Source organism: Lepisma saccharinum, chromosome 5, assembly GCF_977018435.1.
Source record: "Lepisma saccharinum chromosome 5, izLepSacc3.1, whole genome shotgun sequence".
In the NCBI taxonomy this organism is placed as follows: domain Eukaryota; kingdom Metazoa; phylum Arthropoda; class Insecta; order Zygentoma; family Lepismatidae; genus Lepisma; species Lepisma saccharinum.
The window spans coordinates 19,712,487-20,000,844 of NC_139233.1; the positions used below are offsets into that span (position 1 = coordinate 19,712,487).

Below are 288,358 nucleotides of genomic sequence, written 5' to 3' on the forward strand. Positions count from 1 at the left end.
AACTCAGGGTAAAATTTTCTGCAGTACTTATGTTCTCTGTATTTACACCTTTTACACGTTGTACAATATGTGCGTATGTATAATATGGGATGTAGTTTTATTATTTATGAAATAGGAACGTGTTATGTGCAGACAATAATGTTATGCTTTTTTTCTTTTTTTCTTTGTCAAATATGGAATATATAATGATTAAATTACAAATATGTGCTCAGGCTCTCTCTGACTCTCGTTTTAGTAGTGTTTTATTTAAATATACTACTCTTGGTCTCTAACAGTCATAAATACGGATGTATTTATTTGGGCAAGAGAACGCGTGTTCATATTGTTGTTGGTTTGGTTCATTTTACTTCGCTTTTCTGCCACATTTGGTTATCGCAAAAATGAGGATTGAGTGATGATATGATGAAATTGGTGAAGGGACCTCATATGAACAATCCAGGCCAGGATTCGAACCCGTGATGAGTGCGCATTCTTATCCTATGTGTTGCAGTGAATAATGAAATAATTTGGAATGAAAAATGTATCTCAGAACTCAAAAAAGTCAAATGAATATCATTGAAGAAACTACAAAAAAGTGTGTTGTATTTTGTTACCTGTCACCAAAACAACCAAGCGTGGGGGAGTGGTTATCACAGCGCGCTACGACACCAGGAGTTCCGGGTTCGAACCCCGACCCGGGAATGGGCGTTCCCTGTGCTCGTCCCTTCATCAATTTCATCGTATCATCTTCGCAATTAACCAAATGTGACAAAAAAGCGACGCTAAGTAACAAAAATGAAATCAAATCATTGATTGATTGCTCAATTTGGTTTATTTTACTTCGCTTTTCCGCCACCTTTGGTACGACAAAATTGATGAAGGGACACACACAAAGAACACAAATGGCCAATCCGAGATTCGAACCTAGGATCTCTGGCTTAGTCAAATCAAATAGTTTTTTATTTTCGAATGTGGGTGGGGGTTACGTGTACTTTTTTCTAGTATTTATTCATAATTTTGCAATCTTTTCCTGTTATTGACATACTGGCTCTAAAGGGAGGAGGGGTGTGACCCACATTAACCCCCCTTCTTGAGCGCGCCACTGACTGCTACCCCAAGTGTCGACGTCACCGCACGTCACTGCCTAACACAAGCTTCTTCAACCTGTCCTGTTCGTGTTTTTTTTATTTATTTATTTCAAAGACCATCAGAAGTTTGATATCTCCAAGAGAGCAAGTAAAATAATATTCCCATGAGCGTAATGCTAAGTTTTGTCCTCCCCCTACAACCATCCTACTGGCTGCTTTGTGGAGGGGGAATTTTAACTTCGTCGGCTCTTGCAAAAGCGGTGGGCCTAAATGGCTGTTTGACCGCGAGTTCCTTCACAGGTAAACGCGCAACACAGGGTCACTACCGTAAAGACGGTCTCCACGCCTGTTCCTGGCCCGGAAGAACTTTAAAGTTGTAAGAGAGGGAGATTGGCCCATCCCTCAATACCTTTGAAATTATAGTATGAAAAATAGTCCCATTGTCCAATTTTATTTTACTAGCTTTCTGCACTATGTTAATGAAAGCTACTTAAACTAACTCAAGATTAAGATGAGCCCAGTAGCTCAGTCGTTAGGGTTTCTGACTACCATCAGAGAGACCCGGGTTCGATCCCCGGCGGGATTTTTTTCCACCTGTTCAAGCTGCTCCGGTTCCCACCCAGCATCGTATAAAGTGGAAACTCTGGGGGGGGGGTGTAAAGGCGGCCAGGAGTGTTGTGCTGATCACATCACCCGCACCTTTGGCCGTGATCAAGAAAGTGTGGGACCCTAACTGCACACCCCCTATATGCCTTCATGGCGTTGTGCAAAGCACAGGCGAACGCTTTACTTTTTTACTCAGATTAATATGCATAGCTCGAAAACTACAATAGGATAGGGGTTCTCAGTGAAGAACGTGATCGCTCCAGCTACTTGACGGTCAAATAAGCATTGCTTGGCGAGCGCTGCTTACTTGCTCGCTGAGTGAACTTGAACCTTGCTCAACGCAAGTTCAAGCCTCAGAATATATCGATTTTGTGTTTCGATTTGTTGAGACAAAAAGTAAGAAAATTAAAATTGTGTGAAGACGGCGGCTAATTTGAGTTTTTGCTTTAAGTCCACTTCTTGAACAGCTAGGCTAATCGGGACAGGACCTATAGTTTAAAGTGGGATCCGAACCACTATGTGCCTCCACCGGGCATCGAACCCGGGACCCCTTGATTACAAAGCAATGACGTTACCACTACGCCATTGGGGAGATATGATAGCGGGTAATTAAGTGTTTGTGATTATTGGCTTATACATATATATATATAGCGTAATCACAGAGGACGTTCAAGTAACACAAGGTAATAGAAATTTTCCACTTTTTGCAATTATATTGAAATGAAAGTTTCGGAAAGTTGTGCAAGTGGTATGTGTGTGAAAAAGAAAATTTAGACAGTTTTGTTCATCCCACATCAACCACTTCCATTATTAACAGCTTTTCAAAATCGTCCATTCGACGAAGCCGCATTGATCACAGATTACTCAAATAAATCAAAGGCATTGATATTTTGATCAATGAGCGAACACGTCAGCGAGCATTCCTCAGATACTGGACGCGCCTCAGATCTCAAGCACATAAGTAAGCAAAAGTTTGATTTTGTCCTGAAAACGACAGAGAGTGTATGATCACACATTTTAAGTTTCACACGTCACTAGAGGTGACGGAAAGGTTCCTGTCCCGATCCTGATTTCCGAAATAATTTTCTGATTTTCCGAAGCCGTCGAAAAATTTTGAATGGTCAAGTTTTCTGCAAGATCGGAAACTTTTTGGAACTGACAATTTTCATTCAAGAACAGTAAAAGTTAAATAATAATTTAATTATTTCATATGTTTGTTTCAGGTTATTTGCAGACTTTGTAAGGTTAGGTACACTGAGTATGTTCTTAAATTCATCCGATACCACTTTTAAAACAGCAAGCAATCCGTGGCAAATTTTACAACCGTTACAAGCAGCACGAAAGCGTCTTCATGCTATTTGCCTTCGAGTTGCAAACCAGTGCACTCTCTGCATTACTCAACATGAAACTTCCGATGTCAAGTTCATCGCTATATGTACGAGCTAGCCAGGGTCGGATTTGGATTGACAAGAGAACAGTAGAAATTTTCAACAATAAGGCGCCCGTTTTGTAAGGGAAAACAATGTGGAGTGTAATAGATTTGAATTTGTTACTTAGCTATTCTCCTATCTTTTTGCTTATCACGATGATGAGAATGGCTGATGATACGATTAAATTGATGAAGGGACACTCACAAAGAACACCGATGTCCAGGCTGGGATTCGAACCTAGAACTCCTGGCGTCGTAGCGCGCTGTGCTAACCACTCTGCTCGATTATAATAGAACTTCCTAGCAAAATGATTAGTGGGTGCACAACTACAAAACACTTTTGTATTTGATCTGTTTTTAGACAAAACCATCCTGAAAGCAAAGCTCGAAATGCGTATTTGGCATTATTTACAATTGTGTTTTGCAATTATTAATTATTACAACAAACAAAAAACGGTAATAAAATGTTTTAATGGAATAACGCTGTAATAATGATGTATGCACATACACAATAATAATTTAGTAAGGGGCCGGTAGTAAGCCATTGTAGACAGCAGTAGCGTACGCAGGATTTTATCAAGGGGGGGGGTTATTTCTATAACTTTCTCGAAATTCACATTACCATTGCTTTATTATACTTTAATTAAATAATAATACACATAATTAATTAATAATATTAATAATTAATTAACTAGTTGAATTACTACTAATAATACTAATACCACTACTACTATTAATTTGTAGATTGATTGATTGATTGAATTGCTTTATTTTACTTCGCTTCTTGTGCCACTTTTGGATAATTTTCGAAGATGAGGATGAGTGATGATATGATGAAATTGATGAATGGACACTCACAAACATCCATGCCCACGCCAGGATTCGAACCCAGGACCCCTGGCGTCGTAGCGCGATGTGCTAATCACTCTGCCACGGAGGCCGGCTATTAATTAGTAGAGATCTACATAAATATAATATTTATGAAAGCAATAGAAGGAAATCACTTTCTAGTCATTCGATTTTTAACAAATTCTGGGAGATTTTTTTTTGTTTCTTTGTTACGAAATAATTGGCTAGTCAACGAGGTGAGACATTTTAAAGAGAGACATTCAGAAACTCAAAAGTAAACAATGGGAAGGCGGACTGGTGACTGTATTCTTGTCTGCTTAGTCCTTGTCTATATATGAGTCGCTTACAACGAACCAATAACTTTCTTTAGTTAATTCTCATTGTTGACACAAAAATATACATATTCATTGAACAATGTTGCAACTGAGATACAAAACAACATTTTTTTTTCTTTTAAATCATAATTGCCCTCATATTTTATTTTCAATAATTCGAGTTTATCTTCAAGGCATTCACTCTGAAAGACGTGTGTTTGGAATGTTGTGCTTTCCTCAGTGCTGCATTAGAATAATAATTCAAATTATTATTATTATTATTATTGTTATTAGTAGTAGTAGTAGAAGTATTGTCACATATCATTGACCATGATAAATTTGCCATATTTAATATTTTCCACAGCATTTTTCATAATATTTCAAATGCTCAAGGGGGGGTTAAACCCCGTAACCCCCCTTGCGTACGCCACTGGTAGACAGATACATTTCTTACAACTGTACAGAATCTGTAATGTGCTGTATATTTCACTCCAACACTGCTCATAGACAACATTCGAAAGCATTTTTGCCGCCCTCCGTTGTGGAGTGGTTACGTTACGCTACGACGCCAAAGATCCCGGGTTCGAATCCCGCTGGGTATGGTGTTCTTTGTGAGAGTCCCTTTATCAATTTCATCATATCATTAATCATCCTCATCTTCGCGATTACCCAAAAGGGAAGAAAGGTGAAGTAAAATAAACTAAATCAATTAATCAAAGTAAAGCATTTTTGTTAATGTAGTGTTATACTAGATCATTGCTGCCTCTCATGGCATTCACAATCAACCTGGCCTCTGTAAGACCCCGGTGGTGGGGGGTCGCTTGAAACGTGTAAAAAGGCTGGGAGAAAACTGACGGCCCATGTCTTCTTTCTCTAATGCCAGACCAGACGCTTACTACTGTACAATCTTTAGTGTATCACATTCGTCTGTCCGATGGTGCTAAATCTTTCGACACTTGACCGACATTCATTTCTGCTAATCTCCAAACCAACAAGAATAGGTTTAGAATCGGATAGTTCAATCTATACAGATTTTTGGGTTAATTATCACTGTTTCGTTTTCTAGAACTTTTGTTAATTCAAAGTTCTAGAATACTTTATATTTAGGTGGGAAAGTGTGTATCATTATTAATGAGGCGATACGCCACCAATAACTAACCAGAGTTAAGTGTTTGCTATTTATGAATGCCACATTCAATATCATTTCAGTTCTAATAAAATTAAATTACTAATATAACATATGAATTATACGTAAGCCATCATATTTAAGATTACCCATAATCATAAAATTATAAATTCGAAGTTGGGTGGGAGACGGATAAAAAAAAAATACCCTACATTTAAAAAGAAAGTCACTAATCTGCCACTAAATTTCTAAAGGGAAGACATGCAAATATTTTCTTTATCTGTAATAACATAACAGACAGCGTGATAGAGAGAGATTTAAAGAAAAACTATGGTATTTGTCATCAGACTTGTTTCCCCCCACTAAACATTTCATAAACCCTATTTGTCCACTCTTTTCTGAAGCTTATACACAAGTCGAAGCTGCTTTTGGCGTCCTTCAAAGCATACTAGCCCCGCCTATCTCTTTCTATCAACCCATTTACACTAACGACAAATTTGCTTCTCCACATACCTTATGCACAAACTGCAAAACTGCTATTCTGACACCAGGACACGTAAGGTAATGCTCTATTGTTTTCGAAATGCGCGTGAAGAGAATGTGTTTCTATACATGATAGAGGCCGTGGTGGTCTACCACTGCTTGGGTGTTCAGATTCGAAGAGGTGTTTGGTGAAATTAAATACCTTGTGCACAAATACAAGACTAACATAGGTTGCTATGGTTATTAAACTTGTGAGCTACTTGAAGCAACGAGTTAGAATACTATAGAGTGGCTGAAGTGCGCTGAGGCAAATGGACCATATTAGAGTGAGGTCATGGCTTACTTTTACATACTTACATGTAAGAATATGAAGCGTCAAAGTTTGAGTCTACTTTATGCACAGAGAGGCTAATCGGGACTTGACCTACAGTTTTAAAAGTGGAATTCAGACCAGTATGTGCCGCCGCCGGGGATCGAACTCTTGACCCTTTGATTCCAAGACGACAGTGTTACCACTACGTCATCGGGGAGGCTCGTTTTTGCGAAACTACATAGTGGATAAATTACCTTATCGAGCCAGTGTTGTTCAATCAAAAATCGTAATTTCCATTAACAGTAATTAGATGTTAGGCGTATCTGAACGTTACTTTTCCTCTAATCACTGGCCTAAAACTATAATTTTGTGAGGTTTGAAAGTCTGGGTCAATCATCATATATGAATGCGTACGTTGAACACTAGAGCGTGTTATACAAGAGTTATTTTAATGTAAGGAAAGGGACATTCTATGACAAATAACAAAATTTCAGGAACATTTTTAGACATCAAACTCAATATTAGCACAGATATCTTAGGTTCCAGTGCCATATTCATCATTATTTTTAATGCTACTTCTTATTTTTCACTCGCTTGAGTATAAGTCTATGATAATTTATATTTCTATTTTGTTTATTGTTTATTCACTTCACTACATCTACGGTTAATAGCGACGATGAGGATAAATGATGAATGATGATAGAACGAACACCATCGTACGTTCGACCTGACCAGGGTTAACATTTGGCTATACGGACAGGTAGCGATGAGGCTGACATGTAAGTGGTTGATTTGTTCAACATTTACTTATTATTTCTATTCATCAAGTAAGGAAAAAAAGTGTGCGAAAAGGGGAAATTTGCTCCTTGGAAAGATAAATAGTGCCCTTAAATTGTGTGACCGGCCTCCGTGACGCAATGGTTATCACAGTGCGCTACGACCTACGACGCCAGGGGTCCCGGGTTGTGCATGGGCGATCATTTCATCATATCATTACTCATCTTCATCTTCGCGATTAGCCAAAAGTGGCAGAAAAGCGAAGTAAAATAAATTAAATAAATCAAACCTTAAATTGTGGCAACACTGCCAGTCCGAGCAACACGGAAGCGACACGTGCAGTTTCTCGTTTCGCGTCGGTCTTAGGGAGCTCTCAGACCTAAGCGACAAACGACACGAGCTCTTTCAGTCTAACTGCGCATGCGCGAAACAAAAGACGGAGGCGACAGGATCCACAATATTGAGAAAACATCCCAGTCTAAGCGACACGTTCAGTTTGTCGGGAGATTTCAGACCGAAGCGATAGGCGATAAGCCACACGTGTCGTTTGGAAACCAACAATCAGAATTAAATGCAACCTTCCGAATCGAAGCGACACGTCAAGCTGGACGTGTCGATTGTCGATTGCGTGCCATTGGGCCGTGTCGCTCATCGCTTGTTGATTGGCTCTGAAATCTTCCTTACGTTAGTGTACAAAACTACAACATCCTTTCAAACGTTCAACCTATTCCCCGTTACTCCTTATCATGCATTAAGAAGTTTCGCGGAAGGGAAATATGCACCACGGTGAACCTTCCGCGTCTATGAAACTTCACGCTTAATTAACTATAAATATTATAGTTTTAGAAAATCGGAAAGAAGCGAAGCGGCTACGTCCTTGCACTGAAGCCGCTAATTGCTGAAGTCAGGTGACAGAGTCTGTCCTAAGGTCGTGTTTTGCATAGCTTTCGCTCCACGCATGCTGTTGCTAGTCAAAACAGGGGGGAGTGGACAAGAGGGGGAGGAGTTGAAATCATATCACGGACCTCTATATAAGCAGTGCTGAAGCCGCTCAAATGCTTGAACTTCGGTTAACAAGATAAACCTCTTATCTCGTCAGGCTTCATAATCCATAGCTTCTGAGGAAGAAAAGCGTGAATAGTAGTTTGTTCTTCAAACAATGTCACCAACGCCAGACTCAGGACGCAGAAATGCAATCCCTATAATTTACACCAAGGGGACCCATTATGAAGTAGGATATGATGTGGTAAGTGTTCTGTTTGGAAAATTGCATGCTATATTTATCTTCGCTGCTGTGCTATTGTATGTTATTTTTGTCGTAAAATTTGCAAAACTTTATAAATATGTTTTGTGTTCTACACAACATGGTGCAACTGCTCCTTGGACGGGTTTGGTGTGGGGGGCATCTAGATGCTAACAGTCACTAAAACTAATTGCCAAGAACTCGAAACCTGGCGCTCCTAACCACACATGCATTATTAGAACTAGGTTAGGAATTGTTAGGTTATTTTTCTTCTTCGCTTCGTGCGCAGTTCGACCCTTTCATGTGGTGTTCAGGGTAGTGTATAGTAGTATAGTATAGTAATAGTATATGCAGTGGCGCTTTGAAAATCGGAAACAATCAACATCAGAAATGTGTATTGGACGTTTGGATAAAACGGCTATGAAGGTACAATCACCAGCAATAAAAATGGGACACCTATACGGTGATAAGTAGAGTTTAATAGCAAATTTTCAATGGCAACTTCTATCATCGCCATAGAGTTAGGCAACACACATAACACCTTGCAGGAAAACGAGTATTTCAGGATGTAGGTGTCCAATTTTCATTGCCGGTGACTGTACAATAATATAGAAGCATTATGAGACAAAAAAAATGTCCGTAGATTTAATTAATGCTAACAGTTATAAATTATTACTTCACACACTTTAAATTAAAGCACATGCAGAATTTTTATAAGGTTGTTCCTTTTCTTTTAACTATATTTCATATGCCGTAATAAGTAATTGTACTTAATTTACTGCAATATCACATAGTGGATGGAACACAGATGTCAACAGGCAAAATCGTCCTGTCTTAAAGTGATTCGGACATTTCCTTTCGCTAATTTCATTTTCGCTTTAAGCTATTTCCGTGAATAGTTCAAGTGGCATTGAATTGTATGTAATTTAGTGTGGAAAATAATATTGGTTAAGCACGACATCAATCAACGGCTGATTTGGCCTTGAAAAAAATGATTACGGCGTTTCGTTACGACACACGTACAGAAAACAGTCTTACTTGAAAAATTGACATATCATTTTTAAACAATTAGCCCCTTGTTTTTACTTGTTATAATTAACTTTTAACTATTATAGGAGGAAATATGCCTCGTTTCGGCTCCTCACCCGTGGGAAAAAATCCTGCGGAAGTCCATGATCAGAGCGGATATAACATTAGTTATTATTTCATTTTCTCGGTTTCTTTTTTGTATATTAACGGTGTCGTTAAATTCTCGTTAGATTTTTATGTACAAAAGCAAGTAACAGGGTATTTTAGGAACGAATAAGTAAAGTTATGAAACTCAACCGGAAATAATAATTAAACAAGACCCAAAAATTACTTTGTAAAACTACAGCTATGCGAAAATCTCTTAATGTTAGTTTACGAACAACCGAATGCAATGTTTTCTTGGATATCCAAATAAAATGCATTGTTTTCAAGTCAATTGGGGTACAAAGGACAGAAGAGGAAAAGAGAATACTTGTTCACGGTTCCTCACACCATTTCTTGGGACAATCGAGCTAGTCTCATTTTTTTACATAATACTCACAATTTTATGATGAAAATATGTGGCAAGAAGAAAAATATCCCATTATCACTGTCATTATTATAAAATGTAGTATTATGGTATGTAGTGTAATATAGGAAAAACTCATAAGTTGATTCCTGTGTTGTTTAATTATCACAAATTTGTATTTTTTCGTGTTTGCTGTTATCGTAGAAACCCAACAGCAACAAATTTTTAAACATACGGGATTCCTGAAACTTGCGCGAACGGGTGTTATTCTTGGAATCACAGCAAAAGGTGCTTCCCCGATGACTTAGTGGTCGGCTTGTAATCAAGTGGTCCCGGTTTTAATATCCGGTGGGGGCATAGTGGTTCGTATCCAACTTTAAAACTGTAGGTCCAGTCCCGATTAGACTTTCTGTGCATAAAGTGAACTTAAAAACAAACTTGGAGTCACAGCCCACCTGCAACCCCTCCACTTTCACTCCTGGCAGTTCTCATTCCAGTGTTGTTCCTGGTTCAGGCTGAAAATTCCCTTTCCGATCTTTAAATTCCCTCTGTTGTTGAGTAAGGTTTCATTCCCCCTTGGCAAGAGTTCAAACCTGGGACCTTTGGCTTCGTAACGTGTTACACTCACCCCTTCCTCCAGCGGTCGGCGTAGTACATAGATTTAACCTATATTCGGTCCCACAAAACACTCATTATGGGTAACGCCCTTACACACTCGTCACAAGAATAGACTCCGTCAGCGAAAATAAAATTGTCAGTTGTTTACCAGTTACTCACCTGACTGGTTCAAACTTTGTGAAATAACACCAGCAAGTGGAAAATCCAAGGTGTCTTGTGACGTAGGAAACATGAATCGTATATGTTTGGGAGTGTTTAGATGTTTACCATCTTTCTACGGCCACGGACAACAAAAAAATGACGACCAAATTGTTTTTGTCTCTGCAAGGTCAGAAAGTTCAGATTAATTTGACCTGGCCTTGAAAGCCCAACAGACAAAATGTGAATAGTGTATCATTATCCACGTATATAAAGCATTCACACGCACGAATTACGAAAGCATACAGGAGATTATAGACATTTCAGCAACCACACTGTACTGATTGATATAAGGAAAAGCATGTGTGATAATACTATGCCATTATAAAAATATCTTCTTGATGAAGGTCAAGGATAATTTTTGTGCATCGCAGTTTTGGAGTAACACATTATCCTGCTGAGTTTTATTTTTTTTTCATTTCTTTCTTCAAATCTGCTGTATGCATAGATAACGTAATTGAGACTGGATCTACAGTTTAAAGTGGGATCCCTTTTCGTCTTGATAGAAACAGATAAAGGAGAGACAAATAGCCATAAAACTAAATGGAAATGAGAGTGCAAAGACCTGAGAGCATGTCTGGTATTTCCCCTCACCTGCACCAACGATTTTATCCGAAAAAAATTTCCTCCTTTCCCACCAAACTTTATCGCGAAGTTGATGTCAAAATCTAGCTCTTTCATTTTTTTCCTATTTCTCTTTCTGCTACGGCTTATCGCCACACTTTGGATGGTCATCAATCAAAAATAATTGAAGCTGATATGGGTAATAAATTAACAATGTATTGATAACGTAGAAATTCACAAGGCTAACACTCATCATTGAAAACATCGAAACCATTAAGCGATCTAGAATTGATGAAAATATCACTAACCAGTACCAAGAGAGAAAAAACAACAGACTCATCATTTTAATGCACTTTGCAAAAGAAAATACTCATCCGCCCATCAACTGCGTCGGCCAACGGCAAAGATAATAGTAGGCAAATTGTCCATCAGCATGTTAATTCATTCTGTTTTCCACAAAGTTGGGTTTAAGAATTGAAACAAAAAGCATGAAAATGAGGAAGACAGTATATACTCTAGTACAAGTAAAAATCCATTCCCTTAAAACAGGGGTGGCTTGGGGGTACGCCAAAATTGCATATCGCCCGAGTGAAAATTTTATCTTAATTTTCACTCGGGCGATATGCAATTTTGGCGTACCCCCAACTTTTGACCCTGGTGCATCTACTTTCCACCACCGCTCAATAATAAATATGACCATGTTACATAATATTTGCTGTCTTAACTAACTGTCTAGCCTTCTTAGCCCCGAAGGTTGCAGCAACACAAGCCTTCCATCTGTCCCCATCCTGGGCAAGATCAAGCCAATATTTTCCATCCTTACAATTTCCTTTAGATCCATTTTAACGTTCTTCCTCCATCTTCGTCATGGCCTTCCTACAGGCCTCTTACCATTGGTTTTCCCAACAAGTATCCTGTAAACTTTTCTTCCCTCTCCCAATCGTGCCCTGTGTTGCCCACGAGACGAGACGAAACTTTGGCCTGTCTCGTCTCGTGGAAATGCTGTCTCGTCTCGAAAATATTAGTTTGTCTCGTCCCGTGTCTCGTCTCGAAGAGCTTTGTCCCGTCTCGTCTCGTTTTGTCTCGTCTCGTCTCGTAAAATTAATGTAGGATATCATGCCAACAAAAGTTAAGATTGGGAAAAGCATTATTCCCCAAAGTGTGCAGTCAAAAAGAATAAGGTTTGTTAAGTTAACTACAAGGACATTAATATTTAGTCTAAAATAAAGTTTGTTGATTACCAATAGCTAGATAGTTTATGGAATCTGCCTTGCATTTCTGACGTCCATCCACTCTTTATCCATCGTACACTAAGGAAACTTTCACACCGAAGAAGCACGCGACAGGAGACAATTCGCACGGTGAGGTTGTAATCTTACAAAGTTACAAGCGACACGAACGAACCCGTGCCGTCTAGGCAAGTATTCACCGCATATGCACCAGCAACAGACCGAGGCGACACACCGCACGATGTTAAGAAAACGACCGAGTTTCAGCCACACGTGCAGCTTGTCGTATTGCTTCGGTTCGGAAGGATACATTTACGGAAGTCTCGTTTCCAAGAGCCTGTTGCTTTGGTCTGCAAGCTCCCTTAAAGTGAGCGTTCAGAGCTAGGTGAAAAGCGACAATATAGTTTCACGCTGAAGCGACAAGCGACACGGGCCTCTTCAGTTTATAAGCAACTTTCACCGCGCATGCACAAACAACAGTCCGAGAGAACACGACACACGGTATTCAAAAAACGGCCTAATCCGTACAACACGCAAGCGACAATCGACACGAGCAGTTCGTTGAGTCGCTTCGGTTCGAAATATTTCATGTAAGGGAGATTTGACACCGAAGCGACACGTGACACATGCCGCCTGGGAACGAGCCCATCAACAGCAACATTGCACACCGTAGCGGCACGAGAGGCTGCACAAGCCTACGTTCGATTGGTGGAATCCCCAAGCGACACGGGAGTATCGCACCGCAGCGACAAGCGACACAATCTCATTTAGTCTATAAGCGGGCATTCACCGCGCATGCACTACTAATAGACAGAGGCGACACGATACACTGTAGCTATTAGAAAACGGCCAAGTCTGAGCGACATGCAAGCGACAAGCGACACGTTCCGCTCGTCGTGTCGCTTCGCTACGGAAGGTTGCATTTCTTACTGAGTATTCATTTCCAAGTCGCAGATGCCGCTTGTTGCCTGTCTCATGATTCTTCTTACACCTTTGACTTCAGGCAAGATATGTTATTCATGCCAACGCACAGTATCTAAAGCCCGAATCACACGGAACTGGAAATCCAGTAGGAATGCCCTAGTTGGCGATGGACTGGCTACCCATTTGCTTGTTTTCGCCTCAGACGATACTCGTTAGTTGTTTTGTTACCGTACTTGTCGATAGACTTTTGTTCCCATCATTCATTGCGCAGAGCAGACAATCTGTAAAGATGAACGAGCAATTTGAAGAATACGGCTTTGTGCTTTTATTAAAAATTAAAAGAGAAAAGTGTGGACTAGAAATTGGCTCGAAAAAAAATGATAATCAATGCGTACCGAACAAGCTTTTTGATAAACATGAGATTCGCAGGATTCATTCACAAAAAAAATGTCAAGTACACATCTCATCGCTTTGCATAAATACCTAAATATTAATGAACTGAACACGAATGCACTGCATATCATCTCCTTACTGCTTTTTTATCGAGAAACGGAGAAACTAACAAAAACAGCCAGCACTCGAAAACCACAGACAAGAAACTCCCCTTTGAAAACTCACAGATTATCTTCACATGAACAAACTTTGCTCTGATTGGCTGTTCCACAGAATCCAGTCGAGGAAAGTCAGTAGCAATTAGAACATGTCCTATTCCTCCAAACCAGTCAAGCAGCTAGCCAGGCAGCCATCATATCCAGGCAGGTAGCCAGTTCAGCGCCAACTAACTGGTTATCCTTTTTCTTGTAATTCCCCCTTAACTATTTGTCTATTACTAGGTCCTCCCCGATGGCATGGTGGTACCGTCGTCGCTTTTTAATCAAGGTGTTACGGGTTCAATACCCGATGGAGGCACCTAGTGGTTTGGATCCCACTTTAAACTGTTGGCCCAGTCCCGATTAGCCTTACTGTACATAAAGTGGACTTAAAACACCAATTCAATCAACTAATCAATTTCTAGCTTGTTAGTGCGAAATCTTTGGAGTTTGCAATAGTATACTTTAGGGGGGCGAGGGTGTGTTGATTTTGAGAAGAGGGTTCGCAATGAACTGTTTGTACGAGCAAGAATTTTATGACGATTGTGCCCAGCATGGCTGGACCAAGACCTACAGTAAACAATGGTAGTGACTACCTGCGCATCGTTTTGCGCAAGGATGAATGGAAGGAAGCACCTGGGGTAGCAGATGGTTGGCAGATTTAAGGTATTCGGAGGAAATTTCAGCAGGAAGATAGTGGTCTTTGGAAGTAAAGATAGCTGGGACACGAGGTTAAGGTCGGGGCAGATTCGTTATGGACAACGTGTGTGACGAATTCGGATTTGCGAGGGGGAATCTTGCAGAATATAACTACCAAGAGCTTGCTAAAAAAATTGAAGATATGTTGGAACATCGAGAAATATAGAGAAATGAGAGAATGATTTACCGATGAAAGAAATTACATGAAAGTGAGATATTGATATGGGCAGTCATAGAAAAGAACTGTTTCCAGCAACACGCAAGCAAGCAGCGACACGTGCAGCTTGTCGTGTCTCTTCAGTTCGGATTGTGGCACCGACCAAATGTGTTCGTTTCTAAGCGATATAGGTTGTTGATTTGGTCTGGTCATTTCTTACTTCGGTCTGACCTATGCGACAAGCAACAGGCGATGGGCGAAAAGCGAGAAGTGTCGCTTGGAAACGAACTTGCAGTAATGAATGCAATTTTTGGAACCGAGGCGATGCGACAAGCATGAAAGGATATCAATCGCCCAATGAAGTTATGCCACAAATCAGTCCCTTACTTTTAATTGATTATATCTTTTCACTGGATTCAAGCGTTCTTTTGCTCCATCTTTAGTTCCTGCCCGCGAGGTGTGGGAGAGGGATTACAAACAGCAAGGCAGATTACAGACCTTGCTTTTGGTGAGTTCCTTAGATCACACGTTTTTATGTGGAATTTCTGTAATTCCTTATGTGGGATATATCGTGTTGTAACGATAACAATTATTGTATGCCTACCCGGTGGAGGCACAAGTGGTTTGGATCCCACTTTAAACTGTAGGTCCAGTCTCAATTATTCTTACTGTGCATAAAGTGGACTTAAAACACCAAATCAATCAATCAATCAATTGTATGCCTGCCTTACTATAGCTTACGCGTTATAGCAGTAGTGTTATTTTTTTGTTTTTTTTTACTTTGAAAGCGTTAAAAACATTCCAGCTGCTTTAAGGATAAACGAATAATTTCATTAATATGGAAAAGCAAACAAAGCCCTCAATTTTCTTCGTAAGGTTTACAATATTTTCATAAATTTCTCACTCAAAGAAATTATCGAGAACAGTTCTCTTATCACAATATTTTTACAAATAGATATCTGAATCGGTACTTTTTGAATCTGGAGTACTATTTTTTTAAAAATATATTAAACTTGAATACATTGAAAAATGGAAGTAATGCTGGATTTCGAGAAAACTGCTACCCTTATTTTTTAAATACCTTAAGTATCACTGTTAAAGAACACATTTATTGCAAGTATGTATATCTTTAATACCTACAACAAACTAAAAAAAATAAAAAAATAATCATCTCAGTCCTCTAAGGGCCAGGGCCTGCCAGAGCGACTTTCTCATTGGGTGATGCGTGGTCAGTGCATAGAGTCCCATCGTCGCTGCTTTCTGGCTTCCGAGACCGAGGTCCGTTCCTTTTCAGCGGAGCTTCGGAATATTTAATTCAAGTACAAAAATTAGAATGGAGAGGGATGATATAAATATATTATATATATATAAACAGGCTAAAATTTCACGAGAAATGCACACGATTGTATTTCAAGCACAGCATAAGTGCTAAAAATAACCAAGGAAAAACGCTTCAGTCCAATGCGGATATAACACGCCTCACAAGGAAAAGCGGGAAAAAACATAATTCCGTGTTAAAATTATTACCTGGTATTTATATGCTAATTAATCATTTCCTTAGCTGTTATGCATGAACAGACTCAAGTTTAGGCTCCAGATTACTAAGCTATTATTTATATTTTCTCTTTTTCACGTTCAATTAAACATTACTCAATGTTTCCTGAATTAATCAAGAATTACTCAGTTTACTACCGTTCGAAACCACAACGAACCGAGAAAATGCTCGCATTCCTCGACGGTGTTCTGATTAGGGATGGCCAAACGGATCCAGAACCGAAAATTCCGGACCCAAAAGTTCCGGATCTGGAACCTGATACGAAAGTTCCAGATCCGGATCCGGATCCGAGAGTTTCGTATCTCAATGCCATTATAATATTACCACACCTTATAAGGTATTATGATCTTTGATTACAAAGAAATTTTTCATTAGTTAGTCCTACAAGATTTTTTCAAGTGTTGTTCCTAAAATACTTTGCTACGCATCGGCTAACACACTCGTGCACAAAAATAATCTTACTTGTTTAACATAAAATGTCAGAGGTGATTTTGTAAATGCCATTGAAATGAATATGTATTCATTCGAATGTATTGGAAATGGAAACACACATAAATGTGAGACATTCCATTCCAGGATGAAACCTTTAACACATTTAACAAGATAGAAATGTTAATACAAAACTTATACAATTGTTCTACAGTTACAGTTTTAAAAATTAAAATAAAACATTATAATATATGCAGTGTTATATAATTACAAAGTGTAAGACTAACAAGTAAGTGTATTAATTACAAATCGCGCACTAGCACACACACACTATATATATACGATATACGTATATATATATATATATATATATTTTAGCAGGTAACAATATGTTATAAACACATTCTTACTTTCCAAAGAAGCGCTCATGGCCAAACGGATCCGGATCCGGAACCAAAAATTCCGGATCGCAAAGAATCCGGAACCAACCGGATCCGCTAGGATCTGGATCTGGCCATCCCTAGTTCTGACATACAAAATTCAAGTTCGGGAAAGCGTCGAACAATTGCAGAGAATTTTTAAAATACAAAAGAGAAGAGCATTGCGTGTTTTGGCAAGCTATTATTTAAAAAAATAAAAAAAAATCGTTTACTCAGAACACCAAGTGTATCTAAACCTGAAACCGGTTTTTGGAAAATTGCGTTTTAAAGCAAGTAAACTGGTTGACAACATAACCTTGCAGTGACGTACGAGCAGAATTACCAACGTTCAACTTTGTACTTGTTTACCGTTCGCATTGTAAAACTTAAAGCATATTTTTACGCATATATTGTTATTGTGACGAATTTATGGGCTTTAAGAGGCATAACTTATACGTTCACGCCGTTATAAAAAGTCCCGAAAATCTGTGTCGTACTCGTGAAGTTACGACGTATAACCTTTGAAAGACACACAACTAACCCTTGCGCACAAGAATATAGTTCCATCTTTCATCTAACTGCTTAGCTACAACATTACACACAGACTTACCAAATACTGTCACAACATTGAAAGGTTGCTCCAGTGTTCAAAGTCAACTTCTTCCGACGAGAATGAAAACATGAGACGTTGCTAGTTGAGCTACAGAAGTGTTAAAACATTTGTGTTTAGCTTCCATGATGGCAAAGGCGAGTTCATAAACCGTGTAGGTGTTGTATCACCTCATAAAGTGGGGCATTCAGCGGTCGAAATTTTCAGAACCCTCCAGAAGCTTCGAACCTTCAAGCAATGAGATTTGCACGGCAGATGTGACCAGCCGATAATGAAAATCTTTATTTATTATTACCAACTTATTGAATGTTAACTTGTATTTTGTTGAACAACATTTTTTATATCAAATAATCTTTTGAATCTCGTGTAGGATATAAATACACCAGAGTTTATAAAAAAGCATGTTGAGTACACCTTACCATGTCTTGTTTCGAGCAAAATTTAGTGCCTATACTTTCTTTTTTTTCTCTTAAACCTTAAATTTTGCTAATTGTAAGCACTTGATTTGATTTTTGTTTATTTAGCGTCGCGAGGATGAAGATGAGTAATGATATGATTAAATTTATGAAGGAACACTCACAAAGAACACCCATGCCCGGGCCGGGATTCGAACCCGGGATCCCGGGCAATTGTAAGGAAAATACAGAAGGTTGTTCGGGATCTCTGGTGACGATTTTGAAAGCCGCTGGCGGCCCTGTTATCAACGTCAGTCCGTCCAAACGGTGCATGCTGAGTCACGTCAGTACCGAGAACGCGTGTGCAGAGTGTTGTGCCATTTACCTACAACGATGCTGAAGAAAATTGAACCATACTGGGAGGGCTACATAACAGCCCTTTCCGATGCTAAATATAGCTATTCGGCAATCAAAGAAATGTGCAAGAAGCGTGGTTTTGTGATATCGAAGAACGGGATCGGTGCGGTATTGAACAAAAAAGGCAAAGGCCGACTAGGTCTAATTCCACCGGGGAAGAAACAGGCAAATCCACGAGCAGCTACGAGTCGTACACCGGACATAGTGAGAAAAGTGAAGGCCCTTTGTCAGGTGGTAACCCTGCCCCCCAAAGGAGCATCGCAGGTATGTTGGGAATGTCTGTGTCAACAGTGAACACCATAATCAAGAAGGACCTGCAACTAGAAATGCGGCATAAGCGGCGAGTTCACAAGCTGTTGCCTCGTCACATTGCGGAACGTCGCACGAACGCTAGAAAGCTCTATGAGACCTATCTTGCAGGGGAGAGATGGAAAAATGTGGTGACATTAGACGAAGCATATGTCTAGCTTAGTGATTGTCACAAACCCCGCGCGATTTACTACCGCCCTCGCGACAAAAACAATTATCAAACATTGTATCGAGAATGCCAGGAAAGTTTTCCACGGGGTTTCATGACCATCGCTGGATACTGCTATAATGGCAAGCTAGCAATTCGCCGTGTAGCTAATAATGTGAAGGTGAACTCCACGTACTATCAGGATGAGGTTTTAACAATCATTTATAACATAGATGTCCCGGCACTGTATGCGGGGGCCGAAAACCAGGTCTGGGTGCACCAAGATAAAGCATCCAGCCATACCTCCCTTTCGACTCGTCTATTCTTACAGCGAATGGAGGTGGAAAGTGGCATCCGTGCAATTCCTTACAGCGACATTCCGGTCAAGGCGCCAGATGGGTCACCCATGGACTTCTGTGTATTTGGACTCCTAAAACGGGCCTTAGGAAAGAGACGTCCACGCACTCTCAATGGCCTCTGGAAAGCCTGTCAGGAGGAGTGGGAAAAGTTGGACATGATAACTCTTCGGAAAAGTCTGTTGCAATGGAATTTACGTTGTCGGGCTATAGCGAGGAATGCTGGTTTTCCAATTGAGCATGATCGTTGGTGGCGACATGGGTTTTCATGAACTTATCACCCTTCCAACATTGTCCTCAGAGATCCCGAGCGACCTTCTGTAGCATCATGAGATATTCAACTACGACGTTCTTCCTCAAGAAGTTTGTCTGTTCTGCGCAATGCCTTGAGGGAACAAAAGTCTACTAACAAGTACGTTAACGTCGAGTATAGTGTAAGACGAAAACTAGAAGATGAGAAAGTACTATACCACTAGTCCAAGTCTAATCAGCAAATCCAACAGGAAATCTAGCCTCGTGTGATTGATTCAGCTTTTAACTTTGTCAAAATTTACAACAACACAAAGTCTGGAACGATGACGAGAGTCTCGGTTTCGGCAAATCTAGAAGGGTAACGTCTCGTTCTCTTCTAGCCATTTGCATTTATTATTATTATTATTATTATTATTCTAGCTCTCAGTAGTTTGTATGTCCTTTCATGAAGTACTAGTACTAATAAATATAGCCGTTGTTACGTTAATTGTTGACTGGTGTATGATTACGGTGATTTGTGAAACAGGAAAAACACGTCGCAATATTTCCGGAAAATATATTTTTTTACAAGATTTCTCGTTATCTATTTAGAGAGTACCCAAGGGCCTAAAGCAGTGTAGATTTCCTGGACGAGTCACTTTCGTAAGTTATTTCGCGGACTCGTTGAATTCTGAGTGAACACGGTCTTTGAGAACGATACTTTTTTTGTACGATGCCATCCAATTTTACAGCATCAACTTATAAACCACGCAACCACAATATCCCGTTCATGCAGGAGCATAAAGATCTTGGGGTCATTTTCGACATGAAACTTATTCTCAGCCACCACACTCCGCACAGATTACGTTACTTCTAAAGTCATGAAAACTCTTTTCAGAGTCATTAATGGGCAGCTCATTACTTGTGAACTCTTTACCACTTCCTCATATCTGGGTTCCACGAAAGAACAGCAAATGAAAAAAAAATGGTCAAGGTTATCCTTAGACCAAGGGTTATTTCTTTATAGGCTACACCTTAAATGATCTTCCAGGCTTCCACCTCTCCTAGAGTTTCAGAACGGTGTGCATCAACCAGATGAAGAGCTAATAATATTGGTTTTACTACTCTTGTTGTTATTGTCGTTGCTTTTATTATTATTATTATTGTCTGCGTGTGTGCGCGCGCGCATCATATTGCGTTATTTTTCATTTCACTCTAGATATCCGGATATAAAATGGATTAATTCCTTATTCAGGAGATATTCTTCTACGACGTTCTTCCTCAAGAAGTTTGTTTGTTCTGCGCAATGCCTTGTGGGAACGAAAGTCTACTAACAAGTACGGTAACGTTGAGTATAGTGTGAGACGAACACTAACATATACAGGGTATTTCAAAAATACTTTTACAAACTTTGAGGGCTGGTTCCTCAAACCAAAACAAGATAAAAAGTTCATATAAATATATGTCCGAAAATCCTTTCTAGTCTGTGATCCTTAATTTCTCAGTTATTAATGAAAGAACATAATGACACATCTGTTAGACATTGTCAGCTTCTCAGCAAGTATTCAAACTGTCATCAACTCAGAAACTCATAATAAATGTTCAAAATGTCCTCCTCTTGCTTCCACACACGCATGCACGCGTCGGATCATGGACCGGCGTAACCTTTCATATATTCCCACACAGTGTCGAACGGTTTCGCAGGCTTCCATGGCACGTTGATGAAGTGTCTGCATTAGGAATGTCTGCTGCATAAACCAATTGTTTTAGGTGGCCCCACAGATAAAAAACCAAAGTATTGAGGTCGAGGGAACGTGCAGACCAACTGGTCCTCCCCTACCTATCCATCTGTCATGGTAGATATCAGCCAGTGCATCTCGAATAATGCGACTGAAATGTGCTGGAGCCCCATCATGCATAAATCACATGCTTCTTCTTTATGCAAGGGCACATCCTGTGGCAAGGCTGGAAGAGTGTTCTGAATAAAGACCCTGTAGACAGCGCCTGTAAGACGTGCTGGGAGAACATATGGACCTACTAGACAGTCACCTACAATTCCAGCCCAAACATTAATCTTAGGCCGTGTCCGAAAGGTGCAAGACCGTACTTGAAGCGAGCATCCTCCGAGTATGATCTTGGAGTGCGGTCTTCAAGTCGTGGACTGGAAGTACACGTCTTTCGAATTCCACTTCGACTGCAGCGCCAAATACGATCAGTAGATAAAACTGAGTACTCGTTGTTTTCCTTGCGTTTTAAACACTTATTTTTCACCATAGATATCACATAGCAGTTTCAAATGTTCGTACACATACATTTCCACACATTAGAAGAACTATAACCAACAACTTGCTGGCCCATAACGTATATCTACCTGTGTCGCTGGCTTTCTACCTCCGTGATTTTAAACAAATGAACAACGAGTGCGGAAAACATGTGCCCTAGTCACCAACCATCTGCACTGCGAGCTGTGCACTTGCGAACTTCTGTTATTGGCACTTTCGAACTGTACTAGGTGACGTCACTTCAGCCAAGACCATAATTCAAGTCTGTACTTTGTACCTTTCGGACAGAGCCTCAAACTGATGCTGGTGTCTAGCCTGAATTGTACCATGCGGATTTTTAAACGCCCACAAATGTTCGTTGTGAAAAATTTGTTATCCCATCTCTTCCAAATGTTGCCTCATCTGTAAACAAGACAGACGAGACAAACAATGGATTGGCAGTTTGTGCAACAAACCACTGGCAAAAGTTCGCCCGTGGTGGGTAATCGGCACGCGAAAGACCCTGCACACGTTGAAGATGATACGGATACATGTGCTGGTCGTGAAGTACTCTCCATGCGGTGGTAGGAGATGCACCACATACTCGGGCCACTTGTCGTGTGCTGATACCCGGATCTTCTGCAACAACCTGTAAAATGTGTTCTTCCTGGTCAGGTGTACGAGCGACTCTTGGTCTTCCTCGATCCATAGTTTGTGGTGCTACGGATCCTGTCTCAGCTACACGACGATAAACAGCAGCAAATGTTGGATGATGACTCGGCTGATTTCGGTCTGGAAACGTCATCTGATACAACCGTTCAGCCTCGCGTCCATTACCATTCGCGCGACCGTACATTAGAATCATATCTACCTGCTAACGATATGGATATCCTGCCATGGTTCACCTGACCTGCAACACAGGAGAAACAGATTACCCACGAATGTACACAAATGACAAATGTAGAAAAGTCTTCTTGGCAACACATCGCCATCTAGGATACAATGAGTACGTCATCAGACTTCTATCGATAACATCATTCGATTATCAAACAAAATTACTTTTATTATTGGTTACAAACTAAAATTGGTGGATTGTACCTTAAAATGCGTTGAACGTAAACTTTCATTAATAACTGAGAAACTAAGGATTTTCGGAAATATGTTTATATGAACTTTTTCCTTGTTTTGGTTTGAGGAACCAGCCCTCAAAGTTTTTAAAAATATTTTGGTATCTATAACCAATATTTTTCTTCCATAAACATTGCAACAAACCGGTGGGGGGGGGGGGGGTTCGGTAGAGGCGCTACGCTGCAAAGAGAATACGATTAGGGGTTAGGTTAGGTTAGGTTAGGTTAGCCTTCACCCCCTCCCCGCTCGTACCCATTTTAGATGCTGGGTGAACCGCAGAGTGCACGGACATGGTCTGAAAATTTCCCACGTGACATCACTTATCCCGGGTTTCCTACCCAGGGCACCAGCCATGTCCCGATTTTCAAGAGTAGGATTTTTTTCAAATACCATGCTGTTTAATAGTGTTCGCTATATACTTGAAAATTTCGCTTGGCACTATGTTGCACAATCGCAGTCATTTTTAATCTGAACGATATGGGGGGGGGGGGGATAAATGCTTTCTATAGGCGTGGAGACGTGGCATATGTCTGTACCAAACGGCACGGTTCTAATCACTAATGCAGTAATTTCCCCATATAATCACCACAGTGGCGGCGATTGGGTTCCAAAACTGGGGCAAGGACAGTTTACTTTCCCTTGGTAGATATGGTTTAGCATAGTGCGGGGGCAAAAGTGGCAAAAAATGGGGGGGGGGACAATTGCCCCCACCCACGCCTCCCTAATCGCCGACACTGATTCACCACTGTCATATCCAACTAAGCAAATCTAATAATTTTTAAACATTAGGATAGTTCCAACAGGTTTTCTTCACTTCATTGTTCACCCAATCAAATTGAACATTTTTTTCTGTTAAAAAAAAAAAAACTAGTTCAAATCGAAGTAAAATGTGCCATTTTGTACAAAAAAAACACGTTCTTGAGACAGGCACGTATCTAGAATTTTTTTTCGGGGGGGGCCGAACCAAGTGTCTCAGGAATAATAATAATAATGTTTAAATTAAAATAATTATATTAAATCAAATTAATACTAATTACAATACATAAATTAAAATTATGGCAGTGTCTGCTGCCACGTTCTTTTTCTGGCGGAAATTCAAAAGAGATGCGCGTGGCAGCAGACTCGGTCTTTGTCTTATCGTGATTTCATCATGCTATGTATGCAATTACGTCTGTAACACATACTGTGAAGTTGTAGCGATTACTTTCACAAAAATGTTTTAAGATTAGGTCCCTCAGCATTCTTCTAATAATAAACCTAAATGCTCTCGTGGTTAGGTTAAGTTCTGTTAGCATTAAAATAATATCGCTAAATGCTTTCTAAATAAAAAAAGTTCTAAATGACCTGTACATTCATTCCCACTAATCATAAACTTGCATTTCTCTCGTCTTAATCTGTTCTTAAGATTTGTAACATCCTCTTAGCAGACGAATTACGTGGCAGCAGCAAATTTGAAGCTTATTCTTGCTGCTGACACGTGCGTGGCAGCAGACTCGGCCTAATATTATATTATTATTACACGATTAGGTAAAAAGACTATAAGAATAGAGATATAACAGCGCATATTCATTACGTAGCTTACCTGTAGTTAAGATCGGAATAATTTACATAAAAACAAATGCCTGGCAATGAAATTAATGTCAAATAGATGAATAATTGAATACTTATCGAATAAAAAAAATGATGTTAAATGTAGTTGGAGAAAATTGAGTTTCTGATTAAACTTTTATTTACATTATTTTGAGTGTACATAAATCATCGTTGTAATGTCATTCAAAGCCGTATGATCCCAATATAATCCTTGCCTTGTAAAAAGTTCAGAGGAAATTAATTACCGTCGATTATGCAAAAAATGGTAATATTTTCATTACTTAATTTTAGTACTTCGTAAGTCTTTCTGGGGGTTCGGACCCCTGGACCCCCCTAAATACGTCATTCGTGTCCTTCAAACCCTTTGTCTTCCAATAAGTTTCGAGGAAATTATACAACAAATCCTAAATGAGTATATTTTCATTATTTAATTTTCATACTTATAAGTCTTTCGGGTGGGGAGATGGGGGGGGGGGGGTTCCAGACCCCCTAAATACGTCCTTTTCGTTCTTTAAAGCCATATGATCCCAATATAATCCTTGTCTTCCAATAAGTTTAGAGGATATTAAACAACAAATTCGAAACGAGTATATTTTCATTATTTAATTCTCGTACTTAATAAGTCTTTCGGGTGGAGGGGCGGACCCCCCAAATACGTCCTTCGTGTCCTTCAAAGCCCTATAATCCCAACATAATTCTTGTCTTCCAATAAGTTCAGATGAAATTAGACAACAAATGCTAAACGAGTATATTTTCATTATTTTAGTACTTGATACGTAAATCTTTCGGAACGGGAGTCCGGACCCCCTGGACCCCCCCAAATACGTCCTTGCCTTGAGACTCTTTCACAATACAGTTGTATTGTTAACTATCTTGGTGCATAGTATAATTCTTTATCACTTCTTTCGGAAGGTCATGCTAAGGCGTAGATCAACATCATCAGAGTGACAAAAATATCCTACATATCTTCTTTTTTGGCTTGTTTTCTCAAGCAATATTATTTCACTATTGTGTCAGTCAAGGCCAACGTGCACAAGTTGCGAAGTTTCATTTTCTTTCCGAGTGAGAGAGCATTTTCTCCACGCGGTCAGCAGTTTCTTATGGCAGTCAGCAGTTCATCGTTCTAGTACGTCCCCATTTATTTTCCTTGCTTACTGAATCAGTGGCGTGCAGTCATTTATTCACATATCGCAACATCCCACTTAACCCCAAATTTTGAGAATAAACTTTGTGGAGTCCATACTTTCATTTTTATATACTGCTTGCCTTTTCTACTGGTGGCTGACTTTGAGATATACGTTTTTCTATCTGCCATGGTCTTCAAGAGCGCGTGCACTGAAATCGGCGACAATCTCATTTTTGTGAAGTAGATGTACACCGAACGGCAAAAGAAACAGTAGGTGAATTGTCCATCACCATTTTCATTCAGTCTGTTTTTTTACAATGTGATGATAATGCATTGAAATAAATATGTCAATAAGTAGAGGACAACATCTTCTTCGAATCAACACAATTTCATGCTATAAAATAACACAGAATGTGCAATAAAAAAGAATCAAAATAGACATGGACAATTTGTCTACTCTTCTCTTTGCCGTTGGCTGTACGAGAAACATCAGCTGTCCTGTAGCAACGTTGCCAAGCGTAATTCTACCTTTACTTGTTGCTGTATTTTCACGTCAAAGGAAGCATAATGAGTCAAGGTGCTTCCTTGGACGTCTGCAGGATATTTTTCTGGGATGGGCAAGCAAGGTACTTTTTTCCCCATAATAGTGATACCCCCTCAAAAGACACTGCTTTAGTCTGAAATTATCATGTTCCTTCAACACCCTTATAATAATTAACATAAATTACTGTGACTGAAATGAAATTCTGTGAAATACTTAGGTATATAATATTTAAGGTGGACCTTAATTTCTCAGGGGGCCGACCCCCTTGTCCCCCTTCTGGATGTCCATGGGTGCTTCGACTGCTATTTTTCCTCGTGCTTATGAGGCTTTACTTTCAAAAGTTTTTTTTCCTTAAGTAATCCTCGCATGGGTGGAATGGAAAGTTTGTAGTACAGTAGGCTTGGCAATCACTGATAATCACTATTTTTTCTCCTTGGTCTCGCAAACGGTGTTTGGCACCTTAGAGTTGGGACACGAAATTAAATTATGTTCGTTGCTTTCCAGTTGCCAATTCCCAACAAGTATTCAGGTTTTTGATACTGTTATAGCATTATGAGGACAATATCGAGGAACTTGAAAAGAGGAAAAGACAGATATAAGTCTAAAAGAGTGAGAACAGTGATGGAATTTTCAAACTGATCCCCTACTCCAAACAGCTACAGTTAGTTTAGGATAGTGATTGAAAAGGAAATTCATAAGAATATGTTAGGGTTTACCCATAACTTGCAAATTGGGGAATTAAAGGGTAAATCTGGTACCAAAATCATCATAAATCAAAGGGTTTGTGGCATGGGCGGAGTTTGAGCTTTGGGGGGCCACACTCTGGGAGAAGCATATGATGTACCTGAGGGTTATTGAATATCCCCTAGTTTATAAGGGGTCCGGAGGCCTTCCCCCAGAAATTAAAAAACAACAACTTTAAAACACTGAATTTTAGGCGTTTTAGATTTGAAAATGTTATATTTCCTCGCTTAAGTAAACAAATATTAATTAGTATATTGGTTGCCAGTTTTAAAAGAAGCAAAACAGCATTTTGCATTTCATTATTTTTTTATTGAAAAACGTTACGGTACAATAGTAAGCCTCAGAAATTTTAGAAATATTAAACTGAAAAGTACTTTTGATGCCTCAACAGTAACTGTTGTCTCAACACAAAGTCATTTTACGTTTTTCTTACTTCAAACTGTACACATCAATCAAATCGTCTATTTTTTTTTTTTTTAACAACATCTAATTCAGAGTATAAGATCATTAAATTGTTCAATCTCTCTTGACCCATTGTGCAACGCAACCAGTTGTGGATTCGCCTCATAGCAGAAAATTTCCTCTCACAAGTGGCACTATTTGATGGCAGGGTAAGAGCAATTTTCAGAAGAATGCTAAAATTTTTGTTATGTTTCTGTATGTTTGCTCAAAACTGTGTCCACTATCTTTGGAACAACATTCTTCAAAGGCGCACTTATCAAACTCAAACCTGAACTTTTCATTACATTTCTTAAAATGGTCATTTCTGCCTTCAACATTGTTGTGTTAATACCAGGAATGGAGTAAATCTCAATGAAATGTGCAGCTATTTCTTCATCCAGACGAATAAATCTTTCACTGGCTTCAGCAACTTCCAAAGTTTCACCACTAAATCTTCTTTTCAGTTCGCCAATCAAAATTTCCAGCAATGAATAAAAAAAATCACACTTGGTATTTTTTCATCCAGTTTTCTTCACTTTGAAATGTAGAAAGTGTTTCAGCAGATGTGTCTTCTCTGGATCTCTGGCCAGCTGAAGAACAAAGCAGATAAGCATCTAATATCAGTCTAGGCCGTTTTGGATTTGTACATTCTTTCATCGAATCTCCACCTTCAAAAATGTTCAGACCTAATTCTTTGTCAACACCCTTTATTCCATTTTCTGTCCCAAGTGTTTTCGTTTCGCTGGGACTCATGGACGTCCGCAGGATTTTTTCCAGGGGGGAGGGGCAAAAAGCCACATTTCCCCCAATAATAATGTTGTTCCCTCAAAAAACATTGCTTAAATTTGAATTTATCATGTTCGTTCATTAATTAACACATATTATTGTGGCTGAAATGAAATTATGTGTGTCAAATATATAATTTTTAGTTGACTTTCATTTTCCAGGGGGGGCACAGACCCCCCCTTTCTGGACGCCCATGCTGGGACTCAAGCTCCCTAATCACCAGTGGCGTAGCGTGATACTATGAAAGGTGTAAGGCTTCCTTAGATAAACCTGATCTGAATATTGGATAAAGAAAACCCAAAGATATCTTAACTAAATAGAACCTATTTGAATGTAAATCATGCATGGGCATACTCAATTTCAAACATAAAATGCACACACTCTATGTTAACAATAATAGCATATGTATTACTTAATGAAAATTCTCATTTATACTGTAACTCCTCAATCACGACGTCGTAGAATCGGGAGTTTCTGGTCAATGTTTTTGGCAGCTCCTTTTCAATGGATATCAGTCCCAAGTCAGATTTCCTTGCCTGAGTCTGTGTGCTGCGTTGAAATGCATGAATCCTCTTCAGTGCAGAAAACGATCTTTCCACCGACGAACTTGAGGCAGGAACAGTGAGGAAGAATTCTGTTAGTTTGTACACTTGTTCAACAGCTTCATTCAAATGGGTAGTACGCAGGTACTCATGAAGTTCAAACACACTCTTTACTCGATATTCGACTTCAGAATAAATTACCTGTAGCTCAACTTTCAACTGGTAGCAATTGACAAATTTCGCATACAGCTTAGTTAAGCACACAAACTCTTCTTCTGGAAAGGCCATGTCATATTTTTATTCTTATTATTCTTTTTCTTTCACTAAAAAGCCATTTGTGGGAAATGCGTAAGATACAATTTGCAAATGCATTCGAAAATATTACTCATTATCATGGTTACGATATTTGCGCACATTTTGAAAAGCATATCAAGCAACATAGTCAAAGAAAAAGGTAAAAAAAAAAATCTGTAAATCATAACGCTAAGTATTACGCGCAATCTTTTAACATTACGGGCAACTGGGATGCACGCGCCTAACTTTGCGGGAGCTGCCGGATCTAGAATTGCCAGACATTCCTCTTTTATCTTTAACTTCGCTGCTTCCAACATTAAACCATCTCTTTGTGAACTTGATAGTTAGTTTACACATTTAAAATGACACCCGTTTTGTTAGCTACACCTCCCGTCAAGCATTATTGAAACAACATGGGAGTCGATTTTCTTGGTTCTCTTCCGACCGTGCAAACAGACGCAGCGGGGACAGAAATCTCGCCAGATAGCAGCACCAACTCGTAATGCGCCTTACAGTGCGTGAGAATCGGGGCGCCCTGTCATTGGTTGATAAGATACTACGTAAGCAAACACACCCGCCATGGGCGAGTCCAAATCATTTCTTCCATTCACCCGCACGTAAGTCCTCTCAAGAAGCCTTACAGAGAAACAACTCGAATCAAAACAAGTCCTCAATTGTTTCGTTAAAAGTTCTACTTGAAGTCTGATATTGCTATGTGTGTTCAAGCAATAAATACGGGAATGAAATACGTTTTCTTCAATAATTTCAGCTTGTAAGGTGGACTTACAAGCCTTACGTGGACACTACGCCGCTGATAATCACTCTGTTGGCTATACTGGAACTTTGATATATTGAGGTATCAGATTTCTGAAAGGACTGGGATAAAACCTTTATGGAGGGAAGATATTCAGAAAATACTGATAATCATACAATGAAGTCCAACGATTTTATAGCTGCCAGCAGGCCTTTGGCTTCAGGGTTTCTAGAATGTCTTAAATCAGATGCTGTCGCAGTGAGTAAAGCAGCAAGTGCAGAATAATTGTAACTGTAACTGCACTGACAGCGTGGCTAGGAATTAGAATGAGTCTATTTTAGGAGCAATAGGGGAGGAAGCTAGTGAGTTGAGTGTTGCAGTGTTTCCAATCCCACTTGTACCCGCTATTGCGGTGCAATTACCGCACATGCCATCATGCCAAATGTCAAAATTTGCGGTATGGCTTCATAACAAAAATGTAATAACTTAACTTAATCATGTGTTATTTTTAGTCTTTTTTAAGTTGAAAGGTACAGGCCCTCCCTGGCCCCTCCAGAACTCCGCCTATGATTTGTGGAATGGAGGCAAAAATTAGTGGCAATTTCTAAATTACATATGACAGGGATCCAGAGAGTAACTGATGCAATGCTACACACACGCAGGTGGCTGGTTGATGGGTGCTTCGACTGTGATATATTAAACTTGCAACTGTTATGCAAGGGTCAGCTACATGGACACTCCATTACGTAACTGCACTATAAGTACAATAGGCTATAATGCAGTTTCTTTGGGCAGAGAGAGTGAAATGTGTAGAACTTCAGCTTCGGGTGGGTGTTGATCCAATATGGACAAACCATGGAGTGGAAACAGTCTTCTCCAGCTAAAAAAGAAATTCAAAAGGTAGTCCTGGCCCAGAAAATTAATGCTGACTTTATTTGCAACATGTAAGAGAATATCCTCAGCATATCCAGAAGCAAAGACAAACAATGAACAATGTAACTTACTGTGCTGTGAGAGTAACAGAGACCTGCAATTCACAGTAAGACAGACGGAATGTTGTCCAAAACAGTCTTGCCGCACCATGACAATCAGCATTCCCACACAACTATTAGAGACAGTGCAAAAGTTGGGTCTGTAGTTCTTCCACATTCCTCTTACAGCTCAGATCTGGGGGCTGTGTGATTACCATATATTCGGTCCTGTAAATAAAATACTGTGTAGTTTCCGAGATAAGGAAGATGGCTGGAAACAGAGTCTGTTGGCGATGCTTCGTTGAGGCCCTATGCTCCGTAGCGGAGTAACAGGAAATAAGTCAAGTAAGTCAAGTAGTTGCCAGTACTGAAAGTGGAAATTTCTTGCTGGGGAATGTTTGTAGTGTTTGGGGATACATGGGGGGAGGGGGGAGTGGGTATGGATCAATGTAGAGACAATACAGTAGGTGGGGTGATGCTTATGAAAATTTTGTTAACAGAGGGGGGGGGGGTTGCATCCCCCCTGACTTCAAACAGTAGAGATTGCAACTTATTTACCTTTGATGGTAAAGTGGAGGAAGTGGTCCAGATCTGTTTTCAGGAGCAGCCAAAAAATCTTATCTTCTGATAAGAGGAACAATACGAGTGAATGGTTCTGCACAGGGAAAAATATTGAAAAGTGATATGTTCATTTGCTCACAAAGGTGTTGAATGCATTTTGCCTTTACTTTTTGACTTACCTTCTATAATGGTCTCTTAGCTGAAAGAGAGAAAGGTATTTTCTTAGAAATTATTTCTCTAAATATAGAAATAATTCCATCATGGTCATTCATTCTAAATGCAAGAAAAATTTTCATATAAAGAAAATATTATTCACTCCCATAGGATCAATTAGGATGTTTCAGTGTACATTTGAAGATCACCATCTAGCTGGAAAATGTTAACTGGCAAATGCTTGGGGAATGCTCCTATGGTTTTACATGGTGGCAATGAGACAACTGGGTGGATGCTTTGCAAAAATTTTGCTAGCTTGGAGATACCATCCTCCCCTCACTTCGAGCACCGAGACTAATATAGAATATGTTTTGCTTATTTGCAGGGAAGAACCTTTTGCAGCATGATCCAGGAGTTTCTGAAACTATCATATCCTCTTAATCAGGAGTATATACCATTATACAAAACACAAGAAGGACGTCGTGTTTATCAAGATACTCTTGCTTGCGTTGAAGACAATTTTCCTCAGTATGTGCAGGAAATTAAAGGAACAGCAGATGGTGCTGAAGTTCCATTCTATAAGGTCCGTTTTGTTCTATGCTAATGACTTATATTATAGTAAACATGGACACTTTAGGTGTTGCATTTTGAAAGGGCAGGAGAGTAAGTTGAGTTTACATACAAATTTGTATGGAGCAAATTGGTTGTGTCCTCAGTCTGCAAACTCCCAGTATTGAGGTATTTGGGAGTAACAGTTACGGACGGCCATGGAAATAGGCAGCATCAGACCAACCTGTCTCCGGGGCATACAGTTGGCATCCCTGATCTTTCGAGCAAATACTGTCAGTTTGTATCAGATGGATTACAAAGACCAACTCTACAACAAGATCTTTCATTCTCTTAAACCTCCGAACACACGGGGTTGTGCTCCGACGTGGCAACAGGGCAAACTTCTGCCACCTGCCTAATTTCATGGCTGTGTGTTTAGTTAATTTTTGAAATTAGTAACTTTAATAGTAATTTAGTTACTTTTTTTTTGGTAATAAGTAATGAAATTAAAAGTTAAATTAAACAGACTAAAATTACCCCCTAATTTTCGATTATTTTTCTTGAACAAGGTTTAAATGTGAATATCAATTTTTTTTTTTAAAAAAAAAGACTGTTGTGTTTGATAATTACTTATGTGGTGGATTGAGTAGTAAGGTCTTCCAAGGATATAATAATAATAATAAATTGGTAATAAAATAATAGTTCGTTACTATTATTAGTTCCTATTAATACTTATTTTATTGAATTAAATTGACATTATTGCTGGGCAAGGTTCAGCTATTGCTGATCTACCACCTTACCCTCCTCAAACCACATATCAATTATGTCTGCTATTCACTTTTAGTCAACAGTCTAATCCCCTCTACCAAAAAATTCTGGTGGTGATTCTGCATTACACTTAAGCCTGCAATTTTGCTGAGTTTCTATACAGTTGTGCCTCACACATAATTGGCAAAAATCGTCTTTTTCGAAATTGTAATGGAGGTGACACAAACACTGTGTGTAATTTCTCCTTCCATTTCAGCTCTTCCTTCTTCATATGGATGAAATACTACCAACTGTTCTTCGTCAAAAACGAGGTCCTGATATTGGGGTGGGTTGTTCCACGGTTTGCTGCAACCATAAGGGGCAGGTAAGTTCAAAACATAGTAAAGAAAAATATCTAAGTTATCACTTACAATTTTGAAACAAACTTGCACTCATCTTTAACACATTGTCTGCCACAGTAGGAAAAAATCCTTGGGGCCAAAATGTTTTATTACGAGAATAAAAATATGTAATATACATTTATATATACAGATGGTTATCAAAATAATGGAAACATTTTACCGACCATGCTTAATATGGCATGGAACCACCTTTAGCCCGCAGTAAAGCCTCGAGTCATTGTGGAATGGATGCATACAACCTGTGAATTGTTGCCAGAGGAATTTTGTGCAATTCGTCATGCAGTGCAGCACTCAGTTCTGCCAGCAATGATGGGGGAGGATTTCTACCCTGGACTCTGCTCTAAAACGGACCACAGATGTTTGATAATGTTCAGGTCGGGAAACTGGCGGTCCAAGAAAGGTGTTAAAGTTCATCACATGTTCGTCACACCATGCCTGAATAGAGCCAGCAGTGTGAATTGGGGAATTGTCGTTTTGGAAAATGTTAGGGAACAACATATGAGCCATAGGATGCACTTGGTCACCTAAAATGTTAACATAATGCTTGGCCATCATCATCCATTGAAAGTAATAATAGGACCAACAGAATACCATTATATTGCAGCCCACACCATCACAGAGCCATCTCCATGTTAGGAAGGAGGCAGTCCACCATATAAGTTTCTTTGGGCATCCACCATGCATAAACCTGACCTGTTGTGAGAAACAAGGTGATGGATGACCCATCAGACCATATGACCCTCTTACAATCATCATTGGTCCATGTCGCATGGTCCCGACACCTAATGCATTCTTAGTGGTGATCAGAGGTTTGGAGATTGCCACCCAGTTGCGGATGTTCGGTTTGTGCAGCTCACGTTGGACTGTGATTGTAGAATCAGGTTCGTCGAGATGTTGATTGAATTCTGACGTCATTTGTGTCGAATTAGTTCGATAGTTCTTTGAGACAATCCTCTGCAATGTTCGGTGGTCCTGATCATGGAGGATGGGTTTTCGTCCACTATTACCCTTTGCTGATGATGTGTTGCTACGAGTTGTGTATGCTGTCATCACCTTGAACACTGCTGCTCTCAATACACCTAACACACTGGCCGTCTTTGTTACACTTGCACCAACTAACCAGCTTTAACAATCTGCCCTCATTGAAAGTCGGAGAGGTCCCCAATTTTGCCTCAGCTATGTCTGGCTGATTGCACGCACGAATACGTATTACACCGCCTATCGTACTGTTGACTACTGTCCTTCACAGCAATAACAAATGCCGGTCGCAGCACATGACTGATCAGTGTTGCCAGCCCACATAGATACAGTGTTGCTGGACACACAGGTATTTCCATTATTTTCATAACCATCTGTGTATTATAAATATATAATAAAAATGTTGAAAGCAATATGTTTCTTGATGTTTAGATGGAAAATTGTCATTTTTAACCCATTAACAGCATTTCAAGTATTTTTTCAAATTCTTTTTTTGAAATGTCATAGTTGAGGTCCAAATAAGGTGAAAAAAACATATTTGTTTTGTTAAAACTCATTCTATTTGCCTTCATTACAGTCTGGCAGATTTTCCTGCCACCAGGTATTTAAGATAGCAATTTCAACTACTTTTTAACTTTCTTTGTAATTATTATTTTTTCTTATTTAGCTATTTAACAACAATTTTAATACATTGGTACCTATAGCATAACCTATTTATATGAAATATATACAAACACAGAAACATACAATAGTTTCAAAAATGTAGTCTAAATAAATTTCTAAAAAGTTACATATTTTAGCACATAGTTCAACAGGAAGCAGAATTTTCAATCAATCTCTTGAACATCAGTTAAAATCTGCTCCATAATGCGTCCCAAGCCTTGAAGTACTCAGGATGGAGAGCAGATACACATTTACCACAATTGTATGTAGTACGTCCTGAACATTTCTTACATCTTGAATTAGGTTTATTGCTCTTCACAATCCAATGTCCAGTGTTATCATATTGCAGTGCATGATGTATCTCTTTTCTCAAAAATGGTGACCTGCTAACCCTTCTTGGTACTCCAAACACCTGCTAACCCTTCTTGGTACTCCAAACTGTTTGACGAGTAGGTCTTACTTTCTCGTAACAATCATTGGTTCATTTTCATATTATCAGCAAAATGTAGGTGGCACATAATGTGATCAAATACACCTCATCTCATGGCACCAGATATCATTACATTGTGTATATCTACTGCATCACTCTAATGCATATGGCGGTTTGGTAACCTACAATACTCAGAAACAAAAAGTATTCTAATGAAGACTAGATTATTTTATTTTGTTATTGACTCAGTACGTAGATTTTTCTGAATTTGTTCCACAATCATATCAACAAAATGTGCTGATAACATCAATTGGAAGAAATCCAGAGATGGTCTACGTGTACTTGCATAATCCACAGCAGTTGGAGAGAACGAGGGATGAAAATTTTGAACTTTGCTTTCAACATGCATCTCGGGCAATGTCCATTTTCTTTCTTCTTTGCATCTGTGCTTTTGAGGTTGTGAATCTCCATTACCAGGATTCTTCAAATTTTCTGCGGATCTCTGGGACAGTACATCTCCTTTTGTTTGGAGAATTCTCCTTGGCAGGTGTTCCGGTAGTTCTCTGTTTAGTCTGTTTTATCCGAGTCAACATCTGTATCTGGTTCAGGGTCTTCAACTGGCTGCAGAAGAATAATACTACAGCCATTCCAGTGGCGTACCCTGGATTTTCAAAAGGGGGGGGGGATAAGTATACATTTTTTGGCAGTCATTCCTCAGTTTGCTATCATTTCCTGCTTTTGAAATCCTTTTTTTAGGAATACTGAGCCAGAGGAGGGGTTATGACCCACACTAACCTCCCTTCCTTAGGCACGCCACTGAGTCATTTGTCTCCTTATCTGAGTCTTCAGTGAGCAGGTAACAAATATCACAGAGAGAACCTGTAAGAACAAGTAGTAAGTGTAACTTGTCTTTGTACATATTACTGTTTTCATGTAATATCAGTGGCATCTCGTCCCTTGGGGCTTCCGGGGCTTAGCCCCTAAAGAAAAACGGACGTATTCACGTAATTATCAGTCACCATAATGCATAAGTATCACACAGTCTTTTAAACGGCGATTTTTACCCACGTAAATTCATCGTCTGTTGCAATGGATACGACAGCGCTCCTAGCGGCATTGCTGTCAATTATCGCTTTCCGGGGCACGTCGCAAAGGAAGGCGTGGCCTACACCCACCTACGCTACAGTGAAGGTCACATGCTAGCAGAGACAGAAGGGAAGAGTGCAATGGATTTAAGTGCTGATTCGGGGCTAGCTCCATTGCGTCGCGTCGATCTCGCGTGTTGTACTGTAGTGTTGTGGTGTGGTGGCTTTCATTTGGTATGTTTGAGTGAGTTTGGCAGGGTTGATGTTCGAACACAAATTGATGAAGAACATAGGCTGTCAATTACAAGACACAATGAATTTGTCCTGAAAAATAGGCATATATTAAATAGAATTATCGATTGCTTAAAATTCTGTGGTCGACATGAACTTGCTCTACGAGGACATAATGAAAGAGAACAATCTTTAAACACAGGCATCTTCCCAGATTTATTATCCCTTCATAGAAGAGGGAAAACTAAAGAGGGAACTTCGTGTTCTTTATTGTAGTGAAGAGTTGAAAAACATAAACTCTATCAGTAGATTGCATTCATTTTTTATTTAAAATTATTTAGAGGGTACCTTTTCAGAAACAGTAAAAATGACAAACATAGTTTTAATAAATCCAGTGGCAACAGCTGAATCTGAACGATGTTTCAGCACATTGAAGCGTATTAAAACCTGCTTAAGAAATGCAATGGGACAAGACAGACCAAATGTCTTGGCACTTGCTTACAATAGAGAAAGAATACATTTCAAACATAGAGGGCTTCAACGAAAAAGTAATAACAAAATTTGCTGAGCAGAAGAACAGGAGTCAACGTTCGTAGAAAGGTATGTTTCACAACAATACCTGTTTCTTTTGTAATCATGTGAATTGTCATTATATTTTAAATTATTTAAAAAAATAAGTCCGGTTTTGTAATTTAGAAGAAGATAAATACCCGTTTTTTTGTAATTCATGTAATTTGTCATTACATTTTAAATTCTTTCAAAAAAGTAAGTCCAGTTTTGTAGTCTAGAAGAAAAAAATACCTATTTTTTGTAATTCATGTGAATTGTCATTATATTTTAAATTCTTTAAAAAATAAGCCCCGGCCAAATTTGAGGCCACGAGATGCCACTGTGTAATATAATGGAATAATAGTAGTTAAAAGTTTAACATTACTTTTGAATGATTGTTGTTTTGAGGACTAAGGTGCAAACTGTAAATCAGCAATTAAAATTCAGAATTTGGGGGACTGCGGGAAATGATACTGTACTGTACATTTGCCTTTGTGCTAAACGAATATCTACTGCAATACAAAGGAAAGAAAAATGTGGCAGAAGCAAAATGTGAAGATAGGAAATGACCGAAGTAGTGGCGGCAATTGTGTTCCAAGACCGGGGGGACAAGGTGCCAAAACTGGGGGGGGCAAAGACAGTATATTTCCCTTTGTAGATAAGGTTTAGCATAGTGTGGAGGCGAAAGTGGCAAAAAGTAAGGGGACAACTGCCCCCACTAGCCCCCCTAATTGCCGCCACTGGACCAAAGCCAAACATCCCTTTACATGATAGTATGCTAAATATTATTCTGTAAAGCACAAGTTTGCAGAAATGTGCAGTACAAAAACATAAGAGGAAAACAAGTATGACGTTCGCTGAATTGTTTGTCGCTTCAGATTTACAGCATCTAAATGCCTGGTGGCAGGATTTCAAGATCAGAATTCATCTATTAGTTTACAAAAATATAGTAAAACATATTTTAACTTACCTTTTATTTGAGGAGCTGCAAGCCATTTTCCTTCCTATTCTCGCAAGCACACAAGAATTGACTACTTGAGAATGCACTAAGTAACGAAACTGCATCAGCATGGTCAACAAAGAAGGTTGGAGGTCTAAACATTCAAGCAGTTGCATTTTCACATCAATTAATCCATTTCTCTGGGAAGGGGGACACCGAAAATTTCTGGCAGGATTTCCTGCCATCGGCATTAATGGGTTAATTATTCTGTGTGCGCGAGTTATATGCAACTGACGCAGCACTAGAATCAATTATTACGCTGCACGCCATGTGAGTTATATTTGACTCACATCATATTTATTGTTTTTTTCTGATCATTGAGTCCTTTGTTATTTGCAACATGACTCTGCCATACAGTATTGAACCGATATTGTTCAAGGAGCTGGCCAGTAAAGATTCAAGGCCAAACACACAATCAGAAAAACTTGAAAACAGTTCATGAAGTAAAATATTGTTTGGTTTACTTGTCAGATTTAAGTGAAATTTAAAGGCAAAAATAAATACAAAAGTAGTTAACTGGCTCATTCCAAGTGACATGTATCGTGGGTCGCTTGTCACTTTGGTGTGAAATCTCACTAAGATTTATGTCATTGCAGCTCTCAATGGTCAAATGTATGTTGAACATCATTCTTGATGCATAGCTGAATTAGCTGCATGTGCATCATGAAATAACGTGAGCTTGTGTTCGAAACATTGAATACTGCACAATGTACCATCGTAAACAAGGTTCAAATCTCCTGCCTGCCCACTTGAATTCTGTACGTTTACAAGAACTGACCTCTATCATGACTGCCCGAAGCAACAATTCAGCAGTTTGTGATGTGGGTGAAACACAGCTATAGATAGAAACTAGAGAGTTTATACAGCACAAGTTATTGCAGAGAGATTCATTTTACAGACATGGAAAGAATTCAAACACACATACCTAGAGCCGTGAGTGTTGGAAGAGGAGGGGGATGGAATCAGGTGAGGATGAATAATTTTAGGCAGAATATGATGTCGCATATGCACACAACAATATAACTTTAAAATATATTATACATACAAGGCTTTTTGAAGTATGTAATAATGCATACATCTAATTACATTTTAGGAAATTCTTGGACACACAGAGGATGCATTATACGAAGTAATGAACCATGTGTACCTTGTGTCGGCTCACATCATATCTGACAAACCTCAAGGACGCTGGAATGTCAAAGAAGAAAAATTTGTTTCATTGTGCTATGCAGGGCATTTGCCTGGGTTCACCATGAGCTATAACAACCATGGCCTAGTCTTCTCTGTGAATATAATAGGAGCAAAACAACTTGTGGCAGGAAAGACACGTGAGTAGAGATCACACCGGTGATTTAAATATAATTTATAGAGTAGCACACATGAAACAAAAAATCTCTGGGTTCATAGTATAATAAAAATATGTTACAGTTGGCATGATGAAAATACGAAAAAGATGTGGTCCCTAATACTGTTCATTACCACCAACGAAACAGTAATTCATGATGAAAGTTGTGCGAATTACTCACAAATTTAATATAAATATATTAATAACTTACGTTTTGCGAGTATCTATGTTGCTCCTGCGATGTTTCGGGACGCAACTGCTCCCTTCCTCAGGCTGTTCACGTTTAGGTTATATATAATTCATAACCACGTCGACCTCTCCATAGGTACAGGATATAGGATTGGTAAAAGGTATGTGGTTAAAAAACAATAAAAATCTAAAACCCATTACAGGTGCATATTATTGTACGATGCTGTTTCCCCGATTAGAAACTGCTCCTTGGAATGTTAAAACTTTAAAACTGTGACTAGCCACGTCCCGCGTGTGCTGCAAATGCAATACTCCAAAGTTTCTTCGTAGAGTGTGTGGTCAGGCGCCTCCCCTCTCTTTCTCCTCTATTTCCCCTCCATTTCCCCCCACTCCTCCTTCATTCCAGTTCACATCAATAGCGAAAATTCCTCTTCCATTTGAGCTTGGCGTGCTACTTCTGGGGTTACGTTAAATCCTATTTTTACGTATTCCTTCCCATCCCACTTCTTGAACATCTTCCCCCACATCTCATCGATATTCCCATCATCCCTGTTTAATTTATTCTCTCTTCCCTTACATATATATGACCCTTCATATACATTCCTTCTTATAGGTTTTTCCTCTTCCCTAAGCATTTTCCATTTGGCGATTACATGGCCTTCGTCAAGGATATGTTCAGAGAGCCCCGTCTTGGGAACCCCCTCCCTTATATCCTTCTCGTGCTCTCCCCACCGAACATTCGTGCTTCTTCCTGTTTGACCCACATATTCCTTGCCACATTGGCAAACTATTCCATACACACCCTTCATCCCTCCCTCATTTATTTCTTCCTCTTTTCTATCTTTCTTATACCCCATGAGATGCTTTTCTAAAGTTTTTGGAGCTCGCATCCCACACCTTACGCCATACCCTCTTACAAGTCTTTCGATTTTCTCCGATATTCCGGGAAAGTATGGAATGCCTATATATTTAAATTTCCCCTCTTCATCTCTAACTTCTTCTTCCTTTTCCATCTTTCTTCTGTTTATTCCTTTCTAATTACTTCCCATATGTGACCTTAGCTTTACTTAAATTCCCCTTTAACTCCTCCTCTCTGTATCCGTTCCTCTTTTCTATTCTCATTATCCATTTGATTTCTTTACACAAATCTGCTTGGTTGTTACATAATCTGTGAGCCCGCAGGTTGAAATACGTTATTCTTTGTCCTGTTGGCATGGGCCGATTCTTTGTTGATGTATAGATCTCCCGATAATGCCTTATGATGAACCCCTGTATGGATTTTCTTTCCCTCAAGTTGAATTGCCAGGTCTAAGAAACTAATCTTATGGTCATCCATTTCTTCTTTAGTAAAATTTATCCTTTCCTCTTGTTCCCCTAAGGTTTCGAATAGTTTCTCTACCTCCTCCCCCTCCCCAATAACAAGTATATCGTCTACGTATCTGCCGTAGAACTTAATTCCCCTGTTTATGGGGCTAAGTGCTGTCTTTTCGATAAAATGCATAAATATACTGGAGACAATTCCTGAGACTGGGTTTCCCATTGCTAGCCCTTCTTTTTGAATGTATATCCTCCCGTTTCCCCAAAAATAGTTAAACCCCGTACACAGGTTAAACCATCTAACATATTGCCATGCCTCGGCGACATCTATACCCTTATAACGGAAAATCACGCCTTACAGATTAACAAATCTGATTAAAATAATTATAGATTAAATTATTCCAATTAAGACACGTATTCAGTATAATTTTATGCTTAGTATAATTTGAACTAAGGCAAGGTGCAAGTAGATAATGTTTAATGTTGCATTTGGCCACGACAAATCGTCTCTGAAACAGCATTTGTATATGTTCTTATGGACATTAACGAAAAAAAAGGAACTTTTGATCTAGTGGACCGATTGAGCAGAAATTCAAGACTATGGTAAAACACATTCTAAAAGTCAAGATTCCGAAGTTTAATAAAAATCGAGTGAAGGATAAGGCCGTAATTGAGGATCAAAAATCACGAAAGATAACAAAAGGACGCTTGAGAAGATAGCATTCACGCTGAGCTGTCCTACTTTCCGTGCTGATGGACAATGAACGGGTCAATCACCTAATCTCTTCAAGGGTGCATTTCGTCAATACAGGGGTAGATGGCGGATAACAAGTTTTTCTGGAGGGAAAGTAGAAAAGGACTTAAGCATAGAGGCTAGACATGGAAGTCTTCGCGCGAAGCTGAAAGAAAACACAGTACTAGTGGAATATTCGTTCGGATCGCATCCGTGCTAGCTGATTTCGCAAAAGAGTCTTTGTTAGTTTTCGACACGTTGAACAGCCACATCATGGGTGAGTAGATCGCTACAGAGCCGCAAGGGGTTTCTCCCCCTTCCGATCGCGCCTACGTCTGCGACAAAATTCCATCTGTCGTCGCGAGAATTTGATTACCGCCGTGATAAATTATAGCCCGATAATTTCATAACATCGTTGAAACGCCGCCCGAACTATATTTAAAGATAACCGCCGCATTCGTAGCCCTGTCAACTCTGATTTCAATGTGTTAGAGATCGTGAACTGTTGATATGCTGAACCATTGTTGATGTGCCAATCCACTGTTGAGATGCCGAACCATTGTTGAGATGCTGAACCATTGTTGATGTGCCAATCCATTGTTGAGATGCTGAACCATTGTTGATGTGCCAATCCACTGTTGAGATGCCGAACCATTGTTGAGATGCTGAACCATTGATGAGATGTCGATCCATTGTTGAGCGAACTTAAGATCCTTGCTTCAACGAAGATTACTCCAGAGAAAGGAAGAGAGGAATACGGGTTGACAATTGTAAGTTAAGTACTGGAAGTGAAAGTGATTCCGTTAATCGAGTGTCCATCTGAGATGTCATCCCAGGAAGCAATGACCCAAGTCCAGCCGTAAGGTAAGAAAGCATTTTATGAACGTCGGAGATCATTCCAGAATATCGGCGCGTTATTCTAAATATTGGATTACACAAGATTCCGTAGCCAAATTGACATAAACATTATCTACTTCGCATATTAACAAGTAATAATCATTTGAGTATAATTATTAGTCTAAAAACCACATTGCGTTGAGTAAAAAAAAAAAATTGCTAACAACCGTCTTTAACTGAAAGCCAGACAATGATATTATTCCAGAAAAAATGAAAGTATTTGTAGTAGAATTAGTATTGTGTAATCGGCCGATGAATGTGTGAGTGAGTGTGTGGTTTGTGCGTAAGAGGGCAGCCTGTATAATATAAATTGATTTATTTAATTATATAGATTTCACACCCATTTTGTCGTGTTACGTAATTTACAGAATAGAATAATATAACGGTATAAACAAAGTTACCTCGCTTTAAAGGTCCAACTGCGTAAACACGATCCCTGAGACCATATTTATTATGATATTATTATATTCCTTATGGCTTAAATTACAGTTATACTTGACATTATTGAACTAATTAATTAGTGTACATTTTACTTTAATTGCTTACCATTGAACCCGTCGTCGCGCTATTACAAGATGGCGCCCGAACATGCGACAAGGCAGGCCGAACATGCGACAGGGCAGGTCGAACATGCGATAGGACAGGTCGAACTGAGTTACGTTTAGGCTAATGTGTCGTATTTGCGTTCTAAATCAGCTTATCAGATAGGTAGGCCTGAGTGGGCTGTGGTAACTGCAAAGGAATATGTTAAGATAATCGTAGGCATTATGCAAGCTATGGATAGGAAAGTAAACTGTTTCATTTGTTGTTGCTAGTATAACTGTAATTTCAAGAATTGAAATTTGACTGAAAATTTTTATAAGCCATAAACTTGCCATGTTTAGCGACGGGACGTTAAAGCGAAAGGAGCTTGTGAGGAAAATTTATTAAGCTAAATAATAGAGTTATAGCAATGAACGCGTAACCAAATTAATTGAAGGTGAATAATTACGTAACAAACACAAACTTAGGATGTTTATCATTTATTGAGATATTCTGGAATATTTGCATGTTTTGTTTATTGTATTTTGATATTTGTAGTGGTTAGTGTAGTTAAAAAGTATATAGAGGATTTTGTGAATACTATTATGTTGCATGTGTGTATATATATATTTTGGGCTTATCGATCAACAATTAAATGGGCGAAGAATTAAATTTTTGGGCAATCCGGCGGTACGGAAAACGACTAGGCCGATGGAAGAAAGTGGAACCCCGTAGGCTCTATTTATGAAAAAGAAAAGAGAAATTTATATCTCGCTGCGAGAACGCATCGAATCCAAGGAAGAAGAGAGAGAGAATAACGACCGAGCAGAAGGGTGATGGAGAGAATAACTCGACAAAGGAAGAAGATTGAAGAAATGGACAATCGAAAGGAAGGAGAGGAAGTGACGTTACTGGAAGGCGACCAGGAAGGAGAAAGCAACCGTGCTCCGGAGAATACCGTTATCCCTGAAAGTGAGCAGCCAACGGCAGTGTTACCAACCCAAGGCACCATGGATGTTCAAGCGATAATGGCGCTCTTCACTACGATGATGAAGCAACAAGAAGAAGAGAAAGAACGTCGAAGAGAGGAGAAAGAAAGGAAGAGGAAATTGGAAGAACAAGAGAAAGAAAGGAAGAGAAAATTGGAAGCAGAAGAGAAAGAAAAGCAAAAAGAATTGCGAAGAAGAGAGAAAGAACAACAACACCGAGAGATGATGGATCAGTTTCTACAAGCATTAAAAAAGAATGATGAGAAAATAGAAAAGGTCCAAGAAGAGTGTGTTGAAAGACATCGTGATAACTCGAAAGACATTGAGAACCTGGAAAAAACAGTGGAAACTGAAGTCAGGCAGATCCATGAACACCTGGCACACCTGGGAGAGAAGATAGAAGAAAAGAAGAATGACGTGGAAAACAGAATGGAAGAGGAATTCCGAATGGTTGATCGTCGACTTGCAGCGGATTCCAGAATGGTGGAAGAAAGATTCGGACAAATCGAAACAAAGATGACCTCAGAACAACAGCAATGGAGGAAGATAAAAAACATGACGCAAGACTTACGCCAAGACGTCACACGAATCAAAGAAACGATGCAGAGAGAGACTTCTTCAATCGTTATTACGTCACCACGAACAAGGAACGAGGAAGACCAGCGAGAAACAACACCCCTGGCGACATCAGCACAGGAACCATCTCGATCGGGGAGTCCGTCCACAGGCGATGACGTCATGGAGCAGGATAGCAGTTGCTCGCGAGTCCACTCCGTGGTACAGACCAGTGTGGCCACCTCGGAAATAGGCAGGCGTGCCATCTTCTCGAAGTTTTCACTGGACAACTTTATGATTTTCGACCAAGAGAAGACAGAAACTTTGCCATCCACGTTTCTTCAAGAATTCAAAAGAGATTGCATTTTATATGGGATTCACGAAGAGGATTACCTGAAGCTCATCCAGAAACTTCTTCGCGGTTCCGCACGCATTTGGTTAGACCACCAGGTACCAGCGTTCAAGACCTTTAGCACCTTCGAAAAAGCTTTCATTGAACAATTTCAGTGCAGATCATTGGTAGAGAGGAAGGTTACCCAGTTAAGAAACAAGCGGTACGACGTCAACGGAAAGCTCACATACAAACAGTTTTTCTGGCAGAGGGTGAATGAATTCCGTTCGCTTAAGCCCGGAACCGAAGTGATAGAAATCCTCACGGCCATCAGAGCGATGTACCCGAGCTATGTACAGAGGCAGCTTACAGGAGATGTGTTAGAAAATTTTGACCGAATGTCGCTTATCCTTGAAGACATGGATTTGCTGAAGGAGAACGAAAAACATCGATGGGAAGATCAATCGAGCAGAAGAGGGAATAATAATTTTGATAGGAAGAGAGGAGAAAATTTTCCACGAGTGCAAATGGCGACTACACGTAATACATACAATGGACGTCGACAACAATTCAATCGACAAGAACAATCGCAGTACAGTCCTCCAAGACAGCGAGACAGGGATGCCAAAGGCTCGAATCGAGGGAACTACCGTGGAGGCAGACAGAACACGAACGCAGGCTACCGAGGGCGTGGCGACATACGATTTTCAAACCGGGAGGAAGACAATCGTATGGAAGAAGGCAGAACACAAGCTATTCATTTAGTAAGAACCGCCTACAACAATGAGAAGCAAGAAACTGAAGAACAATGGCCTCAACCATCAACGAGTAGGGGACTCAATCCCAACGCGCCAGATTACCAGTCAGGTACTCGTCGGGATAACAGCCACGGCGCAAGAGCGGAAAACTAACACCTTCCGACGACAGCTCGGCTCGTGTCGGCGGAGAATCTGAGATGCAAAAGGTTCTAGAGCCACAATCCTCACCTGTGAATCGACGACACAAAATGACAGACATAGAAGTAAGAAGTTGTTGGTTCATAAATAACTTATCAGAAGATGATGATGAAAGCGATGCTGCAGAGAATTCGAGCAGGAAATTATGGCCATCTCAAACGCCTCAAATACAGTTAAAAATAGGAGAACACTCTATTAATGCCATTGTGGACACTGGGTCGGAATTGAACTTATGTGGGGAACAGATCTGGAAGAAAATCTCTAAGGACATAACGAAACCGCAGCTTAGTAGCAGTAAGGACATTAGGCTAGTAGATTTCTCAGGCAAGGTTAGACAGCGACCACTAGGGCACGTGGTAGTAGGTGGCAAAATAGGAGGCATGGAGACTCTAATAGATTTTTACGTCGTTCGAGAATTGAATGTGGATGCTATTTTAGGCATGGAGTTCCTTATACAGTATAGCGCAGATTTGAACCTACGTAGAGGGACGTTACGTTTATGTGACGACGCCAGTCAGCAGGAAGCTGAATTTATAAATAATAGAATGTACTTCCCAGAGGAAGGAAAGTGCTTTAATGTTACAGAAAATTGCGCTACCTTAAGCCCTGAAGAAAAAATTGATGTATTAGTGTCTAATCTCAACGAAATAAACATGGAAGCCCGAGAGAAGTTCAGAAACGTCCTACGAGAGCATGCAGAGATCTTTTCAGAGAAACCAGGCAGATGCAGAGTATACACTCATGAGATCAAAGTTGAAGGTGACGAACCAGTCGTGTCACGTGTATATCCAGTGGCCTACTCCTACAGGGGCGAGATAAGAAAGCAGCTGAGGCAGATGTTAGATGGGGACATCATTAGATTAGGAAATAACATCTTAAAACTCACAAACTGCAAAAATGGCAAAGAAACTACACCTCAGCACATCGATAATGTAAAAAAATGGAATTGTTCGACAGGAAAGAGAGATTCGTGGATTCAACAGCTAAAAATGAACCAAACAAATCCTACCAACGACCAAGCTGCAAGCTACATGTAGAGAAACTTGTATATAGCAAATATCTATATATATCATACAGTCTAAATATATATATATATAACATAATGAAGTTAAAGGTTTGAAGAATTGTTAATTATAATAATCACATTTATATAACCATGTCTACATGATGAATAAATTAGTTATAAGTATATAATTTTCCATGTTTTACTCAAGTTATGAAAATTGATTTACGCATATAATCATTAGGTTTAAGTGTGGTAATTGTATTCATTTTTGAAAATCAAGCGTAGGTATGTCTAAAGGTTTATATATATATAAGTTCACTTATTCGACGAATGAGAAATATTTAATATTCATTTGCAAATATTTAATATGTAAGGTAATGATTTATAGTAATGATAATTGTGCTTATGTGATATTGTGATATTGGTTATGAAAATGTTGTAAACAGTCCAGGGTTCGAGTCCCTGATTCGGACGTTTTAAATTTAAGAAAAAGTAGGCATAATTTTACGTTATTATGAAATTTATTGTGGGATGAATTTTCCTCTAGCCAGCAAAGATAATTCCAGAGAAAAATTCATGTGTAAGAGGGGGAAAGTTTATAACGGAAAATCACGCCTTACAGATTAACAAATCTGATTAAAATAATTATAGATTAAATTATTCCAATTAAGACACGTATTCAGTATAATTTTATGCTTAGTATAATTTGAACTAAGGCAAGGTGCAAGTAGATAATGTTTAATGTTGCATTTGGCCACGACAAATCGTCTCTGAAACAGCATTTGTATATGTTCTTATGGACATTAACGAAAAAAAAGGAACTTTTGATCTAGTGGACCGATTGAGCAGAAATTCAAGACTATGGTAAAACACATTCTAAAAGTCAAGATTCCGAAGTTTAATAAAAATCGAGTGAAGGATAAGGCCGTAATTGAGGATCAAAAATCACGAAAGATAACAAAAGGACGCTTGAGAAGATAGCATTCACGCTGAGCTGTCCTACTTTCCGTGCTGATGGACAATGAACGGGTCAATCACCTAATCTCTTCAAGGGTGCATTTCGTCAATACAGGGGTAGATGGCGGATAACAAGTTTTTCTGGAGGGAAAGTAGAAAAGGACTTAAGCATAGAGGCTAGACATGGAAGTCTTCGCGCGAAGCTGAAAGAAAACACAGTACTAGTGGAATATTCGTTCGGATCGCATCCGTGCTAGCTGATTTCGCAAAAGAGTCTTTGTTAGTTTTCGACACGTTGAACAGCCACATCATGGGTGAGTAGATCGCTACAGAGCCGCAAGGGGTTTCTCCCCCTTCCGATCGCGCCTACGTCTGCGACAAAATTCCATCTGTCGTCGCGAGAATTTGATTACCGCCGTGATAAATTATAGCCCGATAATTTCATAACATCGTTGAAACGCCGCCCGAACTATATTTAAAGATAACCGCCGCATTCGTAGCCCTGTGAACTCTGATTTCAATGTGTGAGAGATCGTGAACTGTTGATATGCTGAACCATTGTTGATGTGCCAATCCACTGTTGAGATGCCGAACCATTGTTGAGATGCTGAACCATTGTTGATGTGCCAATCCATTGTTGAGATGCTGAACCATTGTTGATGTGCCAATCCACTGTTGAGATGCCGAACCATTGTTGAGATGCTGAACCATTGATGAGATGTCGATCCATTGTTGAGCGAACTTAAGATCCTTGCTTCAACGAAGATTACTCCAGAGAAAGGAAGAGAGGAATACGGGTTGACAATTGTAAGTTAAGTACTGGAAGTGAAAGTGATTCCGTTAATCGAGTGTCCATCTGAGATGTCATCCCAGGAAGCAATGACCCAAGTCCAGCCGTAAGGTAAGAAAGCATTTTATGAACGTCGGAGATCATTCCAGAATATCGGCGCGTTATTCTAAATATTGGATTACACAAGATTCCGTAGCCAAATTGACATAAACATTATCTACTTCGCATATTAACAAGTAATAATCATTTGAGTATAATTATTAGTCTAAAAACCACATTGCGTTGAGTAAAAAAAAAAAAATTGCTAACAACCGTCTTTAACTGAAAGCCAGACAATGATATTATTCCAGAAAAAATGAAAGTATTTGTAGTAGAATTAGTATTGTGTAATCTGCCGATGAATGTGTGAGTGAGTGTGTGGTTTGTGCGTAAGAGGGCAGCCTGTATAATATAAATTGATTTATTTAATTATATAGATTTCACACCCATTTTGTCGTGTTACGTAATTTACAGAATAGAATAATATAACGGTATAAACAAAGTTACCTCGCTTTAAAGGTCCAACTGCGTAAACACGATTCCTGAGACCATATTTATTATGATATTATTATATTCCTTATGGCTTAAATTACAGTTATACTTGACATTATTGAACTAATTAATTAGTGTACATTTTACTTTAATTGCTTACCATTGAACCCGTCGTCGCGCTATTACACCCTTACTCATTAACCATCCTTGCAATGCGTCAGCTGCTTTTTCTCTAGGAACACTGGGGTATACATTTACGACGTCAAAGCTCACAACACGATCGGAGTTATTAACTTATAGTTTTTCGATCTCTTCTTTGACGTCCATGGAGTTCTTAATACTAAATTCTGTTTTTCCCCCACTCTTAATTCTTTTAACTAGGGTTTTGGCAAGCCCGTAACCCGGGTGGCTATACATTGGAATGATAGGTCGCAGGGGAATCCCTTCTTTATGAGTTTTTGGAATTCCGAAAGCGGTTGCGATTTCCCCCTTTTTACACCCCTCTTTTAACTTTTTCTTTTCCACTCTTGCTTACTGGTTTCTATGCCTTTCTTAAATTCTCGTCTTACTCTTTTTATTGGATTCGAATCTACAATCTTAAAATCGTAGTTGTCAAAACAATTCAACTTGAGGGAAAGAAAATCCATACAGGGGTTCATCATAAGGCATTATCGGGAGATCTATACATCAACAAATAATTGGCCCATGCCAACAGGACAAAGAATAACGTATTTCAACCTGCGGGCTCACAGATTATGTAACAACCAAGCAGATTTGTGTAAAGAAATCGAATGGATAATGAGAATAGAAAAGAGGAACGGATACAGAGAGGAGGAGTTAAAGGGGAATTTAAGTAAAGCTAAGGTCACATATGGGAAGGAATTAAAAAGGAATAAACAGAAGAAAGATGGAAAAGGAAGAAGAAGTTAGAGATGAAGAGGGGAAATTTAAATATATAGGCATTCCATACTTTCTCGGAATATCGGAGAAAATCGAAAGACTTGTAAGAGGGTATGGCGTAAGGTGTTAGATGCGAGCTCCAAAAACTTTAGAAAAGCATCTCACGGGGTATAAGAAAGATAGAAAACAGGAAGAAATAAATGAGGGAGGGATGAAGGGTGTGTATGGAAAAGTTTGCCAATGTGGGTCGAACAGGAAGAAGCATGAATGTTCGGTGGGGAGAGCACGAGAAGGATATAAGGGAGGGGGTTCCCAAGACGGGACTCTCTGAACATATCCTTGACGAAGGCCATGTAATCGCCAAATGGAAAATGCTTAGTGAAGAGGAAAAACCTATAAGAAGGAATGTATATGAAGGGTCATATATATGTAAGGGAAGAGAGAATAAATTAAACAGGGATGATGGGAATATCGATGAGATGTGGGGGAAGATGTTCAAGAAGTGGGATGGGAAGGAATACGTAAAAATAGGATTTAACGTAACCCCGGAAGTAGCACATCAAGCTCAAATGGAAGAGGAATTTTCGCTAGACTTGAGGTGAACTGAAATGGAGGAGGAGTGGGGGGAAATGGAGGGGAAATAGAGGAGAAAGAGAGGAGAGGTGCCTGACCTCACGCTCTACGAGGAAACTTTGGAGTATTGCAATTGCAGCACACGCGCAACGTGGCTATTCACAGTTTTAAAGTTTTAACATTCCAAGGAGCAGTTTCTAATCGGGGAAACAGCATCGTTCTATAACGTGCACCTGTAATGGGTTTTAGATTTTTATTGTTTTTTAACCACATACCTTTTACCAATCCTATATCCTGTACCTATGGAGAGGTCGACGTGGTTATGAATTATATATAACCTAAACGTGAACAGCCTGAGGAAGGGAGCAGTTGCGTCCCGAAACATCGCAGGAGCAACATAGATACTCGCAAAACGTAAGTTATTAGTATATTTATATTAAACAATCAAACAGGTAAAAACATTTTAAGCAGCGACATTTCAGCTTACAAAGCTTTTTACAATTACTATTGGCATGACCAACTTGGCCCACTTGGTCAAGTTACTCCAAAAATTTTGTCAAATTATACAGAAACAATGATCAATCCATAAGGGGTGGAATCACCCCTAATACAGACCTTGACTATACATCTTTATTGTATTTGACACTGAGTACCTCTCCATACATGATTATCCTTGATATTACAAGGGCGTCAAATAATTGGGTGTGTTCATTCTTCTAAACAAAGATCAGCAGGCATTCTGAACAAATGTCAGCAGACTTAAAAAGCTTTTTTGTGACAATGGGTGTAGTACTTTTAGCATTAAGTTTCGCAGTTTAGATTTCCTTGTTAATTTTTTATGCAGTTATGCTGTCTGCATCATTCTCCTTTGCCATGTTACTGGATGGGTTCACTACAGCAAGCCGGTCTCGTATAGGCTCAAAACCAGTGCTGTGCACTGTGGAGTAGATAGTCTACCAGTGATAGCTCATTTAATCTTACAGCTTTGTAAGTTTTAAATCACAATCTTGTCCAAGTCACAGTTAATACGTGACATTTTTTTCCATGAGCTTCTTTATTCTTTTTTATGTGACTCAGTCCACCGAAGACAGTTATTATTAGTTAACCGAACACACTTTATTGGCATGTGTGTTGTGATGGTGGGGACCAGTCAGAGGCATCAAACTGAACTTCACACAATTTAGTAGCCAAAACATTGTTGGCCCTTGAAATTAAATTATGACATCATAAAGAGTAATAATTCAAATTATTTAAAGACTTCTTTAAAACATAAATATTTGTTAAAGATAATTGCTGCACAAACCAAAATGACAAATTTCAGAACCTCTAATGGCCTGAAATAATTGATGCCAGGGCGGGGAAGTTGAGAAGCACTTATTTAGGCAGTCTGCATCTGAGCTCTCAACTCATTCAAGCATATTATTGCCCTCAAAATATTTCCACCACATCATACTTATTATGAGATTTGTCATATCAGTTTGCACAGCAAATTTCAGAACCTCTCACAGTCAAGTATAATTGATGCCAGGGTCTGGCAGTTCAGAATCACTGATTTTTTCTTCTTCTTCTTTCAGCACGATTGTTCATTACTCGGGCCCTCCTTGCTGCTAAAAACTTCACGCAAGCTCAGCAGATCCTTCGGGATAGAGGTTGTGGGGCTGGAGATGCAGTTAGCATAAACATGACATTTCTCAACCAGGAAGGAGACAGACTCTTTCACAATGCAGAAGTGGGTCCTGCTATAAATGGAGCTAAGGAATCTGGACTCAGCATTCTTACAATAAGTCCTGGAGAATGTTTCTGCCACTGTAACAAGTATGTACATGGATGTGCAAGCGAGACCTACAATTTACTCAAAATCACAATATGCACATTCTTACTTATATCACATGCACAGAGGATGTTTGGCTGAGCCTTGTATTAGCTGGGGGGATGATTCTATGGTTTAACATGGTGACAATGAGACATTTGGGGGATGTTTTGGAAAAATTTTGCTAGCTGGGGAGTGGTCGGTCATCCTCCCCTTACTTTGAGCACAGCATATATTAATCTGCATAAAACTGCTCACTGCCCATAAAACTTTTTCTAGTTATATCAGGAATTCCTTATATAGTGATGTAAATATTTTTTCAAAGTACTCAATTTCTGCAGGCTTGATTTTTCCAATATGTCCATGAATGGAAGTCCCATGGATTCAAGTCCATGAGTCTGAGAAATCCATTCAGTTGTATATTTCATTTTGCTATGCCAGAAACTAGGGATGTGACGAAGCTGAAAATTCAACGATGCCGATGTACTCGCCGATAATTTTTGGAACCGATACCGATGCCGATATTTAACCGATTCCGATACATAAGGTTATTAAACAGAAATGGAATGTTATTTTCAGCATGACAAAAATAAATTTACTATGTACATTTCTATTGCATGTCATATGTATATACATATATATTCTCAAGAGATGCGAATGTACATTTGCATCTACAAAAGGTGGTTATGTGAACCTTTAAGAAGAACATGGATTCTCAAGAGATTAAACATTAGTACACAAGCAGTTCTTTGAAATGCAAAATGAATTCCTGTTCTGCCAGATTCAACTTTAGAAACACGAGTTTTGGAAGCACTTCAGGAAGTAACCTACTTCTTCTCTTATCGCAAATCTGTTCAGCAACACTGAACACTCAATCACTGAATACTGATGCAGCAGGTATGCCCAATTATTTTCTCAGCACTTGCTTCAGGTTTGAATACTCACTTCTGAATTTCCAATACAACAGCAGATCCTGGATCAGCAATGTACTGTTTTATTTCCGATTTTGAGTTAGGTTGATCCTCTGAATGAGAGTTTGCAATAATTTTATTACAAAAACTCTACAATAATGATGAATCATAACCTAATTTTCAATAAATCTTACAAAACTAGAATATAAAACTTATTAGAAGGTAAAACTCTAGTATAATCTGTACCGGTTTAAATATCGGATTTTTGCCGATTCCGATACCAATGCTGATATGTCAATTTCGGCCGATTTTCATACATCTGTAATCAGCTTCGGCACATCCCTACCAGAAACTCTTCAATTATGAACAATCGTTCAGCATGATTGACTTTCACATGTCATAGACCATAAATATAATAATTTTAAACCAAGCTTTTTGTAAAGAACTTGTGTGCATACATAAAAATGTAGTTTTGAATATACGTATTTGTTTAACAATACACTTTCATCATATGTTAACCATGAACCATAGCTACATCATTGGCTGGGTACATCAAGTGTTGAATATTGCTCAGGTCCTGCCCAAAGTATTGGCTTTGAAATTAGACATTCATCAAAAGATAATTCACAATGTTGGATATACGTGCAGGGAATGCAATGATGAATATGAACATGACATCCACTGTTCTTTTTGAAGATATTCTACATTGAGATTTTACTGTTCTTAAGTTTTGTGCACTGTTTTGTTTTAATACACATTTTCAAGAACAAAATAACTGTATCTTGCCTTGAATTAGGAGATTATATTAAACCTAGTTCATAAAACCTTGTAAATTATTTTGAAAGTGATTCTCATAGTTACCCCCAAAAATATAAATCACATCAATAATAATGGGCAAGTGCAGACTTAAATCTTAAACATTTTATTTCCTGTACATACATCTATTGGGTTCCCACACAGTGAATTAGAATTATGGGCTGTCTTGTCTTTCATGCAAGAAGTATCAGGAACACCAAAATGTTTGTATTCACCCAGGATATGTCTTTGTGTTTGTCCCATCATGCTCATCATTGTGATACACCCAAGAGGTAGAAAAGCATTGTAACGAACAAAATAAATACGAAGAAGGAGTAGAGCTAAAATTATGCAATTTGAAATTATTACAAGAAAGCAGAATTCATTCAATGGAGTTCTCAGTACAACACTACCACATTAAACTTCAATATGTGCCCTGACAGTAAAAAAATGCAGGTGACAGTATGCTTCAATGTAGGGATTTTGTAGCTTCCAATATTCAACTTTTTGTCAATAGGCTTTTATTGGAAATCTAAGCCACGTTCAAAAGGTACATATCATGCTAATTGAGAATATTCATCTGTTCCTACTGCATCTCTCCCTAAAGCTATACATGATTTCCTTTCCAGATACTTGAGACTGAAGGTTCCTGAAGACGATACACCATCCATCCATATCAGCAGTGAACGAAGGCATGCTGTTATGGATCACCTTCCAAAACCCAAGAGTAAAGATGACATTGTGACAATTCTGGGAGACCAATCAGATGACCAATACCCAATATTCAGAGAGGGAACAGATTCAGACAAAGCAAAAACTGTGGCAGTGGGTAAGTGCAGTTCTTGCAGATCTGGTGAATAGTGCATTACGAGTACCACTCATTCCTGTTCTGTATGGTGCCAAGAAAAATCTGCATTATGTAACACTTTTTGTTAATCACAGGGATGAAGATGAATGATGAAATGAAACTGAGGAAGGGGCATTCATAGGAACGCCCATGGCCAAGGCAGGACTAAAACCTTAATTTTTGGTGTTGACAGTGGCGAAGATATAGTACAAGCAATGCAAGCACTGATTGCACTATTAGAATATTATTTAATGTACTTAATGTTTTAGCCTTATTTAGTTTCCATCGCACTCGATTTGGCAACATTTTACGGCCGCAAACATCCTCAGCAGCTCTGTAGCAAGCACCAGCCTCAATGCTTGCCGCCACTGGTCACTAAAACCAAAGCACCCAAAGGATCGTGACGACTCATGAAATCTTGGAGAAAAGGGCCTCAACCCTCAAGAGAAAAGCTGAGCCTTTAGTGCTTCTCAGAAAGCAACCGAAAGCAGGAGGAGACATTGCCAGTAACCAATGTGTGTCTTCATGCACACATAAACAAGATCGCGAGGATAATATTATTAATCATAAAATAACTGAAAGAAACTATTATCATTGCTCTAAATTCCATACAGGTCACTTAAATTACATCTTATTTTGTATTTCACAAATTTTAAAACATGTCAAAAATTTGACATTAGGGTTTGGGACAAAGATGGAAAGATGTATTTTCGGGAAGAGAAATGTCTGCAGTCTGGACCCTGCACCCAGCTCAAATTACATCACGAGTGTTGATCAACTGTCAAATTATTTACATGGTAATTCAAGTGAACTGTTTAACACATTTTACAAGTAAATTCAATAAATTGATGGCTTTTGAATAGAACTATCTTCTGATATTTGTAAACAGCACAAATGTAAATCATATACATATTATAAACAATGCAAAAATAAGGGTAATCAATAAATAGGAAATTCCATGCCCCTTAGTCGTATATGGAACGTTAGTTTGTAAGGTGTTTATGAATAACGTTACCAGGAAATTTGAAAGTAAATATCACGATTGCGAATACTATGGATTAATTTTATTACCATCATTTTATTATATTTTGAGAAATCTAATATTCTTTTTGTTTTGTTTATGAAACTAACTGAGCCAATGAGGCTACATAACTTTTACCCTCACCTCCCCCCCCCCCACCTCCGGCATGTCATTGTACTACACGCATGTTGTACTGATCACTTGCCACCTTCGCCAATCCACACTTCGCTACTGGGTGTTGAGATTGTGAATTTTCACAGAGAGTACCATACATATTTGAACAAATTTTCTACGACAATTTGGTGATGGTATTTTATGAAAATTTTCATTAAACTTTCCAGGAATATTCGACTGCGTGAAGAGGACATGGTCTATCTACATGGAAAACCCCAAGACTTCAGGACCTACTGTGGTGCTACCATTGGAAATCGATTCCCACTACTGAAAATATGCTTCAAGAACTTCCATGCATTAAAACAAAAAAAATATTTATGAACCTACATGCTTCATTTCTGATGCAAGGGATGCATCAATTGTAATATTTGTGTACTTAAATACTGTTCATGTATTATTTATGATCATAATAAACATAATAGTCAAGAAATTATAAATTTCAGTTGAGGTAACTTGAAGAAAACAATACTACATACTTACACGTGCAATCGACCTAAAAACAGGTTGTAGATCAGAAGAAAATCGTTACCTTCAAGTTGCATACTTACAAACAGATAACCCAAAATACACCACAAATGCAAGGTGTCTGTAGGGCTTACACAAGATAATACATTTAGTATATTTAGGAGAGACTTTATGTGCATCAACGATGTATGATTTAAATCAAGATTTAGCCCAGGATTGAGTCATGTTGTCAGTCATGGGTGCAGGCATATTTCACCACATTTGAATTTTTAAAATTTTTATTTTTTGCATTTCTGGTGATCTGTTCTATTGTTTTCTTTCTTCTTTATTGCATTTTTGTTTCAAAATGTTAATTTGTTTTCAAATAGAGTAATACATAGTTGAAATGAATAGCTCTCAGCCCTAACGAAACTTCATGTTCCTCAAAGATGCACTGAAGAACTCTGGTGCAGTCATCCATGCTACACAAATCTTCAAAATGCTGGCGAGCAGACTTCATCGTTCCAGCTAATTAGAGAAGGCATATGACAGCCAGAATCTCATCTGGATTTGTCTCTCTCTCTGCTGTAGTTTTCTCTCAAAGTCTTCAGCTTTGCATTAGCATACTGAGTTATCTCTTTTATAACTTACTTGCCTTCATGAGTATGAGGTGGTATCAAAAAGCTCTGTTTACAAGAAAGTACTTTAAGTATTTATGTTAAACACTATCGCCTTCAAAACAGTCCCCTTGCACAGCGATCCCAGCATTTCTACCACTTCTGGAATGTGTCCTGGAAGTCATCTTTTCAAAGCATGTCAAGCACCTTCTGCGATTCGAGCTTGGAATCAAAATGGTAACATTTGAGCTGGATCTTCATCTTTGGAAAGAGGACAAAGTCCCCAGGAGGCAAATCTGGTTCCATATGACACACCAAGAATGGCAGCAATGTTGTGGATAAGTTGCCAAATGGTTTCGACATTGTCGGGGTTTGCACTCGTTGAAGGTCTTCCTGATCTCTCGTCATCTTCCAGTGATGTTCTTCAGCTCTTGAAGCACACGTGCCACTCAAAACATCTCGAAGGACTCATTGCAGCATCCCCGTAAACTTGTTGAATCATGTCAATCATCTCTGTGGCAGATTTGCGCAGTTTCATGCAGAATTTCACATTCATTCTGTTCTAACTTGCTGTCCATGATAAAATAGCAGACATGGTTAACGCACGTGGTCAACATAGCTGCAGTTGCACAGCTCCCGATGTACGCTAGATGATGTCTCTTGACACACTGACTCATGAAGGTCGGTGCTCCCTGTGACTCTGCATGCAGCCTTGTGCTGTCCATATTACAGAACTAGTCTCGAAACTTTTTGATACCATCTCCTATCCATCATGTTGTGCATGTGTCAACAGCTGCAGTGTATATGACAGTGAGCAGTGTCTCTGTGGAAAAGCGGTTCATAATCAATTTTTTGTGAAGGAGAATGTTAAACCAGCTGACATTTTGAGAAGTTTGCAACACTGTATTGGAAATATGATCACAGGTATGAATGCACAAACTGTGTTAACAGTTCACTGAAGGAATAAATTTGATGATAACTAAACTGTATGGACACATTAATCTGACTGCAGTCATGCTAGCGAATATCACACGTGTTGAGCAAATGATCGTTGAGAACTGGCAAGTAAGAGTGCAGAATATTACGGCTGAGGTGAATATCAGTGTTGGCTGTGGGGAGACAATCACTAATGACAGTGGCGGCTTGTGGTTCCGAATGTTGGTGGTTGTAGCAAATATATATCTAATATATTTATATAACTTTAATTTGTATATATTTATAATGTAATTATATGTATTTATAATTTTATATGTGACTGACATGTGGCACTTTCGAGGAGTACAATTAATAATCATCAAACAAAATTTAAAGTTTCCATTTATTTGGCAGCATGAAGAATTGTGTTTTTTGTGATTACATAACTAGTACTTTAATGTTAATCCCACTTTAAACTGTAGGTCCAGTCCCGATTAGTCTTTCTGTGCATAAAATCGATTTAAAAAACAACAAATCAAATCAAATTGTTACAAGTTTCAAGCATAATTTAAATTAGGTTAAGATTCTCCCCAAAATAAAATATTTATCTTGCTTAACGTGGACATTTTGTCTGTTGCTCTACAACACAGGACAATGAGAACTTGGCTGCTGCTCTCTAACGGTGTATGAAAGAATTAGCAATCAAGCATTTGTTGTTGGTCCGTCCTCTTCTTCCCTCACCCACCGGGGGATCCGAAACGGGTCGCCTACTTTGCTGTGTTGTAAACCCATTGCAACGACCAAGCCGACTGAAGCAGGGGATAGAAAGAACAGCATTGGACTTCGCTCCAATACTCCTCGCTGTAGAGATCAGGCCGTTGCTCCGGCTTTGCAACGCATACCTGTGCGTCTACTCATACACTGTGAAATCTCGCAGGTTGCCTCCTTTTTATTAACAGATAGTAACGGAATTTCCTTTATGAAGCAATGAAGGGCAAAATTGTTTGTTTATGTTCAATATACGAGGTGCATCCAGAAAGTAAGTTTCCCTATTTTTTTCCCCGTGAAAGTAAACATAATGAGCCGTGTAAATTGCACATGTGCAGCAGAGCTAAGACGTATCAATCATATGCCAGGCGGACAGATCCCGCCCGGCGCCAGTAGCGAGGCAGCAGTGGTCCGAAGTGGAAGCTCATATTCCTTCTCCCGCCGCATGCCAGTAGCGAGGCAGCAGTGGTCCGAAATGGAACCTCGTATTCCTTCTCCCGCCGCATGCGAGGTTCGGTCAGTGATAAAGTTCCTGAATGCACAAAGCATTCCACCAATTAACATTCATTGTCAGCTCTGTGAGGTCTATGGGCCGAACATTATGAGTAAGCAGATGGTGCGTCGCTGGTGTCGGCCGTTTTCGGAAGGTCGTCAAAGTGTCCATGATGAAGAGCGCAGTGGGCGTCCATCCCTCATCACTGATGATCTGGTTGAGCTGGTGCGGCAGCGCATCGTAGAGAACCGTCGCTTCACGATTACGGAGTTGAGTAGCCTTTTTCCGCAGATATCGCGATCTGTGTTGCATGAGATTGTCACGCAGCGCCTGCTGTTCAAAAAATGGTGTGCCAGGTGGGTGCCGAAAAACATGACACCCGAACACAAAATGAAACGTTCAGGAGCAGCACTGACATTCCTGCAACGGTACCATGATGACGGCGATGATTTCCTCGACAGGATCGTCACGGGCGATGAGACGTGGATTTCGCACTTCACCCCGGAAACCAAGCAGCAGTCAATGCATTGGCGGCATAGTGGATCTCCGGTCAAGAAGAAATTCAAACAGACGCTGTCGGTACAGAAAGCGATGTGCACCGTGTTTTGGGACAGGAAGGGTATTTTGCTCATTGACTTCCTCCCCAGAGGTGAAATGGTGAACGCTGACCATTACTGTGAAACACTAAGGAAATTGCGACGTGCCATTCAAAACAAGAGCCGTGGCATGCTTACTGCAGGTGTTGTGCTCCTCCATGACAATGCTCGTCCACATATGGCTCGGCGCACAGCAGCTGTTTTGACGGAATTTGGCTGGGAGTTGTTTGATCATCCACCTTACAGTCCTGATCTGGCTCCCAGCAATTTTCACGTTTTCTTGCACCTCAAGAAATTCCTATCCTCCGGTGAGCATTTTGGCAGCGACGAAGAGCTGAAGACGTGTCAAACGCTGGTTCCATTCACAGGCGGCAGAGTTCTACGACAGTGGGATCCAAAAGTTGATACCACGATACGACAAGTGTCTTAATTCTGGTGGTTGCTATGTTGAAAAATAGCTGAACCTTTGCTGTACCTGTTGCCAATAAATGGTTTCCTGAAACTGTGTTGTTGTTTTTTTTAAAAAATAGGGAAACTTACTTTCTGGATGTGCCTCGTATTTAAAAGGAAAACAAATGAAAAATATACTAACAAAAAGTATGAAATTTTGTTGTAAAATATCCGGTTGTTGTGCAACACTGCAACAATATCAATAACCGCCCCTGACTAATGAGCATTTACTCTTTCACAGTCTGTACAAAATGGGTTCCCCGATATTCTTTAAGAAGTGGACACACAGGACAATCTGTGAAGAGGTCTTGAATTAGTTTCAGGCCAACAGGGTTGAACTTTTGCCGTCAAATCATCACGTATGATGTTAACATTAATACACCATCATTCCCAAAGACCAAAAACAGCAGCATGGAGTGGCAACACAAAGGTTCCAACACCGAAGAAAAGCAAATCATAGTCGTCTACTGGGAAGATTTTGGAAACTGTCTTCTGGGACATGTAAGGGGTTATTCTGTAAATTTTTATTTATTTGTTTCGGAAAGAGGTCTCAATTAATGTCCAGTATTATCGCACACTGATAAATGGTGCTGTAGAAATTGCCAGTCACCAGAAAAGATCCCAAACGTTGTATGGAAATATCATTCTTGCCCATGACAATACCTGATGCCACACAACCCAATTTGACAGCAACAACTCTGGTCAAAATGCACTGGGACGTTTTGCCCCATGCTTCTTAGAGTCTGAACTTAGCCCCCAATGATTATCATGAGATTGGATCCCTTAAAGAGCATCTGAGGGGGAACTAATTCAAGACAGATGAAGCACCGAAGAAAGATGTCCTGTATTTGGTATGAGAGAATCTCAGTTTGGAAAAATGACTGCATTAGTAGGGACTAGAGTACTGTATCGGACCAAACTCATTTGGATCTCCCACGCTCGAGCATGCTATGCTCCAATGTACCCCACTTGTAGTGGAATGATTGGCATCGTCCCGTATTTCAAGCCTAATAAGCAGCACTGTCCATCTTAAACCCATACATGGAAGGAAACCACTCTATGCAATTACAATTCTAAATAATAATTTTGCATATTATGTAAGACTCGAATACAGCACATATGAAAGTATGCAATATCTACAGACCCAAACGTAAATGGATACACATGCTGACAGACCTGCCTAAGCAATTACAAATATTGTATCACAGTGCAAGAAGTATGTGTACATCATTGTTCACTTAGGCTACAGAAAATGATAATCATATTCTGCGAAATTATAAAATGCAGTTATAACATTCAATCGAACATCATTTCAATGTGAAAAATAATTGTAGAACATAAAATGTTAGTCTAGGTAGTTTCAACCCATAATCATCTATTTCATTTTCACATATCTAGGTAAGATACATAAAACTGCATTTTAACATGGAGAAGATGACTATGTTCACTCATTTTTCAATTTCACTTCATCTTTTACTTCACGATCCATATTTGAGGGTCCACTGCCATAGATAAATGACGGAAATACGTGTACTAATAGGGTTCGAGAGTTCAAGTGTATTTTGCTCTTTCGGTAGTTTTTCGCTCGAGCGGAAGAACTATCAATTCTGTGTGCCATCTGTCATTGCCCGTGTGAACTATTTGCTGCTCAAGCAAAAAAAAAAAAAAAAAAATGCTCATTGCAGTACTCTAGTAGGGACCCTCGACACAAGTGAGCACACACTAACGGGAGGAGTCCAGTAGTAAAATAAGGTTGACGGTTGTACATGGAACAAAAATGGTAAGGAGATTCTGTGAAAATCATCTGCTCCTGACAGAAAAACTAAATTTCAGATGTAGCAAAGTTGCCTTAGTAAAATGCAAGTGATAATAAACAGCCAAAAGCATAGAAACGAAATATTATGAAAACTACTACTCTTTCACGATTAGATCCATCCACTTGAGGTAGTCTCATTTTCATTGGTCGAATTGTAGTTTGCTGCTTGTCAGAATTTCCATTTCCTCTACAGAAATAAAAGTCTTGATCAACCTTGAACAGCTCTTGTAAACGGATTAAGAATTTGTCACGGTTTTAGTCTTTATTCCTTTGGCTGGAACAGAAACTTTGCAAATGGATGACTACTTCAGTTCAAATATGACCAGCTGATGCATTAGTACAGTTTCCAAACCTCAAAGTCCCAGCTGTGCCTTGGGCAGTGAGAGGGAAACTTTATTTTTACTGGGAAAAAGTCCTTTTTGTTAAATACCTTTCTGCTTCTAATTACTATAACACATGTCTTTCATTAGCAATAGCTTATAGCCTGTTCTACAATGAACACACTGAGATATCATTGATGCTTTTACTGTCATTAGTTTCAGATATATAAAACTATTAATAATACTACATAATATCAAATTTCATGTTGAAAACAACCTTGGCATTGAGGCTAATACCAGGGAAACAAACTGGCATCTAAGGTTTAACCACCATTCTACCAATACCGTTTGATAAAGGTTCAGTAACAAATACGACAACTTCAAAAGAGTCACCAAAATGGTATATATATATTTACATATTATTCTTATTAAGCTTATTATGCAGTACAAGTCATAGGAGCTTTATTTGAAACACATAAAAGAAATAAATTAGTAAACAGTGGATATTTTACACCTTCTCTCTTCAAAGTGTGGATCCTTACATCAGTCTCACCGCACCTCACTTGTAGGTTTGTCAGTGAGACGTCATAACAAGAACAAGTATCTTCATGACTACAGAACTAACTACAAGGTGAAACTAACAGACCAAGATAAGAAGATTAATATATTGTGTTCTCTGCAAGTTCAGTTTCTAATCAAAAAGTTAGAATAGATTCTATGTTTGTCACACTTAACCAATGAAAAATTTTATGAGAGAACATAGCCACAAAGAATGTTCTTCAGGATCTCCACTCTGAAAAGTGCCAAGTAAGATCACACGGGTTAGATTTTGATTAAAAATCAACAACATATGTTGATCGTCAGTCAGTGTGATACTACTTGGCAACAGGAGTACTGCCCCTTACAATAAGGGGCGGTCTTTAACCTCATCCTCCTCCCATCATCGGAGGGCCACTGCACGAACCAGCACCGAAACCTCCCATCCTCCTCTGGGGTGGACGAGGTGGACTGCGAGAAAGAAAAAAAAACCTTATCAGTGGAGTATTCTGAATTTCTGCAACAATTCCTATTTATTGTACATATTCACTATACAACCATCTAGATTAATTATATATAACAGAAATAAAATACCATGCAGGCATGCAAGTAAATCACAAAAAGAAGTGCAACAACTTCAAAAATTCCGACAATTTCTATATTTTCCATTCCCTTCATGTAGCAACACTGCCTCTGGCAAGTGCAGCACAGAAAGCAGAAAGGAACAAGCAGTGTTAAATAGCCACATGCCCATTTTTTCTTCCGCTCCCTTGCCTCCCCATGGACAATCAGGGAGGAAACCTTGTTGTCAGAAGGATGCACTGGAGAACTATCAGTGGAGTACAGAAACCAGTCTTTAAATTTTTTAATTAATTTAGTTAAATTCTGGTTTACAAGCTTGTTTTTAATAGTTTGCACTATTTATAATTAGCAATTACTCCTGTATTAATGCTAAATGTATAAATTTTTTTTAAAAAAAGTTGGTTTACCGGCAATAAACGCAGTAACATGGAGAATATGCCACTGACTTTTATTAACTGCATTTTTTAAAGATACAATATATAGCAGGATCAATATATATTTTTGGAATTGTACATTGTTTTACAGTGTTGCCAACTCTCATAATAAATCAAATAGACATAATCTAATGCGACTATATATATGCTTGGAATTAACGTTCTAGTTTGTTATCTGTCCACTAGTGACACGTTCATTTTTTTCTTTTTACTGCTTTATATAATAGCCTGTTTTGATAAAAATAAAGGGAAAGGTAAGGTTATAAGAAAAGTATGGATTGTGACATGCAGAACATGTTTTGATGCAAATAAGGAGCAGGATAGTAACAATATTGCTGGATTCGAGGCAGTCATTTTGAATTAACATCGCACATACATGATGTTGCTTGTTTTCAACAGCCAATGAAACGTTGTTTTCAGAAAACTCTCATATCACCATAGTTTTGTTTCCTAATTGGCGCAAATTCCACTGGTTTGGATCTAAGATAAGCACTAGGTCCATTATTTTACCAATATAGAAATTAAATAGCAAGTATTCAAGAATATGAATATTGATAGGCAAACTGAGCTGTCTTCATGAGATGCTGTATATTTTTTTATCATTAAACATTATTTTTCACAGTTAATAAGTACTATATTTTTCTCATACTACATAAGTGTGTGCAAAAAATAGTCACACAATGGGGGGGGGGGGAACTGAAACCAGTGTCTCATTCTTATGAAATTCACTTAAGATCAGTAAATATAAGTATCTTGAATGAAGAATTTTCAAACCATTGCTTGTCAAAATCATATCAGGGTGGTCACCATCATAAAATTCAAGTATAATTCCCGGCTTTCAAGCCAAACTTTCCAAAAATTCAAGGGCACAAGCAGATGTATTATCTATTTCAACTAGGGTGGATAAAAGATGATTTATTTTATTTAAATTGATCTTTAACAAACACTCTTAAATTTGCTTGTGTGGATTTTGGCACCATGCACATAGATATATGATTTTGTAAAGAGAGCCTTTTTCTAGTAAACGGCCTGTAAAATATTTGAACAGTTTGATTAAAGCAAATAAAAAGTAAATATACATTTTTCTGTTTCTGATACTGTATATCAGCGGCGTATACTCTGGGTCATCTAGGTAATCGCAGATGACCCGGCTGTATTTCTTTTTTTTTTAAAAAAAAATGTATACATTTCTTCGCAATATTCTTCCAAACCAATTTCGATGCATACATTTCTTTGCTTCCAGCACGCGAATGCTTCCAACCGTTTGCCGCTGAATGTCCGGGAACCTTTCTCCAGCCGGTGGAATGACGTTAGGGAATCTCACCCTGACGTCATTCCTCCCGCTTCCCTTACAACCCTTGGCGAGGAGGGAGGAGAGAGGAAAGAGGGGGAGGAAACATTGCTTTTCAGGCGCGGTGATTCCGTGCCCAGGGTAAGCTCCTTCTTGTGAGAGTCCACCCCCACAGGTCGCACTCTCAACCTTCAGAGCCTTTACCGTTCCCTCCGCTGAACTAGGAAAAACATACCTGGTAGAATGCGAAGAACAGGAAAACTGAATAACATGGGCAAACCAATTCTACGCTAATTTTCAATTTACATTTGCTTCTGTCTTGCTGATTTCTGTTACTTGAACATAAATTTATCAAAAGGAAAAAGTTAAATATTGAAGATGAAGCAAACTAAAATAAAATTTAAAGCTTAAACAATTAAAGCACCTATTTGCTGACTCCCCCTATCCTTGTATTTACAAAAATAGTGATTGTTTCTCCTCTCTAATCTTCAAAAGCAGCGATAATACTTCTTTCACGGAACTGAATATTTTTTAAAGGGAAAGGGAAAGATATCAAAAATAAATAAATTAATTATATATATATATATATTAGTTAATTTAAGTTGCTATATTCCGCCTCTTTAGATTAATAGTGATGAAGATGAACGAATTAAACACAAAACGAAAAAACATATTAGGCACGTAACCAGGTGGAGGACTCTGGGGGGCTGAAATCCCCTCTCCGAAGTCCTACAAATATCTAATTTAAAAAGTGTATAGTGGTAATTAATTTTACTTTATTAGCAGGATTAAACACCTTGCATAATACGTTGTAATAATCTGAGATTCATCTTCAGGACTTCTAACCCCACTGTTTCAACTTTATGTGGCGGCTGCTAATAAGGGATGGTCCCCATCCCTAAATAAAATTCTGGCTTTGGCCTGCAATGATTCGAAGTTTGAAAACCTGTGATTTCGAGCTCGGAAAGGGATTTTTTTTTATCATTCATAGGGAATTTCGTTCTGAGCCAGGAACACAACAACAGAAGTTTGGCGCGTGAAACTGAATGCGTGTAGTCGTTGGCTTCGTGCTGTGCTTAGTGTTTATTATTTATTTAGGTGTTAGTGTTTGTTGTGATAGTGCTGTGTTAAAGGGTAATGGATGTGATACAATATTTGCTGGTGAAACCTTTTGGAACAAGATCTTTTTAGGAGAAGTTGCAAATTGTAAATACAGGTAGGCCAGTGTCATTGCTTGAACTTATTTCTACACAGAAAGACAAAAATCGGGAATATGTGAGGCATTTTCGCAAGCAAATTATGACAAAACACCATGGTTGACAGAAAGTATAAGTGTTAATAAGCTTTGCTTTTTTGTTGGCCGTGCTTACTTTTCGGGGCTGAAAAGAATGTATGGATGCCGCGTGGCGAATACTGTAATCTTTGCAACGCTTGTGCCAAACATGAAAAATCCAAAAGTCACATAACTTCCTTTGTTAAGCTGCAATCTTTCGCACAGACACGTATTGACGTGCAACTGGACAAACAGTATGCTTTGGATGTGGTACAGCACAAATAATCGGGTCCTGGAGTAAGTTGAATTTTGCACTTAAATTAATATTGCGGGTTTTTATTTCACTAGTGCACGTCTTTCATTTTATATTTTACAGGTTGTTTTTTTATAGCTTTATAATACTGTCTTTTTTTATTATTTGAAATTCTACACGTATATTAAACTGCAATAAGGAGAATTAATTGATTGTGGTCGTAGCAATAAGACAAACATTCCGACACAATATTCCTAAATCCAATATGGATCCTGACATAATTGCACGGAAACTTTTGGAGTTTGAGGATCAAGGGTCGGAGATTACCCACTCGTTAGAACCAGCATACGCCACTGCTGTATATATGAACCTACTCCATAAAAACTGGCATAGTAAAGACACTCATGTGTAAAACAGAACAGGACCTGACCTATGAAATGAAATCATACAGTGAAGCAACAAGGAAACTAGACGCACCACAATCAGCGATGCAGAACGGCGCCCGCAGGTATGCAGCAGGAATCGAGGACAGAAGAGTGTTCAATCCTCCCCCTCCCTCGACGAGTCACAATAACTTACCCCCGAGGCACAATAGAAGATTTCCCTCCACCTACCAGGCTAGAGGTCAGCAAACCCGGTGACAAAAGAGATCTCACCAAAAATAACGGCCAAGTAAGTACAGGCAACGCCAAATGTATTTCAGAAGAACTTGACACTTCGTTGTTTCAATTATGTTACCAAAATGTTAGGGGTCTCCGAACCAAAACAAGAGAATTTTACACGAATGTCCTTTGTAATAACTTTAGTGCAATAATGATAACTGAAAGTTAGTTAGCAGATTCCCACGAGAATAGTGAACTTTTCGATGAAAGATATGCTGTATATAGGGGGGACCGAAGCAAAAAAGTGTCTGGTAAAACAATGGGTGGTGGTGTAATCATTGCAGTGAAATCAAACGTTAAGAGTGCATTAATAGATTCGCCGTGTTTACATCCGAATATAGACTGCATTTTGATTAAACTATGGTTAAATGGATTAGGAACTGTATATATTTGCGTTGTGTACATAGCACCTGGTAGTAACAAAGACACATACACTTTATTCTTTAGGTTCATAGAAAAGCACTGTCAACCTGGTGACGCTAAACTCCTGATAGGTGGGGACTTTAATCTGACAGATATAACTGGTAGCAATTACAATCTAACTAGTTCATCAGCAACAACGTATTTCGATTTAAACAACTTTATCAATGTATATCAACTAAAAAGCTTGAACGACATTAAAAATAGCAATGGGAAAACACTCGATTTGTTTTTGATAAATGGGCAGGGAATAACAGTAACACGAAACACACAGCCACTAGTTCCTGAAGACACACACCATCCCTCGCTGCTAGTAGATATTAATTATGTCAAAGAAACCCGCGACAAAACTTGTCATAAGCTACAGTACAACTTTAGTAAAGCCGACTTTCCATCCATCTATCACAAGCTGCTTAACACGAACTGGGATGTATTGAAAACAAAGAATGACGTTGATCAAGCTACAGACGTGTTTTATGAAATTATATATAAAATATTCGATGAATGTATCCCCTTAAAGAAAAGCTGCAAAAGACAGTACCCGTGTTGGTTTACGAGCAGCATTATTAAAAATATAAATAGGAAACATTATCACCACAAGAAGTGGAAAAAACAGGTGGGAGACTTTCGATACCACTACAATAAATTTAGCGAATTTCGAACAATAGTGAGGAAAGAAATTATTAATGCATACAACAGTTATGTTGCCAATTCGGAAATAAATATTGCAAAAGATAGCACCCAGTTTTGGTCGTTTGTTACAAATAAACGCAGGAAAAGTAACAAAGATCCTGTACTGTTCAAAGACAAAGTGTTGTCAGACCGACTATCAGTAGTCGAAGCTTTTGCACAGCATTTTCAGTCGGTGTATAAAAAAGAGCCCCCTAGATATGACATGAAAGTATTGCCTAACCATAAACAATATGAAACTTTGGATAATCTTAATATTACAGAGATACAAATTGAAGACGTAGAAAAAGCAATTAAAAACTTAAAACCTAAGAAATCAGCCGGACCGGACAAGATACCGCCCTATGTAGTCAAAGGTTGCAGTAATATATTGAAATACCCGTTATATCTCATTTTCAATTTAATTCTTGCAAAACACAAATTTCCCGAAAAATGGAAAGCCACGGCAATTTGTCCACTTCCCAAAAGCAATAACACTAATGACGTACAAAACTACCGACCAATAAGTATATTATCAGCCCCAGCAAAAATATTCGAAAAAATCATGCACCGTTACATATTTACCCACGTAAAACCTGTAATATCATCGTTTCAGCATGGCTTTGTACCACGTAGATCGGTGTTGACCAATCTCTCCGATATTACCAATTTTATTAGTTCAACATTGGACGAAGGAGGTCAGGTTGACGTAATATATACCGACTTTTGCAAAGCGTTCGACTTGGTTAACCACGATATTCTATTAAGTAAATTAGCATGCTTCAATATTTCTGAACCACTGCGTCAACTGTTCGCTTCCTATTTGCAGAACCGTAAGCAGTACGTAACGTATAAAGGCCACACATCCGACGAGATAAGAGTCACCTCAGGAGTACCTCAGGGGTCTAACCTTGGGCCACTTCTTTTCACATTACTTATTAACGATTTGCCGGATTCATTTGAAAACTCACACACATTGCTGTTTGCAGATGACCTGAAATTTTACAGGAAAATAAGCAAACAAGATGACAGTGTGCAACTTCAAAATGATGTTACAAAGTTAGAAACGTGGACAAAAATCAATGATTTAACACTAAATATCAGTAAATGTCATTATGTAACATATACTCGAAAGAAAAACCCAGTTGAATTTCAGTATCAAATATGCAACAATACTCTAGGAAGAAATTTTACAGTCAAGGATTTAGGGGTTATTTTTGATTCAAATCTTACTTTTAATAAACACGTAGAACAAATAATTAGTGAAGCGTTCAAGAACCTTGGGTTTATTCTTAGAATGGGGAGGGATTTCAAGAGTATAGAGACACTAAAAGTTTTGTATTATTCATATGTAAGACCCAAACTCGAATATGCATCTGTTATATGGAATACAGACACAGCAAAGTACAGTGTAGCAATTGAAAGAGTCCAATCGAGATTTCTTAGATTTTTAAAATACAAATTTCAGAAAGTTTACCCCACATTTGAACACTACGACAACCTAATATATGAATGTCGGTTTACAAAGCTGTGTCACAGAAGAAGGTTGCATGAAATAGTATTCTTGTGGAAATTGTTAAATCACGAAATAGATGCTGAACATCTACTCTGCCAGATTAATTTTCGAATCCCGTCGTCGAAAACTAGACTAAAGAATGAAGTTTTTCTTATAAAGAAGGCTAGATCCGAAATTAAAAAGAAATCTCCATTGTGGAGAATATGCACCAGTTACAATAACTTGCTAATCAAGAATAACACCATTGACATCTTTTCTATGAACCTAAGGGACTTCAGTAAAGCCAGTATTAACACAATGGCCTAAGCTAAACACATAAGTTTGTATTTAAATTGTGTGATAAAGTGTATATATATAAAAATATTTTAATATATATATATATAATTTCTATCTCTATATTACAGAAATATATGTAATTGTAATGACTATGTATCCTTCATATGGGCTCTGTAATTAGGTATGTACCTGTTGAGTTCAATAAATAAATAAATAAATAAATCCAAACTAAAGGTTAAAAGATTGAAAATCAGTAACTTACGTGTGTGAGCACGAGATGAAATGAAATCACTCTACAAAGATCTCAAAGCTAATAACTACCCACATCAAATAATAAACCCCATAATATGGACAGAAGAAACAACAGACCCGCTTCCAAAAGAAAAACCACTGGCCATGATCCTCACGCCATACATAAAAGGTATATCCAAAAGAATCCAAAAAATAACCAAGAAATGGAACACCAGAACTACATTCCACTCCAGGAACACCCTTTGATCCAACCTGGTCCCCACAAAACCCTACACACCCAATAGAAAAGCAAAAAACTTAATCTACAGCATCCCCTGTGAATGCAGGAGAAAATATATTGGCGAAACACGAATAACACCTGAAGCGAGGGTGGGGGTACACAAAACAAACCTCAGGCTGGGATACTTTGAAAGATCCAAACAAACAGCTCACGCCTGGGAAAACAGCCACAAAATACAATGGGACAAAACACAGATAACAGGGAAGAAAATAGCTACAACTGAAAATTCAAGGAAACATCACATATGACTGCAGCAACAGAACCGATCAGCCAACCCAGCCTAGAGATCAGACCAATATGGACACCATTTGTCAGAAACCTTTAAAAAAACAATAGATGGCAGCACATGTCATACATTTATCCATAGAACACAACATAAACATTAAAAAATAATGAACAAATTTGTACAAAAATACAAACTACAAAAACCATAAACAACAATGGGACCACAATTCTGACACTATTTCTCTGTACACCTAAGATCCCACACACAGTCTCTATACTTATATACATTGAACAATAACCACCCCTTCTATTGACAGTAGACAGCATCTTTAGGTTAGTGACCAGTTAGTTCACATGAACTCTCCAACTTAACCATTACCAGCTTAATCATTGTGAGTGCAACTCGCATTACATTGGCAGATACATCAACCAACGTATACAACAGCACTTATCCGATGCAAAAAAAATCCCAACCAACTACCGGACTAGCAAAAGCACCTCAAGTTTAACAAATACAGGATCCAAAAAGTTTCAGTTAGACATACAGCGCACACATTGATTGACACAAAAATTAAAGAGACGCATGCAATTATGGACTTTCCGCATGAGCTGAATATAGACAGTGGTCAGGCACATCATGTTCAGCTCCCACTTTTGCAAAAACTCAAAACCTATCACATGCAGCAGACAAACTGGTTACACCAGCATCCCTAGCGGTAAGCGAGGCAACAACAGGAACCGGAAGTCAGCCCAACAGTGAAGCATCGAGTTACCCAAGTGGATGGTGGCAGAGGCCACCGAAATTAATAGAGCATTTACAAGTAAGTTTCACGGAAATATTTTAAGTACTCACTTACACCTTCTAATTATCAACTGCGTTTTTATTCCCTATAACACGAATGTCTTTTTATGTTTTAGGGTGCCTATTTCTATCATTTTTGTGCCTATTTGAGAGGTGTTTAGTGCCTATAAATCCACACCCTACTCATAAGTCTAAAGGTAATTAGTTGATTCAGAGCAAAGGATAAATTCTTGCCATTGATATGCATTACAATGAGTCATGTGGTAAGAACTTTACCTTTCCATCAACAATTTATTTACCAAAATAACTTCTGACACCATGTACGGAGAACATGTTTGTATGACCTGCAGACATTCTGCAGTAGGAGCAATGTATTACTGCCTCTCCTACTGCCCACATCTGTGTTTAAATTAATTTTATCCTTGACAATAATGGTAATTAGCCAGCGAAAATCCAGAACTTTCACTTTCAGTTTAGTGTGCTTTGTTTCCTCTGCTCTCCGACAGGTAACATGAACCATTTTTTAACCATGAGACTAGTTTCAGCTGTAATTAATGAAAAGAAATTAAGTTTGAAGCTTACCCCTGTCCAGGAGGTCTGAAATCTCTAGTGTAACGGTCTCCTTTTTTATCAGAATCTGGGCTAACTAACGTCTGAACACTGAAAGCAAGAGAACATACACATTAAAAACACTTTTCTGCACCTAATGAAACTTAATAATTTATATATTATATTCTGTCATTCAATGTTCATGTTGTAAAATTATAAAAGTGATTTTTAATGTGATATCATAAAACTGACTTACCCTTTGGATTCATATCCCACTGAATTTTCTCATTTCTCATCACTTCCTAACAATTCACACAACCACTGCTGTGTACAACAAAATACTACAATAAATCTTACTTTTAAATTATTTTATTATTATTATTATTATTATTATTATTCTGATAGCAGTGTTTCCTTCTGGTTCGCCAGAACATTTTCAAGCCTACACAACCAAAATATAAATATTATATATACATTTAAATGCACAGTGTGAAATTTGAAAAATAACAGTGAATGAGGGGTCCAGTAATTTATTTTTAAGCATCAAGGTATTGCATATAAAATACCTCACCAAGGACTAAAATTTAAAATTATACCAAAGGGATGCAGTAACCAGATTGGGGATTCATCCCTCACCCACTTCAAATACCACCCTCTGTGTGCATGTGTGTGTGTGTGTGTATGTAGACAGTAAACAAAGGCTAATATAGAAAATGTGGAGGAAATAAGAAACACAAGAACTGAAAAAAATTAAATTTTCGAAGCTATGGGCTGTCATCTTTAGATACAAGCAAGCAATGATGAAAACAGAAGTAAGTTTTGGATCTTATACAAATATGCAATACATAGAACATTTAAAAGCATGTAAACAAAATTCTGGACTGTTTTCTTTATTCTATGAGCATGAAATTACTTTAAACACAAAAAATACTGTAATTTGTAATTGGATGAACCACTTCAATTATCCTGCACACAATGTTTAAAAACTCAGACTTATTGATTTAATAATATTGAGTAGATCTAATACAGCAATGAATTACATAGAAGTATCTAGAAAACTTTCAGAAACGTGCATTTCATCAATATTGACTGTCAAAAGTAAAAATAGTTATACTTGATATTCATCCCAGTACATTTCTATTTAAAACACAGACCAAAATAAAAAATAGATATCAAAAAACAGAAATGGATGGTGGTGATTCTCACCATATATGAGAATCAAACACATGTGCTAAGCAGTAAATTGCAAGGCTTGTTTTGAATTTACTTTTGTATAATTGTGATTCAAATACACAAAGTTGCTTTAGCAGATTGTCTATCATGTACATTTAGGGCCGGTTTTTCAATGTCCAGTTAGTTCGTAACTGGTACTCTGCTGGCGATTATGTTTACTGCTACTTTTTCTTGCAGTTACCAGCCTAACTGTAAGTTGCGAAGCAACATGGCTGCCTCATGCAGCTTTCGAAGTACCACACTCGCAACTTCACTGTCAGATTAAACAAGATATTATTCATAAAAAGGTTAAATTGGTACAGAAGAAGACTTGTTTTGTTTGGCAGAGCTTACCAATGCCCATGCAAATATGGAAATTAAGCAGTGTACTTGCTAGAATTCGCTTGGTGAGGTTGTGTTGGAGAATTTGTGACAATGATATCCGTTCTACCAGGCAGAACAATCTCCAAACGAGAATTTGGTGCAGTGGTTAGAGGCACCACCTTCCAGAGTGTGTTGTGTTTTGTAATATGAGTTAGAGTCCTGGTCAGGGATCTTTCTTTTCTCCTTGTCTATTATTTATTACATGTGTTGCCTTCAATTCATGCATTATTGTTGAACGATCTTCTCAGAAAAATATTACAGTAAATTTTAAAATTATTATTACTCCTACCTTTATATTTTTAGAACTTGACCTACAAAGCATGCTTACTAAAATGTTCTTTATTCGCTGAACAAACATGCATAGAGAGGTACAAAGCATGCAGTCAAATGTACAATATCTACATATTAATAGTGTTTATATCAGCAGACAGGTATTATTAATGTTTCGACTTTCGAGTTCTTCACGCTTCTTCCACAAGGAAGTATCTGCGCTTGCACCTCATAACAGCATTTCCCCCACATAGAATTGGCCTTTATTAGAAGAAAGCCAAATCTGTAGTGCTCGTTTTCGTTAATTTATTTTGTAAGCACACAGAATATATACACAGCCATTGTTCCAATTGTTTCCTAAGCAATAAATTGCTTTCGAGCGCAGTGTGCTTGCAGTTCTATATTTGAACACCAGGCTGTGTGCCAATCGACGTGGTTTGAAACTTATAATAATAGATGGCGTGCCGATTGATTCCCTATTTTTCCGCACTTCAGCATTACCAACATACTATTTTGGAGTACAAACTCACGATTTGCTAACTGCCAGTTACTTTTACATTGAAAAAAACGGTGCTGGTTAAGAGTGGTGATTATCTCCAACTGGCAGATAGTTAACAGAAAGAAGAACTGGACATAGAAAAACCGGGCCTTAATCCTGTAAGAATAAAAAAAATACACAAATACTCACAAAAGAACTATGAAATTTAAAATTCCCCAAAACCAATTGGTTATAGTAGAGAGGCCCCATGGTGCAGACTCCCTCACTTGTCCACCTGTAAGAAAACAAGAACACTATACTACTTAACACATTTTGTACCTAGAGTATGAAAAGGAAAAGGAAAGAAAATTAGACAAAAATTTTTAAATCAAGAAGAATAAACTATATATTTTGTAACAAGTAAAATATCAATTATAGTGATTTGTTTTAAACTTCTGTGGCATAATCTGAAACGTGCATTGTGACAAGTAACATCTTTGTCACACAGGAATGGAAAGTAAAACTCGTTCAAAATTTGCAAGCAACATATATGTATGTATATTCTGCCCCAGAACTGCCGAACACAAGACAACAAACATGGCAAAATAATATAACATCTACATACATTTTAAAAGAGTCATGATGTACATTCTGAATTTGTGCGTTTACTCACTAAATATATTCACAGTATAAAAAAATTACGTGAGTGAGTATAATAGTCATAACAATCCTTGCAAACGACGTTTCGTGAAGCTACGCTTCGCTTCTTCAGGTTTTCTTATCAGTAAATAAAATACTTCGTCATATATATATAAATAAATCCAAGATTAGGTAAAAAAGGGTATTGGGATATAGAATGTAAAATTACGTGATGTTAAAAGTGCCATATAGGCTAGGAGATAATTCTAAAAGAACAGTGTACCCGTACTACCATACAGAATGAATGACTACTGTAGTGTACGAGTGCTATATCCCTTCCAATGTGTATGAATGTTAAAAATGACGAAAGAAATGAGTGAAAAGTGTTTGCGCAAGATCGCACCAGTACCAAATATTTTGCATGGTTTATAAGGATTTTGTTGTTTACGAACGTTTTCAGTTGATTTTTGCAGAAAAGTGTTATTGTGAAGAAAAGTACGTCTGTTACTTTACTGTGTAGCAGAAGAGACTGAAGGGTTTTGGTACTCATAGCTATTTTCGACGTTTCTTTCGCTATTTAGTGTGCATACAAACAGTTTTTACTAACAAAAAGCAGTGAAAATGCTCCGAAATTCCAGGTTTTAAGTAACATACATGGGGCATAATTTGGGATCAAATATCTCCGTTATTTCCTAATGCTGAACCACTTTCATATTACGTCAACATTGAAATCTGTAGATTAAAAAAAATCGACGTAATTATCGAGAGGGGTACAGTGGGTCAATGACCCCATTCAATACCTCTTCGCAATACATGCACGTGAAGTAGATGGTAGGAGCAGCAGTTCGTATCCAAGACAACAAAAGAATGCCTGCTCGCAAACAAAGAATCATATAGTAGTATTAGGAGTATACGAAAAGGAAAAATCTTTCTCCAGAACGCGCAGTAAGTAATCACCAAGACTCTAAAGTATATATTAATAGACATAATTACAAATGGAACCATATAAATAATTCCGCGCTCCATGATAAATTCGGGGTAACAGTATGGTATAGTGAAAACACATTTCTTCAAATTTACAGGAGAAACTACTTACGGAACTGGGTTTCCGTAGACTTTTGGAAACTCGTGGAAGTGTTTTCTCCCTTCGTTTAACTTATTCGGCTGGCAAATCATGTATTTTTCGACATAAATGTATCTCCGATGCACGATAGCTCTTGCCACCATTACCATCGACTACGTGAATCAAATGTTCCGTGTGTTCGATTATGTAACCCACTGTTAGTGTAGCAACCACGCAGAAGTTTTACAAGATGACGTGCGTGTGAAGGTTGCATTGTGAATTTTTTTTTTTTCCAATTTAATTTTCTATGTTTGCCTAACTTAACCTTCCGTGAATGGTTTGTGGATCAATTTTCACTTAAAAACCTTCTGTGAATAGTTTGTGCGGCATTTTTCGGTTAATAAGTGAAGGTTGCATTGTGAATTTTTTTTTTTCCAATTTAATTTTCTGTTTGCCTAACCTAACTGAACCTAACCAAACCTTCTGTGAATGGTTTGTGGATCAATTTTCGCTTAAAAACCTTCTGTGAATAGTTTGTGAGGCATTTTTTGGTTAATAAGTTTGGAAACACTGCATATCAGCTGACGATAGACAACGTGAGTCAATATTTACCAGCCATATTGTGTGTAACGAAAGCGAATTAGCAACGAACAATAAATACTTGTAATGTGAAAATTACGCTTCTTTTCAGTGAAAAAAGCAAAATTGCACGTTCAAAAATGTTCCGCTATGCATAACAGGTAAGTACAAATTTAAATAATTATGAAATAAACGAGTGAAATGTGTTTTCACTATACCATACTGTTACCAAATTCGGAATTAAGCAATCTGAACTTGGGCCATTATTTTGCATACTAGGAAGGATAGAGGTAACACTTTAGTATACCGGAGACGGATTTCTTCAAATTTACAGGAGAAAGTACTTACGCAAATCATTTTCTGTAGCATTGTTGATGTTCGGGAATGTAGTTTTGATCCATTTTAATGCGAATGCATGTGGTTTTCTACGAAAATCTATTTCCGATGCGCTATTGCTGCTGCTACAAGCTGATGTTGTCTGTATATGCTAAATTGAACGAAAGGAGTGCTAATGGAACCTAACCTAACCTAGTAGGCATACCTCGTCCCCGTGATGGTTCGTGAATTTTTGGGCCAACGTCAATGGTTTTTGGGGCTACACGTGGATGGTTTGTGGGAAATAAGGAACAACAGTAAGTACTCGTTAATGTAAGAAAAATACATTATTTTTGTTCGAAATTCATTATTTCACCTAAAGAAATGTTCCGCAATGCAGAATAGGGTACTATTATAGTATAAGGGAAACACCTATAAATCATATTTTTTACATTGCTAACGTACTATTTTGGAATGCGGAACATTTCCTATGGTGAAATAATGCATTTCTAAAACGATAATGTCTATTTCTTACATTTACGAGTACTTACTGTTACTTGTTATTTCGATTCTGTAACACATTATGGTGGGCGATAGAGTATTGGTTCAGGGCACGTTGTGCGAGTGTTTTGTCGATTTATGCAGTGTTGCAACCTCGTTCACCGGAAAATACCTACTTTTGTGCCCGGATTTGAAATTATGCTAATACCTCGCAAACCATTGACGTTAGCTCCAAAACCCATTTTCCGTAAGGTTAAATTAGGTTAAGTTAGGGAACGAGTTTACAATACCGGATCACTCTCCAATTTCTATGAAATTTCGCCTACTCACTAATTGTGAACTTCTAATCACGAATCTGCATGTAATAATTGGCGGTCAAGTATGGAAATCGAGAAAAAAATGAAATAAACTATGTTTTCTTAACGTAACGTAACCCTACCATAAGAACAATAGCTCCACGGAAGACGCCATTTTCCCAACATGAAGAAATCAACTGGCAAGATAAGGTATAGCTAAAATATTAATTTTTCTTTGTATTTATGCTAATGGAACCTAACCTAACAGGCCTAACCTAACCTCGTAGGCATTCCTCGTCTGTCGTCAACAAGATTGTTGTGCGTAAAGGAAGACCATTAGCTAATTAATTGCGAAAGAAAGATGGTTCCGAATTGCTGTGTATGGACAATCACCGTGGTAAATCGCAAGGTTATTTTACAAGTTGTGCACGTAAATGTACAATTTTAACAAGTGACCGCCAAATATGAACTACAGATACGTCATCAGGACACCGAAATTAGTAAGTAGGCGAAATTTTATAGAAATTGGAGAGTGGTCCGGTATTGTAAACCCATGCCTAAGTTAGGTTTGGCAAGCATAGTTAAAAAAAATAAAATTAAAAATACTCGACACGTCATGTTCTAGTGAAAACACGGCGAGGCTGAAACACTGACTATGGGGTTGCATCATCTTAACACACGGAACATTGTACTCTCGTGCAGAAATCAAATGGCGGCAGCACAAACAGCGTGTCGGACAGAGATTTTCGCATTAAAATGGATCAAAACTAGATTCACGAACTTCCACAACGCTACAGAAAATGATTTCCGTAAGTACTTTCTCCTGTAAATTTCAAGAAATCCGTTTCCCTTATACTATAATGTTACCCAGAATAGTACGTTAGCAATGTAAAAAATTGCGAAATAAATCATTTGATAGGCGTCTCCGGTATAGTAAATTAGTACCAGGATGGATACTCTCTCGACCCATATTTTGCTATATATATATATATATAAAAAGGGAGTCCCTATTTCAAATGCGACTCAACAGACGTCTTGATATCCTACTATAAGAGCACTAAAAACGTTTCGGTGGTCTCAAGGCTCGGGTACCCTTTTCTACACCCTCGATTTTTCGCACATTTCAAATATTCTCGTTACAAAAATTAGTTCTTCATAATAAACGATGTTTCTAAATAGCGCGGAAAGTAATTATTTAGATCTACGTGCTACGAAACTTACGTTTTTTATGAACGGAGGTTCATAAAAAGTGGAGGTTGGTATTCTGTGTAAAAGGCCAACAAGGACTTTCAACGTAAGAGTTACTTCATTTTTGGACTTACAAATTGAACTTCGACCCACAATTCAATACCGGGCCTTGGTAAAAAGAGGTAAGTTACCTTCTTTGGTTTAATTTTAGCCTTCATTTTTTGTATCTTCATGTGTCGATGCGGAAAACAGTGAGAAATAGTGTTGGGGGCAGGTGACTTCGGCCAATTTCTAACATGCCTTGGTAAATGTGCGATAACGCCCGGAAACCTTTCACTCGTAGCCCCAAAAACCATCCACGGATAGCCCCACAAACCATTCACACAAGGTTAGGTTAGGCCTGTTAGGTTAGGTTCCATTAGCACTCATTTCACCCCTAAATTCATCGAAAAAAGAAAGCGCGGCGAACATAGTTAAAAATACGTCCGAAATATTGCAAACGACAAAATCGCCACTTTAAACGGCTGTACAGTCGTAAATACTTCTTTCCGCGCTCCAATGTTTTTTTATTCAGAAATAGGATCACATAACCTTCATAATGAAAGAAAAAAAAATTCAAATTTCGAGGGTGTAGAATAGGGTACCCGACCCGGTCTCAATTCAATAGTGAACTTCGAAAACAAACCAATGTTTGATTACTAAGCACTTATTACTTCACTTCCTTTCACCGAGTGACACATTACCTTGCAGTTCTACCTACCCACAGGATGCTTCATTTTTACATTGTTTCTATACGTGTACGTTCCCATGCATGAAAATATGTAAAAGATGAACATATTATTATAATTATACCACAATAAATTAAGTATTTAACAATACCAATTTATTTGTGACAATACTTACTCGATGTTATATACACCATCTTAGGACACACATAACAATTCACTAACTTTCTATGCAAACACGTCACGTAAAATCATTGGATCAGACGACAAGGAAAGGTGTCTCCCTTATCGCACAACACTAGAGCAGCCTTGCGTTCTGACGTCACCACAGAATTCTTTCATTGTTACACATAATGCTTAAATAAGTTGTTAGGTTAAGCTTGTTGGGTTTAGTTCTCTTAGCATAAACAATACATTTTCTTTGTATTTATGCTAAGGGAACAAAACCTGACAGACCTAAGCTACCAACGTACGCTTCCTCGTATGAGGTCAGAACACCAAGTTGGTCTACCGTAGTGTAATAAAGGAGACCCGCCCACTTCGTTAAAAGCGACAGGGTCATTGTTACGCCATCGGAAGGTCCAAGATGAGCAAAACTTCACGAAGTAAGGAAAGATATTCTGTCAAGAAAACAGAAATTCTAGCCCTTACGACAATTTCCACAAATTTCCATACTTGCCAAAGGCTCTGTCATAGAATAGTTGGCTCTATCGTCACATGTCGAGCCACTTCCAGGGCCTCAGCTACATGGCAGTGTTGCCACAATCTGTAAGCACAATTTCCCTTTGCAAGGGGTAAAATTGCCCTTTTCGCCCATTATTCCCCTTCATCTAAAGAATTAAGAATAAAAATATTATCGTTGACCCATGTTCGTATGTATGTATAAAATGTTAAACAATTTAACTTCTAAATGCTACGACGCCAGGGGTCTCGGGTTCGAATCCCGGCGTGGGCATGTCCATTCATAAATTTCATCACTCATCCCCATCTTCGCAATTAGCCAAAAGTGACAGAAAAGCGAAGTAAAATAAACTAAATTAATAAAGAATAAAATAATAATAAATTCTGCGTCTGACTACCATGCTCAAGGTCCCGGGTTCGATCCCCGGCCGGTTCAAATCCGGGAACTTTTCTAACGGTGGAAGCGGCCCCGGCGCCCACCCAGCGTCGAATAACATGGGTACCTGGGGGAAACCCTGGGGGGTAAAGGCGGTTAGGGGCGTGATGCTGATCACATCACCCCCACTCACGACCGGAAAAGTGTGGGGCGTTACCCCCACACCCCCTATAGGCCTTCATGGCGTGGTGCTATGCACAGGGGAACACTTTACCTTTATCTTTTTTTTTATTTCCGTAGACCCATATCCATGGGTGTGGAAAACGTCATACAATACTAAATATTACAAATGGAGTAAGATTACAATAAAAAGAACAAAATGCAAACACAAATCAATATCTTTTGAATGTATTTTTTTTTTGAAAATTTAGATTATATTGCTAATCCAAGCCAATTTTTTTCGTTTTGAGATGAAAGCTAAAACTACGTTAAAGTTAGCAACTGAAGATTTTCATCAGTAAAAAACAAAAGTAAAAAGCAAAACACACAAACAGAGATTGGATTTTAAGGAGGCCAATGTTCCTTGTCTTCATCACACCATCAGAAGAAAATTAAAAATATTCTACACAAAATTCTGTAAGCCGCAGATGAAACATCACTTCCTTTAAATATGAAGAGTTTGTGTTGTGTAAAATCACATTTTTGCCTCCCCATCAACATTTTTAAATTCGGTGCATGTGTATACACGTTTTATTTAAAAACATATATATAATACATACCTGAGCAAATGTTCCATTCTGGTAAATTTCACATATTAGGTGGAAACTTCTACAACACAGAACGTCTTTTATTAATATTTAAGCCATTCCGCACGGAATTTTTTAACCTGTTTTAGCGGTGTTTTTTCATCTTCCGATAATTCTCCACGACGTTTTTTAATATATTCTGGAGTTGCAGATCGTTTCCATTGCTCCCCTTGTTCTTCCATCGTTCAAGATGGGTACAACCTTCCACCAAACACTCGCACACGAATAACCCAGTGTCCAATGAAGACTGAAGTAAAGATAGTTTGCGACAAAGAGAACTTTATGATTTGCACAATTCAGAGAACCGCTGGAAGCTTTACATAAACAATACTCTCAGACTCCCACTCCCTTATATCCCTTGCCCACTCCAAAAGCCGGGACATAAGGGTTTCAATGACCTCCGGTAGCCAGATGTGGATCAACCAAAATTCCACCCTTCCTCTCAGAACAAAGTATACGACAAAAAAAAAGAAGTTCTCATTTTCAAAACTGGAATCTCTTATAATGTTTAATATAATTAATACTGAGTCTGTCTTAAAATTTCCCTGAAAATTTGCTATTTTTCATCGAATTTCCCTTTTCACTTAAAATTAGCTCCAAATTTCCCTTCAAAAAGGGAAATTTCCCATCATGTGACAACACTGCTAGCTGGTCCCATAACGTTCTATGTGATTCATGTCATCATGCGGGAAAGCATAATTTCAGGGGCGCGTTCGCCCGAAATGGACCAAGACCATCTTGAGAAGGTAATGAATGGATACGGTGAGTCCGGCCTCACGCAGTGATGCGAACCCCATCATAATTGTGCTAAACGTAGTACAATTTGAACTTTTTTGGCACCTAGCACCCTGTGTTTGGGATAATGGTAAAATATATGCGTCCCTGGGAAACAGATAAATTGAATTCAGAGGAAAATATTTTGAAAAAATAAATTTAAAAAATCGCAGATTTAATTGTTTCAAACAAAAGGTAGCATGCCGATACAGCCACATATGGTCCACCGACTTCTTTTCATATTTTTTTTATCTTTCCTTACTTAGCTCACAAGGAACATTTTATTGGGGTCTTCCTCTTCGCGCAACAGTTTTGCTACCTTGTGTTCTGACGTCAGACGAAGAATGCCTACGAGGTTAGGTTAGACCTGTTAGGTTAGTTTCCATTAGCATACATACAATGAAAAAATATTATTTAGGCTAAGAGAACTAAACATAGCTAGCCTAACCTAACAACGTAGGCATTTAGCCTAAAATTAAAAATCCTTCTCCCGTGACGTCAGAACACAAGGTTGCTCAAGTGCTGTGCGATAAGTGAGACCCCATTTTATTGAAGGAAATTGCTAGAAAGTTGGAGTCTCAGATAAATCAAGCCGCCGCCCTTTGTAGTAGTCGAATTTTCTCAAACTTTTTCAAGCAATTGAACCAATTATATTGGTTAAACCATTGTAATTAATTTAATGGGGGAAATTACTAATATTGTTTTACTAATCAACAACACATATTCACATCACAACTGCCCCGAAAATAGATGAATAAAATGAACTTAAGACCTAAGTCATCCGAGCACAATTTAGTTGCATTTAGCAAATTTAAGAGTTTAATCAGCACACATTTTCTGATTGGGAGGTTGGCAGCGCTGGACACATGGTACAAACTGGGCTTCACATCTGTTTCCTGTCCAGCGCGGGGTGTCCAACGAGTGGAAAGGGAAGGTGAGGGTAGAAAGGCAAGGATAACTTGTTCCGAGGGCAAAAAATGTTTCTATCACAGTGTTCTGCGTTTTCGTTAGTTTCTCGATTTACTCCTGTTGCGTTGTTCTTGTTTTTCATTTTTGTTATATTTTATCTTGTTTTCTTTCTTTTCGTTCATTTATTTTTTATTGTTCTTTGAGTGATTTGTTTTCGGTTTTTTTACTTCTCTTTTTGTGCCGCCACTTTTGGCTAATTTGCGAAGATGGGGAAGAGTGTTGATATGATGAAATTGACGAATGGGCAGTGAGAAATATCCATGCCCAGGCCGAGATTTGAACCCAGGACCCCTGGCGTCGTACCGATGTGCTAACCACTCCGCCACGAGGGTCGGATTTCATTGTTGTGAGCGTGAAGTGAGCAAGGGGAATATTGACTTGTACAGCGTGTTTCAAAAAGAATATACGTATTTCGCATGCATATATTTATTAAACTTTAAGACATACGAAGATGAAACTTGACGCACATACTTACGAACCTCTCAAGTTAAGATTACAGATGTTCAATATGTCCTCCAGCAGTGACACGAACAATATCACATCGATACTCAAATTCCTCCCATACTCGGGCAAGCATGTCCTTCGTCTCTGATGTTACGGCATTACGGATCCGGTTCTTCAACTCTTCCAGGTTCTGTGGGAGTGGTGGTACATAAACATTGTCTTTAATGAAACCCCACAGGAAGAAGTCACAGGGTGCCAAATCCGGTGACCGTGGAGCCCAGCTGATACATGCTAAGTCGCCAGCTCCTTGACGACCAATCCAACGGTTCGGTAGAGTTTCATTCAGATAATCACGCACTTGGCGACTCCAGTGAGGGGGTGCCCCGTCTTGTTGAAAAATGAAGTTGTCTTCGTGCAGCCTCGGAAACAACCAGTTTTGTAACATAGAGAGATACTGCTGACCGTTAACCGTGTTTCCATCAAAGAAGAATGGGCCGTAAACAGATGATCGGGATATCGCGCAAAACACATTCACTTTGGGCGAATGTCGTACAGTGGGATCCATGAGTATTTTCGTGCAAATTGTCCATCACCATGTTCGTGCACTTTATTTGACCCAACAAGAGCTTCAAGAATTAAAAGAAAACTCAAAACAAGATGTTGATAACTTCTGCACCAGCATACATACAAATCCATCGCGTAAAAACACACAGGATGTAAGAAAAATGTTAATGAAAGTAGTCATAGGCAATTTGCACGGTAATACTCATGGATCCCACTGTACATGTTCAATGAATGCATGTGGGTTCTGTAGGCCCCAAATGCGAACATTATGTTTGTTTACCTGACCGCTGACATGAAACGCAGCTTCATCACTAAAAACGATGCGTTGTGCGAAAGTGTTGTCATTGTCAATAGCATCAAGAATCTCGTTACAAAATGCCACACGTTTGCGTTTGTCATCAGGACGCAGAGCTTGTAACAGCTGTACCTTGTACGGCTTCATAACCAGCCGACGTCACAAAACACGCCAAATTGTTGTTGTAGGAAGTTGTAACTCCCGACTGGCACGACGAGTTGATTTTGAAGGGCTACGTTGGAAAGCAGTTTGAATTCGTGCAACATTTTCTTCGGGAACACGAGGGCGGCCAGGACTCTTTCCTTTACATACACATCCTGTATCTACAAACTGTCGATACCATCTGCGAATGTTCCACCCATTCGGAGGATCAATTTGGTACCTCAACCTGAAACGTCTTTGCACTGTAATCACGGAATTGCACTTCGCAAACTCGAGAACACAAAATGATTTCTGCTGCGGAGTAGCCATTTCAAACAACTGACGGTTACCAAGCAAAACAGAACACAACTGACATCTAGCGGCTATTATATAAACTAGACCAGTGTTCCGCAACCTTTTTTTACTCACGGCACACCCCAGACGGGCCTAGACTCAACACGTCACACCAAAATGTCTGTCCCCTCAAAATCATATGAATCTTAATATAATTACGAAATATTACGTCGTTGTGTAATCAATTATTATTATTATCATTGTTGTTGTTGTTGTTGTTATTATTATTATAAAACATGAATAGACTTATGCATTTATTAAAAATTTATTAACTTTAATTCACTGTAGAAAATACACATTTCTAATACGAATTTTAAAGTAAATAACTCAACTCATACCTTCAATGTGATACTTGAGCCTGCTTAGCTGCACACAGACGGCTGATTCGTGGCGGAATCGTTGACAAAGCAAGCCTCATTTCTTCATCGATGGATTTGAGTCTCTCTCTCTTTGATGTTTTAATTGCAGTCAACGTCGAGAAGCCCAGTTCACACAAATAAGTAGTTGAAAATGGCAATAACACATTAACTGCCATCTCGGAGATGGCCGGGTATTCACTGCTTATTGACAACCAAAATGTATCCAAAGGCACTTCGAAAAATTTTAATTTCAATGTTCTGTCTGCTTTCAAATCTGCCAGTTCCTCTTGTAAGAGATATTTCGAATCCATACTGAATGGATCACGAACTCAGTCAAAATCTTCAACGCTCGCTCCAAAATATTTTTTTGAAAGTCTGCTGCAAGAGTACTAAATGTTCTTGAATTAAGTCCATCAACACCTTGTTATCGTCAGCAAGGGGCCATACAGTTTGGAACATCTCACACGATCCATTTTAAATTGTCTGTATCCACAAGTTCAACTTATTAATAAATCCTTGAATCTTATCCATACTATAGTCAGAATATTTTCGTTTCTACCTTGCATTTTTCTGTTTAGTTCATTCAAGTGTACGAAAATATCGGAAAGGTATGCCAACTTAGATACCCATTCATCATCTGCAAATAAATCCGCATACTCATGCCCCTCAAGAGTCAAAAATGAAAGTACCTCCTCTGTAAGTTCAAACATTCGCGTTAACACTTTACCTCGAGATAACCATCGTACTTCTGTATGTAGCAGAAGTGTAGTGTGCTCTGATCCCATTTCTTGACACAAAACGTTAAAAAGCCGCATATTTAGAGGCCGCGATTTGATGAAGTTCACGACATTTACTACTTCGTCCATCACAATTTTCAGAGGAGATGGCAAAGACTTAGCAGCAATGGCTTCGCGGTGAATGAGACAATGGTCGATTCGTAAGTTAGGATTTACTTCGAGTACTTTACCCAAGAATCGTTTTACTCGGCCTGTCATAGAAGCGGCTCCATCTGTACAAACACTAACGCAGTCCTCCCATGTTAATTTATTACACACCACATATTCATTAGTCGTACGAAATATTTCTTCACCGGTTGCTCGCTCGGTTAGTTCTTTGCAAAAAAGGAAATTACTTGCAATTACATCCCCATCAACATGCCTTATGTAGGAAAGACGTTGTGCGTGACCGCCAATATCGGTGGACTCGTCGATCTGAAGCGAGAACTTTCGACTGCTCTTTATTTTTTCCTTCATAATGTTTTTGATGTCATTGGACATGTCACTAACTCGGCGGCTGATTGTGTCAGCAGAGAGAGGAATTTTTGAAATTTCAGTAGCAGCTTCTGAACCCAGGACTAGTTTTACCATTTCTTTACACGCGGGCATTAACAACGTTTCTGCTATTGTGTGTGGTTTTTTGGTCTTTGCGATAAATTCGGCTACCTTACCTGTGCTTTTTGCGAAACACGTACCGACGTGGTCATGAGCGTCACTTGTTTTTTATTTTGTTCCAACAACCGACGAAAATAATTCACATCTTTACTTAACAAAGAGGAATGTTGTTGACAAATGTCGTTTTAATTTACTGGGAACCATAGCAGCATTACTGAGTTTTTCACCACACACAACACACTCAGGGATTGGGCATGTTTTGTCACCACACCAAAAAAAACCGCAAGTTATCACTATATTGCCGGTGAACTACTTTCTGTTTATTTTTTTCGGGCTCGATGGTTTCACTACTTGCACTCGAGGACGGACCACTCCGTACAAGGAACTTATCCATATCGAAAAAAGAAAATAGTAAGACTGGTGTAGCAATCCAATATTCACACTACTGCAGAGCACAGCTGTGATAGAACTGAACTGAAATACTGTAATTGTTGTCTGCCAATGTGTGGGTCCTTCGGCGAAGGAAAAGAGCAATAAAGTTTAAGAAGCGCCGACAAACAGGCACAAAACAGCCAGCCGTACACAAAAGATGCAGTGTTACAAACAAACAACTCGCTTGAATAGCTCTATTATATGATTGGTGCGGGCCGCTAAAAGGCTTCCTAAAAGTCTTACGCGGCTTTCTTTGCGGTGAACACAAAGCTTGCCGCCTGTAACCCATCAAACCGGCCCAATATTACAGGCGAGAATACATATAAGATGAGCAAACTATAACAATATTGAGTAAATAAATTACATTTAATTTCTATGAAAATATAACAGTTATCAGCAAGAATAAACAAGCACCTTCTTACTTAAAATCGACAATTAATTTCTTACAGTATTACAATAGTAGGTAAAAGTTCGCGTCACACCTTTCACCTTGTGACGGCACACCGGTTGCGGAACACTGAACTAGACTATGTATTCGTTTCTCTAATAGTCGAGCCTGGGCGCAGCGATCGATAGTTTGGACAAAATAATAGTTTGTAATACGTATATTCTTTTTGAAACACGCTGTATTACTCTGGAATGCTACAAAAACATGCATAAAAGCCTATTACCGGACCGGGCATAGGTAGAAGGAAAGAAGGGGCATCGGAACATTGAGGACTGCCACTCGAATGACATCTACAGCATCAATTTACAATAAAATCAAGAAATACGATTTACGAGTTAGCACACATCAAGAGTTACTATTCAGGTACGTTGATACATGCAATGTTGTTACATTTTCAAAAATAACTTTAAAGGTTAGATTTTAATAAACTCGCACCCATAACAACACGAACTCACACGCCTGTGCCTACCCTTCCAGCGACACCACGCTTCGCCACTGATTCTGTGAAAGTTTATTGGCAATGTATATGACATTCTGTATACCCACCCATCTTATCGTGCGTGGAAGAATGTTATTACTATATATAAAATTTAATTATTTAATATATTATTATTAAATATTTATAAAGGACCTAATTTGTTATATTACATTACATGTTCGCCTTGTAATCAAGAGAACCGGTGTATACAAGTAGCGGTAGTGCGGAACCCATTTTATAATGGAAAATAAACGATTAATTTTTATGCTCAGTCGAGGCCCGTAGCTACAATTGATCTCCAGAGGAGGGGGGTCGCGGGTTATCAGGAGTGGCTTTGTAAACCAAGTCCATTTTTCAAAAGATAAACAGTATTAAATTAAGGTAAATTATGTGTGTGGAGGGGTCATTAAGTTGTATAACATTTAGAAATATCACGTAAATACTACACTTTTCTATATTTTTTAAAACATCACTTGAATTTTAATTTACTCCTACTGAAATCATCCCATACTACACACTCCATACTTGGGAGCTGTTGACCATTGATGCAAATGCAGAGAGAATTTGCATGATGTCAGGGTCACAGATTTCCGTCTAAACGTTAGGTCGCAACAGGAACAGCGAAGATAAAGAAGCTCCCCTATGAAGGAACTCTCTAAAGTCTAGAAAAGACAATGTTCCAAATACTTGCCGCTACTTACACTTCTTATATTTGCTGTGCACGAATGAACGAATGTAATAGATTAATCTGTGGTCATAGCTGTTGTTCATGGTCTGTGAATTTATCCTTCAGCAAATTGTAAGCAAAATAATATCTCAATCTTCACTGCAAGCAACTTATACAAAATAATTTTACCTAATGTAAAGGGGGCTGACGGCAATGCCGGGGGGGGGGGGCTGATCCACCCTGGTTCCTGCCTGGATTCCACTTTATACTGCAGATCCACTTCTGATTAGTCTATCTGAGCAAACTTTGACTTTAACTTTTTTTAGAATACTTTTTGATTTGCTCATTTGGATTCTCTACGAATCCTCGAAAAAGGACATTTTGTATCTTCTATGTATGCAACTTGGCTTGTATTTGACGAAGATTCATCGTTGCCACTGACATTTTTTCTGTTGGAAAATGACAAAATTTGTAGAAAGATAAGGGTAAGTGAGTGAATTAGGTTATTTTACGTCGCTTTTCTGCAACTTTAGGCTAATTTCGACGATGAGGATGGGTGATAATATGATGAAATTGATGAAGAGACATTCACAAAGAACACCCATGCCGAAGCCATGATTCGAACCTGCTCTGACGCCGTAGCGAACTGTAATCACTCTGCCATGGAGGTCGGCGTCGAACGACAAGGATGGGATAGGCATCCTGTGGAGTCTCGTATATCTTTCGAATTATTTATTTCCATGCAAATGCATCAAATGTGATCAGCGAAAATATTTTTTCGGTGATAAATGCATTATCTGAAAGAAAAGGCTAAGATCAGTGACTTCAGCCTAACAGCGTTTCTGTTGGCATCATATTCCATAGCACACTATCGCTTTTGGAATCTTATCCGACAGTAAAAATAAATGACAGAGGCAGCCACGAAGCTTTCAATTGGATTTCATACTTTCAGGATAGAAAATAACCAATTTTTTACGAGTGATCAAAAAGTCACGCAACCCATGTAACATTTGTTTTTTATTGTCTTGAATCTGTGTTACCTGGGCGCATCATTACGAAGCCACTATGGCCGCCCAGGTCTCCCGATCTCACTCCGCCGGACTTTTTCCTCTGGGGATTTCTGAAATCTGCAGCCTACGTAACGCATCCGCATACTTTGGATGAACTGAAGACGAATATTCAAGGTACTGTGGACAACATTTCATGTGATACACACCAGAGAGTCTTCATGAACATGGTCCAAAGGGTTAACATGTGTGAGGACTGAATGGTGGCCATTTCCAACATCTTTTATAGTCCCTCCATGGGTTGCGTGACTTCATGATCACTCGTTAGTTTTTTGTAACATCGAAACGAGGTCGCGACGTGCAAACTGTTATACGTACCCAATGGGTCTGATGCGCGTGAGTGACGTGCAAGACAGAAGATTGCTTTAATATACATGAATGACAGTGTAAATAAGCGTCAAAGTAAATTAGGAAGACGAACAATAATAGAATATAGTATAAGATAATAAAGAAAATATATATAAAGATAATAAATCTATAAAAATACTTGTGAAATGAAACATGTACTCTTATGAAAATAGATATGAAGTTTAAAGAAGTGAAAGCACCGATATAAATTTGGGTTTCCTAACAAATCTTGGATTTGTTGGATTACTATGATTCCCTTTGTGGAAGTTTTGATCACACCAGTGGCGGAGCGTTCCAATCGTGAACCACATCACCTTTTGGCTTTGCGTTTCAATCGTTTGACACAAAGATTACGATAATGTCCAAAGCTCGAGGGTAGAGAGCGGAAAAGGAATAAAATAATTCCTCAAACAATGAAGAGTTGAAATCGGCGGCGAAGACATTAATCCTCCAGTCCAGCTCAAACTCGTAACCCTCTAGAACTTGGTGTTAGTGAGAAAAAAGTGAGGTGATATAAACCTACGATAATCGAACTTGGTGAAAAGGGAAAACATGTGTATGAAGGTGCAAGAACGAGTGGAATAAGGGACCCACGATCGGTAGATTACATAAGAATCAAAGTCCAGTAGGAAGTCCAGACCCAAATCCCGAACCAGAAGGAAAAAAAGATGGAGGCAGATAGCGGTTTGCATCCCACGTTAAACTGTAGATCAAGTCCCGATTAGCCTTACTGTACATAAAGTGGACTTAAAACAAAAACTTTAAAAAAACCTGAACTTTATAGTTCTGAACTGTATGAGAGTTGAGCTCATTGGTTTAATATAATACGGTGAGATAATCTTTTTCGTAGACGAGAAATAGTTGAACAGTCGTAGTACCCCTACATCCCCTAAATGTGTCTTCATAGTACGGTGCTACATGGACCGGGAACTTACCTTTTACCTTTACACACACATATAGATAAAAAATATTCACTCCATCATAAAGCGGCATTAATTTTATTAATTGGCAAAATATTGCAATGAAAATATTACAGTTGCCATTTTATTACAAATTGTATGACAAGAAATATTTTTCTAATTACAAAGAAATCCAAAAGTTAACCAAGTTACCGCCTGGATTTTGCACATCATTTTATTCCAGAAAATGTGTTAGGTAGTAATTCTAAAACAATAATGCGAGGTGGTTCTGATTTACAATAGTTACAATCAATATATTAATTGAAGTGATTGTTTATGACTGATATATTAGTTCTCAAATTACGCAAGGGTGACAATTAAAAATCTTTAAAAAAGTGCAACCGAATTATAAAACATACTGATATAGGTGATATTCATCATACCCATCACTTGAATTATAAAAAAATTGAAAGCTCCATTGTAAAATTACACCAGTGACGAGCAATTTGTTGCCTTATTAACACCTGAAATACATAAAGTGTACGTGAGAGTATGACAATGCAAAGCCTGATACCATAAATTATATTTTTTTCAGTTTGTGTGAATTGTTGTTTGAAGTCAATATTATGCAGAGGTAGGCTTATCGGGACTGGACCTACAGTTTAAGGTGGGATCCGAACCATTGCGCAATGTGCCTCCACCGGGTATCGAAACCGGTAACCCTTGATTACAAGGTGACGACGTTACCACTACGCCATCGGGAAGGACCCATTTTCTCCCGTCTATGAAGCATTTCCAGTATCAGTGGGGTACAGTGGTGCCTAAGTGACTGAAGATGCTACCAAAGTATTTTTTTCAATATGTTTCCAGTAACTTGTTCAGAACTGTTTGTGTGGTTCGACATGAAGAATATGTTGGAATATGGAAACTACACTCATGCTCATAAATTAAGGATAATGCTGAATCTTGTACAAATAAATATATGATGTGCACGTTGCAGCTTGAAATGATGTCTGGGTACTGTACCAAAGAACCTGTGTTGACTATGACCTTGATCCAGTGTGTGGTGGCGCTGTAACTAGACAAATGACTCACAGGAGCGAAACTGCTGACCAGAGTACAGTGCCTATAGGAAGTGTGCAGTTGTGTTCGGTTGTGCGAATGGCGAGTGTGTGTGTGTGAAATGACTCAACAAACACATCTTGATGATGTAATGAGGGGAAGGATACTTGGACGGCTAGAGGCGGGCCAAAGACAGCAGGTCGTGTCACAGGTGCTCCATGTGCCACAGTGTCATCTCGCGATTATGGCAACGATTCCAACAGACTGGAAACGTGTCTCGGCGCTACAGTGGACGTCCACAGTGTACAACACCACGAGAAGACAGGTATCTGACCGTAAGTGCCCGGAAACACTGACGGAGTACTGCCGGGGTCCTTGCTCGAGACCTTGCAGCTGCCACCGCAACAGTTGTTCCCAGACACACTGTGTACAGACGACTCAACAGGCACGGTTTATTCGCCCGGAGGCCTGCAATTTGCATTCCACTGTCAAATGGTCACAGAGTATCCCGTAACAACTGGTGTAGAGAACACAGGGCATGGACAATGGAAGAATGGTCTCAGGTACTCTTCACTGACGAGTCCAGGTATAGTCTCAACAATGATTCTCGTCGTGTAACCATCTGGTGTGAACCAGGAACCAGATACCGACCCGGTACCATCGTCGAAAGGGACCAGTATGGAGGTGGTGGTGTCATGGTGTGGGGTGGCATTATCCTGGGTTCACGTACACCCTTGCATATCTTCAACAGAGGTACTGTAACAGGTCAGGTGTACTGGGATGTTATTCTGCAAGACTACGTTCGTCTTTTCAGATGTGCAGTCGGTCCTACGTTCCTCCTGATGGATGACAAGGCCACACCGAGCTGCTATTGTGGAGGAGTACCTTGAAACAGAAGACATCATACGAATGGAGTGGCCTGCCTATTCCCCTGACCTCAACCCAATCGAACATGCTTGGGATGCTGTAGGCCGACGTGTCGCCGCACGTCTTCCACCTCCTGGGACTCTTCAGGAGTTCCGACAGGCACTGGTGCAAGAATGGGAGGCCATACCCCAACAGCTGCTGGACAACCCCCTCCAGAGTATGCCAAGTCGTTGTACTGCATGTGTCAATGTGTATGGGCATCACATTCCATACTGAAACCTGTTCACATGCTCAAAGAACTGTAGAACAACATTTTACAATCTCCCTTGCTTTGTATCATATGTGCGGTCTTTGGTTTTTCTCACGTTTTCTGCAATAAACAGTGTTAAGCAGGGTATGTGGATGTCTTTCTTGTGTGTTCAACATGTGTCTGTGCTACCACAACTAGTTTGTTTCAGTGCTGCATCGTGGGGCACCAAAACCTCTATTATCCTTAATTTATGAGCATGAGTGTAGTTCAGTCATGTTAATAAAGGGGGAGGAAAACTTTTTGAAAGTTTTAATCTGACTGACCCTAGCATAGGCGTACCCAGGAATTTTCCATAAAAAACATGGGGGGTAAAAAGAAAAAAAGAGAGAAATAAAAAAAAAACAACTGGCGTGTCTTTTATTCTCAAGCAATAACTTTGGTACGGGATGAACTGAAAGTCCTACAGAAGGATGCAACGATCGATAAATGCTGCTGTGCTGTTCCCAACAGTGATTCCTGTTATTTGAAAATGATACAAGGATGAAAAATTTTCCATTATAAAATTGTGGGAAAAAGTAATTTTCTGTATAATATGATAGCCCAAGGGGGAATGTGCTGACCTCCATAAACGTCTTCCGTGCGCCTATGCACCCTTGTATGCTCATATGTAGATGATCAAACAAATGGCTAGAAATCAATTTTCTTCTTTGTACCAATATATACCAATAAACACAACACAGTTAAATAATAACAATACATTTTATGAAAATTTAAAGTAAACAGGAAGAAGTACGTGTCATATATTTAAAACAGTTTCATAAATGTTTACAACAAAAGTAGGAAACAACTACAGAACACAGATATTAAAAAAAAATAAGTATTTCAACAGGAAAATATTTGTCATTAATTAAAAAAAGTAATATGCATTCATTACAAGAGAAAAAAGATTTATTTTCTTAAATTATTCCCAACAACACAGAATTTGGTTTTGTAATATATATACACATTGTATTTCAAATGTATCTTTACAAATCACTGTTTGTTTTGCTTATATTATGCACTGCAGGATTCGCAATTTCAATGTAAGGTTTAACCAAAAAATGTTTATGGACAGTTGAAAACAAACATATGAAATTGTTACTTGCAAAGCATTTGCACGGTCTCGAAGATTGAGAAATTAATTCTGTAATACTACTGGAGCAAATATTAAATGTGAGAAATAGGTTAAATCCTCATAGATCTCTTGCAGATCCGTCCAAACAATTAGAACACTTTCGAACAAGAATCACAGATAACAGATGCAACGTGACAGAGATGCTGCAAGGCACATAACAATAAATTGAATACAGATGCAACGATGTATTTATAAAAGGATAAAATACATCTAAATCGAAATGTGAGAAGCTGAAGGGTTTTTTGGGAGCAATTTCATGAATAAATATTTTAAGTAGTGTCTTTCAATATAGTTACAAAATTTACAAAGGCAGTTGTGAAAACACTGGAAAAACTTACATTGGTTATCGTTCACAACTGCAAATCTAGCGTTCTCCTGCATTGTAGTTTGCATGATGCATGCATGATAACTCTTGCTTCTGAACCTAATATGAGATAACAATATCACAGTAAGCATTATTTTGAAAGCACGTATGCATTAGTTTTCAATGGGATTGTGAATTGAAGCATAGATGGAAGATTAGGCACATAAACTTTATATAAAATAAAAGTAGTATAACGGAGGAAAGTTATGTTCATATATCTGTATTAATGTAACTATCAGATTCTTGTAAATTATTGAAAGCGATATTTAATTGTTATAAGGTTTTTTCTGTAGTGTACATGCAATTGCAATAGCATACTTAATTATATCAGTGCAATTCCTTGTATTTTGATAACAGCATTCATTCCAAGTATGGGCGTCAAATTTTGATGTGCGTTTAAAGCATTTCATGCTCTCTTGAATCCAGCAATTGATTCAATTTTGTAGTCATATTGACAGTACGTAAAATATAAATACAGTCTAGGTTTATTGAATAAAGGTAGGAAGTTTTTGATACAAACCCATGTAACTTTTTCTTTTTAGATAGAATCGAAATATCCGTTTTTGCTTGGATTTCAGACAAATCAACGAAATATAAAACTTATCAATTAGAAAATATGATTCAATGGGCATTTCACGTCCGAAAATATACTATGAATATCTTGGTTTCACAATAACGTTTGCCACTTAAAACACAACAAAGAAGTAAATTTAGATGGCATGTTTCATTTGCAATCTTCAAAAAATGATAGAACACAATCAAAGTTTTTGAAACATCTCGAAATTTTCTTTAAATGTATGTCCTTCCTTTCTTATACTTTGTTAAGGTTCGTGGGCATGCTTTGTTTACCATACCTTTGCATGGCAGGAAGAGCCGTTAAATTTTCTGACTATGACTATCTATATATGTAAGATAACTTGATCCATTTTTAGAATATGACGAGGTCGTTTTAATATCTATGGATGATGAGAAAATGACTAGCTAACAGATGAAATCTTGAATTCAGATTATGATAATTGAGACGAAACATTTATTTTGGTGGAAATGACTCGAAAAACTATCAAACTATTTTTGAGGGAATTGAACTTGGTGGTATATTATGGGGATGAGATTATTGTGAAGAGATAAAGAGCTTAGGAAAATTTATAAAAATAGGAATAGTTGTAGAAATGTCATTTTAACATTTTCGAAAATATTCTATTTGCAGATCTAACAAATTGATAGGAAGGTGGTAAATAATCCAGTGTTTATAATATTATTAATTACAGAACACCAGTCGCAGGTTAATAATAAGTCATTTGATATTTAAAGTAACTATTAGTGAGTCGTGTTTGATTCTTCTTGCTAAATCCGTTAATCGATCTGGTATTGATGTAGATAACGACACCCTGTAAATATTTTGAAGTCACAATCTACCCAGAGATCGAAACTGCAAAATCATCCAAGATACAAAAAAAAGTATCGACATTGTCAACGGTCTTTTCCAGTATTCCCTTACATCACATTACGACACGTTCATCATTAAAAAGTTTGTTTCCAGATGCATAAATCACTTATCTTCAAATAAAAAACGTGACAATGATGAATTCTCAGTCTTGGTACGTTTCAGTATACCAACTGACGACAGTAGACATTCAAGTTCAGTATTTAGTAAACAAAATGAAGAGAACATTCTACTTTTTCTTCCTGTGACTTCCAGAATGCCTCGCGGTAGAAGGCCTGTCCTTCAAATTCGGTGACGATGTTTCAGCAGATCCCGTCACTAATGTTGTTGCCAATTCCACTGCAGGAGTTATCTGTAGTTTAGGAACAACGAAGCCAGGTTCCAACCGTGAAGCCGCTTTCCCGCCATTCGGTGTTGGCGGGACAGTACTCTGCAGTACCGGGGAACTGGCACAGATAGCAGCACTAGTCAGCTGGGTGACAAGCGAGAAATGGCGTTCATGCTTTGGTGGATCGTTAGATTTGAAAGCTCGACGTAATTTCGAACGTAGCCACGATCCTTGCTGTTGTCGCTTAGAATTCACGTCCGACTGCTGACTGGCGAGCTTGGACAGGTCTCCCAGTTCAGGCTCGCTGCCCCAACGTGCATGATCTGGCTCACGTTCAATGACTTTATTGCGGGAGAATTTGTCGATCACTTCTGCGCAGACGATCCGACCACAATATCTTGCCCACTGTTCCGCTCTGAAGCCACGACCATAATCCCGAAGCTGTGGAGCGGCACCTGAAAGTAAGAAAGAAAGTAAGTGGAATTAAATCAGGAAGGGACTCATCACTCATCAGCAGCCAATATTTAAAGGCAAACACGCCCCCTGTGGCGGAGTGGTTAGCACATCGCGCTACGACGCTAGGGGTCCCGGGTTCGAATCCTGGCCTGAGCATGGATATTTGTGAGTGTCCATTCATCAATTTCATTATATCATTACTCATCCCCATCTTCGCAAATTAGCCAAAAGTGGCACAAAAAGCGAAGTAAAATAAAGCAAATCAAATCAAATTAAAGGCAAACATGTGGGGGATAGAAGCCCTGAATACGAATTTATCAGTATATTATAACTTATTACAAGATGTTTAATCATGCTTAGGAAGTAAAATTAATTACCACTGTACACTATTTAAATTATATACTTGTAGGATTTCGGGCCCCTGGCTACGTGCCTCAATTAAACCTCATAAGAGAAACAAAAATACGGTGCAGGTATGGGGTCATGTAACCTTCTTTATAGATTTTGGGGTGTTGAGTTGCAAAATAATATTAAATTGTGTTTATTGGTTCATGTTTTCATATTATGCAGTGAACTGTAAGTAAAACACACTAACTAACTACTAACTCTCTAGCCTTCTTAAACCCGAAAGTTCATGGCTGCAGCAACACAGGCCTTCCATCCATCCCAATCCTGAGCAAGATCTATTTACTCTTTTCCATCCCTACCGATTTCCTTTAGGTCTCTCTCAACGTTGTCCCTCCATCTTCGTCTTGGCCTTACTACAGGTCTCTTACCATCAGGTTTCCCAACAAGAATCCTGTAAACTCCTCTTTCCTCTCCCATTCGTGCCACATGGCCTGCCCACCTACGTCTTCTTGATTTAATCATTCTAATAATATCTGGACATGAATACAAATTATGTAGTTGTAAATTATGTAACCTTCTCCACTCACCTGTCTCCTCATCCCTTTTAGGTTCTAAGATTTTCCTAAGGATCTTATTTTCAAATACTCTCAATTTATGTTCCTCTTTCAATGTAAGGGACCAAATTTCACACCCATATAATACTACAGGCAAAATTACTGTTTTGTATATTTTAACTTTTAGTTTCTTAGATATTAAACGAGAAGACAAAAGTTTATGAAGAGAGAAGTAACATGCATTTCCTGAATTAAGCCTACTTTTTATTTCCTCTTTAATATAATTTTCATTTGTTAATATTACTCCTAAGTATTTGCATTTGGAAACTGGTTCAAACGAGTTGTTATCAATAATTAGATTTTGATTGTTACCTAACACTTAGTTTCGGCCTCTAAGCATATATTTAGTTTTCTCTTTGTTAACTTCCAAACCTATCTCTTTAGCAGTTTTGAAAAATATTTTAGCATTATTCTTAATTGTATTTATATCATCCCTTAATTAGTCTACATCATCTGCATATGCTAACAACAACCGTTTAATTTTAGTCCTTCGTTAGTTTCTTTTACCTTCCTAACAGCATATTCTAAGGTAAAATTAAAGAGCAATGGAGATAATGCATCTCCTTGTTTTAACCCATCTTGAATTGTAAATTTGTCAGACACATTAATAGCCACACGAATTTTACTTTCTGTTTCACTGGTGCATACTTTTATCATACTAACAAGCTTCTAAGGTATTCCAAACTCTACTAATATATTATATATATAATGTATCTCTTTTGACCGAATCATATGCTTCCTACACATCGGACACATACATGCATACATTTATCGAAAATGCCTTATTCTTCGCAATAGCGAAAAATAGAAAAACGTTAATGTTTGCCTAATAGTGAATAAGATTACATGCTAAACACGTTTTCATGAATAGGCCTACCAAGTTGTAAAATAATGCTAATGTAATACTATTTGCAGAATAATGGAAAGGTAGTGTTTTAAGTGATTGTTTGTAACGTTTCTCGTAATCTTAACCACATTTGGTTAAAATTGTAAATAACATATTACATCAACACCACCACAAAATTTAAATCTTCTCCTACTACGTGAGTTTAATGTCCTGGATAAGAATATGGCTAAAAAGTGGTATTCTAGGATTACAGTTGTTACAATTAATGAACAGTCACCGGGAATAAAAATGGGACACCTAAATCCTGAAATACTGGCTTCACTGCCTAACTCTATGGCTATAGCAGAACGTTCCATTGAAAAGTTGACAATTACGTAGTGGCAGGCACATTCCAACACAATGGTTTTCTTTTTCTTGGAGAATGTTGGGTTCACTCGAAAGAAAATCCTGGCCACTTTAAAACTATATAATCAGGATATTCTCCAGGCATATTGTCATCCACTACTTCACTCACCTTTTTCCTTACGTGTTTTTTAAGCAGAATAAGGCAGAACACTGTAACATAAAATAGGCTCATTGACAGAAGTATATAATAAAATAATGCAAATTGTCCATAACCTTGTTCATAGATTTTGATCTGCGCAATACGAAGTTCAATAATTGAAACAGGACATTAAAGAAACGGTTGACAGAACGTGCACCAGCATCAGTATAAGTCCTTAATTGGCCCAATAAACACAACTTTGTATATACCAATTTGTGGAGGGTCATATTGGTTCGGATCCCACTTTAAGCATGTAGGTCCAGTCCCCATTAGCCTTACTGTGTATTAAGTGGACTTGAAACACAAAATCAATATATATATATATATATATATATATATATATATATATATATATATATATATATATATAGCCAATTCATTACAATACTGTCCAGAATGTGCTGTCAAAGCTCACTTGATACAATTATCTACCAAACGAGTAAGATTCTAATTCGATTATTACGACGACGATAATAAACACTTTAAATACATACAAAGGGAAACAATAGAATACCATGGCGCTCAGAGTGATTATTAATGAAAAAAATTGTATCCAAGGAAATGGAATAGAAGTTGTGGAATTCAAGTAACATGTTCCGAGACACTTTATGTTCACAAGTCTACATTCTCCGCAGGAAACAACTAGAAGGTAAAATATATATTCTTATATATTTACACAGGAAGCAGGCAATGGGAATTATCTTTTTGGTAGCGCTGAAAGCTTTGCGACGTCATAGTTGAGCTATGTCATAGTCATAAGCTTTAACTTATCCTGGAAAAACTTGTTCAACTGGATTTTTAGAACAATTTAGTTACGTTACCTTAGATTTATTGCTTGATTCTGCGGCGAATGTTTGTTGTTTAGCGTGCATTTTACTTGATGCTGCTTTGGACTTCGAAATTTACATAGTTGCAGGTTTTGTAAGGAAATTTCTTCTTTTGACGTTGTCTTCCACAAAATCCACGCTTGTAAATGCGTTTACAACCAGAGAAATATTCAATGATGCTTTCCACTAATACACGTTTCATGCTGACTGTACTGTATGTGGGCATTTGACAATGGTTGTATTTTTTATCACATATTTCGGAGACTAGCTCTGTCTCTTCTGTCAGCGATTTAATACGACTTGTGAGTCGTTGTAGCTACGTACAATAACAGATGAATGGCTTATTGCAGAAAGGGACCTGAGTCACATTTTTGAGGAATCTGAGTTAATGGTATTTTTTATTTTCCTAGTTACAGGCGCATCTTTTAGTGCAGAAAGGACGTCAGTCACACGAGGCTATAGCCAAGAAAATGCACAGTGAAAAGTGTACTTTAATGCAGAAAGGTACCTGAGTCACTGACTCGGGTCCTTTTCTGCAATAAACTTAGCTACTCTGTAGCGACGGACACTGGTCCCTTTCCACAGAGAAAGAGAAATAACTGTGTGGAAAATAAAATTGGCAACTCTGAAACAAGTTACGAGCGATTTCCGTAAGAATGGTGCGTCTGTAGCCGTGGTCTGTAGAGGGTGATGTGTGTTAGTGCAGAGCGGTGGCAACTGTTGTGAGATGTTATGTTGCTTGTATTACAGATATGCAGGACGAGAGTAGTGTTAGCGACGTGAGCGTTGACAGTCCAAGAAAACGTAGGAAAGGAATTCGACATCTGGAAAAAAAAGTGCCCAAAAAAATGTTATGAGCAATTCAACGAAGACGAACAACGTGCAATTTTTGACATATTGTATAGAATGCAAAGTAAAGATGATCAGGATATACATTTGCAGAGAATGATCCATGTTGAAAATGTTAAGACACATCGTCCACGCAAAGAAGATGCTGCGTTACACGAAAAGTCGTTAAAGTACCACGTACTACTGGCAAGTAGCAAAATACAAGTTTGTTGTGAGGCGTTTTGCAGACTTTATGATGTGTCAAGAGAAAAGAATAAGGCGTTTGCGGAAGTTACTGTTAGAGGGCAAAATACCTCATATGCGCGGACAGAACAAAAGTGGGAATATGATTAAGGCTGAGGATATACACGCAGTGCATGGACATATCGCGTCTTTTCCAACTAAACGTGGAGATTATGCAGACATCAAATACCTACATGAAAACCTGTCAATTCAAAAGACGTATGAACATAAACAAAAATACCCTACGTCCAGAATAAAATACAGTTTCGACTACAAGTATTTTAAGGAAAATTTTGCGTTTCGTTTCGTGAGGCCACAGGTAGACACGTGTGGTGTCTGAAGAACAGACTAACAAAATGAAGAGGATATTTCTCGTCTTATTTCTCAAAGTTTCCACTTTTATTGCAGAAAGGTACCGGAGTCACAACTTTTTCATCTCCACTGTCTCTAGCAGCATACTGCAGGCGGGTGCATTGAGAGTTGCAAAATTAACTGAATTATGCTGAATATTTGAGCCAACAACGGTACATTTCTTTCTTACACTATCAATATTATACGATTTTTCTTGTTTTTCTCGGAATTGTGCAAAAGCGACTCAGGTCCCTTTCTGCAATAAGCCATTCAGATGTAAAAAGGATGACAGAAATTTTGTTAATGCATGTTCAGGTAAAGAAACATTAAATCCACGAAAGCAGATTAGAGATATTTCACGAAACAGGACATCTCTCATAACAAGTACACGTAAGCAATATAATGTGTCTCTCAATATTTTTCAATTCACAATTTACAAATCCTATGGGTTAAGGATTTCTCATTTTGTGCGACGGATTGCGGGTTGAATTCCTTTGGGGGCTACAAACTCTAAAGGTTAATCCATCGTCCTGAGACCCATTTGGAAGCAAACTTAAATAAATAGCAGCGAACTCTGGTCTAGAGAACAGGACAACAGCGGCAAAGGCAGGTAGGCATAAAAGAATTGACAAGACCAGGTACAAGACATGCATTAGCACCTTGACACACACAGAACGATAGAAGCATTAGCAACTCCACACGAGAACGAGAACTAGACAAACATTAGCAATTCGACACGAGATCGAGAACGAGACAGTCATTAGCAATTTGACACGAGATCCAGAACGAGACATGCTTTAGCAATTTGACACGAGATCGAGAACGAGACATGCATTAGTAATTTGACACGAGATTCAGAACGAGACATGCATTAGCAATTTGACACGAGACCGAGAAAGAGACATGCATTAGCAACTCTGATCGAGAACAAGACATGCATTAGCAATATGACACGAGATCGAGAACCAATTCTACACGAGATCGTGAACGAGACATGCATTAGAAACTCTACACGAGATCGAGAACAAGACATGCATTAACAATTTGACACGAGATCCAGAACGATACATGCATTAGCAACGCCACACGAGATGAAGAATGAGACGTGCATTAACAATTTGACACGAGCTCGAGAACCAACTCTACACGAGATCGTGAACGAGACATGCATTAGCAATTTGACACGAGATAGAGAACGAGACATGCATTAGCAACTCTATACGAGATCGAGAACGGGACATGCATTAGCAATTTGACAAGAGATCGAGAATGAGATATGCATTAGTAATTTGACACGAGATCGAGAAAGAGACAGGAATTAGCAACCTAACACGAGACTCAGAACGAGACAAGAATCAGTAACTTGACACGAGACTCAGAACAAGACAGGAATTAGCAACTTGAGACGAGACTCAGAACGAGACAGGAATTAGCAACTTGAGACGAGACTCAGAACGAGACAGGAATTGGCAACTTGACACGAGACTCAGAACGAGACAAGATTTAGCAACTTAACGGAAAACTGAAACAGACCACTTCTTATCTGGTCTCGACACCATCCATATTCCCAATTTTAAGCACCTAGAAGTCGATGACTTTGCAAAAACAACTTTAAAAAAATGTAGTTATGCAAATTACATGCTTATTGCTGTTTTTTGTAGTACTAGAAGTAATACTATTAACCCACCGGCAAAGAGCAAGAGCTTGGCGCACTTGGTCCTCCCCTGCACAGCCGCCTTCATCAGCGGAGTGAAGCCAAGATTGTTCCTGGCGTCGATATCCACGCCGGAGCACCTACTCAGCAGGAAGTTCAAAATCTCCGCATGCCCTGTGGAAGAAGATTAAGCATTAAACTTCTATTAAATTGCCAAAAGAAATTACACCTATCAACATGTTTGTTTGGAAGGTGTTCTCAAAGGAAAACCCACTTTTTACAAGACATCAGGTAGAACAAATTTTCTTTGTAACGAGTTTCCAATTGAAATCTCATCACCATCGAAAAAGGCAGATTAGGTCCTGCACGTATGCAACCACGTAGCACAGTTTCAGGGTTGCTACTGACATGCCCTTATCATCCGAAATATAAGTTAAGATATAATGTTCACATGCCATAACATACTATCCTACCTATAGCGACAGGTTCGGTTCTCGACCTTCGTGGCGTAGTGGTTAGCACAGCGTGCTACGTCGCCAGGGATTACGGGTTTGAATTCTGGGTAAGACAGAGATGTTTGTGTGTCTGTTCTGTTGGAAACTGAACAGTAAAAATGAGTAATGGAAAGAAACTAAGAAAAATTCAAATAAAATTTGAAATGTTAAAATCAAGAGCGTTAAATGGTTAACTTTCGATCTCACCACCGAAGTTCCTGGGTTCGACTTCCAACCTTGACATGGGTTTTCTTTGTGAGTGTCCCTCCATCGATTTAATCTAATCACCACTAATCCTTATCTTCGCGATTAGCCAGAAGTGGTAAGAAAGCAAAGCTAAGTAATAAAACGATTAGGGAAGACCTGAGATGATTTGAACATTGTTTCCCATTTTACACAAATAATTTCTGAAGCATACATTTAAGAAATGTGAAAAATAAAACTCTCATCTTTTTCAAGTGTTCAATATTTAAGTTATATATAAGTATTACTAATACCTTGTGTGAAGTGTAAAATCTTACACCATGTACAGGATTCATTAGCATACCGTACTTCATACTTTCATAGCACAATATACTGCATTAAACACAGTAATATCATACATACACTGCTGAATAAAAAAGCCATAATTTTTTGCTCAACGTGAAGATAAAATTCATTCACATAAAAAAGTAAGTTGGATTTTTATAGCAAATTTTCAATGACAACTTTTACCACCGCCGTGAAGTTAGGCAACACACACAACACCTTGAAGGGAAGCTGGTATTTCTGCTAGAGGTGTACCATTTATATTGCCGGTGATTGTACATGAGAAAATATCTAGAATATTCGGGGAAAAGGCACATAAGTCACACGCTGCGATTTTCTGTTGTTTCATTTAAGTCCCACTGAATCAAGTAAAGAAAATATTATAAGTATATTTTTATATTGGGCACGTGTAATGATTCTAAATAGTGATGATAAAATATGCATATCATGTCTGTAATATTTGTTATTAAAATAATAAATATAAATAACTGTCTGCTGTAAAACTGCATTTTTTGACTTACGTGCTTCTTCCCCTAACAGCCTAGATATACACCATGAGACTTTATATTATTATTGAGGAGAGGGGTAACAAAGTCAATACTGAAAGGAGGATGACAATAGTTCTTTGTTGCCAGGAATACTGGAGTGTGGTGGTGGCCCCACACTTTCTGATGTGGAGCACAGGATGGTACTCAAAGCCTTAGGTAGGCCACTTCGTCAATGAAAAATGCATGTTCATTATTTCGTACATTAATGAGACTGAGGTACTTCTCAACCTGCTCCTGTAGCCAATTCAATTCAATGGTCTTTATTCTTGGGTGAGGTTCAGCAAATGCTGATCTGCCACCTAAACCGACAAAGAAAGATGTAGCAGAGTACATTTCTAAAAAATAACATAAAATAACTTATAAAAAATACTTCTACAACACAAAGAAATGACACAAATAAATGACAACAAGAAAACATATGAAATATATACAGTGCGTTTAAGATAATATATTTTCAAATAATTCAGAGGAAAATTCAGTTTTTAATCGTATGCCGTCTTACATTGCGTCTGATCATATACCATATCAATCAGTAAATCATATACGTACCTCCTTAAGAAACTTTGATTGATTGATTGATTGATTTGCTTTATTTCACTTCGCTTTTTGTGCCTCTTTTGGCTAATTTGCGAAAATGGATATTAGTGACGTGATGAAACAAACATCCATGGCCAGGCCGGGATTCGAACCCGGGACTCCTGGCGTCGTAGCGCGAAGTGCTAACCACTCCGCCACGGGCGCCGGCTCCTTACGAAAGTGTTTGTGCTTCTGTAGTTTTACAAACACTTTCGTGAGGCAGTATATGATTCACAGATTGATTATCAGAAGCAAAGTAAGACGACATACGATTAAAAACTGAAATTTCCTCCAAATTATTTGAAAATATATTATCTTAAATTAAATAAAATATTATTCAATCAGCTCTGGCCTTCCCAACAAATTGACAAGCAGGGATGTTTCGAAAAAAGATCTCCCTGGTCAACCGTCAAACTTGCTCCAACACGATTTCCGTGGGACGGTGGATCTTCACCCAGTGTTCGGAACTGTTGGTATACCGACAAGAGCTAAGTGAGTGATGCGTTTGACAACTCTGCATGGTGTAAATGAACGAGGCGTGAGTGTAATCGCTGCTTCTGACAAACTCAATTATTCCGCAATTCATGCGATTACAAACCAACCTGCTTGCGAGGCGAAGTGGAGGGGCGTGTTCCCCTCGTTGTCCCCCTTGTTCACATCGACGCCGGGTACCTGTGTCAAGAGCTCCAGCATTGGCAGCTGCCCGTTGGCGCACAGATAGCTGACGGAAGTCTGTGGAAACAGAAACAAGATAAAATCAGATTTACATTTTTACATTAGGCATGCTTATAATTGTAATACATCAATTAGATTCAATATATGGGGCATTCCATCTCAAAGTGACAATGCATCTCAATTTTTAATATTAAATTATATGCTTGTAAGTCAACAATCTAAAATTGTCACTTGGATAAAAATGCGCAAGTATTATATATAATTAAGTTAGAAGGTAGATGATATTTTACATATTGTTCGTTAATTTAATTTTTATTATTTACTTTTGTTTTATGTTCTGTCCCACCGTGACACAAAAAAATAATTAATTTCTCCTTTAACTGTTACATTTTCCCTTCAACTTCACTAGAATATTCAAAGTACAATTTAAGTCTTTGCCTTATACAATTCATTTTTCATAATTTGAAAATTCACAGAAATTAAAATATGTTCCTTATTAAGTAAAAAGGCAGTGTTTGTTCACTTAGAGCTGTAAATCTGAGGAAGTAATTTAAGGGTAATTTTGTTTAATAAACAGTGTATAGTTTCATAGTTCATTGCACAGAAAGTGTAAGAAAAATGTTACTTAAGTATCAGTGGAATAGCTACTTTAATGTTAAAAATGTAGTCTGTGTGTCCCACCCGTGAATATGGAATGCCACATTATTAATACATTCTGTCATAGGAAAGGATACGGAACAACTCGAAATGTTGAAAATGTGTCAGAATATTAAACACATTTTTTAAAGAGAATCGACGTCTGATATATATTATAAAATACATTATTGTATGTGGTGAACTAGCAGTTATGGCCAATGTACATAGTCTGTGCATAGCAACGATTATGCATCTTGTTTAGGTGTCTTATGGATGTTTAAGTTTTAATCATGTAATCCACCTTGTTACAAGTTTGAATATATTAATTAAGAAGTTCCAATCTTGAGATGTTTATTTCTGTTTATGTCATTAATATTAGGACATAACAAAATGGCGACGAGGATGGGATTGTTGATGTGGGGAAATAGAATTGTATTGCCAGAGACACTGCGATGCAAGTTTCTCACTCAAATTCATGGTCTGCACAGTGGCGTAGTGAGATTAAAACAGGACATAACAAAATGGCGACGAGGATTAAATAAGATAAATAATTACTACTGTAAGTAGAATTATAGTAATTAAGTCCAAGTGAGCCAGTATGGAAAAACACATAAGTTTTATACCTGCATTTGAGGCTTATGACCCAAGCCAGGATATAAATTCGTATATTAAAAGATTCAAGGCTTTTATTGAGGCTAACGATATACTGTCACGGTATCTAGTGATATGTGAAACGCAGTTCGATATAAATTATTTTTGTTTATTGATTCATTTTATGTTCAAATATAAAAGTGTGAGGTTCTTTATTTTGTGGATAAATTTGTATCCAACCCAGACGTCGGGAGTTGGGGACGGGTTTTTCTTGAGTGACAGCGGAACTGTCTTTTCGGCTTAGGACATGACATATTTGCACTAACACGGAGAAATGGAAAGATTATTTTCGTCGAGACCGGGCTTCAAATCACAGCGGGGAGCAAACCCATTCTTCACGGATGACCAGGAAAATCAGCTGGAGCCCAAGCCTGCAAGGATCGAAGACGCCTCGATGACCGCGTTTCAAGACAATGGAGAAAGGTCATTCCCACCCCCTCAGAAAGAGAAGCCAAGCCACCTTAGCGTGCCTCCCAACGGACAAATTCAAAAGTGATATATAAACAAGAGTACCAAGATTCCAGACACAGTTTTTACCCGGATTTCATAGAGAGAGCATCTCCGCGCTACACTCTCGCGTGATTATTGTTTTGTGTCCGTGAACTTTGTTTCCTTACGTACCGTGAGCGAATTGCAGATAGAGTTACCAGTGTGCGCCTTATTTTGGTGAAGATTATGCGGTGATTTGTTTTTGCCAAGCGTAGACCACATAATAATGGAGGGCTAAAGAAGATAGAGAAGGGAGTCCGTCGACTCCCCTGACGCCTGCAACGACGCCGAAGCCAGTCAGACGACGCCAAAACCAACCACTGCCCAAAGCCCGAAGGACGACTCCAGATCGACGTTCCAACCGAAGCTCGTTACCAGAGAGAGACGATTGCAGATCGACGCCCAATTGATGCCCGACGCTGGAGAGATTCCTGACCGGCGCGTGACCACGTACACCCGACGCTAGTGACAAGAGGAACGCCCGAAGTGCTAAGGAGGTGGAAGTACAGCATATCGTCGCAATTATTCTTCGTCGCGATCGACCTCGGAGAACAATTTCGTTACAAAGGAACCGTGTGCAAGTCCCGCGTCCAGGAGGGATGGAAGACCACGCAATGTAGCAGAGTCAGGTAGAGTATACTTCAGAGGGTCAATGTCCATGTAAACGTGCATTGTTAGTATCAACACCGTACTGTTAACGCCGAAGTCTCATTTATTTGCAAAGTTACTCAGGAAACCCCGAACCTAATTTCCGTGTCTGATAATTTTTGGTATTGTTGTAAAAAAGGGGTTATTTCATGTTCAGATGTTCTAATTTAATTGTCTGCATTCAGCGTTAGAAGCTCCATTTCATTTCTTTAATATTTAGTGTAAATTGTCATAGTGTGCTCCATTTTTTTTGTAACCGACCCCCCTGTCGCGCCATTTAACTTGTCAATAGTTGACTGATGAGTCCTTTTTAATTGTGGAAAGAGTAATTTTTATTGCAAGGTCGTGCGCATGAAGTACCGTGCGTCCATTTCGATCTTCAGCCGAGAGATCGGGAGAAGCGTGGCGGGCGGCGCTGACGGAGATGCCGACATTTGCGGCCTGTAATGCTAACTAACTAACTAACTCTCTAGCCTTCTTAAACCCGAAGGTTCATGGCTGCAGCAACACAGGCCTTCCATCTGTCCCTATCTTGAGCAAGATCTATATACTCTTTTCCATCCCTTCCGATTTCCTTTAGGTCCATCTCAACGTTGTCCCTCCATCTTCGTCTTGGCCTTCCTACAGGTCTCTTACCATCAGGTTTCCCAACAAGAATCCTGTAAACTCCTCTTTCCTCTCCCATTCGTGCCACATGGCCTGCCCACCTAAGTCTTCTTGATTTCATTATTCTAATAAGATCTGGACATGAATACAAATTATGTAGTTCTAAATTATGTAACCTTCTCCACTCACCTGTCTCCTCATCCCTTTTAGGTCCAAATATTTTCCTAAGAATCTTATTTTCAAATACTCTCAATTTATGTTCCTCTTTTAATGTAAGGGACCAAGTTTCACACCCGTATAATACTACAGGCAAAATTACTGTTTTGTATATTTTAACTTTTAGTTTCTTAGATATTAAACGAGAAGACAAAAGTTTATGAAGAGAGAAGTAACATGCATTTCCTGAATTAAGCCTACTTTTTATTTCCTCTTTAATATAATTTTCATTTGTTAATATTACTCCTAAGTATTTGAATTTGGAAACTGGTTCAAACGAGTTGTTATCAATAATTAGATTTTGATTATTACCTAACACTTGGTTTCGGCCTGTAAGCATATATTTAGTTTTCTCTTTGTTAACTTCCAAACCTATCTCTTTAGCAGTTTTGAAAAATATTTTAGCATTATTCTTAATCGCATTTATATCATCCCCTAATAAGTCTACATCATCTGCATATGCTAACAACTGAGTCACACCATTTAATTTTAGTCCTTCTTTAGTTTCTTTCACCTTCCGAACAGCATATTCTAAGGCAAAATTAAAGAGCAATGGAGATAATGCATCTCCTTGTTTTAACCCATCATGAATTATAAATTTGTCAGACATATTATTACCCACACGAATTTTACTTTCTGTTTCACTGGTGCATATTTTTATCATACTAACAAGCTTCTTAGGTATTCCACACTCTACTAATATATTATATAATTTATCTCTTTTGACCGAATCATATGCTTTTTTGAAATCAATGAATAGCTGATGGACATTTTGATTATATTCCCACTTTTTTTCAAGTGTCTGTCTGATGTGAAAAATTTGATCTGTAGTTGATCTGTTACGTTTAAATCCACATTGATAATCACCTATAATTTCATTAGCATATGGGGTTAGTCTTGTTAAAAGAATGTTAGACAATATTTTGTATGTTGTTGAGAGTAGAGAAATTCCACGGTAATTATTGCAGTTCATTTTATCACCTTTTTTAAACACAGGAACAATTATGGATTCTTTCCACTGTTGAGGGATTTCTTCTTTATTCCATATTAAACAAATTAATTTATGAATTTGACATATTAATGAATTTCCACCATATTTAATTAACTCAGCTGGTATTAAATCAATGCCAGGTGCTTTGTTATTCTTAAGCCTTTTAGTAGCATCTTTAACTTCAGTCAAGTTAGGTTCTGGAACTAAAGGTTCTGCTGTGTGGACTTCATTTACTTCTGATTTATCTCCTACATGGACATTTAAAAGGTCATTAAAGTAGTTCTTCCATCTATTTAGAATATCGCTTGGGTCAGCTAGAAAATCACCGTCTTTATCTTTTATCAAGTTTACTTTAGGTTGCCACCCCTTTCTAAATTCATTTACACCTTTATATAAATCTCTGATATTTTTATTTTTGCTGTTTGTTTCAATTTCGTTAATTTTGCTTTTCAAGTAATCTCTTTTTTTACTTCTAAACGTGCGGTTAACTTCTCGCTTTATTGTATTATAATTGCTTAGATTTGTATCATCCGAGTTATTTAACCACCTAAGTCTAGCCTGATTTCTTATTTCTATTAGATTATGACATTCATTATCAAACCATGGCTTACTTTTTCTTGGTTTATGGTATCCTATAGTTTCTTTAGCTGCTGATTCTATTGCATTACGTATGTGCTCCCAATTCTTATTTACGTCTGTTTCATTTATATTTTCATCATCATTTAAATCCTGCAAAACCTCAAATCTATTTGACAGTTTAATTTGGTAATCTTTCTTAATTCTTTCATCAGCAAACTTTCCTGTATCAAATTTTAGAACTTTTAGATTTTGTTGCTTATGATTTATCACTGAGAGTCTTTCTCTTAATTTAGCAATTACTAAATAATGGTCACTGGCACAGTCAGCACCTCTATGTGTACGAACGTCAATTATACTAGTATGCCTTCTCTTATCAATGAGAATATGATCTATCTGATTATGAGTTTTACCATCTGGAGAAGACCAGGTATATTTATGGATATCTTTATGTTTAAAAGTGGTACTTTTCACAATTAAATTCTTTGAGGTTGCAAAAGTAATCAATCTTATACCATTATCATTACTTAATTCATGAAGACTTTCTTTACCAATCGTGGGTTTAAATGTCTCTTCTTTGCCAATCTGTGCATTACAGTCACCTAACAGAATTTTCATATCATACTGAGAAAATTTATCAAAGACCTGTTCTAACTCTGTATAAAAATCATCTTTAGTATTATCATCTTTATCTTCCGTTGGTGCATGTATGTTTATTAAAATAATTTTACACCACCTACCCTGTAAAACTGCATATGATATCCTATCATTAATAAATTCTATTGTTTTAAGAGCCGAGATAATTCTATTATTTATGAAAAAGCCTGTTCCAAAATTATGATTTTCAGTACCACCATAGAAAAAAGTATAATTTTTAGTTTTACAATTCCCTTTTCCTGGCCACCTAACTTCCTGGACAGCTACTACATCTAATTTATACTTCACTATCTCATTAACTGTACACTGAAATGCCCCAGGCCGGTAAAGGCTCAGAACATTCCAGGTGCCTAATTTAATATCCTTATTCCTAACGTAGATCTTATCCTTAGTCCAGGGACCTCCCAAAGTAGTCCCCACCCGGAGATCCGAACGGGGGACTATTTTACCTCCGGAATATTTTACCTTGGGAACATCCATGGCCTTATATTTCTGTTTCTTGACATGTCTTTTTACAGTGCAGAGTTGTCAGCTCTACGCCTAACCCCGATATGAATGGAGGAACTACTACACAAGACAAACACAAACATATTAGACAGCACAATTACTACACAAGACGAACACAAACACATTAGACAGCATAACTACTACACAAGACACACACAAACACATCACAACTACTACACAAGACACACACAAACACATCACAACTATAACACAATATAAACACACACACACCACAACTACTACACAATATAAAAAACAAACAAACAAACACAAAGCCTGTAATGCCCGCTTATTTTTATGGACATATGCAGACATTTATATAAATATTGCAAAACGAGCACTAACCTGTGTTATAATTCATCATCTGTACTTCATCCAAGTTCTGCACTTATATACACAAAAAAATACGCTTTAGAAACGATGTTAAGAGCCACAGATAATAAACATTTTAATTATAGTTTTGACCAGTAACGTCCTGCTTAAGTTTATATCCTTGAAAGAGTTTTGTGTCGATGGGGATCGTTTGGAGGTTTCGAATGTGCAACACTGTATCAAGATTACGCTGCAGACGAAACCGTTAAAAGTCAATGGTTTTCGTGAGCTTCCTTGCAATCCGAAATCTCCGAGCTCGAGTCTTTTGTTCGTTCGCGACTAGATGAATATAGTGGCGAGCAGATGTAAACCAAGAGCGTGTAAATTTCGTACTGTGCGCAAGAGTATTATTCTTGGTTACTTGCAGTTACTTGTTTGTGTTATTGCAGTGTGTATGTGTGTTGTGTCAGTGAGACGATTGTAATGCCAGCCGCAAGATTCACGTTCAAGTTCTCGGCCTGACCCAGAAGGACTTTAGATACAGGCACGAAAGTTTCAGGTTATTTAACGTATTCTCCCCGAAAGTCTACACACTTGGCACTTTGTTGCTCCAACGTATCTAACCCCTCCGAAAAAAAAATATTTCTCCTTGTCTGCAAAAAAACTGTTCGGCAGCTGCTCCAACCTCGTTATCACTTCTAAATTTCTGTCGTTTCAGAACTTTTTTTCAGTCTAGGGAAGATATAATAATCAGAACCTTAAAAAATAGAGTCTACCGAAATAACCCTCATAGCATCGACGAACTAAAAGACAATATAAGGGCAGAACTTGGAAGAATTACGGAAGAAGAACTTTTGCGTGTGTATCAAAATTTCATCAAGCGATGCCAGGAATGTGTGAATGTAGGTGGACATCACTTTGAACAACTCTTATAACACAGGTTAGTGCTCGTTTTGCAATATTTATATAAATGTCTGCATATGTCCATAAAAATAAGCGGGCATTACAGGCCGCAAATGTCGGCATCTCCGTCAGCGCCGCCCGCCACGCTTCTCCGGATCTCTCGGCTGAAGATCGAAATGGACGCACTGTAGTATTATTTGTTGCATAGTGGTTATTAATGTAATTTTTGCTCGCGCCGACGATTGATTTGTGTATTCCGGCAGCTGGAGCCGATTAAGTTTTGCATCACTATGTAATTGTGTAGTTGTTCTCATTGGACGAGAGAGGCTTATGTGTATTACCCCCGTCCGAGAAACATGTTAAATGTCGTGCTTACGACTGGATGCATACGTTCATTCGAACGAAAGACTTAACCACGCCGACCCACTTGTCTTAGTTAACCGCTTTCCGAGGGCTGGCACTTAAGTTAATTTAAAAGAGCACAGGAGCTGGCAGACAAATGCCCTAAATTCACATAAAGGTTTAAAAATTAAAAGGAATGATATGTTAATGAGATCCATGATTTGTATCTATACTTTGCATGGAAAATACCTCAGAGGTGTGAAAGAGAGAAGAGTGAATGTTGTGAGCGTTTGAGGAGGCTTTGTAAACAGTTGTTGATTGCAATGTTGTTGTTTTTTTGTTGTTGTTACAATATATATTCACTTTTTACCGTTCGTCAGTGTTGATATTTGACGTTTTTCAGGTATCAGATATTATGCTATTAGTGTTTCATGATTGTTCGAATCTACATATCAAAGGTAAACAAAACAGTGTAACATTTCAAGGTATTAATCTCCGCCTTGCAATAGTATGACAATAAACGACCGTCTCAGTACCGAACTTGAAAACCTGGACCGAGAGTCACGACCGGTTTCCCGTACACATAACGACGTTTGGCCCCGTGCCGGGGTATGATTGACACGTCATTTCGGGGACCGTGAGTGCACTCGTTACAATACAAGAAAGGAAACGAGTGTTTACTCTTATTTCTGTAATCGGTAGTTTACCATATCAAGAGCTGGAACACAGATTAAGTCCAAAGGATCCACAGGATTGCACCTTGGATGAACTCTTTGATACATTGCGAAAAATATATGCACCACAGGATAATAAATGGATTCAACGACTGCGAAATCATTGCTTGATTCGAATACACCAGTGCCAATGCAACACATTGCACGTTGGCAGAGATGGAAAATATTCATGGCATCTCTGAATTACGAAATAGTGTATTCTAAGAAGGTTCCAATAGCAGACGCTTTGTCAAGATTACCACTACCTGAAGAATTGCAATCAGATTTAGTTTTGACAGCGTATGCAGATCTAGAACAAAAGTTACAACCATTACGCATATCTGAGATCAAGGAGCATACAAAAAGCGATAGTTTGTTGTCTAAAATAACAATTTACGTTAAGAATGGTTGGCCAAGAGGTATTGATCCACAAATCAATGAGGAAGCAGTAGCTTTATGGAAGAAACGTCTGGAACTGTCAACAGAAGATGGATTGTTGATGTGGGGAAATAGAATTGTATTGCCAGAGACACTGCGATGCAAGTTTCTCACTCAAATTCATGGTCTGCACAGTGGCGTAGTGAGATAAAACAGATTTGCAGATATTTAGTTTGGTGGCCTAAAATGACTTCTGACATTGAAAGTTTTGTTGCAAAATGTGATGCTTGTCAGACGAATGCAAGAGCTCCAGCAAAACGACAATTTACATCATGGACACCGACATCACAACCCATGGAACGTGTACATGTTGATCATTTCTATTTCAATGGTTATTTATTCCTGTTGTGTGTTGATGCTCACACGAAATTTTTGAATGTTCGGCAATGTTCTAATTTAACGGCTCAGGAAGCAATTAGACATTTAAAAAGCCAATTTTACATACTTGGTTCTCCAAAAGAGTTAGTCTCAGATAATGGACAACCCTTTGCAAGTGAACAATTTAAGATGTTCTGCCAAAGGTTGGGCATTGAACTAAAGCATTCCTGCCCATATAAACCTTCGGGAAACGGGTTGGCTGAGAGAACAGTCAATACCGTGAAAAGGTATCTAACCCTCATAGCAGATTTTCCAAAAGGGGATGTTAGAAAATTAAATACTGAAGTAGAATCACTACTGCGTACAGTAATACACTGGCATAACAACACTCCATTGCCATCAACTGGAACATCTCCAAGTTCATTAATGTTTTCTTACAACCCTGCAAGTAATATAATCATTAAAGATGACACTGAAAATGTTCATTATGAATGTGAGAAATTTTCAATTGGAAATAAAGTATATTATTACTGCCCTGAAAGAAAGATATATCGGAAAGGAGAGATTATTGAAAGATGCAGTTTTGCTGTGTATAAAGTAAGAGATGTAGAAAGTGGCAGATACAGAAATGTACACTATTCATTTTTAAAGATTCTTCATGAAACAGGAGGAGATTCAAATCAGTCAGAAATACCCAAGGAATATGACGATAGTGCATATCATGCATATTTATATCCTCCGATTAAAAATGAAATGCATCGGCAGGAACTAAGCGACAGTGAAGAACACAATGCTCACAGTTCGTCTCCGAAGCAAGAAAGTAGATCATATTCGAAGGAAGCGAACAGACTTGGTCCAGAAACAAGTTTGTCTTCGAAGGGAGGAAGTGATTTTGTAAGAAGGAAATCTGAAAGAGTAAAAAGGCCAAGAGTGTTTTACCCCTCATAAGTTTGTTTTCTCTAGAAGGGGAGAAGATTGATATATATTATAAAATACATTATTGTATGTGGTGAACTAGCAGTTACGTCCCGAAGGGGTCATTTAACTTTTTCATGACCTTTTCACTCCTAAGCTGTTCCCAACTTTTACAGGCCAGTGGGAACTCTGCAAACGGTGACTTTCAAAAATTATGGATTGGAGGGAGATATAACCCTGCGTTGTCTCAATTTTCATTTAAAAACACAGATACATGAAAAGATGATAAATTCCAGCAATGATTACTAACAAAAAAGCAAACCTTCATTCTATACTCGGTCCCTTTATGAAATCCCTAGACACGCAACTGCCACCAGACTGGCTGAAGCTAGCTAAACGGGTGCGTCAAGATTTCAGCCAACGGAAGCGAAGTTCATATCTGACTGATCCTACTTTTCCCAACACTGCAGCAACTCCTACACAGAACAATATCGATTGTTGCGATGCAGCCAAAATCTATTCCGATAGAATCAGTTTCGTTGAAGGCACCCACGTAACGGCCAGCGGTCACTTGTTGCCCTGACATTTCCACGGCTCGATATCTTTGACACGGGTCACTTGACAGCCAGACCGAATATCGGACACGGTTTCTACCCTTGCACAGCTCATCTACAGCGACCGAATGTTTCAGATAGGCGGATGAAACGCAGTAGTGGCGGTGGTGTTGGCGCTCGCTCGAAGATTTCATATGTATGCAGTACAGCGCCTTGAATAACGTAGTGTGGAAAACGCCCCAAGAAACTGGTTCCCGAGACGGATGAGAACATAGATGGCAGTGCGATCAATGTCGGTGCTAATTTTCTTATGAAAGTAATGCGGCTTAGTTAGTTTTTGGAATATCAATATATTATGTAGATTTGTTTGTCTTGAAAGGCGGTACGTGAATTGATGGAAACATATTTGTGGAGTGATTTGCAGTCACGAAATGGCATTAATTTGGAAAGAAAAGTAAAATAAAATCAATAAATAAATAGCATGCGTGCGTAACACAAGAAGAAATATCGCAATGTGATTCCGGACGTCAGGTCTTGGACTGTGTATTAGAGTTTATTTTTCTATGTTATTAGAATATAAATAGTATCCTGAGAGATATTTCATACCGAGGCGTTATTCAAGGCGCTGTAGTATGCAGTGATAATAAACTAAGTGTTCGTTGCAACGTCTGATCTTTTCCATGTAACGTTTCTATGAATGCGATTGGTAGAATGAATAAATGCTTAAGTATATCAAGCAAATTGTCCATCGCCATGTTTATGCTCTTTTACGCAACGAGAGATTCAATAATTGAAACAAAACACTAAACAAGCTATTGACAACAGGCCCGTACCCAGGATTTTTTGAGGAGGGGGGTGGGCAGACCCATAGGCAAATTTTCATAATTTTTCTCTCATATTATACACTCTATATATATATATATATATATATATATATATATATATATATATATATATAATGTGTGTGGGTGGGGAGAGCGTATGGGAGAGGGTCGTTAGAGAAATTTGCTCATTTTGCTACGAAATGTTGAAGGACAGTATTTTCTAACCTATATGTATACAACCAGTGACAAATATTTGCAGTTGACCCTGACATTTTTTTCTGTCAGAGAGCGAAAAGAAAAATTGTATGATATGGATAGACTACATGTATGCATAATACAAACAATTCAAATAGCCTACGAAAAGCAACATCTGTGTGTGGGGTTGATAGATGAGGGTTCACACCCTCAGTGTGAAGGTCCCTGACTTTTCCAGGTATTTTACATAACTGTGTAATGATTTAACATGCTAAAATATAAGAGTTACACTTCAACTTTGTAAGTTAATCAAATGAATCACGTTTGTTGAACATTTTTGAAAATAAATGAAAGAACCTTTTTATAAGCAATATTACCCAAAAAGGAAGATTGTTGGGAAGATAAAACGAAACGTTTTTCCGATTACAAATTCTGCCAAGCAAAAATCACTTAATTCCCCTGACTTTCCCAGGTTTTGAAAGCTCTTTTTTAAAAATCATTTGTTTCCAATGACCTCAGTCCTAGCCTTCTTTTCCTGACTTCTCACTTGTCCAGGACTTTGGATTGATTGATTCATTTATTCATTGAATTGCTTTATTTTACTTCGCTTCTTGTGCCACTTTTGGCTCATTTGCGAAGATGAGGATGAGTGATGATATGATGATTGAACACTCACAAAAATTCATGCCCAGGCCAGGATTCGAACCCGGGACCCCTGACGTCGTAGCGCGATGTGCTAACCACTCTGACACGGGGGCCGGTTCCAGGACTTTGGAGTCAGTGCGAACTCTGTAAATAAATTATCTTAAGGGAACGGATAAGTGACTTCACCCTGGCAGTGTGTCTGCTGGCATAATATTGTTTCCATGACGTGTTTTCGCTTTTAGAATCTCATTCGACAGTAAAAATAAATGCCAGTGGCAACCAAGAAGATATTAAATGGGGTTGCCATTTTCAACGGCTCGTAGGATCGAATTTTTTGACCTTCATGTCCTCTGCACACTGTGAAAGTTCTCTGGTGTACGGTCACGCCACTGTGTATTATGTCCAAGACAATTACAAGTAGAAAAGAAGAAATGTTTCAGTAAAACAAATTCCGATTATCAGAATTTCGTAAATAATAATGTACTTAATTTCGTGAGTGTTTTGCACAAATAACAATATATGTTAAAAGTACTTCAGCCAATTATTTGCCCAAAAATCTAGCAACGATTCTGCTGTGAAGTAGATTTTCCTATTTACATAATATTAATTAACCCTAAGCCATTGAGTGGCAGAATGGCCATCAGTTGCAGAAAACCCCTGATGTTGGAGAAAGAAAACAAAGTTTTTTCTATCCTTCTGCTCAGTGGTGGCGAAAAGGGATCACAGACCTTGCAGTGCGGGTGGAGAGCTAAATGCTCCTTATATAGTTGGTTTTGTATTGCAGTCATTGAGGAACCTTTCTTCCATAATGTAAAGAGTATAGAAAATTCCCCTCTATTCTAATTATGTGAAATATTAGTAACACTTTAATAGAAGAAACCATTCAACAATCAAGGGGTTCCTATTTGTCGAGTGTCAAACAACTGTTCTTGACTCATAAAAAGTTGAGACAATTTTAATAATGTACACAGTATTCTACAGAAAATCCTACATAACCAGTACAATGTCTGTAGTGGCGCAAGTGTCTTTCTTCCCTTATAGCAAGTACTGTCAGAACCGAGACGAAAAAGTAGGGACATAAAAGGAATGGACTCTCCCGACTAAATCGGAATGTCTGATAGCCTTGCATCAACGGTTATAGAACTAAAATAACCCAATATTGCAGACTGCAGACTTCTAGTGCCTGCCTCTGTCCAGAAACATTTGTGCAAGGACAAAATCGAAATTCATGCAAAAATTTGAAAAACAGTCAACGTAATTTTTGTAGGTTTTTATACGTTCAAATTAAAATTTTTCATTTCTCGAGGGGGGTGCCATGGCGCCCACTGCACTCCCTCCTTTGATACGGGCCTGTACCAGCACACATCAAAATATGTTCCTTAAAATCACGTTGGATGGAAGGGGAAATTAATGAAAATAACCATGTACAATTTGCCGAGCAATACTTATGAATCCCACATTACAGCTAAGATACTACAGAACATTTTCAACTACAAGGAATTTCCTAATATTCACTCTGAACGCTGTAGTACTGTAAGTTCTCTTTGCGGACGCAGTTCCAGAAATGTTTTATCTTAAAACGTAATATTTGAAATACTAGAAACAATTATATTTATGGGTCGATATGCAATATCGAAATGACATCAATTTTAAAGTAAAAGGAAGTTTGCTTTAAAATACTGTTCGCAATACTGACGTTACATTCTCCATGTAAACAAAACAGGAGTATATATTACAGTCGCTTTAACTATGAAGTTATGATGAAGCTACTCCGATCAAAGAACCAGCTAACAGCGGCAATGGGAATCGAAGTTGACCTCGCTCTGTAGTAAATAAAAATACTTTTTTATTCTATTCTAAATGTAAAGAGTGTTCCATGACCTATCTTTTTTTTAAATAAAGAAAAATAGGCTTCACTGCCGGAATCCGTATATGAACCGGTCAAAGTTCCATGGCAGACTGAACTGAATGCGAACTGCGAACCCTGTAGTTGTCTAAGCATGGGCGATTCCGGCGCATGCGCGTCTGCGTTTGGCAGGGTTACGAGCATTGGTAGATATAATATGCACCACCGGTATATCATCGCGGGGTAATTAATTCTTTTCCCTGCATGTTAAAGAATTTTGAAGCCCCAGAAAGAAGAAGCGGATACAAAGAATCGCAGGTGAACAAAACATCTCAAGAAGTTGCGTTAACTTCGTATAAAGCTTCGGAGAGAAAACAAAAACAGAAAGTTTTTTGCTTTACGTAACCGCAACCCTTTAAATATTGTGAAATATTGCAAGGCGAAACTAAGGTTTCAAAAGTAAGGATTTCTTTATGTGACGATCAAGATTTGATCTGGCAATTACGTCATCGACAATCAAATGAGAAGTCGGACCGAGTGTAGCAATTCACAATAATTTTCTCAGAATCTCGGAATTACAACTTGATTTGCGGGTAACGATCGTTGCCGAAACCGGTTGTAATAACACGTATCGAGAGCCTCCCCCCCTCCCCTTGGTTCTAGAATTAACTTCCTCAAGCTATTTTCGAGGTTGATTAAGCTTGTAAGGCGTTTTCCCCACCCAAGGGCATCAACATTCGGCAATAAAAAAACTACAAAAAAAATGTGTCCACCATGTCACGAAAATCGTTCTACTCACGTCACTAGACTGAGTTGTATATATAACCATGCAAGCAAGTATAAAGTCTCTCTTCCACTCATCAACCACGTCATATGAATTTTCCAAACTTTGTTAGCGTGGAGAGAAGCGTGTGAAACCAATTTATATGTATTTGGTGTGTCAAAAAGTGGATGCGTACCAGCAGTGTGGCATTTCAAAAAATATCCAGAGGGGAATGAGATTCCAGTAACTACCCTGGAAGCATCTGGATATTGTATGAACTGTACACTTAATTACCCTCATCCTTCATCAATAGTAAAAAAATATAAACCAGAGGAAGGGTGCAGAAATCAGAAGGGGAAATTTCCCTCATCGCCCTTCAAATACCATCCTGGGTACCAGTTCTATAGTAGCGAGGTGGATCTTCAATCTCTGAAAACGAGTGACGTTAGATCCTTGCGGGGGCGTGTTGCCTCCTGTATTGAAGGTAACGGGTTCGAGTCCGATAGCAGTCCAATCGTATGTGTCTTCTTCCACGTCCTTGGACAATATTTTGCTGCTGTTGTTCAGCATTGAAGAATAACAGAATAAATACACATGGGGCTTTGCTAGATGTGGCAATTAACACGTCATTATTGGAGAAATTAGGTGTTCTTCAATCTGAAGAGAAACTCTGGAGGCTTCTTTCTGTATTAAACCGGGCCGCCTTGTATTCAAGGGGTCCCGGGTTCGATTCCCGGTGGAGGCACATAGTGGTTCGGATCCCACTTTAAACTGTAGGTCCAGTCCCGATTAGCCTTACTGCGCATAAAGTGGACTTAAAACACCAACTCAATCAATCAATAAGTATTAAACCTTAGCAAAACCCCGTGTTTTGCAGGAAACTAAGAAAAATATCGTCTGGTAATGTTCAAATTTCAGTTCTGGTTATAATATGTGTAATAAATTAACAGTTTTGTAACTTGCGACGCATCTTTGGACATAATAGTTCGTGTGAACCTCAAACCAATCCAGTCCTATTTGAAACGTAGCTAAAACGAATGCATAGGCCAAAGAGGTCTTCACTCGAAATCAGCATACGTCACCTTTATAGGGTACAATTGCAGGACTGACTGAGTACGAATACGTGGCGTGATTCCGTCTGGAAATCCAACAAATGGCGACCATAGGAGTCGATGAGTTGACACGCGTTACCAAAGAATATCCATCCACCTGCTAACCTTGACCCTCAGTGGGCCCTCACGCTATGTAAAGCAAGCACGCAATATGACCGTTTATAAATGGAAAACCAGGCAATACTGCTCTGGTGCTATCGCAAGTTTCGCTGCAATATATAGAGCTCATACATTCATTGAGACCAAAATATTTTCTACGTAACCCCGCCGTCACATTCCAGCTTGCGAGAACTTCTGCCTTCTTCGACAGATCTAAAAAAAAAGTTCCTTTTGAGTGCAGTCGCACTAAAAATATAACGCTGACGTCACCGAGACGTCATTCCGAACTGACCTATGTCACTATCCTGACACGTCAGAGTTTAGAAATAACTTCGATTTATTTCCCTGAATTTTTGCCAAAAGAAAAGAGTTATTTCAGTGCAAAGTGGAAAACGTAGAGATTGGCCCGTCGGATAGTTTTGTGATGGGGACATTTTTGTGACGTAGATTGGCGCCCGTCACAAAGTTGCACAAAACTGCAATTTTGTATTTTATTTTTCAGTAAGGTTTTTCACGAATACCCCGAGTTAAGAGAGTAATGCGTGTGAAAGTAAGTGGAAAAACTGTCATAACTAACAACAATACTATTACAGTGTGCGAAATAGACTTTTTGCTTCAGGGGGTGGGATGCCATACACTGTTCGATTCAATTTAGGAAGGAAATGCGTTGTATTTACAACTAAATCTACTATATTTTTGAAGAAAGATAAATTCACATTTTTAACACGAACTATAACCAATATTAAATTAATAACAAATAATGAATTCCTTACACAAATGTGTTTTCTGAACGACCACTTTTTCGCTGTTGGTGTATCTACACTAATTTTTTGTTATTATTATTTTTTTATTTTTTCGCAAATTATTGTGGCATTTTACAACTGTTGTATTAGTCATTTTTCTTGTTTTGTAAAAAATTTAAACACCAGAGGTCGCAGGTTCGAACTCCTCCACATCACCCCATTTGCCTTCACGGCTTGCGTGCACAGGGGCACCTTTACCTTTATCATGACTGTGTTTATCTCTTTATCCATTCCATCAGCTCATTTTTCATCCAACGAAATTTCATTTTATTTGATTTGCTACTTCGCTTTTCTGCCACTTTTGGCTAATCGCGAAGACGAGGGTGGTTGTTGATATGATGAAATTGACGAAGGGACATTCATAAAGAGCACCCACGCCCAGGCGGGATTCGAACCCGGGATCTCTTGCATAGTAGCGCATCGTACTAATCACTCTGCTCATCCAACATAAGATAATGTATATTTTTAAATTATGGAGAATATAGGAGTAAGCGTTGTTATGGAATAACATGTATGCGATGTGCGTACTATGTACTATTTTATATACTCTGGTTGATGCTAAGTTGTTATTTGCGACGAAGTTGAACGGCGTCGCACATAACAATCTGCTGAAATAATCAGCGAAGAAATCAACTCTGTGGATTTTAAAATTTCAACAAGAAGTTTTAAATTTTGTATAAGGGTGCCAAAGATATTGTTTTGCCGTAAAGTTTAAGGAAGAAAAGTATTGCCCAATTTTTTTAGTTCTGATGTGTGAAATTAAGTTGAAACTACTGCTTACTTTCAATTTCGTTAGTTTTATCAATGACATTTAGCTTTAGATGTGAGGTGTAAGGGGTGACCTTCTGGTAAGGCACCCACAAGTCAACCTCACTTCCCCGTAGTCCCCGTAGATCAACGAGGCTCTGGTGCCTGAATCCTCTGTGGAGTCGTGTTGTCCTGTGTTTGTCCATGTGTGTGTGCTGAGTGTCCCTTTACAGCCTCAATTTTAAAAAGGTAATGAAATGTTATCCTCGTAAACAGTATAGTTTGATTTATTGTTAAGTAATGAATGAATGAATTAGTTTTAGAAATTGAGTGACGACATTTTTATCATATTTTATTTTCTTGTTTGGAGCATGTACTCAATTTTGCTTTAGTTAATGGGCTTATCCCCGTATTGCGTGACGAGCAAAAATTAACCTATGTGCTGATGTTGTCATAATATTTCAATCAACCAATTAAGTTTTCGATATGATAATAAAAGAGGTCATGTTACCCGCTGTAAATTGCAACATGCCGTGAAAGCATTTATCGAGGTGATGTAATCAGCACCACGCTCCGGCAGCTTTAACCCTCAGGTGTTCGTTTAAAGAGGCAGGGTGAATCCTTTCCTTGCAAAGACATTGCTGGAAAAATTCCCGTATCAAAACATACACTCCGAGAATCGAACCGTATCTCACGCGTGGCAGTCAGACGGTCTATCGACTGAATCACCGCTGCTCTTGAAATTTCGACATATTGATTGCTATAATTAGAGTACATTTTTATAGAGTTGTTTATTAGCGCCCCAAAAGGCACGGACATGCTACAGGAAAGAATGAGTCAATCGCTGAGTGAAACGTAGTACCAACAACGATTGAATTCTTGATTCGTTTGTTTATCATCAGCAAATGGGAGCTCTATACTTCAAGACAAAGCCATCAATATTCTCTAGCGTGCAATGTTAATGGTTCACTTCAATTACCTTGGTGACTATAGTGTACACATTATCGACGTGACATTTGGATTGGTCGAAAGGTCGCCAGCGTAGGGGAATGCTTTATAATGTTCCAATGCCTTTTTTCAGAGCCTGTAATACCTTTCAAATTGCTAAACAGTAGTTGTAAGTAGAGGGTGTATCCATATGCACAAAAGTGGCAGGAAAAAGCACTTACGTCCAAAAATGCAATTTTACAGCAGTTATGTATGTTTATTCTTTTAATAGCAAACATTACAGACATGATATAAGTGTTGCATCAACATTTTTAAAAAAACACACCTGCCCAATATAACATTACAATATTTTCTTTAATTGATTCCGTGTGACGAAAGGAACAGAAAATCACAGATTGTGACTTATGTACCTTTTGCCGAACAACCTAGATATAGTGTGTGTGTGAATGCTAAATAGTGCACATGAGGGCTAACTTTTGCACATAACGAACTACATTTTGCAGATAAATATGTCCAAAAGTAGATATCCGAGGGGCGTACTATAATGATTTACACTTTTTTTTTCAGGTCCCATGGTCCACCATTCGAGAAGTGAGGCCTGGCATATGAAGCTACGAGTCTAGTCCACAGATTGCAGGCAGCAGTGGTCAAAAAGGATTCCCGGGGTTCACACAGCACCACGTTCCGTACATCATTGTCAGCGGACTATTGGACAACATGGAAAGCGATTATAATGGTCAGCGTTGGACAAGTTGGTGACAAGTGTGACCACAGCAGAGATTTACAGACGATTGGCAGCAGTGTGTGGTGAACATGCGCCTTCACGGAAAACCGTTTACAATTGGGTTGAAGGCTGGAAAACAGAACGCATGGCAACAGAAAAAGAGACAAGTTATGTAAGGAAAGTGACTGTGACAACACCAAGAAACATTACACGGGTTGACCAAGTCATTCTTGAGAACAGATACATCACGTTTTCTGAAATGGAGGTAACCACCCGTGTCCAGAAACACCTATCAGCGAATCGTCCACGATCACCTTAACATGGGGACAGTGCTCGCCAGATGGGTTCAGAAAAAACGACCAGGAAAATGGGCAAAAGGAGTGCTCCTGCAACACGACAACGCACGCCCCCACACCAGTCGGGAATCAACCACGGCCATTGCTGAAATGGGGTTCGAGGTCCTGCCACACCCCGCGTACTCCCGTCTGTAAATCTCTGCTGTGGTTACACCCTCTCTAGATAGAAACCAACTTGCCCAACGCTGACAATTATAGTCGCTTTCCATGTTGTCCAGTAGTCCGCTGACAATGATGTACGAAACATGCTGCTGTGTGAACACCGGGAATCTTTATTCACTGCTGCCTGCAATCGGTAGACTAGACTCGTAGCTTCATATGCCAGTCCTCGCTTCTCGAATGGTGGACCATGGGACCTTAAGAAAAAATGAAGCGTAAATCATTATAGTACGCCCCTCGTATATCTGTTTTCAGGGCGGCAGCGAGGGGTAGGCTGGGGGAAGGAGGGCCATGCACAGCAATTAAGAATACGTGATGGATACATTTACACTTGTTAGATGTAAGGGGAGAAGGAAAGCATACAAGGTGGTACTCGACGTTGTACTGTGTGCGTTTAGAATATAACATGATGAAAAAGAATATATATATATATACACGGTAATTATATTGCTGTTTATAGAGATGGAATGAATAACTTTAACATACATATAGAAACATCATGGAGAGAAGTAGAACAACCCATGCACTATTCTTACCACAGATTATTGCCCGACAAGTAGCGACTGAACTTCCCAGTAGCTACTTCTTCTATGGCCCTGGTAAGGCCTAGGTTGCGCCACGGTGTTTAGTAATAATAATTTGCATTTGAACAATCTTCCTTTTAAGCTCAAGAATCTCCTACGTCACCCACTTGCGCACTTTATTCATTCAATCCATTAACGCAACTTCTGCAAATTACGTCATGCTCACACGAGCGTTATTGGTTACAAAAACACTTCTTACTTCTGTGCTGCAGCAGCCAGTATCGAATGATCAAGTGTGAGGAAGGAAAATAAACAGCCGTGGACGATGAAGGCGAAGGAAATGTATACAAGGGGAAACGGCGGTTGGTAAATACGACTAATTTTCCAGTGAACGTGCATATTTGTTCTCAAAGCCACACATTTTTCATGCCCCTTTCAAGGTCATACGGAAGCGAACATTGACGAGATTCTTATAATTTGGTTTTTTCGCTGCTGATACCGGGATTGGAAAGAGTGTATGGTTTCCTTAAGATCATGTACACCAATCGAAATGTTTGTATGCGTCTCTTCTGCTTCCTTTTCGCTAATCGCGACGATGATTATGTAAGTATTCGATTAAACTGTTGAAGGGCATGTCCGAATTGGTATGTGTAGAGGTCTGCGTCTAATAATGTACTCGTATATAAAATTTCAGTTATTTTTTAGGACAAGTTATGCTAGGATGTTAACTATATTTTTTAATATTTTTAAAACATTTGAAATATCTATTTTTTAATTTTCTTTATATATATTGTGGCCCTTTTCAATGCAATATCTTCCAAAGTGGAGAACCCTTTCCAGCCTGCTCGGTAGCCGAGCGAATTAAGTGGGTGGCTGTCGATGACGCCACCGACGTTCTCGGGTTCGAATCCCTGACTGGGACTGTGCCTTCATCAATTTTATCTAATCATCACTCATCCTCATCGTCGCGATTAGCCAAAAGTGGCAGGAAAGGAACGTAAAATGACACAAATTTAATAACAACAGAACCGTTTGTAGATGAAGACGGGGTTGTAGCCCCGAAACCCTTCATAAATTCGGACCCGACGAAGGGAGACACGTGTCCATGCCCAGAATCGAATTCGGAACCTTGGGTGACGATATAGGCGACCACTCAACGCACTCCGCTGAAACTAAAAAGCAAGAAATCGCGAAAAATTGTGTTGTATGGGGGTAATTGTTTGTGGGCAAAAATTTTCCTGTTAGCACATGTATTGGCACATTTATAACAGAATGGTTAATGACTTTTTTTTTGTTTTCAACTTTTCACGGGAGAATTTTTCACTTCTCTTGACCCGTGGTTAGCATACTCGATCATTAATACCCTGTTTAGATACCCGGCGAAGGTAAATAGTGGTTCTGATCCCACTGTAGGTCCAGTCCCGATTAGCCTTACTGTGCATAAAGTGGACTTAAAACAACAACTCAATCAATCGATCAGTTGTAATGCACACGTCCGATTCCCACCATCCGTAAAAGAAGCTTTGATTGATTGATTGAATTGCTTTATTTTACTTCGCTTTTTGTGCCACTTTTGGCTAATTTGCGAAGATGGGGATGAGTGATGATATGATGAAATTGATGAATGGACACTCACAAACATCCATGCCCAGGCCAGGATTCGAACCCGGGACCCCTGGCGTCGTAGCGCGATATGCTAACCCCTCCGCCCGTAAAAGAAGCAAAAGAATCGATCACCTGAATACGAAAGAACAGGTGGTCTATCGAAATACAGTACAATGCTAGACTCGGTAAAGAGAAGCTACCCAACAGATGACCCAATAACTATTGTTTCCCTACCTCTATCTTTCTATGCAGTTTACTTTATGATGCTCGTCTACTTCTGGGTTTAATCGCGACGATGAGGAAAAGTAATGATTAGATGAAACGTAAGAAGGGACACTCACAAAGAACACCCATGCACAGGCCGGGTTTTGAACCTGCTTCGGTGGCAAAATTCAAAGTCGGCCACTTGACAAGCTTAGGTATAAACCTACTGTAAACCACAATTCGGGGTGGTTTTATGGTTCTATAGACATCTATTAGCATATAATATTAATCAAGCTGTGAGCTATTAAGTATGAGACTAAATAAGTATAGGACCACATGTGATGTTTTCTTTTTCTTCTCGATAAAATACACATCGCATTCCGCATAGTAACCACTCTCTGCCCTCCCCTGCCAAGAAAGAACCCTGGCCGTAACTATCCTTCCACGTCCGAGATTAACGTGGTAGAAAGAAACGTGTCGTGTTCAGTCAGGTGCATGTGTTTCCACTTTGTGTTATCGCCACCAAATACCCACCTCTCCACATTTCAGGGATAAAGGCTATCGTGGAAGCAAGACCTTGGTGTTTTTTTCCATCGCAAAACAAGTTAGAGCGCCAAGCGTTTGGATCAACGTTTGAGCAAATGTAACTGGGCTGCGTCGACAATCTAGTGAAGTAGAGATTATCATGAATCTGCGAAATCCGGAGTCAGATGGTCGAATATTAGATAAAGAGATGATTTTTCGTGTGATTTTAACATCCAATTGTAAAGGCTAGGACGGTGAAGGAATGCAATACAGTCATGTATTCAATCCTGCAAAAACATTTTTGATAATCTTGTATGTGTTGATTGATTGATTTGTTTAATTTTACTTCGCTTTTCTGCCACTTTTGGCTAATCGCGAAGATGAGGTTATAAGGTGAAATTGGTGAAAGGTCAACAAAAACACATAGGCAAGACAACACCAGCCCCAGAGAGTTATACTGGCTGCGAATCCAGACGCCAAAGCCTCGATACTCTTCACAATGCAGTCCAGGATGTACTACATGAAAGAGATATTTACATTTGGATGCCTTCAGGAAGGGGCCAACCGTTACACCCCTCTTGTATGTGTGCCTGTCTACACACACACGCACACAGTAACCACTATGGCATGATATCAACATCATGATTCTCCAATAATCGGCCTAACCGCAGAAACAGTCAACTTAGAGAGCAGGTTGTTCACGATATAATTTGGATTTTCCTTAGGTTTTCCATGCCTTGGCACTTCCAATGAGCTCAGAAGAAGCTTCGTAGCTATTGGCGTACGCAGGATTATATTTTGGAGGGGGCTGGAATTTAAAAGATGGGTATTACATAGCTACGTTATATTTGGTAACCGCAATTAACCTTCGATTTAAAAGTTGTTCTTTACTGCTTTGATTTGGAAATTTTGCTTTTCATAAATTTCGGCAGGGGCTGTAGCCACTGACTGCTTCTTTCCCAAAAGGCAGCCAATTGAATGTTTTCCACAAGGGACCAAACATTCATGTACTTACACTTTCAGGGTGGATAACTAACACGAAAAGAATTCTCCATATCAAGTGTAATTACCTCTAAGATAATGTAAGGATAACGACTATTGTATCTAATCTAGATAATATCCCCAACAGGAAGTGATTGTGTATGAGTGGTGGGGTGATCGCAGTTTGTGCAAACCTCCAAATATTGCATAGAAAGGGGTACTTGGAGTAAATGACAACGTTTCTTTCTTATTCCTTGAGAGGGGGCAGGTGGATGTGAATTGGATATTTGGGGGTGGAAATCGTCCTCCTTCCGTTCTCATTTCTAACCTATGGAAATAGAAAAACCGTGTTGAATAGTGAAAATCGAAATACATATATTTATTTATATTTCTGTTACTTACCGTCGCTTCTTTGCCACTTTTGACTAGTCGCGACAGCTATTATAAATAATGATTAGATGGCATTAATGATTGAATACTTGCCAGGCAGGGATTCAAACCCGGGACTTCAGGGGCGAGATCGAAAGTCAACCACTTAACACGCTGCCACCAAACTGACGAAATAAAAGTGGAAGGCAACCAAATACAAACCAAACGAAAGGACTCAAATGGGGGAAAAAACCGTCAAAAACTTATGTTTCGTTGTAAAGATGCAGCCGCGTTTAAGAACTCCCCACCAAAACCACAAGTAAGAAACAATGTACATGATCAGTTGGCGATAAGGCCCCCCGCAGAACTCGCTGTGCACGGGGAGTGGTGGAAGTTCTAAAATGATTGCTCATGTACAACAGCCATTAAGAAACCTTTCTGTTAGCTATTGCTCTTAAAAATATAAGTTTTTCAAGTGATGGGAATTGAAAAGTGTGACGAAAGTTTTTAAGCAAACAATAATGCATATTCCGTATACAAGATGACCTGTATGAAACTTTACATGAGACATCATTGACATGTCGATCGAATGGATCATTCATTAATCAAAGGGTTCCATTTTTTTAATTTGTTTGCCGATACCAAACAAACGTTATTGCCCAATAGAAAATAGTGCAATTCTATTCACTCATACAATATTTTGTAAAATGATCTACAAAACCTGTGTAATGTAATGTATAGTTCCAGGTACAGTCCAAAACCAATATTTTAACGAAAGTTTCTATGGTATTCACGACACTGTTGGTATGATGTGGCCATATTGTTAAGTGTTATTATTTTTATTATTCGTTTATTAGAGTTCTCCTGCATGTTAACGGTGTCTTCTGATCAGTGAATTCTCGTTCGATTTTTTACGTTTGAAAACCCCTTACGTGCTGAAAACTAAAGGGAAATGCTCAGTGACAGCAACAAAAAAAAAACAGGGAGAGTGAGGCAGAGGGTGGTGGTATTTTCCGATAGCGGCAGTTTAATTGAATATACCACTAAATACTATGCAAGAAATGCATGTTCAGCCAAGAAAAGTATTCATCTACTTTTTCTTCGACCGGGGCATCCGCCTCCTCTGCCTCCCCTCTGACATCGTCACTAGATATGTTTTGAAACTTGATGTGCATAAAACATTAACTTCAGTTTGTTATTAACATTAACACTTATTCAGTTTTGCAGCGGGGCCCCAAAACCAATATTGCCGCCACTGCACATAAATAAAGGGATTCTTGGGAAAAAAATCATTTCCGCCGCAAGAAATGGTCGAAACGGGACACCGAATATGAGTTTGTTTAATGTTGTCGAAAATACAACCCTGTGACCTGGTTTCATGAGATATTGGCCCACTTGGATAGGTTTTGTTTGTCCCCTCTCCCCCCTTTAGAGTTCCCAGGAACAATATGGAACGAGAAGCAAGTAGAAGAACAGAACTGTTAACGATTGTCGCCAGCAATGCCCAACGAAACGAGGTGTTTTGCAATGCCAGTCAAATAGGCCTTTGGCAAATAACTCTGGTTTACAACCTCGTATTCAAAGGTGCCCTTGTACTTTAAAACAAACTCGCTGGACCAATAAAGCCAGTTATCGTGTCTGGGGAAAAACGATTTTTGCTTCCTTGCTTTTTTTTTTTTTACGGCTGGAAGGTGAAACAAAAGCGCTGCAGTCGCTTTCGCACCTGAACAAACCGCAAACCACTGGTTTCTCACCTTACTTTTTCACAACCTTGAGGAACTTTTTTATTAATCATTTATATAAAGACGAACAACAGAACCTGTTGAAATAAAGCCGCGAGCAATTGTGTTTTTACTAGTTACATATAAAGACGTCGTAAACTTGTTTGGCATGCTTAAAACCTTGCACATTAATAATAAATATACATATGATAGTCACTAAAATGTAAGTTTACACAAAGGGCCTTCCCGATGGCGCTGTGGTAGCCTCGTCGCCTTGTAATCAAGGGGTTCCGGGTTCGATTCCCGGTGGAGGCACATAGTGGTTCGGACCACACTTTAAACTGTAGGTCCAGTCTCGATTAGCCTTACTGTGCACAAAGTGGACCTAAAACACCCAATCAATCAAATAAATCAATGTAAGTTTACACAAAAAAATGTTTGAGTTTTTGTTTAAGTCCACTTTAGGAACAGATAGGCTAGTCGAGACTGAACCTACAGTTTAACCACTATGTACCTCCCCCGGGAATCGAAACCGGGACCCCTTGATTGCAAGACGACGACGGCATGTCTAACGTAGAGAGTTCTCAAAGCGAATCAACTAACGAAAAGTTATGGCTTTAGCTGGAAATGATTGCAACACAAATTGTTTTTGGGCAAGATATCCTGAAAATCATTGCAAATGACAAAAAAAAAAAAAAAAAATTGCCATGGAAATATTTGCAGAAAACCGTACATAAGAATGGACAAATATATTAATTTATTTATATTCAACTGTACCAAATGCTTACAAAATATATCAGCACCCTGCTTATTTGCCTGTGCTATTCTTCTTCCTTATTCTCCATTTAGTACGTGCATACCAAAGCTATACGGTCAACTCATTGAACTCTGCAAACATTCATAAGAACCAAAATATTCAAGTGGTTGGGCTCCCATCTCCCTAAATATAAAATGTTCTTTCCGAAATCTCGGTCTCAAGTGTAGTGGGGAAGGGGCTCAAGGAAAAAATGATCAGATTTTTAATAATTAGCGAGCTGAATGTTGAGAGCAATGACGTAGCGCGGTTGTCTATTATATTTGCACTGTATTATCAGGGCTTATCGAGTTTGTGCATGCACATACTGGTTTAATCAAGGACATGGTTTTAAAGAAACGCCAGAGGTCAACGAGAACAATATGAAAAGAAAACCGAACAAAATATTACCTTCTGACTTTCCCGGACGTCAGAATTTGTAAACAAAACATTTCCTATCATTAGAATGATTACATGCTATCTGGGGTATCCCCTGAAAAGTAGCACATGTCCACTTGAGCTAAATTCTTTACGCAGATTACTTTGGGCAGACAAAACTTAACGAGAGAATTAATAATAGCATTAAGTATTCTTTACGCATATTACAGTTTACGTAGAATCCAAACCATTACCTGAGCCCCCTCACCCCCCACTAATTGTAAGAGGCTTTAGAGTAATTAATGCAAACTCAAAAAATAGAACAACTGGGTTTATTGCGATATGCCTATTGCAAGCGAAGCAAGGAAGAACATTTTTAGATATGTTTCAGTACAAACTCACATAAAATAAATACTAATTTAATAAAGCGCCAATATTTTCTCCGGAAACTATGACGTTTACTATTTAATAAAAAAATATCAATAATCTTCCTCAATTTTTTTGCGTGGAAATAACAGAAGTGACAGACAGACTTTTTTTAAAAATGTATTTCCCATTCGTTTATTAGACCTACTTAAATTAATTATAAACTTATGTTATTTTTGCACCCCTCCAAATAAGTATGAAGTAGCGAACGTCATAAATCTCCCTTTGGGCACCCCTGCCCAGTAACATCAGACGCATTTGGTTGGGCCTTCTTTCATACACTTTTCTTCTTCTGTGCCTCTTTTGGTTACGAATGATGTGAATATGTCATAACATGACAATGGCGAAGTGTTGTGTTCTCTACAATTAACGCATTGCTTATATTTGTAGAAGTAAAACAAATGAACAATTATAATTGTTTTGCAGCCACCAGCTATTCAACTGAGAGAAAAAGTTCCCATTGTAAACTAGCGTCATTACATCTGGCACTTGTAATGCAGAGCTTGATTCTGATTGGCTACGCTTCAAGAAGCCCTAAGAAGTTTAATACCGATTCTATATGAAAGCTATAAAATTTTCAATTCACATGGTGTCATTTCAAGAGCAGTGCAAATACTAAGGTAACTGGTAAAGTAAATGATTCTAAAATCATGTTTCAACAATATTTGACCAATTTATTCTGACAGTAGCCTCTAAAAGGCAAGTATATAATAGGCAGAGATACAAGAAGCAAACAAAATGTCATCTTGAAATTCGTTCTGAAGAGATACCGAGCATGTGAAGTCCAAAATACAATCTCATACTTGCACACTTTTGTTGTTTCTGGCAGCAACGTGGCCGTGCTAAATAAAACTTTGTGCTCAAACAGACCAGAGTGAATATGTGGACATTTGTCACGGGTGGCAGGTTTTTAGTCGCCACCCCGCGTTGTTGTTACCAGAGCTACTCGTCTTATCTATTCAGAGGTTTCGACGTGACATTAGTGGAACATGGCAGCCAGCGGTGATGAAGCACTGTGTACACAATATGAAGAGCTTCGCTGATACGAGTGGGCTTCGTCCACACAAAAGTCTCCTTCATTTGCACACGCTACATACGTCATATTGACGTCAAGAGCCTACAAATCAAAACCTAACTTAAAGTTAAGTGCCTTAGGGTCGAACCTTTTATTTTTCGAAAAAAATCGCTTCACAGTTGGTGTGGATCAACATCAGTTCTTTTCTCTCAAAAATGTTAGTTGTTTATCGAACATGTGACACCTCAATTGTGGCTACCCGAAAACGTAGAACCATCTAACGCTGGCCTCAAGTATCGAAAGTACTACTTGCATTGAGCAGGTAAACAGAAACTTATCATGTGCAGTGGGATCCATGAGTATTACCGTGCAAATTGTCCATGACTATTTTCATTATTTTTTTCTCTTACATCCTATGAGTTTTTAAGCGATGTACAGTGGGATCCACTAGTATTGCTCGGCAAATTGTCCATGACTATTTTCATTAATTATTCTCTGACATCCTATGCGTTTTTAAGCTATGAATTTTTATGTATGTTGGTGCAGAAGTTGTCAACAGCTTGTTTAGAGTTTTCTTTTTAATACTTGATGCTCTTATTGGGTCAAATAAAGTACACGAACATGGTGATGGACAATTTGCACGGTAATACTCATGGATCCCACTGTACACTGGTGCAGAAGTTGTCAACAGCTTGTTTTGATTTTTTTGTTTAATTCTTGAAGCTCTTAATGTGCCAAATAAAGTGCACGAGCATGGTGGACAATTTGAACGGTAATACTCATGGATCCCACTGTACGAGAATAAGCTGCGCAAATTCTCATCTCAATGGCAATAAAACTAAATGAATACCAACAGTAAACAATAATAATAAATAACCCGTGGCGCAACAGCCCGTGAGGGCCATGTCCTACCTACCGACTGGCGACCTCACTCCCACTAGCCGAGGTGGGAGATCATCCAACCAGTTACGGGGTGACGTGTGGTCAGCACGACGAACCCCCAGTCGTTGTAGTAGGTTCCCATGACCGGGTTACACTACTCATTCGTAGCTCTCCAATTTCCTCCCATATGCTGGTAGAAATCTCAGGAGAAAAGTTGTTATGCTTCCTCACAGGAGACTCGAACCTGCACCGTACGCCCACGGTGCGAGAAGAATACCTACAGTATATATTGTAATAATCAGATCTACCCCTGCATTTCCAGTGGCGATACATACGTCCAAAGTGTATTCCAGTCTTCATTAATATCTGTGTAATATGGCAATTGTTTTTTATGACTATTAAAAATAATAATTTTAAAGCAATAAAGCACAGTTTCTTAATGTGTAATATAGTTAGTCGCTTATGTAAATGAGTGAAATTACTTATAGGCCTATTATAGTTTTCTCGTTCTATTGCTGTATTTTTAATTAGCTATATTTGGGTGCTCTGGATACGTTATACGAATCCTGGATTCGATTTCCAACAAATCTGGATCCATAGCTTGTCACTGAGCACTACATAACGCATGTTAGTTAGGCATTGGTTAAATTGTCGAGGAAAGGTAATTGAATTATTACTGTATTAGTGGTATATGTGGGTGTTCTTTACAATACTCATCGCCTGGTGCCAATTTATTCCATTTTCTGTTTTGAAACTCATTTCCCATTCTCGCTACATTTTCTTCCTTTCATGGAGACCTTTGAAGCATTTCCCTTTCCCCTGGCAACAGTTGCATCTATATGTATGAGTTTCCCAATCCCAGCGAATTTTCTTCTCTTGCCGATCTAGGCGAGTTTCTCCATCTCTCGGTGACAATCTTGACAACTCGAGTGGATATCCCTATCTCTCAGTGACAGTTTTTCCTACCTAGGAGAATTTCCACCTCTTTTAGTGACAATCTTTCCAACCTAGGTGAATATCCCCCCCCCCCCTCTCTCAGTGGTCGTCTTGCCAACCTAGGTGAATTTCCTATCTTTCGGTGATCGTTTTGCGAAGCTAGGAGAACTTCCCCCCTCTTTCGGTGACAGTCTTGCCAACCTAGGTGAATTTCCCCTCTCTCTGTGGCAATCTTGCAATCCTAGGCAAATTTCCCCTCTTTCTGACAGTTTTGCCAACCTAGGCAAATTTCCCTTCTCTCTCGGTGAATTTTTTTCCAACCTAGGTAAATTTCCCCTCTCTCGGCGACAGTTTTGCCAACCTAGGTGAATTTCTCCCTCTCTCGATGACAGTTTTTCTCAATCAGGAGCATTTTCCTCTCTGTTGGTGGTCATTTTACTTATTTAGGTGCATTTTATCTATTTTGATACGCAATTTCTTTCCTTCGATTCCGATTTCTATCCTTCTAATTTGGGGAATCATTAATTTTCTTGTTGGCCTGTTTGTTTTCCCTATTCTGTCTCCTATTTCAACTTCTGAAGCAACTTTCCCACCTATATATAATTCCCAGTGCCCACTTCCCTATTTCAGCTACACCTCCATGGCGCCTGTTGCTCTCTGAAAGTTAAATTTGTGCTAGAAATAATATTGTTACCCAGGAAAACCCTTGGTGGCCCAGAACAAACGATCATTCAAAGACCTCCTGCTGGGCGTCTGCCTTTATATCCAAGAATCGCGCGTGAGTTGAAGTTTATTTAATCAACCCCGCACGCTAAACGGATCGTCCGCACCTGCCGTGGGGCCAAAATGGGAATAGGCCATTAGCAAGGATTTTAATGCCGCATTATAAAAGATCAAGGTCAGGGAAAAGTAAACTGGCATGCCACACCGGAGGGTACAAGTTTGGAAACTGCGCTGCATTGCATTACGTTACTAACTTAATAGTGGACCCTGATATTATCTATTTTTAGTATCAATCTTTGGCCATCAACTCCATTTGCAGTTTCAAACGCGTCTAGACATATTTTTAGCACGTCAAGTGTCAGGGCAGAAATTCGTGGCCAGAAACTCGACTACGGTTGGTCAGTGACGAGTACGAGAGAGAATAGTTTTCTTCGAAACGTCCAAAAAGTAGTGCTTGGTATTCAAACTTTTGTTTGAATAGGCGGGCAACAAATGATTGTATACCAGAACCAAACTTTTTTTTAGTAATCATGCACATTTGTTTTGAGTTGCCAACAAATTTGATCACAAAGTAAAGTGCTCCCCTGTGCTTTGCACCACGCCATTAAGGAGTATATAAAGGTTGTAGATTTAGGGCCCCACACATTCTTGATCACGGCCGAAGGTGGGGGTGATGTGATCAGCACCATGCACCTGGCCACCTTAACCCCCCAGTGTTTCCTGCAGATACTCACTTTTTACGACGCTGGGTAAGCGCCGGAGCCGCTTGAACAGGTAAATGTATTGATCGATTGATTTGGTGTTTCAAAGTCTACTTTATGCACAGTAAGGCTAATCGGGACTGGACCTACAGTTTAAAGTGGGATCCCAACCACTATGTTTCTCTACCGGGAATCGAACCTGGGAGCCCTTGATTACACGGCGATGACGCTACCACTGCGCCATCGGGAGGCCCAGTTAAATGTATTAAATGCTACTAAATTTCTTGTTTGTGGTTACCTAAAATTTTAAGCAAACTTGTTTTATTGATTCAAATAAATCAGTTTTTTCTGTGTAGGGTTAGGATTTCTAAAATCTTAAAATTACTCATATATTCAGAATAAATTGTGTAATTATCAGCTAATATCTCCATAAATATTCCCAGTGTACAACGTTTTTCCTGTCTCTCCCTAATAGTTTCTGCTGTTATTTACATATTAATGTCAGCGTGTTTCAAAATGACTCGCCGGATTTAAAATTGCCATATGTTTGGAGTTTTCAAGGCGAGAGTGGTTAAGCGATACGTCAATCTGAAGTAAGCCTCATCACAATACATACCGTACCTTATAAGTGATCTATGTGACATCCTTTAGTTACAAGGACAACGTCAAGGTGATACTCGAATTCGTGCCATATACGCTCCAGCATGTCCGTTTCACTGACGCCACAGTAGTTACGATGCAATTTTTGAGCTCATCCAGACTAGGTACTGTACAGTTTTATCTAGTTGTGGGGATATATTAAGGATCCTATATACCTGGATTAAGGATCATGAAAGATCCATAACTCTAGGAACTGCTGTGGAGTGGCAATGGACACACTGAAGCGAATATGGCAGTAATTCCTTATAACTTTGATGCTGTTCGTTTAACTAAAGGAGGTCACACAGAGTACTTTAAATTGTGACATGATGGGTTTTCCTTCAGATTGACGTATTACTTACTACTCTCATTGTGAAACACCCTGTATATTATTCATTGGGACATACCAATGAAAAAGTAATGAAGTAAATTCACATAAAATAAGCTCCGTGAAATAAATTTAGCATGTCGAACTCCTTTCCCACAAATGTTACTGGACCCAGATTACGAGTAAGATGTCAGTTCGAAGACACTTGATTCCTGAGAATGGCCCCTATGATGAGGACCAAATACACACCGCACAAAAACCGGAAGCACAACAGATGACTATCCTGTCGCCATGGCCTAGTTAGCTAGCAGATTCCCGCGCCCACTATATGTGTTGATTCCCATTTCTGGTCACTTTCGATTAATTAGTAACTACTTATTATTATCACCAGTACCTAACAGACTTTCGGTGCACCCTGTGGAGAGGTTTGAAACATGGCTTTATGAACCATTCACTTGGACGAATGGTTCCGTCGGCGATTTAATCGAGTGGATAAACAGCTTCTGTGAGCAAATGATTCAGGTCGCTTGAACTTAACGCACAGCAAGCGACGGGGACAAAAATACACACACACACACACACACAGACAGACATAGACCCGTCTCTGTGAGACATTGTCCCGTGCTTGTAAACCTAATCGGCACGTACACAATGATCTGATTGATCTTTATTAGATTAGGCATCGATGACAAAGGATAATTTGTCTTAAATTTACACTAAAAAATAACTAGTCAAAAGTTATTTACTACTGAAAATGTAACTCGATACCATTACTACTTTCTAAAACATAGCACGTTACTTCTAATGTTAGTATTTTAGTTACTTGAAAAGTTACTGTGAGCTGCTTTTACAGTTTCTTTAATGTTTACTTGGATGGTACAGGTCCGGCAATTACAAGTAAAAACAAAACTGTCATGCAAAGAAGTCAATTGAATACATTTTGTACTACAAATCAAACCATTTTGGGGAAATAGCATGAGTAGTTTCATGCAGTTTCTTGATAAGGACAGTTCATTTTTTCAATGACCCGAACTCGCTCGATGTTCTCGGCAGTGCCAACCTTACGTTGTCCACCAGGTGTTAATTTCATTGCTGATGCCGTCTGCTTGAAGTTCCTTATCTACAGTGAAAGGTATTCCGAGTGGGAACCATGGGCGTCGGGGGTCGAATGGGTCGGTGGACCCCCCCCCCCCTGTAAATTGACATTGTTCATTTAAAGATACAAGAAAGCGATAAGATACTCTTATTGTTAAGATCAGAAATAAAGTTCATTGAGTTAGTATTCGCACAGAATAATATAAGTAAAAGTGCATTGGATCGAAAACATTGAGTGAAAAATACAGGAATAAGGTTATATTCGACCATTTCATCCAAAGAACAAATTGTTCCACAGGTTTCACATTTACAGTTGTAAGTCACACAACAAACTTTATGGAAAAAAATCCGCCTAACATTTAAAGCCTTTTTTGAACGAGACGTACAAAAGTTAATATCAAAATGCATTTCAGATACTAACTGCATAAAATGCAAAATAAATAATGGAAAATAGGATGTGCTGGTATTCATTCGTTTGGTGGATCGAGTCTCCCCATTTATATAATAATATTAATAATAATAATTATTATTATTTCGAATAAAATTTATTTTTGTTAGCTTATAATATTTATTATTGCATTATAATAACATTTATAACCGTAGTAATAATACTTATTATCTTTCAACTATTGAACTTTTATTATTTGCCCGACCTCCCCTGCAAAAAATTCTGGTGACGCCCATGGTTGGAACATGTAGATTACGGTGAATGTCGTTACCTCGAGCAACATCCGTTCAGTGTTGATTTAAAAACCGTCAGATTCAGTTGCCGCGCCTCACAGGTGTGCTATTCAAAACTGAACTGTACTTATGAAGAAACAGATACTCATGCTGTTTTCCCAAAATACTTTGAGATGCGTAACATGTATTAAATTGACTTCATCGCATGAGAGTTTTTTATTTGTAATTTAAAACCGTCAGGTTTAGTTGCCGGACCCTGTATAATTAATTCTTTACTTTAATGAATCTAGCTTATTTCTTTGTCTTGAGATATTAATATCATCATTTAGTGCACTTCAGTCATTATGAAAATTATTTGAACTAATCTCTTTAGCCCCTTAACTTTTTTAACTCATCACTCCAAAATATTAATTCTCTGAATGTGAGTGGCATTAGCATGCAATATTTAATTGGACATTATCCATTGTCTAGTGGTTTAAACTATGCTTATTTTAACACTACATTTCACGAGAACACCTCTTCTGTCGTCTTTAGGTGAATAAAAAATCTTTTTGCCGATCGAACCTACGATAGACTTGCGATTTTACTGTAAATCTGGTGCGCTAACCAACTTCTTACAAAGGAACATTCATGTACAGATTGGTGGTAGAGTCAGCTTATTTTCATAACAACTCCAGCTGACCGCGCGAGTCCAGTTAGTGAGCCTACCAACAGTCCAGAGCGCGAGCAAAAGGGATAGCGATAGGATAGGTGCTGGGTAGAGATGACGCCAGGGGCTCGTTTGTTGATTGGCTGCTCCGGGACTTATGACTCGCTCCAAAGCTGCCAATGCAAGACAGCCAGAGATGTTACGAAAGTACTCTCACTCTACTCAAACGTGGAACCTTAGCTAGTAAGACTGGAGGTTATTCAATGTGCTGGATCACAGACAAAAATACACACAGGCGCGGATCCACGGGGAGGGCGATAGGGGCGATAGGGGCTAATCGGAACTGGGCCTACAGTTTAAATTTGGATCAGAACTAGTCTCCAAGATTCGTTTAAAGGAAATCGGACCTGATACCATTGCAGAGAATGCATTTTTATTTCTATGTTTATTCTTTTTACTTCTCATGTCTGACAGTTAGGGAGGAATTATGATAACAACAGAGGCGTAGCAATGGGTGGGCGAAGTGGGCGAGCGCCCGGGGCCTTGCGTCCCATGGGTTTATTATTATTTTTTTAAATGTAATAAATAGAAGTGAGAAAGATAGATGGAAAGGGCAAATTTTTGTGGCCGATAAAACTACAACATTTTAACCGGTTATAAATTCTAGTGAAACATTACTACACTTTGATTGAATACGTCAACTGTTTAGTATTTTAAATAAACCGAGTGGTAGCCGTCTGATTTTAGAATATCCAGGAAGCCAAACAACAACAATGAAACGTCCTCTTACAAAGGTTGATAAGGATAAACACAATTCTTGACTTCTCTTGACTTCGAGAACATCGAGAAACATTATACACAGCAGAAACAACAGAAAATTAAGGAAACTTCACGTATTTGGTGAAATTTCTTTCGAAATATGACCAATTACCATAAGAATATTTCAGACGTTATACAATAAAATGAGATTCACAATAATTATGCACGTTCTAAAATTCAAAATGAACTGATACAGGTAAAGAGCAACGATGTCAAAATGGCTATATTAAAGAAAAGCAAAATTAGCTAAGTCCAGAGATTTACTAACTTCACGTTCAGTTTTAATATTTACTTCCTTTGAGTTCGAAACTTCTTGTTTTACATTCTAGATTATTTTGCAAGTGAATGTGACCTAACACAAAACAGGACAACAATGTTTAACATACAACAGTTATTGTTCATTGTTGAAGCTCGTTACAGTAGCTATGAAACTACATCCAAAAAACTGACGACCAGATACGCATAAGAATTACATTGTACTTTTACTGAAAGCAAAAGTTCTTCATGCCGGATTTCCATTCAAAGTGGAGAGATGCTGACATCAGTCGCTTCTCTGTAATTTCTGGCTAATATCGACGACGCGGATGAGTGATGATTTGATTGAATTGAAGAAAGGACACTTACAAGAACACCTATGGCCAGATCGAGATTAGAACACGGAACTCAACACGGAACCCCAGTGGCAAGATCGAAAGTCTGCAACTTAACACACACTGTCACCGAACCGGCGTGTTCATGTTATTAATGCTACATTGATTTGGCTTATTTTTCTTCACCTTTCCGCCACTTTTGGTTACTCTGGAAGACGAAGGTGATGGTGGACAGTCACAATGAATACCCAATCCCAGGCCATCATTTGAACCAGGAGCTTTATTAATGCTATATATGTTCAAAGCTGTTTGTCTGTAAAATAGATCAACCCTTTGGCCAACAGGTCTTAGAGTGCCAAAGCCTGTCAACCAGATTTCAGATTGATGGCACCTAGTGAACTCATAGAGCCCCATCACCGATGATGTGTGTAGCTTGATAGATTAGATTGCAGAATGAATGCTAGTTCTTCTTCTTATCTGCTATTTTATCTACTAGTTATATCCTGTGTGTTATATTTTGTGCTAACAAAATATAATACACAGGATTTTCCTGAAGTAACTTGGATTCTTGCTATAACACGATTATGCCTTGTTTCCATATTAAACACACTTTGCTAACGAAGGCAGTTTTCTCTATTTCTTTTTTTTTTATTATTAAATTAAAAGCACTGTACATGTTAAGTTTCCACACACCCTATGCTATATCTCATGGATTTCTGTTATTTGGATGGCAAGTGAAACTGTAGGACCTCATTCGATAAGGTTTTTCCCTACCGTTTGGTAGGAGACGTCGTGGAAGTTCCACCTAGGACAATGGGCCTGCCTCTGCGTTGGTGGCCCTATACTATGGTGTGATAGTACATGACGTTTTCCGATATGTACGAGTTCGTCTGCACTGGAATATTGCTGGGTCGGGAAGATCCTACTGTGGCTCAGCATCCACTGTTGTTATGCTGGGATGAACTTGGCCAGCTTATCACGGTACAATTACAGTAATAGCAGTAATCCCTGAGATCTTCCATCTTACTTCAGGAAAATGTAGCTAATGCTACGCCCCTTGTGGGTACGTATTTACATGTTATTTACCACGGCTACAGATATCTTAATCTCAGGGGATAGGTTCTTTGATTGAGAATTCCAAATAAGAAAGCGTTTTATAGCCAAGAGGATATAGTTAAATGCGGATCTATATTCTGAGAACTATACAAAATACAGAGAAAAATATATAGCGACATTGAAATATATCGAAAATTTACATCGGTTACATTCTTCTTGAAAGGAAATCTTCTTCTTTCTCTTCGTAATTATGGAAAGGCTTCTTCTTCTTCTCTCTCTTGATTATAGAATAGGCTTCTTCTTCTTTGATTATGGAAAAGGCTTCTTCTTCTTTTCTTCTTTTGATTATGGAAATAAGCTTCTTCTTCTTTAATTATGGAAAAGGCTTCTTCTTCTTTTCTTCTTTGACTATGGAAAAGCTTCTTCTTCTTTTCCTTTTGATTATCGAATAGGCTTCTTCTTCTTTTGATTATGGAAAAGACTTCTTTTATTATTTCTTCTATATATAAGAAATCTAGTTGCGTCGTCTCGCTTCCTTTTCTTTATGCCCTATATATGTTTTCTTTCCCTTTCCCGGTTTCTTTGGCAAACTATACAAGCTATACTTATATAAAGGAGTAGGGTCGACTAAACTGACACTAGCGCCACCTCCTATGTAACGACCAAAGGGGAATAACCAGGATCGCTAATAACAAGCGCTGCCAATGGCCCAGTGCGACTAAAAAAGAAGCGCAACCGTAAAGTGCTTCGGTGCGTCTAATTGACCACAGCGCCACCGGGGAACGGACAAATGCAAAAACTGACGATGTTCTCCTCGTCAGAGAATCAAAAAGAAATTGAGATACGTTTCTGAATTCATTTGTTCACTTAATAACTTTCCTAAACGTTTCATATGCGGCCATATTCTTAATTCTTTTAATTTACTATATACATCATTCTATTTTCTTCTTTTATAGTATTTGAACTCTTCTTTTATATGTTTCTCAATTTACTATAATATATATAATCCATCTTCTCCGCTCTAAGTTTTTTATAATCTCCTTCGCTCCTATTTATATAGCGTGCTGCCATCTCTTGTCGATTCCGAGAAACCATTCCTCCTTGCAACATTCATTGTGTCGTGCGAAACTGGCACGTGACACAATATCCCCCTCCTTGAGGATAAAAAATTTATATATATTGGAAAATTCATTTGTAAATTTATAAATTTTTTCCTCGTTCTAGCTGGCTTCTCTTACTGTTTCTATTCTTTATTAACTAAGATCTTTTTTACTTCCTCCGTGCAGTTGTACCTCCTGATATTCTCCAGGTTTTCTCTTCTCTCTATCTTCGTTTCTGTATGCTTTACTATCGCTGTATTCCGAAACAAGTTCATGACCTCGTATGGCCCTTCATATATGAAAAACAATTTCTTGATTGCTTTCTCTGATGCTTTACTCATTGGGTGTGTTTTGCAAAATACTAAGTCTCCCTTTTTTAATTTTATTTTCACACCATTCTCTGGTTTTTTGTTCCTTTTCTTCATTCTCTTAATGTATATGTCTAGTAATACTTCCTTAGCCTCTTCTTTTGATACTACTTCCCTCGGCCAATCAAATTCTTTGAAGATGCTAGGTTCTTCCATATACCCCAGAAACAATTCCGCCGCACTCTTCTTTGTTTCCTCAGATATATGTACAGTTGTTCATCAATCTTATGGTTCTGTTAACTGCTGTCAACCACTTCGTATGATTGTCGTGACATAACATTCTTAGAATTCTTACTATTTCCCCGTTATATCTCTCTATCGGGTTCGAACTTGGATGATATCTAGTCACGTTTATCATTTTGATCCCTTTAAACTTCAAATAATCTTTAAAGTATTCGGATACAAATTGTGTACCATTATCAGTGAGAATTTTTACTGGAAGTCCATAATGTTTGACAAACCCTTCTTCTAGATATTTCACTATCTCCTTTGCTGTAGCCTTCTTGAGGTTATAACAAATCACAAATTTACTGCATACATCGACGCATGTGAGAATATATGTAAATCCTCGTGATCTTGGGAGAGGTCCAATCAGATCAATAGATATCATATGTAGAGGATTTTTTGCAGTTACGTGTAACTCTTCTCTTTCCATTTTTAATTTTGAAGGTTTAGTTTTTATACATAACATACAGTTTCTTACATGATCCACCACGTCTCTCTTCATACACTTCCAAAAGAAAAATCTCCGGGCAAGTCTCAATGTTTTATCAATCCCGAAATGTCCAGACTTCTCATGCACTTCTGCGAGTACCTTTTCAATTAGTGCGCCAGGTACGCAGAGTTGCACTTGATTGGATTTCTCTATGCTTACTCTAAAAATCATTCCTTCCTTAATTACATATTTTCCTTGTATCTTTGCACGTCTCATTTTCTTTCCATTTTCATTTCTATCTCCATTCAGGACATTTAAGATGCCACTTAATTCTTCATCTTTCTTCATGCTTTCTATCCATTCCTGTCTGGATATGTTCCCGAGTTCTTCATCCATGATTGCATTTATGGATAACTTCAACACTTCTTCTGGTTCCTGCGTCAAATGTAGAGGGGATCTACTTAGGGCATCTGCAATTTTATTGTCCTTTCCTTTAATATCCACTACTTCGAAACTGTATTCCTGGAGAAGTAATGCCCATCTTGTCAAGCGAGGATTCCATTGCCTTGCAGAGTTTAACCATATAAGGCTCTTATGGTCGCAAATAATTTTAAATTTTCTTCCTTTTAAGTAAACTGCAAACTTTTCAATGCCGAATATGATAGCCAAATATTCCAGTTCGCTAATCGTATACGCCCTTTCAAACGCTTTCAGTGCACGACTCGCATATTGAATTACAACATCTTCTCCATCCTCGGTTTTCTGGAAGAGATAGGCCCCTAGACCTATATTCGATGCGTCTGTTCCTATGATGAAAAGTTTTTCAAAATCTGGCTGGCCTATAGCTGGACTAGATGTCAGGTCTTCTTTTAGAATATTAAGAGCCGTTTCCTCCTCTTGTGCCCATTTCCATTTCATATCCTTTCTCAAAAGATCGTATAAAGGCTTGGCTTTTGAAGCGAAATTCCTAATAAATTTGCTCCTCCAATTGCATATCCCTAGGAATATTTGCAATTGCTTCCTGGTTGTAGGCTTTGGAAAACATTTTATAGCCTCATTTTTATCGCTGCAAAGCCTTACATTTATACTATATGCCCTAGGAACTTGATTTCTTTCTTTGCAAACGAACATTTCTCTAACTTGACTGTAAGTCCTGCTTCTTTCAATTTACATAAAACCCAGTCTATTTTGCTTATATGATCCATCCAGTCCTTTGAATGTATACACATATCATCTACGTATATTGCTAACCATGACTTTGTTTCCAGACCAAATATTCTGTTTAACGCTGTTGTAAACGCCGACACCGATGAATTTAGTCCGTAAGGTAGTCTCCTAAATTGGAATAACCTGGACCCATACCTAAATGCTGTGTATTTTCTAGACCTTTCTTCAATGTCCACCTGGAAGTATCCTAGCGTTAAATCAAAAGATGTGAAGTACTTGCTTCCCGCAAATGAATGCAACAGCTCATTGATTTTTTCTACTTGATTTCGTGGTAGTAATACATGCTTATTTAGCTCTCTCAGGTCCAAAACAGGTCTCACGCCTCCGTTTGGCTTGTCCACTACGTGCATGGGGCTTATGTGAATACTATTTGAATCTTCTATGATATCCCAGTCTAGCCATTTCTGTAGTTCTTCTTCAACAGCTTTCCTCTTGGTGAACGGTATAGAATATTGCCTAGATACTATGGGCTGATTTGTGTCGACCTCTATTTCATATGAATACACTGCTTGACAAGTACTTCTCTCAATTCTCTTCTCTCGTTTTCAGAGATTTCTATGCATTCGCTCACTTTATCTTGTATTTCTTTAACGGACGCCACATATTCATTTTCTTTTTCCTTTATTTCTCTATGTTTATCTTCGTCGTATTCACCTTCTTTATATATAACGTCCCTTTTATTAACCACAAGACCTTGTTTTCGAACACACATTTCTTTTGTCGACTCGTCACACATTGTCTCCATAGGAATATCAAGTCTACACGACTCTTCCAATTCCACATTTAGCCTTCTCTCTTTGACATGAATGTGCCCATCATACTTTTCTAGGAAAGACACTCCTAAAATAATCTCACACCGTAATCCTTTCACCACTAGGAAATTTACTGAGAAATTTTCACCTTGAATATTCATCATAATTTTTATTGATCCCTGTATCTTGTATTCATCCTTGCCGGCTGCCATGATCAATCTAATCCTGTCTTTCTCGCATGTATCTAATCTAGCTTGCAGGTACTTCTCTCTTATTTTCTTCCAGCATTCGTAGCTCATGACTTCCACTACGCTTCCACAATCTACCAAGCATTTAACTTCCAGTTCTATTATTTTAGCGTTAACATAAAACGTCCTTCCAGGTTTTAGTCTTCCAAAGTCTGGTTCTCCTACTAAACATAATTCTATCGTATCGCTGGGTTTCTCTATTGTTTCTCCCCTCATTTCATATTCCTTTTCACTAGCTCTCACACCTGGGGATTGCTGCAAGAGCATTACATGTTTGACGATCGCTTATGCTGGGCGTTCTCCAAATGTTCTCCTCCGTGCGATCTTTCTTGGAACCTTCTTCCATCATTACAATAGCTTCTTGTTAGCTCCATTGCCTCGTTTCTCTCTTCGTCCTGAGATATATTTCTTCTCTCAGTTTCATCATTGGATGCTCGTCCATTCTGCTGTCTTTCTTCTCTTTCCTCTCTCCATCTAGGACTTCCCCTTCTGCCATATCTTTGAAATCTATTTCGGCCTCTATATGTCCTATCATATCCCTGATATCTTCCATCTCCAACAAACTCTTGATTCCTGACGTAATCGTTCCAATTTCTCAAGTTGGTTCCTCTTCCTCTATCCTGATCCTGACCTCTCAAATCCAGATTTCTAACCTCGAGCTCTTGTCTTCGGAACTTTTGCCTGTTACTATTATCTTCGTCATCATAACGTCTCTTTGGATAAGGTCGACCATCCCTGTCATTCCTCTCTTTATCCCAAGAGTTTTGAGTCTTCTTCAGCATATCTTCTGTCCTTAGGTATTCTATTAAGTCATCCACTTTCTTTATTTTCACCGCTGCTATGGCTCTTTGGATTCTTACTGGTAGCGTTTGGATTACTTGTTTCACTAATACCTCCTCGCTGCATCCTTCTTTCAAATTCTTAAAGCTTCTCAAGGTTTCCCATGTACGTTCCTCCAGACTTTCAATTTTCGACCAGTCGATGTGTTTTCGTTTTAGGGCTTCCAATTGCCTTTCCTTGATGTCTTTGCTACAATAGTAATCTAAAAACTTTCTACTGAATTCTCGAAAGTCTTTGAATTTGTGTTGGTTTAATTGGTACCACCCGGCTGCTGACTGTTCGAAACACGTGTCAATGAGACTAAGAGTCATGTGATCTGGGATTCTCATTAAACGTATGTTCGTGGTAAGCTCCTTCAGGAATTTCCTTGGGCATTTCTCTGATATATTTCCATTAAATTTAGGCATATGCTGTAATTCCTGTGGTCTAGGTATCCTTGATTTATATCTTTCACAGCTTTTATATTCTTCTTCTAGCGTATCTAAAAATTTCTCATTGTTGCTACCTTCTTCACTACTCTTCCAATTTCTCTTTCTCCTTTGGTGAGATCTTTTCCCATAATCTTTTTTCCTTTCTTCTTCTGTTGTAGACTCATCGCTAGAGCTTTCTTCTTTTATATCTTTTTTGATATAAGTATCTTCCTCGCTGCATCGAAAGCTGTCTCTATCTTTCCTTTCTTTTATTGATATATTCCCTAATCTTCTTTCCACTTATTCCATTCTCTTCTCTGTTTTATCCATCCTGGATACTGTTCCGTTTATTTTTCTATCCATTTCCTTTCCTCTCTTATCTGCTGCATTCATTTTGGTTCGATTTTCCACAATCTCCTTTTCTATTCTCAGAGTTTTTTCTTGAGCTTCTTGAAATCCATGCGAGTTTTCTTCTCTGAGTTTTAGAACTTCCCTTTCGATTCTATTATTCACTTCCAAACTTCTATCTTCTATCAGGAGCTTAGCTTCCTCTATCTTGCTTTCGTTTTCTTTTATTCTTAAAACGGCTAATTCTATTTGAGATTTACTTTCGACCAGCTTTCTCTCCAAATATTCGTTTCTTTGTTTATTTTCCTCTCTGAGATTCGAAACCTCCTCTTCTATTCTTCTATTTGTATCTAAACTTGTACTCTCGATTAACAACGTTGTTTCTTCTATCTTACTTTCCAGCGACTTTCTATTTCCTTCACAGGTTTCATTCAATCTCAAGAACATCTCATGGGTTTCGGACCTCGATGCTTCCAATTTCCTGCTGTTTTCCTCGAGCCTTTCTTCCATCTTTTTATTACTTTCTTCTAACTTTCTACTATTCTCTTTTAATTCTCTCCTACTTTCATCTATCTTTTCTTCGAGTCTTCTATTATTATATTTTACTTCTCTGTCATTATCTTCCATCTGTGTTTTTAATTATCTTTCTAATCTACTGCTATTCTCTTTTGCTTCTCTGCTATTCCTTTTATTACTTTCTTCTATCTGCATCGATAACTTCTGGAACATTTCTATCATGTTCACCTCTTCTGTCTTCTTTGGTTTTTCCTTCATTTTCTCTTCTCCCTTTTCCCATTTCTTCTCTTCCTTTTCATTTATCCTTTCTTCCTTGCAATTTTTGCATACGTAATCTCCTCTTTCTTATTCTTATGTACTTTTCTCTTCTTATCTTCTCACATAGCCAATGTTTCATTTCTTTGCATGAGCTGCATAGGATAGTTTCTTCCTTATTTCCCTCTTTTCCACAACAGTTTAATATTTCCTTTCTGTCTTCCATTTCCTCCATTATAATTTCTCTGTCCTCGTCCTCGACTTTATTTGCTTTCTCCATCTTGGCTTTCTCTCTCTTTGCTTTCTCACTCACAATTCTGCTAGCCTCAACGTTGGTCGCCACTAATGCTACGCCCCTTGTGGGTACGTATTTACATGTTATTTACCACGGCTACAGATATCTTAATCTCAGGGGATAGGTTCTTTGATTGAGAATTCCAAATAAGAAAGCGTTTTATAGCCAAGAGGATATAGTTAAATGCGGATATATATTCTGAGAACTATACAAAATACAGAGAAAAATATATAGCGACATTGAAATATATCGAAAATTTACATCGGTTACATTCTTCTTGAAAGGAAATCTTCTTCTTTCTCTTCGTAATTATGGAAAGGCTTCTTCTTCTTCTCTCTCTTGATTATAGAATAGGCTTCTTCTTCTTTGATTATGGAAAAGGCTTCTTCTTCTTTTCTTCTTTTGATTATGGAAATAAGCTTCTTCTTCTTTAATTATGGAAAAGGCGGCTTCTTCTTTTCTTCTTTGACTATGGAAAAGCTTCTTCTTCTTTTCCTTTTGATTATCGAATAGGCTTCTTCTTCTTTTGATTATGGAAAAGACTTCTTTTATTATTTCTTCTATATATAAGAAATCTAGTTGCGTCGTCTCGCTTCCTTTTCTTTATGCCCTATATATGTTTTCTTTCTCTTTCCCGGTTTCTTTGGCAAACTATACAAGCTATACTTATATAAAGGAGTAGGGTCGACTAAACTGACACTAGCGCCACCTCCTATGTAACGACCAAAGGGGAATAACCAGGATCGCTAATAACAAGCGCTGCCAATGGCCCAGTGCGACTAAAAAAGAAGCGCAACCGTAAAGTGCTTCGGTGCGTCTAATTGACCACAGCGCCACCGGGGAACGGACAAATGCAAAAACTGACGATGTTCTCCTCGTCAGAGAATCAAAAAGAAATTGAGATACGTTTCTGAATTCATTTGTTCACTTAATAACTTTCCTAAACGTTTCATATGCGGCCATATTCTTAATTCTTTTAATTTACTATATACATCATTCTATTTTCTTCTTTTATAGTATTTGAACTCTTCTTTTATATGTTTCTCAATTTACTATGATATATATAATCCATCTTCTCCGCTCTAAGTTTTTTATAATCTCCTTCGCTCCTATTTATATAGCGTGCTGCCATCTCTTGTCGATTCCGAGAAACCATTCCTCCTTGCAACATTCATTGTGTCGTGCGAAACTGGCACGTGACACTAGGTAATGAAGTAAGTATTGATAGCCAGTGTGTGTGTGTGTGTGTGTGTGTGTAGGTATGCAAATAGTAGATATGTAATGTAAGACCACTAACGGTTTTTCCTTTTGTGTCTGCGAAGTAATTCCTTAAGCTTGTAGGTTAGGTTGAGTGATAGGTATTTCAAGTGCTTTGTGTAATGTTTATTACCTTAGATTTAACCATGTCAATATTGCAGACTCAAAAGGAAGAATGGTGTATTATAAGAGATCGCTGTGGACATGAAAGCGAGATCTTGTCATACACAGATGCAATCGACATTTATATAGAGTATATTTGCATGCGATATATCAAGTAGATTGCAGTTGGTTCTCCGGCGTAAGGCTGTAAGGTACAAATGGCTTTGCGTCCCTCTTCCAACAGAAAAAAAGAGGCCCTCACAGATGGTAGAGACGTTGACGGCGTTGTGAGGCTTTGAACTGGCATCTGCCTGTACCAACTAAGCCGCATCTTTTCAGAAGAGATGCATATAGGTAATGCCCAGGAACCCTCGACAGAATCATAGAAGCTATTGCACCGACAGCAAAGCATATCAGATATCCTAACTTCACGGCCTCAAAATCAACAACACAAGGATGTTCACAGAGACGAATTCTAGGTCTAGAATTGTGGAATCTAAACCTGGAACCATCTCTAGAAAAATTAGGAAATATTTTTGGATCAAAAGCACAAATAGACTATGCAGACGAAGTTAATAATTGTAATATAAGATAATTCAAGAACAGAGTTGGAAAGGAAGTCCAGCATTGCGATAAACTCTTTCGAGGACTTTTTTGATACGGCAAAATTGATGATTGCCACCCAGGAGACCCAATTTATAATCCTACATGATAAGCTGAGTGCTAATAAACACCCATAGATGAAACTCAGAGAAAATTTTTAGAAGAGTAAAAATGCTAAATATCTAGGTGTGAAATTACGAGAAATGCAACGATGACATGGATTATGTAGCTTCAAAGCTGAGTCTGTAATTAATAAATTGGTAGCAATAGGTTCAAATACATTCAAACTCTCTATGTCGCTTATAAACCCATAAATATTCATAATCTACAACGCGATTGATTCTTTCGACGGACCAATATGAGTAAACTACTTAAAATATACTAAAATAACCATCTATTTCACTCTGGAGTCCTAAAAAAAAACAATCCGTAGAGCATAGCTGTCTCCTGCTAAAAGAACCATATAAAACAGTGCAATCGTAGGTTCGGTTCTGTACCCGACTCTGAAATTCGCCCCTCCCAACAGTAATTTCTGGATCCGCCACTGCACACACACACAAACACAGAAAACATGTACGTATCTTCCTTCCTCCCTTCACAGTATTAAGAATTTGGCACTTATGTTATTTTAGTTGCTTACAACTAAGGAGCATAAGTTATTATATATATATATATATATATATATATATATATATATATATATATATAAAAAATGCTCCACTGTGCTTTGCATCACGCCATGAAGGCGTATAGGGAGTGTGGAGTTACGACCCCACACATTCTTGCATTCTTGATCACAACCGAAGGTGCTGATGTGATCAGCCCCACGCCCCTCTGGCCGCCTTTACTCCCCAGAGATTCCTCCGGGTACCCACTTTATACAACGCTGGGAGGGCGGCGGAGCAGCTTGAACAGGTGTGAAAAGAATCCCGGTTCTCCCCCACCGGGGATCGAACCCAGACCTCTCGCATGCTAGTGAGACGCCCCAACGACATTCTTTTCTTTTTTAAAAGGAATACCCCTATGCGGTAGTATCCCCGACAAACATATGTTCTAACCGGGATTCGAACCCGGGACCCCCGGCTTCGTAGCGCGCTGTGCTAACCACTCCGCCGCCATGTAGGTCGACGGCGACTGAGCTACAGCATAACTGCTAGACATTATAATGTTTGTTCGAGTTTTAAGTCCACTCCTACATACAGATAGGCTAATCGGGACTGGACCTACAGTTTACCTGGGATCCTAACCACTAGTGCCTGCATCGGGTATCGAACCCGGGACCCCTTAATTGCAATACGACGACGTTACCACTATGTCATCGGAGAGGCCCGGATTGCATAACAACGATCCTGACGTAGCTTGGTTGTTGGTTGGTTGATTTGGTGTTTTAAGTCCACTTTATGCACAGTAAGGCTAATTGGGACTGGACCTACAGTTTAAAGTGGAATCCGAACCACTATGTGCCTCCACCGGGTATCGAACCCGGGACCCCTTGATTACAAGGCGACGACGCTACCACTGCGCCATCGGGGAGGCCATTATCCTGACGTAGCATCGTAACCTAAGCAAAGATTGTAATTCGTGAGGGGGAAAAAAATAGGTTTTGTCAAGCGAATGCCTCTGAAACAGAGACCACAATCAAAATTATTTCGCATCAGAACGTCACAATGACTTCACAAAAATGTAGGTAGCTCTCCTGTGTGGATTATCCACGGATCACTGGAACCCTCCAGTTCCTGGTATAAAAGTGAGTGGGAAGATGAAACGGCGTCCCTCTGTGGCCCTAATGGATTAGAACGGATACTGAAGCACAAAGACTCACGCTCTTACATATTCCGTTCGCTCTACAAAGGTACAACAATCGGTGGCGTGACCACAAATTTCGGAAGGGAGGAGGTGGTACTCCGTATTTTTCTCTTGCGCTGACTCCAATAATAACCATATTTTGTCATCTTTTCTTGACATTCTTTTAATTTTTCAGAAACCTGGGCCACAGTAGAGGTTCGACCCCCCCCCCCCCCCAACACACACCCTAAACTCAATTAGAAATATAGATAAATGTTACAAGCGTGGACAGAAGAAACTAATTTGTCTGAATTAACAAAACATTTTTTAGCTGAACTCTTTGGTAACAAGAAACAAAAAGAATTGGTGGCTTTTACTAAATTTGGCAACTCTGATCGAATTGTTTGTTAACTCTAAACAAATGTGCACCATTACTGAAAAAAATTGGTTCAGATGGACACACAGAGATGTGCTTATCGGAAACAAACTATTTTACATATAAAAGTACATAGTCACCCAGAGAATTGTCCTCGCTGTAGTCCTAGACGCCAGTGTCTCGTTAACCTGCAAAAACTAATGTTACGTCAAATCTGAAAAGAATGGAAATCCTGAATCTGAAAGTTGTGCAAAGTGGAAATAGTCGCCTGCTTTTAATAAAACCTTCACATGCGTCGCCGCGATGGAGGCACATAGTGGTTCGAATCCCATTTTAAACTGCAGGTCCAGTCCCGATTAGCCTTACTGTGCATAAAGTGGACTTAAAACACCAACTCAATCAACATGCGTCGCGGGACGGAGGGTCGAACCAGTTAGTCGACACCATCTTTGAAAATTGGCATCCTTCAGTTCAAATTTGAAGAAAAGTTTTTTAAAAAAATGCATACGACTTTACCCCCCCCCCCCCCCCAAAAAAAATAATTCTGACAACACTCATGTTTCTATCAGGTAGGTAATTAAGACAATAAGATTGAAATATGGAAAAGTTAGTCTTAATTTGTTCTGCTCCTAAGTAATTCCATCGCGATGTTCCGGCCCATTCGAGGAATCCCCAGTAATTACAATGACAAAACTGCAACGATGTTTTTTCTACCTTCTACCAGCCAGGGACCTGCAGAATGTGTTTCGTCGCTCCCTTCTTGACATGTGGCAGGAAGAGTGGGATGATCCCAGGGCCGGATTTACCTCTTTGCCGCCCCTAGGCCAAACAAGCTCTGCCGCCCCTCATAACGTCTATCAAGAATGAAATAAAATCATTATTTTCTGTATTACTATTTTTACTATTAACGGCATGCAGTATTAATCAAATGATTATTAATTAATATTAATGAGTTCGCCATTGCAACTGAAGGTGATCCGCCACTGATGACTGATACCGATGCCTGAGATTCATTGGATGCATGAGGAACATCTGTAGAACTGACAGAACACACACTGGGCTCATCAACGGCAATTTCCTCACTTTTTTCCTGATTACATTTCTGTATAAAAAAGAACCGATTTTCGGAACCTTCTTCAGAAATGCTTCCTACTTTTCATCTTCCTCCGCTTTTCTCTTTTTGTATTGTGACCCACCGAGTCTTACTCTTTGATCACTCATAATGAGCGTAAAGACGTTTTAAACTTACCCCAACAAACGCACATCGGACACTGACACGCGAGACGCGACACACCACCTACTTCTTGAATAATATTCTCGAGCAACTAACAGTAAATGCGAAATGCCGACAGTTTAATTCTCAACAATTCAACGCTAATCACATGCTTTTGATATGCGGCCAATGCCGACAGTAACAAGGAAAGGCGTTCCTGGAACGCAGCCAAGCCGGTGTTGTCTTTCAAAAGCAAGCGGCAGACTCCACGTTCTTGCCGCAATCGCCGACCCGGCTCAGCACAATACTGTACATTCGCAACAACGTCGGTAATTAAAGCAACAAATTAGAAAACTAGTTCCGAGCCCTGCCAACTTACCTCTCTTAAGGCGAAGAGGGACAATTACGCACCAGGCATGCATTTATTCCAATATCGTCGGAATGAGCAATGCTACTAAAAAGATCTCCGTCAGAAATGAAGAGTATGAATTTCTCCCCATGTGGCAAGTGGAAGCGGTATCCTAAGTTGATTATTAAGCCTTATACGATTTTTGAAAAATATGATGAATTAGTATTTACCGAATACCATGCATTCCTTATGGGACATCAACTTCAACTTCAAGTTACGGCTCATCAAATGGGAGTTTCGACTTTTCCTACTACTATGATATAGTTCAACGTGTCCTTTTTCCGTCCATGTACTTTTCTACGTCATCGGATGTTTGATATTCCCGAGAGAACGAATAAAATAATGGTCCCATAAGCCTAGTGCAGTTCTCCTTGCCTCCTACGGCCATCCTGGCAGTGTTGCCAAACCTGATGTTCATAATAGAGCTAAATTTCACCATTAATATAGCTAAAGAAGACTTTCAAGGAGCTAGATTAACGAAGGCTGCATAAAGTGCCTACTAGGGTAATTTTAGTTGTCAGAGGGGTGGGGGTGCTGCTATTGCCGTTAGCTTTAAAGTGATGGCAATTTATTCTTAGTTTTCACCGCCTATATTTGGCGGCATCACCCATCTCGATAATCCAATGATGTTAATATAAAATCGAAAATAAAGGGTTCCCGGATAACAAAATTGTCATCTTCATCTTAGCCACAGCGCTATATATAAAAATACATGGGGAGGAAAGAAGAGGTGGGTGACGCAGCCTATAGCTATACGAATATCACGTCACGTGCAAAATGTACACTCATGGCAAAAGTTGGTCTTTATGGGCCGGAGCCAGTGGTGGCATCATGGTGAGGCAGAGGGCGGGTGCCACAGTTCGCAGTCAAACGAGTGCACGAAAGAGCCAGATCTGCCTCCAAAAGAGCGAAGTTGGCAACAGTGATCAGCAGCTGCCCCAGCGAGAAAGACCTAGGGGAAATTGTCCCTCCTCGCCTTAAGAAATATTCTTCGTTAACTTATATTTACAATACAACTACATTAAGTCATTCCATTCGTGTATCCGGAGAAGAAAAGAGGCAATCCGAGAATTAGGTATTCCTGGATGAGGCAACGGGGAACAAGCTCAAGATCAAGCATGACGTTTCTCGTACCGTACCTCTCGGCAAGAGGTTGATTTAACTAGACTTCGAATTGGCCACAGCCGTCTAACCCATTGTCATTTGCTTCAAGGGCGGGACCCTCCAATGGGTCGTATGTGTAATGTTATTTTAAAGGTTAGCATGTTCTTATCGAACGTGTCAATTTTTACTTTCCTTAAATTTTAAATTTTCCCAGCTGTTTTTAGCTTTTTGGAAAGAGCGGGCCTCTTATACGTGTACTCTCCTTACCTTTGTAATATGTTGTGTGTGTTCTGCGCAGGTCCCTTTACACTTTTGCACTTTTATATTTTCTCAAGAGGTTCTTTCAGCCGGCCACCGTGGCGGAGTGGTTAGCACATCGTGCTACGACGCCAAGAGTCCCGGGTTTGAATCCTGCCCTGGGCAGGATGTTTGCCTAGATGTTTGTGAGCAGTGGCGGCGATTGGGTTCCAAAACTTGGGGGGGGGGCAAGAGCAGTTTACTTTCCCTTGGTAGATAAGATTTACCATAATCGCCGCCACTGTTTGTGAGTGTCCATTCATCAATATCATCATATCATCACTCATCCCCCGTACTATATACCACGCCACACTTACTTCATCACGGCCGAAGGTGGGGGTGATGTGATCAGCACCACCTCCCTGGCCGCCGTTACACCCCCCCCCCCCCCAGAGTTTCAACTAGGTACTTACTTTATACGACGCTTGAACAGGTTGAAAAAGTTCCGGTTCTCCCCCGTCGGGAAGAAAGTTTTTCATCCCCATCTTTGCAAATTAGCCAAAAGTGGCACAAGAAGTGAAGTAAAAGAAAGCAAATCAATCAATCAAGGGGTTCTATACACCCCTTTAATTTTTTTAAGGTAACGATTATAGATATGAGGATTTTTCCTTGTATACTTTGAAGAAAGCGAAATGGTCAAGTGCAAGGGCGCTGTCAGATTTTTTTTTTCTCTAAGAGGGGGCAGCAGTGCTTAAGAGACAAAAAAATATAATTTACTCACCCGCCCAGTGTTGTCGCAGCAGTTGACATCTTCGGATGAAATTCCGACGAGGCTCGATTTCTTCATAATTTCACGCAAGGCAGCTTCGTCCCCATCGGTACATGCTCTGACAAGATCGCCCCCCACGGCGCTGCCGCCGGGGGCGCAATCCGGACTCGAAGTTACCGTGGTTGCGGATGGGTCAGTCTTTGATTGAGAAGGGAGGGTGGACACCAGGGTACCCCTCTTGTACTGCGCCGTATCGTGGACCGTGCAGGTGGACGATTTGGTGTAAGTCCTTAAGCTCCTTTCTCTCAATATTCCGTGCACATTCTCGCTCGTGCCGTTGTAATAAGTCGACGGCGACGATATGTAAAGGGAGTAGGAGGAAGGCAACGCACACGATGTGATCCCGCTTCGTCTAGTCTTCAGCCAACTCTGCACGCCGGCCACCTGAGTGACACTCGCCAACCTTGCCGACGAATTAGCGTACACTGTGCTCGTGTCGTGGATCCCGCCGTTGGCGGCAGCACCGTCCAGGTTGAACGTCACGTGCTTCAGGCCCTTCGTCGGGGACGGGAGATCCGTGGACAAGCTTCGCGTGTACGTCGCCAGGCGGCGCGCCGATCCGTTCGCGACGCCTGTTGCGCCTTGACGCGCGCCGTCCGGGAATCTAACCGACAGACGCAGCGGACCGTTTGACAAGCTGGTTGTGGCAGAGGTGGTAGACGTCCGCCCCAACCGGGGTAAACCCACTTGTAGGTCGGTCATCCTGTGCGTCACCGTCGGAGGGAGGACAGTCTGGAAAGAAATAAAAGAATCATCAATATCAGAAATGAGATATGTAGAAAATTCGGCGAAAAATGCAGGCTCAAACCCGGGTCTCTGGAATACTGAACCAAGTTCGGGTCCAGTTCAAACATGTATTTTTAGCTGAAACTCTGCATATTATACGTTTGCTGTATGTGCCAAATGGTAGAGATGAAATATGCTTTTCTTGATTAAAAGTACCACCTGAGCGCTAGTGTCGCGTCCAATATGGCCGCTCTACGTAGGATAGATCTTTGTTTACATTCAGTAGTTGTACGCAGTGGCGTACGCAAGGGGGGGTTACGGGGTTTAAACCCCCCCCTTGAGCTTGTGAAATATTATGAAAAATGCTGTGGAAAAAGAATTTAATGGCCAATTTACCACAGTCAAAGATCTGGCACAATACTATTACTAGATCTACTACTACTACTACCACTAATAATACTAATAATAATTTGAATTATTATTTCCATGTAGCATGGAGAAAAGCACAGCATTCCAAGCACACGCGTCTTTCAGAGTGATGCCTTTAAAATAAGCGCAAGTTCTTGAAAGTGAAATATGAGGGTAACTATGATTTAAAAGAGAAATAGAATGTTTTGTATTTCAGTTGCAACAATGTTCAATACTCTGGCGTACGCAGTTTTCTTTGGGGGGGAGGGGCCGGAATAGTAAATGTGGATAACACATGGCTTCGTTTTGGAGGGCAGGATGCATAATAAAATATTTCGTATTTTTGGAGCTTTTCAGTCTATTAAAATTGTATTCAAAGGCAAAAATGGTAATCGGGACTCACTTTAAAAGAGGTTTCGTAATAAGTTAGCAGCCTCCCCTTAATATTACACCTTTGATTTTTTATAGTTCTTAACGGATTTTTATTTGAAAATTCTGATTTTCTCAAAATTTTGGTAGGGGTTGTAACATCATCGGTAGAGGCATGCATATTTCGTTTTTGACAAAAAGAAAACGAAATTTGAAATAACACTTTGCAATGTTAATTTTAAAGGTTTCTGAAAGGTGTGAGGTGCATTTTCCTACCCTGTTTTGTCACGAAATGATGCGAAATGAACTGCAAAATGCGAAATAGACTCTTAAACACGAAATTTACCGTTTATACACCGACGCGACACTTTCTGAAGTCTGAAGTATCGTGTGTGTTATGCAATTCACGGAAAATTGATTAATTTTGTGGTAAATATTTGAAAAGCAAAAATGGACTCCTCTATTCAGGAATAAACTTAATATTCTGGTAATGATTTAATGTGCTATTAGAAGGGATATGTTTATTTTGTGTAATAGTGCGATTATATTCACATTTTTAAAACCAAAATGTAATTTTATATACAGATTTTTCACCGCTATAACAGCGAAATTTCATTTCATTTACAGCTTTTGAACCCGAAATTGACTCTGTTTTTATACTGAAATTTTGCTTTTTTATTTACCAAAAGTATGTGCCTCTAACCATCGGCCATGACTCTATGTACGCCAGTGTTCAACGAACATGTATTTATTTTGTGTGAACAATGAGAATTAACTAAAGAAAGTTCTTGGTTCGTTGTTAGAGGCTAATGTATAGACAAAGGCTAGGCGGACAAGAATACAGTCACCAGTCTGCCTTCCCATTGTATTATTTACCGCAGCACGTTTGAATGTCTCTCTTTAAAATGTCTCACCTTGTTGACTAGACAATTATTCAAACGACAATAAGCTTAACTATTGGAAAATGTTTTGTTGGTAAGAACAGTGAGACAATCCAGATGTGAATTATCGGGGACATTTATGTGGGGAAGAAGCCGGAAAAATTCCAACCAATTTCGGGAATCGATTCCGGATCTCCCGCGTGATTGTCAGATGCTCTACCGACCACACCACCGCAGCTTCTTGGATGAGTTCCATACTTTAATTATTTCAATTTATTTTAATATATTTTCTTGTTTTATGGATTTTCTCCATCCTTAAAATGTCTCACCTCGTTGACCACACAAAGAAACAAAAACAAAAACAAAAAAATTCTCCCAGGATTTGAGAAAAATTGAATGATTAGAAAGTAATTTCTTTCTATTGTTTTCATAAATGGTATATTTATGTAGATCTCTACTACATAATAGTAGTAGTGGTGTTATTAGTATTATTAGTAGTAATTCAGCTAATTAATTAATTATAAATATTATTAATTAATTGTGTTTATTATTATTTAATTAAAGTATAATAAATCAAAGGTAATGTGAATTTGGAGAAAGTTTTAGAAATAACCCCCCCTTGACGAAATCCTGCGTACGCTACTGGTTGTACGTAATAGCAGCGTGTTGTCATTGCTGGTATGGAAGAAACGTTTAAATTACGCGTTCTATTTAAATATTGCGTATGCGATGTGAATTCCAGGAACTATAACGAAGGTGAAGCTGTGCTGAGAGCGAAGCATTTAATTATGATAATAAAAATAACACTGAAAACGCACACGAAATTAATGTATACGCACTGGATTTTCAAAGCTGTTTCAGTGCTGTTTCATCTGCACTGCACCTCGGTTGTAACTGCCTAACTGGGGCTCTCAGAAATGATTTGAAAATAAAGCAATTCACCTGTATTGCAAAGCTTGGGAGGAAATAAATGAAAACATGCTGGTACCGTTTTTTCCCCCAAAGGGGCAGGCTTGTTTAATAACAACACCGGATAATGATAATAATAATAACAATAACAACAATTTCATTGAGGCTATTTTCAGTCTTCACTGAAAATTAACATACTGAATGAAACAGCAACATTACCAAGCCAATTATGTTTTTCTGACTTACCTTTATGATTACGGACATTAATTAATTCTCAAACCTTTTTTCATCTTTGCACTTGTCCTGAACCACAAAACGATTTAGAGCAAAAAACTGAACAGTATACGCTACTTTTTCGCATGTTCCCCATGCTTTGAATGGCTTCAACACGGCGAAGTGCAGCGAGGTGTCCTACGTGGAGTGGTTCCTGACTATCTCACCAGATGGCATATTGGATAATTTTAATCGCGAATTGAAAAAATGAAGTTGGTACAATGGGATCCATGAGTATTACCGTGCAAATTGTCCACCACCATATTCATGCACTTTACTTGGCCCAATAAGAGCTTCGAGAATTAAGATAAAACTCTAAACAAGCTGTTGACAACTTCTGCACCAGCACACATAAAAATCCATCGCTTAGAAACACATAGGATGCAAGAGAACAATTAATGAAAATAATTATGGACAATTTGCACGGTAATACTAATGTATCCCACTGTATCAACCAAATTGTCCGTCACCATGTATATTCTCCTTGTTTTGCACAATGAGAACCTCAATAATGGACATTTCCACTTTGACATGAAAAACGTTTTAAATCCATTCATTTTACAGGTAATGACACAAACATGAGATGTGCAAAATATCTCGGCGATATTTGTTTCGGTTCTCGAGAAACACTCCTTCAAACACCGCTGAAATTCATCTACTACGTCATGGATTTGAAAACGTACTCTCCACAGACAGGAGGTCCTCTGACGTCATCACTTAGAAATGCAAGCAGGCGGGGCTTCTGCTCGCCCCGTCAACTTAGCATGAGCCGCGGAAGCGACAGCATATTCACTTGTTACTGTGTAAAACAAGTATCTTACAACTTCCAGTGCAAAAATCTGTGCTCCATTTCTTGGCGATGAATTATGCCCTATCAGTATAGTAGTATTTACTATAATTCAGCCACTCGGTAGAGGGTTTTCCCATTAGGGTGACAAAGCAAACCTTGTAAAAGTCAATGGCTGAACACGTGAACAGCCTTGTTCATTGCGAATACATAGGTTAGTTCTGACTGGCAAGAACTTAATGTTATAGGAATGCCTTTTCTGGAATTACAATTATTTTCGTCATAATATTTTCTTCACAAATTTTAAGGTAATACTTTCAGAACACACTGGTTTACACGCCAATTTCTGCAATATAAGAGGTGATACGGTATAAAAAGGTACGGTGAGTTTTTTAATTTCCTGCAGTAAATGACAGTTTTCTTCAGTTAATATTCTACATATTGCAAATTTTTGTATTTAGCCTACTTTTACGTCGCTTTTCCGTTCGCTTTGTTTAACCGCAACGATGAGAACGCATGGTTAATTTATTATGTATCATCTCTAACATCACATTTCTTCCCAGTTTTGGCCAATCGCTACAATGAAGATGAATAACTACAAGCAGTATTCGAAGTCGGGGTGCAGGAGTACACCCCCTCCCCACACACACTACCACCAACTACACAATCTAAGTATCATCCAACCTGCCATGATAAGAGACGAACTTTTTCTTCTGTCCCATCTCATTTCGAAAACATACACTTGTCCCATCTCCTTTTATTAGACGAGACGGAACATGCCTCGTCTCGTGAGCAACACTAACATTAACAATAGAAGCATCCCCCTAGCTGTCCCCGAAGTCTCGAGTAAACATCCTCCCATGTAACAATTTCCAGTTCAATGAAATGTCACTCACAAGGAAACAGTCATACCCAGGTCGAGAGTCAAACCTGGAACATGCGACTTCCTCAGATAAATCATGAATTTTGTGTATAATAATTACAACGCCAGTTCATTCCTGGCAATTCTGAATCTGCAGTTTGGTTTGCATATATAAGCAGGATAATATTTAGTTTTCGAGGGCTCTACCGTCGAAACTAGGAGTAAAAAAAACAATAAAAAAATATTAAGAAAGGTTTTTCTTTGTAATTATAATGATAAGCCTTTGCATACGTTGTTAATTCTATATTTTTCTAGATTGTCCTCCCAAACCGAGACGGATGTTTATAAATTGAGACGAGACTGTCAATGAGACATTTACAAATAAACACGAGACAGACATTTACAACTCTCAACGAGAACGAGACCAAGGCTGCCATGTCTCGTCTCGATAGGATCCTTAGTGGTGAAGTTGTGAACCAACCAATTAATGCGTTCGGGGTAACGAGATGAGGCGGCTTTTTTCGCAGTACAAAATTCAAAATAATTATATCGTACTATTTCAGTATGGGATATTGTTATACACATGGGCGTATATATAGTTCACGGGGGAAAAGGATGGATCAACTTTTGTTATGATTAGGGTTGTTTTATTTCGTAAGTGAAACTCCAGGACACTGCTGGCCGGAAGCTTGTTGGGGAGCATGGGGGGAGGGGATGTTGGACCCGACAAAGTTGTGTGTTTGTAGTCACGAAGTATTGATACTTAGTATTGATACTTTTCTGTTCATCTTGTGCCACTACGTTTTTAAGAACCAAATTTCTTTAATATGATTCGAGGGGGGAAAAATAACTGATTTGACAGTCTCAATGCAGTTTCTTATCGCAGAAATTCCGAAACTATCAGGAAATTGCAGATATTGGTCTGCAGTCCCATCTGGTGTGTGGAATTACGAAATTTCCTTCCCATCCGTATCCCGTCCTATACGTCTCTAATTTAAGAGAATGAAATAAGTCGGAAGGAATTTTTATGAACAAGCGGATAGAACAAGGAAACTGGTAATTTTAGTGAACCAAAAAAAGAGGGGGGTTGGACCCGTTGGATCCCCCTTAAATACGCCCATGGTTATACACATTATTTCCTTGTAATAATTATACATAAACTAAGTATAGATATGTACTGTGCAACTAATGTAATCTTCTCAGTGTATTTTCTCTTATCTGCACAAAAATATTTGATCATAATTTGCGCAACAGAAATGGAACACAAACTGGAATTGCTTTATGGAAAAGAAAGTTAAATAGGCTTTATAAATAAAATGAAGAATGTGAAAATTCTTATTTTGCACTACATATGTTACGGTAAATATCGATAAATATAAGTTTAAAAAATATTTTTGAGTGTCTGGTCAGCAACCAATTTTATAAGCAATATTTTTCGCATGGCCTGAGAACACACACGCAGCTGAACCCTTTCATTTATATTGCACGTGAGCAGCACGGATATTTCATAGAAGAATGATCATTACAAAGCATAGCTTTCCTTTCTCCTATCGCTCCTTCTTCCATTATTTAAATCGGTACAGATTTGTAAAACTGCTGCACGTGTTCGCTCACGTGGGCTAGCCATCCGGAACTGGACGCTCGAAGCAGACGACAAACGAGATCTCCCTAAGGAGTGACGTAGTAACATGGCGGCGGCGTGTTTTCTGCGCAACGCTAGCCGCGCAACTTTGGAAGTCTTGTTTCTGCCTTAAACTGGACGCAGAGAAACGCGAGAACTTGCAGGGGTCATTTTTCCAGGGCGTAGTTTTTAAAATTGTTGTAAAAAAAATTGAGTGGAAATGTCCATTGGATAACAAAGCCAAACAAGTTACATACAACCTCTACACCACTATAGGTAAAAATCCAGACCCTAAATCCACGTAGTATGCAAGAGAAAATTTATGAAAATACGTATGGACAATTTACCGAATAGTACTTGCGCATCCCACTGTACAGGTGCATAAGTATTCCTCATCAAATTGTCCACGACTACATTAATTTTGCGCTTGCTTTTTTGATTGATTGATTTGGTTTATTTTCAGTGGCGTAGCGTTATAGTACGCCCGTACGCCCGGCGTTCCCAGATTTAAAATTTCAAAAAAGCTTAAATGCTGTGATTATAAAGTAAAACGTGACTAATTTCATATATGTTTGACCTTCATGGCATTATAATAGCTATTTTTCGCGATCCGCTTGCAACGCTCCACTCTCAACACTCGTTCTAGCATCTCTTTTCAATGCCTTTCCCGGCCGGACGCCGAGCAGGTTCGGCGTACAGGACTCCTATATTCCTTGCTGCCTTTATGGAGGGAAAGCTTCCATTTCTACAGCACGCGCGTAAATGGGCTCTCTTACGCCAGCGTAAAAGAGGTCTACCGTGATTGGTTCATGTGACCCTTCCTGCCTTCTGAAGCAGACGACAGCGGCAGAATTCCTACCCGGTTCTTCGCTCTTCGCGCTCATGCAACTCGTGCTGTGATGCTACAATACGCAATATTGACTGACGTAACTTTACCAATCTCAAATATACTGTTTCTTAATGGCCACTGCATTGTTTAATTTATCTCACAAACAGCGATGTGCATTAGAAACTAAAAGATCAACACAGTTTTTGTCAAATAAGTTGGTGAAGTCCTCGTCCCCCGACACCGACACACATCAATTGAGGGAATAAGTGCTTGTAATCTCATTTTGTGTGTTTGTTAAATTGCACGTCCCAAAATAGACATCATTCATATTACCATAACATAAAGCCTATAAAGGTTCATTATATCTTGAGAGGTGGAGAAGGAGTAATTGGGAACGTCAAAAATATCGGCTTGGAATAGCGTAGTGGTAACGTCATCGCCTTGTAATCAAGGGGCCTCGGCTACGATACCAGGTGGAGACACGTAGTGGTTTCGGATCCCACTTTAAACTGTAGGTCAAGTCGCAATTAGTGTATCTGTGTATAAAGTGGGCTTAAAAAAATCAGGAATTCTTCTCCTGCCGCCCCTGTATGCATCCCATGAACACCGTTCGGCAATAGGTAATGCCATGCAACCATCTCCACACTCAACGTTTGCGGGTTGCATATGGACTAGGATACTTATGAATGAACGATCGAAAACAATGCCCCGCTATACGACGCACGCTTTTAGAAGCGATATCGGGCGGGGCCACGCAGAGGGTGTGCGTGGCGATCAGCCAATGGCAGGAGTGCAACGTTGTACAGTTAGGAGACTGCGGCGCGGAAGTTAAAAGCCGTGTTCTGTAATTTTCTTGCGCGCAAGAAGTATTCATAAAATTCGCCACATTAAGGTTCATCATGAGATGGGGAAATACATTTTGAACCTGCCTGTCCAAGTCCCATAAATTTCCGTCGCCTACAGCCGGAGTTATCGTTCCTTGAAGAAACAAGGGAAACATCACTTTTCATTTCCTTCCGCCTGTGTTTTTCGTTGCCACCGTGTTGACGCAGCTGAGTTGTTGTGTCTAGGGAAAACTGTGGGTGTTAAATTCGCCTCGATATAAACAACGACCCTTCATTGTTCTTGGCGTTCTCGGACATTGAAAGTCTGGGTCAGTTTGACTTCAGCGTTTTCGTAGCAAAGCTGATGTAAAATTATTCGCTTATCGTTCACTCGTGCGCCACAAAGAACAGTTTGTGAAAATATTAAATACAGCCCTTTCGTGCAATAGTGTGTGTTCCGTGTGTTCTTTTTTATTTTAAATAATGTCACTCTCAAAACCTAGCACCAGTAGTACAGGCACCAAGGATGCAAAATCTAATCATTAACCTCCAGGAGAGTGATTCGGAAATTAGTGAAATCAGTGACACGGAGACCGAGGAAGACGACGAGAGAGGTGATGAATAAATACCTTAAAGTTTCTTTCAGGTATGGGTTTCTCGTATATGCTATATGATATTATAAGCCTGTGTAGAAATATTCACTATATTATTTCACTGTACTCATATATACTGTGCATGCATTATGAAAATAATGGACCCATCGCGAATTTTCTGTCCTTCCCTTGCGCTAGCAGTTAGTTTGGCAACAGCGCATTAGCACTGGCTGGGTATTGGCCAAACTCATGTTCCTTCTAAATGCGTGCGCCGTTTAGGCTTAAAAGCCTTCATTTCCATTTCAGAATATCTCGAGAAATTGAGCAAAATACGTTTCGCATTTGGCTGCACCTTTAAATAGCCCTATGGATCGGTTTGTGGCTTCCTGAATTTCATTTAAAGATGAAAGCATTTTGCTCTTTATTGAAATTTTCGACAAATGAAAGGTTTCTTTCCATTTGGGGGGTTAACAGAATGAGGTAACCATAATCATTCGTGTATTTTTTTTTATTTGTAATGAAAAATGAAACAATAATAGACGGCAGAAAATTCTGTATTGATTGAAATAACCACATTCACTTTCCACTCTTATTTATGAACAAGCAAAAACTGACCAATTTGTTTTCTATATTTGGGAACGGTATTCTTATCAAATGGTTGTCTAGTGACAAAAAAGAAGGTTCTAGTTACTTAATACAGAAAATACAGAAGATGAGGTAGGATCTGCCACTCCCAACGAACGGTATGAATAAAATAGGTCTCATTGGTGTTCCTCGCAGTATGAGGCCTGGCGTTGTCCTGCAGAAAAATCGATGCCATCCGATGAACGAACGAAGGTGATGCAAAAGTTAAATAATAGTTACATTTAGCGGAGGACAAGAGCAAGGTAGATCCTTCCAGGTTGACGATATTTAAGACCTCTCGCTAATTACCTCGTAGCACACAGAAGGGTTACTCTCCGAACCAAAACATCTGCAACGCTTGTCAGCGCACTCTACCGGCAAAATATTGAAACGGCGAATTCGCAAAACGGGCTTCTCTGATGGAGAATCGTAAGAATTTCACCAGATGTTCATCCAAAAAAAATCGTCGGATTTGGGGGGGGGGGGCATAGGTCAACGCCCATAAATTTGGTATATGTGAAAATGGGGAGGGGGTAAATCATTTAGTGTCATCTTTACAGTGGGATAGATGGTGACCAATAGGAGAGAAAGTTGCACCGGCAAGTCAAGTTCATTGGAAGCACTGAGGAGCCTCGTGTGGATACAAACATTCGTGAGAAGGCACAGTAATCCAAAAGATTGGCATTGGTCCAAGTCTTGCGTCGTGCACTGACAATAAAAATTATTGCAAAAGTTATTTGTGTGCTTAAAATAAACACATTTTCCTGGCACGAGAACTCTGTAAGATACAGCCACTTTATGAGCCCTGGCTTTGTAAAACAGAATCTACAGGAGGTTCCAAAAGTTCCGCAACAATAGACGAATTACATTATTATTATCGTTACAATTACAGTAAATTGTCAACGTGATCTTCATTTCTATAAATGTAGGCAAGTTAGGCAGAATGTGGGACACCATCTTTACAGCAATTCGTTCACGCAAATGGTGCCTGTTTCAGATCTGTAGTGTATACTTGGATTTCAGCTCTTTGCAGCAAAATTCGGTGGATCTAAGTCAGGTGACCGAGGAGTCCATAACGCTGACCTACGACAAATCCAGTGTTGCGGGAAATTGTCATCCAGCTAATGACGCATCTCCACACTGATGCGGGTGTGTGATTAGCCACTCTGTATTACAACTATAGCTGCATAGTTTCTTGAGGATCAGCATCGAAAGTCTAGATTTCTATAAAAATAGAACTTACAACAGCTTGCATCCAAGTCCTAGTCGCTAGATAACTTTATAAACCTTGGAAATGTGCGTTTTAATGTTTCCACAACAAAGGAAATTGGTCTGCTGACTGTACAGTCATGTGTTGTGTAACTACCATAACTCTACGCCGGTGATAGAAGTTTCCATTGAAAATTTGCTCTTAAAATCTACTTATCGCCGTAGCGTTAGGCAACACACACAACGCCTTGCAAGGAAGCGTGTATTTCAGGATATAGGTGTCCCATTTTTATTGCCGTCGACCGTACATGCATTTACTTTAGCAGCTCTCAATTGTTTTGATGTTTTAAGTCCACTTTATGCACAGTAAGGCTAATCGGGACTGGACCTACAGTTTAAAGTGGGATCCGAACCACTATGTGCCTCCACCGGATATCGAACCCGGGACCCCTTGATTACAAGGCGACGACGCTACCACTGCGCCATTGCAGAGGCCCTAGCAGCTCTCAAGTTTCATAATTCCAAACATGAGACTGCATGACTTCAATACCTCCTTACTATCCAAGATTTTTTTCTGATGTGTAAACCTGTATAACAATTAGAATAATTATGCATATTTGTAAAGTAACTGCACTGTTTGAAATGTAAAAGAATTGAAAGAAAAATGGCTGAACTGAATATTCTCACATGGTGTATAGAACATGAAGGTTCCCGCATAAAACAACAATAATAAAGGTGGAAATAAATATGTGTTGTTATTTGTTTATAATAGCTATTATAACTATTATTAGATTTATTTTCCTAATCTATGTCAACAGCCTGAACCCCCTCCCAGCACCGCCCATAAGCCATTCATATACTTGATATGAACGAAATAAGAGTAATAATATTCTTTGTGCTTTAAGTTATTGAATTGGATTTTATTCCGAATAAAAAAAGCAGTCTAATCTAAAGAAATCCGATTGTTGTCGCTGTGAAAGCAGCGGGGCTTTAGGCATATAATTATTGTCTGCAAAGCTAAAAGCTCACAAAATAGATAAGGGGCAATAAGTTGCCCCTGGTCAATGTGTGTGTGTGTTTTGGAGGGAGCCTATTTCTAGGAAGAGTGAAAACCGCACCGGAGAGATTGAAGAGAAAACTCTATCAAACAGGGCCTTTGAGTGGTAGTCATCGATCTGTTCATTGTTAATAGATTCCTGTGCGAACACCTGACGCGTGAGTAAGATTCATTGAGCGCCTTTTGTCAAAAGGGGGATTCCCTTCCCACGATTCGCCGAATTTCAATTTGTCCACCGGCAGAGTTCGAGTACTTCCAGCCGGCCTACAGCTTTGCACAGGTCCCCCCCCCCCACCGTGGGCGTATTCTATGAAGGTAAGCATGTGTACACTTAAATTTGTTGAGTTTATTTTACGTCGCTTTTATGCCACTTTTTGTTAATCGCGACGATGGGATGAATGATGACAAGATGGATTGAGGAAGGGTCAACACAACAGGATCCCCACAGAGGATTATACTGGCTGTGAATTCAGGCGCCATAGCCTTGTTAGTCTGCAAAATGCAGTACAGGGTGTAGTATACGTTGAGAAGAGGTTGACATTTGGATGCCTACAAAAAGGGTCACCTCTTTACCCCTGTGTACGCACACTTACATGAAACACAATGCTAATTTCGTGTAAATAACCATATTTACGCCAATGATATATATACTAAATCCACTGTACATGTACACGGCGCCTCCAAAGTGTTTCCTTCTTTCTCTAAATGTAAATTACCTATCGGGCTAATAATAGGGGCAGCGGGAGGGTAAATCGGCTGACATGAGATACTAAGAGACACCTCCATCATTTAGGTACCTACATGATCCCTTGTTGTCCACGAGACAGGTTCACACAGATTTCAAAATAAGAACAGACCCTCAATTTTCCTTCCGATCTTCTCAGATCGATTCGGTTCCTCAGATATACAAATTCCAATACCTGTCAATTCAGATCCGGCTGTCAGGCGGATGCCTTTCCGCCGGATCAGGCAAGGAATCGAATTCGTAAGTCTGCATTCCAAACTGAAAAGAAAATCCTGTTTCTGTGATATGCTTTTCTTGTATTAATCTTCTAAATTTTACTCATATTCAACATTCCTGGTCACCAAAACAAGATGACACCCCTATCTTAGAACTTTATGGTCATGCCTCTACTCATTACCGAAAGATTGAGTGGATATAAATCGGTTCTGCCTTGTCTGCAGGATTTGTAAAGGTCCAGTAACCCGTAAATTCTAATGGGTTCTATTGGATTCCGTAACAAGACCGGATCCTTTTTTATTGCACAATTTAAATTCGGTCCAAGTTGTGAATTGTTTCATTTCAATATTGAATTTAGATCGTATCTAAATTGATCCGGAAAAAAAAAGGTTTAATAAAAAAAAATATTTACGGTCCAGAACTCATTTACGCTTTCCGATTTTCTCTCCCGGACTTAATTTACAGTTCTTGGACCTTCAATAACCATGTTCTTCTGTATAAAGTAACTGTAGTGAATCCAATCTTTTCTTGATTGATTGAATTTTAAATTACGAGCACGTCAGCGTATAGGATACCTGTTTCCGTCACACAATCTGTTTGAAAACTTTCTGTCTCAATTTATAAAACATTGAATCGTTACAAACATCTAAAACTATATTGACTCCTATGATAAAATCTCAATACCTAGGTTAAAGGCTCTGACTGTAAAATGGCACATAGGGCACGAAAGATATCCTGGCTGGGATTAGGGATTACTAGACCTCGGATTTTAGGTTTTAACCCTTTTTTCTTCCTTTACAGGTATGTAAGAAATAATAAGATATGTCAGCGTTTCGTTAAAAAACGCAACGACTGATGAAGTTTTATAGGACCTAAAAAAAACTAATTTGCTTCTTAGAACCTATTTTAGGTTTATGGGCCTAAATCAAGCCTTTTTTAGGTTTTTATATATCTTTAAAAGTTTTACAGGATTTTTATGTCGCACAGAGGCATTTGCTTTGTTTGGTAACGAAAAAATTCAATGACGAACGTATTTGAAACGTACTCTCTGTTGATTTCCCTTCCTCCAAGTCCATGGCGATTTTTAAAAGATCAAATGTCTGGTGCCACTGTTACCTATTGGTCTGATCTGTGTAGTCTTGCTCACTTTTCGCGTCACTTCGGTGCTTTGTGGCATTCATCCTTGCAAACTAACATTTCAGCATTCAAGTTTGCACCACTGACTATGTTTCTGTTGAAATATAAGACGATCCTCACAGACAAAATTGTGGAGTTTGACTGTGGGTAACATGAAAAAAGATTTTTGCCTAAGTATACGGCGAAGAGTGGATTTTAATAGCAAATTTCCAATGGTTAAGTTCTGCCATCGCCGAAGGGTTAGGCAACACACATGACGTTATGGAAGATACAGGTGTCCCATTTTCACTGCCGGTGACTATACCTAATCAGAATTTTCAGGAATTTTGAACTATTTTAAGTTCTTTTGAACCTACTTCAAGATTTTTCAAGCCTAACTTAAGATTTTTAGGACCTATTTTAGGATTTTTAGAACCTATTTTAAGGTTTTTCGAACCTATTTTAGGATTTTTAGAGCCTATTTTAGGTACCTAAAAGCACACTTTTTAGAACCTAAAAATCCGAGGTCTAGTGATTACATTAGCGTGGTTAGTCTACAAAATGGAGTCCAGGGTGTACTTCGTGGAAGAGAGGTTGACATTTGGGTGTCGGGAAGGGCCACGCCTCAATCTTGCCTTGAACTTTATTTTTGTGTTTATTAGTTTATATGTGTGTAAAGAAACATACGTATTTAACATACATAGCGCATCAGGGTTAATTACACTTGGAATCTAGTGCCGAATGTTCAAATGAAGAGGAAACTATTAGTTCGCATATTCTCCGCTATGTCTTGGCTCTATAGTACTTGTTTTGGTTATATTACAAGAGTCAAATTAAAACCTTCAAAGTCCAATAAAAAATGTAGGGCAGACTGTATACAGCTCAAATTTACATGAGGTAGAGTGCAACGCACATATCTTGGCCATTGCGCATATACCAATTTTAGTTTCGTCTCCCTCTCTCTTAGCATCGCATGTTCTACGCTGCTCGCCAACCTTCGCCATTGTTGCCATATTGTCATTCCATTCCTGGACACACTCGCGCAAACATCATTGAAAACAATTGATCGCGGTTCACACCGTTCGGTAGGGACGGTAATGTGGCAATATAGCATGACGAAGTGGTTGCTTCTTTTATGCAGTGCATGCTCATTGGCTAGCTAGTAACTTGTGTTGCCAACTGAAATAATGAAGCACTATTTCTGTCACGGAAGGAGAAAGGCAGTTAAAGTGACGGTGAGTTTTGTTGGATTGGAAGCACCATATTTTTATTTTATACTAAGTATTTGACAGGTTCGACGTTGTGTGCGTGTATTGCGTGTGTGTATGTGAAAGTGTGTGTTTGTTAATGAACGTTAAATCCCATAATGCTTCCAGTTCTGTCAAAGTTGAAATCAAAAACCTTACATAGCCAAGCTCTGGAAATTATAAGCAACGTGCAGGAGTTCATGAAGGAGGAAGCCAGTCAAAGTGTTAGCATCCCAATAAAGAATTTTGGCAAGAGAGCAGCGGCTCCGACTGGAGTTCCTGAACGAACAATCAGGGCTATCATGAACGAAAGACAATCTCTTGAGATTTCAGAAGAAAAAGTCGCGCAGCTTATCGTCTAGTGGCAGTATATGTACTTGTTATTGTTGTGGAAGCCGGCATCGTTTGTAAATGTACAACAAAGACAACCGACTGTCGCCGATCACAGAGAGGCAATAATACTGCTTGAGGAGGAGTATTGTGGTCCAATTGTCGCGGTTTAACACGTTCGCATGTTATTAGTTCTCAAAGCAGTGGTAGCGTCGCTCGTGTATTATCTGTCGTTGCAGTTTCGTGCCAGTGTAGACGGGTTTTGGGAATGAACAGTTAGAATGCCACCAGTGCATTAATGCAATGGAAAATAATAAATTGTTTATTTTGTTTGAAATCACTCAAATAAGGAATAACTATGAAGAAGTCTTCTTTGCAGCATTTTTGGTAATTTTACGTATGTGTTAGTCCATATTTTGCAAATTTTTAGTCCATACGTATGTAGCTACATATAAAGCCACTTGTTAGTACATATTAATCCTAGTCCTGGTATTAAAACTCAACGTGAGATAGACCTGAATTCTCTAATTTTCTTGTTGTACGTAACAGCTGTGCATCGGAGCATTGCAGCGATTTTTCTATCTGCTCCATTAGCAACACTGCTTCTTGAGTTGTGTCGCGCATCGTACGGCAGAAATATATGTGTTGGGCTCTATCAACTATTATTTACAAAACGACCTCAAGGCTGCAACACTAGTAAAGTGGACTTCAAAACATCATATTTGTTATTTTAAAGATGGCGCGTCCTATTCACACTTGCACCAGTGTAGGGGAGTGGTTTCTTGCCCTCTGTCAGCCTAAAACTTACAGAAACTTCTCGGCAAATGAAAATTCAATATCTCTGTGCATGCTTACTACACCAACAAGTTTACTAATGGAGAAGAAAGTTCGACAATGGCCTCAGTTCACAGGCAGATGGGTGGAAAGGCCTTCGCAGTGGCTCGTAGGGGGCGGATTTATATGCACTAAAAAGCCAAAATATGCATGCAAATATGCACTAAAAATGCCAAAATATGCACTTGCACTAACAATTTTCAAAACAACCCATTTTAAGATTCTGTACGCTTTACATGGGAAGTAAATTTATCAGTAAATCACTGAACGCAATTATAGAAATGAAAGTGTAATAAATTGTGCGTATTTAGTATCACCAAAACATACTAATTTACAAATAATGTTTTTAGTTTCATGTAACAAAATGATTTATATTACATGCATTCCTTTGTCTCGAGGCTTGCTCTAAAAACTGCAATATTGCAATTATAATAATATACGTACCTTGTCGAAAACCCTATGCTCTTTTCGTTTCGTTAATCAATATCTTATTCTATTACTTTAGCATTTCAATATACTAGATGTTATTTATTAATGTTTTCAGATAGAAGACTATTGCGATTGTCAGAAAATATGTCTTTGCATTTTGAAAATGTTATTTCCATTTCACATGATGCCACTGGGCAGTATTTGTTCGTTTCATTTCTTGTGTTGATATCCTGATGTAAAATGGATTTTTCTGTATTCAGAATTTTCAAATAAGTAAATAAATTTCAGTTGTGAAATACCCTGGGTTTCTGGAAGCTATTGCTAACTCTTCCTCCAATTCAGTTTTCTCAATTTCTGCTGGTACTATTTTCTTTTGAGCAATATCGAAAAGAGATTGGATGGACAAAGAAAGAAAAAAAAATCTAATCTTTGTCTGTTCAAAACTATCAACGAAATTTTACCATATTTTTAATACTTCATTTAAGATTCAGATTAACTGCATTTTTATTCACGTTAACAACACAATCATAAATTGCACATGGTACAACTACAGACATACCACAATGGTCTGAATGGCCTAATGCGGTGATTCAACACTCCGAATGTGAATCCATCACCTTAACCGTCAATTCAAAGGAAGCAATGCTGGATTGCTACATTTAACGTGTGGTTCTGGTAGCGATAGAGTTTGCACAGAGATAAATGTATTATAGGCAGGTATTGAACTCGGGCAGCAAACCATCTGCACTATGAATCCGTGGTTTGCACCTACCGTAACATGGGAGTCGAACAAACGCTATTTGTCGCGCGAGATTTAATGGAAAATAATACACAACGATAGGCCAAAGAATAATAAAAGCATAATGTTTTAAAACATAAATTGTGTTGCAGGTTATATACTGTGACAATTTTCCTTATCAAAACCAGGGACTGTACTATACGCTCATAAAAACGGCATTAAATATATCAATAAGTACACAAATCCCATGGATGCTATCTCAGTTTCTATAGGACTGCCATTCTTCTCCTTCCAATTACTATAATAGTAAAATTAGCACTTCAAATCACTACTACTTCCGTGGAGAAAATCACCCAAAAATCATGTTTAATCCGAACCAGTATGTTGTTTGAATATTTAGCTGCCATCCATCGACAGACATAAATAATCGCAAACAGTTATTGTATTTTTATTATGTCTAATTTAAGAATAAAATGCGCTCATAGTGCATATCTTCATCTGACAATCATTCCCTTAGTCTCTCCCATCTTCTTATTTTGTAATAAATAACAGAATGATCCTTCACTAGTTTGTACGTACAGCAGCATTGTCCGAAAAAAATAACATAACTTTATAAAAATCACAGTGTCCAGGCCTACGCAGGCAGCAAATGTTTTCTGTTGCCAAAAATGAAAGCTCTGTTTGAGCATGGTAAATTTGCATTTCGGCCATTTTCCATTTAAGCTGCCAAAAACTACTCTAAATGCTTGAAATGTATTATGTACATGTTTAGAGCTGTTACTTCTTCTCTCGTTCGGCATTTATTGCCACTTCTGCAGTGTACACAGATTTATCAACATGTCACAATAACAGATAATCCTCAAAAACGCGATCAGAGTTGTCGCTGGAATTTGGAAATGTGACTCACATCTCTGAAAGGTCGTTGGTTCTCTATCTTCAGAATCAGTGCAATGGTATGAGGTGAGTTTTGGAATGTTCTTGACCCAACTGGTGCCCATGACCAGACGAAGTAGGCTATTTTTATATGCTGACGGGGAAAATGAAGCAGACAAACATGAAACGAACAATTACATGAAAATTACTCCCAAGTCCAAATATATGCAGACTATATGCACATTAAGCTAAAATATGCACTAACCTTCAGCCAATGGGCGCAGCTGTCATTCTGCTCGTCTACTCCACGTGGAGTCTCAGTCACATGACTGCGGATACGCTGTTGCCGTACTTTGCAACTTCAATGTGGAGACCGTGGGAAGGTGCTTGTGCGCGGAGGGACAAGGTGGCGTAGAGTAGATGTGAGGCAACACTGTGCGTTGAATTTGATTGTTGCACCTGGTGGGCGCGCTCCGTGGACTTCAAAGCCAGCCGGTCGTTAACGTAGCTAGCGCGTCGACTATACAATCTTTCTCTTCGCCGCCACTTTTCAGATCTGAGATTTCGTTTCAGAATCATGAATGGACAACTCTTCAAGAACGAACTTTGCCACAACAGCAAATGCCATGACTTCCTTTACACGAAAGCTCCAAGGCTATGCTTAGAACAAAGGCCACTTCTTTATAGGCTACGAACTCTTTACAACTCATCGTTTCACCAATCGAAAGCAAGCTTGCGCGGGCCTTCATGCTGCTCCGGTGTGAAACGTTTCTGTTGATTGGCTCGTTCCCAAGCGACACGTGTCGCATCGGTCTGAAACCTTCCTTATATGATCCCCCGGGCTTCTGTTATAAATATCACGTTTTTAAGTAATTATTCACGAAATTCAGGGCTGTGCTACTTTTGAACCATTCTGTGTATATCGAACTCCAGGCACTAAGAACCCCTCCCCTCCAGCGGTACGCCACTCCGTGTTGGTATCTCGGGTTCGATACCCGGTGGAGGCACAAGTGGTTCGGATCCCACTTTAAACTGTAGGTCCAGTCCCGATTAGCCTTACTGTGCATAAAGTGGACTTAAAACACCAAATCAATCCAATCCAGTGTTGGTATCATTTTTACTAGGGATGAACGATATCGTAAATTTAATATTGCGATATATCGTCAAGAAAATATCGCCACAGATGATTCGATACGATATTTTTTCGTATCGTGATATGGGCGATATATGTCGCTAAAATCTCGAGTTGATATATCGCCAAAATATCGTTACGATACATTGTCTAGTTCATATTGCCTGGACGATATTTTTTCAATATCGCTGGACCATATATAGCCCAACGCTAATTTTCACTAACTAAAAGATTTTCAGGTAGAAGGACTTACGTACCTGCTATTTGCACCAGAAAATCTAATTGGAACCTTAAAAAACTTCCAGCATTTCGTTCGCACGACAAACACCAAACTGAAACCCTCAAAGGTTCTACAAAACACGTGCGGCGTCATTGGCCTGCTTCAAATAGGCGCCGATAGGTGGCGTTCAGTTCGTTGCCATGGTGACGAGAGTTTTAAGAAAAGAACTTGTACTCTCCTTTCAGGTTATAAATGAAAGCATGGAGTCAGAAATAAAGTTTGACAGGAAACGCTCCGAGGCGAGATTTGGAACGGGTCAGGCAATCTACGAGCCATGCAATCAATGCATGCCACGTGGGGCGGAGATAACGTAACAATTGCCTAACAATGGGGGAAAGAAAGGGCTATATTTAGAGTCGATGCAACACAACGGAAGTCAAACCTCGTTAAATCTTCGCCATTGCCGTAATATTACGAAGCAGATCATCTGTAAGAAATTCTTTAAAATTTATTGATCTGATTTACAGTCCTTTACTTGAGAAAGTGACCGGGTTTAGAGTTTCTTACTTGAGAAAGTAACCGGGTTTAGAGTTTCTTACTTGAGAAAGTAACCGGGTTTAGAGTTTATTACTTGAGAAAGTAACCGGGTTTAGAGTTTATTACTTGAGAAAGTAACCGGGTTTAGAGTTTCTTACTTGAGAAATAACCGGGTTTAGAGTTTCTTACTTGAGAAATAACCGGGTTTAGAGTTTCTTACTTGAGAAAGTAACCGGGTTTAGAGTTTCTTACATGAGAAAGTAACCGGGTTTAGAGTTTATTACTTGAGAAAGTAACCGGGTTTAGAGTTTATTACTTGAGAAAGTAACCGGGCTTAGAGTTTCTTACTTGAGAAATAACCGGGTTTAGAGTTTCTTACTTGAGAAAGTAACCGGGTTTAGAGTTTCTTACTTGAGAAAGTAACCGGGTTTAGAGTTTATTACTTGAGAAAGTAACCGGGTTTAGAGTTTATTACTTGAGAAAGTAACCGGGTTTAGAGTTTCTTACTTGAGAAAGTAACCGGGTTTAGAGTTTCTTACTTGAGAAAGTAACCGGGTTTAGAGTTTCTTACTTGAGAAAGTAACCGGGTTTAGAGTTTCTTACTTGAGAAATTAACCGGGTTTAGAGTTTATTACTTGAGAAAGTAGCAGGGTTTAGAGTTTCTTACTTCATAAAATAACTAGGCTCATAGATTTTTACTTGAGAAACTAACTAGTTTCCAGTTTGTTTCTTGGGAGTTGTAGTGTGTTATTTGAGAACTGATTTACGGTTTCTTATGGAGAAAACAACTGTGTAAGTAACCGGGTTGAAGCTTCTTACTTGAAAAGGTAACTCAGGGTAGCGCCAACTTGAAAGACTTTAATCGCTTTCTCCAAAATAGAATGTAAGACTAGTTCTCTAAGGCATTAATCACATATCATCATTTCATACAGAGAGTTCTGAATTTGCAGCAGTATCAGAAAATTCGATAAATTGAGCTATTTCACCAACGTGTAGTACATAATGGTCCGCATATTCTGGCAAAACGACGTCCCTCAACAATAAGCTGTTTTCGAGATACTCATGACGTCAGTTTGTTGTATCTCAAGGATAGGCGAAAAAACTATTGTCGCAAACAGTCCTATCTTGAGAAGGTCTTGTTTTGATTGCTTTAAGGCCGTACTAAAGGTGATTTTTCGGTAATTTTTCGATAACAGATGGCAGCACCGTTTGTCATGGCAACCGAGTGCCATGTTGCCAGATCTACGCGCATAATCAATATAAGTACATACAGGTTGGTCGATCAGGGTATTTACTGATGGAAGATGACGTCAGATTGATTAGTGGAATTTAGACAAAATTCGTAGGTGTGCAGGAATATTATTGATTTTTATGAGATCAGTTAGATACTCTTATCAGAAAAAAGAACAAGTGTATCAGCAATGGAAAGTAGTAAAAGTCCAAAATATTAACAAAAAATAAAAACAATCGTGTGGTTAGTTCATACACCAAACAGAGCAAGTAAGGATAATACAATTACGTTTGAAGCAACTGCTGCGTTGACTACGAGATAATAGGTGTGTTTCACCTACGTCACAAACTGTTGAATTAAGTCTAGTTGTAGCGCACTAAGATTTTGTTGTTTTCCGACAGAAAAATTAATTGCAGCTGCAACAGCTAATCTGTGCCTCGTGGTTGCATACATACAGGCTAAAATTACTGATTTTCAAAGGGATCGTAGCTAGAAAGGAAGCCTGGATGAGGAAAAAGAGTTACAAAGAAAATTGTTCGCCTTGATGTCTTCTTCACGGTGTAACACTACCCGTAACGACGAATGCAAGCGCATATCGAACCGTTAACTGCTGGAAATAATATTTACATGGAATTATTGACAGAACAATGAGTCCTGCATGCTAAATTATTTATTCCCCACTGTCGTTTGTACTGTCTTGTTCCGTGTCTCTTATAATCGATTGCGCCACCATAAAATATCCTGGTGGTTACTATTCACAAGATGTCTCGAAAATTGATGTAGTCGTATTGAATCCATATAAGTTAAAAATAGCTGAAACAGGGGACGCTACTCTAGCACGAACACAAATTTCAATTATAATCTCCATCTTTACAAGGTGAGACAACTTCTTTCACTTGCTTTAGAATTTCTGTACCAAAATTACGGGACACGGGGATCTAAATTTAAAAATGATTGCAAGTTTCTAACTAATTAGCTATAACAGTTACACACTGATTTATCACAACCGTTTGTTACTAAAGATCTTTTCTTTTTATCTGGTGCCGCTTTTCGGCAACTTTTGATTAATCGTGACGATGATGAGTGACGATTATATTAAATTGATGAAGAAACACAAAGAACATCCACGCCGGGACTCGAACTCGTGAAATTCTGTGGCGAGATCCAAAGTAGACCACTTAACACGCTAATGATTTTGTTTTCTACATGAGCAACGACTGTAGTCCAGTCCACAGACAAAACATAACAGGTATTTACATATAAAAATATAGTTTTTCGTAAATAATACACTAGACTCTCGCTAATCCGGCCATTCCTTGCACATATGGGTGCCGGATTCGCGGAAGTGCCGGATTATTGAGAGGGTCGGAAATTACGTACTACTATGTAGTTTGAACACATAGGGACTATACAGGCTGTACTTTACGTATGTATAGCATTGTTTAACATTTTTGAACACGATAATTCATTGTTGTGCGCGTCATTTCTGCTTGAGTGACTACAGGCCAGATGTGGGCCGGACTACTGAGAGGGTGAACTATTGAGGGCCGGATTAGCGAGATTCTAGGGTATTTATAAATATAGAAATACAAAAAATATATTTTTGTCACTTGTTTTTATCTATTCCTTGTTTCCCTGACGCTTGGAAGAGAATGGGACTTTCTGCTGAAACATCAAATATGTCCGAGGTAAATTAATTTAATTATTCTACCTACGTTTTACGTCGAGACATGTAATATAATAGGTGAACCTGAAGACGTCGTTCTCCAAGATAATGGTACAAGCTACAATTCTTTACATTCCTAAATATATGGGTCGTAAGTACTTCAGTCCATTTTGCTTTAACTTTTTTTATTTTAGTTTTCCTTCTGACTGTAAGTACGAATTAAGCAATGAATTAAAAGTAAAAAAATCTATAATATTCTCCATAGTTTACCACATTACTATTACTTAAATTTAACATTAATAAATTACCGCCATCTCTTGAGAGGAAATGAACCTAACCTACTCACCCACTTACGTATAAAAGATTGTGGACGAGTGGTTAGCGATAGCTATAGCAACTTTGAAATATATATGCTAAGAACACCAAACCTGACCTGCCCCCACACAAGGCATAAAATCAAGCTTTAGCCATTATTTGTAGAAGTATAACTGTCAAGCGGATAGCCTTTCACTTGAACCGCAGCCTGGTACAATAAGTAAAATATGACTCGGGTTACAAGATCAAGTGTCATTGTTGTTGGAGTAAGACAATCTAATATCGCGCCCATTGTTCAGCACATGACGACCTCCCACTAACGCGCCATTCGCATGCGAAAGCCGAAGAAGCTAGTAATTACAATATCGATCTTAGAAATTAGGTCCGCAATGTAATCACGGCTTGCTGACAGGTGAGCATTAGTCTTCAACTTTGGGTGGGAGCGATTCACGCATCCGTCTTCAATGTCCGTGCTAGGCAGTGCGGAAGAAGATGCAGTACCTCTTCCACTTGGCACAATCTCGTCTGGTCTAGTGACTGTCTCTCCAATTGCCAGGCCCGTAGCGAGAGATAGGCTAAGGGGGCTGTAGCCTCGTGCGCCATGTACAGATGACGTCATTCAAAGCTTTTTTTGTTGCCATTCGCCGACTTTTCTGCCACGAGATTGTTGCTCAACAATTAACATAATAGGAGAATATACGTATATATTCAAATCTCTCAATATTATCAATTGAAAAAGAAATTGCAAAAATGGTCAATTTTGATAAAATATTTGACGATTTTGCTTGTGGAAAATGTTGTCCTCCTGCTTCCACACATTTACGGTATGTTTTAAGGAAATTTTTATTAGCACATATCGGTTCCTCTTCTGAAATTCCTTCAATTTCTCTCCTGAAGTTTTCGTTTAATTCTTCTAATATATTGCTTCAGGTTTAAAAGCTTGGTAGCTCGCCACGCAGCTGTTGTGGACATGTCTGTTTCGTGTGCAAGGCGCCGGAGGGATTTTTGAGGAGTATGCTCCAATCGTGCTCCAACATCGTCTAGTTTCTCCTCAATAAGCACACGCCGTTTCACCCTTCGCTTCTTATCAAGAATAGATCCTGTTTCTCCAAATTTGTTCACAAGTTTTTGAACACTCTGTGTGGAATAGGAACATCTGGGAATTCTGCTTCAAAACGTCTTCTAGCTTCTCTACAAGAATTCGTAACGTCGTAAGAGTAGTATAAATAAAACAACGTTGTTTTAAATTGCACGTATAGCGTGCCATTATTAGACTGCAGAAAAGCACCAGTAATACGTAAACTAACAATCTAAAACACTTGTTAACAACTTAACACTTCACAAACAAACTGGACACCAACTATCTGGATACTGAAGCACTGACGCGTACTGTGCAAAAGTCAGCGCACAGCTGCGGGTCTGAATGCCGGAAGATGCGCTCGCACTTCCAGGCGCGCTATCCGCCGCTCCTCGGGCGACTTGACCGTGAAAAGCACTGTATGTGTATTTCGACATTTCTGTCCTAGATGGTGCAAAGATATTTTAATTTTTCCGGACTGTATCTTCAGTCATGTGACTTGGATTCCAGAAGTAAGAAATAAAAAAAAAATATGTAGGTGAAAATAAGTGTAACGCAACGGCACAGCAATATAAATAGGACGTGAGTGTGATTTTGTGTGTGCGTGTGTATGCGCACACACACACACAGACAGCATCATGGGTTTGGTGAGGAAGATAACATGCAGGATGAGAATTAAATTAAATTCCGCCAGCATGCCTAGACACAACGACGCATTAGACATTCTTCTCTTTGCATCCTATGCATTATTGTCCTCCTGCACACGTCCCGACTCGCAACGCCAATACAAGTCTGCGTCAAAATTAAAAGTCAGGCATCTGCAGCTGAGTCTTTTTGCACATTTCATTTGCTTCCATGTGTTCGCCAGAGCGACTAATGGAAATACTGTTGATTTAACAAGATGCATATACTAACAATATAAACGCAGACGAAACAAAGAAAAATGCATTAAAATACAGGATGATTCAGAAAGCTTGCCTGCCTCCTGTGGTATCTAATTCTAATCAACCTTTTCCAGTGTTTCTCTATTCCTTTAAAAAATCTAAGCACAGAGTAACTTTGTGGGATGACATTTTCGGAGGGTCGGCAAGTACCTTGTCCACTGACAGTCTGTGCCTGCGATTGTCGATCAATAAACGATATTTTACAGTATCAAACAGTAGCGCCAACTTCCAATTAGGGGGAAGGGCAAGATTGACATAAACGTTATTTTACACATATGAATATGCACATATCCCATCCATACTTATATGCCTTTCTAGAGGAACTGCCCGCTTGGTGGCCGAGAGCGTCGACCAAAGTTCCCGGATTCGAGTCCCGTCCTGGGTTTGTGAGCGTCCCTTTATCAATTTCGACTAATCAACGCTCATCCGCCGCGATTAGTCAAAGGTGCCACAAAATCGACGCTAAGTAACAAAAATAAAAATTCCTGCTGGGAATTGTCCGCCGGATTCTTTACTCTGATTGGTAGCAATTGTGCACATGCTACTGGCTGGGCAGAATTGGCGAGTTGCTTGAGAAACGGCAGTGCAGTTCAGATAGAGCTACAATAGTTGAAAGCGTACCTCTTTGGTATTGGACATCTGAAGGTGGTCGCACAGTCGAGCAGAGGTCCTACCAGACATCATCGCGTCAGGTGGACTCGGGAACGTGGGGCGCCTATACGCAGAGCACACGGCGCCACCCGATATCCGTGTTTCAATCTGGAAAACAAAATTTGGAACTACAGGTTTCACGTAGTTGTATCCATGTTACTCTTATAAGACCCGTATTAGAAGCTGGGCGTGAAATAATGTAGAGTGAGATTACTTTCGTAACATCTCTGGTTATTTTCCATTGGCAGCTTTGGAGCGAGTCATAAGTCAGTGGGCAGCCAATCAACGAACGAGCCGCTGGCGTCATCTATACCCAGCACCTATCGCTATCCCTGTTGCACGCGCTCTGGACTGTTGGTAGGCTCACTAACTGGACTCACGCGATCAGCCGGAGTTGTTATGAAAATAATCTGACTCTACAGAAGGTTAATGAGGGAAAAATCGCAATTACACTCCTTACTTTTCTTTCCTATATCTAGCATTATATGGTTTTGCTACAAGACTCCAAACAAACATATAAAACGTCTTTCTTTAAAAAAAAAAAAAAAATATATACTTAAGCAAGGACAGCTAAGAGTTTCGGAGTTGGCGATTCTGTGGAATAAGGGGTGATTGAGGCCGGAGAAATACTTTAATTACGCAGGCCTGCATGTTTCAGGGGTTTGAGAAGTAATGATGTTTTTTTTTAGTATATCCATGGTGCTGAACACGAAAATGACACCTATTTTGTTCCTTCGTCCATAGTTCTTGCTCTACAGCTACCACGTCATTAATAGTTATTACACGTAAAATCACTATGGCTTAACTGCAATATATTATGTTTTGTGAACTTTCCGTTTAACAAAGTTCCGTGCTTTGTTGTTGTATGTGTGTAGGTGTAGCAACAATGTTTTCCTGATTCTATATCAGGAATTTCAGAAGCACGGGTAACATCATTGGCACTAACCTGGCGAATGTTTTCAGCATTTCTGCAAGGTGAAAGAATGTGTATCTGTAGGCACAGATATAAGAGAGTTAATCACGGACGAACCTATTTAATCTACAATGACACATATTGAAAAGCAGGCATGGACGAGTTGCGTGGAGGTAGTTACAAATCTTCTTGGAAAGCAACAACATTTCGAAAACAGGAAAGCTTTAGTAACAAAGTTGACAAACTTCCAAAAATTGGGATGCAACATGAGTCTGAAGTTGCATCTATTGCATTCCCATTTAGACAACTTTCCAGTGAATGTTGATGTCAAGTGATGAGTACGATGTAAGATTTCACCAGCAGATGAAGATAATGGAACAAGGTTATCAAGGTCAATGGAGTGTGATAAAGTTAGGAGACTAGTGTTGGTCTATGAAGAGAGAGGAAATGGAGAGATTTAGATTTAGAAACGAAACTCAGCCAGACGATCTTTCCAAAACCAAAAGGGCTCGTTACTGAAATGTACTTGAAATGGAGTGGAAAGGATGCCATTTTCGAACTCAGCGTGGTCGAATTAGTAAATATTCACCTAAAATTTTCCAAGCCCCAGTCATGAAGTTAAAAAATGCAGGCCTGTGTTTTTTAAACAAATATGATTACCGCAGTTAATGAAAAAAGTTGAAGAAAAATATTTTTTTAAGTTGACCTTCGTGGCGGAGTGATTAGTACAGCGCTCTCACCAACTGACCACCCATCCCCTGAACAAGTGTAGGAGGCGATACCCCTGTATTTATGTTTTGATTGATTGATTGGCTTTAATTTACTTCGCTCTTCTGCCACTTTGGCTAATCGTAAAGATGGGGATGAGCGATAATATGCTGAAATTGAAAAAGGGACACACAAAGAACACGCTGTGATAACCACTCTGGCACAGATGCCGGCGGATATGTGTATTTTTTAAATATAAAAAATCGATTTAAATAAAAAGAATGCGATTTTAATAAAAAAATCATCAAAAATGATTTTTTAAATCAAAATCATAATTTTTATCCATCCTGCTGAAAAAAACACTCCAACAATCAAAGTTTACCGTTAATATAAAAAAAATAACTCACTACTGACCTTCTGCATGCTTCGTTGAAGTCGCCTCTCGCCACCATATCTCCTCCAACTGTATTCAGGCCGAAAGTCTCCTATTTCTGAAAAGCAAAAATAAAACTGCATCAGCATTTCTTTGCAAACTAGGGTAGGGAACAGAACGTAATTTACAATACAAAAATGTAAAAAAGATGAGTTTTGCCTTGAGCTGCAAGAAACCTGCAACTGTCAATGATTGTGTCCCGCATAGATGCAGGTTTCTTGCAGCTCAAGGCAAAACTCATCTTTTTTACATTTTTGTATTGTAAATTACGTTCTGTTCCCTACCCTGTCAATGATTGTGTCCCGCATAGATGAAGCATTAGAACTTTAGGAATTGTGTATTACTTGTTACATTAATGAACAATAAGTTTGAAAAAGAAACATTAAAGAGTGTGTGTTTGAAATATACACTTAAGTAAGTTAAAGCATTATTTACAAATAAACAATATAGCTAATTAAGTCAAAGAAGTTTATTAATTTTCATTTAGAAAATAATATCTAAACTGTCATTCTATTCTTTCCTTGAAATCCACCTTTGGTATTTGGTATTAAAAATACACCGCCATCTTGTGAGGCATGAAGAATATAGTGAGGTTCTCAATGCGCAAAAAATGTATATTTCTTAATAGGAAACAAGCATGTCGGGAAATGATTGAGATGAAACAGAAAGGAGGAGAAAAGATGAAGAAAGGGAGAAATGGAAAGGCACAAGACAGAAAAGAAGAAAGCGAGAGAAGGGAGAAAGCAGAAAGGGAGGAAATGATAAAGGACACAAATGGAAGAAATGAGGAAAGTGAGACACAAATGGAAGAAATGAGGGAAGTGAGACTGAAATGGTTCTAGGTTTGATAACGGTGGAGGCCCATAGTGGTTCGGAACACCAGGCGCAGTCCTGATTAGCCTATCTGTGCACTTAAACACAAACTCAAACTTGTAGGATAGCTTCACTTCCTTAAATTACACACCAGACAAGTGAAGAAACACCCTTCTTAAACTAACATGTTAGTTAAATTGGGTAAATGCAGAAAATCACTCCTCGAACAAACTATCAACGAACAATGCTAACCAGAGAAATAATTGCTTATTATTTATTTTGTAAGAGCGGCAGGACTCAATAATTACTTCGTAAATAATATAATATGTTTTAATCAGATCTAGTCCAAGCAAGGAAGGCACTTGATAAACAGGGCATCCAGGTCTGAACATGTCTGCTCTTTGTACGCGTCCCTTCATCAATTTCATCATATCATCACTCATCCTCATCGTCGCAATTAGCTAGACGTGGCATAAAAAGCAGAGGTCGAATTGGAAATAAATTACTACTGCCATTCTAGCACTTTGAAGTTCAACATTAGTTATTTCGCGTTTGTCGAAACTGTCCGTTTTAGCAACAAATCTAAACTCATTTTTCACTTGTGACACTCACAAGCAAAATTAATATGTCGCACAAGTCAGCCCGTGACGCCAACTGGACAAGAAACAAAAACTTATACAGCACAATAACAATTTCAAGTGTTGGCTTTTACACTTCAATCCACGACCACAAGAATTCAGACCAGAACTGAAAATGTGCGTGGACAGATATATACGGATAAACCACGTGACTGTACATTTCTTGCGTATAACATTTTTGATACTTTCGATCAGCCAAATAATTGTTAAAGGGACAAACAGTTAATGCTATAATTTCAATTCTCCTATGCAAAAAACGAAGTTAACATTATCAGCACTTATTTAAGTTACCATTTTAATTGCGGACGCTATTGTTGTGTTTCATATGACGTACAGCGCAGTGGTAGCGTCCTCGCCTTGTAATCAAGGGGTCCCGGGTTCGATACCCGGTGGAGGCACATGGCAGAGTGGTTCGGATCCCACTTCAAACCGTAGGTCCAGTCCCGATTAGCCTTACTGCGTGCATAAAGTGGACTTAAAACACCACTCGTATGACGTACAGCGCTCGACCGTGGACGGCGGCGTGTGGGGAAGAGTGCCGAGTTCTGTACGGTACAACGAGGACATTGTTGATCAGTTAATTAACTAACCTACGATTAATCGTATTCTAATATTAACAAAGTTAATTATAATTACCGCCCTGGCTCCCAGATTGGGTTAACATAAAATCAAATGCGTAAAATCTCACAAACAACATTGTACTATCTATAGCCGGTCACCGCGGCGGAGCACATCGCGCTACGACGCCAGCGATCCCGGGTTCGAGTTCTGGCGTGGGCATGGATGATTCTGAATGTCATTTCATCAATTTCATCATATCATCTGTGACTGTCATCTTTTTATAACATTCACAATTAAGTTGTATGAATGATAAAAATCTTTGATAAGAAGAAAGACTAGAGTCCAGCGCAGATATTTCTGCCGTGCGATGCGCGAAACAACTAAAGAAGCAGTGTTGCTAATGGAGCAGATAGAAAAATCGCTCCAGTGCGCCGATGCACAGCTGTTACGTACAACAATAAAATTAGAGAATTCAGGTCTATCTAACGTTGAGTATTAAACGTCATGCATTATACCAGGACTAGGATTAATATGTACTAACAAGTGGCTTTGTATGTAGCTACATACATATGGACTAAAAATTCGCAAAATATGAACTAACACATAAGTAAAATTACCAAAAATGCTGCAAAGAAGACTTCTTCATACGATTCCTTATTTGAGTGTTTTCAAACAAAATAATAAAATATATATATTATTTTTCATTGCATTAATGCACTGGTGGCGTTCTAACTTTTCACTCCCAAAACCCGTATACACTGGTATGGAACTGCAACGGCAGATAATAACCTGCCAACGTGTTAAACCGCTACAATTGCACCATAACACTCCTCCTCAAGCAGTATTATTATTTCCTCTCTGAGATCGGCGACAGTCGGTTGCCTTTGTTGTACATTTACAAAGAATGCCGGCTTCCACAACAATAACAAGTACATATACTGCCACTAGACGATAAGCTGCGCGGCTTTTTCTTTTGTTATGAACCAGGGCCGGCGCTAGTCATTTTGCCTCCCTGGCAACCCCCCCCCCCCCGGTCATTACGCAGCAACGGAAAATTGAAAATCAATATATTCCTAACTAAAACATCAAAATATAAAATAAATAATGAGACTTCTTATGCTATTTCAATACTATTCAGCGCAAAAGAATGTCTCGCTCGATCACAGTTTTCAATAGGCTTATTTTTTTCTTCTCTTCAAATTTTGCCGCTCTGGGCGATGGCACGGTTCGCCCTCCCCTTCCGCCGGCCCTGCTATGAACTTGGTCACCCATCAAAGCATGGCAATTTTAACACAGAAAACAATATGTATCGCATTAAGCAGCAAAAATGACAGCCTCCTCTATGCAATTTCTACAAGAACACGTGCCGGAGCCAGAGTTGAAATGATGTTGGAACCACATAATTTATTTATTTTGAATAATTCCAAAATTATGAAATATAAACAATTTGTTGCTGCTGTTCGCTGCTCTCTTGCCAAAATGCTTTATTGGGATGCTAACACCATGACTGGCTTCCTCCTTCATGAACTCGTGCACGTTGCTTAGAATTTCTCGAGCTTGGCTATGCAAGGTTTTTGATTTCAACTTCGACAGAACTGGAGGCATTATGGAATTTAACGTTCATTAGCAAACACACACTTTTACATACACACACGCAATACACGCACACAACGTCAAACTGGTCGAATACTTAGTATAAAATAAAAATATGGTGCTTCCAATCCAACAAAACTCACCTTCCGTGACAGAAATAGTGCTTCATTATTACAGTTGGCAACACTAGTTACTAGCTAGCCAATGAACATGCACTGCATAAAAGAAGCAACCACTACGCCGTGCTATATTGGCACATTACCGTCCCTGCCGAACGGTGGGAACCGCGAGCTGGAGCGCTATTCAATTGTTTTCAATGATGTTTGCGCGAGTGTGTCCAGGAATGGGATGACAATATGGCAACAATAGCGAAGGTTTTCGAGCAGGGTAGAACACGTGATGCTAAGAGAGAGGGAGACGAAACGAAAATTAGTTTCTACGCAACGGCAAATTTATGTGTGATGCACTCTACATGGGATATAGTGTAATATACCAATTCGTAAGTATTCAGTATTTTTCTTTCTTAAAACAAATAATATACAGTACTAGTTGCTAATACAAAAACTAACAGCAACACATCACTCATCCCCATCTTCGCAAATTAGCCAAAAGTGGCACAAAGGGCGAAGTAAAATAAATCAAATCAAATCAAACATTGTACTACCATGTTATTATTATTATTATTGTATTTTATATTGTATATTTTTAATAATAAACACAAAATAAAAGAGATAAAGGCGGGGGAACCGTTTAAATTCAGAGCAACTGACGTCCTTGTTTATTTAAATGCACCAGGACAGTAAGCGCATCCCCTCGAATGTATGCGGATGGAGGCGACCTTAAAGTCCGCGCGTTTATTATGTCCCCATCGGCAACCCTTTTATAAAACTTAACACTGACAACAATAGCAAACAATAGCCAAGCCGCTCCCGATAAGCGCGTGCACTCAGACGTTGTTGCCACATTTTTTTTACTTACATTTCTTGTAGTTGCAAGGCGCCTCTCATTATTTTTGCTCCATAACCACGTGCGGGGTTGATTCTTTTTAACTAGTTGTGTTGTGTTATGGTGCTGTTTTGTTGCTTTGTTATAGTGTTGTGCTTTTAGTTTTTTTCCTTAGACTTTGCATAATGCAAGTTATCACTCATGGCTGCTAGTGAAAATCCTAAGTATGAAGACAAAACTGCAGGATATTATTTCCTTCATGGAGAGCAGAGGTGCCCACCCCCCTCAAAGCCAATGGCGCATTCGCCCCAAAAATCATGTCATGCGTCCCCCCAGATTATATCATGTGCCCCCCCAAACATCATTCGCGCCCTCAAACCATATCGTAATCCCCACAAAGTATTTAATTACGACAGTGTGTCTACCGAAAGTAACTTGTTTCTTAGCTTTACAGAACACTATACTTGATCTGTCCTTATTCCCTAAACAGGGGTGCCCATCACTCAAGACCACCCCTAAAATCGTTCATAAACCCCCGAAAATAGTTTGGATGAATGTGTAATAGTTGATGTCTATTCGAATGAAATACCATGTTACATTGTCCAAATTTTTTGATTGTTCGATTTTCGAAAAAACTTAAAGCTAGCACATTGATTGGTTAAATGTAGTAAATTAAAATATGTAAATATGCATATAAATAGTATTTTTCAGTTTGTTAATAAAACTCAATTTGAGTATTTAACACAAATTGTTACACAACTTAAGATAAAGATAGAATAATTCAACCTTGGCAAACCAAATAATATGCTCCAGCCGTATGGCAGATTCAATTTGTTTCACGAGACATTACAGAACCCTAGCTAGAAATTCTCAACCTCAGGGCGATAATATAACAGGGTTCCTCTTTCAAAGAACTCACCCCCAGTTTTCCTCGGGTAAATATAATTATTTTAGTAACAAACCATAATGCATAACAATAATTACTTGGATTTTATCTTCAGTGAAAATTTAAAATTTCCCTGTGACAAGTTAGAAATACGGATTCGATTTATTTTTGTCCCAAATGATGCACCTGCTTTACATTAAGCAGTATACCAACACTAAGCATTATATTTTAAGAAGTGATGTTATTAATGAATATCGAGAATGTCGCTCGTGTCTTGTAATGCAGCTATAGTATGAAACTTCACATTCACCTCAGTAAAGCGCCAAACACGCATTCTCGCAACACATGGTTGCGTGTGAAGCAAGCAAGAAAATGTTTACACCCATTTCTTTGCAGGCTTTCAAGAATATTAATTTAATGGGGTGTCAATACTTCCTTAAGATCCCGAGATATTTTGTCTTTTCCAGCTTCTCCTTTGGCACGTTTGGGGTCGAAAACGTGTACTACATACAATATCGCTAAATACAGTCTCCAAAATTTAATGTTCGAACTCTCTCTCCACTACAGAAATCTCTCGACAATCTAAGGTTTAACACTTTATCAAGAGCTTCCTATTTCCTCCTTTAAATTTAATACAATACACCAAAATTTCCATGCTAGTTTTAGACAGCATTGCTTCCTCCAAAAAAATTAATTCTCAGTCTCCACACCAGAATTTCCGCAATAGTCTAAGACAATAGTAATACACAAGAATTGAATACCCCCTCAATTTAATGTTCAATCCCCCTCTAACTAAAATACCAGCCATAATGTAAGACCTAGAGTTGGATACTGCCCCCCCCCCTGACGTTTAATTCAGAATCCTCCCAGAACCCCGGTGTCAATTAAGGCCTAATATGTAAGAGTTGGATATTTCTCCCCCCCCCCCCTTCGATAATACCCTTAAACACTTCCTTTTTAATCTTTATCTGTATTTATTTTCTCTTTCCATATTCTTTAATTTTGTTTCTTTTTCTTTTTTTCCTTACAATTTCCTTCTTTTCCTCTTTATCTTTTCAATTTGGCAACATCGCTTTCCTACTCCAGTTTGTTGCTTCTACTTCAAAAGAAAACCGCCAACTTGGGTGTTTCTTTTAACAAAGAGTACCGCTCCCTTTGTTAACCGCTGGGGATATAATGAACGCGCGGACTTTACTTCGGGGGTTCCCCCCCCCCCCATTTAAACATTGTTGGTCATTGCATAGCTACTTGTGCGATCAGCTCCAATAAATAAGTGCAAATTTTTAATAAATTACTGCTTTTCAGCATCTTGATTTACTACCGGTATGCCATTCGATCACTGAGAAGGGACGGTAAATAACAAAGTCAAATGAAATCAAAATAAACAGGACATCAACGAAGAGTAACCGTGCAAAACAACGAAAAACACTTTTGAAACAAACAATGTTATGAAAGCAGGGAAAGAAGAAGTCACAACGAAACAATGCTAACAAGAACAACAATAAGCAAACAAGATATTCTTGTCTCGATTTCATGCCGAGCACAACTGGTGTCGTGATTGTGTTTACCGACCACTTCAGCGCAGCCACCCTCGTCTTACTAGCGACCATAAATCATATCGTGCCAACACCATATCCTTTTCTTCAAGAGCCTGAAGGTTACCAAGAAAAAAAAGACCGGGGAAGAGAATTCATGCGTGTTAGATTGACGCTGACAAACAAAAAGAAGAAAAAAATTGAAAGGTTTCTTCTACTCCCACACGCGTAGATAGAGGGGGCGTGGAGATATTCCTGGCAGACACTAACCCGTCCCACGAAAATGGCGGAAGAAAATAATGCCCCCTTGAAGATCTCTCCTGTGGAAGAAGAAATCAATGGAAATCACGCACTGGGTGAGCTCTTCCAAGCGGTGCATCAAAGCTGCCGTGCGTTTGTCCCAGTTCTGTCAAGATGAAGAATGGCTTCCGATCTTTTTATTTCTAATTTTTCTCTGCTTTTCTGGAAAACCAACGGTTTCTTTTGTACTCTCTGGTAGCTAAACGTATCAAAAGCCTTTGTAATAAACTGCAATTTAATATACAGAGTGTTCGCAAAATTCCCGCTCTCGAAGTGTGAAACATTGTCCTTATATTTCTTTATATTTACTAACATAATGCTTAATCGATTCATTTATTTGGTTTATTTTACTTTGCTTTTCTGCCACTTTTGGCTGATCGCGAAGATGAGGATGAGTGATGATAATTTGAAATTGATGAAGGGACACTAGCAAAGAATACCCATGCCCAGGTCGGAATTCGAACCCAGGATCCCTGGCTTTGTAGCGCTTGGTGCTAACCACTCCGTCTCGGAGGTCGGCGATGAACAAAGAGAAAGGAGAATGGGATGGAAATAGAAGGGGGGAGGTGAAAAAAATTGTCAATTTTTCTTACTGGACGAAGGTCCCGGCGACCATCAAAAGAAAGAGCTAGTAACTATCTAGTTGGCATTGTAGTTGACTGCATAGTTTAAGAGCTAGTTAAATAGCAAGTTGTCTAGTAATCGAGTTTGCTAGAAGTCACATTATATGTATATATGTAAAATGATAGGTAGTTTACAATCTACTTGGCTGGTTAGTTCGCAATTTGGGAATATTGATGGCAATCAAGTCTGTCAAACCTGTACATAAGAATACATAGAAGAGAGAAACTAAATAATAGTGGACAATACGTTGAGAATAGAACGGGAAAATGAAACGAAAACAAAGGGGATCAGGCACAGAGCGCTACGACGCCAGGGATCGTGGGTTCGAATTTCGACCTCGTCTTTGAGAGTGCCCCTTCATCAATTTCATCACATCATCACTCATCTTTATAACCCCTCGATCGCATCTGTATATTTTTTGATTTGTGGAAGTGTGAGTGTTTATAGAATAAATTTGGCAACAGTGCGTGAACGTCAATAGTGACGTTACTGAAGAGCGCTGATTGGTGGACGAGTTGAGGTGCACGTGCAGGAAGATAACAGCCCTTGTCTATCGGCAGCCATAGGAGAGAGAGGGGGTCGCCTTGTCTTCGATCCTCAGTTTTAAGTTAATTATTTAAAATATTTGTTTGATCTTTATTTTGTGGGCATAACTATTGATTGGTTGTGAATGATTAGTTGATAATTTCAAAGAAAGTTAATTTAGTTGAATTTTTATATTAGAGTGCCACACACGTAAATTTGCCGTTGCGTAGAAACGTATTTTCGTTTCGTCTCCCTCTCTCTTAGCATCACGTGTTCTACCCTGCTCGAAAACCTTCGCTATTGTTGCCATATTGTCATTCCATTCCTGGACACACTCGCGCAAACTTCATTGAAAACAATTGAACAGCGCTCCAGCTCGCGGTTCCCACCGGTCAGCAGGGACGGCAATGTGGCAATATAGCACGGCGTAGTCGTTGCTTCTTTTATGCAGTGCATGTTCATTGGCTAGCTAGTAACTAGTGTTGCCAACTGTAATAATGAAGCACTATTTCTGTCACGGAAGGGGAAAGCAGGTAAAGTGGCGGTGAGTTTTGTTGGATTGGAAGCACCATATTTTTATTTTATACTAAGTATTTGACCGGTTTGACGTTGTGTGCGTGTATTGCGTGTGTTTATGTAAAAGTGTGTGTTTGCTAATGAACGTTAAATTCCATAATGCCTCCAGTTCTGTCGAAGTTGAAATCAAAAACCTTGCATAGCCAAGCTCGGGAAATTCTAAGCAACGTGCACGAGTTCATGAAGGAGGAAGCCAGTCATGGTGTTAGCATCCCAATAAAGCATTTTGGCAAGAGAGCAGCGAACAGCAGCAACAAATTGTTCATATTTCATAATTTTGGAATTATTCAAAATAAATAAATTATGTGGCTCCAACATCATTTCAACTCTGGCTCCGGCACGTGTTCTTGTAGAAATTGCATAGAGGAGGCTGTCATTTTTGCTGCTTAATGCGATACATATTGTTTTCTGTGTTAAAATTGCCATGCTTTGATGGGTGACCAAGTTCATAGCAGGGCCGGCGGAAGGGGAGGGCGAACCGTCCCATCGCCCAGAGCGGCAAAATTTGAAGAGAAGAAAAAAATAAGCCTATTGAAAACTGTGATCGAGCGAGATATTCTTTTGCGCTGAATAGTATTGAAATAGCATAAGAAGTCTCATTATTTATTTTATATTTTGATGTTTTAGTTAGGAATATATTGATTTTCAATTTTCCGTTGCTGCGTAATGACCGGGGGGGTCGAAATAGAGCGGCATCTGCCGCCACCTCCCAGGGAGGCAAAATGACTAGCGCCGGCCCTGGTTCATAACAAAAGAAAAAGCCGCGCAGCTTATCGTCTAGTGGCAGTATATGTACTTGTTATTGTTGTGGAAGCCGGCATCCTTTGTAAATGTACAACAAAGGCAACCGACTGTCGCCGATCTCAGAGAGGAAATAATAATAACACTTCAGGAGGAGTGTTATGGTGCAATTGTAGCGGTTTAACACGTTGGCATGTTATTATCTGCCGTTGCAGTTCCATACCAGTGTATACGGGTTTTGGGAGTGAAAAGTTAGAACGCCACCAGTGCATTAATGCAATGAAAAATAATATATATATTTTTTTATTTTGCTTGAAATCACTCAAATAAGGAATCGTATGAAGAAGTCTTCTTTGCAGCATTTTTGGTAATTTTACTTATGTGTTAGTTCATATTTTGCGAATTTTTAGTCCATATGTATGTAGCTACATACATAGTCACTTGTTAGTACATATTAATCCTAGTCCTGGTATAATGCATGACGTTTAAAACTCAACGTTAGATAGACCTGAATTCTCTAATTTTATTGTTGTACGTAACAGCTGTGCTACGGCGCACCGCAGCGATTTTTCTATCTGCTCCATTAGCAACACTGCTTCTTTAGTTCTGTCGCGCATTGCACGGCAGAATTATCTGCGCTGGACTCTACCACTTCCAAGAAAGGAACTTCTCTCTCTCTCTCTCTCTCTCTCTCTCTCTCTCTCTCTCTCTCTCTCTCTCTCTCGCTCTCTCTCGCTCTCTCTCTCTCTCTCTCTCTCTCTCTCTCTCTCTCTCTCTCTCTCTCTCTCTCTCTCTCATGCAAGCTCTCCCACTAAATGTGTATTCTTAAGTAAATGTTGAACCCAAACAATGTAATTAAGCCAGTTATCTGTCTGAATAAATGTATTGTTAGAATTAATTATGTTGTTCTATTTTGAATACTGATAATCATGTTACTGTTCGTTCGAGTGTTGGGGACCTCTTATGGGCCCAGATTCTGGTAGGAGTTCAGCCCCGAAAGGTGGTTGTATCCTCTTCTTCGCGATTAGTCAAAAGTGGCAGAAAAGCGGAGCAAAATAAACCAAATCTACACTGTTTTCTCAGTGTCTTTCTTCTTACAAAATTTCTTCCACTTGTTAATTATTTCTCTTTTCTGTCCCTATTCCATCTTTTTCACCACAATTTCAATCCTCTCCTCGCATCGCAATCTTTCTTTCAGTCTCCTCTCTCATCAAAACAAAAAATCAACTAAATACAACACCTCCTCTTGTAGTAATAAAGAGCCCAATACCTTTAATTGGCATTTGGTGCTATCTTAACAGCGTATTGCAGCAGGGTTTAAATATAGATATGGCGTGATTTTAAGCCATTACACGAAGAAATCACGTTCAGGTGTTTCCACAGCAACTTACTCCCAGCGCCTGTAATTGATGTTTGTGCGGGGAGAGGGGGAGGGGAGATGAGAGGAAGAGAGTGCAAGGCAGGCGCCTGGTAGTCTGGTGTTGCCATTTCTTCTTGTTCAGCAAAGTCTGAAAATTTTATTAGGTTTCCACGTCGATACAGGAGACACAGAGTCGGGAGTTGAAACAGCTCTTAATTCAAATCTGGCTATGTAACCTAGATGAAAATAATACAATGTCACGTTTCAAAAATTGAGACGGGAACGATTTATTGATTGATTGAATATGAAATTTCGGGTGCGTCAGCACTTACGTTATCTTGCACCCGTCATATTATACGGGGTCCAGCCCTTTACCATAGCTAAAGTAGAACTAATGTAACATCACTATAATGTCGGAGGAATGAAATATTCTTACTTCGGTTGAAAGCTGAACAGGACAACACACACGTAGCCCTACGAGGACCTACTGGCCGTAGGTCCAGACGCCATAGCCTCGTTAGTCTGCAAAATGCAGTCCAGGGTGTACTACGTGGAAGTGAGGTTAACAATTGGGTGTACTACGTGGAAGTGAGGTTGACAATTGGGTGTACTACGTGGAAGTGAGGTTGACAATTGGGTGTACTACGTGGAAGTGAGGTTGACAATTGGGTGTACTACGTGGAAGTGAGGTTGACAATTGGGTGTACTACGTGGAAGTGAGGTTGACAATTGGGTGTACTACCTGGAAGGATCTCCCCTTACACCCCGAGACGAGAACGAGATTATATCCTTCGAGACATGTCGAGACGAATGAATGAATTACTATTTTTGGTTGCGTCGGCCTACATGTCCATTGTACACCCTTCCTATCTAAAAAACCTTCCCTTAAAGTTAAAAAAGGGCTGTAAAGAGCTCCTTGAGAAAGGATTAAAGTTGATTTTGATTTGGTGCTTTAATGGACCTGCAGCTTAAAGTGAGATCCGAACCACTCATGTGCCTCCACCGGGAATCGAACCCGGAACCCCTCGATTACAAGGCGACGACGCTACCACTGCGCCATCGGGGAAGCCAAGGATTAAAGTGTAATGTTGTAAAAGGGGCCTCCACAGTATATACACAACACATTAAAAAGATGAAGATAGACTAAAAACTTCCTCAGCGTGCCGCTATTCTCAAAAAGCTAAAAGCATTTGTTAAGACACTGTCGTCATCTTGTGGTATACTGCATTGCCAAACTTATGCCTCAGAGGAACAGTTTGGGGTCCAATGCGCGGCTAACGGCATCCGCTGGCAGCAGAAGGCGTGTGGCAACACCGCTTTTCTGCACTTTGCATCTCTCACGCCTGGAGACGAAATGTCTTACTCGGTTCTCTCATCAAACCTTGCAATTTTGCTAAAATAATCTTGTGTTTTTCTCGTTATCACTACTTATTGTGTTTGTATTTGAATATAATTGTATTGAAATCGAGAACTTCATTCTGAATAACCCTGTATTTCAGGAGCATATCACCATTAGCAAAAAAATGAAAGTCATGAAAACCTAACCCTACATATTAGTATTTGAAGAACTGTAACAACAAGGTCATTTCGGATCTCTCAATATGGTAATGTCGCCTTGTAATCGAAGGATCTCGGTTTCCATTCCCGGTGGAGGCACACCGCACAGTGGTTGCAACGGGACGTCCACCCCCGATCGCATATCTGAGCATGAAGTGCACTAAAACTTTTCCCATCTTCGTAAAGGATGGTTTTTACATTAAAATAGCGGGCGACACGTTCCACATAGCGATAACGTCGTCGTCGCCTTGTAATCAAGGGGTTCCGGGTTCGATAGCCGGTGGAGGGACATGGTGGTTCGGATCCCACTTTAAACTACAGGTCCAGTCCCGATTAGCCTATCTGTGCATAAAGTTGACTCAAAAATCAAAACTAAAACGTGCTACATGAAACGAATCAATTGTGTAATTTGTCAATGAGCATAATAGTAAATGCAATGACTCCCAGGGATGACGTCTAAAGTTAACAATATACCTTCCATGAATCTAGCATGCGACCTTAAATAATGGGTCATCCACCAACGTGCCACGAGAGATGATTATATTGCCACCGAATAGACAAGGTTAAAGCAAAAATAATCCTACCTGTTTATATTAAGGGCAGGTTTTACGTCGACGTAGCTAGCGAAGTGTGACAATTAGCTGAAGTTTAGCGACTTGTAACTCGCTCCAAAGCGCCAACCGATACTTCACCACAAACTACACACTTTTCTCTCCACAGGGAACCATGTATTCACTGCGCATGCGCAACCTAGGTGACGCGTTGCACGCTTCACGAAAACCATCCCTGTCTGGGTGATAGCAAAGTGACAGACGTGTGCAGCGTGTCGTATCACTTCGCTGAGAACCTTTGTATTTGCTTGTTGCTTGCCACTTCGTTGCGAAAGAGGCCTTATACTTCCTCAGAGGCTATTAATATATAATACACAAGGATAAAAGGCAAAGTAGGATTAGTCCTGTTTCCTCTTATCTAACTATTTAAGGTCTTCCAATCGAATCGAAGTTTGAAAATCGATATCTGCGCTCCGAATTGCAACCGAATAGGCAATCTCGCATGTTACAATCAGGCGCCGATCCTGAAATGCATGCAACCCACCACACACTAGAGTTGAGTAGGTTGCATGAAGTTCAGGAGATGGAACTTAATAGACCCGTGTATACAGTTAATGGGTTCACATGGGCTACTTTACATTCTCATGGGCGAGAAGGGCGGATGGTAATCATGCTTTGAAATGTGTTCACAAGGCGAAACCTTCCATACATCGCAAGTATCAACTGGGGGCTTCCACACGTCGTCACCTTGTAATCAAGGGGTCTCGGGTTGGATACCCGGTGGAGGCACATAGTGGTTCGGATCCCACTTTAAACTGAAGGTCCAGTCACTATTAGCCTATCTGTGCATAAAGTGAACTTACAGACAAAACTGAAACTTGTCAATGTGAAAGGCTTCCTGCATGGTTAGTTGACAGGGCAGTGGCGAAGTTACGGCGCTCTCTTGGTTGTTAAAATATACGTCAGCATATCGGCTGGTTGCATCTATCACATAATGGACAGACAAGTGAACAGGGCACTTACAGTAAAATATGTTCCTTGCATTCAGAGATGAATTTCTTGTCAAGAATTACAACCCAACATTATATATATCACGGTACGATAAACACGACGGAGGCTGTAGAAGGTACTCATCATGCATAAGAACGAAAAGAGGCTAGCATACACCCATGTAGAGTGATATTCTATCTGTAGATCAGGCGCCAGAGCTTTGTTAGCCTACGCTAATGAGGTTTCCAGGGTGTGGTACGTGGGAGATAGGCTGATACTTGATTGGCTTTCGAAAGAAGTTACCCCACACCAGTTATCCAAGAAAGCTTCAACGCATTATATATTTTTGTAGTTTTGTAATTTTACTACCCTTTTTAACCTCTCTAGTTTATTCTCGTAGACGAGAATGAACGGTGGCTCCCCGATGGCGCAGTGGTAGCGTCGTCATCTTGTAATCAAGTCGTCCCGAGTTCATTCCCCGATGGACGCACTCAGTGGTTCAGATCCCACTTTAAACTGTAGGTCCAGTCCCGATTAGCCAATCTATGAATAAAGTGGACTTCAAATCTTAAAATCCCAAGACTGAGAATGAACAGCGAATTGATATAAAATGTGAAATGTTTATGCCTCGGCCAGGAATCGTGGTTAGAACCTCTGGCTTTGCAGCGCTCTGTATACACTGGACTGTATCCAGTGTGTTCGACCTTGGTGAAACTAAATCGGCACCACTGGACCACCACCTATTCCCTACAGAACGAAAAGCTAGTTTCAAAGCAGACGATGCATCACTTTCACCACCTCAGCAGGTTGGTATCAAATGATGACGTCACGGTTACATCTGGTAAATGTTGGTGAATTCCGGAATGCCGAATGGTGAGTCTGTGATGCACTGGGATGTGGCCCTAAATCCTTGTATTGGTCGGCGACAGTTGTCACTGCATATATTCACGCCGGCTGTAACCTTCTGTCTGTAATCAACTATAACAATTTTTCGACATTACGATCTGAAAACTAGGCTGACATGAAAAACGGATCTAGGTAAAGTTAGGAGTGGATCCAATTTTCAACCCAGTAGAAACAAATAATACCCCACTTGCCTCCATTTCTCTTTGTCTTCTGGGCACCGAGAAGACGTTTTGGGAAGCAGGTGTTCGCTCCACCGTCTCATATAGCTTGAAGGTTGGAATGAAACAGAATGCATTTAGGCCATTAGCAAATTGCTTAAACAGTCCTTGTGATATTTACTGTTAATATCATCTCTGGAGAAACAATATGGAACCAACTGTTAAAAATTTAAAACAAACTGTAAATTGTGCCACACGAGAACGTGAAATGGTCACTGGTATTCAATCATTGACGCCTACACCCATCATATTTAACACATGCCTTCATTTTTTTGAGAATTGCAACCGTTCCCGAAAACAATTAAAATTAAATATCTCGGCTGCAATATACTGAAACTAAAATATAGAGACACAAGTTGTGTAGAGCGTAAAATTTCCTATCAGAAGGAAACTTGTAATACTCTAAGATATTGCAATATTTTCCAATTTTTCGTAGGAAATTCCTTGTAAGCTCATTGTGCATTGTTAAAAGGGATGAGCATTCTAAGTAACTATTATTAATGAATTATGTCATGAATGTAATAGTGACCATGCCATATCAAGCTCTCCATACTGATATCGCCACATGAAAAATGAAATTATATAATTTATTGTAAATATATGATTTATGCGAGAACTTGTTTCGATGTAATTAATTTGCCAAAATATATCTTAATTCTTTGCTACTGAGATTCAATTCCATCTTCTAAACTAATTTCGACCAGACCATCTACATGTGCAAGTGTGCATTGAGCTAACTGGGCGAGTCCACTGTGCAAAATGGGGGTGAAGGCTACAGGTGGAACGCAGGTTCCGTACAAATCATAGGTGTTCCACTTTGAAACGGTTTGTCACGTGCTTGATAAACCACCACAAATCAGAAAAACAAATAAACTAGCTTTAATAAATAGTTGAATGCCTACAAATGGAATTTTAATCTGAAACGTATAGCATAGTTTCGCCCATGTTTCTACCTACATCCCCTTTTGAGTTTGGATTCATCCAATCAAGCTAGGCGAGTCCTCCGTCATCAAATACTATTACTCTTAACGGAAAATTAAAATAATTATGCAGTTTCAGTATTCTGCTTCGAATTTTACAGCACTTATTTAATACAACAATATTTAATAACAACAATTTAAACAACTGTATTTACTCTTCGCCATATTTTCTCCTATTTAGTAGACATGTCTTCCAAACGCGATTTCTAGCATTCATGATTTATTAAAAGAGACATTCAACAAACACAAGTAGGATACCTCACTCATCAAGACCTACTAATCACTGTATGAAACAACCACAAACACACGAAGGATTTTTACATAAGAAGAACATGCGGGGAACATATGTCTTTTCTCGAGAGAACCGACACTGCTGCCACCTATAAGTGGGAAAGCGAGGCGTCAGAATGCGAACGGAAAGGGCAATTTGTTTGGTAAATCAAATCGTGGTTGTTTAGCCAGATGAACTGTTGCAGACGGATTCTATCTCCTGCTCCATTAGAGGCGGCTTTGACGGATTCAGTGACGTCAATGGGTCTTCTGTTCGGAGCCGTTTATAGACCAGGCTACTTCGCGAATTTGAGACGATTGGGTTTTTCCTTTTCGATTTGGCATCGTTTGGTGGGCGAAACCTACTGTTTTTTCTAGGAAAAAGTTCGTTATTATTGGTGTAATCTTAACCCTGGATCAGGTTTCCTGCATCTGTATTAACGTTAGGAAATCCCGTGTCCAGGACTTTTTAGGGGAGGGGCAGATCCGAAAATGTTGAAAAAGGAAGATCCGAAATGCTGTTGGGAGTATTAGATGTGACCACCAACGCTATATAGTATATTAGATTTAGCATAAATATACTTTCTTGGTCAAGCCCAGATAAAATGTCAGTGTACTTATGCCAAAAAAAAACTAACAAGGCTAACCTAACAACGAAGGCATTCCTCGCTTACGTCAGGACACTATATTGGTTGTTGCTTGTGTTATGACCCTTGCAGATAGAGCTAGACGCACAGGCAAGCCGACCTTCGCGTTGGAGTGGTTATCACTAGGGCCCGGGACTTTATGTCCTATAAAACTTTAAAATATGTATGTAATTATGTTATAAAAATGGAAAAATATGTCATGAAAAATTAAAAATATGTCAGAAAAATTCAGAAGTATTCCCAGTAAAGCCAAAAATATGCACAACAGTACTTTCGAATGTCTCATTATACGGGATGTCAGTATCTTCCAGGGAAGATCGACCACGATGGGGGTGAGGTATTAAATGAAGTCAGAATCCCTTTAACCATATAATGTAGTGGGAAAATACTGACAATATATTGTGAGGTTCACTGCAATTATCCAAAATGTTATTTGCTACGCGTATTATGTCAGATTTACACCTTTGTGGAAAGTAAAGCATAATTGGCAGCTCGCTATAAAAAAGAGGGTATTTTTGTTCCGTACTAGTTGGTAAAAAGATGACATCTGCTTTAATTTCTTCGCTCGTAATTTCCTTATCCTGCCATCGATAATATGAACTATTCGTTGTGCTAAAGGTACGAATTATAAAATAAAAATAAATAAATTATAAAATAACCGATCATATGCAAGACAATTACGAAATTATACAGAAATATGTCTTATTACGAGAAAATTTAAGAAATATGTTGTAAAAACACAAAATTGGTAAAATATGTCAAAATATGCCTATTCAAGTTTGTCTATTTCGACTGATTTTCATTAGATATGTAAAGATCTCACCCCAGTATCCGATCTGGTGCCAAATAAAAAAATATGTTATAACATAAAGTCCCGGGCCCTAGAGTGTGCTTACTACCCCAGGGCGCCGCATGGGTTTGGTGTTTTTTGTGAGTGTCCCTTGTTTTATTTCATCATCACCCATCCGCATCATCATGATGAGCGAAGTGGCATCAAATAGCCTAATTACATCAATCAATCAAGCCAGACGTACAATTGTAGAGTTGCAATATTATGGTCCAAAGTACAGCGCCTTGAATAACGTAGTGTGGAAAACGGCACAGTTCTGCGCGCTCTGGCTGGTTCCACTCGAAAATGATCCGCTAGAGGCGCTGGTGTTGAACCCGGTGCTTGGTGTTCGTCTGCTTATAATGGAAGTAAATGGAGTTTTCGCTGCAACGTCTGATTCTTTTACATGAAGCATTTCTATGAATGTAATATTGCTATGATATTTGGTACAGTGGTCGCGAAGATATTAACGAACATTCTAGACAGTCGACCACGTCCTGTTATTGTCATACTTTCGTTAATAAGAGAGAATTCACACCGAAGAAACACGCGACATGCAACACGAAACACGTGTCGCTTGGAAGCCAACACTCAGTAATCAATGCGACCTTTCGAACCAAAGAGACACGGCAAGATGACCGTGTCGCGTGTCGCTTACGTGCATCTCGGACTGTGCCGTTTTCTCAATACCGTGCATCGTGTTGCTTCAGTTTGTTGTTCGCGCATGCGCAGCGAATGCTTCAATCAACGAGCTGTATTTAGACTCCAGAAGAGAGCTCAACCTAAATAATTCGTTGAAATAATAAAGTATCGATATGTACAATGTTTTAACAATGTTTTAAGATTTAAACATAACGTTCATTTCGCTTTATCAAGTTTTTTAATGCAGTTATCTATCGGCTGTTATTTGCCTTCAACATCGTGAAAAGAGGCCATGTTTTGGCCATTTACCTGACTGCTTTTATTTGAAAAAGTCAGCTTATGGAGGCACTTTAGTCCAAACTATATTAGTCAACATGATAAAGTACTCTAGTGCATTGTTTTTCAACCACCGGGCCGCGACCCGATATCGTGCCCTCGTATCAACTATACTTAGCTGTGAAATGTTCTGCTGAAACTGGTTGACAACTATCATAATCCCAATATCATATTTGAGTTGTGAGTTTTCGTTTTTTAAGTCCATTTTATGCACAAATAGACTAATCAGAACTGGATCTGCCCGGTGCCTCCCCGGTTATCGAACCCGGGATCACTTAATTACAAGGAGACGACGTTACCACTTTGTCTTCCATATTTTTATATTTGTCAACAATCCTACACACGTAATCAAACTAGAGGTGTACGGGGTGCTCCTTCCACGTAGTACACCCAATAGTCAACCTCACTTCTACGTAGTACACCCTGGACTTCAAACTAACGAGGCTCTGGCGACTGGTCCCATGACCAGTATAATTCTGTGTCGTCCTGTGTTTTGTCCTTATGTGTTCTGAGTGACTTAACAGCCTCAGCTTTTAACCAGTCAGAAAATTTTATTACTTTAATATTTTAGTTACGACACGACATGACAGTTATGTTCGTTTAGTTATGGTAAGAGGCTGGACCCCGCATAAAGTGACGGGTGCAAATTGGCCTAAGTGCTGACGCACCCAAAATTTTGAATTCAAATTCATATATTCAAATTCAAAACGTAATCAAACTATTATTACTCATATGATTATGATAGAATTTATTTATCAATATTTAATTTCATAGGTACATGTTAATTCATGCATAAAATCTTCAATACTGTAAAGATTTACGAGGAAAATTCTTCGGCTAAGGGCATTGACTTAAAAAGAATACCGTGACATGGTTTCAAGAAGGTTGAGAACCATTTCCCTAGTGTTTAGATATTCGCTTTATTCAGGCTGAAAAGTCTAGCGTATACAGTTTGATTTCAGTGCATATTATTTCTCAGTTTTCTCGTGCACAACATGCCTCTCCCAAGTTTCAATAACTTGCACAAATTTTACAATGCAGTTTACATGTAACAATGTCTCTTGTTATGTTATTTTCGGGTAACTAATAAACTGATTAATGCAATTATATCGGTACCATCATGCAAACTGAGCAAAGAAACCAAGTGTCGCTTGCAGCGTGCATCTTGTCTCTTCGGTGTGAAACACTCGTGTCGCGTGTTGCGTGTCGCATGTTGCGTGTCGCGTGTTGCGTGTCGCGTGTTTCTTCGGTGTGAATTCTCCCTAATACGGGAGAAAAAAAATACGCGTGGAATGCTCTTGGCAACTAAATTTTTGTGTATGAATTAGGTTCATTATTATTATTATCATCATCATCATTTCTTTTAAAGATATACACACTGAAGCATTTGTATTTTGGATATTTACTGTCTCTTTTCTTCCGCTTTAAACTAATCGCGGCGATGATGATAATGATGATTCCATGAAACGACAAGGGGAACCCCACAAAACTTTCTTAGTGCCATCGACATGAGTGTAAGGCAACTTTCAAACCAATGGGACAAGCGACACGGGATGTTCTCACTGTCACACTAGTGACACAGACTTCCAGACTGTAAAATAGCATTAATTGCACATGAGGGTCCAAACAGCAAACGACACGTTCATATGGCGTGTTCGCGTGCTACTTGTTACTTAGGTCGGAAAGCTCCTTAAAGGAAGGGTGCTCAAACCGAAGCGACGCGCTACAGGGGGAGTTCCCAACTAAGTGACAAGCGACATGGTGCCTTCAGTCTATTGGCAAGCGTTCGCTGCTAATTGTGCGAACAACAGATAGGCGACACGAAAAACCACACATTACAACAACAGATCTAGGCGACACGATAAGTCACACGTGTCGCTTTGTCGCTTGTGCGTCGCTCAAACTGGGCCATTTCCTCAATAGCTTGCAACATGTTGCCGTGGTTTGTTGTTCGCGCATGCGCGATGCAATGAGTGTCTTGCTTTAGGGAGATTGCGCACCAAAGCGACAAGGGGCACGCGACACTTGTCGCTTGAGGATTTCACCAACCGAACGCTGGCCTGTGCTTCCCGTCATGCCGCTACGATGTGAAATATTGCTCTTGATTGGCTCCTTTCCAAGCAACATGTGTCGCTTCGGTGTGAAAGTTGTCTTGGACCGAAGGACCCGTGTCGCTTTAGTGTGAAATCCTCGTATTGTTTGTCGCGTGTCGCTTTGGTGTAAAATCTCCTTGAGGAAACGGTGCAGTCAGAGCTTGTGTCCCTACGGTTCGAAAGGCTGCATTGATTACGGACTGCTCGCTTCCAAGCGACACTTGTGGTTTGTCGCCTCGGTATAAAATATCTCTCAGGATACTATTTATATTCTAATAACATAGAAAAATAAAACTCTAGTACACAATCCAACACTTGACGTCCGGAATCACTTTGCGATGTTTCTTCTTTAGTTACGCATGCTATTTATTAATTAATTTTATTTTACTTTTATTTCCAAATTTATGTCATTTTGTGACTGCAAATCACTCCACAAATATAACTGTTTCCATCAATTCACGTACCGCCTTTCAAGACAAACAAATCTACATAATATATTCCAAAAACTAACAGAGCCGCATTACTTTCATAAGAAAATTAACACCGACATTGATCGCACTGCCATCTATGTTTCTCATCCGTCTGGGGAACCAGTTTCTTGGGTCGTTTTCCACACTACGTTATTCAAGGCGCTGTAGTCCAAAGAAACAGAAATTCAACTCACCGTTAGAGCGCCCTGATCTGACAATAAGCAGCACAGTCGCTTACAAAGACTTTCACACGGCATACAGCTTGGTGCTTATTGTTTACATTTAATTTTCAGTATTCAAATAGTACTGCGCTCCGCAAATTAACAATGTTGCAACATTTTCTTTAATTTTCTTGTAGAATACTAAACAACAGCCAATGTTTAGAAAGTAATACATTTGTAAATTAAATGATACGTATTAGCAATGAGTTGTAATGAAGAACATGCCCGCAAGCGAGTTAACACAAACACAGGAACATTTTCGCATCACGACTGCAATTTTTACAAAATCTGGACAAAGATTAAAAATAATGGACTGTCCCGACTAAACGAACTAAATTTACCAAATACATACAAAATTTCATATTGCGAAAAAAATGTTTTTTTCTCAATTTCTAGTTGTTTCTTGCATGCAATATTTTGAATGTTCAATTTTGAAAACAATTTTGCTGTATCTTACTTTCTTATACCTTACTTCTTGTCAATAAAATGCTTTATTTCGTATTGTCATGTAGAAACTAAACGTCATTTCCCAAATATGACCAAATTCTTCTCCATTGAGATGGATTTCAGGTACACTTTAACAATGGGCCATATTACGTGTTGGTGCAGAAATTAAGGCCCACTTGCAACGGATGTGTAATTTCTATCTGTGTTTGTAACTGATAGTATTACAGTTATTACACTTGTTTAATTACGAAGAGCATTTATCAAATGACACTTTTTATTTGAAGGTTTTTTCCTCTACCGATGTTAGATAAGAGTATGGACCACATATACCAAAGTATTTATTTAATAACAGACTATATATTTCTCGCTTTTTATATACATAGTTTGAGTCCAGCCGGCCGCCGTGGCGGACTGGTTAACACATCGTGCTACAACGCCAGGGGTGCCGGGTTCGAATCCCGGCTAGGATGTTTGTGAGTATCCATTCATCAATTTCATTATGTGATCACTCATCCCCGTCTTCGCAAATTAGCCAAAAGTGGCAGAAATAGCGAAGTAAAATAAAGCAAATCAATCAACAGATTGAGTCCATTACTTCCGATTTTGTATTTATTTTGTTTTGAAATTCTCAAGTGATACATTGTCGGTTGCAGACGACGGCCATTACTCCGCTGCACGTGGGTAAAATCGGTTTTTACTCGTCGTTCTCGGAGGGTAAAGTTGACCTCCATTTACAGCTTACCTGACGTTTCCGATGGTGCAACAGATATTCAGCCGATTCGTGGGTTAACTGTGAGTCCACTCTTACTCGCGAATGAATCGACGTTGGTGCAAACGGAGCAATAAATGCGTTGCAGCATAAGTGCATAAAAATAAGTTTGCTTTCGACTTCGCATTAGCATATTAGCGACTGGCACCCGCAAACTTCATCGATCCAAAATTTTCATCCATTGTCTTGCTACCGTTTCTACAAGTTGACTATTGTGTTTCCATTTTCAAAGAGCAAACAATCGAGTTACGTCATCTATTGTTAATTGGGCGTTTAATTTCCTGCGTATCTCCAGTGGCGAGTGAAGGTCTTCATAACTTTTATACGGAGTCCGAGGAGCTGCGTCCATGGAATGCTAATGAACCGTAAGGCAAAAGCAAGGCTAAAAAATATCAAACGTAAAATGGTTCGCAAGCATGATTTCGTTTACAGGTATGGTTACGGTAGATCTTGTTGTGGGAGTAGTTTGGGGTGAAAATCTACGACTGGGCTGAAAAATGTTGACTAAATAAATGTGAGTCCACGATCGTTCCTTACGCTGGCATTCACCTACCGCAAAAATGAGCATGACTAAGGTGACCAGACGTCCCGTATTAGCGGGACAGTCCCTTTTTTTTAGTCTGTCCCGATTTTCTTTAACGTAAAACGAGACCCCAAAATGTCCCTTATTGTCACAATGACTCATCGGCATAGGATTACTGCAACAACACACATTCTCTACTATTACTATGAACTATAGCATTGTTGGGTAGAAATTATTTCACATTTCAATGCCTACAATGTGCCATATTCCAATCTTCTTAAAATATTGGACTTTGCTCTCCGTTTACCTGGAACTCGAGTGTTTTCGTACATGAATGGTTTGTGGACAAATGACATGAACCCTCTTTCACTACGAACTTTGAAAGCTGTGCTGATTAATAACTTGAACCTGAAGGTCCATTCATCGACAATATTATATCATGAATAATTTTCAATTATAAAGGTCTGCTTGGTTGTAGTGTAGTGCATATCATCATATTATGTAAGTTAAGTACACAGCATTTATTTAGTTTTCAAACATAAGTATTAATGACGAAACAGTTTTTATGTAAAATTGTGTACATTTTGTCGTCGCGTTTTCGTCCCGTTATTCTTCCAGGAAAATTAAAAATGTCTCGTCTTGTTGTTTTAAAAATCTGGTCACCTTAAGCATGACCGTTTTTAATTCGTTAACCTTAATTAATGTAATTTTAATTATTCAGTTCTTTTTAAAAAATAAATCGTATTTTAGGTGCACATAACTACAAATTATAATAATTATCTATCTTTATGCCAGACAAAATATTCTAACTTGAATTTGTAAGTTTTCTTATATGCCTCAGTGCTGTACCGCAGGCTTTATATTGGCCTATGGGGTGGGGTATTTGTGCCTGTATAACATGTATGAGCAGTGGCGGCGATTGAGCTCCAAAACTGGGGGGGGGCTAAGACAGTATAATTCCCTTTGTAGATAAGGTTTTAGCATAATGCGGGGGTAAAAGTGGCGAAAAGTAGGGGGGCAAAAGCCCCCCTTGCCCCGTCCCCTAATCGCCGCCACTGTGTAAGAACGTGTGTCCGTTTCCAATATTCCAGGCGGTTAACAACGCTATGTAGTTTCTAATTATAGCCACAACACAGAAGTGACGACATGAATGAAAATAATAATAATAATAATAAAATGCGAGGTTCCGTTTTTCCAATTAAAGGGCAGAGTTAAATTTTAATGGTAAAATTGACAGTAACTTGTAACGGTATACAATCCTCCATGAATCTTTGGAAGACCAGTGCAGATACTTGAGTAACAAATAATAGCTAGATGTAGAACGAAGTGGTACACGCTTGCTACGCTTCACTGAAAGTATCTCTTGAGCTATGATTGCCATCGGATTTCTACCATGAATAGAGGATGCCATTAGGATCCCTATGCAACTTATTCGATAGGTATTAAAGTAGGAACCAAATGGCTCTGCGTGTGGCAGATGGTTGATTCATTGTTTGCTTGATTTGTTTTATTTTACTCCGCTTTTCTGCCACTTTCGGCTATTCGCGAAGTTGAGGTTGAATGATTATAAGATGAAATTGACGAAAAAAACACAAAGGGACAGGGCACAACCAGGTCCTACAGAGGATTATACAGTCGCCAGAGCCTCGTTAGTCTGTAGTAATGCAGTCTCTGGTGTACTGCGTGGAGATGAGGTTGACATTTGAGTGTCTTCTTCTTACACTCCACGTGTGGCAGATGGATACATACATAAAATATATTTTATTTAATTCTCTTCGATTACCTGCGATTGTAACTTCTTGGACCGTTTCACATGGTTGCACCGCTAACCTCTAGATTAAAAATCCTGGTGCGGCTTATGCAGGAATGCGTCGTAAAATACAAGCAGAAAGATCCTTTAAAAAGTCTGGATGGAAACACTGCGCCAGAATTCCCTGTATCCTTTTCTGTTGTGTTTGCAGTTTCGGTCGTGTTACATGGAATCAAATGCGAAAAAAATATGATAAACGTTCCTTTTCTTACGTGTTGGTGTAAAGAAAGTACCGTATTTCATGAAGGAGGGAAGAAAATTGGTCTGTCAAGAGTGGAAGAGCAAACGCCAAGTGGCAACCAACACTGTTGGATGTATGTGAGCATTAAAAAAAGTATGATGGATGCACACGGCTTAAGGTCTACGCGTACCGTGCTGAGAGCGCATAAAACTACAAGAAGTTTTCAGGGACGTTGCATTCGACGAAGAAGTATGCATAGGTTATCACGCTCACTTCCCCATTCTTCTTCTTTTTTCAGGGGGAGAGGGGGGGCTAAAACGAGAAAAGTTTGCAGTTTAATAACTACTTGGCAAAAGGGCGCCGGAGTGCTGGTGGATGGGAAGGTTAGGAAGTGGTTGCGTGGGTTTGAGACACGCGACCGCTCAAAGAGCACCAATCAGCCGAGGTGGTACAGCACTACACTACGCGGCCATTGCAATGCCAGAAGAACAGTTATTTTCGCAAAATCGATGGGCGAAGGTCGACACAATGGTTCTCAAACGATGCATGTAAAATGTAAGGTTTGAAAACAGCTTGGCCTTGAAGTGTGGAATGTAGTTTTTCCACCGGCCTCGCCTCTCTGATTAGGCCTGGCCACAGTGTTTCGAAAATGGCACGCGAAAGTTCACTTACTCTCTCGATGTTTGCCGGACGTTCTGCACTACAGTGGGCTTATTCTCGTAGTATCCACTGTGCGCACATAACGATGCGCATCGAGTATGTACCGAGGTCTACAGCGAATCTGACTGGTGCACTCTCCGTATGACGTCACGCGAGGCTAAAGCTGTTATGTTCTTCTGCGCATTTCAACGCGCATCTTCCATCTGACGTCACATAAAAGACTCCTCCCACGCTTTGCTTTTCGTTCTCAAGCGCACATGCAGAATTTTGAGCATATCTCATATTTCTTCGGAGAAAGCTGTTTCCTAATCAACGTGTAAAGCAAAAGCTGCTTGACATAGTAGCGTAGCATTGTCTGAAGAAGGCAAGCATACACGCAGAAGAAATTCTAAAAATATGTAATTTTATCACGGTGTATAAAGTATATATATTTGCGATTCCTAGATTGATTGGTCTCGTTCTTTTTACTTCCCTTTTCTCCACTTTCATCGTGGAAATGAGGATATTTTTTTCAATTTTTGAATTTGAATTTAAAATTTTGGGTGCCTCAGCACGTAGGCTATTTTGCACCCGTCACTTTATACGAGGTCCAGCCCCTTACCAGAACTAAAATAACATAACTGTAATGTCGTGTCGTAACTGAAACACGTATCAAAATATTCTGACAGGTTAAAAGCTGAGGCTGTTAAGAGGCACTCGGCACACATAAGGACAAAACACAGAATTATACTGGCCATAGGATCAGTCGCCAGAGCCTCGTTCGTCTGCAAAATGCAGTCCAGGGTGTACTACGTGAAGTAAGGTTGACAATTGGATGTATTATGTGGAAGGGCACCCCTTACACCCCGGAAATGAGGATATGATAAATCTAATGAAGGGACACTCGCGAGGAACACCCTTGCTGGCGGAGGGATTTTCGAGGACAACTTTGCTGGCGCGGTCCAAAGGCCCAGCGAGTCCTTAACGTACGGATCCCAGGCTGGTATTACAGAACGATTTAGATGAATAGTTACGGTGATAAACTTGTATTCGGTAAGCATGGGAGTCGGTTGAATGAATGATTGAATGGTTTTCTTGATTTTACTTAGAGTTTCTTAGCCACTTTTGCCTAACTGCAAATATGAGGATGAATGGTAATAGGATGAAATAGATAAGGGGACAATTCACAAACAAATGGAAAACATGCAACTCATAACCCATAGAGGTTTATAGTAACTATGGGTCCAGATACCAGAGATAGTCTGAAAATTCTGTCCAGGGTGTACGTTGAAGTGAGGTTGACATTTAAGTACCTTCGGGAAGGGTTACCCCTTTCGGCAGGGGGGGGAGCTGTTGATTTACTTTGTTTTATTTTACTTTGCTTTCCTGACACTTTTGGCTAATCGCGAAGATGAGGATGAATTGATGAAGCGACACGCACAACACCCATGTCATGATTCGAAACCGGGATCCATTGCGTCAAGGTGCCCTGTGCTAACCAATTCCTTACGGAAGTCGGCAGGGAAAGGGGAGACGCAGGATGCCCGTTGCTCCCCGCTAGAAGATAAATGTCAGTCTAAAGTTATATCTTTCAAGCATATAATTTCATTTCAATCACAGTAATTCGCGTTAGTTATCATAAAGACTGATAATTACAAGTAAAATTGGGGCACATCGTTGTATGAACACGTTAACTTCAGAATCTCCTGCGGACGACCATGTCACAAGTTCAAACCCTGACTGGTGTTTATTTGGTGATTTCCTCAGCCACTACAATCAAACGCTTGGATGGTATCTGCAGCCACAGCAAAAGGACGAGTAGGCTATGTCCAATTCATTCTTTAGTGCCCCTTCATTCTCCATCGCGGTTAACCTCACTTTGAAAATAAAGGGCGTTCCTTCAATACACCCAACAACCTGAGATGGATATACCATAACTGCTGCATTAATAAGAATATCGCCGGCCTGCGTGGCGGAGTGGTTTGCACAGCGCGCTACGGCGCCAGGTGTGAATCATGCCCTGGGTAAGGGTGTTCTCTGTGAGTGTCGCTTCATCAATTTCATCGTTTCATCACTCATCCTCATCTTCGTGATAAGCGGGGTAAAAATAATCCAAATGAATCAATAAGAATGTCGGAAAACAGGAAAATCGGCATTGTCCGATATTCCAAGTCTTCCACAACGAAGAAAAAGGCTTGCGCCGTTCCATTAGATCAAAGGAAATTCTCAACAAGCACATCATTGTCCTAGTTTTGCTAAATATTTCATATCTAGGCAGCCAATTCCCAGAATCAATCGATGGCTAATATTGTAACCTTGTTCGACCTTGAATCCTCTGAGTAAATCTTTAAAGGCAAGTTCATGTCGAACAGAAAACAAGTGTCTTCCATAGTTTCCTCTGCAAAACGTATGCTCACGTGGGATTCGAACCTCTATGTGCCTCCACCGGAGATCGAACCACGACCCCTTTATTAAAGCTAACAGCGTTACTGCTATACCATCAGGCCGAGGGAACTCGCTTTCAGTTCTCTGATCTAATAGTTGGCATCAGGGTTGGCAAAATTTGTGTTTTGTTACAAAAGAAACAAAACAAACAGTTTCTTTTGTTTTAAACATGTTTTAAACGGAACAGAAAAAACATGTTTTAAACCAATAAAACGTTTAAAACATAATCCAAGAAGACTTATTTTCTAAGAGTAATGATTAAAAAGAATCTTCTATTTTTTATCATCCAAGGGAAGACGGTGTTCATTCACTAACTTCCTAAAATACTGTACATATTTATGTTAGTCATAAATCTCGCATGTTGTCTGTTCGAGAAGCTTCACCTAATCCACAGTTGCCAGGCCCCACTCAGTCCACGTGGTAGCTACTCCGTTTTTTTTAAATATATTTTATCGTGAAATGCAACTAAATATTGACATTGACAACTATGTGCAGTATGTTAAGTGAAGTACAAAACTGTTTCATCCACATAGTATTAAATTTTTAAATCGTTTGAAACACTTGTAAAAAAAAACATAGCCAGGTGTTTTGAACGTGACCCCCGAGTATTCATCACGATATGTTCATTTGTTAATTTATGTTCTTTTCAGTCACTGAACAAATTTCTATGCACAATAAACAAAATGACATGGATTGAATGAAAGGGCAAAGTTACAAAACACGCAAATAACCACAAACTGTCAAACATCAAGTATCAAAATGTGTTCTAAACAAGTCTGAAAAGAAAAACATGTTTAAAATACTTTGTTTTAAACATTTGTGAGAAAAACAAAGCCATGTGTTTTAAACGTTTAACACACTTTTGTTTTATACATGCCAACCCTGGTTGGCATAGAAGTGTTCGCGCGGAAAATCTGTGTGGGACAAATGAGAGTGTTTCATCAACCACTGAAGGCTATGTTTAAACAAAAGAAATAAAATTGGTGTGGTTCCTACTGGGGGCATACAGCATTTTACTTCAGTTTCCTGCCACATTTGGCTAATCGCGAAGATGAGGCTGAATGGTGATAAATGAGGGAATAATCATAAACAGGGACGGCGCAACAAGGGCCCCACAGAGGGTCATACTGGCTGCGAGTCCAGACACCAGAACATCACTAGTCTGCAAAATACAGTGCATGCTGTACCACGTGGAAGGGAGGTTGACGTTTTGGCGTCTCTGGAAAAAGTCACCCCAACCCGAAAGTGCTTGGTGTCGGGAAATATATGTGGTAGAATTAAGAGTTTTTGGCACGTAATTTTGAAATGGGGGTGTCAAGGATGGTAGGATAAAAAGGCTTGGTTATGTTCCCATTGGTTATGCTCTTCGGAAACCTGCTTGGTCCATAGAGAAATCTACACGAGATTGGAATCCTCAGGGAATCCGGACGTGGCCGATCTAGGAAGACCTGGAAAAAGTCAATTGAAGAAGAAGCCTTGGAAATGGAAAAATCATGGAATGAAATTAAGAAGATGGCTGTCAACAGGACCAGATGGAGAAGTTTCACAGATGCCCTGTGCTCCAACAGGAATTAAGTAAGCCAAGTAAGTTATGTTCCCTCATTCCACTGCATGATTTATTGAAGTAAATTACTTCGGCTGTGATAGTCAATTGTATGCTTAAAAGTTTGCGTGGTCACAACCTTAACCTCTAGCCCGACTTTCCTTAGGAAAAGGTCAAATGTAGGAAAAGATAGCATACAAAAGGCATACCTCCCTCTTCTATGATGATATTCCCTCGTATACTATCGACAAGATATCTGAAACATCGGAAAATATGGGAATTACAGGCTTCTCCTTGACTTATTCTAGCGACACTAGCGCCGCGTCCCCATTTGAACCTCCTGTCTCCAGAGGCTTCTCGTGAACGCATGCGGTGCATACTGCGCATGCGTCAATTGTGGGGAAAAGGACAGCTTGCTCTGCGACGACATTCATGAGAATTTCTACATTCTAATTTCTTCTTATAGGAGAAGTATTTATTTTACACGAGAGCGTTGAACTAAGCTTATATTACATTTCTTGGATCTGAAGTGACGCATGCGTCAATTGTGGGAAAATAATTATTACTTTCTTTCACTTCAGATCCAAGAAATGTAATATAAGCTTAGTTCAGCGCTCTCGTGTAAAATAAATACTTCTCACATATGACGAAATTAGAACGTAGAAATGTTCATGAATGTCGTCGCAGAGAAAGCTGTCCTTTTTCCCACAATTGACGCATACGCAGCATGCACCACATGCGTTCACGAGACGCCTCTGCCTGTGTCATATAAACGACGCACTATATTATAGCGATTTTATTAAAAAACTTAAAGCTCGAGAGATGTTCTAACACGTGTTTCGTTTCTACGTATATCTACATAAATGTGGCATAAACATATCGGAGCAAAATTTAGAGCTTTCACAAGCTAGGAGCAATGCTTTTTGCACGCCATCTTGGACATTTTGACCAGTTTTAACAAATACAAAATGGCACGAACGCTACTACGTATCTATCAGCTGTAAAACATTTAGCTCAAAGGTTTTAAATTTACAGCAGTTACTTTGTCACGATATTTGGAATCTGACCAGAGGAGTCGGACATATTCCTAGGAATACATTATTTCATCTCTCCAGTAAATTTGATAAATTGGAGTTCCATCCCTCTGGCTCTCACACGACGATATAATCCCCCATTATAAAAACTTGAAGACTAAAATTGGTAAACGCTGTAAGTGCCACAATAATTCAAACACCGTTTTCCACGTTAAACTGTGTAATGTGCCATGCTTTATAATGTGGTAAACGTGAAATGTGGCTGGTAGCCCTCTAAGTAGTTCAAAGGGCGTGTAAAGAGGTCACTAGTGTGCACGTTCTTACGGGTTGATGTGCGGAACGATGCGATTTCCCAACACTTTCGCTTTTGGCACTTACAACGTTTACCACTTTTAGTCCTCAATTGATGGAACACAATGTAATGGGAATGATAAAACTAGGCAAACTGTTTATTGCTATTTTCGTACTCTTTTCCTCTTCGTTCTGTGTGTTTTAAGGGAATTGAATTTACTTTACTTCTCTCTGCTTATTTAACTGTATATTGTGGATAATAGAAATACTGAATATAGTAGATCGACAATTGGTTTGGTATTATCTTTGCAGTTGGTTCTACGTTCCTCCGATGCATAAAATAACAACTTATTGCAGCAATACCGGAACACCATTCCTTAAAAATACGTACAACCAACGCAGGGGTGGCTCAAGATACAATTTTCACCTGGGCGAGGTGGAATTTTGGCGAGCCCCGCTACTTTCCACCCTACATCATTAACTTTCCACTTCCAATAAAAACCTTGGCCATGTTACATATTTACGGTTTTAAATAAGAAATATAATAGCCTTATTTTAAAATACTTTTTAGTGTTAAGTATTAACAGTACTGTTAAAGAATACGTTTCATGTAGGTATGCATTTATTTAATACCTACACAATTATAACAAAATAACAGTAATCATCTCCTAGCTTAATTTGCTACATAATTTTGCGATGTATGTATTATGTTATGCAGCAGTAAATTAAAAACTTCCCTCCTTAGAGGGATGGTAGCAATCATTTCCAGAGCCCCTAACTTTTTTCTTCGTTGAGTACTTCTTTATGCTTCTATAGGCTTGAACTTCTTGAATAATGAAAACCAATTCTATTTTCATTTCCATCTACTCCCTCTGTCCCATAATTATTGTCCGGTACACTTTTGTTTGTGGTCACAAAACACTTGTCCGATATTCAAACTGTGACACTTGTGTATACAGAAAAAGAAAATGAAACAAGGGAATGAGTCATACAACGTTATTACTCAAGGATCAGTACAAATTGGCCGATCAAGTATCCAAAAGAACATAAATAAAAAGTTAGCATTTTGGCATACCGGACTATAATTATGGGACAGAGGGAGTATTATTTATTTTTTATACATTGCTTTTATATTTTTTACATCTTTGTATCAAATTTTTACGTTCACTAAATCGATACTTACCCTCCAACAATTTATTTATATTCTATTTCGTTTATTGTTTCCAATATGAAATATCTGGTTTGTAACAACTTCTTTTGAAACAACTTATACTTCACACTTATATAATCAAAATATTTTTTTGCCGCTACTCAAAGAGGAAACCCGGTTTGGCGGTCTCCTGGCCCTTAAGCCGCCCCTGAACCAACCGCAAAGATAATAGTAGGCAAACTGTCCATCACATTGTTCATTGATTTTATTTAATGCAATAGGAGGTTCCAGAACTGAAAGACAAAAGTCTGAACCGCAGAGGATATAAAATAATAAAAATAGCAATGTACGAACAATTTACCTGCTATTAGTTTACGGTGTGCAGAAAGGGGAATGAAAATACCAATGGACAATTCGCTTGGTATTATTTATGACTCCACTGTATGGGAACAATGAATTTAGAACCGTGACTTCTAAATAGCATAATATTTACACACTAATTTTTCACGCTTTGTAAGCAATTTAGAACATTTTTCATATTAACTTTATTAATATGCTTTATAAAGAAATTACGTATTACAGGCGAGGAGAGTATACAACTATATTTTTGGTTCCAGCATCAACTAGCATGACGTAAAATTTACTTTTGATTGATTTGGTTCATTTTACTTCGACTTTCTGCCACATTTAGCTAATCGCGAAGATATGAATGAAAGATTAAGTGAAGATATTGATGCAGGAGCACTCACAAAAAACAACCATGCACATTCTGTGCTAACCACTCTGCATAAAATTAACTTTGAAAATTTACATGATAAATATGTAAACGTTACTTACCGAAAAATTCGTTGACTGGAAGCCTGTACCACGTGTAGCTCGAAACCGAATCACTTCCTGAAATGCCCTTGCACTCGATTAATGCGTGCCATTGAATGAAATGGGGTGTAATATTAGAGATTTAGGAGAAGCAACCGGATAACGTTTGCTTGTGCTCATGTACTAAGGCATGTCATTCCTCCCCACTCGTGCATTCGACTGTGGCATCGGCGGAGGCGCCCACCCTTCATAATCTCACTCCTTCAAGACGAAAATAACACACGGACAGCTGACGGCGTAATCAAGGGATGTCCAAGGAGCGTGATACGAGAACGTGAAATGGGAAGAAATGATTCTGTACCTGGTTCTAGCCACCACGCTCGTAAAGTATATCGCGCACGCGTTTCGATTTGGTCAGCCCTGGTGATATTGATCAGTGTTGCGATACTACATGTTATATCACTAAAACGGTTATACTGCGGCATTTTTAAGCAGTGCCGAACACTGCAAGCTGGTTAGATGTAAGTGCTGCCTGTATCTGCAAATGCAACGGATATAAGCGGCTCCAGGTGCGAAGGGATGTTTGCATACCTCCCCTTAGACATCCGCATCCCCGAATTCCTTCTTAATAGTAATAATAATGAAATAATGTTTTACAGTAGACTTGCATGTTGTTATGTAGCTGTATGCATCGAGGTTTGATATTATGGTTATTTTGTTATATAAGTTCACAGTGTACTTAGAAAATTTTTGCTCTGTGTAAATAAACCATAGGCGTGCGCAGACCCTCTGATTAGGGGGGGGGGGGGGCAAAAGTCTTGATGAAAGTTCAGTCGGGAAAGAAAAATCTCATTTTATCTCACTCTTTTAATTTTAAATGCATTCATGGGGGTATATGTGTGTTTATATATATATATAGCTATATAACATATTATTTAAATACATTACAGAATCAATTCATCCGCCCCATAACAAACCAAATGCAAAAATGATATAAATTGTCTTTGAAATGTGCGCGCTCCTTTTTCTCCAAACTAAACTGTTATAGCAGGAACTGTCTGAAGTACTTAGTTGTTCTTACTTGTCCCTCTGGTAATTCACAATAATTACAGAAAAGAAAGAAATCGCGAGCGAAGCGAGCAAGAAAAATTTTTGATCCAAATTTATATAAATTGAAAACAGTATTGATTTAATAGCACGCAAAAAAATCATGGGATGCCATGGCATTCTTGTTTACAATTTTTCTCATTCAGATCGATCGGCGTAGAGCGATAACTCTCGCAGCCCCCTAGCTACTACTGCTCTGAATTTGACAAGACTGTAAGGAAAGCAGATATTGCAAGCGAAGCGAGCAAGAAAATTTTACGAAATTAATTTTTATTTGTATAAAATTTGAAGTCGAGGGGCAATTGCCCCTTTGTGCTCCCCTGCAGGTGCTCCTGGCCGTCTGGAAGAAATAATGCAAGAAAGACGTGAAAACTAACTCCATCTTCAGGATTCTTTTGTCCTGCTGCACTTAGATTCTGCTAGACTTGAATTCTTTCACTTCAATGTTTGCCCCCTAGAATTGATTTCCGTCAAGGAAAAGGCAATGCCCCCCTGCCCCCTTGTAGTTATGCCACTGAACGCCCTTCTCCCGTAGTTGCTTCGAACTTTCATCGGCTTGAAAGTACTTCATTTTCTCTAAGAGTATAATATCGTTAATATCAGCAATGGGATTCCTCTACACTAAATTTCTAAGTGAAAGTATAATAATATAGGGGCATGGAACGTCTGGAAGGGGGGGGGGCAAGGAAGGCCATTTCAGTCATAGTAATTTACATTAATTATTATGCGATAATTTCAAATTGAAGAGGTGTTTTTTGAGGGGACAACACTATTATCAGGGTAATATGCCCCATGGAAAAATACCTTGTTTATCCCTTCGTGGAAAAAAAAATATGCGAACGTCCGTGATTAGGGGGAGGGCAACTGCCCCCCTTGCCCCCCGTGCTCACGCCTGTGAAATAAACTAATGTATTCTTATAACAGATGCAAAAAAAGAAACCCATAATTACCATATAATTTGTAGTAGAGCTACGTAGAAAGATTAGCGAAAACCCTCTTCTCTGGTATACCGTGTTATTTATCTTCCACTCTTCTCTTTTGTCATATCAAATTTTCATTTCCCTTGTTTTCTATTAGACTCTTATTTTTTTGTCCACAAGACAAACACAAACAAACATACGTATCTCAGCCAGCATTCGATTCCGAGACTCCTGGCGTCATAACGCGCTGTGCTAACCACTCCACCACAGAGGCCAACAGGTGAGCTATAGAGCCAGCGTTGGTTTCGTCTGATTTTTCGACTCCGTTGTCTTACTTGCGTTATATTGTCTCTGTCACACGCAGGGCCAGATCTACAAATCTTGGCCACCCCGCAAAATATTACCAAAGGCCTCCTCTACCTACCTACCTTTACACACACACACACACACACAACACAAGCAACCCCCCCATACACACACACACACACACACACACACACACACATATATACATACATACATACATACATACACATACCGGGTGGTCCAAAAGTCCCAGAACGGTCACATAAAGTGATAAATACACATCGAATCGGAAAACGAAAAAATACGTGTTTAATAAGTGAAAGAAAGCTATTCAATGATATCACAATAGTGAAACTACTATCTTCACCCCCCCCCCCCCCTCCTTTCACAACGGTTTGCTTCTTCCGCATGTGTGAAAGGGCCAAAAATCCATGGACCGTTTTGCAACTGATAAGATGGAAACCTTGTCGGAACTTTGCTCCCGCGTCTGGATAATATGCATGAAGTTCACGACTAAAAACCTCGCGTGCCTGCACACCGAAGGACAAAATGAAAAGGCGGTACAGATTTAGAGAGGAAGGCAATGCTGCATCATTATCAAAGGCACTTCTTTACAGAAAATCCCAGAGTTGTGTGCACCGCCGCTGCGAGGTCAGTTCGATGCGAAGCAAGCGAGTCTTTTTTACACTCCTAACCTACATACGTTGCGCTGTCGGTTGCGTGAAGAGCAGCAGGGAAATTCAGCAGCTGTTGAAAATTGACATGATGAGCTACTACGATAGCAGGTTGTTCTGTCTTCTACAATGGGTTATTCCGTAGTGGATATGTTCGATATAGATCTGGATGTTATTATTATTTCATTGCGTTTGCTTCAAACACAATGACCTTGTCTTTCGATGGATCGCTTATATTTTCATGATAAGACGGGTTAGCGTAAGTGGAAACCTTAACCTTATCACGAAACGGGGTAGTTATGAATTGATCGTGAACATTCAGTTATGAACGATTCAACAGGTCGTGGGCGATTAAGGACCATATTTGGCCATTGCGTACTTGTCAACCCACCCTGTTAAGTAGGCAATATTTTACAAGAAAATGAAAATGTATAGATATTGATGAAAGAGATGGGAACCCCTTTTTTTTGATCATTTAATAATGCGAAGATTTGGTTGATTTGTTGTTTAAGTCCACTTTGTGCACAGTAAGGCTAATCGGGACTGGACCTACAGTTTAAAGTGGGATCCGAACCACTATGTGCCTCCACCGGGTATCGAACCCGGGACCCCTTGATTACAAGGCAACGACGCTACCACTGCGCCATTGAGGAGGCTAATAATGCGAAGAAGTAGGTGTACAAAGCCGGTTGAGCGCCCGAAAATGATGCACTGAATTCAAGCCTTACGTTTATTATCTCGTAAGGCACCCCGAAAATGATGCACCCAGTGTTGCCAACTCACCCCGTGAAAATTTCACCATACGATTTTTCACGAGCTAATCCAACCTACAACTAGTGAGTTGGCAACATTGATTAGAAGTGTACATGTATGCTGTGCATTGCAGCATGCTGTAATATTCTATGCTGCGTATTCTAGCTTCTTGCAGTCTCCTACGCTGTGTGTATTCTAGCTTCCTTGCAATCTTCTACGCTGTAGTTTCGCGAGGGGAATCCTGGTGGTGTCTACCAGATGACACGTAACGAGCGTATCCCCCCTCCCTAAGGTTCTGGATGCCAATTTTTGATAAACGCGAAAGTAATCAACACGCACGCCTATAGCTGGCAACGCTGCTCGAGCTGCTTTCTCTGTCATCGATTTGCTTGTATTATGTGAGTGGCTGTTGCTGCCATGGGCGTCCGGAAGGAGGGGCAAGGGGGGGCCGTGCCCCCTCCTGGAAAACGAAAGTCAACCAAAAATTACATATTTCACACATATAATTTAATTTCAGCCACAATAATGTGTGTTAATTATTGCACGAACATGATAAATTCAAATTTAAGCAATGTTTTTTGAAGGATGAACACTATTATTGGGGAAAATATGCCATGTTGGCCCCCCCTGGAAAAAAATACCTTCCTTGCCCCTCCCTGGAAAAAATCCTGCGGACGCCCATGGTTGCTGCTACAAGTTTTTAGGACTTTCTAGAACTGTTTACCATCACGTGACTTGCTAGGTGTCCTCACAACGCTAAGGATGGGTGTTGAAAAAAAAAGATTAACGCGCACTGAGTGGAATTTGAACCCAAGACCACCAGCTTAATCCGTAACATGTGACTAAGGCAACGTACCTATGCTCCACACAAAACATATTATGTAAGGCTATGAAACCAAAACGCAATATATACTGATTTTGGAATTCTAATTTTTAGAATTGTAGTTCTATACAGACCCCATATGTTACCTGTTTTTCCTACTGTCGTGACAAAAACATAACGGTATTTGTAGTGACCGTGATCTTGTTAAATTCTCCGGTCTTGTAACTTTCAGTTTCCTGTTTTTTTCCTCCCTCATGCAACATTCGCTTTTCAAAGCGAAATGCATGCATGCTTAGTGTTTGACTTCTTTATTTCTAGTTCATCATGAGATACACACAATTTTAATTTTTGAAGTATAGTTAATGTTTCTGATTAATTTTACTGTCCACAAATGGACAAATTAACTAAAACTAATTTTGTGTGGGAAACCTGTTGCTGATATAGCAAATTATGTATATATTAAATATACCGCGCGAGGCACCTAAAAGTACCACCTGAAACAGCGAAGAAACCAGAAACAGTAGCGATGTGAGGTTTGCGGGAAACAATATCAAATGGGGCTCGTAAATCGGAGGTATGGGGTGGGTCGAAAAATATCGACAAATGGGGCATCTGGAGCAAAGTCATATTTTTTTAAAATGGAACGATATACAATAACATGCATAATATAAAATAGCACACGCAGAGAAACACAACGCCGTTGGTCTCATGCATCTACTGCACATAGGAAAGAAGATATGGCCATGTGAAAATATGTAAACAAACTAACAAGTGGCCCACTTGACCGTCAGTACCACGGCATGTAAGACTTCTCAGGTGCCTGACAGAACTGCCTTTACGCAGAGCAAGTTTTGATAGCAGGTCCGCGAGATCGTGTTAGTTCATAGCAAGCAGTCGTAGTGGTAAGAGCGAAGATTTTGGTGTTCACAAACATAGAAAAATCGGACATGATCCTGATTTATGGGGAATGCCGAAAGAATGCCTCAGAAGCCTACCGTGTGTACGCAGAGAGATATCCGGACAGACGACAGCCATCTCGACGTCTGTTTGGTAAGTTATTTATTAAATTAAGAGACACCGGAAGTGTAACACCACGAGCACGTGTGCGGAACAAGCCAACTACAGGTGAGGCAGGTGCAACAAATGTTCTCGCCGCTGTTGCTGTGAATTCGCACGTTAGCTCCCGTGAAATTGCCAGGGATGCTGGGATGAGTCAGCGAAGTGTGTTGCGCATTCTGCACACACACAAGTTTCACCCATATCATATCTCCCTCCATCAGGAACTTTTGTGGACCGTGTTCGGTTTTGCACATGGTTGTTACGACACGACACACCCGATTTGTCACGTATCCTCTTCACTGACGAGGCAACTTTTACCAATCATGGAAATGTCAACCTAAGGAACATGCACTATTGGTCGGTGACAAATCCACATTGGCTTCGCCAAGTGGAACGCCAGCGCCCATGGAGTGTGAACGTGTGGTGTGGTATAGTGGGTGAACATCTCATTGGCCCTTTTTTTATACAAGGGACACTGAATGCTGACCGATACATACAGTTTTTACAACATGAACTGCCTGTACTATTGGAGGACATACCACTTCAGACAAGGAGGGACATGTGGTACCAACATAACGGGTGCCCAGCTCACAGTGCAAGACGCGCTGCAGCATGTGTGGAAAATACATTTCCAAATCGTTGGATTGGACGTGGAGGGCCTGTCAAATGGCCGGCTCGTTCCCCAGATTTGACACCGTTAGACTTCTTCCTGTGGGGAAAGCTGAAGGACATTGTCTACCGAGATGTGCCAACAACTCCAGAGGATATGCAACACCGCATTACTGCGGCCTGTAGGGACATTCCCTACGAGATGCTACATTCTGTGCAACGATCTTTGCGTGGGCGCCTCGTTGCCTGTATCGCAGCTGACGGCCACCACTTTGAACACACACTTTGACAGGTTTTCGCTTCTTACGCAGTGGTTTTTCGACATACTGTCATGGTCATTTTCATTATGCTGTAACACTGTCAAATACATGGTGCTGACGATGTCTACTGTATTTTTTCTTCCTTTAACACGTTCTGTCTTCATCTTGTCCAATGGCTTCCGACATCTCATACTTGTACATGCCGTGGTACTGACGGTCAAGTGGGCCACTTGTTAGTTTGTTTACATTATTTTCACATAGCCATATCTTCGTTCCTATGTGCAGTAGATGCATGAGACCAACGGCGTTGTGTTTCTCTGCGTGTGCTCTTTTATATTATGCATGTTATTGTATATCGTTCCATTAAAAAAATATATGACTTTGCTCCAGATGCCCCATTTGTCGATATTTTTCGACCCACCCCATATCTCCGATTTACGAGCCCCATTTGATATTATTGTTTCCCGCAAACCTCACATCGCTACTGTTTCTGGTTTTTTCGCTATTTCAGGTGGTACTTTTAGGTGCCTCACGCGGTATAATTATGTATAAATTATGACAAATTTGATACTACCAAGGGGTTCCAAGGGGACACAGTGTGAATTGCCACTGTAGGGGGATGATATCGCCAGTGCCATCTAGGGACAAACAGAGTACACAAAGTTGTCCACAAGCATCAGGTTCGCGTTAGCCGGGAAAGCTTCGCCGCTGTCTCTCTTCACCACGTCGAACTTGACGTACATATCAGCTCTGTGAGGGTGGATGAATCCGTCCCCGACGTCTACATCGAACTCGATCTGTCGGTTCGATTCGTTGAGGTTCGCGAACGTGTGACGGTTGGGAGGGAAGGACTGCAACTCATAACTTTCGATTTGCTCCATGATGGTTATTTATTACACGTTTATTTCCACAACGGCGGTGGTCGTGGCTCCTGCGAAATCCACCACCTCGCCCTTCTCGTTGGTTACCGCCAACTCTATGTTGTCTATGCGGTTGCGACACACGGGAAATTATATCGAGACGAGGGCGTGTAGATGATTGGCTCCATGAACTCCGAGTTTGGTTTTGAAGCTGGCGATGATCCCCGTCTGCTTGTGGCTGCCGTCCAAGGATTTGGTGATCATGCCTTCCGCCACGTTGCAGTGCACGTTCAGAGTCTCGATGCCTAGAAATTTAGGAATGTTGGCGCCAATGTGCTTGATACCAGGTTCGAGCTTGGTACCGTTCTCGAATCCCAGCTCTCCGACAGTACCTAGGTCCAGAGTTTCCATAGCAGACACCAGTTCCACGCTGTGGGTCACGAAGTTCTGCAACAGCAACACACTTCTCGGCAAGGGCCTGCAAGATAGACAGGTTCTATTGACCGGGGGTGACGCTGATTTTTTCGCTGTCGACCTTGAGGGTGCTGTTGTGCTCGGTGACATTGGGTATCAGGTACATGCTGTAGATTGCGCGAAGAGCAATAGATTTAGGATAGATGATGTCGTCATGCAACGCGAGTTTCAGAACCGAAGTCTCGCTGGTGAGATGGAACACTCCCATAGTGCTTCAGGTGCCACAACGCTTGCTAGAAATCCTCGATTGTTGGGTTATTTAATCGCGAGAGGAACACAAGCATGGAAACGCAGAGATGGCCGCAGTTCACGTCGCTGAAACCCTGGATGCGTTCGTCATTGTAGTAGAGATTGGAAGCGCCGAGGTACTTCACCAACCCAGCAGGTGACACACCTCCGAATGACTCGAAAATAAAAGCATTACTGTTTGCTTGCTTGTGATAGCATATCCAGTGGGTGTCAGGATTTTCGTAACTGTCTAGGTTGACCACGCCACACACTCTTTTCCTCACGGCGAAGGGTAGGGAATCGGACATGAAAACGCCCCTGAAGTTTTTAATTCCCAACGGTTTGATCAGAGATTCAATGTTGAGGTTGGACAGCGGTTCTTCTCTTTTTTCAAAAAAATTTATTCAGAGCTTCGAGATTGGTTTCTCGCTTGCTGCCCAAACCTTACCCTTTCTTCTCCATGGCCAGGTTGTGGCGTTTCTGCTCTTCCAGCTCGGCCTTGTTCTTCTTCGCATCAATGACAGTCTTGGCAATGGGCACTACCTCCTGCCAAGCTACCCACGGCGCCCAGAGCAGCCAGGATGGCTCAGTTGCTGAATATGAAACCTCCAGTCTTCTGCTGCTTTCGTGAACGCTGCAACCTTCTTAACTGAGGGGTACTGAGCAGCAATTTCATTCCCTAGCCCTTGACCAGGCAGGAACGTTTCTTCTCCCTCTGTTTCTTGGTGAGCAACCCATGAAGAGCCCCGAGAGACTTGAGGTTCGCGTATGGCACCTGGTAGACGACACCCTTGGGTTTCATGGTGATGGCATGTTATTTATGTATCATGGGAGGCGAGGAAGAAAGTTCGCGCCTCAGACAATGCGATGACGTGTATGATGATGCTTTCTGTTTCTGTGTTCGACTCATACCAACCGTCCCCTTCCCTCCCTCGCCTCATGAAGCTCGTCCATCCTATCCACCAACTTTTCGCCTGCAGCCCAAAAAAGGGAATCGGCATTCTGCAAGCTCTTCATATAGCTTATTTTGCGAAGATGGTCCATAAATGAATGAATGAATGAATTGGTGTTTTAAGTCCACTTTATGCACAGTGAGGCTAATCGGGACTGGACCTACAGTTTAAAGTGGGATCCGAACCACTATGTGCCTCCACCGAGTATCGAACCCGGGAACCCTTGATTACAAGGCAACAACGAAGATGGTCCATAAGAATCATTTCGCATGGTGGACGAAATTCTGGCGCTATTTTGCTTAAGTCGACGAGATTCGCAACATCCTCACCTCCCTTGAACGTGTACATAAATATTTTATACAGCAGTTCGAGTGGTAGGTCAGTTATACGTGTCGTCATTTTCACGGGGTGTTATTTATTTACAGGCCCCATCCCAATTTTTGTTTTGTGTTTATGGCGATTGTCGTACCCAATGCGGCAACCCGTTCATCTAGTGAGGCATCTGCTGATGAATCTCCCGAAAGCCGCGTGATCTAACTTCCTGTCGGCATCGTGACATGCAATGTCGTGATCCTTGCATGCAGCATCCAGCGAATTCACACCCTTGTCTCCTCTCTCCAGTCACTGTTCGAGTTTGGTGCCGGGGCCACAGTACTGGTAACCTGGCAGGTGCATCTCGAAGGTTAGCTTCTTGATGATGTCGTTCACTAGACCTCGACCACATTCCAAAATTTCAGAGGCAGGGTGTTGATGATCTTGATGAAGTACCCTATGCCTTTGCTGTCGTTCACAATAAAGTTGGCGAGCTTGGAGCTGATCATGTCTACGATGCACACCCCCGTCGAGACGTGTAAAATCAACAATATTTTGTCAATTTGTAGTAAGAACAAATTCCGATCGCCCTTGGACGACTAACTACCCACCCTTCCCCTAAGTTCAAATTTAATAGTAACTCATTGATGAAAATATGAATATAGAGATGACTAGCATGTGAATTAAAACTTTTTGCTTTGGAACCATTGCTGGATTCAGATTTAAACGCGAAATGCATATAAATACTGTTGCTGCTACTCCTCTTCCTTCTCCTACTACTAGTACTACTATACTTCAATTTGTGACTTTCTCTAATTCTAACAATTCCAGACCTTTCAGCCGGTGAACGTTTTTTGGTAATTCAAATATGAAGATAAAGCTACTGCTAATTTCATGTAAATATTAATTAGATAAAAAGTTAAATTTTTCTAGAGCAATAATGTGTGTAATAGTAATAGTAGAATATTCATATTTCAATTATCAGCCGACCTTTGTGGTCGAGTAGTTAACACATCATGCTATGATGCCAGGGGTCCTGGGTTCAAATCCTGGCTTGAGCATGGAAGTTCTATGTGACTGTCCCATCATCATCACATCACTCATCCTCATCTTTGTGATTAGCCAAAAGTGGTAGAAAAATGAAGTAAAATAAACCATGTCAATCAATCACATTTCAATTATCAAGTTCAGCAGATTATTTTTGTACAATAATATTTAATGTGAGGATACAATAGTGCAAATATTCTTGCATTAAAGTTGCACATTACTCTTCTTTTTTCTTTTAGCCAACAATAACAAATATCTAGGTAAGAAGTTGGGCATATAATGTTAGTTTCCTAATACTCAGTCGTAGTGTAGGCGATTCACACAGACGTTTGAAAACAGGAAACAATACTCTCTCCATTTAAAAGCTTTTGGGTTTATTGGGGAGATCTCTGACATTTGCCAGGTAAGGGGGGAGTAGGGTGGATCGGGCAGTATTTCGTATCCATGCAACACCATGGATATCTTCTGGATATTCGTGAGGAGTCTACAGGATATCCAGGAAGTATATGTTTTGGACATTCTGTGGATTACTTTTGGATACGTTTCAGACTTCAGTGCGATTTTGTTCCCATGAACAGGACGTTATCTGTATGATTTTATTTGATTATGGACAAGGATATATTCTGGACTAGAATGATGGACAATATCCTGATATTTTTCACACATACTTTGGATACAAAGAGCACATTTGTGGACTAGATTTATGCTTATCATGGATCTCCTGCACTCATATGTTCATAACATGTACTTCTCTCTCTCATACACATGCATGCTCAGATACTTATGCAAATTATCCTAGCTGGTGGATGCTTCTTCACAAAAGGTTTTTTAATTGGGGAGATAGTATCCCCCTGTCCCCTTATTTTCCCCACTTTGAGCACTGGCTGCCTTGGTTACTAAGTGTGTTGAGAAGTCGACTAGGTTCAGGTCCCAGCCTGGGCATAGGGGTTTCTGTATGTCGCTCATCATCATTTTCACCTAATCATCAAACGGTAAAGCTACCCCCTGCATATTACAACATGCCATGAACGTATATAAAAGAATGTGGAGGTAGGATCCCACGCATACACAATCTGAGCTACATGTAGAGATTATGCGATGAGCACCATGCTCCAGCTGCCTTTACCACCAGGTCTCATGAATTAGAGACTGGGTGAACCCCAAACCTACTCATTGCTGGAAAAATTCCCACCTAAAATCACAAATCAGGAATCGAACCTGGCTTTACCACATGGCAGCCTACCGACTGGATCACAAAAGCATGAACACAATAACTTGAATGAATCTCAAGTAAACCACAATGTCCATATTAAAGTGGATGTCACTGTAGGAACCAAGAACTTGGATCTTTCTCGGAATTTTCAGGGAGTTGTGTTTTCCACCCTTCACAAGATCATCTTACGTGGGATTGGGTGTGGCCGTTGTTCCAAAGAATGTGTCCAGCTTGAGTAGTTTGTGGCCAGATTGAAGAATGACAGCTTGTGTGTTGGTAAACTGCATATATGCAGTTACAAGCAGCCACGAATCAGAGAGCAACACATGCTAAAATGAGTATAATGGTGCCGGGATACTTATGTAGATTATACAAGGCTACTATAAAAGAAATAAGACATTTTCAATGTTGTATAAAACAAAAACTATTCGTAATATCGACATGAATTTTGTGCTGGTAGGTTGAGGAACAGTGGAAGTTTCGATAGGACACATTGTTGGGGTTTGTTGTTGTCGCAACAATTGCTAAGATGGCTGCAAACACTGTTAAAAAATCATATTGTGTTCTTGAAGTAGCCAAAACAAACTCTGTTACTGTCGTACAACGACATTTTTGAACACGTTTCGGAAAACCAGCACCTACTAGACAGTCGATCTACGATTGGTACAGAAAATTTGAAACAACGTGTGTTTACGTAAAGGAAAAAGTCCGGGAAGAAGAAAAAGTAGATCCTGTCCATGCTGTTTTCCAGCCAAGTCCACAAATGCCCACAGCAAGGGCAAGTTTAGAACTACAAATGCCACGACAAATTATTATGTGTGCTCAACTTTCAGAAAACGTTTCATTTTATTCCACAACCTTCCAAAAGTGCAGATGCAGATATCTTACACTGGGTTTGGGTTGAATTTGGTTATCATCTTGATGTGTGCCATGTGACACAAGGAGCACATATTCAACATCTGAGAGTTCCCGAAACAAACCTTAAAAATAATTATTTTATAAAACAGTGAAAAGTGTTTCCTGAAAGCATAAATAGTATTGGATTTATTAAGCATTGAAAGTGTCTATTTCTTTTGTAGTAGTATTATTTGCACCAAACAGCTATTCTACTATTGACACAGCATAAAACATGCAACATGTTAATAGCAATTATCTTCACAAACTGTATGATATGATTTCTTGAGTCACTTGTCATTTTTCTTGATTTCGTGAAGACAGATTTTGAGAATCCTCCTTAACAAACATTTTGAAAAATTGAAAATTGAAACATAAGTAAATATATAATTTTTGCCATTTTAAGGTAATTTATTTATATATTTATTTTTTGCCATTTTTGGTTCATGTGAATCTGCTTTGTGCATAAGTTTATTTTATTGAGTCAAGCAGACACGATACGCAAACCTCACAATAAGCCACTGGAAAGACATGTGCATATGTTCAAGCATCTAAAGAATAATTATGTTCTTATGGTAAAGAGTCGTCATCATATAACAAACCTTATTGATTTATTCAGTCCGCATTACTGAAAATATAGTGCCATGCTGAACTTACCAAGTTGATTACTTTGCTTAATGAGACATTTTTCCTGTTGCAGAGCAGGTTCAATTTTTGGAGTATTCCAATGTTTTACACAGCGAGTTCGAAAAATTTTGAGAATATCGATGTTTTAACAGAGGGACCACCCCCAAATAAATATCTATGGATTACAAATTTCTTCATATTTAAAATGGCAATTTTCCACAACTTTCCTCCATACACCTACTGAGCTGAAGAGTCTGTTGATGCCAAGGAAGTTTAAATTCATAGGTGGCAACCAGTGTTGCCACATGAAGGGAAATTTAACTTTTGCAGGGAATTTCGGACTGAAGTTTTAGCCAAAAGGGGAAAAGGGAATTTCGATTAAAAATATCACTATTTCAGGGAAATTTTAAGATTTCTGACTCGACATTATTGCAGTTTATGTCAAATTCCAGTTTCATATTCACATTTTTATTTTTTTTCTTGATTCATCTTATTTCTGCTCCCTTGAATCAACGGAAATTATACTTCTACTATTATTATATTTGTTTAAGTGAAGGGAAAAAATGGTCCAAAAAGGGAAATTGTGCCCTTAGATTGTGGGAACATGTAACAACCCTCTGTGGTCGCCATTTACTAATGGACCCTGCGTGGTCAGCATTTACTAATAGACCCTGCATCGTCATCACTAACATATTATTAGACCCTGCGTGGTCACAATATTACTTTTAAATTAACATGTTAGTTGAAAGAGTTCAGCGGGATGTCCCTGCGAGGCATACGCCCTTAGTTTTTAATTTAACTTGTTTCGTAAACGTTATTAATTTTTGTCATTTACACTGTTAAATCCATTGTTTAGTATTGCAGAGTCCTGCATGACTCATTATTAATTGTATTGTCTTAAAGCACAGTTTTTGTTATGGTATTACGTGCATCTAGTGATTTTTCCACTAGTGTTTTCTCAATATCAAACCATAATAATTTCCAGTACGTAGTTTGCAACATGTAAACAAAAAGTGAGTTGGCAACGCGTACTCTTAGTTGGAATTTATGCTGACCATGCGCCACCGCGAGTATAAATCCAGATCGGGATCTCAGTTGGCTTCCTGATGTTGGGGTTAGGTGGGAGAACAGCCACAGGCTGAACCTTGGCCTTTAATGAAGAAAATTTGAATTTGAATTGGCGAACATACAGGATAAACTGGCCTACCAGCCATCCCAGAAGGAAGGAGAAAGAAGAAGAGCCTAGCAGCAACCTACCTACCTGGTCCAATCGCTTCGGCTGATAGGTGCTCAGGTTCTTCCTGCCCTGCTTGTCTTGCAGTAACAGGACCTTCCTTAACCAGCCATCCCTGTATAGGAAACACCGGTTAGCTTTGACAATTCCCAGCTAAAGCCAGGGGTGTTGCGGTATCCTATGATCCCTTTACCTAGCACCTGCTCGTCGGGGGGTGCCGATTGGCTACGGCCAGTTCCCAGCTGGGTTTGGGGGTACCGCGTGCTTCCTACTTTCTCTTACAGCAGAGCCCGTGACGTCATTAGCGGCCAATGCACTAAACAAAATTAGGTCCTTATACTCCCCCTGGCACCTCACTGAGAGGAATAAATTGAATGTTTCCTGCCTTATCTCTTCAAGACCAGAAGTGGTGCAGGTAAATGGACGTGTGAGGTAAACGTAAATGCACGTAAGTGGTAAAGGTAAAAGACACGTGTGCTAACAGACATTCTTATGTTGAATTAATAATAAACAAATATATACATATATATATATATAAAGCTGGTGTAACCTTTCCTTATCCCAGTAAGCCCTGATATATTTATAGGATCCTATGTTCAACGACTGGTATGAAGTTAGCACATACGGGTAGACTTTTGCCATCCTCCTAATTGGAGTATCTAGTGTCGAGCACAGCCTTCATTGCTGTGCTGCTGTGTAGTTTTGGGGGTGAACATTGCAAACACTTTCAGGCAGGAATGACCTTGGCAGGAAGGAACTCTGATTGGCACCATGTTGACAACTACCTCAAGCAGCAGCACGACTGACAGAACTGGAAGTGCTTGGTTCCTGCGCTGACATCCACTTTAGGCACAAAAATATAAAGCAAGGTTTTAAACCAAATTTATTGGCATAATTTCATCAAACATTACATCGTTAACATGATGACAAGGTGGCAAGTGGAAGTTATATATGTATTGTGGAAGCTCTTGATTTGCACACACAAAACTTATGGATGCATTTCTTCTCTCTTTTTTTTTTCTTTTCTCAAAACTGTATTTATTTCATTAGAGAGACCACAATATATTTCAACTTTCTCTCCTTTGTATTTACAAGCACAGAGCTCAAGGATTCAACAGATACAGTTTAAAAGCATAATTTTTTGTTTCTTTGTTTGTAAGACACCATATAAAAATGATTCAATTGCAATGAAAACTCTGACAACAATGTCAGTGCAGGTACTTGCATATAAAATTGATGAACACTATTTCAGCTACATTACATATTTTGATAGCTGAAAATTATCAACATTTTTCTTTTGCTGGCACACTGCAGCAACACTCTACATTATTTTTTATTGCTTAACTTAATGTGATAGACTGACAATACATGAGTGATGAAATGAATCAGGGTTGCCACCATTTCCAAAATTTCCTCTACCAGAATCGAAAAATTTTCATTTTTATTTACCATTTTAGCAACGCACTTTGCCTGTCATTTTGTTTTTCTGTAAATATCATTTTCAAGTCTACATATTGTACTCAGCACATTTAAATAAACATGACGATAATACTTAATTACAATACAAATCACACCCCATAGTTTAATATTTTTTTGCTCTTTTAATAAAACTTGTGAAAGTACAGATATTTAAGATTGAAACCATATAATGATTAAATTTCGTGAACAATGTAGATACTTATAAATAATCTTTAGTGTACTTTTATTTAAATGAAACATGAAGAATAAAATGTTCTAACGTAATTCAAACAAAACCATAGCTGTCCTCTAAGGGTAATTTAGATCTGAAGTAACGAGTGACACACAGCATGTCTTGCATGGCGCATTACTCTTGTTCTACATGTCTTAAAGACATTTTACTAGTTACGGTATACAATAGTCCCAAACTCAGCTTTTTTGCATTTAAATAGTTTTAGGAAGATGGTAAGGTAACCCTTTATAACTAACTGTCCTTACTTATTACACAAGAACACATACAGGAAAGAAAGAAAAGTTTTAACACCACAGTGCTTAATAAATAAAGTCCTGAAGCCTTTCTTCAATTTATATACAACAAATAAAAATATTAAAATACCCCAGCTTACTTATGAAAAAATGGACCAGTATGAACCTCATGCACCAATGGGAAATTATGAAATAAATAATCCATAACACTAGTCAATGAATGCTGCATGAACTGCCGTGCAGTTTTGAGTGAATGTGTAGAATAACTTCTGTATCTAATAGAATAACGGTGGCAGGGCCGGATTAAGACGAAATTGGGCCTGATGCAGTATGGTAACTGTATAGCAAGTAACGCTGTGTCTGGGCATCCGAAATTCTCAAGACTTATTTTCATGTTAATATAGCAAAAGAAAACTGTTCAGCTTTAGGAAATTTCTCGTCTGTTTTCATCTGGGTCTATTTCAGGAATGCTGCAGCATCAATAGCACCCACCTTAATCCATCACTGAATGGTGGGGAGACATGGGCAGGCTAATAAGTAGAAAAAAATTAAGTACATATTTTCTGTTTAGAGAGGAGTAAAACATTTTCCAATTTCTGCACCAGCATGCATTTTTGTATATAAATTAGTGACAAGACTTCTACAATAAGTGAAAATAAAAGTAACATTGTGGAAATATCTTGTGACAATATATTAACATTGTGCAAGAAATGGGAAATTAGATATCAATTTACTGAGATGTATGAAATTGTTGGCAAAAATTATGGAGAAAGTTGCAGATTGGAGTTCACTAACAATTGGAAAGTGGCTTTTTCATGTATGACATGACCAGAAATACATATTACTATGTACTATACTTTCTTCCAGTACTCTCTCTCTCTTATACAAGTTTTAATTAATAAATATATAACTTTTTTCTTATTTGATAAACAAGCACAATTAGAAGTAGTACTTTTATCCATTTCTTATAAAATATTTTTTCTATTATTTACATCATTTGATAACAGTGGCGGAGCGTGACCTTTCCAACAGTGTAAGCCTAGCATGATGAAGGCTTGGGTTTATTTTGGGGCTGGGTCAGTGATTTATCCACAATCATCAACCCCTCCCCCATTTTTTCAGAACACCTCCCTGAAATTTTTCACAAAACCCTAATTTTGGCACTAAATTTAACCTTACACCCTTTAAAAACAAAGTTACACTACATCAGATTAAATATTCTGGATAAATCCCTGACCCTGGTGTTTTCTTTGCTAGGATGTATATCTCCTACATTTCAACTGGTAATTACGTCGGTTTTATTCCTATCACAATGAGTAACTTATCCATAAAAAAATGCAAAGTTAGATAAAATGAAGAATAATGATAATAAAGAAACGAAAACAGAAAGAAACAGAAAAGTGCTGAATACTTTTTACAACCGCTGCATAACCAAGTATCAGCTCGTACCATAAATCACAAAATTGGGGCACTTTACCGTGCCTGCTAGAGAAGCGGTGGACCTACCTACATCCACAAACCAACAACAGTTGTTCGTGCAAGAAGCACTTCGAAGCAAATGGTCGCCTGTTTTTTGGGGGAAAATTGACATATGGCTACAGTGCCACTAGAGAATCGTAGAACCGTCAATTCTGAATGGTACACAACCAACAGCCATTTCGTACGTTGTTCGAAGAGTGTTTAAACCACGGACTATGTAATTAATAAAATTTTGTACGTTTGACATGAGATTTGTAAAACTGGTTCAATATTCAGTTTTAATTAAACATTTTAATTTTAGAAAAAGTTATTGCACTTGTTAGCTCAATTACTACCAGCTGAGTTCAAATATAAACGAAAAATAGAAATCTTAATATTTCCAATGTTTGTGCTCTCCTACAAGCGAAAAACAGAAACAAGCGTTTGTATATCTAATTTCCCGTTTCTCGCTCATTTTTAGGTGTTTCTCCTTTTTCCCCTTCCTGTTAGTTTTTTGCTTCAGAATTCCCTGTTCCTGGAAAAACCTCCTTGAAACACCACTGGCTCAAATTTCCTTTGCAGCCAACCATTCATTCATACCCGACAACGCTGGAGAACCCTCCTCTTGCAGGACCTGGGTCTCGCTCGCGCGTGTTCACGGTTAGCCAGTGAAGCCAACCCAAGCTTAATGGTGCTAAATCTCGCACAAGTTTCAAAAGTCGTTTGGAAGTTGGGGTTATAAATGAAACAAGAGGGCCGCTGTTCGTGGTAGTTGAATTTTCTCAAACTTTTCACGTATGACGTCGAACTCATTACGTTGGTTGAACCATTCGAATTTATATTTATCTCTTGTTACAAATTAATATTAATAATATGTAGATCGCAGAACAATTATGGAGTTTAAAGGAGACCATGGATGTCCAGAAGGGGCAAGGGGAGGAAGCCCTTCCTGGAAAATGAATGTCAACCATAAAATAATATATTTCACACATATAATTTCATTTGTCACATCAAATTATGTTAATTATTGTAAGGGCGTTGCAGAAAAATGTTAACTTCAAAATGAATTTGTATCTTTTGAGGAGGCAACTTTATTATGGGGGAAATATACCTAGTTTACCCCCCTGGAAAAATTACTATGCTTAATCAACCCCGATGGAAAGAAATACTGCGGACATCCATGAACAACACTTTTTGTAAACATAAGGTTTGCAACGCTGTTGTAAGCCTCTGGCCTGAAGGTTTACACACGTGGGTTTTGGCCCGCTCTTCTCCACCCAGAGAACGGGCCTTGCACCCAGATAGGGTAGGCACTGCTCGTTCGCGGTCAGAAATTTGTAAGGCAAGATTCAGAAGGCTTACAGCTTTCCACAAGCAGAAGGCGGGAGATCCCATGTGCTGCCTGGCGCTGAAGTGTTGCAATCTAACAAACATGATCTCGAACACTGGTGTCGACCCGATTTGAACTTTGAAGTTGTTTACGAATTTTTGCCAGATAATTACATACATTTTACTAGAACTAATGAAGTGTAAGCCCGGCTTACACGGCTTACATGGACGCTCCGCGCCTGTTTGATAACCATTCGAGTTTGAGACTTCATCAAATCATAGCTAAAAGTTTATAAATTCCATAAAAATATGTTGTTTTCCAAATATGAGTATTTGTAGACATCTGTTAAAGTTGTTTTCCAAACATGAGTATTTGTTAAATATACATTATTTCATAAGAGAGATTACACACACAAATTATACACTTTGTCGTATATCTTCATTCTTGATTATATTGATGAGAAACTGGAAAGATGTTAAAAAATGAAGAGAATTTTGTACTGAGTTTTTCCTTTTTGTATTTATACAGACAGCAAGCAGTAAAGAGATTCATTATCTACTGCATTCACTCAAAACTGCAATACACACTCACTGTAGCATAGTAACATTTTTTAAAAATCATGTAAGTAAATACACTTTTAAGAAACATGAAATAATCAGTCATTATCTTTTATTCTAATTGTATATTCTTTTTTTTTTACTGTAAAAACATAATAGTTAATCCCACTCATACACACAAGCGCACATAACTTTGGTACAGAAGTATACAGGCATTTGTATTGGTAATACTGTTGTCATATCCCTGGCAATCAATGCGAGTGGAGCTCTGTAATAAAGCTGGTCCCACTAAAAACAGGAATAATACTTAATACAAATACATTTTGAAACGCTCCATTGTACATAATAAACAAACAATGCAGACTTGCAGAATGTACATAACTAATAAAGTTCTCCATACAGTATCAGCAAGAATTTAACACTTGATTACCTCTTGACTGTCTACTATTTTTGTTGTTGAAATGACTAGCACATCCGTCAACATTCTTTTCAATTTACATTCAATGCACTGCATCACACATACATAAAAAAGCAACCATGAATTTTAAACATTACTTGTAAGTGTGATACTTTAAGTGTGATCATTAGGAATAGAAATAAAACTAGGACTCAGCTGATGCCAATACCAATATATCAATATTGGAAATCTGTAGGTTGAGGTTCATATTTAATCAATGATACTTTTCCAAAGCAAATAAATCCTTCGATGTATGCAAAATACTAAATGTCTTGTTTGTCGAAACTGATACACAAATTATGTAAAACAAACGCTGCACATTAATTCCATGCCAAAATTGCATGTTGAATTTTTATACGGTTAGCCCCTGGAATCAACCGATGTAAAGTATTGGTTTGAATTTAATCGCTGATACAAGAGCCCGAATATCTCACAGAGTCTGCAAAAATGTCATGCAACACTTTTGTGGAATTGAATTATCCTGAAAATTGTGCAAAATTTGAAAATATTTCATTTACTTGTGAAAAATGATTTTCTTTTATTCAACAAGCTACTTCAAAAATTCTGATGCAATTCTTTGAATATTTAAAAGTAAAACTCGCTATTGTATAATTGCAATGGAATCCTTATATGTAGATATGAGTGCGAGCGTGCGTGTGTGTACTCATATATAGATTGGCACCATGACAAGGGAGCACATGCGGAGGAATTGAGGTAGGGTCTCTCACATTCTCAGCCTTTATCAAGTGGAGATGATGTGATCAACCACATTTTGGTGGCCCTCACTTTTTCATGAAATTTTTTACATTAATTCCAGACCATTTTATAATGCTTAACTTAAGTGTTCAACTGCCACGCTATTCTAGAGATTAAAATTTATTCAACATTATACAATATAAATGAAGTAAGAAATATTCACAAACTTATATTTGAATTATGTTCAAAAATATATTAATTTTGTTTTCATCCTCTACTTTACTTTACAAAATAATAATTTTTTTTGAAATTTCCAGCTCAAAAGGAATCCTGAGATTAGTAAATTCATCAGCAATGTTAACGATAAAGTGATATTGTCAACTTTGGCCGATTCCAAATAGTACTGACGTGTCTAAACCAAGCGTCAAGTCAACCTTGCAGCAGGTTTTCGCATATGTAGATCCAAACGTTCGCGCAAGAATATAGTTCCACTGAGACGGGTTCCATTCCGACACAACTGCATACTTGCAAGAAAACAGTTATTTAATTTGTAATATACAGACAAAATAATACATCCATTAGCAGGTATGGACTTAATTGGTTGCAATCACTGTGCAGACGAACTTAGAACCGCAGATTCGCCAACTGGAATATGTATTGCATTGGAGAGACACTGAAACTTTAGAGCGAGTCGAGCGAGACTGAATGTGATGCAGAGCGCGTGGAATCGGTGATACCAGTGTTGCACATCCCACTATTTTAACCCTATGTTTATTGTAGAGCGGCGAGAATGGCTGAATCTCCTGTTCAGCGCGCGGTTTTACCCGAATGTTTTTTGGGCTTCATCCGAAGGGAAATGCTCTTCAAAGTCAAGCAAGTTGTTTTAAATGTATAAGCCTCCTTGCGGCAACAAGACCAAAGTAAAACAGGGCGTGAGGTGATTTGCCGTCAATGTGCGCATGAATTGTATCACGGGTGTTGAATGATTTGCAGTTTGAGTTTAGCAAGAGGAAACGATTGTTTGACGACAAAAGAATCTCCGCGGTATTAAAAGATATCGCAGTGAGAAGAAACATGTTTATTATTTGGACGAGACGTCCTTCAACTCGGTGGGTCGGAGAAGGGGGAATAAAACATGGAAGGATACAACCATACAAAACCACCGCCAGGGCTGAAGAAACCGACGATGAGGGGAAGGGGGAGGCTTATTGTTTCACCCACTGGCGGCAATGAAAGCTTTGTTGAAGGCGCATATTTACTGTTCCGCGCAAAGAAAGGGAAGGGTGATTATCAGCAAGAAATGGACAGACCAAGATTTGAATCCTGGTTTAGTGAAGTGATTCATAAATTGAAACCAGAGTAATAGCGACAGACAATGCACCTGATTGTATATATCACCTATAACAAATCATGCTTTTTTGGTGGTATAACTTGAATTGCGTGTGTCTTACAGTAACGGATGTATTGCGAACGAAGCAACCACGTTTCTCATAAATGTATTTCTTTCTAAACCAAAAACAATAATTTGTCATTAAATTCAAGAGGGCCTATCGTTGTTTACTTTTATCTCCGTTTATTTTTCGTTTTGCGTGCTCGAAATATACACACATGCTCTCATGTTTTAGAAGTTATTTCGTTCTCATATTAAGTAATGACACATTTATTAAATAATATATGCGCAGGAAGTACATTTAAAATTTTATGTTTCAGGAGACAAAGAGAAGCAAAAATACATTCCACTTGACATGCATGCGGGTTTTGATGTGGTGTGCGGTTGGCAACACTGTGGATTTTCTCAGTGTCTGCGATGTAAGCAGCTCGGCGGTTGAGGAAAGACTGGCACGGAAGATTCTGAGCTCAGTTCTCGCGCGGATTGATACATAAAACCTGCTGCAAACTTAGCCTGACGCGCGGCTTAATGAGTAATTTTGAAGAGAGAAATGTAATATACCTATTCTGAACAATTTAAAATTCCTGTAATGTTCTAGTATTGGAATCAGCTCACCCCTAGAGGAAATAATTCTATCTTACCTACAGAAAAGTAAATTAACACAACAAATGGAAAACACAATCATGAAATATAAAGCTAATGTGCAAATATTTTTAGACATAGTGGATTATTTTTAACTTTATTTTTTAAAAAAAAGGCTGAGGGGCATATACACAGGCACACAGAATTGAAATTTAATCAATAAGAAGTTGCTTTCCATTTTAAAAATATACTGTATATCTCTTCTTTTGAGCAGTCTCAAAATAAATCATGGTTTGTTAAATATACTATGATTTGGATATTTCTTTTCACATTATTAATTAATTAAAAGCATGGTAAATAGCCATGTTTGAAAGAAGCTGATCATCTTTTATTTTTTAAATGAAAAATATGTGTTGTCATTATTGGTTGGTAACTTCAACTCCAATATTAATGATAAGAGCATTAAAAAAATACTTTGAAAATAAACATGGGTGGTCATTTTCCTGCTACTCAATACTCTTTTCCTGGTTTGCAAGGGTTAAAATCTAAAATATAGTATTGTTTACAGTTGCATAGTTCAAGAATGTAATGAATATGTGTAAAATTGAGGCATTGGTTTGGCTTTTTGAAACACCAAAGAAGTATGAAACAACTTTTTTTTAATTTAGAAAGAAAAGTATACACCTAAGATATATTTCAGACCTCAAAGTGTGGTTTAATTTCACTTAATGAAGAGATTGGCTAATCAGGACTCAATCTACATTTTAAAGTGGGATCAAAAACACTGTGAAATGTGCCTCCAAAAGGATTTAAAACCTGGGACCACTTAATTACATGGTAACAGAGGCAGACATTGAGAAGGACACCCTTTCATATTTAGGAAAGGAAGGGTGTGGGTATCAAACTCTTTACAACAATGGATTTAATTAGTTTCATAGGAAAAATTAAATAGTTCATATTGAGAAATATGGCTCAAAGGTGAAATTTTGAAGTTCGAAATCACAACAGCGTTACTCTAATACTGGAGTGTCTGTGTACCTACTGTTACCTCAATTTAATGTTTTTTTTTCAGCGGATCAAGGTGAAAAAACTTAAAATGCAGACCAATTTTACATTTTGGTTTATTGGGGCCATGAAGATACAGGGAAATGTAAAATCTTGGAATGCAAAACAGGGTTTCTGCTTAGCCGAATGATTAACTATCTTGTTTTTGGCACAAGTAATCCCAGGTTTCATACCCTGAGTGTCCTAAAATTTTGGTGTTGCCCCAGCATCATGTGGACAATTGGGGAGTTATTTGGTCTGATTGGGCTTTGGCCCTTAAAGGGTTATTGTGCTACAGATTTCTACTGATTTATTTTAATCAGAGAAAAGTTCTAGAAGTTTGGCCAAACTTTCATTGCATTATATGCAAGAAATATTCATTTAGTTTCAAGAAGTTGTAAATTAGGAGGGGAAATAAAATCCTGAACACATTTTCTGATATTGTGGAGAAATAGTTGTCAAACATCACATTGTGAACATTCATTATGGCTTCATACTAGCACATGTTAGTCCTCATCGGTGGCCGTGCGGTCAAAGGTGCTGTGCTTTGGGCTCCGACTGCAAAACGGCATGGGTTTGAGTCTGCCTGGGTTGAGTCTCTCGGTTCTCGACCTGTGTACAGGACTGGTGGCAACCCACCATCGTGAGGAAATTGGGGAGATACAAGTGAGTAGCGTAATCCGGTCTCAGAAATCTCCTTTAACGGCTAGGGGTTCGATGTGCTGACCACACATCACCCCATTACTGGTTCAAGTTCTCCACAACTCTAGGTAGAATTGTGGGAGGGAGACTGGCAGTCGGGAGATCGGCCTAGGCCCTTCAAGGGTTGTCGAGCCATGGGTTATTACTTTACTAGCACACATTGACAAAATGAATCATTTAAAGAAGTAAATTAATGGGAAAAAAATGCATAATTGTTACCTACAATACAATGCACAAATCAGAAGCAACAAAAGTTGTCTTTAAAACAAACTTATTTAAATATGAATTTCAATAAAGCACAAACATATTTTTCAACTATTCACTAATTCTCAAATACTGTTAAGGCAAGATCGAAAGAAATGTACATATCGTTGTTTTCATCGAGTTCCACGTACTATGTTTCAAAATAAGATGTAGTGCAAATCCTTAGAAATAAACAGAAAAACTTCGAATACAAGAATGTGATTTTAAACACCTACTACGTCGCTGATACTATAATAAAAGTTAAAATAACTTGTTTCCTTTGAGAAAGGAAGAACTTTTTAAACCATTGGATTTGCATTTCAACTTGTTATCTACATCGACACAAACATACATCTACCCCAAAGCCACATGGTCATACGTGTAAATATTGTAAACAAAAATATTTTCGATAGTTGCAGTAACATAATCCCTTAACTGACTATTAAAAAACACCAAGACTCAAAATAAAAATCTGAACACTTTCTATTGTGCTCAAAAAAAAAAAAAAAATGAACAAGGCTTAAATGTTCTCATGCCACAAACAATAATTCATATTAATGCTATAGCAGAAGTTAAGATTCTGGTAAAATTATCATTAACTTCATTGGTGGTAACCTAATGAATCAAGTTCTTAGTAATGGTCCATGGTCCATTCATTATCATAAATTACAACAATGTACCTTGTTGTGGTATATGTCCATCCAACTCCAAGTATAGCAAAGATTGTCAGGAACGATGTAAAATTATGTAACAGGGGTGTAAGAGGTTAAGGGAAAAGAACAAAATATGCATATTTTATTCTTCTCATCTTTACCTTTCAGTTACCTGATATTATATAATTTTACCACACTTCTAAAGATAATTTCTGGTAACTGGTATCGAAATATAAAATTCCAATGGACATATACTATAATTCCTTTCATATTTAACGTATCATCAATGACCAAAACATATCAAGAATGGAGAAAATCCTGAGAAAGATTTAGGTCACATGAAAACACTATTTAGGAACACTGATTTATCTTAACAATGTAACAAATTTGACACACATTTTCGTTTATATTTGTATTACTCAGTCAAGAATGGAATGTAAATTGTTGACAATCCTTAAACTAAAAATTATATTTTTCACATTGAAGTATTCCACTGAAAGAATAAATGCTTTCTTATCATACATATGAACTCTCCATAAACTTTAAATGTTCTGTAAGCATTATTTGTATATTCATAATAACGAAAAGTGCACACTTGCGAAAAGTAACATACATTATATTTGTACTCATTTCTTTTCAATTAGAATAGTTTTATTTTGTTAACAATGATAAAGAGGAAGTTTTGAAGTACTTGTTACACAATTCTTATTTTTGTATTCTTCTAAAATGTTACATACAAATGCAAATTATGAAGACACACACACACATTCTTCATTTTCATGATACAATTACTTTAGATATATAAAATTAAAACAATGAAAAAACCTATTCAATCTAATAAATAAATAAATAAATAATAAAACAGCTGCCAAAGAATAAACAATAAATAATAATGCATTTGAATGATTCACAAAAACTGCAAATCATATATTTTGCAATACATATAATTAATTTCATAGAAAGTTTGTGAAATAACACAATTTGATGAAAAAATCACTTCCATTCAGCTCTCATACAAACACATGCATGCAATAATGAACAAGGAAGAGGATACTTGATTAGAAAATAATCACATACATAATTTATAACAGAACGCAAAAACTCAAATCTCGTAGTAGTTTGTATACATGTTTGTGATCTTGTTACTTTCTCACACATGATCAATACATACCATTTTACAACATGAAAATCAAAGTAACAAACCTGAAATGTGTGTATGTGGCATGCGGTTAACCTTGCACATTGTGTATTAACCATTCACTGGTATATGTGAGCTCTCACCCTAAGGTATATTTGTAAATATTTCAGGTTGAGATTTTGGTATAACTTGCTGGTCTTATCTGCCATTTGTCATATCCATGGAAAGACAAATATCAATTTTAGGTGGTGCCACTGCTCTCTGCCTACAGAGATGTATGTCACTTACACGGTAGTCCGTATTTGTGAGTGCGACAGTCACACACACACAGCAACTACATAACAGATTTCTTCAAATTATTTTCTTTCTGTGTCCATTGTATTTGTGTTTTCACTGTTATCATGTTTTGATTCCATAACTGGGCAGTGTTTGATTCTCAATACTCAAATTTATGTCGATGAGCCAATGAACAGTAATCACGGTAGCAACATAGATTAACCTGCCAATGAAGATGAACTTAATTTACTTGTTTTTTCTCAATATATTGGGTATGATGAAACTAAAGGGTGGAATGCAATATTAGAATATCATTTGTTATTATATAATAAACTTTAAACTGTAGTGATACATATATTACACAATAAATGTTTAAAACTATTTTTATTGTGATGAAAGTAAAGTATGATCAACACGTTCACATGTATACCAATCACGTTACTCTGCAACACATATATCAATGAAGAATTAATGACAGCTTTTGTTAGATTTCAAACTGACTTTCCAAGTGTAATTACAGAACATTAATGGAATCCAGAATAAATAAACAAAATCAAACCTTTTTGGTGTAGTTACTTCAAATTAATTCTCTTGTGGTTTTACAGAATGTTGCCATGAAAGACTGATTGATGGACATGCTGAAGTACTTGAGGAACAAATGAGCAGCCTGAGTTTTGTTTTAAAATATTCAATAAATTATTCCAAAATATTAAAATCGCTGGCATTTCACTGTAAAATCCTTTTTTCCAACACTATACTGGTGCATAACATGTGAAAATTTGCATCATTTCCAAGGTAATACAACTGCAAAATTGCTGTATGGCATTTTAGCACACACAAAATACACAAACTCCAGAAAAGTATGGGTTAATACCATGAATAAATCCCAACAGATACTTCCTGAGATTGATGCTGCTGGTATCAGCCAATACTGAAACGTTGGCATTGGCATCAGCTCACCCCTTGTAACACAAATGTTCTTAACATGTTCGAATGAAACTTATACACACAATCAATCATGTGACACCAGGTACCATGTCTGTTCCAGATAATGACACATGCAAGTGCTGTCTTTTAACAATTCGTTGACCTGTTATGACAGAAACATTTGCATGTACAGTCAACTCTCGATTCTACGACCCCGGGTATAACGACCCTCTCGAAGTAACGACCCTTTTCCCGGGAACCGTGAAAAATTTAGAAAAAAATAGAAAAATTTGGAAAAAAAAAATTGAAAAAATGAAGGAAATCGGCCAAAAAATGCGTTGTTTTTTCCTCCACTCATTCCCTTTACGAGCGCTCTACCGCTCACAATTAGGTCTGAACTAAAAATAGACACCACCACACCATGCTTGAGTGATATCCAATAGCACTTGACCTCTGCCCTCCCCTCCCTCAAGCGCACCAATGTTACACCGCACCCGACGGCCGCTACCCAACGCGCCAGGCTTGCTCTTGGATACGCGAGAAAAGAAAATCGAATGTGCTTGGATGTTATTTTAAATCGACTTGACTTGTTTCCTTGTCCTAAGAGCTGCTTAAAACTCGCGGAGGAGGGGGGGGGGGGGAGGAGCAGCCTGAAATGACTGCTGGACTTGCAGACTTTGCCAATGTGTATGGCAGGTCAAGCTCTTTCATCGATAAATACACCACCTTGAGAGATAAGATCGCAGGAATGTTCGAAAATACAGATGATTGGCGCCTGGAAGTCTGGCCCATCTGTCCAGCTCTGACCTAGAGTTCAGCAGGTTCCCGTGAGTGAGCAACTCTCGGCCTTGTAGACGACAACTTCCGGTAACAGCTTTCATTCAAAACGTGTTCTTTGTTCCCTGCAACACTTCATAAAAAAGCGAAACTTTTAGATAATCAAAACCACATTGGTGAACTAAAGATCGTCAAGCCGCTTAATGCGTTGTCATCCAGGTTTCCATAAAAGTTTACTTCGATCTTACGTGCATCATAATCCCACTTCATACGTTTTCCTAATTGTGTAGATGTCGTAATATCTGCCAAAAAAGTGTTCCGTTGGCTGACTGACTTCTCCCACTTTTCATGTCAGCAAACGTGGAGGGGGGGGGGGCGATGCAGATTGTTTCAGCCCCGATTTTCTTGCTGATGCGGGCTGATTACAGGCGAGGGTGGAAAATGACCCACCCCTCTTCCTTTCCTTTGACGTCTAAAATGGGGCAACCAGTTCTGGATATATTCTTGAAACGAACAAAAACCATAGAACAAGTAATAAAAAAACGTGACCCAACTCCCTTTCCCCAGCTCATTCTCCGCCACTGGTGTGCACGGCAATGTTGATAATTGCAGAATTGTTTTTTTTTTTTTTAATGCTGTTGTCTGCATAGGAAATATTGCCCCTATTATTGTCTGTTGCATGGTAAAACGTAAAGCAAGGGTCATTTCTTTCTTCCTTACACTGCTGTTAAAAGTTCCGTCTTTGACAGTTGCGTTATCTTTAAAATGCTGGGATTATTCTCTTCCGCCACCTGTTGCTCGAACTTCCAGCCGGTCTCTTTGTTTTTACGATGCAGCTGGCGCCAGTGTTTTGTCTAGCATCTGCAAAGCTGTCCCTTGCCGATAACAGCGATGACTCATCCAGCGTGAAGAAAAAGGTTATTGTTTTGAATCTCGCAAAGTTGTTTTGATTTGACGATAACGAAATTCGATCTCCAGAAAGGAAAACAAGAGTTAAAATAACTTCATGTTCTGCGCCTTCTGATAAGCAAATCTTTAATTTAATTTGCATCCGCTTTTTCAGAACCATTCATGTGGAGGGGGAAAAAAAGAGTTCAATGTAGGAATGGTCGCTGAGACCGATTAAAAAGACATTATTCAAGGTGAAAACGTTTGGAGGGGTGGGTGTTTGACATCGAGAATACTCCTAAATCCAACATTCAATCGTCGATTAACATGAGAGTAAATAACGATCTACCATTTTGACATGTGAAAATGCGCAATTTCATAAAGCTTGTTTTCAGTTCGTTTTATGCTGATGGGCTAATCGGGACTAAATATACAGTTTAAAGTGAAATTCAATTCCAAACCCGAATGATTATCGACTGCCACGCTGTTTAATGACGTGTCCTAGAATACGCATTGGGTGAAAACAGATCGCAAGTTGCACGTTTCCTTTTTCACGCTGGATTACAATGCAAGTCAAGGAAGGAGTTTGGACTGCTCCCTTGAATGGGGAAGGAGGGAGAATGAAGTTGGTTGAAGCAAAGAAAAGTGACTTTTTTTACGATGTATTTTACACAGCAGAACCAGAATGAAAATTACAGCCCTGCCTTTATTTTTTTGTCTGGTACCTAGAGACAACCTGTGTTGTTTCTCCCGAGAGATCTAATCTTACCAGTTAATCTTGTAACAGACAATGCTCCAGTGAACCTGTATAAAATCCAACATTCATTCTGCCCGATTATCTCCCGACTTTTGCTGGCACCAGTCTGACTGGTGTCAAGATTCTTCGAGTTTCGCTTGCAATAAGCGAGAGATTGTTTTCCTTTCCATTGGTCTCAGTGCACACGGGTTTCTCAGGAACTAGAATTGTAAGAATTTACTGGAAAAGCAACGACTGTGCACAATTGAAACAAAGTAACATTATTATAAATTCTCGTTTGTGAAAACTTTTTCATGTTCTATTTTCCTTCTCACAACACGCATCCTGTGCATAACAGGTTGTATAACTACCAGGATAAATGGTGTTACCATCTCCTAGGCATCTTTCTGTCCGTTTCAGCTCCCTTTAAGCTGAAAATTGGTGCAAATTCCAATAACGACCCCTTCGAAATAACGACCCTTTTCCCGGGAACTGTGAAAGGTCGTTGAATCGAGAGTTGACTGTATTTCTCAAAACAAAAACTGTTCATTTGTTCCATGCACTCATCGATCAGAAACTTATCAAAACATTCAATAGTGTACCCTATCAAAAAATTTATTTACCTTTCCTCCCAGGAATTTGGGAGACAGGACTTTCTTTCAGTTTGAAATGAAATGATAAAGTTATCGTATTTATTCACCAGAAACAAGACCTCTTCAAACACAATCATGCAGTACTATTTTGAGATTCAGTGTAAATTATTACCTTGCACTCACTTGCTACTAAACTGATTTACTACAAAGCAGTAAGTAATAACATTTAATGTGTGCATATTCTTTCAAGACATTGTCACTCACACCTCTTGAATATATTTTGGAAAAATAGAGTACAACACAACTTTTTCTCTGACATGTACTTTTACATAAAAAAAAAAACATACACACAGATATTCTTTACACTCAGAATTAACTAAACGAAATGCATAGAAATTCACTGGCCTAAGAGTGTAGTGTGCTGTGTTAACAATTATGTGTCCACAAATAGAAATTAATGTAAATGAACTGCACTAAAACAATTTTTTTCACTGGTAAGTATTAAAAGTTTCACAAAAATACCAATAACAGAAAAGGAAGGGAGGTACTTCAGGCACAATTTTTCTTTAGTTAGTGGCTTACATAACAGCACAAATATACAGTAAACCAACTTAAGAAACTATTATACAATGGGTTCTTACATATGCTTCATTTTCTGCGGAAGTCGTATAACCAACAGACTGCAACCTCACGTATATGTAAAGATATTAGAAATTACACAAATACATTATAAAAGTACAGCATGTAGTTTCAACAATGCTATCATATTCAGATCTGCCAAGCTTATCAGAAAGAATAGTTTAATATCAAGTTACTATCAAAACAACAATGACACACATATGCAGCAAGGTTTAAGTCCATTGGTTTTAAAAATCAACAAGAATTATTGTATCTCAACACCAGATTAATATTTCGAGAAACTGTCGTATCTTCCAACTAGTAACTGCGTTACTACCGTAAATACCTGGCAGTGAAAAGTCTTCAGTACCATTGTTGGAAACCAATAATGGTACATACACATATATTTTGTGTGTGTGTGTGTATATATATATATTTATTTATGCTAGTTTGGTTTTATTTTATCCAATAACAACACTGTTTCATGTATGAAACAAGCCATACACAAAGTATATGTCTACTAGCCTGAAGCAAATGTCGAAGCTACTCTTGATGATACACGAGTACATTCTGCAGCCGACGCACGAGGGCTAACAAATGAAGGGCACTTTCTCATCACCTTGCCCAACCCACATAATGTCTTATTTCACAAACCTGTGAAATTAAAAAGGCATGTTTAAATAATAGATTAAGGGTATTTTTCTGTTTTTTTTGCAGGTTTTCATAAATAGAAGTTTAGTACAGAATAAACAAAATTATACATGTAAGCTTCATATTTAGTTTTATTGGGCAAAAGTTAGGAATAGAACATGCTTCAAAATATTCTGTGGGATTATTACCTGGGACTCTGGAATTCATACCAACACTCTTAAACAACTTTGTTAAGTTATAGTCATTCCCATGTGAAATATATCTGAAGAGTTCAATTTTGAAAAAATACAGTTTATTTAGATATTCAATAAAAGAAACAATGTGAATGAATTTTGCTTTTACACTACAAGAACACCAAAACAGAATTATGGAAGGAGATATTAGATTGGCATTTTTAGAACGGTAGACTTTCAACTTTGATTAGGTTATGTTTTAATTCCTGGGAATATGGAAACTAATTTGAAACACTGGACTGAGGAAGTGGTGACTAACTGCTTCTAAGTACCAATTTTTTTCCCTTTTGTTACTTTCTTTTTCAATAAAATCGGTCTACTCACCTAATTTACAGAATTATACACTACTACATCTCTCCAATGCACTTTATGGCTGTCACTGAACCCAAGATGCAGGTACCCACAATGGTTCTGTCTCAACCCGGTTGACAGCTCTCACTAGTTGTTCAAATGCCACAGACAAATCTGCATTAACAATTGTTTCGTCGAACCAGTGGTCATAAAGGAATTCAATTCGCTCACCACTTCGTATGATTTCCTCAAACTCTTCATCCTACAAAGAGAATTTCATCAAATATGAGATCACAGCAAAAAAATCTTCTAATGAGTGGATCACAGTTATGTTGATTAGCAAACAGGATGAAGTAGTTTTTCTCTTCTAATAAACTACTATAAACTCAACAATATTTTGTATTTATATTATACAATATGTTTAATTATAATTTCTTAAAAGTTTACATAACCACAGCTTGAAAATATTAAATACAGTCAACTCTCAATTCAACGACCTTTCACAGTTCCCGGGAAAAGGGTCGTTATTTCGAAGGGGTCGTTATTGGAATTTGCACTAATTTTCAGGTTAAATGGAGCTCAAATGGAAACAAAGATGCCTAGGAGATGGTAACACCATTTATCCTGGTAGTTATACAACCTGTTATGCACAGGATGCGTGTTGTGAGAACGAAAATAGAACATGAAAACGTTTTCACCAAAAATATTTTAAAATCACGTTTCTTTCAATTGTGCACACTTGTTGCTTTTCCAGGAAATTCTTACAATTCAAGTTCATGAGAAACCCGTTTGCACCGAGGCCTACTGAAAGGAAAACAATCTCTCGCTTATTGCAAGCAAAACTCGAAGAATCTTGACACCAGCCAGACTGGTGCCAGCAAAAGTCGGGAGATAATATCGGGCAGAATCAATGTTGGATTTTATACGGGTCTACTAGAGCATTGTATGTTACAATATTAACTGGTAAGATTAGATCTCTCGGGAGAAACAACACAACCTTTCTAGGGGGGAAAAAAAGGGCAGGGCTGTAATTTTTGTTCTGGTTCGGCTGTGTAAAATACATCGTAAAAAAAAGTCATGTTTTCTTTGCTTCAACCAACTTCATTCACCCTCCTCCCCCATTCAAGGGAGCAGTCCAAACTCCTTCCTTGACTTGCATTGTAATCCAGCGAAAAAGGAAACGTGCAAATTAGTTGTTTACACCCAATGCGTATTCTAGGACACATCATTAAACAGCATTAAACAGCGTCGCAGTCCATAATCATTCCGGTTTGGAATTGAATTTCACTTTAAACTGTATATTTAGTCCCAATTAGCCCATCAGCATAAAATGAACTGAAAACAAGCTTTATGAAACTGTTGATTTTCACGTATCAAAATGGTAGATCATTATTTACTCTTACATTAATCCACCATTTAATGTTGGATTTAGGAGTATTCTCGATGTCAAACACCCACTCCTCCAAAAGTTTTCCCCTTGAATAATGTGTTTTTAATCGGTCTCAGCGACCATTCCTACATTGAACCTTTTTTTTTTTTCACATGAAGAAAAGGGATGCGAATTAAATTTACAGATTTGCTTATCAGAAGGTGAAGAACATGAAGTTATTTGAACCCTTGTTTTCCTTTCTGGAGATCGAATTTCATTATTCAAAACAGCTTTGCGAGATTCAAAACAATAACTTTATCCTTTATCCTTCCCCCAGGATGAGTCATTGCTGTTATATGCAAGCAAGAGCTTTGCAGACGCTAGACAAAACACTGGCGCCAGCTGCATCGTAAAAACAAAGAGACCAGCTGGAAGTTCAAACAACAGGTGGCGGGCGAGAAAAATCCCACCATTTTAAAGATAACGCAACTGTCAAAGACGGAACTTTTAACAGCAGTGTAAAGAAGAAAGAAATGACCCTTGCTTTACGTTTTACCATGCAACAGACAATAATACGGGCAATATTTCCTATGCAGACAACAGCATAAAAAAAAAAGAAAAAAAAAAAGAGAGGACGGACCTGAATTCTGCAATTATCAACATTGCAGTGCACACCAGTGGCGGAGAATGAGCTGGGGAAAGAAGGGGTGGTCACTTTTTTTTTTTACTTGTTCTATGTTTTTTGTTCGTTTTCAAGAATATATCCAGAACTGGTTGCCCCATTTTAGACACCAAAGGAAAGAAAGAGGGGTGGGTCCACTTCCCTCCTCGCCTGTAATCAGCCCATGTGTACACACGAGCAAGAAAATAAATCCCCCCCCCCCCCTTTGCTGACAGGAAAAAAGGGAGAAGTCAGTCAACCAACGGAACACTTTTTTGGCAGATATTATGACATCGACACAATTAGGAAAACGTATGAAATGGGAAACGGGAGTTATGATGCACGTAAGATCGAAGTAAACTTTTGTGGAAACCTGGATGACAACGCATTAAGCAGGTTGACGATCTTTAGTTCGCCTATGTGGTTTTGATTATCTCTAACAGTTTCACTTCTTTATGAAATGTTGCAGGGAACAAAGAACACGTTTTGAATGAAAGCGGTTACTGGAAGTTGTCGGCTACAAGGCCGAGAGTTGCTCACTCACGGGAACCTGCTGAACTCTAGGTCAGAGCTGGAGAGATGGGCCAGACTTCCAGGTGCCACGCATCTGTATTTTCGAACATTCCTGCGATCTTATCTCTCAAGGTGGTGTATTTATCGATGAAAGAGCTTGACCTGCCATACACATTGGCAAAGACTGCAAGTCCAGCAGTCATTTCGGGCTGCCCCCCCCCCCTTCCCCCATGCATTTTCAGCAGCTCTTAGGACAAGGAAACAAGTCAAGGTCGATTTAAAATAACATCCAAGCACATTCGATCTTCTCTTATCGCGTATCCAAGAGCAAGCGTGCAAAACAAGCCTGGCATGTTGGGTAGTTGGGTAGCAGCCATCGGGTGCAGGGTAACATTGGTGCGCTTGAGGGAGGGGAGGGCAGAGGTCAAGTGCTATTGGATATCACTCAAGCATGGTGTGGAGGTGTCTATTTTTAGTTCAGACCCAATTGTGAGCGGTAGAGATCTCATGAAGGGAATGAGTGGGGAAAAAAAACACGCATTTTTCGGTCGATTTTCTTCAATTTTTCAACTTTTTTTCCAAATTTGTCAACTTTTTCTAAATTTTTCATGGTTCGCAGGAAAAGGGTCGTTACTTTGAGAGGGTCGTAGAATCGAGAGTTGACTGTAAGTAAAATTTCAATCATCTTGCTGTAAATAAAAAAGTCATAATCATGCTGCTTATTATTACTTGTTTCAGGGAAATATTTGAAAAATTCGGTTGACAGGTGAAAGCATTTCAATATCAAATGCCAAAGAAGATACAACTATCATATTATTAATATTGTGAAACTTACCGTGAACCCTCTGGAATTATTTTCATCAAACGTTGAACGTGCATAGGCTTCATGCCTTGTGTCCTTTAATATATCAAATGGAGGTGGCTTAATATAAATTACAAATGGTTTTAGTTGAGGAGTTCGCAACATTTTCAAAGCCTGCAAAAATAAAAATAAAAAAATTACAGAATCATTTAAATAAGGATTCACCACAAAAATTCAGATATAAATTTGAACAGATACCAAGTTGTTTCCAACCACTAATGATACTTAAAGTTTTCACACGTGAATTAGTTTTCACTTACTAAAATTTACTAAATGTACTCAGTGGAATCCATTAATCGTTTAGCATAATTTATGTAGCAGTAATGGAAGTGACAATTTCTTGTCTGTTGTACACCAACGATGTGAGCTAATTTACAGATAAATCACTTCAAACAGAAACAACTTTTTTAAAATTGCAAAAAAAACTTATTTTTCTAAATATATACATAATGCAGATACCATTCATTTGTACTTACTTGGTAATGAGGATTCAAAATGCAGACATATCCTGCATTAACGAGTGACCTAACAGTTTCTGCAGAGGTACCGTAGAGATTCCCTTTGTATTCTCCATACTCAATGAATTTCCCACCTTCAATTTCTTCTTCCATTTTCTCCCTTGTTACAAAATAATACTCTTTTCCATTGACTTCACCATGTCTCATTGGTCTGGAGGTGTCTGAAGAAATAGGAAAGATATTTATCATCATCATCTTGAATGATCAAATAGAAGCTTACAGGCATTACACAAATCCTAAATGTTAACTGTACTAAAAATAACATTACACACACACAAATCTGTGGTTCTTAAGCAGGTCATGTGACACGAATGGGAGAGGAACAAGAGTTTACAGGAAACCTGATGGTAACAGACCTGGGGGAAGGACAAGATGAAGATGGCGGGATAATGTTGAGATGGACCTAAAGGAAATTGGTAAGGATGGAAAAGATTGGCTTGATCTTGCCCAGGATAGGGACAGATGGAAGGCTTGTGTTGCTCCAGACATAAACCTTCAGGTTTAAGAATGCTAGAGTAAGTAAGTATATTTTAATTTAAAATTACTACAATAGAACTTACACATTATTACATTCAACACTTCTTGGAAGTATTCTTGGTGGTGAATGAGGAAGAGATTCTCTTGCAACATCAGTCGGGTTACTTCCTGGTAGACTTCTGAGCTCTCGAGGGCTAACACCACTTTCATGTTCAGGGATGAAAGTGTATTTACAGATTTCAATCCACAAAGGTTAGTTTTAAAATAGCTCTCAAAAACGTTCAGCAGTCTACCCAGAACTGGCCTGGTTGATATTCCGAGAGAATCTATTCATTATTTATTTAACACATTTGACGACCACATTAAATTATAATAGATAATGCAGGCTTTAAGGTAATGTGTTTTAAACAAAAATTTGAAGTGATAATCAGGGTTACTCACAGAAAGTTCCACTGATTACATCAAGAACATGTTAGTTTTCTTCTAACAACCACAAATGAGAAGAAATAATCTACAATACAAGCAGTGGTGGCAATTAAGGGGGAAATTGCTCCCACAATTTTCGCCACTTTTTAGCCCCGCACTATGCTAAACCTTATCTACAAAGGAAAATATACTATCTTTGCCCCCCAGTTTTGGCACCTTCAAATGATCAAGTGTCTACGATTTTGCATCACTCACAGGATAATTCAGATTTCAGAAACAGTTGTATTGTGTCGATAAATAAGCTCTATTTTTTAAAGGAAGATTATTTTGTTTTTGCAGTTCATTTCACATCATTTCATGGCAAAACATGATATAAAAATGTAACTCACGCAAATGTTATCTCACATTTTGTATTTCCATTAAGAACAAAATATGCATGTCGCCACTAATCATTTGTAAACCCTAGACCAATAAGAACCCCCCCCCCCCCCCTTCCCGCAAGTAGGTGCATGTCAAGCAATACATCTATACAAGAAAAACATTACAGTACTCACAAGGAATTGTGGTTCTATATTTATCAGGATCTGTAGCGATAAGTCGGCGCTTCAGTTCATTCCTACCAACACCAGGAGGCCCGATCAAGATGATTGGTCGATGAAGGCCTGGCCTTGGATAGAGTTTAGCCACCTCCTCATACGTCGCAATCTCCTCCCGGTCAAAGTCGTCATTTTCAGCTGTGTCATATATAATTTTTTTAGTTTTAGGTTTGGAAGCACAGCGAGGGGACTTAGGGGACTGACATCCAGGTAATACTGAAAGAGAACATAAACCTACAAGGAAATTAGCGGGTAATTAACCAAGTCCATTTCTGCTCTCGTTAAGTGAAATCATATATCTGGAAGAGTAACATGCCATGTAATGTTACAGAGAGTAGAAAATCTCTTAAGAATAAATTTGAAAAAAAGTGTTATCAAGTAAAATAGGACTAGTAGATGGAACTTAATTGTGGAATGTGAAAGTTTATTTAGAAACTACACAACATATCTGGATATTTCTGAATTGACAATAATATAACTCTACACAATTACATAACCATTTAGAAAAAACTTTCTGTTTGATATATTGAATATTCCATTTATCCTTTTATTGAAAAAGTCTAAACAATACCACATATCTTGTTCTTGGTTTCTTTTGTGCCATTCATAGGAAAAAAAAATAGTCTGAAGTACAAGAATTAGGGACCATGATATGACAGATTAATGGGTGGTTTTACAGTATCAGCCAATATAGGCATTTCAGTGTATTGTTAAAATGGTTGTCAATCTGAAATTTCTATATTTACCTGTAATTTAGAACATATAAAATAATGGGTTATTATTTTTATGAATACAATGATGTTTTCTTTAAAGTAAATGCATAAATATGTGATTTATTGCAGTCACCTGTAGTGCTTTCAAGTAGCTTCCCCGGGGTGTAAGGGGTGATTTTCCACGTAGTACACCCAACTGTCAACCTCACTTCCACATAGTACACCCTGGACTGCATTTTGCACACGAACGAGGCTCTGGCGACTGGCACTCTGGCCAGTATAATTTTGTGTGTGCTGTCCTGTTTTTTGTCCTTGTGTGTGCTGAGTGCCCCTTTACAGACTCAGCTTTTAACGGAAGTCAGAAAATTTTAAGCTTTTAAGATTTTACTTATGCAACGTTAGAGTTGTTCTATGTAAAGATAAGGAGCTGGACCCCATATAATGTGACGGGTGCAAAAGTAGCTTCCCAATTATCATCAGGATGCTAGGTCAGCACTGAAATTTTGATGCTCTCACTGGGGATTGAACCTAGGACTGCTCGCACCAAAGGTAAAAGAGCTAAGTCACCTGATTAATAATAATAACCCATGGCGTACCAGCACATGAGGGCCAGTGTCTATCTATTGACTGCTTGCCTCAATATCACCAGAGGTGGAAGATCATCCAACCAGTTACGAGGTGACGTGTGGTCAGCATGACGAACCCTCAGTCCTTGTAGGTTTCCGTGACCGAGTTACAATACTCATTCATAGCTCCCAAATTTCCTCACAATGGTGGGTGGCCACTGGTCCCATACACAGGCCCAGGCAGAAATCTCAGAAAAAGTTGTTATGCTTCCCCCGGGTGACTCGAACCTGCACGCACCTCATAGCCGGAGCCCAAAGCTTGCACCTTAGATGGCACAGCCACGGTGCGGGACTCAGTCACCTAATTACAAACATTCATCGACGAGGTTAGTTAACCAGAAAAGGTTTTCATGAATCATTTGCAGTTTTATATTAGATTGGTAGAAATCAGTTATTAGCAAGAGTAAATTTTTACATCGGTACTTTAACATTCAACTTAGCCTTTTAACCTCCCTGTTTCACAAAATTCCTGATGAAGACTGTTATTGAGGAGACTGAACTTGTTCTTTTTAAGTGCACCAGGGCCTTTTATTACTAGTTTCTTATGATTAGTGCAGTAACCATGTCAAGAATTTTATCCAGATATGTTACGGTGAAAACAAAAAGCAGTTACTAAAGCTGTGTAAAAACTTACGGAATCCCAAATACAAGATTCTACAGACATTCACTAGCTAAAAGATCTTAGTAACGATAGTAAAGCTGCAAACAACAAGGTAAGACTTAAAAATCCAAATGGGTTGAGAACCCCTAAAAATGTGCAGTGTTACCGCAGTTACTGAGGGATCGACCCATGCACGTCTCTTGAAGTAGAAAAACAGTTAATAAATTAGTGGATCAGCCATGAAGAACGGAGTGGAAGATGCACTGCTGGCTCCTGCCATTCTAGTCATAGGCTACGGTAAGAGAAGTGAAAAGATCTAACATTTATTATTTGCAACCAAGGCCTTCATTTATATAAATCTACAATGATAAATCTACCATTCCATATCATGTAGAAAACACAAGGTCCGAGCCGATACCAATATATCACAAAATATCGGTGTGAATTCAATCACTGATACTCAAAAAGTCACAAAACACTTTTGCAGTGCCTTCATATAAATCCTGTGACAAACTGTGTGGAGGAAGTGTATTTTGTGGTACATGATAGTATGAATCTTCAAGGACAATATTTCTTAAATTCACATTACAGAACACCCACAGCATTTTTCAAGACATATAGAAAGAGTCTGCCTGTGTTAGTTGCGGCAATCAACGTAAGTACTCATGCACAGTTGTGACAGCAGCAAGTGAAAAATATATGGGGAAGTAGGTGCTGTGAAAAATAGTATTTTTCCACTAATTATTACAATTTGTTATAACCATCGCAAAAATTGGAGCAATAATAAGCAAATAAAGCACAAACACAGCATAATTTAGCATATTTTTCTACCTGTTTCCCCTTTGGAGTTTAGATGTATCCACTAGGTTCATCTTCCGCAGCAAAACAGTAACTGTTATATAATACAAGTAACAATGCTGATCTTTTACACATGTTAACTATGTATCTCACTAAATAAGGTAACTTTAAGACATAAGACATCAGTGGTATCGGCTCAACCCTCCACCCATTACTATTACAGTGTTATTTTCTAGAGCAATGCTACACACATAAATGCAATTGTGGTAATATTAAAAACTATTGATAGTTATTTCCTTTAAGTTACTACACTAAATTTTTATGTACACATATATTAGAGATGGAACAGATTCGGTACTCTACCAATATTGGTCAATATAATCACATCGTTGTATTACCGTAGTTATATTTAGGAATTGTAGCTTTCCTGGCAACATGATTCGAACAAGCATTCTCGGGTTACCAGCCGGGTTAAATCGGTGGAAGCTTCCAACGTTTCGAGCGCATACATTGCTCTCATCTTCAGGGAGCAACACACTCAATGCAATGTATGCGCTCGAAACATTGGAAGCTAACGCCGAGTTAACCTGGCTGGTAACACGAGAACACTTCTTCGAATGTAGTTATATTTGCCAATAATTTTAATGATTATATATATTTTTACAAATAGGCTGTAATTCAGTGCAAAAGTTTTGTCGTCTTTTGTCATTGTCCAGAACTTGCAACGGGTAAATATTGCTATTAAAGTGGGTTTTCTTCTTGCTGCAGCTGTATCTTAGCTACCTACAAGTATTTCATGCTTACAGTAGTAATATACAAATACACACACAACCTTACATGACTAGTCACTCCATGCTAATATTTGTGCCCTTTCCCAGGTTTCATCCTAGGACGAAATTTTGTGTTGGTACTTCATTAGTACTGGCATATTTGTATTACTTGGTTCTGCAAGGTTGGAAAGTTTTGGGGAACCACGATTAAACATTGCAGCAAGAACAGTAATAGTAACATTTACTGTGTTATTCTGTAATATTCCTAAATATGTTTCTTCTTCTGAGGTAAACTCCACTTCAGTTACTGGTTACATCCATTAATTTAGGGTGGTTCATTAAAGTTCTTCACTGGCAATAGCCAGTTAATATCTACTTGTTGGATATTGACCATCAGGACCAGTATATATGTACTTTGATTTGTTGGCAAAATTCTATATTGGTCCATCTCTAACATACATATGTATATTCCTGACAACACTGAATAGTATTTATTGTCCAGGATTTAAAAACAAGATACACATACACTCAAGAAATTTTCTAATCTGGTTTACACCTGTTCTAGACTGTTTACATCATTATATTTTGAATCAGTCATCATTATATTTTGAATCAGTCATTATGGACCTTTTAATTTAGTAGTTGTATTTGCAATTTTCTGCAACATTTAGCTAAACACAATGATAAGAATGAGGTGATACATAGATGAAACTGATGAGGGGATGATCAGAAAGGAACCCGATGTCCAGGTAGGGACTCAAAACTGGGAACTTTTGGTGATCAGATAATGAATCTGCCACTGAACCAGTTACAATAGGCTATGGACTTTTGACTGAGGACTCGTACAAGTTCCTACTGGAAAGAGGATCATGCATGATTGCATTATAGTTTATAATCCTCTGCTTTAAAGTATACTGCATATATTTCATAAGTGTGTCAACACACATATAATACACCCACAACCAGTACATTTTCAGCATTCCAGACCTTTACTACATAACTTTGTTTTATGTGACAGCGTTATAGAAATTATATGAGCATGCATCTCAAACAGGTACCCATTACTTCCGACAATAAACTGGTATATATTTGTCACAATTTTGCCCCCTTGTGCAAGCTTCAGTATGTATGACTAATTACAATGATGAGGATGGGTGATGATGTGATGGAGTTGATGAAGGGGTACTCACAAAGAACACCCATGGCCAGGCCAGGATTTGAATCTGGGAGCCCTTAATCTGTCACATTCCTAATTTTCGAATTCCTATTTCTTCTCTCTTGGCATCATTTTCTGCTTCTTCAGGCTAAACTTTATGATGAAGATGAATGATGGTTAGACAGATGAAATTGCAAAGGTTCACTCATGCTCACGCCTTTGGTGTAAGACCGTAAGTTGACACAGCAGCAAAAATACAGACAATAAATAAAAGTAAAAGCAGTCCATGCCAATATGTAAGGAAGAATCTTATGCAGATTAAATTAGTCCAGTTTTTTAAACTTGACATTCTCAAGATGCTTTCCTGAAACAATCTGAGATTCATCTGAAATGGAACTCCTCTAATCCTCTCTACATTCCCATTGGTGATGTAAGTAAAAGTTGAAGATACAGCACAAATTCATTAACAGTACCTAGAAGATAACTTTTTCATTGCATCGCACATGCACATTCGATAAGTCTAACAAGATCCACTAAACTACAAATGAATTTACCTTCTTCCTTGGGTTTATCACTTAGCGTCCTTTCATGAAGGATTCGCCTTTCCTGTAATGCCCTACTAGGAATCAAACCTGCTCGCATATTCCTATCACCTTCTCTCCTAGCCTGCCACCTGGAATAAAAGTGGGCAATGAAGTATCACATGTGCTAAATGTATGTATGTACTAGAGCAATGCATGGAACCACTTTCGCTCCCTCGTACTCATTCGAGTGTCTCACCCTCGAGCATATACAATAGGATATTATTTTATGTGACAATGATCACAGACACACAAATGAAAATATCCACCTTGGTAGTTTCAGCCCACAATCATCTATTTTATTTTCATATATCACTGTGTAAGACAGACTAAACTACAATTTAACAACGAGATGATGACAATGTTCACTTAAGTTTCAATTTCACTGCATCTCTCACTTCACAATTCATATTTGAGGGCCCACTACCACAGACAAATTATGGTCATGTGTGTTCGTATTACTGGGCTTTGAGTGTATATGGCTTGTTTTGCCTGTTTGAATGTTATGTGCTTGAGCAAAGAAGCTCTCAATTCTGTACGCTATCTAGCGTTGTCTGTGCAAACTATTTGGCACGCCAGCGAAATGTTCTTCCTGCAGCATTCTAGTATGTACAGTGGAACCCTGATTTTACATTTCCCCACATTATACATTCACTCTTGAGGGTCCCAAGATTAACTGTTACAAAAACTTACCCAATTTTACATATTTCCACAATTAAAGTTTTTTCAGGACTGCCCCTTGCAAATGTACATTAAGATTGCACAATATTTTATATTTTGATTATCTTCAGTTTTAAGCAGCTGTACATACATTTCTGAATGCATACTTTTTTTTTTTGTCTGAGTTTACAAATAATAAAATTAAGTAACAAAACTCGGACAAATTCATTGATTGATAAAATACAGCACATTGACATACACAAGACACTTCATTTACTTGAACTGTTAAAATATTTTTACATTAATAAAAATATTTTAACATTTGCTAAAAAGTGAGTAATTTGCAAATGCAAAATTTGAATTACTTGAACTGACAATTGTAACCACTAAAACTCTCATTAATAAACTTGACTGATTTATTTTACTTTGCTTTTCTGTCACTTTTGGCTAATTGCGAAGATGAAGATGAAGATGAATGGTCATAAGATGAGATGGACGAAGGGACAATACCACCACGAGCCCCACACAGAATTATACTGGCTGTGAGTCCAGACGCCAGAGCCTTGCTGGTCTGCAAAATGCAATTCAGGGTGTACTACATGGAAAGGAGGTTTGGGAAAGGGTCACCCTTTACACACCCCATCAATAAACAAATTCCATGCAAATTATTACAATAAATGAGATTGATGAATGTGTACCAAAATTATAAATATATGTATCTTTGTTTTTCTCGTAAAACATACATGGAATCTCAACTCATGGAGAAACTACATATGAAACCCGTTCATCAAGGTCATTAAATACAAACGAACTTACCAGTAAGCATCATCCTGACTCACAATGTGGAGTACGTCTCCTTTCGTAAAATCAAGTCCAGCTTCCTTGCACGGTATGTAAGGGTCATCAGTAGCATTGTAGTCAAAATGAGCCCTTACACGAACCTTACTCTCGCGTAATCCCAATTTCCCATCCGCAGGTACTAGCTTGAACGTAATAGTCCCTTCAGAACTTTGCTAGAGGAATAAATAAATAATAAAAAAAAATTATCCAGATAATCTCTGTTTTTTTAGTTACATTGTTAAAATACTAGTATCATTCTCCACTTATGTAGTTGTTAAATATGGGATTGTGTGGGTGGTGTAAAATGCAAGCAGAAGTAATTTCAGTGTTATCTTTACACATTATCCAAAGCTGAATGCAACAGTACACACAAGTAATTTGAACAATGTGGAAATATGATTAAATAATGATAACTTCAAAATTCACAAATGTCAATGAAAGTTTGCTAAGTATCACCTTCAACTTTATTCACATATTCTTAAATTTTAATTAGCGATGGGACAAATTGATCTCTTATACAGGGTTTGTCAGGAAAGTAATGAGACTGGGTCCAGGAAATAAAATTTATTGATCCAATTGGTACAACTTGTTAAAATTCTTCAAAGTACTCTCCTTGACTATCGACACACTGCTGCCAGTGCGATTTCCATGCAGTACGCCTCCTGGAAGTCAGCTTCTGACAACCCACTCAGAACATTCGTCGTTGCTGCTTGGATGGCCAAAACATAGTCAAAATGGTGCCCTTTCAAGCTTCTTTTGAGCTTGCGAAATAGAAAAAAGTCCGCTGGGCTCATGTCGGGACTGTACTTTGGCTGCGGCAATGTGGCAACACCGATTCTAGCCAGTAATGATGTCACAACAGACGCGGTGTGACTCGGCACGTTATCATGATGGAGCTTCCAGCATCTGGCAATCTCCGGTCGGACCCGATTGACCATTGTCTTGATCCTCGACTATACGACGCACGGTTTTAGAAGCGATATCGGGCGGAGCCACGCAGGGGGTGTGCGTGGCGACCAGCCAGTGGCAGCAGTGCAACGTTGTACAGTTAGGAGACTGCGGCGCGCGAGTTAAACCCCATGTTCTGTATTTTTCGTGCTCGCAAGAAGTTTTCATAAAACTCGCCACTTTAAGGTTCATCATAATATGGGGCACGACATTTTGAACCTGACTGTCCAAGTCCCATGAATTTCCATCGCCTACAGCCGGAGTTATCGTTTGTGGAAGAAACACGGGAAACAACACGTCTCTACACACACACACACACACACAATGACCCTTTCGTTTGTCTTCCGTGTTCCGTCCTTTGTTTTTTTCGTTACCACTGTGTTGACCCCTATGAGTTGTTGTGTGTTGGTAAAGCTATGGGTGTCAAATTCGGCTGAATATGCACAATGACCTTTCATTGTCTTGTGTGTTCACAAACATTGCGAGTCTGGTTCAGTTTTGAGTTCAGCGTTTTCATAACAAGGGCGGTGTAAGTTAATTTTACTCGTACGGCATGAAGAACAGTTGTGAGAGGATTCAATACAGCCCTCATTGATTGATATATTTTACTTCGCTTTTTCTGCCACTTTTGGCTAATTTACGAAAATGGGGATGAGTGATGATATGATGAAATTGATGAATGGACACTCACAAGTATCCATGCCCGGGCCGGGATTCGAATCCGAGACTCCTGGCGTTGTAGAACGTTTTGCAATACAGCCCTTATGCTCGATAGTTTTGCAATAGTGTGTGTGTTGCGTGAGTGTTATTTAATAATGTCGCGCCGGCGCCATTGTTGAGTGGTTAGCATATCGCTCTACGACGCCTGGAGTCCCGGGTTGGACATGGATGTTTATGAACGTCCCTTCATCAATTTCATTATATATCATCACTCATTCCCATTTTCGCAATTAGCCAAAAGTGACAGAATAGCAAAGTAAAATAAATCAAATCAAATCAAATTAATAATGTCGCTCTCGAAACCTAGTACGTACCAGTAGTACAGGCACCAAGGGTAAAATACTCGTATTACGTTCACAAGACAGAAATTATAGTTTTAAAGCTTATTCTTACTTCAAGGAATTGGCGTTCGCAAGACGTGCATGCTGAAACAGTGTTTTCTCAGAGTCGAGAACTTACGGCTAGAGCGTGTGGTGTATGTGTGCATATTGTGTTGCGCATTATAAAACAGGGTAAAGTATCTACCACAGAAATCTCCTGGGAAACATGCCAGAAAACAGAATCGAGAGCGATGATGATGACTTTGCAGTTCATCTACAATAAATACCTTCAAATTTCTTTCAGGTACGAGTTTCTCTTATATGCTGCAGTGATATGATATAATCCTGTGTAGGATTCTTCACTATATATTTCATTGTACTCAAATATCACGTGCTTGCATTATACCCATAAAAAGCTGAATATTGGACACAGTATTTATTCTCTGTGTTTCCCTTCCGCTAGCAGTTTGTTTGGCAACAGCGCGACAGCACTGGCTGCGTATTGGCTGAACTCATGTTCCTTCTAAAAGCGTACGCCGTATAGGACATCCTTGCCCTTTTTGGGGCGTGGGGACTCCTTGGTGTGCCACTCCGAACTTTGGCGCTTGCTTGAAATCTCCATGCCAACGGAAAACCTGGGCTCTTGACAGGGCTTGGTCCTGGTAGGCCTCCTTAATCATGGTGAACGTCTCTGCAGTGGTTTTTCCAAGCTTCAAGCAAAATTTAATGGTGTATCTTTGCTCAAGCGAATTTTGAGCTTCCAAAAATCTCGATGTCGTTTTTAAACATGGTTCGCACGATAAGCGACCCTTACTCTACCAGAGCTCGGAAGAGACTGATCCGGGTAGCGTTGGTTAGCTAAAACCCCCACCACCAATCCCGCTCATGGCGGATGCACTGTTAACGACTGGGGCACCATGCGGTGGCCAGTCTCATTACTTTCCGGACAAACCCTGCAAGTATCATTCAAAAGGGGATTAGTTTTATCAGTACAATCGCCAACAACTAGAGATATACATTTGTGTTGGAAAAAATGATCACAATTTCGGTACAAAAAGTAAGCATCTTTCAGGTTCAATTGTAAATAAAAATCTAAATTTCATTAAGAATGTACCCTTATTCCACAAATATAATGTAAGGAAGTACAAAAGTAAAATACCATAGAACATACTATAGCCATATGAATTAGTTCTATTATTAAGTGAAACTGGCATTTAAAGAACTAGATTTTTCCATTCCAAATTTTATCACAGAGTCCATCAGTGTGTTGGGAATTTTTTAATCACAGGATAATTCAGATTTCAGAAATTGTTATATCAGCAAATAAGCTGTAAATTTCAAATTTAACATGTTATTCTGCATTTACACTTGATTTAACATTATATTGTGACAAAATATGCCAGAAAAATGTAACCCAAGCATTTTCAAATTCTCGAAAAATGAACACTATCTTTCCATCAAAAGCAAAATACCAATTATATTACTCATGATTTTACTAACCCATTATTTCTATTTTAAAAAAAATGTATGTAAATGAGAGCACAATTCAATCAATTTTGTTAGGATTTCTGTGACTCATGTTCCCTGGTTTCATGTAATAAATTTCTAAATATCTAACTTCTATTTTTAAAGGGAAAAACAATTGCCATTATGTGGTTACCTATATTAAATAAGAAGATAAATACCCATTCACAATCTTCAATATATGTTGTCATTTAAAATCAAATCAGTAATGGTTAAAATCTTGTATTGCTTCATCTCCATTTCAGAATGACAAGATGGAATTAATAATTAAAAAAAAACAAAAAATAAACAGGATATACAATGTCAAACTTTTGACGACTTAATTTTCTGGCATTTCTAAACCTGAATGTTTTTTTATGTTGCAGCAATATTGTTTTCCACCTGTTCCCATGCTGGGCAAGATAAATTCATTCTTGATTGTGGCACTTCTACTCACCAAAATCTTAAGAACATCATTCGGAGTTTTTCCTTCAACGTTGATTCCGTTTACTTCGCAAACTTCATCACCAACATGAATTAGGCCTGACCTATCAGCTGCTCCACCATGCATTATCCTGGCTATAACTATTTTGCCTGTTTCCTCGTCTGTCTTTATGGTAGCACCCTGTATGAAAGATACAAATGCATGTCACAGTTAATAATCACTGTCAATAAAAAAGAGGTACATACTGAAGTGTAGTAAAATACTTGAAGTTTTCAATGTTTCAACCTTGAGTATTTGTTTTGTTCTTACTGTTTCCTACATTTCTACCTTTCCTGATCGAATGCAACAGGGAAAAAAAAGAAGCTCATGTCTAGACTGGGACTTGAACCAACAGCCTTTCACATCGTGATCACTCTATATGCTCAGACACCAAAATGGCATTTTGACTTCCTCACAGGAATCTTCTGACAGAATTATTGTTTTAAGTCCACTTTGTGCACAGATACAGAATAGGCTAATCGGGACTCAACCTACAGATCCGAAGATTGTACAATGTGCTTCCAATGGGTATCGAGAAAGGGAATCCTTGATTACAAGGTGATTCTTCTGACTGAAAGGAAACTTGTATTAAAATGGGTGGGCAAAGTAATTAAGAATGGGAAAAATTAAGAAGTTGCTATGCTATGAAAGACATCATGCCAAAAGGTGCTTCAGTTGTGGAAACAGCTTGCTGCATAATTTTTCACCTTTTACATTTTTAAGTATTTAAGTCCTTCCCATTTCTACCTATTTGAATATTACATTTACCTCCGGTCTGTTTCTGGTGAAGATAGGTGAACTTTTGTTTAAGGCTGAAATATAGAAGACTTCATACCACACTAAGCTAGAGTTGCATAACATTAATAGTCGGCCCCCGTGGCAGAATGGTTAGCACATTGCACTATGATGCCAGGGGTCTTGGGTTCGAATCTTGGTCTGGGCATGGATGTTTGTGAGTGTCCATTCATCAATTTCATCACATGATCACTCATCCCCATCTTCACAAATTAGCCAAAAGTGGCACAAAAAGCGAAGTAAAATAAAGCAAATCAATCATGTACATTACTTTTTCAGACAAGAAACCACTAGCCCAAGATAACTTCAGTCATAATGTATAGCATATCCTATCTGAAATTTTGTTTATTTTACATTGCTTTTCTATCTCTTCGGTTAAATGTAATGATGAGAATGAATAGCAAAATGGTCGATGGAACAAACACGATGTCTTAATCAGGATTTGAACCTGAGACCTCTGGCTTTGAAGCAACCACTAGGGTCATAATAGTTATGGTGAATAAAAGATCGAGATTTCAGTGTAAAAACTTCACACATTTCTGGATCAAAAGCGGCACATAAAATGGAATTTCGGTGTTAAAATGGTGAATATAGTACTACATTTGAGTTTAAAAATATACTTATTACACAAAATAAACATTTATTTTCTAATAGCACATTTATGTAGTTATCAGTTTCCTGCGTAAAGCAGTCCATTTTTGCTTCTGAAGTATTTACAGCAAAATGAATCAATTTTCCATTATTTTGCCTAACTTACAGGATAATTCAGACTAAGTGTGGGGTTGCTATATAAACTAAATTTCATGTTAAAAATTTTACTTCGCATTTTGCAGTTATTTTGCATGATTTCATACATAGTAGGAAAATACACCTCACACCTCTCAAAAACAAGCAAATTAAAGCATGTTATTCCAATTTCATGTTTCTGTCAAAAGCAAAATATGCATGTCTACTGACCACTCCAGCACGGAGGTTGGCCTATCCAAAGAACAAGAACACCATAATATATAATAAATAAATATAATTTCTTCATCCATATGACAAGTAGAAGTTATGTTCAGGAAAAATTGTTTGCGAGGTGAAAACATGCCAGAGCAAATTTGGACTTCTCTCAAATGAGGTTTGTATTATGCACTTCACAAATTTATAGTGTGCCTTCAATGTGTATTTGAATCAGTGTAAACATAGATGGAAATCCATATTATTTACTTTATTTGACCAGATCTTCCTTATGATACAGGTTAACTATGTTTGGTGCGTGAACTTCAATGTGGAGAAAAAAGGTTTTGGTTAAATTTTAGAAATGGGTATGCTAATTACTACACTCGTTCAGGTTTCACTTTTCATTTGAAACTTTCAGGGCACAACATGTAGGTAACCTGCTTAACAGAATGAGTTGTGATATTTTCTGTCAAGCTAGGTAACATTTGTGATGTGACTATGCACTCACCACGCATTATCTGACAAAAAGCGTTTGACCAGCCTTGGGCCCTCAAACGGCTGTTCTACCATATTAACGATGATGATAAGGATGGTGGATGATAAATTATTGAAATAGATAGGATAAAAAAAATCAGGTGAACCTAGGGGCTGGGTAAGTAGCTTAGTTGCTGGAGCAATAGCATGGTATGGCAGAAATTCAGGTTGGAATCCTGGTCAATCATGGATTTTTGCTTAAATTTTTACACAGTAGAAATCATGTGTGAGCCATATGTTCATGTAGATTTCAAAACTACATGTTATGTTAAAAATTCTCTTGCCTCATGGCCAGCATACTTTCTAATGCATTTCAGAAAAAAACATAACATGGATTATCAGGGTCAGTTAAACTTGTGACTATTTAATTCCATGAAGTCCCCTATCACGTTACTTCTTGATGAATCTGAATCTCTTTTATTCTAAACAAAAATATCCCTGGAGCTGAAAAATGCCAAACTAAACACACAAATCCCCTCCTCACTACTTCATTGTTACCTAAGTACTGTACGTTTGGAATCAGTGCCCAATGCAAGAGTTGGTGGGGGTGAAACGTCAAAGGCAGAAAAGGATGGCAACAAAGTACATGTAACCCCCCTCTTTTTTTTCAAAAAAAAATCCTGGGCCCTCCACTGGAATGTATATTTAAGAGCTTTTTGTTTCAGCAACGGGGGGAAAAAGACGATTATATGCCACAGAGCTTGTAAATATTCAAATAATGAAGGGTCCAATCTGATGCTATAGTCAAGTAACAAAATTATTTTTTTAAAATTGTTAATAGGAAAAGCAGTGAGAAAGAACTAGGAAGCATGCCATAAATTCTAAGAGCCAAGCTATATACATACCAAGTACTTAAAGTTTACAAAATTCTTCACAGTGCAACAATAAACAATGCCATCAAAGAAAACAAAATAAAATAACTGAGAAATCAGAAAGTGAGACACTATTTTTTCCCTGCGTAAAAGAATGCTAGACAGACAACAAACATCCATCTACACGGAAAGAGGACTTACCACAATTGGCTCAACACTTTGGGCACCAGTCTTTGCAAGCAGATCAAATGAAAGAAAAGACAATGATAGTACAAAAGCTCCATAGGCATTCTAACACTAACAAAATCAAGAGACATTTCTTGCAAAAAAATTAATCATTCCTGTCAAAATGTCACTAAACAACAACCGAGAAGAATTTTATTCAGTACATCTCAGCTTTACATTAAGCTCAAGGAACACACATCGAACCATTAAAAAAAAAATAAACGAACTCGAACCTGTAGTTCTGAAATATTAAATACTTTCAATCTAATTTATTACACAAGAAAGTGCTAGCCTTGTTCTGTAAGTGTACAATCCATGCTATTATTTGATATCTGTTGTTATTAAAGTTAGTAACGTATGCATAAATGCTGTCATCTCATCTATACATTCTAGATATCAATAAAAGTTTTCTGTAAGAAGTAACTATAGAACTATTTGAACTTGAGTGCAGAATGACTACAAAGTATAAAACTACATCATAAAAACAACATTACACATAAATATCATTATTATACACTGGCTGACAAAAAAAAGTGAAGCACCCAGAAGGAGTGGTCGAAGATTACCCCATTTCGGTATACCTGCATACCATTGATGTGTGAGTAAATGATTAGATGTACAAGGATCTGTAATGTGCAGAATGCCCACTAGAGGGCATTTGTGACGTCACCTCCTGTTGCTAATAAGGTGGGACCAGTCACCTGCTGCGAGTCAGACAGTGCAGCATGAAGTTCAGAGAGGAAAACGAAGCACCGACGATGCCTCGCAGACACGGTAGACAGCCGATCCAGCAATTGACAGCATCTGACAGAGGCCGCATTGTGGGACTGCATGAGGCGGGTTGGTCGTATCGGGCAATTGCCAGGCATGTGGGCCATTCAGATGTCACAGTGGCCCGATATTGGAATCAATGGGTACATGAGGGCACCCATGCACGTCGTGCAGGTTCAGATCGACCAAGAAACACCACCCCGAGGGAGGACCGTCGTATGGCGCTCCAAGCAGTGCGGGATCCCACAACTTCGGCACCCGTCATCCGGGAACATGTACTGGACACTCTACAACATCCTGAGAGTTCCCGCACAGTGTCTCGACGACTCGCATCCGCCGGATTCGGGTCCTACCGCCCCATGCGCCGGTTGCCGTTGACACCACAACACCGACACCTGCGGTTGGTGTGGTGCCGTGCTCGGGAGGCATGGACAGAGGACGAATGGCATCACATCATGTTCAGTGATGAGTCCCGCTTCTCCATGACCTCCGATGACCATCGTGTGCGGGTTTGGCGGCGTCGAGGGCAGAGGGCACATCCTGCCTACATTGTGGAGAGACACACAGGTGTGACCCCTGGCATCATGGTGTGGGGAGCCATTGGATATGCGTTCAGGTCACCTCTAATAGTGCTTTGGCAGACTTTGACGGCACAGCGATACGTCACAGACATTCTGCGTCCACACGTCCTACCCCTTATGGCACAGCACCCTGGGACAGTGTTCCAACAAGATAATGCACGCCCACACACAGCCCATGTGTCTATGGACTGCCTAGAGCATGTTGAGGTCCTCCCGTGGCCAGCACGATCCCCGGACCTCTCCATCATTGAACATGTGTGGGATGACATTGGACGGGGACTCCGTCCTAGTGCCAACCTGCGGGATCTGGAGGGACAGCTGCAACACCTGTGGACGAACGTGCCTCAGGAGAGGATCCAAAGGCTGTTTGACACTATTCCGAATGGCATAAGGGCATGCATTGCAGCCAGAGGGGGTGCGACACCCTACTGACCTGGTGCCACCATTCCACCTGTAACTGCCAACGGGCTTGACTCTTGCATCCTATATTGTAATCAGTTCAATAAAGGTACATGGACTTTCAGCATATGTAGTTTCATTCACGTCCAACAACTCCTTCTGGGTGCTTAACTTTTTTTGTCAGGCAGTGTATTTCATAACATGTCAGTTATAATTTAAACTATATATGTATTAAAAAAGTGTTGATATCACTGATGAGATTATTCATACATATTCACTAGGAATATCCAAAGTTAAATACTGCAAAGAGAAATGGTGCAGGAATATCACAAAGTTAGATGATACAGTCAAACATGAGTAGGCCTGTTAAACAACATGGCAACATCTCTTACTTTCTTACTACTTTGATCATCTGCCACATGTGTGTCAGACATATAAATTAGATTTCTACATAATAAAATTCACTTCAAAAGATAAAAATAATAGAGATGAGCTGATACCGATATTTTCACTGAGAAAATTGGAACAATTAAAAGTGGTTCAAAATATTGATTAATATTAGTGTGTTAAGTATTCCACTCGTTATATGCTTCAATTTACCGAGAGTTTTGTTTAAAATAATTCAAGAATTACATCACAGTATTAAAATGCATGTTATTTAATCACACAATTCCGTTCTTAACACAAAACCAGTGTAAAATAAAAAGAAACTTCAAATTTTGGATAATGAGAATTTGCGAAACTGATGCGAGGCATTTTTTGCAGACATCGTGGAAGACAAAAAAGCTGGAAAAGTATCAACCAGTATTAGTAAAAAATTCCAAGCGATAGTTTGCAATACTGATACACGTATTGAAAGATACCAAGACATTGGCATCAATATCGGCTCAGCAGTGATAGCGAAAAATCAGGTGAGGCCAGGTCGGTTCGGTAGCTCAGTAGTAGAGCAATTGCACAGTATGCCAGAGACTCAGGTTCGAGTCCTGGTCGAGCCTGCATTTTCACTGAAACTTTCTACGTAGTACATCTCCTGTATGCACTTAATCTTCAATTAATCTATTTGTATGTACAATTCTTTTGTGAACTCATAGACACCTTACTATGAGCAACAAGTCAAGTATGAAGTCTGAAGTTGTTGCACTGAGTAGGGCAGCAGATTCTATTTTCAGCAACTTTCTTACTGGAAAATATCTGTAATTAGCCATCCTTATATTCATGTTTAAAAACAGAGGCAAATTTTTAAAGCAATTTTTATATGCAGACACTACGGAGTGAAAAGTTCATTCATAATGGAAATATCTAATCATATGTATTGCATGGAAGTAAGTTGGATTAAAATGAAAGTTTTCAAAAATTGTCATTACATTTCCACATTTAAATTCAGCTTGTATGGATTGACTTACAGTCTAAGAGATTGACTCGATCAATAGCTGATTCCACATGAAATGCAATGGGATCTGTCCTAATTTTTCTGCCTGTCATCTCCTTTGAGAAATAAAAGTGTCGTAAAAGTCTATAATTCCTTAAAACAATACATACATGTTGAGAAAAGGGGAGCTGACAGAGAACAGCAGATAAAAACAATGTTTTTAACTGGTTTTGGACTAGATAAACCATATTTTTTAATGTGGTCTTTCAGCCACTATCGGATGTATTCACCTGAAATGGCTTACAAGTAATTCAAACGGAACCACTGTCTATGAATACTATTTCAAACAGTACAATTAGATTCGGTTAATAATAAAATGCAGATGTAAACAAACTAAGCAGCAACTCAAACAATTTACAGGGGCAAAAGAGTATAAAATAGGCAAGTTTCATTACTCAGGGTTCAAAGTTAGGCAGTCTAGAAACATCTCCATAAACATAACTGATGTATTATATTTACCTAGTCTTACTTGTAAGTACAGTACTACTAAAAATAGAAGGGGAAAAAGTAAGTATTTGAGGTAATGAGGTGAAACCAAGATTACACAGTGTGGGGATGCATATTCCAATTGGCTTTCTGATGAGTTCAGGTAATTGTTCAACTCACATTCCTTTTGGGCATGAATTATCATTAGTTGTTGAAGGAATACCATGTAGGTTAAAAAGAATGGCACAAAGGAGAGATTATAAAATGTAGCTGATGTGGTAAGTAAGTAATAATTTAAATTCTACGCCTCATGTTTCAACTAATACTACACTGGTCGACAATTGCTAAGGAACAAACACATATTGACCAGCAAATATGATGTTCTCCGATGAATCGCGGTACTGTGTGACAAGTGATTCTGGACATCAATTGGTGTGGAGAGAATGGGGAACATCAAGGTACCTTTATAAGGTATGCCATTCCCGAGGTTCCGAGATTTTCTCCCATGATTCTGTGCGCGCTATGACGTCATTAAGAGGACAGAATGGAACTTACTTCGTTAGCGTATACGGAAGCTTGAGATAAATGGGTCGATTATTTACTTATACACACTTTTTCTTGAATGCCGGTAGAATGAGAACAAATCAACCTGTTTGTGCTCTTGCCACGTGCAATAATAATAGAAGAAAATCGCCTGGAAGAAAGTGATCATCGCTTCCCAAAAAGTTGCTGTAGCAGGATTGATTCAATTTGTTCCTCCAAATTTCGGACTTACTCAGTGGTGCAACCACAGGGGAGGGCAGGGGCATTGTCCCCCAACCTTCGACGGAAGTCAATTCTAGGTGGGGGGCAAACATTGATGGCCAAAGACACCTGCAGGGGGCACAGAGGAGAAATTGCCCCCTTCTATTTCAAATTTTCTACAAGTAAAAATACATTTCGTAAAATTTTCTTGCTCGCTTTGCTTGCAGTGCCAGCTTTTCTCAGTCTCGTCAAGTTCAGAGACGTAGCTAGGGGGCGTCGGGAGTCGGCCATGGGCGCCAAATAATCTAAATTTTAAAAAAAATGTGAAAGAGAGAATGCCTTGGCGCCATGTGATATTATTTGTTCCTTATTAAATCAATATTGTTTTAAATTGCAAAAATTGGATCAAAAATTTTTCTTGCTCGCTTCGCTCACAATATAATTGTCTTTTGTAATGTGATGTATTTAAATAATATGTTTTGTATATATGTAATGAAAAAAACTTTGAATACGTACATAATTTAGTGTTAGCATCTTGCATATGTATTTTCTTATTTTATGTCGCTCCATGTTGCATATGTGTAAAACATATGTTGCATATGAAAGGTATACATGTTACTATATGTACAAAAAAAATCTTCGGCATGCATTTTCTGCTATTCCAAAATACAGTTTGTGTGCTTGTCTTCCATTAATAGCTAATGTAAAGTTGCTGGTGTAGAAAAAATATTTCAAATAGTTTGTTCCAAATAAATGCTTTAGCACACACATCTACCCCGTTTTTGCGTAATTTAAGAGGATAATAACGTATTTGATACTACTACTACCACTAGCAGTAGTAGAAATAATAATAATAATAATAATGCTATTATTGTTCTTGTTGTTATTATTTATATATATATATATATATATATATATATATATATATATTTAAAGTCATTATTAATGTTTTTGTTATTATTATTGGTACGTTTAACTGGTACTTGCCCCCTCCCCACAAAAATTCGTGGTTGCGCCTCTGACGAAAAATGTTTATATATCCTCTTTCAGTGCATCTGCTTGTTGACATTCATAATATTTGATATTTTTAGGAGTACTAGGCCCTAAAGGGGGGAGGAGAGATTATGACCCACATCAAACCTCCTTGGGCACGCCACTGATTGCTACCCCAAATGTTGACGTTACCGTACGTCACTGTTTTTTTTTTCTTTTTAATAAACTGCTCCAATACCCGGTATTGCTGAAATATTCACTTTAGAGAGAGATCTTTCATCTCTTCGGCCCTAGAACAGAAGTAGCACTACACTGATGCTCTGGAAGTTCCGCTGTCGTCAATGTCTTCAGCGTCGGACCCGAACTGGAACTAGTAGTAGACTTCGTTCCTTTACGGTATTTAGTCCTTTTCATTTTCGAATCACCAGATCTTATAAAACCACCAATGGACACTGACTGATCACTAATCGACTGTGTAAACTGTCACACTTACCTTTGAATTCTCATTAACCGATTCTGTTGTACAGATCAACTTGAAAATTGAAGCCGCGTATTTTAATCTCATTATATTCTAGAACGTTCCGCAGATAAAAGGATTCGTTAATATTGCCAGTAGTTCGATTCCTTCTCTTATTCAAAAACGTTCTCTCTCGCGCTTGGCAGAGATTAAAAAATTGCAATGAATCGCCCTACGTGTGGCGCTACGTTTGCAACTTCCAAATGCTGACAAGTCTTTACACATGCTGCGACAACACCGAACGCGCAAGAAAAGTTTTAATGCAATATTATCAACAACAGGGTTATACCTTGGTAAGTATTTCTCTCCTTATATTATCGGCACATTATTCAAGAAAACAAATACTTAATTTTATGTAGTGTAAAATGAAAAAACTTTAAGGGGTCTCCAGCGCCCTGAACCCACCTTGGATACGTGCTATTAACAATAACAGGGTTATAGAACAGTCTCCGTCTTGCCTCGATAATTATATATCTCCTTATTATCGTCACATTATTCAAGAAGCCAAAAACCTAATTTTATCTAGTGTAATCTGAAAAATATCCTTGAGGCGGGGGGGGGGGGGGGGGGAGACTCGAGCCACCTGATCTCCACCTTGGATACGCGTTATTGACAATAACAGGGTCTGTGTCTTGTCTCGATAATTATTTCTCTCAAATTATCATCACATTATTCAAGAAGCCATGAACCCAATTTTATGCAGCGTAAACTGAAAAATTTCCTGAAGGGGGTGCTGGAGCCCCTGATTACCACCTTGGATACGTGCTTGACTCGATAATTATTTCTCTCCTTAAATTATCGTCACATTATTTTATTTCACACCACAAGAAACAAGAAACCTCATTTTATCTAGTGTAAACCGAAAACTTTCGGCGGGGGGACTCGAGCCCCCTAAGCCCCCTTGAATACGTGCCTGCTGCGAGTGTCCCTTCATCAATTTAAACTAATCATCACTCATCCTGTTCGTCGCGATTAGCCAGAAGTGGAAGAAGACGCTAAATAACAAAAACAAATTTATTCTCATCCTGGTGATCAACTGGAGAATCTGGAAAGTAACGTAAAAATATTAAAGGGAAATTCCAGGATATTCAGTAGAAAGTCATATCAGAATATGCCCGGGCAAGAACTTTCCTTAGAATTAGACATTTAAAATAAATGCAATAGGTTAGCTGGAAAGAAAAACCGGCAGTGGACTACAGCCTACAGGGACAAGATATCACCCAAATAATGTCTGAAAAATAAACTATGCATTGTTTCGGAATAATTGTATTCTTCTATCGCGTATTTGATCTCTTGTTGTCAAATTAAATTAACAGCTTTGGTGTATAATATCAAAAGATGCATGAAAACACAGCGTTTCATGGGCTTTCTGCTACATTCTACGCATAGCTTTCTTCCGCTCGTGTCCGCTTGGTGACGTCACAAACTCTAGCCAATAGCGTGCAAGTCGCGGAGTGGCCCCCTCTGGGGGAACATGATATCATGCACAGCACATCTGTGAACATGACAGGTCATGGTATGGCGGGCATAATGAAAAATGGGAAAACACCACTGCACATCTTCGCCCCAGAATCCGTTACTGGAGCACGGTATTCTAACGAGATCCTGGAAGGTTATGTTCGTTTTTGTCGGGGTGCAGTGGGCCCTGACTTTCTTTACATGGATGATAATGCGAGTCCACACAGAACTGTCCAAGTGACAGAGACACTGGAAAGAGAAAACATCACCCACATGGACTGGACTGCATATTCACCGAACCTCAATTCCATCGAACATGCGTGGGATGTTCTAGGAAGGCAGGTTGCACAAAGGAATCCTCCACCCCGGACCCTCCAAGAGCTGAAAACTGCACTTCAGGAAGAATAGGACAATATACCCCTCACGCTCACAAACGCTCTCATAGACAGCATGCCGAACAGTTGAGCAGCTTGCTGTGCAGTCCGCGGTGGCCACACGCGATACTGATTTCCTTTGGACTCACTCTACACATGCCAAATTGTGATTCATGTGCTTTCCTCACTTTGTTTTGCTTATGCTGGTTTTGCTTTATGACGTCTTGTTTCTTTGGTTGATGGGGAATCCCTGTCATCTTTTCTCAATATACCTTAACTGATATCTGTACTTATATATTGTTCACTTGTTGCACCCTGATCACGTAGTCAAAAGTTATTGGTCAAAACGTGTTTGTTCCTTAGCAATTGTCGACCAGTGTACTATGTGCACACCAGACACAGTAACACTCACTGCAATTTTGAAGTACTTTAATCATTTATTTAGCAATCGGTCTAAGGCTTCATGCTTTGGGTTCCGGCTACAGGACGAGTGCAGGTTCATGACTCCTGGGGGAAGCATAAGAACTTTTCTCTTGAGATTTTAGCCTGTGCATGGGACAGGTGGCCCACCCATCATCGTGAGGAAATTGGAGAGCTACAAATGAGTAGCATAAACTGGCCATGAACACCTACAACAACTGGAGGTTCGTCATGCTGACTACACATCACCCCGTAACAGGTTGGATGATCTCCCACCTCGGGTGAGTGAGTAGGATAACGTGGAAGTGAGGCCGGCAGTAAGTAGGTAGGCCAAGATCCTCAATGGACTGTTGCACCATGGGTTGTTATTATTATTATTATTCAGCAATAGGTATCCGACATTTGTCTCCAAATATTATAAGAATAATTAAATAAAGAATACCTCAATGGACAGACCACTTGGCGCAGCACACATGGAAGATAGTTTTTTGGGGAGCTCTGATGAGAAGATGCCTATTTGGAAGTATGATGTCACGATAGATTTGAAGGAAATTGGCAAGCAAAGGCAGTCAAAACTACATTTCAAAGAATGTCAAAGTCAAAGTTTGCTTCCAGTTGCAAGGTGACAATGTTACGTCATTGGGAAGGCTTGATTGATTGATGGATTGACTAAGAATGTATTGGTCAAGACAGGAAGACATGCTGCATTTAAGAATGCCAAAGATTTGATTAGATATGTAATTATCAAATTCATTTCAGCATCAGCCACTTTTCATAAGAAATGAAAGGTTTTTCATGAGTCACCACCATGCCTTCATTAGATGTCTTTCCAAGAGACTATACTTCCTCCCCTTTATATTTAAGCCATTCTTCAATTCTTTAGTGGCCACACAATGTGATCGTTTGAATTTCCTAAAGAACACCTCAATGTTCAGATCATAAGAAACACAGTAACTAACTACTTACCACATTAGAAACATTTTTCTTCACACTTTATCAAGTGTAGGGTACCATAAATAAAGGTTATGAAGTTATACAGAATAACACTACAGCACTAAACATAAAATTAAATTAGATCCCTGCAATACAAAGAACAGTAACTTTGCAGGATATAATAAGTCCACAACTTAATGTTCTATTTAAAACTACTCAAACTTATCTTTAAATCCAAACCATCAGTACAAAACGTTTGAAACAAAAATACCAAAGACGAGAACAGTTTCCTTGATTTGTTGTAGAAGCAGGAAGGACAAAGCAGTGCAATATAATTAATTTGCATGGATACTGAAGGGTTCAGAGTTCATAAACAACATTATTATGTCTTTATTCAACATGCACTTTTGTAGAAAAATTTAATTGAAAGACAAAGAAATTAAATGTTAAATTCCTCCTTCAATAATTTATTTACACACACACATGCAATTGGTACTTTTTTAAAAAAATAAGATTTTGTACACAAACTGGCTCCAATTTGCAATGAATAATTATGTTCGATTTCGAAAATTTTACACTTATTACAGTAAACAAAACAAAATATCTACGTATGGATGTTCATGGTATTCACCTTCTATCACCTATGAGAAAGGTCATGAAAAATTCTAATTCTTATTCTTCTCTAAAGAGGTCAGTTTTCATTCAACATTCTGCCATAGAAATGAATAATGTTACTGGATTTTACGGAACTCAGAGTATACTCCAGAATCACAAAAGTGCTGCGCCGGACAATAAGCTGAAAATTGCACAGTTTAAGATTTTACTTTGAATTTTGTTGAAAATTTTGCATCATTTTGTTACATAACATGGAAGGAAAATTAACTTCTCACTTTATAAAATCACCTAAAATGAGCATCTATTCTAACCTCACATTTCTAGTTTTGGTCAAAAATAAAATATACATGCTATGTTAGAATATCTTCAGTGTAGCACATGGTATTACAAGAGATTTTTATGAATATAATCGAGTTAATGCATTTGGTTGGAAAATTTTTACACTAACTATAAATTAGTTAAATTAATAAAAGTTTGTACATTTCATCAACGATGTTCATTCTACTTTACAAACTTCAAACTGGTAAAAAACAAAACACCATTTTTCTATTTGTTCTCAAGTTGGACCACACTTTTCTAAAAAAAATGCTTCAAATATCATAAATACTGTTAATTGAGTACAAATGAACTTAAAATTTACTCCTACCTGTTGATAACCAAGAACAAAATATAAAGCAGAGAATAAAATTACACATTACAATTCCAATGCTTCACAGGTTTCCCACCTGCATTGTCAATGAGGAGAGAGAGGAATAAAAACCAGGTAAAAGGGTTTAAAGAGGACACAATTCACAATTGTTAGCGAAATAATACAATTTTTATGTGCTATCCTGTGCAGTGATTTTTTTATATAGTATACTGTATTTCTCCCAGTCATCAACAGGTGTGAGCATGCTCTACCCACTATATGGCGTTAAGAGGTTATTTAAGCAAAATCTTAAAATACTTAAAACCCTTATGCTTCAAAAATCGTGAATATACAAATAAAAAAAACATGCAGAATTAAAAAAATCTCAATGCAAAATAATTTGTAGGCAAAAAATAAAAATAAAATGTTTGTGCAATTGCCTGTACATTTTGCAATATGGTTTCAGGCTCCGTTCAAGTCTTGTATGGACAGTGCCTGGAAACTCAAAAATTCATTACACGTTCATATTAAAGATTAGGTATCAAGCTTGACAGATGAAGCAGAACATATATATCTGTCTTTCCACCTGCATTTAATGTAACCTGCAGAACATGCCTGTTCATGCACAGATACATACTGAATGCATGGGGATATCAGCTAAAAATGAAAGCATGATGCACATAGTTGTTGTTATCCAAACTGGCATCGTTGCAAAAATCTTTTAGTTTTCAGAGCGCACACCTTATTTTATATGTATTGAAGGCGTGAGAATCTGCTCACAGGGACTACCTTACTCCCAGGGATGTATATATACTGACATGTTTCTGTTTCATCAATAGACATTGGGAATTTAGGCTAGAAAAAAGTTTTAGGCACCTAAAGTAGGTTTATAAAACATATGAAACTGAAGTTTATAAAACTTAAATACAGTTATTTTAAAACCAATGTTCATGTCTTCAAGCAGATTTTTAATAAAAACTAGTGACTTCCCGATATGAACTTTTGGCCAATAGCGATCAAGTATCAATATAAAATTTACCGACCCAATATAAAAGTACAAATGGTTCTTGAAGAACCTGAATTGACCACGTCAATAAGTGTATGTTACCAGATGACTGTAATGAAAAAGAAGCTGGATATTTAGACATTTGCTATTAATGGAGATTGTATGTTTATATTCATAAAAAGTGTAACAAAATGGCAGAATATTGCACTCAATTATGATATTTACAGATGTATTGGATAGGTAATTTTACCAATAAACTCTTTTATGTCTACATCGGCCAATACTGATAGAGTATTGATTAATCTGTCTCATCCCTAATAAAAACATTTGACAGCATTTGCAACAGCAGACAGGACCAATTCAGGTCAAAAATTGTTGCCTATGATTGGATAATTAATTGCAATAATTAATGCAGAACTCCCAAACATAATTCTGTGCATATTATGGCACCCACACACATGCCATAAGAAGGTTGCAAATATAAAGAACGCTTCATCTAAAAGAAGCTGATAATTTCGACTATAGCAAACTTATACAATTTGCAAGATAGTTAGAAAAAAATAGGTACTAAAATGTTGTGCTTCATTGTGAAATGAGGAGGGAACACACCACAATTCAGGTTGTTTTATCAATTCTAGTTACAAGAACAAGAGACCACACAAAATGTTAAAAGTATCAATGTAATGAATTTAACTTTGTAATGCAAAAATAAGCATTATACAATTTTAGGGCAGAATAGAAACCCTCCAAATAGATCTAATTTTGTATGAATTGTGAACATCTAAAACTATTCTTTACGCCTTCATAAAAAGAACAGAACAGGTATTTGCCCTAAAAAAAATCCTAGATCAAGTCATCAGAAGACAGAATAGTTTAAGATAGAAGATATGAAGGAAGCAAAGAGCATATGTGTGAGAGAGAGAGAGAGAGAGAGTGAGAGAGAACAGATGGTAAAAGATAGGGGAATAAAGAAGAAAATGTGTGGAAACGAGAAAACAAAAAAATGATCTAGTCGAGAGGAAGTAAGAACAACAACATACTAAAGCTGGAAAGGAACTTGCAGAGAAGGTAAAAATACTTCCAAGTAAGAGGGAGAAGGAAAGAATAAGTAGACAAGTCTTCCTTATTCTACAGAGAAGGGGTCATTTGACCCTTCCTGTGGGGACTATGCAAAGCGTGCGTTTGCTCCAAAAGTATATACATTTTAAATGTTTGAGGATGTTTTAGATAGAGCTACAGTTACTTTCTCATAGTTCTCTAATACATTTTGCTTTAAATGCAAAAAAAAAAAAAATGGTCATAGGTAAATAAACTGCAGATGTAAATAGTTTAATTAAATGCAAAAATATTTTTTTAAAACATGTTCATGAAAGGTTAGAGATCACAGAATGAAGTCTGAAACTGAGTTGAAAAAAAGACAAAATACATAATTTAAAGAACAAAAAGGACAAACATCACATTAACTTTTTCCTATTCATATCTGTAGTTTAAACATATGTAGTGCAATATTTGAGATTTAATAACAATAACAACAACAAAAGTGTATTTTTAAGTATATGAACTGTAAGAACATAACTTCTAGCATTCTAATATAAGTGGTATGAAATGACTCTTATTTCCTCAGAGATCTTACACTTGTAGGGAAGCAATTATTAATCTATATGAGGTACTGACAATCGTATGTTAAAGAGGTCAGTACGGGGCCTTATGGACCTTTATATTGACCCCATATAACTGTTTGTTAGAAAAGAAAGCTGTTAACATTTGATGAAAAAAGAATGATTATGCAGCAAGCATATGGAAATGTAAATTTGAATTTCTACCCTTTTTTTTTACACTCCTGATCACTTCACAAAGAAATATTAGTTTCTTACGTTTTCTGTGATTTGGGTGGCTAAAAAAAGCCTCTTGTTGTTGTCCTCCTTTCCAAATACATGTTGGGAAAGGGGTCAGGGGATAGGAATGTCCAGGCAGAAGTTTGTCAATAAATTTCTGAAACTGTGTGCTTGTGCACTTACTCCCTTTGAGTGGTTTTTGAACTTTCTTTTGTAGCATCTAAATGGCAAATTGTAGTGTCATTAAGTTTAAGTGTGATTATTAATTCTGATTTACTAACACTTTGTTCTACTGTGTTCTAGTGCAGCCTTTCAACACATGGTGGAACCCTCTTCTTGCTGTACAGCATGCAACAACAACCATGTCAACCATAAGTTCCATACCATTTTCCAATAGCAATACAGTATGATAGATTTTTAAACAATTGCAAGCAAATGGATCTAAAAACTCGTAACTCAAAACCACTAACAGTCTCAAAAATATTGAATCAAATATGAATTTCAGGAAATCTTCAGATCGAAGTGACGAGCGACAAGCAACATAGGGGTTCACACCAGTCACTGTGCATGCGTGACAATTCATGCCACTGAGAAAATTGTCCATCCGAGTGCTGTGTCATTCTGGTATGAAAGGTTGCACTAATTTCTGAAAGTTCAATTCCAAGTGGCGCGTGTTGTTTGTGGCATGTCACTTCAGTCTGAGAGCTCACTCTTTTCTATTAAATTTTATCCATCTCTCAGGTGTCACGTTTCCCAGTTAAATGAGAACTTCCCTTCGGTATATTCATTTGCTGCAACATCCTTCACTTCCCAAAATATAAATTGAAAATTAATGTTATTTCACAAAAAGAAAAATTTCATACTCTTAAGGGATTACATTTTATTTGGTTCCACTGTAATCTTACTAAAAACACTTCATAAGTGGTTAGTATAGAAATCATTGTAGATAAAATCCACACCATTGCTAATTTAAGGCAAAAATCTCATGCATTTATAACTACCTCAATATTACAGATAAGAGTCCAACCTAGAGTGAAAAGGAAGGAGCAGTTTCTAAGGTGCTGACTAAAAAAATAGAGAAAGGTTGAAAAAGAGTAAATATTGTGGCATAGCATAAAAATATTGTCACCCTAGTAAATTAATTATTGTCAGTTTTCAGTTGCAATACAACTCTATCTCTAAATACAACTCTATCTCTAAGAGTCTCATCATGGTTATAATTATTTCTTCAAGACAATTCCTGCACATAATTTGCTCATGATAATCAAATAAGTCATGACTATTGGTATGCATATGTGCATTTTGAAAATTGGAAACACTCAAAGTCAGGAAATATGTGTTTGGAATATGAATGAGGTGATTATGAAGGTATATACTATAGTTGCATTTCAAGACATGAAAAAAAATTCTCAGTATTTATTCAATTCGGCAATAATAAAATAATACTTCAAATGTTTATTTTATTTTTAACATTTGCATCGTTGCTCTATTCAAAACAGAGGCTTGCACGAGACCCAGAAGAAACCCATCCACAAGGAGTCACACCTACAATAATATGCAACACGCACGTCGAGACAGGTGTTCGACATTGTGCAAGCGAGCCTCCATTTCACAGGCCTCGATGCCTGCCCGGTTTTTCTCTTTACCTGGGATGCGAGCACCACTGTCAGTGTTTCCAATGGCCATTATACTTCACTATGCATGGAGACACTTGAATTTATGCTAGTTGCAGGTGTCTTGAGGTTGTATAACTGTTAGATATTTTAACTTCTCAAATTAGTTTCATTATTATGTCAAACTGACTACCACACATTTTCCAAATTTGTTTTGTAAAAAGGTAAAAAAAAAAAAGGTAAAGTGCTCCCCTGTGCTTAGCACCAGGCCATGAAGGCATATAGGGGCTGTGGGGGTAACTCCTTTACCCCCCAGGGTTTCCCCCAGGTACCTATGTTATTCGACGCAGGTTGGGAGCTGGGGCCACTTCCAACATTAGAAAAGTTCCTGGATTTGAACCGGCCGGGGATCAAACCCAGAACCTCTAGTATGGTAGTCACACGCGTTACCGACTGAGCCACCGTGGCCAGTTTTGAAGATCTTGAAATAGGTTGTTGTGTTTTTTTGTTTATTTTATGTCACATTTCTGGTCTCGAAATTGTAAATCTTCTCTCCATTTTATTTTTACGTCGTCAGTTGAAATGTGTGAACAGCATTGCCTGCTATTTGCACCCGTCTGAAGATACAAGCTAACAATTACTATATATATATTTTGCATCGTGTTACTATCTATGTGGTCCATAGGAC

General features: G+C 38.7%; 4 protein-coding genes across 7 annotated transcripts in view; 1 reads left to right on the top strand and 3 right to left on the bottom strand.

Annotated features, from left to right (window-relative positions):
* Positions 1-8,013: 8,013 nt before the first annotated feature.
* t (C45 family peptidase tan) lies at positions 8,014-56,738 on the top strand. Its single transcript, XM_083122251.1, has 7 exons — positions 8,014-8,210; positions 31,873-32,070; positions 33,061-33,168; positions 39,235-39,469; positions 52,307-52,547; positions 54,878-55,077; positions 56,458-56,738. Exons 1-7 carry the CDS (start codon positions 8,124-8,126, stop codon positions 56,559-56,561), a joined length of 1,173 nt encoding a protein of 390 aa, XP_082978377.1. The 5' UTR covers positions 8,014-8,123; the 3' UTR covers positions 56,562-56,738.
* A 6,350-nt stretch (positions 56,739-63,088) lies between these two features.
* On the bottom strand, positions 63,089-81,089 carry LOC145988252 (selenoprotein K-like). 2 transcript variants are annotated; one of them, XM_083123118.1, is made up of 4 exons: positions 81,056-81,089; positions 75,285-75,369; positions 72,764-72,841; positions 63,089-63,717 (listed from the first exon to the last, which is right to left on the bottom strand). In XM_083123118.1, exons 1-4 carry the CDS (start codon positions 81,072-81,074, stop codon positions 63,636-63,638), a joined length of 264 nt encoding a protein of 87 aa, XP_082979244.1. In that variant the 5' UTR covers positions 81,075-81,089; the 3' UTR covers positions 63,089-63,635. The 2 variants fall into 2 exon arrangements, with proteins under 2 accessions (XP_082979244.1, XP_082979243.1); XM_083123117.1 differs by lacking the exon at positions 81,056-81,089 and adding an exon at positions 80,559-80,704.
* Positions 81,090-94,451: 13,362 nt separating this feature from the next.
* Positions 94,452-221,216, bottom strand: LOC145987698 (uncharacterized). Its single transcript, XM_083122252.1, has 7 exons — positions 220,963-221,216; positions 187,468-187,544; positions 185,403-185,540; positions 159,110-159,889; positions 106,823-106,952; positions 104,108-104,248; positions 94,452-97,817 (listed from the first exon to the last, which is right to left on the bottom strand). Exons 2-7 carry the CDS (start codon positions 187,474-187,476, stop codon positions 97,264-97,266), a joined length of 1,752 nt encoding a protein of 583 aa, XP_082978378.1. The 5' UTR covers positions 187,477-187,544; positions 220,963-221,216; the 3' UTR covers positions 94,452-97,263.
* Positions 221,217-240,273: 19,057 nt separating this feature from the next.
* The window catches only part of metro (membrane palmitoylated protein 7-like protein metro), a 77,855-nt gene continuing 29,770 nt past the window's right edge, over positions 240,274-288,358 (bottom strand). Inside the window, exons 5-13 of one of the 3 annotated variants that reach the window (XM_083122256.1) lie at positions 272,905-272,934; positions 269,594-269,761; positions 265,622-265,818; positions 264,119-264,237; positions 258,859-259,134; positions 257,360-257,562; positions 256,857-256,997; positions 253,512-253,740; positions 240,274-252,957 (exon numbers count right to left, since the gene is read on the bottom strand). In XM_083122256.1, the coding sequence (XP_082978382.1) occupies positions 253,564-253,740; positions 256,857-256,997; positions 257,360-257,562; positions 258,859-259,134; positions 264,119-264,237; positions 265,622-265,818; positions 269,594-269,761; positions 272,905-272,934 (1,311 nt within the window). In that variant the 3' untranslated portion in view covers positions 240,274-252,957; positions 253,512-253,563. The remainder of the gene's footprint in view (positions 252,958-253,511; positions 253,741-256,856; positions 256,998-257,359; positions 257,563-258,858; positions 259,135-264,118; positions 264,238-265,621; positions 265,819-269,593; positions 269,762-272,904; positions 272,935-288,358) is intronic. The other 2 variants (XM_083122255.1, XM_083122253.1) reach the window with 2 other exon arrangements.

Excerpts from the sequence above, each read along its gene's own strand:
- LOC145988252 (XM_083123118.1), bottom strand. Across the intron at positions 72,842-75,284 it reads TTAAATTTCATAGTTCTTTT|TGTTCAGACGTTAGTTAGCC; the intron begins GTGAGTATTTGT and ends TCTTGCTTTCAG. Across the intron at positions 63,718-72,763 it reads TTCAGACCTCCTGGACAGGG|TCCACCTCGTCCACCCCAGA; the intron begins GTAAGCTTCAAA and ends TCTTTCTCGCAG.
- t (XM_083122251.1), top strand. The coding sequence starts at position 8,124 with ATGTCACCAACGCCAGACTCAGGACGCAGAAATGCAATCCCTATAATT. Across the intron at positions 32,071-33,060 it reads CTGAAGTTCCATTCTATAAG|CTCTTCCTTCTTCATATGGA; the intron begins GTCCGTTTTGTT and ends CTTCCATTTCAG. Across the intron at positions 33,169-39,234 it reads GCTGCAACCATAAGGGGCAG|GAAATTCTTGGACACACAGA; the intron begins GTAAGTTCAAAA and ends ATTACATTTTAG.
- LOC145987698 (XM_083122252.1), bottom strand. Across the intron at positions 159,890-185,402 it reads AGATGTCCAATACCAAAGAG|ACTGTCCTCCCTCCGACGGT; the intron begins GTACGCTTTCAA and ends ATTTCTTTCCAG. Across the intron at positions 97,818-104,107 it reads CAAGCTCTTGCTCTTTGCCG|GTGCCGCTCCACAGCTTCGG; the intron begins GTGGGTTAATAG and ends TCTTACTTTCAG.